Raw genomic sequence first — 288,358 nt, forward strand, 5'->3', positions numbered from 1 at the left:
GGTCCCCTGTGTAAATGCATTATTTTTTTGGATTACTGCACTGCTTGCATTTTTAGATGCCTCGTACTTGTACGGAAAGAGCCTGATGCCTTTAAAACATTGTGGCTTATCGAACTTTCCTGTGACGAGGGGATCAAGTTTCTGTGTGCATTGCAACACAGTACAATGAGCCCCACTCTTGTACTGGCACTTTCTCCTTTAAAACCATAAGACCGTTTGGGCTCGGCATTAAAAGAAAGCAATGCAGTTTCATCGGCAATGACAATATTGTTCGGTGCCTACGAATTGATTATATGGGACACGCTTATTCATCAACTGTCGGCATCGCCAGTGTTCGCGGATTCTGTTTTTCCGCACACTGCCTGCTGTGTGATATTACGGCGTTCCTTAAAAGGTTGAATACAAAAGAATTCCGATTTCATTCAACTTAGCAATTATGAAGCACACTGTAGACACACCGAGTGTAAGTGCGGAAAGCTACCCCTCCACTTTCCGGAACACGCGTTCTATCATGACGTGGATACATTTTGAATTTAAAATTCTCTGTAACGTACTATTGTTTTAAAATGTAAAGGCAGTTTCGAATTAAAAGTCTGAATTTCGGTAATGGGGCCAACAATGTACTTCGAATTACGAATTATCCGTACTTTGAAATAAACAATTTAAATAACATGTAAAACCATATCTCATGTTTCCGGGAACGAGAGTTTCTTCAAATTAGGTGGGATTTTGAATTAATCGACTTCGAATTATCGAGGTTCTACTGTATATTGTTAAAAGAAAACTATAGAAGATATTAATGTGAAATTTTGTCCGGCCCCACGGTGTAGGGGGCAACGCGTCCGCCTGTCACCCGGTGGCCCCAAGTTCGATTCCTGGCCGGATCAATGGTTTTTAATTGTAAATGATTAATATCCCTGGCCTGGGGACGGGGTGTTTGCGTCGTCCTTAACATTCCTTTCCTCACATTCAACACTTTACACTTCCGCCATTTACAAAATATACACAGGTTCCTCACGTATGGCGCAAGTAGGGGCAAAAGATCTCTCTACGTCGACGCCCCGAACAAATAGCATTTAAAAAAGAAAACGTGAAATTTTGTCAGAAGGTGAACGAATACATGTATTCACCTAAAATGATGTTCTTGTGTGATGGATTAGTTGTGGAGGCTCATCATCACTAGTGATATATAGCCTACATTTCCGGACTCATTAACTCAACAATTCCTCACACACATGCCTGCAGATCTTCACTAATTCTTCGTGCGTGCTGTTACTGATTACCGGCTTGAAAGGAATTTGAAACATTTCCAAGTCACGTGGTGTGAAGGTCAACCTTCTAGTATTTGGAAATCTGAGCAGTGGCAATGCACGGGCACAACTCGTTAATAGAATGAACATGCCTTTTGAAAGGACATCAGCACTTGCACGCAAAAACAAAAGGGGATGGTGACTCGATGTTTGAGATCACGATAGTTTATCTTTTCCAGTAACAAATGTTGATGGTGAAAGAGCATTTTCTTCACACAAAGCCATTTTATCTGGCAATGTACCTTACGCAAGTGGTGAAACCATATGGATGAAAACAAGTAAGATCTTTGAAAACTATAAAAAAGTTTTAGTGTCAAAAACAATTAGAAAAACTTGAACTCGCTTTGTAAGTTAAATATGTTTAGTACCGTAGACTTTGGCTTCCTCTCATCATACTGCTACAGTTAAATTATACAGATTTTTTCAGGGTACAAAATATGCACTAACTTGCCAATTTTTTTCATGAAATATTAACCAAAATCATACCATTTTAGCAACAAAATGAGGGGTATAAAATGACACCCCTAACCATAGGTTCACACTGGTTAAATTTAATGCTTTTTTGTGTATTTATCTCACAATATCTTGAGCGTAGTTAGTCAAAACCTTTCCAGGAATGGTTTCAATAGATTCAGCATCAAAGAATACACGTAACGCACCACAGTCCAGTTGTTATTAAAACATTCTGCTACTGACAATAATTTTTTCTGCAAAAAGGGTGTTTGCCCCTACTCTCCAGCTGTGATATCAAACACGTATATGAAGTGAAGAATCCCGAGTTTCATGAACAGCAGCACGCTAAGAAAACTATGGCCAATAATAGGCCTAAGTATTCTATTCGACGAGTGTTTATTGACGATTCCTATGAGTGTACAGAATCAGCTTCTGTTAACAGGAGTTTAGTAATACCCTGACATACCTGCCAACTTTACAAAGCCCAAAATCAGGAGATTATGATATGAAAATTAGGAGATACAACTGGTCAAAACTGCTTATTCTATATGTCTTGCACAGTCCAGGAGTACTGTGGTATATATTATAATACATATTCTCTCAAAACCCGACTGTTGCTACACATCTCTATTTCTTCACAGGCAGTATGTAAGCGAGACGATCGGTCTCTGACAAGCCTTCCGAAAATAGTATGGACTTCTGCTCCAGGCATGCACTTAGATGCCATTACTTAGCAAATGCGTAGATTAATACAGTGCATCACGCGCCCACGCGATTATGCTAAGCGCAATGCTATTTTTATCAAGTAATAAATAAAAAATTGCCAGGGTTGTGTCGAAATGGCTCCTAAAATCTATAGAAAAGTCACTAATCGCCAATATAACACGCGAGAACGAGAGATTGACAACTGATATACAGGTTTCAATAAATATCGCAGATTCGCGCGCATTTCTGGTATTATAAACGTCGATATTTCATTTGAAAGCAGCCAAGGAACGAAGGATTCCCGGCCACTGGCGTACAAAGCTGAAATGGCGAGATTTGAAAACAAATGGTTGAAGTTCACCAAAGAGTAAGCAAAAATTGGGAGAAATAATAGAATAATCGGAAGTCTCCCGCCTAAATCAGGAAATTGGCAGGTATGCCGAGCTCCAAGTCATACTGCCGTTTGGGGGAAGATGATACACAGTGCTCTCAGGAGCATCAGGCATTGATATCTCTACATAACCTCTGAAGTCTATCAACCACAGTCAATTTTGCATGTTGCTTAGGTTAAAAACAAAGTCCTTGCATGATTCTTTGTTTAATAGTGTGTCCTTTTATCCCTTATGTCTTCAACAGACTGCAAATCTTTTAAGTTGTGTACATTTAAGTGAGCTGACAACGCTGGAAAGTATGGCTTTCTTCTTAACAAACCATGCACTCTCGTAGTTCACCTAGCGACAGTTGCCATGCAGACGCACGCCGTGTTTTCTGTGCTTTCACAAAATAAAACTGCAAATTACCGTACTAAGACATTTCAGAGCAGAGTATCCAAAAGCTCTGCAATAGGTGAAAACTATCAAAACAGGTTTTGTGGCACACCAATAAAAAGGACAGGAACACCCTCGTGTAGTAGACACGTTATGGAAGCAGTGAGAGGAACGTATACACGAAGTCGAAAGAAGTGTTTGGAGCTGGCCATTTCACAACCTACAGTATGGAGAATTTTACGATGACTGCAGTGCAACTGAGTTGCATGCTGAGTGCTTGTCACAAGCAGAAGCGCACCGTTACACACCTGCGTCACGTTCCCCGCTACACAAACGAGGAGAGTGCATGGAGTGAAGTCTGTTGGCTTTGGTTCGACAGACATCTGAATAAGATTCGATCAGTGGTTTCAAAATTATTCATTGATTAATTTCAGGTAACTACTGTATTTACGCGAATAATCCGCGCATATTTTTCAAACAAACTGAGGCATGAAATTGGGGTGCGGGTTTTATTTCCGTCGAGGTTGGCAACACACTCCTGCATCACCTAGTTTCTGATGTTGGGTGTACAGTTATGCTTTGTGTAACTGCAGATGGAATAAAACTGCCCCATATGTCGTATTTAAACGGAAGACTACTAAGACTTTTAATTATAAACTGCCTTTACATTTCAAAAAATAGTATTTTACAGAGAAATTCAAATTCAAAATTTCTCTGTGTCACGATAGAACTCATATTCAGGAACATTCAGGCGTAGCTTTTGGCACTTTCACTCACTACGGTGTGTCTACAGTGTTTTTCATAGTTGCTAAGTTCGAGTGAGATCGTATATTCGTTTGTATACAGTGTTTTACGGAATGCCACAATATCACGTAGCAGGCTGGGCGGAGAAGCTGAATCTGTGAAGACTGGCAATGCCGACAGTAGGCGAAAAGTGAGGTTCATAATTATAATCAATTCGTAAGTACGGAACAATAATGTCAATGCCGAGCCCACACAGATTTATAGTTTTAAAGGACATGAGATCACTGTACTGTATTACAATGCAGACGGAAGCGAAAGACTTCCTCCCTTCGTCATAGGAAAGTTCGATAAGCTACGATGTTTTAAGGGTGTCGGGCACTTTCTGTGCAAGTACAAGGTACCTAAAAATGCAAACAGATGCAAACAGTACAGTAAACCAAAAAATAAAACACTTGCAAAATGCGAGCCAGCATAATTTGTCCTTGTCTTTGAATTTTGCTTTTTTCTTTCATTGCGTGAGGTTATTTTTTCCAGTGAGTTATCCAAGTGCATTATTTGAATAATGTAAATGCAAACCGTTGGATGCATTTCGGAAATAGAATTTTTTCCATGGCGTTTGAAAGGTTTAAACTGTGAATCAATGTTAATGGCATGCAGTAGTGGATATCAGAATATCTTGTGAAGCGGCAAGAGTTGCACTTCTGAATTACGAGTTGGCCATTAATTCGAAATTTTACTGTATCGCAAAACCAACATCTGACTTTGCCGGGTGTCTTCTTCAAGTGTTTACATTGCACGAAAATAATTATCCACCGCCCGTTGTGTTACTATCCGAGGAAAGAGAGACCGCGTGTGAGAAGCGTTTTAGACGTGGAGTGTGATGAATTTGTAATTCAGGAGAGGAGACAATGAATCTTCCGATCTACAGGGAACTGAGCTTATTGCAAGTTCAGGTTAATGAAATATCAGTCACGTAAGTAGGCCTACTTGCTAACTGTCATGGCATTCTATAACAGTGACAATGTATTTTTATAATCTCAGGCAAAGCAGCAATATCTGTAAATTAACATGTTCATATGTGCGTAAAGAACACGTGGACCTCGTGGAGTGATATGAAAGAAATGTTTGTTTATACATATATTACGAAGGAATTTTAGTTTATTTCATTTTTTCAAAATGAGCCTTCATAAAATTAGGGTGCGGGATTATTTGCGTAAATACGGTAATTTACAATAACCCTGTATATCACAGTGGTATTTGAAATGTACACGTTTCTTTTTACATTTAGCATTTGGAATTTACTAGAGCAATGTCAGCCAATCTTTAAGGTAAGTCTGCCTGTCTCGTGGCTGCTGACTGGATCTGCAGTTCAGCGTATTTCAAAACACCATATTTACTTGCATAATTAACACTTTTTTTTGACTAAAAATGTAGGTGAAAAATCTGGCTGTGTAAATTAACTGCGTATTTCTAACATACAAAAATATTACTATCAGATAAATGTATACATAGTGTATAATTAACAAAATATAAATTGACCGCCATAACTGTTGCATCAGTCAAGGTCAAGTTGAAATAGCCTATGGATACCAGAAAGATAACGAAGCAAATTAAGTACCAATCACATGGCACAGTAGCAAGAAGAAGAAAATTCTTTCCTTTATATTCATCATCACTACTGCTGCTGCCATTAACTCTAGCATCTTTCCAGAGCAAATCATTTTCACTGCTGTCCAACATGTTCAAGGAGAAATCACCAGTTTTTGGGCCTCAAAATGCTGTGCATTTCTCTTCTTGCACTAGCACCTCGGCCCGCTGATCTATTCTCGCGAATACCACGAGTTTATGTGATGCAGCATTCATTACTTGCACAATATGATACCACAGAATATAAAATGTTTGTAATAGTCAGTGCTGACTCACACAGTCAGAAGGCTGGTACTTGTCACCTGCAGGGTATGTCAATTAAAAAAAAAATCCCCCAATTTGAACTAAGAAAAATGAGGGTGTGTAAATTACGCAATTATGCGAGTGTGCTATTTTTTAAACTTTATTTATGATCCTTTCTACTTTTTATGATAAATAAAGACACCAATAAATATACGTACTGATGTCTTCATTCGTATTTCAAAGGTTCGAGATCCAGTATTACGTCAACAGGTCTGAATTCTGACCGATTAAATGATTTCCGCTAATAAATAGCAATGCTTTCATTCCTCTCTCTGAACTGCAACTTGAACCCCACTTTTCAGGCCTGCGGCTCAACTACACAACACAATCAGTTCAGCAATACATAAAATGTAATGCACAAATTATCATATAATTCTATTCAGTCTCAAATACATAGTCTTGCAAGGACTTGTTTATAAATAATTTTAATTTAAAGAATGCTAATAGTAGGTTCTTACTAATCCAAGATGAACTTAAACATCTTCAGTTATTTTTATGCTAATAACTGCCACACTTATGACTGAAAGTGAGAGAAGGAAGAAAAAATGGCATAAGACATAAGAGTTTCACTGTACTGGTCCATTTCACAGCATTCACTAAAGGTTTTTGTACCCAAACAAGAGGAAAATAACAAGTATAAAATTATAAGGAGAGAGAGTGGTGAATTAAAATGTCCATGTAGTCCCCCTTGCCAGCAGTCGGCCATCTAAAATAGTTCCTCGAGGAGTACAATACACTGTACAACCACCAGTATCAGTGTTAGTTCTAACACACTAGAAGTATTGCAAATAATACTTCACCTAGTAACACAGGCAAACTGAAGAAACTTCTTTACATTCTCACGTTCGTCAAAACAAACCAATATTTTACATGGTTTACAACTGCTATTCTGGTTTGTTTTTATAAAAAAGATTGTCTGCTGTACACATGACAAATGATCACGAATATTCAAGTTCCACACAAATACACACACACACACACAAGGCACTTTCAGATAAGTCCTCTCTTCTTTTTGTAGTCTTCTAGATTGAGAGAGCGCCGAGGTCCTGTATCTTTCACCACAGTCGAAGGTTTGGGTGTAACACTCACAGGGTTGTCTGAAAACCATACAAGAAATTAGTGATAAATAATCAATGTTAATAGCATCCAACATTTCAACAACAGTATCTATTGAATTTTTAGCTTTCTTTCACAACATCTAGTACATGAGGCATTACATCAATTAATTACATTAATCCAAACAATCAATCACTACTGATGTGTATTTAAGTCAGTCGCCTAGGTGGCACATTCCCTATCTGTTGTTTTTCTAGCCTTTTATTAAATGATTTCAAAGAAAATGGAAATTTATTGGTAAGTTATTCCAAACCCTAACTCCCCTTCCTATAAACAAATATTTGCCCCAATTTGTCCTCTTAAATTACAACTTTATCTTCATATTGTGATCTTTCCTACTTTTAAAGACACCACTCAAACATATTCGTCTACTGATGTCATTCCACGCCATCTCTCCACTGACAGCTCGAAACATACCACTTATGATATAGGTGTTGATTCCCATAAGGAACCTGAAATATTTGTCCCAAATAACTAAATTTAGTCGAGCAGCTTGTCTCCTTTCTCCCAAGTCTTCCCAGCCCAAACTTTGCAACATTTTTGTAACGCTACTCTTTTGTTGGAAATCACCCAGAACAAATGGAGCTGACTTTCTTTCGATTTCTTCCAGTTCTTGAATCAAGTAATCCTGGTGGAGGTCCCATACACTGGAACCATACTCTATTTGGTGTCTTCAAATCAAATCAAATCAAATCAAATCAAATCAAATCAAATCAAATCAAATCAAATCAAATCAAATCAAATCAAATCAAATCAAATCAAATCAAAATCTCTTTCTTTGCAAATGAGGTGTCTACCTTGGTGGCAAATGGTACACGAAAATACATTATTGTCAAGCACTAAATATTAAATTAACAAGAGAAGAAAATTTTCCTCTAATACAATATCATACAATTTACGCTAACAATGTTTTCTATTAAACACACAGCTCATCCTTAATAAATTTATATTGTTTACAAAATTCTACTTATAATATCTCCTGTACTACTTACAAATATAGTCAACTGATATACAGTATGTGGAATTACTTCAAATGATACTATACAACTGGTATAAGATTAATATTTACATTGCATTTATTTATTTACCTTTTCTTTTTTTTTTTTTAACCCGTTCTGGATCCTAAGTAGCATAACGACCTGCTGCGTCTTAACCAGAGCCCCTTTTGCCACCACTTTTCAGAGTTCCTGAAGGGCCTTCACAGCTATCGTAGCGGTCCCAGGGCCCTCGAAGTCCCCACTGTACTTCACCCCTACAGGCAGTCCCCTACTTTGGCTGTCCAAACTCCTTAGACCAGGGGATGGAATTAATTTATTCACACACATTTTTTTTTTTTTTTTTTACAATAACCTGCACTGGTCGAATGCCCTCTAACACTTCATTTATTTTCTCTGTTGCTGTTTATTCTCTTCTTGAATATGTGTACAGATTTTGGAAAAGGATCAAACACTACCCCTGGTAAACTGTTCCACTCCTTCACACCCTTCCCAATGAATGAAAATTTACCCCAATTGCTTCTGCTAAAATTCCTTCTAATTTTATATTTGTGGTCAGTCCTGCCGATATAATTATTTTCCAACTTAAGCCTCTTACGGATATCTCCCCATGCTTCTTCTCTTGTATAGGCTCTATATAATCCTATAAGTCTAGTTTTCTCCCTTCTCTTACTTAAAGTTTCCCACCCAAGTTCCTTTAACATTTCTGATACACTACTCTTTCTCCTGAAATCCCCTGTTACAAATCTTGCTGCTTTCCTCTGCACACTATCTATTTCTTTTATTAGGTATTCTTGGTGAGGATCCCAAACACTGTTTGCATATTCCAATAATGGACGAACCATATTCAAGTAACTTTTTTTCTTTTAATTCTTTGTTGCATCCTTTAAGTAGCCTCATTATGACATGTAACGATCTGTATGCTTTCCCAACAATGTCATCAATATGATGCTTCCAGTGCAAATTACTTTCAAATCTCACACCTAAGTATTTGCACTTGCCATCTTTTGGGATAACTACCTCATCCAAAGTATATTCAAATTCAGTTTTAAAGCTCCTGTTTGTAATAGTTGTAACAGTTGATTTGCCTCCATTAACCTCCATGTCATTTTCTTCAACCCATTGTTGGATACTTTCAAGGTCCCTTTGTAATTCTGAACAATCCTCAATGTTGTTTATTTCCCTATAAACAATTATGTCATCTGCACAAATCTTATTTTTAATGTTATATTGTTCCTTAAATCATTTGCGTATATTAAGAAAAGTAACGGACCGATTATACTACCCTGTGCAATTCCCTTCCAAACTTTCTCTTCCTGAGATACATTATTTCCTACTTTGACTTTCTGAACCCTTGAATTTAGAAATGCTTTTATCCAACGTGTAACCCTTATGTCCAATCCTATTCCCTCCAATTTCTTTAATAATATTCCATGTTCCACTCTATCAAAGGCTTTGGAAAGATCTATGGCTATGCAATCTAACTGACCTCCTGAATCCAACTGATCTGATATGTCCTGCTGAAATCCCACCAGTTGTGCCTCACAAGAAAATTTCTTTCTAAATCCATACTGGCTCCTCATGAACCAATGTTTATCATTGCATATCCCTCTGATGTACTTCGATATTAAACTCTCCAGTATTTTACAAAACTATACTGGTCAGGCTGATTGGTCTGTAGTTCTCTGGTTTCCTTTTATCACCCTTTCCTTTATCAATTGGTATTATTATAGATTCCTTCCATTCCTTTGGTATTACACTATTATTTATGACATAGTCAAAGAGAAATTTTAAATAAGGCACTATGTACCACCCCATTGTCTTTAATACCTCCCCAGTAATTTGATCACTTCCTGCTGCTTTTCCTTGCTGAAGCAGTTGGATTTCTCTGAAAATATCTTCATTTGTGAATGAGAATCTTCTTGTTTCCCTCTGTCTCTCTCCCTCTCTATCTTCTGTTTTGGTTTCCAACTCTTGATAATCATCTACTGAATCTCTAAATTCCCTACTAAATAGGTTTGCTTTCTCAGTATCTGTTAAATAATGTTCACCCCCTTCTCCCACTATTGTAGGAATTTGGATTCCTTTTCCTTTTTGATTCCTGATATATGAATACATCTTTTTCCATTTCCCTTTGTGGTCATTACCCTCTTGAAGTATGCCATTCATATATTTCTCTTTTGCTTCCTTTTTCACTCTATTCATTTCCCTCATTAGTTGTTTTCTAGTTTCTCTACTCTCCCTACCCTCTTTGATTTTCCTGTTTACTATTCTACATTTTCTTTTTAATTTTCTTATTTCCCTTGTATAATAAACAGGGTCTGAGGTCATTTTACCCTTCTTAACAGGTACAAATCTCTTCTCTCCTTCCCAAATGATTCCTTTAAATTTAGCCCAAAGTGTATCCACGTTATTCCCTTCACTTATCCAACAACTGAATTGTGATTTAAGGTAAGTCCCAAATTCATCAACTTTAGTTTTTCTGTACAATTTCTTGTCTTGTGTAACCCTCTTATTAAGCCTTTTTGGTACGAGTCCTACATCCATTATTACAGCCTATTCCTTCAATTACCTCAGTTTTATCAACAATTTCCCATGGTTTAACCAAGAATACATCTAGTAAGTTATTGAGACGAGTCGCTTCTTGTACTACTTGTGTAAATCCTCCCTCCCAAATTAACTTATTTGCCAGTTTCTGTTTATGGGCTTCACTTGCAGCTCCATTCCATTCAACTTCAGGCAAATTTAGATCTCCCCCAATTATTACCATATCATTATTATTGTTTTTACGAGTATAATCTATTATTTTCTCAAAGATTTCCATGTCTCTTTCCTCTCTTCCAGGCCTGTATGTTCCTATAATTCCCATCTCCTTCATATTATCACAAACTAATTTTATCCCTAACATTTCATCCCTTTCATCGGTAAACCATTCATGTGAACAGTAAGTTTCCTTCACCAGAATAAACACCCCCCCCCTCCCTTTTTATCTCCTCGGTCTCTACGATAGACTGTGTACCCTTCTGGAAATACTTCTCTATTACCCACCCCTTCTTTCAACCACGATTCCACTCCTATCACCTCACTCCTATCCCCAAGTCTTACCAGAGACTTGTATGCCCTCTCCTTTAGATCCTTACTACAACCTCTAAATAAGCTCATAACCATGTGCAGAGATCTGTACCCTTTATTTACAATCCCATTTATGTCATTATCCCAATGAAGATCTTTCCTTATATTAACACCTAGATACTTACAATGATCCCCAAAAGGAACTTTCACCCCATCAACGCAGTAATTAAAACTGAGAGGACTTTTCCTATTCATGAAACGCACAACCTGACTTTTAACCCCATTTATCATCATGCCATTGTGTACTGCCCATTGCACAACATTATCGTGGTAATTTTGCAGTTGCTCACAATCTTTTAACTTATTTATTACTCTGTACAGAATAAAATCATCCGCAAAAAGCCTTATCTCTGATTCCACTTCTTTACTAATATCATTTATATATATAAGGAAATATATAATAATCATAATTTTCCATTACCCAACTGTAGCCGGCGGGGGCAAATATGGTTCCTTTCCACTTTCTTCAGTCTTTCCACCACTCCTCCTCCAACACGTGTGTCCCAGTCCAGGTTTCTTTCTCTAATACTGCATTTGTTTGTCCCCTATCACCTCAATCGTGGTCGTCCGCAGCCTCTCCTTCCTTGCATTGGCATTTCCATCCCTTTTTTTTTGGCATTCTTTCATCATTCATTTGTTTTATGTGCCCAAACCATCTTAATCAGCTCTTCTCTATTCTATCCACTCCAATTTCTTCCTGGATTTTCTCATTCCTTATTTTTTCTTCTACCCTTCTGTATCATACTCCTCAAGAACTTCATTTCACCTGCCTATATTCGACTCTCATCCTTCTTTGTCATTGTCCAAGTTTCTGCTCCGTAAGTCGTTATGGGTACGTAATACATCTTGTACATAGTATCCTTTGCTTCCATTGGCACATCTTTGTCCCATAACATATTTCTTACACTATGACAGACACTGCTTCCAGCTTGAATTCCCTTACTAATTTCAGCATCCAGTCGAGCATTCTTCATTAATTCACTCCCCAGGTATTTGAACGTCTCGACTACTTCCAGGGGCTTGTCTGAAAGTCCAATCTGACTTTACCCTTCTTTCCCCCCTATAGTCACAACAAGAGTTTTACCCTTTTCTACACTTATTTTCAATCCACATTCTTCGCTCTTTCCATTCACCACATCAACTGTTCTTGAACATTCATGTCATCTTCTCCTCATATCACAATATTATCTGCAAATGACATGTTAATTTCTCTTCCTCCATATGCTGCTTTTGCAGTTCTCACGATGTCATCCATTACTATTGTAAACAGGATTGGCGACAGAACACTTCCCTATCTCAGCCCACTAGTGATTTTCAACCAACTTATCCTGCCACCAACTTGTGTCTACATGCAACTACAACATTTCTTGAACATTGCCATGACCATTTTTATTAATCCCTGTCCAATTTCTTTTGCAGCCCAATTCCTTTTGTACCAGACTGTCCCAAATTTAGTCCTGGGGACACTCGTCATATATGCCTTTTCAATGCCAGTAAATGTCATCACCATATCATTCCCATACTCCCATTGCTTTTCCATTACCCTCTTCCTTGTCTATCCCTTCCAATCTTTACATGCCCCCACAAGGCCCCTGTTCAGCATAACAGGTGAAGCCAACTAGGCAACGCACTGGTCCTCCTCCCCAGTTGTATCACCCAACCAAAAGTCTCACGCTCCAGGACACTACCCTTGAGGCGGTAGAGGTGGGATTCTTCAATGAGTCCGACGGAAAAACCAACTCTGGAGGGTAAACAGATTAAGAAAGAAAGAATGTAAATATTACTTTTAGTAAAGTTAATCAATTAATTTTTGAACAAGGTACCCCATTTAAAATTGTATATAAGCTTTCCCATAGAGAATCCAAATTTCATACAGATAACTTGGCTTGTGCAGTGAAAATAAGGAAACTAAATATAATGAATTTAGATTTCTACCTACACAGCAAACGATAAACAGAATGAAACTTGCAAAACACAAAGTAGCTGATATTCAAGTAATGTATAAAAGGATGCCATAGACTGATCAAACTTATTTTGAAAACCTTCTCAAACAGTAGAAATATGTACAAAGAAGAGTAAAATACAGATTTGCTGCAGCTTTTTGTTTCAATACTGATGTTATGAGTTCAAAGAGCAGAATGAATTTTTGTAATCTCAGAAGAGTGTAATCCTACTGTTTGTGCATTTTATTTTTACAAACACAATTAAACCAACAAACACATTGCGGTGATAATAAATAAATAATTTTTGTGGTCCTGAGAAGTTTATATAGTATTATGTGAATTTCAACCATGTAACACGTGGCATATATTGAACGGGGTGATAATAAATAAATTATTTTTCGGTAATTTTGCTTATTGTAATTTATAACATTCATATAATTTACAAAATTGATGAAATATTTCTTAAGAACTTTTTTTTGGCTAGTGGCTTTACGTCACACCGACACAGATAGGTCTTATGGCGACGATGGGATAGGAAAGGCCTAGGAGTTGGAAGGAAGTGACTGTGGCCTTAATTAAGGTACAGCCCCAGCATTTGCCTGGTGTGAAAATGGGAAACCATGGAAAACCATCTTCAGGGCTGCCGACAGTGGGATTCGAACCCTTATCTCACAACTCGTCCAGTTTTCTTAAGAACTAATCCTTCTTCGAGGAATATGAGTTAAATACATAAATTAAGAACTTTATTATTTTAAAACATTTCCCAAGAATTACTGACCATGTTTTATTTTATAAAAGGAAAAAAATTGGGGAAAAAAATATTCACACTTCAGAAAAGGAAAGTAGCATCTGAGAATTAAATATCACAGTTTAGAACAGCCATTTTATTTGATTTAGTTTCATTTCACCACCAAGGAAATACATTTTTGACAATTTATTGTCAAGGAATCATAAACAATTAGTTAAGCAAAACAGCCTGAATAGACTTAAAAATCTTTATTGGTTCTGAACTTATTCACCAAACTTTAAAAATGCTTTCCAGTCAAATTTACACAACGTTAGATAGAACCTAGTTATTCGGCGTCTGCTATTTTTCAATATGCTCTGGAAACACACGATGTATTAAATTTGACCTACTTCAGCACAGTGGGCGCGGTAAATTAGTTTGTTTTTATTTTGCTGGTGAATCATTACAGGCTTCAACTCAAGTGTGACGCCACACCGAGTGAAGCGCGCGTCCACTCCCGTAACACTTTCTTTCGTACATATTGTAGGGCGTGTGTGCTTGTTTTGTAGTTCAAGCAACTCGCTGTGAAGCTTCCAATATTATTTTTCACATTGATAAATATGTTTCAGATAGATTTCATTACCGTAAATATTTGTTTTGTTCACGAATTGTTTCGTTCTTCTAGAGCTTTCCGATGGTGATCCAGATCTTCAACCTGAATTCCACGAGGACGGAGACAACGATCACGGACATGTAGTTGTGATGAAGGAAGAAGAGGATAGTGATATGGATCAGTTAGTAGTTTCCGGAGCAGGTAAACCCGACAACGACGGAGATGATTTCAGATTTTATGTTACAGACTTAGACACAATCTGGTTACAGAGGCAGGCAAACCTAGGTAAAAAAATATAATATAAACTTCTTCCGGTCCAAAACGATTTGCAAGGGATACTAGAACTGAAACTGATGCGTTTCTAAAGTTCCTTGATTTTGATATCATTGACAATATCGTTCCATGAACTAATATTTTTATTGAGAAATTGCTCTCCACCACCGAATTTGTGTGCGAGTCATATTTATTTTTTCTTTTGTTCCTTTGCCTTTAAATTTCCTTAGCACTAATTTTGGCTCTCATTTATCAGGTCAACTATGGTTCCGTATTGAACCTTCTATGTTTTAGAACATTTTGACCTTCACATGAAAACTCCACCAGCACTTCAACATTAATTTCAAAGACATCGTTGAATGTTAACTGTACTTATATCTGTTGTGGAACTGCAAGCCTTTTTATTCATCATACTGGTGATTGATTTCAATTCTCTTTGCGCCAAGATAAATTTCTACAAACATTTTTATGACTTTTAAATGCCCCATTCTTTTGTATTGTATACGTATATTCAAAAGTTTTAGCATCAATTTGAACTTACATCACAGACAAGCTTATCTTTTTAACTAAGCATTTTATGTTTTTGTACATTGGTTTTGTGATTTTTAGTACCTTGCACTTTTTGTGATAAACCAGATCTGGAGTCGAAACTAGTACCATGTGTAAACAACTTGTAAAGTTAATTTGTATTGAAAAGATGGAACTATAAAATATACTTAATTACTCAGTTCAATAAGAACCTATATGAAATTCTTATCCCTCAAGCAAATCCATCACATATATAATTTTGAGCTGTATTGCAGAATTCAGAAACCAGATCTTTTTGTGATGTCCAATAAATGATTTGACATTGTATCGAAACATTTAAAGATAAAAATTTCATGATGTTTCGTACTGAACTGTATCATAATTAAATTGAAATAACAAATAACGTAGTTCAACCTATTCAATAAGAAATACAGTGTTACATTCTTATTTAATTATAAGTGGAAGCGGTACCGGTTTCGACCCCAAACTGGGTCATCGTCATCATCGTCATCATCATCATCATCATCATCGTTGACCAACTTCAGTTTCCCAGGTGTGGTATACGAGCCCATTCCATTTTGTTCTGTCTATGAACCATTCTTCGTTCACAATCCGCTCCCAATCCTGACCTCTCTCCTCTACATCCTTCTTCACTAAGTCTGTCCATTTTTCTCTAGGTCTGCCCACTGGTCTCTTTCCTCTAATTTCTTTTTCATACTCCTTTCTTGCAGACCTGCTGGCACTCATTCTTCTCATATGACCAAACCACTTCAGTCTTGCCTTTTGGATCTTCTGGAGTAAGGAGTCTTCTAGTCCTACGTCTTCTCTGACTTTTTCATTCCCAATTTTATCCCTCCTGGTCTTCTGGATCATTGTGCGTAGGAACTTCATTTCTGCTGCTTGGAGTTTCGAGTTGTCCTTTCTTGTTAATGTAGCGGTTTCCAGGCTGTATGTGAGGATAGGGGTGTAGTATGATTTATACAGTGTCATCTTGGTTTTGAGTGGTACTTGTTTATCCCATAGTAGCTGCGTTACTTGGAGGTAAAAATGTATTGATTTGCTGATTCGACTATTTACTTCATGTTTAGCTAAGTTATCCTTGGACATTATACTACCCAAGTACTTAAATTCTGTGACACTGTCCAGCTTAGTGCCATTTAGCATGATTTCTGGCCGATTGTCACCCTTCTGTACCTTCAACACCACCGTTTTAGCCTTGTTGATGTTTAACCAATATCTCTCAAACTCCTGACTCCACACCTGCAGTTTCTCTGAGTTACCCCAAATTACTACATCATCTGCAAATGCAAAGCTTTTAAGTCTTGTTGCCCCTTTTCTTTTAGCACCTTTAATATGGTATTCATTACAATGATAAATAATAGGGGCGACAAAGCACTATCTAGGTGTACTCCCCTTTTTGTCTCAAACCAGTCTGACAGTCCAGAACCGACTTGTAGACAGCTTCTGGTTTTCTCGTAAAGCACCTTAACTTTTGAAATTAGACTGTCTCGAACTTCGAAGTTTCTCAGGCACTCCCAAATAAGCTCCCTTGGTATGCTGTCATAGGCCTTTTCGATGTCAAGGAACAGTAGATATAAAGGCTTCTCTTTTTCCCAATGTTTTTCCATCAGCATCCTGACAGAAAATATAAGATCTGTTGTTGATCTTCCAGGCCTAAAGCCATATTGTTCCTCTTCTAAAAGTGGTTCTACAATTTCTTGCAGTCTATCTCTAAAATTTTTTCCAGAATTTTTAGTCCATGAGAGAGTAGAGTCATGCCGCGGTAGTGGGTACATTTCCGTCTGCTGCCTTTCTTGAATATGGGTACAATTATATCTTTCTTCGAGTCTTCTGGGATGGTATTTTTCTGCCATACTACATTTAGGAGTCTATATAGCCATTGGATTGCTGGGGTTCCTCCTGCTCTAAACATGTCCACACTTAACTCATCTTTTCCTGCAGCTTTCCCTTTCTTCATACTTTTAAGGCTCTTCTCTATCTCCAACCATGTGATTGGTGGCTCCATATTTTTACTGGGCTCTTCACTTTTTCCAGATTCTTCTCTGTTTTGAATTACAATCAGGAGCTTGTCAAAGGAGGTCTTGAATTCTCTCCTGATTCCATCTTCCTCTCATACTACTGATCCACTGTCCTGATGTCTTCTAGGTTATTTCGCTTGTTTTTAATCACTCTGTAAAGAAGTTTCTTGTTTCCTCTGCCACAAACTCATTCCATTTTTTCTCTTTCTCTTCTCTTACTATCCTCTTATCTGTAAGTTTTTCTGCCCTGTTTAGTTATTTCTTGGCCACCTGGATCTTGTGCATCTCTTTGCTTTTCTTTGTCTAGCATCTTTTTTGCCCAATTTCTCTCTTTTATAGCCAATCTCACTCTGCCTTTTTCTTTCATGGTCGATCCTGTTACTCCACACAGGTCTTTAGCTTCACCCATGAAAGTATCCTTTAAATATTTTCCATTCTTCATCTACTGTATTCATTTCCCCTTTTGGCAAGTGTCTCTGTATCCTTATTTTATATTCTTCCTTCAGCTTGGCTTCTTCTAATTTCCAAGTCTACACTTTACGTTCTCTTTTTCTTTTCTTTGGGGTTGTGTTAGCCGCATGATTTAGGTCTATGATCACTGTCCATACTCTCACTGAGGATAACTTTGACTTAAGTTACATATTTCCCTACTCCTTGGTTAGTGATGATATAGTCGATGATCAACTTATGTTTTCCATCCCAGCTATATCTTGTTATCTTGTGGCTGTCTTGTTTTTGGAAGAAGGTATTTTTGATGATCAATCCATTTCTTCTGTACAAATCAAGCATTTGTTCGCCTTCTGCATTTCTGTTCGCAAACCCATGTGGTCCAATGATTTCCTCATAACCAAGTCTGTCGGTCCCAACTTGTGTATTTAAGTCCCCAATGATGATGACATTTTCTTCATCAATTATATCTTCTAGATCTTGACAGAATTGTTCCTTCTCTACAACCAACCTGTGGTGCATATACCTGCACTACCATGTAATTTGTGGACTCCAGCTGCATAGATAATTTAATGATCCTATCATTCTTATAGGATACTTCGGTAATGGCGTCCATGTCTTTTGTTATCAGGAAAGCTACACCATTTCTGGCCTCTTCCTCGCGTCCACTCCATACTAATTTGTAGCCATCTCTGAGAATCTTGCTACCTGCCTTTCTCCATTTTCTTTCACTCATTCCCAATATGGATAGATTTTTCCTCTTCATCATATCGATAAGTTCTTCAGTTTTTCCAGTCAGGGTCAAAACATCCATAGTCCCAATTCTTACATTGTTTTTCGGACATATCTGTCTTTCATCGGAGCCACGTTGGCCGTCATACCTGCTAGATCTGCTCGAAGACTTTGTCAATTTCGGTATTATTTTTTATCTCCATCCGAGGCTCGCTTGATTGTTGAAAGCAATTCGAAGATGCTACCCCTGGCTTGCTGGGCCTACCATGGATCTTCACGTTGATACTTTGTTATGCACTAGATGGTCAGTGTCTGACACGCATTTCCTCACGTCAGTTAAGTCTATGGTTTACCCGCCAATACTCGGGAGGATGATTGCAGTGGTTGCCCACTGGGCAATGGGGTCACCGCATCCCTACGCCATGGGTCATCATCAGCCAAATAAAAATACAAAAACAATGCATAGGAAAACAAGAAATTAAAGGATGAGTCTTTCACAAAAACAGTTGAAGAAGCAATATAAGATAATGGGGATTAGATCTGCACGATTTTAAATCATAAAATCTAGAAGAAGTAGGAGGTCAGTGTAAGGCTCAATATTCTGAAAAGTAGCACAACACAAGCAAAGTTCGACACTGTGTCTGAAAATGTTTACGAGAAGAGGTGAACAGTGAAGTGAAAGACTCATCCTTTAATTTCTTGTTTTCCAATGCATTGTTTTTGTATTTTTATTCGGCTGATGATGACCCAGATTGAGGTTGAAACCGGTACCGCTTCCGCTTATAATTAAATAAGAATATAACACTACATTTCTTATTTACTTGTATTGAATAGGTTGAACTACGTTATTTGTTATTTCAATTTAATTATTGTATCGAAACAGGCAATATTTTTACAAAATTCGAACCGAAATGTCACCACTGACAACTAGTATTCCAGTTATGAGTTGGCAACGTATCTTTATGAAAATGGCATAACATTTTCCACAAAAATGTGCATTTGAATGATATTTTGAAGGAGTCACACTCCATGCGGTGCATGCCTGTCTGGGTAATCTCTCTTGAAAGCAGGATGATATACTTGCAAAATATTGGGGTCTTCCTGAAATTGTATGAAAGTGTATTTCTTTCACCTGGCAGTAGGTATAATATGCCTTTGCGAGTGGCGACTCCATCGTAATAATAGCCTATATATGGTGAACGGTATGGTACTAGTAAATCAACTTCGGAAAAGGTTTGTGCACTCCCTGCTTAAGGCGACGTGCAGTTCTCAGGGTACTGGGGGAACTGTGAGAAATGGGCCGAGTAACCAACATTAAGATAAGAATAGTTATGACCCTGACTGAAATGAAATGGAAAGGTAACGGAAGGAGTGGTGGCCAAGAGGCAATAAACGGAATGGAACTAATCATTTCAAAGCAATTGGAGGAGTAAGTTGAAGTGGTAGAATGTGTGAGTGACAGAATAATGAAGATTAGACTGAATATGATGAATGAAGTGATTGACTTCATACAAGTGTATGCACCACAGATGGGAAACAGAGAAGAAGATATTGGAGGATTCTTGGAGAAAGTAGAAAGAAAAATTTCAGGTGTGGAAGTGGTTATTATGGGAGATCTGAATGCACAGGTCAGAAAAAGAGAGACAAGGAAATAAAGAAGTCCTTGGACCACATGGATATGGGAAGGAGAGGAACTAGTGGACTTATGTGAAAGGAGTGTACTTTTAGTGGGCAATACAGGGTTTCAAAAGAAAAACAACAGGAAAATCACGAGATACGGGTGGGGTGATAGAAGAACAAAATCAGTAATTGACTACTTTTTGGTGGAAAGGACAAATCACAGAAGTTGATGGATGTGACAGCTTTACCCGGAGAAGCATTTGATGGGGACCATAGAGTTGTTGTGGCAAAATTACAGTTGGGAAAAACGGAACAACTAAAAGAGATAAGAGAGAGCAAAAAAAAAAAAAAAAAAAAAAAAAAAAAAAAAAAAAGTATGGAAATTGAAAGACAAAAATGTACAGGATTTTCAGCATTTAAGGGCACTTTTATTCTCCGTCCCGCGTAGTAGTAGGGAAAATAATAGAAATCCACCAGTGGTAAAAATTCATATAACCACATTTCAGCTGAGAATTGTAGTGTAGATACAGTATATTTAAATAGTACCGTATCTTGCCTGCTATATTCATGTGTATCTATTATTCATTCATTCATTCATTCATTTATTTAGCTTCCATAGACTGTACAATTACATATTTTGAAATATGCCAACAGTATAGGAGTTGTCAAGTGATTTCGTAACACTAACAATAATATATGCACAACAATGAACATTTTGAAAAAGAAGAAAAACAGAAACAACAAATACCTCAATGTTAGGACAGCACACCTTAATTTTTTAAAATAATATTAATAACCAATATTTACAAGACAAAATAAAAATATATTGGTGTGGTGTTAATAATATGAACATATTTTTAAGGCTATATACTAGATATTAAGAAAGTTTACAAGTTAATAAGTAGTAGCATCATTACCAGCACTTCATCATGTATTCTTCTGTACTGTAGAAGCAGCTACTCAGCAGGAGATTTTTTAAAGCTGTGGTAAATGACATACAGTACCAGTATTGTAATTAGGATACGTCTGAATGTAAACTTATTGTAGTGTACTGTACAGTAGTATACGAGTATTATCTTATTACAAATTAGTGTGCTTATTTTACATGTCTCAAGGCAATGGTTTTACTCTTGTGCTTGATAAAAATATTATTTCTTGTTCGCGTCTGGTAATTGTGATTGTCAAAATTCTTTCTGAAGTGATCAATATTTTTTTTTTCACATGTAGAATGTATTGCATGATGTATATGCTTGATACTGGGAGTATCCTTAGCCTCTTGAATAATGGTCTGCAATGATCTAACCTGTTACGTCTCAATATAATTCTGATAGCTCGTTTCTGTATTCGAAAAATAACATCAAGATTTGATTTGTAGCAGCCCCAGAGACCAATAGCATAAGTGATGACTGAATGGAAATATCCAAAATATGCTATTCTAACATATTCTTCACGACAACTATTAGACAAAATCCTTCAGGCAAAACAAACAGAACTCAGAGACTTCCCTATGTTTTTAATATGACAATCCTATCTTAATTTTTTATCTATATGGACACCTCAAAATTTTGTGGTCAACATATTTTCATTTGCATTTGCATTTAATATCAGGTTGTGTTTTTTTGCAGTTTTGTCATGGTAGTTAGATGCCTTGAATTCCATGTATTGGGTCTTTTTAAAGTTCAATCTTAATTTGTTTTTCCTGAACCATGATTCTAACCCACACAGGACTGTATTTCCTGTAGTTTCTATAGACATAGGGTCAGGATTATTAATAATTATGTTTGTATCATCAGCATACAGAACTGCTGTTTCTACTTGATTATTGTGAGGAAGATCATTCACATAGATCAAGAAAAGAACAGGCCCCAAAATACTACCCTGCGGAATACCTAAGTCTATGCTTTTTACCTGAGAGTGATATGTCTCATTATGCCCTTTACTGTTACAATGTGTAATTTCAACAAACTGGGATCGTTTATCCAGGTATGATCTAAACCAGTCATTAACAATTCCTCTAACTCCAATCTGATATAATTTGTGCAACAATATTTCATGATCAACAGTATCAAATGCCTTTGAAAGGTCAAGAAATAGTCCTGTCACAGTTTCATCATTATCAAGAGCGTTTACGACCAACTGTGTAAAACATAGTACTAATAATAACCTGTGTAAGCATTTAGCTTTGTTCGTAATCTTTGAGTACAGTTGTTCTTGCAAATTTCAAACTTGCAATTTTCATATCTGTTTGTGCTTAGTAGTGACATAGAGTACCAGTATTGTAATTAATATACGTCTGAATGTAAACTTATTGTAGTGTACTGTACAGTAGTAAACGAGTATTATCTTATTACAAATTAGTGTGCTTATTTTATTATTGTAAAATATTTGTGTAGTACCGGTATAGTAGAGGAATTGCAGGTTATAAATTGCATTTTTTGTCCTATTGAACATCTACTTGTGATACAAATTCTTATAATTTTGTTAATTACCACGTATTCAATACAATAAAAACTTACATATTTATTAAGTTGTTGATATGGTACATGTTTCACTCCTTTTTCGTGAGCATCATCAGCCAATTATTATTTGCTTAAGGTTATATAAGATCATGAATCTATTCTACTGGATTAAGATTATGCTTGTAAACCTGATTGACAAATCTTATAATATTTTACAAGTCATATAACAATAAAATTATGTCTTTAAGTTAAAACATATTTGTTTAAAATCTATCTAAGTCTAACATTTTATTGACGAAACTCATCTGGTGAACATCCTTAAAAATTATTTTAGAAAACCTTTTGAGATCTGGCTAATTGTATTGATTCAATGTTGCTTGACTTGTATGATTGTTGTTGAAACTTGTTAACTATATTAATAATTTTCTACAGTTGATAATTGCCTATGTTATGAACATTTAACTTGTTCTCGATGTTGCTGAAGTACCTAACATTTGTACAAAATGTATTGGCATTAATTTTATGTTGTCAATAACGAGAATATTGTTCATGAACAAACTTGTTGGTGAATAAACACTTTCTAATGTGATGTAGAATTTGAATTGTTCTCGTATGTTCCAAATTGGGCTTGTTGGTATATCTGTAATGAAAGATAAAAAATATATGTTTATGGTTTTGATTATAATTCTGTATAAACTTCTTATCGAAAGAATTGTCACCTACTTTTCTTTCTGCTGCATAATTGTCTAGTGTTACTCCTAGCCTCTTCAGAACTACTTGTTGTTCTGTTTGCACTCCTTCTATTATATATGAGTGAGTGTGGATGAGTTTACGTTTTGGCGGGGAGTGGGAAGGGGAAGTGAAGGTAGGCGGTGCATTGATGGCTGCAATGGATTGTGGAGGGGACTGCCTAGGAGAAGTAAGGGGAGAAGTTGAGTTCGTTTGCGTCAATAATCCATTAACTTTTGTCGGATTAAAATATTTATAGAATTTATTTATATCAGATTTAACCATTTATATTAGTTCCGCTAAATGTACTAAGATGGGATTCTTTATTTCAATTTCGTCATTTAGGTGTTTATTTTTGTTGGTATTGCTGATCTAAATGAATATATATGTTTTCTAATTCCGTCATTTCTTTTCCTTTTTCTACTCTTCTTAAAATTCTTAAATCCCTTTCAATAGTTGTAAAACTGTGTCCAGTTTCTAGCATGTGTGCTCCCATTGCAGAATGTTTCTTGTGTTTGGCTGCATTTACATGTTCGAGGTATCTCATCATAAAGCATGGTAGTATACGGCCCGCTCTCACTGTCTCCATGATATTATTAATTTATTGAACCTTAACGATATAACTGAACACGCCTTTAATTGTGGTTTTATTTAGGCTTGTGCACTACATCAGTTTTATGCGGGGGAAAACTAGCGGAACAGTTTACGTACATTTATTTACGTAAAATTAAGCTGACATCTATCATTTGTAACGGAACACGGTTTCATGCAAAAGATTAAAACCCATAATACGTATAAAAATAGTTTTAATGTTACTATGCAAATACATGATAGCAATTCACAACAATAGTCTGGAACCTTTCTTAGAAATTAGGCTTCAACTTAAAACTTATCTAACAATTCTTAAGGTTTCAGTTTATCAATTTTCCTTTTCTTTGCCGATTTATGGCTATCCTTACTTGAGGATTTCTTCTTCTTAGCCACGAGTTTGTCTGCGATAACTTTTCTATAGTTATTCAATAATATATTACAAAAGATGTATACACATTTGTCAATATAATCTTTAAAACTACTTCTACAATCACTGCATGTTTCAAACATGACGTTTTCATTTTCCAGAACTTTGTTGAGAAGCAAAATCAGAATGTTTCTTTGAGAATCACCATGTAAAAACCTCGATTCAAATTTATCTCTTATAAGTACACTAAATAATTTAAACTGTGTGATCAAAATGTTAACAATATGGATATTTCAAGCTCCCCTGTCAATTATATTGAAATAAAAATTGTCCTCCGGCTTTCACACATCTGACGTTACGTTATCATTATTTAACACTAAAACATCTTGACAATTTATACATGTACAATTTTTCATAATTATTTTACAAATATTTCCACCAATATAAACTAGACCTAACAAAAAATTTTAAGATACAATAACATCATTTAACTCAACTACCACATTTTCAAAATGTGAAATGTCTGTTGGTTTGAAGCTTTTACAATCTGAGCTCTTGCAATCCACATACTTACTGAATGAAATGTCACTAATAGGGATGACTGCATATTTAGCAGAGTATGCATTTATTACAGTCAGGGCTTTCAATTTTCGTTCTGACTCAAGGATTTGCTTCACTGAAATATGGTAGCAGGCACCACTCATTTCCCTGTACTGCCCAAATCTTGCTTCCAATTCGTCAGTTTGAAATTTCCCTAACAATACATACTTGAATCCTAAACTTATTTTCAAGAAATTTATTAACTCTAAAATAGTTTTTGTAGTGTGAACCAAGGCTGTTTGAGTTTCATTAGTAAGTTTTCCATGACGACTCTCTGTTTTTTGTGTAATCTCCCCTTGAACAGACAGATTATCCCAATTAACCATGTTAAAAACTTGCGCAGAAATAAAACATTGTCGTCATGAATTGAAAATATTGCGTTACAATGAGGGTCGTTAAATCTGTCGCCTTTGAAAGCAGGCTTAACATTAACAATCTTCCACCACTGAAGAATTATTTCTAAGAATGCTTTTAAAACCATCTCCCTTTTGTATTTTATCAAAGTGTTTTAAAGCGGCGACATTTTTCTCATCGAAGAGCTTAGAACAAAGGTTTACATTTTGTCGCTCTAAAGAAGTTGGGTACAACACTTTTTGGTTCAGGGCAGGAGCAAGCTTAACTACATCATTCTCTTCTCCTCTGTGGAGCTGTTTAAGGTGACCAACACTAGCAAAACATTTTTTGTCTGACTCAGGGTTGTCAAAGTCAGGAAACATGAAAGTTTGTAAGTTATCGGTTTGATTAAGCCAGTTATTTCTTAAGCTTTTAAATAAATGAACCGTATCGAACATTACAAAAATCTTTTGTGTTTTGTCAAATGGATTTTGAAAAGTGGTTTGTAAATTGCTTTTGCACAGCTTTTCAAACATTTTTCTATTAACACTGTTATTATCAGAAATTATGCATACTACCTTATAACCTATAGTTGCTTCTACAACCAGGTACACAACACCAAAGAGAATGACAACACGACGTGGGCATAATTCACAATGTTCACACAAGTTTCAGTCATTCAACACCACTGATAGCCTTACTGCTGCAAGGTTCATATCAGCCTACAAGTCACTAGTGAAAAATGAAGCGGATGGCTATTCGTGTGACGTAGCGCGGGAAGTGGAGGGGGAGCCTTATGGCCTGTATATCTAGGTGGCCTTGATTGATGGCTGCAATGGATTGTGGAGGGGACTGCCTAGGAGAAGTAAGGGGAGGAGCTGAGTTTGTTTGCATCAATAAGCCATTAACTTTTGTCAGATTAAAATGTTTATAGAATTTATTTATATCAGATTTAAGCATTTGTATTATTTCCGGTAATTGTACCAAGATGGGGTTCTTTATTTCAATTTTGTCATTTAGGTTTTTATTTTTGTTGTATTGCTGATCTAAATGAATATATATGTTTTCTAATTCCGTCATTTCTTTTCCTTTTTCTACTCTTCTTAAAATTCTTAAATCCCTTTCAATAGTTGTAAAACTGTGTCCAGTTTCTAGCATGTGTACTCCCATTGCAGAATGTTTCTTGTGTTTGGCTGCATTTACATGTTCGAGGTATCATATCATAAAGCTTCGGCCAGTTTGGCCAACTTACAAAAAATTGCATGGTCATATTATCATCATCATTGGATTTCTTGTTTGACCTTCGACTTGAGCGGACGCTCGTATCATTACTTCCTGATACAGACATAGTGTGAATGTTGGAATGAGTGTTGGTGATTGGATGAAGTGAAAAGATGACCATTCGGTTAGTTTTATTTTCACTTTAAACCTTGTTCTGTACCTTATCTTTGTCTGAGGTACAACTTTATTTATTTTTGACCGGGTCTTTAACTTGATTTTTCTTGTCTGCGTGGCGGCCAGGTTTATCTTCTTATACTTGAATCGCGCGCATGCCCGTGGTCCATTGTATGTCTTATTATCTCTGTGGTCCACAGATCTTCCTCTCTGCTCCATGTTTATACCTTTTCTTTTTTTGTGTTGTCCTTGGACGTGTGGGCTTTGTTTGGTTGTAACAGTGTGCTATTGTTGTGTTGATAGTGAAGCGAAAAGAAGTCTAATATGAATAAAGTTATTCTCGTAAAATGATCGATTTTAATTCAGCCGTGGGCACGGCAGAAGTATTAATACTTGACGAAACGAGATCATTATAAAAACTGTGAGCCCTCTATAATGCTTGTTGGGTGTTTGAAAATTAATATGTTACGCTCACACCACAGCTTCGAGTTGATCATTTGTAAAGGTACGTTATGTTATATTCCGTACATTTTGGCTTGACTACTGGCTTCCAGCCCCTTTATGTTTCATATTTACTTTCTCAATAAACCATTATTTTAACTTCATCTGATTTTCATTGAGAGTAGGACTTGGTATATATCCTTGTCCATTAATTAAAAGGAAAAACTCCAGTTCGGGGCTGTTTTCCGACTTTCCGGTTCGGAGACCACGTCTCGAATCTCCCATCTTGCGTGTTTTTTTATGGGTCAATTACCAACGGTAAGGGAGGGGTTCGGTACAAAACTTAGAAATTTCTGAGCTTTTAACCCCGTTAGAATGGTAATCAGTACATCATTTTACTAATGAGAAACTTGCTGATATATTAGAAAAGAAACACAAAAAAAACGCTAGAAAACAAAATATCACATTTAAGAGACAACAAAACAAAATCCGAAAGACATACTACAAGAGTAAAAAAGACTAACTCAAACCTTAAAAACATCCCAACCACTGTAAATTTGTCGGATATTGCATTTATGGATAGTGAAATGAGCTTACTGAATAAAGGATTGAAATTTAATTGGCCTAACCATCATGAAAGAGAAGACGTAATAACCACTATAGCTGAAGTAGAATCTAATATAGGGAAATTGCCTTTACAATCACAAAATAATACAAGATTCGAGGTTAAAAAGAAACTTCCAACTTTAGTAAAAGAAATAAATAACAACTTAAAAATCCAGACCTCAATAAACAAATCAAAGAATTAAAGACTAAAATCAACGAAAGTGATATAATAGTAACCAAAGGTGATAAAGGGGAAACTACAGTTATTTTAAATAAGCATGATTACATTAAAAAAACAGAAGATATTTTTTCGAATGGAACCTATTCGATAATACAGAAAGATCCTACAGTCAAAATTCAACGGAATCTAAAGAAATTGCTTAAAAATTCGTCTTTCCTCTTTAATGAACTAGTGTGTCAGAAGCTGATAAATATGAATCCCAAGATACCAACAGCCAGAGCCATGCCCAAAGTCCATAAACCTAATATACCCACGCAACCTATAATCAACTGCATGAATAGCCCAACGTATAAGACTTCTAAATTTATACATTACTTTTTCAAAAAGCACTATAAATTTCACAATAATTCTACAATCAATAACTCAATAGAATTCTGTGATAAGCTTAATAAATTCGAACTGCAACCGCATCATAAAATGTGTTCATATAACTAACATGTACCCTTGCATACCCATTAATATAATCAAACTTAATTTATTCAATCACAGCAAATTAAGTAGGTGTGAAATAGAAGAATTCATAAATGTATTGAGATTTGTTTTAAATAATAATAACTTCACATTTAATCAAAAGATATATCATCAAATGTGCTTGGGAATGGGTGACCCTGCATCAGGTATACTAGCTAACATTTATATGGATCATTTAGAACATGTTAAAATTTTGAATAACATAGAAGGACTAAACCTTTGGCTAATATACGTGGATGACACGTTTGCTATAATAGACAGTAAACTGAATAATAGTGATAATATTTTGGATTTTTAAATTAATTAGACAGTAACATAAAATTCACTAAAGAAGATGAAAGTAACAATTCGCCAAGTTTTCTAGATATAAATGTAGAGAGAGCATGAAATAAATTCGATTTCCAGATTTATAGAAAACAGACGTTTACTCCAATAGCAATTAAAAACGAATCACTCTACCCCAATTCTCACAAACAGGTGGGTTTTTTTGAGTTTGGTTTATAGAGCCCTATAAATTCCACTAACAAGAGTTTAAAGAAAACTTAATTTCATAAAGGACCTGGCACTCAGTAACGGTTATAAAATAGAGATGGTTAACAAGATCATTAATAAGTTGAAAATAAAATTGGCCACAAGTCTCACACCAGATAGAAATAAGAAATCCAAATTTGCAACTTTTACATTTACTAACCCAGCTATATTCCAAGTCACTAATACCATTAAAAAAAAAAAAAAACCGAGATATTAACATTACTTCGAAACCCAAAACACGAACCGAAATATTTTCTTCAACCACAATAAAGTTAATATAAATTGTAATCAATATCAAGGATCTGGAATATATAGGGTTACGTGTGCAGAGTGCTATTTTATGTAAGTTGGCCGAACTGGCCGAAGCTTTATGATAAGATACCTCGAACATGTAAATGCAGCCAAACACAAGAAACATTCTGCAATGGGAGCACACATGCTAGAAACTGGACACAGTTTTACAACTATTGAACGGGATTTAAGAATTTTAAGAACAGTAGAAAAAGGAAAAGAAATGACGGAATTAGAAAACATATATATTCATTTAGATCAGCAATACCAACAAAAATAAACACCTAAATGACGAAACTGAAATAAAGAACCCCATCTTAGTACATTTAGCGGAACTAATATAAATGGTTAAATCTGATATAAATAAATTCTATAAATATTTTAATCCGACAAAAGTTAATGGATTATTGACGCAAACGAACTCAACTTCTCCCCTTACTTCTCCTAGGCAGTCCCCTCCACAATCCATTGCAGCCATCAATGCACCGCCTACCTTCACTTCCCCTTCCCACTCCCCGCCAAAACGTAAACTCATCCACACTCACTCATATATGATAGAAGGAGTGCAAACAGAACAAGTAGTTCTGAAGAGGCTAGGAGTAACACTAGACAATTACGCAACAGAAAGAAAAGTAAGTGACAATGCTTTCGATAAGAAGTTTATACAGAATTATAATCAAAGCCATAAACATATATTTTTTTATCTTTCATTACAGATATACCAACAAGCCCAATTTGGAACATACGAGAACAATTCAAATTCTACATCACATTAGAAAGTGTTTATTCACCAACAAGTTTGTTCATGAACAATATTCTCGTTATTGACAACATAAAATTGATGCCAATACATTTTGTACAAATGTTACTTCAGCAACATCGAGAACAAGTTAAATGTTCATAACATAGGCAATTATCAACTGTAGAAAATTGTAATAGTTGTAGTGAAGAATACGTTAGAATAGTATATTTTGGATATTTCCATTCAGTCACCGCTTATGCTATTGGTCTCTGGGGCTGCTACAAATCAAATCTTGATGTTATTTTTCGAATACAGAAACGAGCTATCAGAATTATATTGAGACGTAACAGGTTAGATCATTGCAGACCATTATTTAAGAGACTAAGGATACTCCCAGTACCAAGCATATACATCATGCAAAGCATTCTACACGTGAAAAAAAATATTGATCACTTCAGAAAGAATTTTGACAATCACAGTTAGCAGACGCGAACAAGAAATAATATTTTTATCAAGCACAAGAGTAAAACCATTGCCTTGAGACATGTAGACTCTGTTGGAATCAAGTTGTATAATAAGCTTCCAAATAAGATTAAAGATATTAGTCCCGTCAGTTCATTTACCACAGCTTTAAAAAATCTCCTGCTGAGTAGCTGCTTCTACAGTACAGAAGAATACATGATGAAGTGCTGGTAATGATGCTACTACTTATTAACTTGTAATCTAGTATATAGCCTTAAAAATATATTATTAACACCACACCAATATATTTTTATTTTGTCTTGTAAATATTGGTTATTAATATTATTTAAAAAAATTAAGATGTGCTGTCCTAACATTGAGGTATTTGTGTTTCTGTTTTTCTTCTTTTTCAAAATGTTCATTGTCGTACATATATTATTGTTAGTATTAGTAAATCACTTGACAACTCCTATACTGTTGGCATATTTCAAAATATGTAATTGTACTGTCTATGGAAGCTAAATAAATGAATGAAAAATGAATGAAATGAACAAATGTTAATATAGTTAACAAAGTTTCAACAACAATCATACAAGTCAAGCAACATTGAATCAATACAATTAGCCAGATCTCAAAAGGTTTTCTAAAATAATTTTTAAGGATGTTCACCAGATGAGTTTCGTCAATAAAATGTTAAACTTAGATAGATTTTAGACAAATATGTTTTAACTTAAAGACATAATTTTATTGTTATATGACTTGTAAAATATTATAAGATTTGTCAATCAGGTTTACAAGCATAATCTTAATCCAACAGAATAGGTTCATGATCTTATATAACCTTAAGCAAATAAGAATTGGCTGATGATGCTCACGAAAAAGGAGTGATACATGTACCATATCAACTAACTTAATAAATATGTAAGTTATTACATTTTTATTGTATTGAACACGTGGTAATTAACAAAATTATAAGAATTTGTATCACATAGTAGAGGTAGCCGTAGAAACTCTCTTACTAAAATCTGTTGTTGTAATTGGGATAGGCTTAATTGCAGTATTAAAGTGTAGTCGTATATTAATTACCTTATTGTCGTGTGATCTTTGAGTACTATTCCAGACAATATATCCCCCCGTTCATTTTTTTCACAGAAGTTACTTTATTTTTCCTTTTATTTTGTTTTTTCCCCCGTAAAGAATGGTGTAACTGTTCCACCTCGTCATAACACTTGGGGAGATGAAAGTTATTATCTTGGGACACATGAATATTAAATAAACTATTTGTGGCTTTCCCGCAAATTGCCACGCAAATAGAAACAATAAACATTCCATGGTTCCCCATTTCTCTATGTAATGTTTGGGCGCCATGGTTACAGTAAACTGTAAACCAAAATTTATATTTACTAGCATAGAGACTTATACTTAAATCACAGGGGTAGGATTTTAAATAATTAACCATTAAGTATCGCTTAAGAAAGAAAATTAACGCAATATTAAATACAAATGAATTTATTATACAAAAAAAAAAAAAAAAAGAGATGATTCGGGAAAAGTTTCCTTAAAGCGTGGAGGGATTTAGAATTTACTGAATTTACTATTGCTTGCTTTATCTAATTGAAGCTCACCAATTACAGCTTTCGTTGACGTCATCTGGTTTCCGTGGTTACTCGTTCTCTTCTTCTTGATGTAGACTCTGCTGCATGGACATCCTTCCTTCCTTCTCCGATATGGTAGGGGCTATCTGGACTAACACTCCCTACATGCCTAGTCTTTAAATTAGACACTGGCCCTATACTTGTAAAAAACTGATCAGCTTTGATCGTAAGAGGAGAAAATTCAGAGATATGAATTTTTCCATATTAGTAGAAATCTCAATCCAACTGAGCTATACTATTTATACGGTACAGACTTGTACCAAATTCCGTAGACTTGAACTAAACATAGTTCTTCGTCCACAATATTTACTGAATATCACACAAGCCATAAGCTTGTTTCGTTTCTCATAGATCCGATAACATTACCTGCAGCGACAACACTTTGTACAAAAGTAACTATGTCGCGTAGCGACCACACACTGTATCAAAAATCAAATCACGTCGTTCAAAGTAGATGTTCACAGTAGAAGTACTAGTGATGGAGTATCTCGTTAGGATGTTAGCTTCACAGCAGAAGTTGTACTTAGTTAGGTTGTAAGGTTGTAAGGTCCCGTTCTCGTGTTGAGAATCAGTATATATCCGGGCTCACCCCCACTCTTGGTAACAGTTCAATCTCAAAACTCATATACAACGAAGTATCTGATTCGATAGATCGAAGCATCAACTCCCCTTCCCTTCTTCCTCGACAAGTCCAGAAGGCGTGGCGATGATATGGCTGACCAGCTTTGCAAGCCTCGCGCATGGGTCGCTGTTTACTAGCCTTGGTCATAAAATAAACCCATGACTAACGCAAAATCCCAAGCTTCAAGAATAACCCTCCGTATACACAAACATGAGATGAAATGAAAACAACTATGTCTCAACATATTGACCGTATTTACAACATAATGAATTCTTATCCTATATAATATAATAATTTAAATACTAAAACGATGTTATTATATATACAATATGATTCCAAAATGCCTTGATTACAACTGATTGACGTTGAATAAATATGTTATTACAAATAATTGCCGATGGCGGATAAACTTGATATCAAATGATATCGCGTAAAATGATATTATATTACATTAGTAGGGCTGGAGAAGCCTGGACAGTTACAATGGTAAGGAGTGCAAGTGCAGGGACTGTGGGTTTGGCAAGGCATTGAGGGGCATGAGGGAGGAGTTGCGAGAGTTTGAGGGAGATAATTAGGATTTTCACAGAAGACAGGAAGGAAGATAGGCCTCCCTCAAACAATGTACAGGTTACAGTAGGTGTACAAGTGGGTGAAGAAGGCAAGGGAGGAGTTGTAGAAGACAGGTGGTCTAATGTTCCAAGGGGAAGGAGATTGCAGACTAAGGGCTCTATTCAGGATCAGAATTCAGGACAGTTGTCAGTGCTAAATCGGTACGAGCCATTCCAGTAGAGCACAGAGGGAAGATGAGGAGCAGGGAACTGTTGCTGAGATGTGTGGAAGTAGGAGGAAGGGAAAAGGTAGGAGAGGGAAATGTAGAGTAGAGGATACTAAAAGACAGGTGGAACAGGGTCATGGGAAGGAGAAAAGGGAGGAGGAAGTAGCCTCTGCAGCTATCAGGACAGATAGGGCTGACCAGGAGGGGAGGGGATCAAATGAGGTGGATAGGATTGAGGCTCTGGTCCTGGAGGATTCCATCGTTATACATGTGGGGAAATTGTGTGGAGGAAAGGGAACCAGGGTAGAGTGTTATCCAGGAATTAGGTTGAGGCAGATGTTAAGGAAAGTAGAAGGTGGTAGTGTTTCATGTTGGTACCAACAACGTAAGGCAAGCTGATATAAGTACCAACATAGTTGGGGAGTGTGAGATATGGTAAATGCAGCACAGGTGAAGTTCAAGGAAGCAGAGATTGTTATCAGTGGAATTCTGTATAGGAGGGATACTGACTGGAGGGTGATTGGGGATTTAAATGAGACAATGGAGTATGTGGGTAACTGGCAGTGAAATTTCTAGATCCTAATGGGTGGATAGGAGATAGGGATCTGTGCTCAGATGGCCTTCACTTCAACCGCAGTGGTACGTATAAGTTAGGAAATTCGTTTGGAAGGGTAATAGGGAGGTACATTCAGGGAAACGGGGTGGCCTAGGGAGCGGTGATAAGGGAAGAGGGAACCAGAAATCAAGTACGGATGACATAAAATTGTTAGTGTTGAACTGTAGAAGTATTGTAAAGAAAGGAATAGACTTAAGCGATCTCCTTATATTCAAGATTGTCGTTACTCTTAATGAGTCCATTATTGCTGTTCTATGTTACATGCGATTTTAGTTTTACTGCTAGCGCGAGAATATGGACTAGTTAACTTGTATTTCCTTCTGGCATCGGGATCATCTCTCCTACACAATTTGCAACTATTGGAGATCACGTCATATCACCCTTAGTTTCGTCGTTATGCGCCTTTTGACTAGTTCAATTTGGACTCTTACTATTCAATGAACTCTATTTCAACTCTTGTTTTTGCATAACTGAAGGAACTCCATCCTCATTACTTAATCCACGCTTCACGCACTGACGTATATTTTAATGTCCACAATATCTATTTTTTACTTTAACAACCCATGATTGTTTTTAACTTCACAAACTGCCATCGTTCAATGTATTCCATGACAAATTCTTGCTGCTAATCCTGTACATATTGCTACAATCTAAGTCTAATATTATATTATTCCTTTTTGTCACGACACAGTTATTCTTTTAATATGAGGATACAATTTTGATCATTTTAAGCTCAGGGCCCTGACCTAGTCTTTGTACATTAACGGCTGATGATGTTCGCTATGCCGAATGAAACATGTCCCATTATTTAAGACACCTCATGATTATTTTATAATTCAATGAGTGTATTGTATTGTATTGAGCAGGTGGTTGTAAATAAAAGGATTTTACATTTTTAATATATTATCTTCAATACGGTTCTATTATGAGATTAATTACATGTAACTAGAGAGTGTATCGTAGAGATAGGATAGGAATGGTGGGAAGGGGAGTATTCATTCTGGTGAAAGAATAATTTGTAAGCTACGAAAAAGTTAAAGATGACAGATATGAAATTCCAGATATAAGGCTCAACTCTGAAGATATTAGGCAACTTAGGGTTGCGCTGATGGTGATTTAGAATTATTTGATAATATAATCAGCTATGTGGGAAACGACATGGAAAGGAATGTGACTGTAGCGGGGGATCTGAATTTACCAAATGTCAATTGGGAAGGAAATGCAAATGACAGGAAGCATAACCAACAAATGGCAAACTAGTTTTTTCTCTGCAGCTGCATGTGGCAGTTTCATTGAAAGCCTTAAACTTCAGACCTGGACTCCAATAACATTCGGTCATAGCATTGACCAAAAGTATAGAACCTTTTTAAGCATTTTTTTAATGGAATTTGAATTACATTTTCCAAAAACACTTGCAATAATTAATGAATCTTCAAAAAAGCCATGGATCACGAAGGGTATACGGATTTCAAGTCAAAAATGTAAATTACTAAGTAGATTAGCACAGCAGAGTTGTGACCAGGTTTTTTGTAAGTATGTTAAAAACTACAAATCAGTCTATCCAAGAGTTCTTAGGGTGGCTAAGATAATGCACAATAACAAGAAAGTTAAAGAGTCGTGCAATAAATCACGAACCATATGGAAGGTAATCAAGGGAGAAACCAACAGACATGCAGTTGGAAATAAAGTTGCTGCCATATAAAATGATAAGGGAATACAAATGAATGACCCTCATCATTTGGCTAATTATATATATGATTTCTTTCTATCCCTACCATACAAACATGAAAACGCAAATAAATCAGATGTATTACCAGAACTACCAACCTTTGTGCAAAACTCTATGCAGTTAACTCCAGTAACAGAAAAGGAAGTTTGTAAAATCATACAATCTTTGAAGAACAAAACTTCCACAGGTGTAGATGAAGTTCCCACAAAACTCATTAAAAAATGTGCTCCCTATCTGGTACAGCCTTTAACTTATCTCATCAATGAATCATTTTCTAGTGGTCAGTTTCCTAATCTCCTAAAAATAGCTAAAGTTATCCCAGTCTTTAAAAGTGGAAACTTACATGATTTACATAACTACAAACCAATATCAATACTTACTGTTATTTCAAAAATATTTGAATGTGCTATCCAAGATCGGCTTACTAAATCTTTAATCAAATATAACTTGTTAAATAATGCACAACATGGATTCAGAGCTGGCAGAAGTACTTTGTCTGCTTTATCACATTTTACACAGTTGGTCGTAAATGCTCTTGATAATGATGAAACTGTGATAGGACTATTTCTTGACCTTTCAAAGGCATTTGATACTGTTGATCATGAAATATTGTTGCACAAATTATATCAGATTGGAGTTAGAGGAATTGTTAATGACTGGTTTAGATCATACCTGAATAAACGATCCCAGTTTGTTGAAATTACACATTGTAACAGTAAAGGGCATAATGAGACATATCACTCTCAGGTAAAAAGTATAGACTTAGGTATTCCGCAGGGTAGTATTTTGGGGCGTGTTCTTTTCTTGATCTATGTGAATGATCTTCCTCACAATAATCAAGTAGAAACAGCAGTGCTGTATGCTGATGATACAAACATAAGTATTAATAATCCTGACCCTACGTCTATAGAAACTACAGCAAATACAGTCCTGTCTAGGTTAGAATCATGGTTCAGGAAAAACAAATTAACATTGAACTTTAAATGACCCAATACATGGAATTCAAGGCATCTAACTACCAGTTCAACAATAATAAAGGTGTTTGAATTCTCTCCTTACGTTCAATTTCTTATTTCTTCTTTTCCTTCTCTTTCAGAAAACTTATTTCTGCATCTGTTGACATTTTCTGGCAAGGATTCAGCCATTTTATTACCTACCGGTGCTAACGGCCTCTTACAATTTTTCAATAGACGCTTCTGCCTTACTTGCTACGAATTTCATCAGCGGCCTTGAAAAGATTGTATTCATGACAATCAAGTTTATGCTTGTGTACACGCCCTCATGTCGTTGGCATTTTATTACTACCACTTTGATTTTCCATTATTTTATATGAACTGTTTTAATTAGAATTTTAATAGAAGTTTTAGTCTCCGACAAGATTATAGTTTAATCATAAGACAGTTTTCCATTAGCATCTTTTTATTTTATCATTTTTCACATTTTTATTGTTCCGAATTTTAATAACAGACTAAATTTTTAACTTCCACTTTTTATTTTAGTTGTATTTTTGATGATTGTATTTAACTTCCACTTTTAATTTAGTTGTATTTTTGATTATTGTATTTAGGCTGAAGATGCCCTTAATTGAGGGCGAAACATGTCCCATGTAACCAAGAATTTAATTATGTAACAACTATAAGTGAAAATATAAGTATTGAATAGGTGGAATAAATTAAAACACCTTTATTATTGTTGAACTGTTAAAAAAAATTTCAATACGGACCTAAAATGAGGTTTATAACATGTAATGTGACAGCCAACCAGGCAAAATGTAGATTAAATAAGTTTCTCAATCTGAAAATGAAGATTTGTAAGTTAGAAAAAGATTTAGCTTTTCTTAAACAATGTCTGAGACTAAAACTTGTACCTACTTTTCTTAAATCAACACAACGTAAGAACATAAGCAATCCAAGCCATAATGTAACCCAAAATAAGGTAAATGAATTATGGCTTAAAAATGAAATCAAGGCATATTACAGGAAGAAATCCAAATTGAATTTGCAATTATATAACGTTCACTTAGCGGTGACTCAGGATTTAGCTCCATTAGAATGGCAGTCTTTTTATCAACACATGGAACACAAATTAACATACGCACTTAGTAAGAAACAGGATACATTGAATAAGAAATTGAATCATTTAATAGACACACAAATACGTCGTAGTAAACAAACGAAACAAGAACAAATTAAGGGCCCATCGGACAATGTTACTCCCACGGTAGTTAACTTGACCAAGGTAAAATTTACGGAAGGAGAGAATGACCTACTTAAAAGGGGGTCCAAAATACAATTGGCCTAATAAAGATAGAGAAATAGATATCATTAACACAGTTGCAGAAGCGGAGGCGAACATATCAAAACTCCCACGCGATGTACAAGAGGAAGTAAGATTGGAGTTAAAGAAGAAATTACCCAGACTGGCTAAAGAAATTTATTCCAATTTTGATCCCAAACAACAGAAAACAATAAAAAACATGAAATCGAAAATTGAAGATAACAATATTATAGTAACCAAGGCTGACAAGGGGGGTGCGATCGTTTTGATGGATAAAGATACATATATCAAGAAAACTGAAGAATTTTTTGATAATAACAAATACACATTAGTAACAAAAAATCCGCTAGCTAAAATTCAACGCAACTTAAAAGCCTTACTTAAAAGATCCACATCTCTCTTTACTGAACAAGAACAATTAAAACTTGTCAATATGAATCCTAGGCTCCCGGAAACCAGAGCTATGCCCAAGATACATAAAAAAGATATTCCGATTCGTCCGATTATCAATTGCCGTAATTCTCCCACGTATAAAGTCTCCAAATACATTCACAAATTTTTGAAAAGACATTACACTTTTTATAATAAACAACCATTAAGAAATTCCATTGACTTGTGTGACATTTTGCTTGGATTTGGCGTACTTCCAAACCAGATGATGTGTTCGTATGACGTAGTGAATATGTTCCCGAATATTCCGACAGATAAAACTCTTAATATCATTCATGATAATATTTGTAAACACAGTAATCTTAGTAAAATGGAAGTAGAAGAATTCACTAGATTGTTAAAGTTCGTATTAGACAATAATTACTTCACATTTAACAATAATATTTATAAACAGAATGGATTAGGAATGGGTGACCCAATATCGGGCATCCTTGCCGACATATTTATGGATTCAATCGAACACAATGAAATAATAACAAAAATTAAAGGAATAGATTTATGGTTGAGATATGTAGATGATACATTTGTAATCATAAACAAAAATGTCACTAATAGTCAAGAAATCTTAAATAAATTAAATGAAATCGAACCTAATTTGAAATTCACGAGAGAGGACGAAGTCGATAACTCATTGAATTTTCTAGATATAACAGTTACGCGTAAGGTTAACACTTTTGATTTCGAAATATTTAGAAAACCGACACAATCATCTACAACTATAAACAATTCCTCTTTACACCCGAGTTCACATAAACAAGCATCTTTTCACAGTCTAATTTATAGAGCACTTAGAATCCCTCTATCTCCCAAGAATTTGAAGAAAGAATTAAATTATATTAGATACCTCGCTAAACAAAATGGTTTCAAAATAGAAATGATCAACAAATTAATCAATAAAATTAAGAACAAATTATCTACGAATCTGATACCAGAAAAGACCAAAAAAACTGAGTATGCTACATTCACTTTTAATAATCCAGCTATACACCAGATTACTAGCGTATTCAAGAAACATAATTTTAATATAGCTTTTAGAACTACTAATACTAACCAGTCCATATTCTTTAATCATATAAAAGTTAATTATGATAAGAATCGTTATTTAGGATCGGGAGTATACAGACTTAAATGTACTCAGTGTAATTTTTCATATGTTGGACAGACTGGGAGAAATTTTATGACAACATACATGGAACATGTTAACGCGGAAAAACATAGGAAATACTCAGCGATGAGTTTGCATATGAGGGAGACTGGTCACAGATTTGAATCCATAGAGAAAGACTTAGCGATAATTAGAAACATACAAAAAGGAAGAATGCTGAACGAATTAGAAAGTTTATACATCTATTTAGATCAGACGTACAATAAGCAAACGAATCTCAATGAAACCACGGACAATAAAAGTATGCTACATGAATTAATGCCGGAATTATTAAAGTCAGTTAGTTCGAATAAATTTAGGATACCTAATATATTTAATTCTTCAAACCCTAACACTCCTCCCATACCTACAGATATTAGGCCTACTTCCAGCAATGCAGTTGACTCCGCCCCTTTGTCAGCCTCGTCACATTTGACTCCACCCATCCTCTCCTCCCTTCCTCACTCCCCTATTCCTTCCCCTCCCAGTTCACTACCGCCTCTGCAGCACAGTTATAACACCAGACTCAGAGCCAACAGACGGGCAGCAACCAACTCAACAGTAGTTAACAAATAACTTCCACTTACATGTAAGTCCTCATCTGTTTCAAAATTATGTAAGACTGAATTCTCTCCTTACGTTCAATTTCTTATTTCTTCTTTTCCTTCTCTTTCAGAAAACTTATTTCTGCATCTGTTGACATTTTCTGGCAAGGATTCAGCCATTTTATTACCTACCGGTGCTAACGGCCTCTTACAATTTTTCAATAGACGCTTCTGCCTTACTTGCTACGAATTTCATCAGCGGCCTTGAAAAGATTGTATTCATGACAATCAAGTTTATGCTTGTGTACACGCCCTCATGTCGTTGGCATTTTATTACTACCACTTTGATTTTCCATTATTTTATATGAACTGTTTTAATTAGAATTTTAATAGAAGTTTTAGTCTCCGACAAGATTATAGTTTAATCATAAGACAGTTTTCCATTAGCATCTTTTTATTTTATCATTTTTCACATTTTTATTGTTCCGAATTTTAATAACAGACTAAACTTTTAACTTCCACTTTTTATTTTAGTTGTATTTTTGATGATTGTATTTAACTTCCACTTTTAATTTAGTTGTATTTTTGATTATTGTATTTAGGCTGAAGATGCCCTTAATTGAGGGCGAAACATGTCCCATGTAACCAAGAATTTAATTATGTAACAACTATAAGTGAAAATATAAGTATTGAATAGGTGGAATAAATTAAAACACCTTTATTATTGTTGAACTGTTAAAAAAAATTTCAATACGGACCTAAAATGAGGTTTATAACATGTAATCTAACTACCATGACAAAACTGCAAAAAAACCATAACCTGATATTAAATGCAAATGCAATTGAAAATACATTGACCACAAAATTTTTAGGTGTCCATATAGATGAAAAAATAAGATGGGATTGTCATATTAAAAAAATAGGGAAGTCTCTGAGTTCTGTTTGTTTTGCCTTAAGGATTTTGTCTAATAGTTGTAGTGAAGAATATGTTAGAATAGCATATTTTGGATATTTCCATTCAGTCATCACTTATGCTATTGGTCTCTGGGGCTGCTACAAATCAAATCTTGATGTTATTTTTTGAATACAGAAACGAGCTATCAGAATTATATTGAGACGTAACAGGTTAGATCATTGCAGACCATTATTTAAGAGACTAAGGATACTCCCAGTACCAAGCATATACATCATGCAATGCATTCTACACGTGAAAAAAAATATTGATCACTTCAGAAAGAATTTTGACAATCACAATTACCAGACGCGAACAAGAAATAATATTTTTATCGAGCACAAGAGTAAAACCATTGCCTTGAGACATGCAGACTCTGTTGGAATCAGATTGTATAATAAGCTTCCAAATAAGATTAAAGATATTAGTCCCGTCAGTTCATTTACCACAGCTTTAAAAAATCTCCTGCTGAGCAGCTGCTTCTACAGTACAGAAGAATACATGATGAAGTGCTGGTAATGATGCTACTACTTATTAACTTGTAATCTAGTATATAGCCTTAAAAATATGTTAATGTCACATTGACTATGTTCACATTATTAACACCACACCAATATATTTTTATTTTGTCTTGCAAATATTGGTTATTAATATTATTTTAAAAAATTAAGATGTGCTGTCCTAACATTGAGGTATGTGGTGTTTCTGTTTTTCTTCTTTTTCAAAATGCTCATTGTTGTGCATATATTATTGTTAGTATTAGGAAATCACTTGACAACTCCTATACTGTTGGCATGATTCAAAATATGTAATTGTACAGTCTATGGAGGCTAAATGAATGAATGAATGAATGAATGAATGAATGAACAAATAACCTAATAGGGGTAGGGCAGCTGATTCAAAAAGTAATGGAACCAACTAGAAGGAAAAATATCCTGGTGTGGTGCTGATAAAACTAGATGAACTCTATAGAGAAACCAAAGTAATAGATCGCATTAGTGATCACGAAGCTGTGTTAGAAAGGAAGGTCTTAAAAGTAGGATTATGGCTGATAAAGCAGGCATGAGGCAGTTTTTAAAAAGTAATTATGATCGGTGGAAAACAGTAAATAAAAATGTAAACAGACTCTAGGATAGGTTAAAAGCAATTGTTGATGAATGTGAGAACAGGTTTGTACCTTTAAAGGTGGTAAGAAAAATGGTAAAGACGCACCTTATTATAATAGAGAAATGAAGAGACTAAAAAGGAGGTGCATATTGGAAAGACATAGAAATGGCTGAGGAAGTAAGGAGAAATTGACAGAATTTACTAGGAAATTGAATCTAGCAAAGAAGGCAGCTGGGCTGAGTGGCTCAGACGGTTGAGGCGCTGGCCTTCTGACCCCAACATGGCAGGTTCGATCCTGGCTCAGTTGGGTGGTATTCGAAGGTGCTCAAACATGTCAGCCTTGTGTCGGTAGATTTATGGGCACGTAAAAGAACACCTGCGGGACTAAATACCGGAACTCGGCGTCTCCGAAAACCGTAAAATGTAGTTAGAGGGACGTAAAGCAAATAACATTATTATTATTTAAGGATAACATGATGGCAAGCATAATCGGCAGTCATACAAATTTTAGTCATAAATGGAAGGTAATGTATAGGTATTTTCAGGTAGAAACAGGTTCCATGAAGGACATTCCAGGAATACCGTATTTCACGGCATAATCGTCGCACTTTTTATACCAAAATTTTCAAAAAAAATTGTAGGGTGCGACCATTATACGATGAATATTTAATACCAGTATTTGTATTACTCAAAAAATGTATTTGTAACTGAATTGTATTTGATACAAATTTAAGATGCACGTAATACTCGCGTTTATACAACAAAATAATTAAAATAGTCTAAAACAAAATTCATAATTTTTCGCAACAATTCGGCGAACGTTTTTCCAACCTGAAAATAAAAATGAACGTATTAAGTTAATTTGTCATTAATTTGAGTATTAAAGTTAAAATATTACACTTGCAAAAAATTATCGCTTTGTTGTGAAATGCGGACTTACCGGTACGCAATTTATTCCAAATCTTCGGTGTCGCTATCTGATGCGCCGTCTTCGCCTCTGTTAATACCAGTATCAGATTTTTCGTCTCCCTGCCACACTGCGTCATCTTCGGAACCGTCTAGTGCATTCGAAATCCCAGTCCTTTTGAAGCTCTTGGAGACTAGTTCAGGTGGTATAAGATCCCAACTCTTCTTCACCCACGAGCATAACAAGTCCAAGGGTGGACGCCTGATATTTCCGGCGGGCGTCAATTGCTGATCGCCGCTCATCATCCACTCGTTGTAAAATCGACGTAAGTGGTCTTTAAAGGGTTTATTAACACATACGTCTAGTGGCTGCAAAGCAGATGTTAGGCCACCAGGAATGACTATCTGTCGTGTCTTATTTGTAGTGAGAATTTGCTTCACTTCGTTCACGAGGTGACCTCGGAAACTATCTAAAACAAGCAGAGCTGGTTGTTTTAGTAGTGCACCAGGTCTTCTATTCCACACAGTTTTAACCCAGTCCAGCATGAGTTCTACGTCCATCCAACCCTTTGGTTGCACTCGTACATGAATTCCACGGGGAAACTGTATATTCTTAGGCATCGTTTTCCTCTTGAAAATGATGTAAGGCAGCAACTTTCTCCCGTCAGCTGTAATGGCTAGCATTGCCGTGCATCGCAATTTCTCACTACCGCTGGTTTTCATTAATACACTCCGTGATCCTTTTAGCGCAATAGTGCTGTTGCGAGGCATATCAAAAAAGATTGGAGTCTGAGTTATTTGTTTGTTTTAATCTTGTCAATCTTATGTTAATTTTAAGGACACTTCCTCTAAAGCATTACTTTGTCAATTTTATACATTTTTCATCTAAACAGTGTTATGTGGCTGAAGATGTTGATAATATACGAAACATGTACCACTTTTGACCATTAAAAATTGCCTTAAGCAATCATTGTATCGACTAGGTGGAAAATAAATACTTAATTGTGAATCTATTGAAGTGCGATACGGACCATGAAGCTGATTTTATGTAAACGTATGACAAATCGGTGAAAATTTACAATCTTGTCCGTGTAATCAGCAGGCAACTTTTGGCTTAGTGTTGTTCTCCTTCGCACTGACAGATTGTGTCGTCGCATGAACCCCTTCATCCACCCACGAGTCGCCATAAACTGAGTTACCGGTATGTTGTGTTTGCACGCTACCTCCTGTCCCTTAATTTGTAACATTTCATATGATACACTGCAGCCATTGTTACGTATTTCACTGACGTACCTAAACACTTCTTCGTCAATTATAGGAAACTTCCCTGTTTTAGGACCTCTAAACGCGTGTCTAGAAGGGTTTGTGCTTTTTAGCTTGTTTTTTACTTTCCGCCAGTCACGCACCAACTTTTCACTCACAGAAAATTTTCTTTCTGCAGCTCTGTTCCCGTGCTGTTCAGCGAAGGCAATTACGCTTAGCTTGAAGCCCGCAGAATAGTTTCTATATTTACCCATAATCGCTTATAAATGCTTCACACGTTAATGTTTTGCGATATAAATGACTTTCCGTAATTGTTCACTATTAAAACAAATTATTTCTGCAAACACCCAAAACACAAATTAAAAACTTAAATTCTCACGCACACATGTCTACAGTAATCACGTAAATCTGAAACAAATAAATGCATCTGTGATCTGTCCATTCCAGAGCAGCCAATACTGTTAGGCAGCAAGGAAGCATGCAACAATTGTATCAGTTTAGCTCGTTGGTTGCGACACACTACTGCGCTTACGCAAAGCTCGCAAACCGGAGCTCTAGCTAGCGCGGTGTAGATTTACCGTCTTACTAATAAACCGTGTATAAGCCTCCTATGTATACATCTGTTATAGTTATTCACTGAATTGTTTATACAGTCCAGGACCCTTGTATAAGCGTTGTATAGCAGCGTGTAGCGGAAAAAAAGAAACGAGTGAGCAGTTTATTTTCGTGGTATTTATTGTCGACAGTAATATAATCGTTGCAAAATATTCGACTTATCCATTTAACATTGAACACACGTTGAAAGAATGACGATAATGTTGATGATCTTCACGATATTTTAAACATAGAAGACATACGGTACCGTACACCATTCAGAGGTTATGGAAGCTAGACATCTTCGTAAAGTAAAACACTTTAAAGAGACGGAATGACAATGAATAACTATAAAAGAAATGATGGTTGGGCGTATTTTTGTGTAAAAATGTGTTACAGCTTAATAGACCTTTGATATTGCGAGTTTATTATACACTATCTGCCTCCACAAAGATCTTTCTTAATTGAGTAGGTACCTACCGTATACAATGGGACATATTCCTCGAGATAAAAAGTGGCATAACTTGAAAACCATACGTAATATGATTTCCATACTTTGTAGTTGAATACGTAGAAATGTGATGTATAAATGCATAATAGAAACTTTTTTGATCTAACCTTTCGTTTAGCTACAAAACAGGTTTTCCTTTCTCCTGAAAAGTAAGGATTTTGGAATGTGTACCCTTTTCAACTCGCCGATTCAATTACAATTGCTCACGTTTTCCGAACTACCCCAGTTAGGAGCTTTTGATATTTTCTTAAGCTTTTCCATTTCTTTTTTAGCGTCCATTACATAAGCAAGCTGAAGAAATGTTGATATCAATATAAGTCAATTTCTAGCTGTCTCACGGAATGACAATGAATAACTATAAAAGAAATTGTGGTTGGGCGTATGTTTGTGTATTAAGGTGTTACTGCTTAATAGACTTTAAATTGCGAGTTTATTATACATTATCTGCCTCTACAAAGATCTTAGATCTTTCTCAAATTTGAGTATAAAAAGGGACATATTCCTTGACATAAAAAATGGTATAACTTGAAAACCGTACGTAATATGATTTCCATACTTTGTAGTTGAATACGTAGAAATGTGATGTATAAATGCCTAATAGAAACTTTTTTGATCTAACCTTTCGTTTAGCTACAAAACAGGTTTTCCTTTCTCCTGAAAAGTAAGGATTTTGGAATGTGTACCCTTTTCAACCCGCCGATTCAATTACAATTGCTTACGTTTTCCGTACTATCCCAGTTAGGAGCTATTGATCTTTTCTTAAGCCATTCCATTTCTTTTTTTGGCGTTCATTACACAAGCAAGCTGAAGAAATGTTGATATCAGTATAAGCGAATTTCCAGCTGTCTCACTTAGTGTTGCCACTGCCTTTTCGATATGCCGTGCTACTGTGCGACTTTTCGGAAAGTTTTGCTCGTAGATAACCAACAGAAGCGATCATAAAGGCGGTGAACGTGCGAAATACGTCAGCGAACTACAGGAAGAGATTCCTACTCCTTGGAACGAGTGTATACGTGCTGTGTAGTATACCTCGTTTATTAGTAAGAAAAATGTAAAACGCTTATACAGGGTTTATTCACTGTATAACTAAACAAGAGTTAAACAACGGTATAAGGACTTTTTATTAGTAAGACCCCTACTGTATAGTTGATTGTATTCCGAGACGTCAGTAACAAACATTCATTTTTTTCAATTTCTTTTAAACATACGGTAATTAGGTTAATATTTCTTCCCAGTTATTGATGATTTTACATTACATTACTGACGAGTTTATAAAATAAAACTTTAATAGCATTGGATAATAATTATCTTGACTGCTTGGATAAAAGTTTTCATCCCATGCCCGGACACTTATGACGTAGTAGTAAGATAAGAGTCTAGCGATGACAACCGAGACATCGTAAATAAGTCGGCTGAATAATTCCGTGGAAATCTGCGTTATCGTCTTGGATTTCACTTCGTGCGCAATAACACAGGAGCCGGCCCCATGGTGTAGGGGTAGCGTGCTTGCCTCTTACACGGAGGCCTCGGGTTCAATTCACGGCCGGGTCAGGGAATTTTACCTGTATCTGAGGGCTGGTTCGAGGTCCATTCAATCTACCTAGCCGGTATTTCCTGGCGACTTTGCCGATAAGCAATAACTTACAGCCTTACGTATTTCAAATGGGAACTCATAATATGTAGGTGGTGAATAAATAGTACACTGTCTCGCGACAACGTTGTCAAACTGCCGATAGCCTACCGGTAAGCATAATATGTAGGTGGTGAATAAATAGTACACTGTCTCGCGACCACGTTGTCAAACTGCCGATAGTCTACCGGTAATATATACCGGTATTATTTATTTATACGTTGTGCAACATGTCGCAAACGTGACTGTGTTGCCAAATTGCCCATACACGTATTTAAATTGCGCATTCATGTGCAACTTACGTTGCAGTTCCATTTACCTTTTAACCAGATTAGTGAACAAAATTTGGACGTGCGACGATTATGTAATTAAAGGTTTAAAGTCCGATTTTTGTATTGAAAATAAAGGATGCGACGATTACGCGGTGGCGACGATTATGCCGTGAAATACGGTAATTAATGAACAAGGGGAGTGTGTATATGAGGATCTTCAAAAGGCAGAAGTAATCAGTCAGCAGTATGTAAAGATTGTTGGTTTCAAGGATAATGTCCAGGTAGAGGAGGAGACTAATGCTAAAGAAGTATTAAAAATTACATATGATAACAATGATTTACAATAAGATACAAAAGTTGAAAACTAGAAAAGTGGCTGGAATTGATAAGATTTCTGGTGATATACTAAAGACAATGGGTTGGGATATAGTACCATATCTGAAGTACTTATTTGATTATTGTTTGCTTGAAGGAGCTATACCAAAATGAATGGCAAGATGCTATCGTAGCCCCTGTGTATAAACGAAAAAGTGATAGACATAAAGCTGAAAATTACAGGCCAGTAAGTTTGACGTGCGTTGCATGTAAGCTTTGGGAAGGCATTCTTTCTGATTATATGAGACATGTTTGTGAAATTAATAACTGGTTCGATAGAAGGCAGTTCCGTTTTAGGAAAGGTTATTCCACTGAAGCTCAACTTGAAGGATTCCAGCAAGATATAGCAGATATCATGGATTCAGGAGGTCAAATGGGCTGTATCGCAATTGACCTGTCTAAAGCATTTGATAGGGTGGATCATGGGAGACTACTGGCAAAAATGAGTGCAATTGGACTAGACAAAAGAGTGAGTGAATGGGTTGCTATATTTCTAGAAAATAGATCTCAAAGAATTAGAGTAGGCGAAACTTTATCTGACCCTGTAATAATTAAGAGGGGAATTCCTTACGGCAGTATTATTGGACCTTTACGTTTTCTTATATATAACAATGATTTACAATAAGATACAAAAGTTGAAAACTAGAAAAGTGGCTGGAATTGATTTTACAAGTCATATAACAATAAATAAGATTTGTCGATTAGTTTTATAGGCATAATCTTAATCCAAAAGAATTGTTTCATGATCTTATATAACCTTAAGTAAATAATAATAGGCTGATGATGCTCACGAAAAAGGAGCGAAACATGTACCATATAAACATCTTAATAAATATGTAAGTTTGTACTACGTTTTTATTGTATTGAATAGGTGGTAATTAACAAAATTATAAGAATTTGTATCACAAGTAGATCTTCAATACGGACAAAGAAAATGAAATTTATGACCTGCAATGACATTAGTAGACGAACAAGTTTGAGTGGCGTCTTTGAAAGTAGGAACGATCACAATATGAAGATAATGTTGGAATTCAAGAGGACAAATTGGGGCAAATATTCATTTATAGGAAGGAGAGTTAGGTATTGGAATAACTTACCAAGGGAGATGTTCAATAAATTTCCAATTTCTTTGAAATCAATTAAGAAAAGGCTACGAAAACAACAGATAGGGAGTCTGCCAGCTGGGCGACAGCCCTAAATGCAGATCAGTATTGATTGATTCATTGATTGCCATTTTTAGGAGAAATTGAAGCAACAAATCCCAGTTACTGAAGTAGAAAATGTAGATGATGGCTGGGCCAATTTTAAAATGGCATTTGTTAGTGCAGCAGGGAATGCTTGTGGCAGGACATCTACAAGAGTGAAAGAAAAGGAGACACCGTGGTGGATAAGGAAGTGAGGAAAGTGGTGAAAGAAAAGAAGACAGACTGGCGAGAATGGAACCGAGAAGAAAGTGAAGGAAGTGAAAGGAAGTATCTCAACAGTAAACTGAGACTTAAGAAGGTGGTAAAAGAAGAAAAGAAGAATTGCGAAGAGTTTACAAAAAAATGGAAGTGGCAGTAAAAGAATGCTGTACGGACTTATAAGAAGAGGACAGAAAGAGATATCACAAAGCTAGTGAAAAAGGAAGATGGGGAATGTTAACATACTCAGAAGAGATAAAGAGAAGATGGAAGAAGTATTTTGATAAGCTACTGAATGTGAACAACTGAACAGGGAAGATAGAAGCAATACAGTGTGAGGACTCAAAAACAGAGGATGATATAAAAATAATGGAGGTGGAGTTAGTAGTACAAAAGATGAAGATGGGAAAAGCAACAGGGATGGATGAAATCAGTGTGGAAATGATAACGGCTGCCGGACCTGTCAGTATGCAGTGGTTGTACCGATTACTAAACTGTATGTGGAAACACAAATGTGTACCAAAGACTGGAAAAAAGGGATAATAATACCAGTGTTTAAGAAAGGGGACAAAGTTTGTGGTAACTATAGAGGATTCACTCTTATAACACAGGTAGTTAAAATAATGGAAAGGATATTAAAAAAAAAGAATGACAAAGATTGAAGGAGAGTTACGAGAGTAACTTTTTTTTGCAACTTGCTTTACGTCGCAGCGACACAGATAGGTCTTATGGCGACGATGGGATAGGAAAGGCCTGGGAGTGGGAAGGAATCGACCGTGGCCTTAATTAAGGAACAGTCCCAGCATTTGCCTGGTGTGAAAACGGGAAATCACGGAAAACCATCTTCAGGGCTGCCGACGGTGGGGCTCGAACCCACAAGAGGAACAATATGGCTTCGTGAGTGGAAGATCTACAGTGGACCCAATCTTTAGCATTAGGCAGCTCATGGAAAAGAACTGGAAATACGGAAAGGATTTGGTCATGACTTTTCATAGATATAGAAAAGTGTACCCAGAGAGAAGGTTTGGGAAACCATGGTTAAAAAGAGACTTGGAAGAGAAATGTTAGAAATTATGTAAGCAATGTACAACAACTATGTTAGCAGAGTATTGAGATGAAATTCTTAAGAAGTATGATAGGAAAGACAAGGAAAGACAGAGTGGGAAACAAAGATGTTAGAAAGGAAGTTGGGATAGGAAAGCTAAATGAAAGAGTTGAAAAGAATAAACTAAGGTGGTCTGGATATGTGAAGAGGATGGAGGAGAATAGAATTCCAAGACAGATGCTGGAGGCAAAGTGTGAGGGCAAGACAGCAAGAGGAGACCCAGAACCAGGTGGATTGAATCAGTGAAGAGCAGCACAAGAAGACAAAATTTAGACTGGGACAAGACTGTGGAAGAGGAATGGTGGAAGGAAAGAGGAAGATGGAGAAATACCATGACTACCCCGACGCGGCAGGAGCTGGATAAGGGGAAATGACGATGATTATGATAGTGATGATATATTGCTTTGTTCATTTTTCAAATCTCTCTCAGAATATAAGACACTGGAAATTATGCAACCCTGCACTAACTGCAATCTCTGGGCACTTCAGTAGAACAGCTGATGAGTAGCTACGTGGTTCTTACGGGAGCTACCCGTCACCACACCAATCACTGCAATATAATAAAGACTACTCTAGACCTGATCAAGTGAGTAAACACAATCTGATCTACAGCTAGCACAATTTCTCTCAATCACAATTCTTTATTCATCGTTTATTTGTATATCATTCAAGGTCCCATAAATCTGACAATGCACATTTACCCAACTACCAAGACCAAAAGAAGTGGCATATTCATATATTTATTCCATTTTGGAATAAAAATAATTATTTAAATTATTTCCTCAACAATATTATGAACATGCTTATAAAACATCTCTATTATATGTGTGAGGAAGAAAACCTTCATATTCACTTTTCTAGCTCTAAGGATAAATGAAATCAGAAGTTACACAAAATAATATAATAATTTCAATGACGTTTTCTGTAGGCGTTATTTCTATGTTTTTAAAAACATAATTTTGACGCTTTTCAATCTAAATATCTCACGTACACTTTTGAAGTGGATGCCAGCATCACCCATGCTTGCCTGCTGGCCGCGTCCACATTGTTGGCGAGCATTGCCGAGCTATGAGGCATGAAATATCTCGACGGATTGATATACTTGAATGCAGCTGAAAATGACCAAGTTGTGACCATTTTGAGAGCAGAGAAAATACTAGAAAGTTAATTTATTTAGTATGTTTCAAATGAAAGGAACAAACCTGGAGAAATGTACAAGTTGTTCCCGCTTACAAAATGGCAATACTACTAGTATTGATTTCACAACACTTCTGGACACAACAAAAATAAACTTGACAAGTGAACTCAAGCCCAGAATCAGCTTCTTACCCAGTAATCTACAGAGAGCCTTTCATTAGAGATGTGAGAAGTACAAAGTACTGCCAGATACTTACTATGTAAAGGAACTTCAAGATCTATCTTGATGTCAAAATCATGAGCAGAAAAGAGGTCATCAGTTTTACTGAGAACTTTAACTCCTTCCTTCCTTTTTTCTGGTTCTTTTTCTTTATTGGCTGACGGTGCAACCAACTCTACAGGTGGTCGTGGTTTCTCTGAGTCATTTGGCTACATTGAAAAGAAGAGAGATAAATATATCACACTAATTTCAAATTAATAAATTGAAGATAAATACTGATAATGACACATACCCTTTCACTAACAGGATTAGAAGGAGGCTTTTCTGGTTTTTCAGGTCCACCACTGGCTTTGAAAACCATGCAAGGCTTCGTACTACGGCGAGTAAAGGGGTCATCCACCTTCTTACCTTTGTTAGCTCGAACCTCAGCCTATAAAGGAAAACAACTGCTCTTAACAAATCATAGACATAGAATGCAACCTGCTGCCATTGAGGTACAGAATAGTTTAGTGAATAAGAAAACCCAACAACTTCAGCACAACCTACTGTTCCCAAGTGAAGAAATGATACTTATAAAATCTGAAAGGTTCCACCTATTCAATACAAATCAATGTTGTCTGATTGTATTACAACATTATCACTTTATTAGCAGTACTAGTTTCGATGTTTTTACAACACCCTGCGTTAAAGTAAAGAGAAACCGGCAATTAATATAAAATACATCTCAACATTATTTACACAACTTGTTCTTTTAGACATTACATTAAATTATAAACAGATAAAATTGACTTGTATTGCTACCAGTTAACAAATTTATATGCCAAAAAACAGTTAAAAAACAAACAACATTAAAAGATTCTCCATATTAAGTCATCAGCATAAATAAATTTCTTGGACTTGGTATTTGGAAGATCGTATGTGTACAAATTAAAAAGGAGTGGAGCCAGCACAGAGCCCTGTGGGAGCCCATCATTTATTTTGTGCACCCTACTTGTAGAGTTTTCTGAAAACACTTGGAAATACCTATTGCTCAGCATATTGCCTATTACAGTAGAGTGGTTAGTTTCCGACAAGGGATGACACTAATGAATTTGAGCAGCAGTTTGTCATGCCAAACGGTATCATAAGCAGCAGTTAGATCTAAGAAGACACACATGCTTATCAGCTTCTTCTCAAAGTCATTTTCGATATGAGTTGCTACTGCTAGCACCTGTTCCTCACATTCTCTTCCTGCTCTCAATCCAGCTTGTTCTATAGCGACAACCTTGTTGATGGCTGAGGAGATTCTATTGTGGATCAGTCTCTCTAGCAGCTTGAATGTGACACTAACGAGTGCAATAGAGTGGTAGTTTTCAACTTTTGAAGGGTCCTTGTTTGGCTTTAGTATAGCAATGATCTTGGTTTTCTTGAATGAGTAAGTCTCAAGTTCGTAAGGCTAACTCATACTGAAATATATCGATAGTTTCCTCCAGAGTGATTGGTGGATGATGTCCTGCGATATATTACAGTTTTTATTGTAATATTTATCCAAGATTGCAAAAAGAAGGGTGAATTACATAGACGTTCGGCAAAAAAAGGGTGCTATAAAAATTCATGGAAAATTGATAAAATGCCTAATATTTTCAATATGTCATGACTATAAAACACTCACAAATCGTGCAAAAGACATCTTCATTTGAAAAACCATTTGCAAAAATAAGGGGTCCCTAGAAATTGGATATGCTTTTGCTGGTGGGACCTAGTGTTTACAGTGCACTGTGTCTTCTGGTATGGGCTAGAGCAATTTTGTTACTTTTATTGATCTGTCTCAGCTTTATCCTTGGCTTTGACAACATGAAACTGACTGAGGTATGAGTGATGCTAGTAATGCCATTCCTTCTGCAGCCAGTCCCTGCTTTGAATGGTGTGAAAATACTGCTCATAGGGTCGGTTGGTGCATGCATTTCAGTGGGCTTGGCAGACTGATATGGCTCGGCGAGGAAAGCAACGGGAAACTACCCCACTCCTCATTTCCCTAGTACGCCTCTTCAGTGATGCCTAGGCCATCTATGACAGCTGATGGCGGAGCTGTTGAGGATCGAACCAGCCTTCGGGCTGAGAACTAAACATACATACATACATACATACATACATACATACATACATACATACACAGAAATTGGATAAGAAATTTGCCTGAGTTTTGGATACAAAATTGAGGGCAATAATATTAAACTCTTACATTTATCAAAATAATTTTGTTAATTTTGGAACTTTCGGATTGAAGCAGCTACCTTGACAAGCCTAAAAAAATATTGGAAAACAAGCTCAGAAACAAAGTTCCTCCATTCCTGTCTTCAGAAGAAAAGGAGAAACAAAATAATGGAGATATTTGACAGCAGCTTGCTAGGAACATACTGAAGGGGCGTAGTCAATTGTCTTTAGCAAAAACCTGCAGGGAAGGCCTGTGTACATGTATGGCAGGAAGTGGAACAACTGTGGGTGGAAAAAGGATAACCTATAACTGTACAACGACAAGAGCTATAACCTGCTATACTGAAGCACAATAGTTTACTCTACTTCCAAGAATAAGACAGGTTTCCTTACCATTATAGCCTTCTCAGCTTCCTCCACATTTTTCTTGCGATTACGATCATTTATATAACTTATGCTGGATATAGTAGACGTCCTTAATTTGTCCAATTCTTCTGCTCGTTCTTCAAGTTCCTGAAGCTTCTGCTGAATACGAGCAGCTTCTTCGTCATCACCCCTACAATTAATATTTAAGGAATATGTAACCTTATGAAACAATGCCAAAAATATTAATGCTAGCACCACGAGAATAAATTAATTAATGAGGGATACTTGCTTACTTTGATATTGCCATGTCCCTATCCTTCATCAACTGCGTCTTTTTCATGGCATAATTGTATGGATTAGTCTTAAATCTTTCTTTTTCACGAACAATCTGTAGAGAGAGAAATCTTATAAATCAAGGATCACAATGGTATCATCACACAATTATTGCAACACTCAGTGGCAATACAACTATTCTCTTCACAATCTACTCTGGACATAACCTGAAGATACAGCACCTTTGAAAATTACTTATACAGAAAGATTTCTGTATACCTAGAGTAAATCAGTTAAATTAATAAACTTCATTGTTTGTCCGTATTGAACCAAAATAATACCAATATAAATGATCCGTTATTGGATATTATAAATTTTCCAGCGAACTCATTCCTGGTTGCCAGCTGGAAAATTTATAATGTCCAATAACGGACCATTTATATTGGTATTATAAATTTACTCATTCAGAACAAATATTTCACATCCCCTACGGGAATCAACATCTATATCATCTGATGGCCAAGCAGGCATAAATTTTTGATAATGAGACAAACCCTCTCATAGTGCAATGGCACTGCCGGTGGCTACAATTAGCCTACGCAGTGGCCTCCACGGTATGCACTAGCCAGCGTCTTGGTAGGTGTGCTAGGTACCAACTGATGAGCCCAGCCTAGCACACGAGGGTGAAATGCTGGCAACCAGGAATGAGTTAGCTGGAAAATTTATAATGTCCAATAACGGACCATTTATATTGGTATTATAAATTTACTCATTCGGAACAAATATTTCAGACCCCCTATGGGAATCAACATCTATATCATTTGAACCAAGATTACAAATTTTATTATAATTTTGGGTCCACCTTATTCAATACATAAAAATTGTTGCGCAGATGTAATTACAACATATATTTTTCAATCACTAGTTTCGACGCCCCACTGCGTCATCATCAGCTGATAGAAGTTTGTAGAAAAACTGTAAATCATATAAGTTTATCAATGTCAAATTCATCACAATTTGAAACCATCTTAACAACATGAAACTGTGTTAGAAATATACTGTCTTTAAGTTCATATTTTCAACATATCAAGTCAAAAACTGATAAAAACATAAAAAACATATGCAAACCGGTTTGCTGACTTATGATATGAAGTGGATTTAAAAAAAAAACAAAAAATTGTTGTTGTTTGAGTCATCAGTCCATAGACTGGTTTGATGCAGTTCTCCATGCCACCCTATCCTGTGCTAACCTTTTCATTTCCACGTAACTGATGATGATGATGATGATGATGATGATGATGATGATTGTTGTTTAAAGGGGCCTAACATTGAGGTCATCGGCCCCTAATGGTACAAAATGAGATGAAACGGAATGACAAATTAAAAGTCTAAAATTCTCCACTGACCAAAATTCAAAGCGTGACAACGAAGAATGAACGGATGGACATGAATTTAAAACAATCAGTGGATGAGACCGCAATGCTTTACATTCACACAAACTGACGTAAAAGAATAGGATTACTGACCAAGGGACTGCTGCTATAGCATAACACTGAAACGATGATGCTTGCAGTCTAAAGAGGGTCCAAAATCCAAGTTATCGGCCCCTCATAATGGTACTGATCGCTAGGAAAGTAGAACCAGGGTATTTGTCCTGTTGCGGTACTAATCAAAAGTAGCAGAAACTTGCGGTATTCCACACATTATTGTACTACTCAGACGTTATGAAATTCGACATATAATACAGACCTATGTTTTTATCACTTAGCGGTGCCTTTTACAGCCAACGCAAATCTATGGTGTTTATCACATAAGAGTGCTAACCGCAGGGACCTTCCCCTATCTCGTGGTGTTCTTCATATAGTGGGTACTAATCACAGGCAAGGCAGAACCATGATACCTATCATCCCATGGTTCTGCTCATATGGTGGTACTAATCACTGGTACTGCAAAAGCCGACCGCACGGTGCTCCTGTGTGTTACTAATCACAAACCTATTTGGTACCTAATATAGTGGTACTACGCGCAAGTAAAAGCGACCCATGATGCTCTCTGCGTGGTGGCACTAATCGCAAGTAGTTTCATGGTTCCAAGAAAATCATCCCTAGGTCGCCCCTTTTAGGCACCTCTTACGACAGGCAGGTGATACCGTGGGTGTATTCTTCGTCGGCGTCCCCAACCCACAGGGAGTTGTGTGTTTGGTCCGCGAGAGGTATTTTATTTCCCTCAAGTCCGTCGCCAAGCCGGTTAGGACCCCCCTATCCGCCACCTGGGACGCGCCACGTGGGAGTATCACCTCTCCCCCTGCTACGCCAGCGTAGCAGGTTCGCGGTTCTATGTAACTATTGCATTCTACATCTGCTCTAATCTGCTTGTCATATTCATACCTTGGTCTACCCCTACCGTTCTTACCACCTACACTTCCTTCAAAAAATAACTGAACAAGTCCTGGATGTCCTAAGATGTGTCCTTTCATTCTATCTCTTCTCCTCGTCAAATTTAGCCAAATCAATCACCTCTCCCCAATTCTATTCAGTATCTCTTCATTCGTGATTCGATCTATCCATCTCACCTTCAGCATTCTTCTGTAACACCACATTTCAAAAGCTTCTATTCTCTTTCTCTCTGAGCTAGTTATCATCCATGTTTCACTTCCATACAATGCCACGCTCCACAGAAAAGTCTTCAAAAACATCTTTCTAATTCCGATATCAATGTTTGAAGTAAGCAAATTTCTTTTCTTAAGAAAGCTCTTCCTTGCTTGTGCTAGTCTGCATTTTATGTCCTCCTTACTTCTGCCATCGTTAGTTATTTTACTACCCAAGTAACAATATTCAGCTACTTACTTTAAGACTTCATTTCCTAATCTAATATTTCCTGCATTACCTGCCTTCGTTCGACTGCACTCCATTACTTTTGTTTTGGACTTATTTATATTTATCTGGTACTCCTTACCCAAGACTTCGTCCATACCATTCAGCATTTTCTCAAGATCTTCTGCAGTCTCAGATAAAATAACAATATCATGGAAAAATCCCAAGGTTTTGATTTCCTCTCCTTGGATTGTGATTCCCTTTCCAAATTCCTCTTTGATTTCTTTTACTGCCTGTTCTATTTAAACATTGAAAAGGCGGGGGCCACCAAACTGCAGCCTTGCCTCACGTCTTTCTGGATTGCTGCTTCTGTTTCAAAGCCCTCGATTCTTATCACTGCAGACTGATTTTTATACAGATTGTACATAATTCTTCGTTCTCAGTATCTGATCCCAATCATCTTCAGAATCTTAAATAGCTTGGTCCAATCAACATTATCGAATGCTTTTTCTAGATCTACGAATGTCATGTACATGGGCCTGTCTTTCTTGATCCTCTAAGATCAGACATAAAGTCAGGATTGCGTCACGTGTTCCTACATTTCTTCTGAAGCCAAATTGATCTTCTCCCAACTCAGCTTCAACTTGTTTTTCCATTCTTCTGTAAATAATCCTTTTGGTAGTTGCAAGGGCGGCAGTCTAGATGATTGACTGGTACGGACTTGTAATAATACTCAACATGGCTTAGCTGTGTTGATACTGCTACACGGCTGAAAGCAACGGGAAACTACAGCCGTAACTACCTCCCGAGGACATGCAACTCTCTCTGTATGAATGATGTACTGATGATGGCTTCCTCCCGGGTAAAATATTCCTGAGGTAAACTAGTCCCCCATTCGCGTCTCCGGGTGGGGACTACACGAGAGGGGGCAATCATCAGGAAGATGGATACTGACATTCTGCGAGTCGAAGCGTGGAATGTTAGAAGTTTGAATCGTTGTAGTAGGTTAGAGAATCTGAAAAGGGAGATGGATAGACTAAAGTTAGATGTAGTTGGTATAAGTGAAGTACAATGGCAGGAAGAACAGGATCTTTGGTGAGGCCACTACCGAATTATCAACACAAAATCAAACAGGGGAAATGCAGGAGTTGGTTTAATAATGAATAAGAAAATAGGGCAGCGGGGAAGCTGCTACGACCAGCATAGTGAATGAATTATTGTCGTCAAGATAGACACCAAACCAACGCCCACCACAATAGTGCAGGTCTATATGCCTATTAGTTCAGCGGATGATGAAGAAATCGAAAGAATATATGAGGAGATAGAAGATGTAATACAATATGTAAAAGGTGACGAGAATCTAATTGTGATGAGAGACTGGAATGCAGTGGTAGGCCAAGGAAGAGAAGGTAGTACAGTAGGAGAATTTGGATTGGGACAAAGGAACGAAAGAGGAAGTCGGCTGGTTGAATTCTGCACTGCTCATAATTTAGTCCTTGCCAATACTTGGTTCAAACACCACAAATGACGGCTGTATACGTGGATGAGACCTGGAGACACTTGAAGGTATCAAATAGACTTCATTATGATTAGGCAGAGATTCAGAAATCAGGTGTTGGATTGCAAAACTTTCCCAGGAGCAGACGTGGCTTCTGACCACAACTTGTTGGTCCTGAAATGCCATCTGAAGCTGAAGAAATTGAAGAAAGGAAAGAATGCAAAAAAATGGGATCTAGACAAGTTGAAAGAAAAGTGTGTGAGGGATTGTTTCAAGGAACATGTTGCACAAGGGCTAAATGAAAAGGCTGAAGGAAACACAATACAGGAAAAATGAAGTCAGTAGGGTTGCTGAAGAAATGTTAGGAAGGAAGAAAAGAAGGAGATACTAGACCTGATTGATGAACGACGAAAATACAAGAATGCTAGAAATGAAGAGAGCAGAAAAGAATACAGGGGATTAAAGAATCAAGTGGATAGAAAGTGCAAGGTAGCTAAGGAAGAATTGCTGAAGGAGAAGTGCAAGGATGTCGAAGGCTGTATGGTCCTGGGAAAGGTAAATGCTGCATACAGGAAAATCAAGGAAACCTTTCGAGAAAGGAAATCTAGGTGTATGCATATTAAGAGCTCAGATGGAAAGCCATTTCTAGGGAAAGAAGACAAAGCAGAAAGATGGCAGGAGCATATCCATCAGTTGTATCAAGGTAAAGGTGTAGATAATTTGGTTCTGGAACATGAAGAGGCTGTTGATGCTGATGAAATGGGAGACCCAAATTTGAGGTCAGAGTTTGACAGAGCTGTGAGTGATCTAAATAGGAAAAAGGCACCTGGAATTGATGACATTCCCTCTGAATTACTGACTGCCTTAGGGGAAACCAGCATGGCAAGGTTATTCCATTTAGTGTGTAAGATGTATGAGACAGGAGAAGTCCCATCTGATTTTCGGCAGAATGTTGTTATACCTATTCCCAAGAAAGCCGGAATAGTCTTGAAATACTACATGTTTAATTTATTGCACTTCTTAAAACTTGACGTAGTATCATAGTAGAAATAATTCAATAAAACTACAGTGTCCCTTTAATGGAGCAATCCTAATGAAGTGGAAACAAGCACTAAGTCCTTGATGTTATCAAGAACAACGTTTCCAGTTCAATGCGGACCTGTAATAATAAGAATGTAATAAACTATCACTTCACCGAAGAGGCAAGATATGAAATTGTGTCTTATAACGTCATTGATTTTACATGACTCACCTCAAAAGATCGCCGTCAATGTGAAGCGCAATGAAGCACAACAAGCAGTGTTGTGATACTAATCAAGTGCCCAAGGTTGGACGGGACTGAAGAGGGGAAGTAGGGGAAAGTGCGAGGAGCAACTTAGGAACGGCAATTTGTTGGAGCTCTGGAGGGCGTGGCCATAAGAAGCAACTAGCAAAGCTATTACGCATAATATGAAACACCGAACTATGCGAACGACAGGAAGCATGACCAACAAATGACAAATAAGTTAATATGGGAAGGACAGCTGATTCAGAAAGTGATGGAACCAACCAGAGGGAAAAATATCCTGGATGTGGTGCTGATAAAACCAGATGAGCTCTATAGGGAAACTGAAGTAATAGATGGTATTAGTGATCATGAAGCTGTTTTTGTGGTAGTCAAAAATAAATGTGATAGAAAGGAAGGTCTTAAAAGTAGGACTATTAGGCGGAACCATATGGCTGGTAAAGCAGTCATGAGGCAGTTTCTAAAAAGTAACTATGATCGCTGGAAAACAGTAAATAAAAATGTAAACAGACTCTGGGATGGGTTTAAAGAAATTGTTGAGGAATGCAAAAACAGGTTTGTACCTTTAAGGGTGGTAAGGAATGGTAAAGACCCACCTTATTATAATAGAGAAATAAAGAGACTAAGAAGGAGGTGCAGACTGAAAAGAAATAGAGTTGGAAATGGCTGAGGAAGTAAGGAGAAATTGAAGGAACTTACTAGAAAGTTGAATCTAGCAAAGAGGGCAGCTAGGGATGGCATGACGGCAAGCATAATTGGCAGTCATGCAAGTTTTAGTGAGAAATGGAAGGGTATGTGTAGGTGTTTTGGGGCGGAAGCAGGTTCCAAGAAGGACATTCCAGGAATAATTAATGAACAAGGGGAGTGTGTATGTGAGGATCTTCAAAAGGCAGAAGTATTCAGTCAGCAGTATGTAAAGATTGTTGGTTACAAGGATTACAAGACAGAGGAGGAGACTAAGGCCAAAGAACTAATAAAATTTGCATATGATAACAATGACATTTACAATAAGATACAAAAGTTAAAAACTAGAAAAGCGGCTGGAATTGATCAGATTTCTGGGGATATACTAAAGACAATGGGTTGGGATATAGTACCATATCTGAAGTACTTATTTGATTATTGTTTGCTTGAAGGAGCTATACCAAATGAATGGCAAGATGCTATCGTAGCCCCTGTGTATAAACGAAAAAGTGATAGACATAAAGCTGAAAATTACAGGCCAGTAAGTTTGACGTGCGTTGCATGTAAGCTTTGGGAAGGCATTCTTTCTGATTATATTAGACACGTTTGTGAAATTAATAACTGGTTCGATAGAAGGCAATTCGGTTTTAGGAAAGGTTATTGCACTGAAGCTCAACCTGTAGGATTCCAGCAAGATATAGCAGATATCTTGGATTCTGGAGGTCAAATGGACTGTATCGTGATTGACCTGTCTAAAGCATTTGATAAGGTGGATCATGGGAGACTACTGGCAAAAATGAGGGCAATTGGACTAGACAAAAGAGTGACTGAATGGGTTGTTATATTTCTAGAAAATAGATCTCAGAGAATTAGAGTAGGTGAAGCTTTATCTGACCCTGTAATAATTAAGAGGGGAATTCCTCAAGGCAGTATTATCGGACCTTTATGTTTTCTTATATATATAAATGATATGAGTAAAGGAGTGGAATCAGAGATAAGGCTTTTGCGGATGATGTTATTCTCTATAGAGTGATAAATAAGTTACAAGATTGTGAGCAACTGCAACGTGCCTCGAAAATGTTGTGAGATGGACAACAGGCAATGGTATGTTGATAAACGGGGTTAAAAGTCAGGTTGTGAGTTTCACAAATAGGAAAAGTCCTCCGAGTTTTAATTACTGCGTTGATGGGGTGAATATTCCTTTTGGCGATCATTGTAAGTATCTAGGTGTTAATATAAGGAAAGATCTTCATTGGGGTAATCACATAAATGGGATTGTAAATAAACGGTACAGATCTCTGCACATGGTTATGAGGGTGTTTAGGGGTTGCAGTAAGGATGTAAAGGAGAGGGCATATAAGTCTCTGGTAAGACCCCAACTAGAGTATGGTTCCAGTGTATGGGACCCTCACCAGGATTACCTGATTCAAGAACGGGAAAAAATCCAAAGAAAAGCAGCTCGATTTGTTTTGGGTGATTTCCGACAAAAGAGTAGCGTTACAAAAATAAGTTGCAAAGTTTGGGTTGGGAAGAATTGAGAGAAAGAAGAAGAGCTGCTCGACTAAGTGGTTCCGAGCTGTCAGCGGAGAGATGGAGTGGAATGACATTAGTAGACGAATAAGTTTGAATAACGTTTATAAAAGCAGGAAAGATCGCAATATGAAGATTAAGGTGGAATTCAAGAGGACAAACTGGGGCAAGTATTCATTTATAGGAAGGGGAGTTAGGGATTGGAATAACTTACCAAAGGAGACGTTCAATAAATTTCCAATTTCTTTGAAATCATTTAGGAAAAGGCTAGGAAAGCAACAGATAGGGAATCTGTCACCTGGGCGACTGTCCTAAATGCAGATCAGTATTGATTGATTGATTGACCTGTACGTTTTAAAAAAATGCAATAAGGAAATCAAATAGAATATTTGATTTCAGAAATCTCATTTAAATTAAGGTTTGGATTAAAATACTGTCCAGGTGTATATAACAACACTCCGTAACATGCAGCAAACTTCCTTTTCCGAAATTCTCCAAGACTTCAATGTCATGTTCTATGCTTTAGATCGTGCATATGCTGGCCTACCGCGGAAAACCTGTTATATTTTATGGCATTAGTAGGTTCTGTATATCTAATTTTAAGGTTTCGTCCTGTTTGACCTAGATATGGTGTCTGTTTCAACTGTTTACATTGCATGAAGAAGAATTATCCACCAACAGTCGTGTTAAAAGATTGCGTGTGAAAATAGTTTTGGACGTGGAGTGTTACGAATTTGTAAGTACTTTAGGAGAGGTTTCTAGTGATGCAAGAGACAACGAATCTTTCGATCTACAGGAATCGAGCCTACTGCATATTCAGATTAATGAAATGCCTAGGCCTACTTGATAATCTTCATGGCAAATATATTTTATAGCAGTGTTATCCGTAAATTTACACGTTCATATTTGTATAAACATCACGTAGACCTCGTGGAGTGATATGAAATGTTTGTTTATGCCTATATTATTCTTTCAATGGAAGTAATTTTATTTCATTCAATTTTTTTTCAAAACGAGTCTTCCTAAAATTAGGGTGCGGGGATTATTTGCGTAAATACAGTGTAAAATTGTCATCGCAATCCTACAGCAGACAGAACAGTCACCAAGGCTTTAATTTAAGAATGATGAAACACACAATAATGTATCAATGTTGGAAACTTTTATATCACTATTTCCCTTGCAAACATGAGGACAAGATGAAGTTGGTCTCTTCAACAGAGGAAGCACCGACATTATTGCTTTTAAATTGTCCTGTTCTGAAGGTTTCATCATTGAACCATCAATGAGATCTGAGACCAACGAAAACCAGCCAGAAGAGGTCGATGCTGAAAAAAAGAAGAAACGGTGGACTTTGATAAGCAAAAGTACAAGCTCGCATATATCCCTGTAATTGCCTTGATGTTAGGTGTTCAAGCAACCATAACTAAATTTTTTTTCAACTTTTACAATACCTATGGGGTGGATAGAGATTTCATCTATAACATTGCAAATACTACTCTCAAGAATTCCATCACAACCTTCAAGAACCCTGCTTGTGGACCTCGGATAAAGATTTGACGTGCCTCACTCTTTTACCTACTCTCACGTAAGTTCATACTATCTCGTGTAGGGCTAATCCGTCCATCTACTGTACATCTATTATTGTTATTGAGGTACTGTCCATCCTCGCGCAGCCTGCAGCTGTTGTGGGAAGATTGTACAATAACCTCAAGTGGCCATCTTAAATTATCTGAAAACATACAAAGAGAATGGCTGAGTTCTTAGAATATTATTTTTTGTTATTACATTTAAAAAAATCAAAGTCCACCTCCCCAAGAGCGAATCCAGAATTTCTGACCCACGAACAAACAGGATTCTTATATGGCCTAGATTCCCAACCATTATGTGAAGAATGATATTAATACAGTACTATAGCGGAGCCTTCAATGACCAATGGAATGCAGAAAAGCATTTACAACCTAGAGGAAGTAGGCAGCAGAGCAGTAGCACATTAATATGACAACTTAATCACACAGCTTTCCTCATATGATCTGGATGTCCCTCAGAAAACTTATGAAAATAATTAAACTATTCACCTTTTCAATATCTTCCTCCTTAAATTCATAGATCATGGCCTCTTTGATATCCTTCATTTTCTGGTCAACTTCCTCCATAGTAGGGGTGGAGATTCCCTGCAAAGCACAAGTTTCCCGCCACTTGGAAAACTCACTGTCCGTGAAATCTTGGTTGCTGATGAACTCCAGCCTGAATACTCTTTCCTGGGCACCGTGCCTACAAATAAGGAACAGAATAATAATAATATCAAACAGTTATGATTGCTGAAATGTAAATAAAAGGGGGTTAATTAGCAGATCCATTGTTTTGCTAGTGGCTTTATATCGCACCAACACAGATGGGTGTTATGGCGACGAGGGGGTAGGAAAGGGCTAGGAGTTGGAAGGAAGCGGCCGTGGCCTTAATTAATGTACAGCCCCAGCATTTGCCTGGTGTGAAAATGGGAAACCACGGAAAACCATCTTCAGGGCTGCCGACAGTGGGATTCGAACCCACTATCTCCTGGATGGAAGCTCACAGCAGCGCGCCCCTAACTGCTCGGCCAGTTAATAGATACTTACCTCAATCTAAGTCCTTTATTTGTTCGAGTCGCTCCTAACTGGTAAATCTTTCCTGTTTCACAGACACCGCTGATTTCACATACCTGGAACAATAAGCATTTGTCTTATCAAACTATCTCCAATGAATACATCACAGGAATTAAAAATACTGAAAGTTAGGAAGGCTTAATGATTTAAATGCAAATTTATGATATCTTGCCTCAAAATACACACACATTTTGCACAGGAGTACCATTCCAGCCCCAATGTTTGGGAAACAAGCCAGGAAAAAGGGAGGGAAATTTAGGAGCACGACGTCATTAAAAACTCTGGACCACATAGTAACACTTCATAAGGCTGAAGATGAATGGTTTTGAAGGTAGAACATGACACCTACATTCCATCATCAGCACTTCAGAAAACAGCCGTAAAAGGCAGGTATGTGACTTCAATGATGAACAGAGACACATTATCAATGGACATGTTCAGTAATAATGGCTGAAACCCTGAAGACTTGTTGCACTGACTTTGCATGTATTCCAAAAGAGGAAGTGGGAACAACATGTGCTATAGAATGATGGCAGGAAAAGAACAAAGCACTCAGAATGGAATTACACTGTAATCAGAAATGTAAGGACAATACAACACTGTTGACGTATACATAATGTCGGTTCAATTTACAAGCATGAAAACAACGTCTCACACACAAATTTCCAAATCGTAAAGGGGTACAGCCACAAAACTAGATGCCCCAAAGATGAGGGGGACACATTTTGGGTGACTTCAATGGCCAAAACGATTGATGAGATAACCAATATCATAGAGGAAACATGTTGAGCACCAGCAACAACCAAGGTATGCCACAGCACGATAACTCTAACCAACAAGGGTTATGGTCCGTATTGCACTGAGATTACACATAAATTATAAAAAAAAGAAAAGTTTTCCACCTATTCAATACATAGTTATATTTACAATGCGTGTATTTACATTACATGGGACTAGTTTCAACCCTACTCGGGGTCATCATCAGCCATATTTAAACAATACACAATATTTGACGAAATCCTGAAACATGGTTCTAAGCAGTAAGAACATTATGAATATATAATTAACACTATGATGTGTGGTTGCATTAGGCGAAGTGCTATGGTGCTCAAAATGTTGCAAATGAAAGTGAAATATTACGAGTGACATAGGTGAGCAACATATAATACAAAGTACACTAAACACGTTAAGAAGTCTGGGTATAAAAGTACAAATGAGATGCTCTATGTTGTAGATCAACTTGAGTAAAATTTAGACACAGGGTGTTTCAGTAGGTCCTGGTTGTGGACCGAGTGCTATGGTACTAAGACTGGACAATATAACGTGACACATATAATAAAATTATACAAGTATGTACAAATGTTTGAGATCCTCTCTAGAAGAATCTATGAGGAGTTGATTATATACTGTATCAGCTTAAACCTCCAAGTGATATGAGTCATTAATAACGACTCATTTATGTCTCTGTGAAATGATAAAGTCGGTATTAACGACTCATATTTTAGAGCCGTGTTGCTGGGTAACCATTTAATGAATAAAGTCGAAATTTGCACTAATCGATAGTTCAGTTCATTGGCAATTTCGATTCATCTAGCTGAATTATCGAATAGGTTTCTTTGCTTATGTACTGTCTGAAACAAATCTTAGCGTCAGTCGCTCGAAGCGCCACACCGCATGGCAGTGTTCTATTGTTCTCGACATCGCTGTATTTAAGATAACAATTAAGTAAAAGGTTCCACCTGATCGATACTTTCTTATTATTTAGCCATTGGCAAAATTTATGTCATTAAAAACTTACAGAAAATGTTTCTATTGCTTAGCAATCATCATCAGCTGTTTCGCTTAAGGCTTAGGTGAACAAGCATAAAACATTTCATAATTAAAATTAAAATGTGTTGGTAAGGGACATTTAAGTGGTGCAGGAGGATGGATGGGGGAGGTGTGTGTTTGTTAGTTAAGATTAAAATTATACAAATTAAAAACTATTCTAAACTAAAACATCTTTGATTTCATTCGTTGTCACTTGCACTGGTTCATTATTAAGTTCCACAGTTTTCCGTTAATGCTCTTGCACACTTGTCTCGATGGTATAGTGCTCCTTCCTTTTCTAGACCTTTCTTACTGTCCGGTGGAGAAGATTATGTAGATTGTTGGTCAAATTGTTCAGTTTTCATTTAGTTGGATAGTTTGGAGTATGATCCCTATCCAATTATTCGTTGTACGAATTTTATTCGGAATCATTAAGTCGGGAAGTTTGGTGTACTACCCCTGTCCAATTCGTTCTTGTTCCGATGTTTACGTGTTTGTATTTGTCTCTGCCGTCCTCGCCGCGTCACACGCCGTCACTTCCCCTTCCCCCTCCAAACCAAGCCAGCAAAACGTCCTTGTCACACAGCTACTACACACGGTTGAGGACGGCAGAGACAAATACAAACACGTAAACATCGGAACAAGAACGAATTGGACAAGGGTAGTACACCAAACTTCCCGACTTAATGATTCCGAATAAAATTCGTACAACGAATAATTGGATAGGGATCGTACTACAAATTATCCAAACTAAATGAAAACTGAACAATTCGACCAACAATCTACATAATCTTCTCCACTGGACAGTAAGAAAGGCCTAGAAAAAGAAGGAACACTATACCATCGAGACAAGTGTGCAAGAGCATTAACGGAAAACTGTCGAACTTAATAATGAACCAGTGCAAGTGACAACGAATGAAATCAAAGATGTTTTAGTTTAGAATAGTTTTTAATTTGTATAATTTTAATCTTAACTAACAAACACCCCCCCCCCCTCCCCCATCCATCCTCCCGCACCACATAAACGTCCCTTACCAACACATTTTAATTTTAATTATGAAATGTTTTATGCTTGTTCAACTAAGCCTTAAGCGAAACAGCTGATGATGATTGCTAAGCAATCGAAACATGTTCTGTAAGTTTTTAATGACATAAATTTTGCCGAAGGCTAAATAATAAAAAAGGTATCGATCAGGTGGAACCTTTTACTTAATTGTTATCTTGATTACAATATCGATACGGAATGAAGTGGATAGTATGTAATATAGCTGTATTTGATGCATTTATTTTGTATTCTAAGAATACAGATAAGCCTATATACCGAGATGAGTATGTGGACTACATTGTAATAAATTTAGCAGATGGAGTTCAGCCTGAACATCCAAGACTCAGCCAAAAAGATGAACATTCCCTTTAACACTTACCTGGACAAAAAGAAACATTATGCATAGTTTGTTTGGAAGATCCTGCCATAAAAAGAAAGTGAAGCAACTTCTGGTGCCCTAAGTGTAATTGTGGCATTCATCCTACCTGATACCAAACACTTCTACAGGCCCGTAGTAAAGGGGAGGAAAAGAAAAAATCTTGTGACTCAAAGTAAAGAATTATGGCCGAAGAGAAGATGTACATAGTTTCGTTTTTTTGTACATAACTTTCTGTTCTTTAGTTTTACGGTAAATATGTACTCTGAATCTTTTGTTGCCAACAAAATGGTGAACATTTTATACATTTACCTTTTGTTTCGGTCTTTTATAGTTTTGAAGCTACGTACAGTGAAAGTTGAAACATTGTTTTTTTCAAAGTGAAAAATTGTAATTCACCGCCCCCAATACAATGGAATCAAGGTCTGTGCCTAATATTATTACATAATCACATTCTCTAGTTTATACTGAACAAAAAGATAATAAATTTTACTGTCATTTTGTATTTCTTATGAATTAAAAAAAAACTTGTATAAAGACGTTACAGTCGCTTATCACTTAAGAGGTTATTACGTATCACTTGGAGGGTTAAGCAGAAAATTTGATAATAGGTGTATTAGGTAAACAAGCTATGTTGATATGGCTGCATGGTTGATTGTGGGAACTGTACATTGTTGGAATGGTTTCAGCAATCATTTTATAGAAAGGATAATCAATAAACACAAACATCGCCCTAAAACTACCTTCAAAACAGGAAATAACTAAACCTCAACATTTTCCATCTTCACATTCAACAATGATATTTACAAGATAGCCAATATCTTTAAGAAACAAGACGTTAAATTAGCTTTCAAAACCAATAACAACATCAACATTTTACATAATACTTCACATACCAACAAGACCAGCAGTTTTTTTTTTTTAATCAGAAGTTTATAGGATCAAATGCAATACCTGTGACAAGTCCTACATTGGGCAGACCAGAAGGAACTTCAATATAAGATACCATCAATCAATCAAATCAATCAATCAATCAATCAATCAATCAATCAATCAATCAATCAATCAATCAATCAATCAATCAATCAATCAATCAATCAAATCACTACTGATCTGCATTTAGGGCAGTCGCCCAGGTGGCAGATTCCCTATCTGTTGTTTTCCTAGCCTTTTCTTAAACGATCGCAAAGAAATTGGAAAATTATTGAACATTTCCCTTGGTAAGTTATTCCAATCCCTAACTCGCCTTCCTATAAATGAATATTTGCCCCAGTTTGACCTCTTGAATTCCAACTTTATCTCCATATTGTGATCGTTCCTACTTTTAAAGACACCACTCAAACTTATTCGTCTACTGATGTCCTCACACACCATCTCTCCTCTGACAGCTCGGAACATACTATTTAATCGAGCAGCTTGTCTCCTTTCTCCCAAATTTTCCCAGCCCAAATTTTGCAACATTTTTGTAATGCTACTCTTTTGTCGCAAATCACCCAGAACAAATCGAGCTGCATTTCTTTGGATTTTTTCTAGTTCTTGAATCAAGTAATCCTAGTTGGGGTCTTACCAGAGACTTATATGCCCTCTCCTTTACATCCTTACTACAGCCCCGTGCTCATAACCATGTGCAGAGATCTGTACCCTTTATTAACAATCATATTTATGTGATTACCCCAATAAAGGTCTTTTCTTATATTAACACCTAGATACTTACAATTTATTTATTTATCGTATGGCACATAAATATATTCAGAAACAAGAAAGCAAGTACATTATATTTTAATGTCCAAAGATGTTATCCATTCTAGAGCCTCTGTATTGGCCTCTAGAAAATCAAACCAATCTCCAGGGTAGGCTCTTCTGCTACACTCCTTTAAATGTGTTCGATGGTTTGAAAAGGAGCACCACAGTCACACTCGAGGGATTGTATCTTTCCCCATTTATACAGGGTCGCAACACAGACACCATGACCACATCGAATCCTGTTAACGATGGTCCAAGTTCTTCTTGGGAGATCAGACCTTGAATTAGGTGGGAAGAAAGGCCAGAAATGTTCACCTGTTTTTGAGATCCAATCTTCCTTCCATTGGGCATAGAGGTTGAAATTGTCTTCTGTGAGCTTCTGAGCGAACTTACCTGGCGGATGTCTAGATTTCAACCGGTTCCTCTGAAGGTCAGGAATATTGGAGTGGATGGGCAAGGCACAGTTCTCATTTACCTTGGAGTATTCTCTTTACTGTACAAAGGTACTTACAATGATCCCCAAAAGGAACTTTCATCCATCAACGCAGTAATTAAAACTGAGAGGACTTTTCCTATTTGTGAAACTCACAACCTGATTTTTAACCCCGTTTATCATCATACCATTGTCCACCGTCCATCTCACAACACTATCAAGGTCACCCTGCAGCCGTTCACAATCTTGTAACTCATTTATTACTCTGTACAGAATAACAACATCTGCAAACAGCCTTATCTCTGATTCCACTTCTTTACATATATCATTGATATATATAAGAAAACATAAAGGTCCAATAATACTGCCTCGGGGAATTCCCCTCTTAATTATTACAGGGTCAGATAAAGCTTCGCCTACTCTAATTCACTGAGTTCTATTTTCTAGAAATATAGCAACCCATTCAGCCACTCTTTTTTCAAGTCCACTTGCACTCATTTTTGCCAGTAGTCAACTATGACCTACCCTATCAAATGTCTTAGATAGGTCAATCGTAATACAGTCCATTTGGTCTCCTGAATCCAGGATATCTGCTATATCTTGCTGAAATCCTACAAGCTGAGCTTCAGTCGAATAACCTTTCCTAAACCCAAACTGCCTTCTGTTGAACCAGTTATTAATTTTGCAAACGTGTCTAATATAATCAGAAAGAATGCTTTCCCATAGCTTACATACAATGCATGTTAAACTTACTGGCCTGTAATTTTCAGCTTTATGCCTATCACCCTTTCCTTTATACACAGGGGCTACTACAGCAACTCTCCATTCATTTGGTATAGCTCCTTCAACCAAACAATAATCAAATAAGTATTTCAGATATGGTACTATATCCCAATCCATTGCCTTTAGTATATCCCCAGAAATCTTATCAATTCCAGCTGCTATTCTAGTTTTCAAATTTTGTATCTTACTGTAAATGTCATTGTTATCATAGGTAAATTTTAATACTTCCTTAGTGTTACTCACATTCCCTATTTGGACATTATCCTTGTAACCAACAATCTTTACATACTGCTGACTGAATACTTCTGCCTTTTGAAGATCCTCGCATACACACTCCCCTTGTTCATTAATGATTCCTGGAATGTCCTATGGACCTGTTTCTGCCTTAAAGTACCTATACATACTCTTCCATTTTTCACTAAAATTTGCATTATCACCAATTATGTTTGCCATCATGTTATCCTTAGCTGACTTCTTTGCTAGATTCAATTTCCTAGTAAGTTCCTTCAATTTCTCCTTACTTCCATAGCCATTTCTAACTCTATTCTTTCCAATCTGCACCTTCTTCTTAGTCTCTTTACTTCTCTGTTATAATATAGTGGATCCTTACCATTCCTTACCACCTTTAAAGGAACAAACCTATTTTCACATTCCTCAACAATTGCTTTAAACCCATCCTGGAGCCTGTTTACATTTTTATTTACATTTTCCAGCGATCATAGTTACTTTTTAAAAACTCCCAATTGCCTGTTTTATCAGCCATATGGCACTGCCTAATAGTCCGAATTTTAAGACCTTCCTTTCTTTCACATTTATTTTTAACTACGACAAAAACAGCTTTGTGATCAATAATACCATCTATTACTTCCGTTTCTCTATAGAGCTCATCTGGTTTTATCAGCACCACATTCAAGATATTCTTCCCTCTAGTTGGTTCCATCACTTTCTGAATCAGGTGCCCTTCCCACATTAACTTATTTTGCCATTTGTTGGTCATGCTTCCTGTCGTTCGCATTACATTCCCAATTGACATTTGGTAAATTGACATCACCTGCTACTATCACATTCCTTTCCATATCATTTCCAACATAGCTGATTATCTTATCAAATAATTCTGAATCAGCATTAGCACTACTCTTTCCCGGTCTGTAAACTCCAAAGACATCAAGTTGCCTATTATCTTTAGAGAAGAGCCTTACACCCAGAATTTCATGTTTTTCATCCTTAACTTTTTTGTAGCTTACAAATTCTTCTTTCACCAGAATGAAAACTCCCACTCCTACCATTCCTATCCTATCTCTATGATACACACTCCAGTTCCGTGAGAATATCCTTGCATCCATTATATCATTTCTCAGCCATGATTCAACTCCTATTACAATATATGGTAAGTATATATCTATTAAATTACTTAATTTGATTCCTTTGTTTACAATGCTTCTAATGTTGAGCACTAACATTTTTATGTCATCCCTACTTGATTTCCAGTTCCCTGTTCGCCTAACACTACTCTCTAGGCACACTAATGCAATAAAATATAATACGTTTTCAGCTATCGGCCAACACATGCAAGATTATAACCCTAATTTCACCAATATCGAACAAGACCTGGACATTCTTGAATTAGCAAATAAGGGTCCTTTACTCAACATAATGGAAAATTACTACATACACCTAGACCAATATTTTAACGTCAATTACAATCTTAATGAAATCTCAGAGAAACAAAACACCCTTTTCGATTCACTAATCACTTTTCTCAGAAACAATAATTCAGCCAACCAGAATTCAATCCTAAGTTTAATTAAAGGCACTTCTCCAAAACAATTAACCTTTCTCCCACACCCTTCAGCTCCGCCTTAGATTCCCCCCTTCCTCCCCCTCCACCCACACCCAAGCCTCTGCCACTCTGCCCAACCCGCATGCACCTGCCCCTCACCTTCCTCCCCTTCCATATATCTCCTTCCACCACCAGTTGCACACTCACAACTAAGCTGCGCACACCACCCCGCAAGGTGAGTGTCCATTCGCTTTGTTATCTATTCTTCTTTCCGCGTACTCAATTTTAATAGGTCACATTGGTTCCGCTTTGAACTGAGAGTTCCACCCATTAATATCACCATGCGCAGTGTGTACTTACAACTCCAGAAGAATTCTAAAAATTCATATTCAGTCTACACAGTTCCAATAATCAACCATGCAGCCATATCAACATAGCTTGGTTACCTAATACAAATCAACTCCTCATAGATTCTTCTAGAGAGGATCTCAAACATTTATACATACTTGTATAATTTGATTATATGTGTCACGTTATATTGTCCAGTCTTAGTACCATAGCACTCGGTCCACAACCAGGACCTACTGAAACACCCTGTGTCTAAATTTTACTCAAGTTGATCTACAACATAGAGCATCTCATTTGTACTTTTATACCCAGGCTTTTTAACGTGTTTAGTGTACTTTATATTATATGTTGCTCACCTATGTCACTCGTAATATTTCACTTTCATTTGCAACATTTTGAGCACCATAGCACTTCGCCTAATTCAACCACATATCATAGTGTTAACACATTGGAGACCGCGTCTTAAGGTGGCATATGGGCAGGCAGACCGCCATATTTTGAAGGTTTTTAAAAAAATTGTAGAAAATGGTATGTAGGTTGCAATTGTAACAGGTATATTTCATCAAAAAAATTAAAAGTGTCTATTCTACAGATTAAAAAGTTGCATTAAGATCTATTGATTACTTTTCACATTACACATTTTCCAACGGTATGCCTTTTGCAACAACAACAAAAAAGTCTGACAACAATGTCTTACACATAATGAGTTGAGTGTGGAATAGTTTGAAGCATTCAGGGACGAAGTGCTATAGAACACATTGGATACCACCATCATGTCTCTTTTCTAGTTACTTTCCCATTTTCCACTTTTCCTTTATCTGCACAGGCTTTGCAAGTGCATCGAACTCACCAAAAGTACCCGGCGAACGTGAATCAGTCCCTGCCTTTGAATTATCATTGCTTGCGTCACTTTGTTCTAAATGAATCTCCAGTCATATGAAAATCATGAAACATTAGCTAAATAAACTACAAAGTGCAAAATCACACCTGAGTGGAATATGAGAGAATAGGTTATAAATACCTTCATCACTAACATCTAGACCTGCATCATCTACCACTGTCATCGAAAATGTCTCCTGAAGTCTCTACAATTCCGCTTTTACTGCATGATCCAATCATGATAGCAGAAACAAAACACAGTCTAAACACTTCGCAGGATGTAAACGAAACTCTGAAAGCGCATGCCTCGAGCAGCTGGAAACAAGGCTGGAGACATGGAATGTAGAAGCGAACTCGAGCAAAAATAAACTGCTATAAGTTAGAGAAAACAACGAGAGGACACAAATGCACGGTAAAGCTGTTATAAAAGTTTTTTAAAGTGGTATGTATAGTTTCCGCCTGATTCTCGTCCTGGATGTGTTGACAATATAACAAATACACGGGCCCGAGTTAGCCTCGGGCGCAGCCAGTCTGCGCTGTTACCCAACCCCGATACACATTCGGGCTCGGTCTCCAATGTGTTAATGATATATTCATAATGTTCTTACTGCTTAGAAACATTTCGTCAAATATTGTGTATTGTTTAAATATGGCTGATGAGTAGAGTTGAAACTAGTCCCATACACGCATTGTAAATATAACTATGCACTGAATAGGTGGAAAACTTTTCTGTTTATAATTTATATGTAACTCTAACCAGCACACTGCTCAGGAAGCACCAAACATCTCATCTCCCACGCCAAAAATGGGCACAGGGCTCCAATTGGGATCTGCTTGCAAAATGATGCGGTGTAAAATTTGTCAATCAATCACTACTGATGTGTATTTAGGCCAGTCGCCCAGGTGGCAGATATCCTATCTGTTGTTTTCCTAGCCTTTTCTTAAAAGATTGCAACGAAATTGGAAATTTATTGAACATCTCACTCGGTAAGTTATATCAAACCCTAACTCCCCTTCCTATAAATGAATATTTGCCCCAATTTGTCCTCTTGAATTCCAGCTTTATCTTCATATTGTGATCTTTCCTATTTTCAAAAACACCACTCAAACTTATTCGTTAGGTTCACTTGCCAGAGTGGCAAGTCAACTAAAAATTTTAATTCCCGTCGGAACAGCAATAATTATAGTGCCAGAAGTGAAATAAGCCTGTGTGTCCACATCTATTCCTAATGTCATTCCACCCCACTTCTCCACTAACAGCTCGGAGCATACTACTTGGGCGAGCAGCTCGTCTCCTTTTCTCCCAAGTCTTCCCACCCCGAACATGGCTAGAATTTTGTAATGGTACTCTCTTGTCGGAAACCACCCAGAACAAATCAAACAGCTTTTCTTTGGATTTTTTTTTTCAGTTCTTGAATCAAGTAATCCTGGTGAGTATCCCATACACTGGAACCATACTCTATTTGGGGTCTTACCGGAGACTTATATGCCCTCTGCTTTACATCCTTACTACAACCCCTAAACACCCTGATAATCATGTGCAGAGACCTGTACCCTTTATTTACAATCCCATGTATGTGATTACCCCAAGGAAGACCACTCCTTATATTAACACCTAGGCAGTGTTGCCAACTTACTGGATTCGCCGCTAAATTTGCCAGATTCTAAGCCCTCTAGCGGCGAAAAAATGCATTTAGCGGTTAGTGGAACTTTTGCCGGAGTTTTGATGTGTCAGAGGATTTTCTAGTGGCTTTGTAAAATGTTAACGTAATATCATACATTTGTGGAAAAAATATTGCTGAATCAAATTAGTGGGAAAAATTAGAATGAAGCTAGTCCCCGGTGGATGTACCACTAAAGTTGTTTCTGCCAGGGTGAGCCTGTAAATCCCCTCCGTGCATGAGATCTGTTTTTCTTAGTGAGTGTTCAATTCTTGACTGGCGTGTGTGCAGCACCACAGGGGGCATTTTGACTTTCATCAGTGTGTTGTCATGCATTACCTATACCTCACTGGACTTACTGTGGGCGTATGTTTAAATGTTGCCCCTGTAGTTTATCCCCTGATCACTTTGCCGGAGTTTGCAAGATGATATTCACAGACTTGGTTGTTGCCACAGATTTTCAGATGCATAGAACAAAGTGTACTGCAATAATTAAAAACACATTTGGCCCTCATTTCATATATGAGCTGAAAACTTTCATAGGTGACAGCCCTTAAAGTATCATAATCGACAAATCAACAAACATTCAGGTCTTAAAATTCCACGGAACATTTTACGGTGTAATAACATCCTAATGCCTGGTCATCTAATACCTTTATTTTGCGTTAACGGGGTAGGGCTTATCAGTAAGCACTAGATTATATTACATATAATCAATCATACTCTCTTTTAACTAAGTGTGTTATTGCGACCATACCCAATTCTATGCCATAGTAAACTTCGTTCCAACTCTGAAAACAAATATGCAAGATTACACATTTAATTTATTATAAAATTAAATTAAAATACATGTTGAAGAATCTAGTGAATTTGAAGTGAAATTTGCACAATCAATTAGCGGATTTCACTCCTTGTGTTGGCAAAGCTGCACCCAGGTACTTACAGTCATCCCCATAAGGAACTTTGTGACCAATAATAAAGTGATCCCTTTGCAATCAATTATCTCCCAGCACCAGTCCCTCACCATGGACCACCAAGTTCGACATTCTAGACTAATGCTGCTTGCTTGCTTGCTGTTTAAAGGGGCCTAACATCGAAGCTCATCGGCCCATTCTAGACTAAAAGCAACTGCAAAACACTGGAGTTAAGTGGATTTTTAAAAAATGGGGCTTACTAGAGTTTGAAGTTCAGTTTGCTGTTGTTGCCCTAACTGTGGATACACAAATCACAAGCTGTCATGTCTAGGGACTCGAACCAGCATTAAGTAAATTTAAGTAATACATAATATAGAGTGGTTATTTTGGAAACTCAATCCATGGGCCTGTGCTAACTAACCAGCCATGTGTTGGGGTGAAAACAGAGTCTTGTGAGGTCAGAAAGTCTTACAAATAAGTCGATACAGGCAATCTAAATAGTCACGTTCCAATGTTTGGAAATAGCAAGCGAAGGGCTAGTTTGATGTGTCCTTTTACCACCCTAATCAAGTATTACGGACAGAGAGTCATGTTTATGATTACAAGTACTAGAAAAGGGGGAGTTAGTTTATGAAGATAATTGTTAAGAAGTGAGTATTCATGTTTATGAAAATGAGAAAATTGCTACATGTACAAGAGTGGGAGTTATGATAAATGGGGGAGGTGAAAGAGCCAACAGAGAGCCAAAGAGGCCTCAGCTAAGAATAGGGGATACTCTCATATTAATTGCTAGTTTCTTTAAATACAAATATGAATGATGGAACAAGCGTCTTATTGCATCAGTCTTCATCTTGGGCCGACTTGCCTTCCACTCACGTCAGGCGATCGCGATCAATTCCCCAAGAGGTGTCGCTACTTAGAATATTTCCTAATAAATCAAGTTTGGAGGGTGTTGCTAACACTTAATATTCATCATTCATACTTCGATTCTCAACGTAAGCCCTAGTTCTTCTGGGTTTATCGTAGTTGGCAACTTAAAACTTGTGGAATCTCTGTGAGACTCCATGATACTTAGTTTATACATCGCTTTAGCATTTCAGTGGTACTCGAATGTTTTAGAGTGAACTTGCATTTACTTGGAGTAGCCGTTCTGAGGAAGGTTAGTTCCAGTACGTCACACTAAGTGACCAACGTCAACTGTATGTATACATTCTTTGTACATCATCTGTTTAATATATGCACACGTACAGGAAATCATACGAGTTTCAACTCTTAATAACCAACTTACCTAATGCTTATAAATTACCTTCCTCAATCGCTTTCATTTTCAGTACCGTTGTTGGCGTTTCACCTGTTGGTGGGGATACGACAAAGAATCAACCATGTAAGACTATTGTAGCAACTGCTGTTCTTGAGAAGATGATGCCAGTGAAATGAGCCATTGATAAGCAAGAATAACAGTTCAAAAAAGACAAAAAAAGGCTGAGAAAGAGAAGTTGTTGAAATACCAAATTGTGCTCTGTGCATCATTTGTGATTAGCATTGTGTAGTGTACATGGAAAGAGGAAGTGTATTACGACTGCTGAAGAATGACAGATGTGTTATTTATAAGGTTCAAACGATTCAATATTAATTACGTGTTGTATATATGTTATTCATAACATTTATTCAACATGGAACCAGTTTCGACATTTAAATGTCATCAGCCATAAAAGAAATCACAAACAAATGAGCAAGGACACATTAATTAAAACTGGTGTAGTGACACACTGAAAAGTCTTTACTCGTCCATTCACAATGTGTGTCAAACAAACCGTCAAAACAAAAGAGCAACGACACAATAAAACTGGCGCAGTGACACATTGAAATATGTACATAGTCTCTCACTACTCAAAGATTAAAAGAAGTTTCCTTGATATTTTGTCAAAGCACAAAAGTCTTTGTACGCCCATTCACATCCCGTGTTAATTAAACAACAATAATGAGATATCCGGCATAGTGACACACTGAGATATTTACATGGTCCTCTCACCAATCTAAGTCAATAGAAAGCTCCGGCACACTTCCAGAGTTAAAAGGCATTCAAATGTCCGTATACGCTATGTGTCAAACAAAATGTCAAGAACTTATTGGAATCACTTGGTATACAATTTTTACCTGTTAAAATTTATACTTGATGTATATGAAATTATAAGAAATAGTCAGTGGTAATAGGTTGTCCTTCAGTATTTTTCTTACAGTACACATGATCAAAAACATTTTCCCTCAGTTCAATTTGGAAGAATTTTATCAGCTTTGGAACAGCATGTTGAGACGCTAACCTCGTGAGAAGGAGGTACAGACTGTTATGTGCGGTAGGTCAGGAGAAGGCGGAGGTAGGGTGGGCGGGGAAGGAGGGGAAGAGGAAGGATCGTGTTGGGGGAGTAATGGGTTGAAGGTGGGTCTTGTGAACAATGTGGTGGGGGTCTGTAACGTGATAGGGTATTGTGTATCGCGCTAAATATTGATCTCCTACTCGGAAGATCAACACACCTAAAGATTTTAATTAAAAAATCAAAAAGAATGTTGGTTTTTTCTGAGATTTCGTTCAGGTTTGAATTGGAGTTAAAGAACTGGTCTAAAGCAATTTTCTGCGACGTCAAGAATAGGGCCTTTGTCCATATTCATGAGCACCTCTATATCTTGTATGTTACTGAGGCTATGCTTTGAATCTTGAATGTGCTGGCCAACTGCCGAGTATCTATTGTATTTTGTAGCATTTACATGCTCCATGTATCTGATTTTGATGGTCCTCCCTGTTTGACCAATGTACGAGGATTGACAATTTTGACATTGGAATCTGTAGACTCCCGATTTTTGGTAAATGTTAGTCTTGTTAATTGAGCTGGTGTTATAAATGATATCCATATTTCTATTGTTAGTTCGATATGCGATTTTGGTGTTGTGTTTCTTCAGAATATTTGTAACACTGTAAATATCTTCGTTGAACATGAAGGTTGAATAATAATCAGGTTTAGTTGTCTCTGTAGTTAGAGTTGAATTTATGCGATATTTTCGTTTGTTGATAATTATTGGTTAAAACTGATTACATTGAAAAAATCTGAAGGATTTTTCTAGAATAGCTCTTTTTCGGTGATAAAAAATGATTACATGTAACTAATCTCATTATCAGACCCGTATTGAACTATGCTTGAACAAATTTGTATTGAAAAGGTGGATCAAAATAACCAACAAATTGTTAGTATATCATAGATAAAAAATGATCCGACTCAAAAATTACAACATTTCCTGGAAGCAACCCTAAAAAATACGTCATTTTTTATTCACAGAACAAGAGAAGACGAAAGTAATAACCATGAACCCAGGACTACCAGTAGCGAAAGCTTTACCCAAGATCCATAAGACCGGCATCCCCATACGCCCCATCATAAATTATAGGCCAAGTCCATTATATAAGCTATCAAAATTCATCCAGAAATTTCTAAAAAGGAACTATAATTTTCTGCTTAATAAGTCTGTGAAAAATACCACTGAGTTAGTTAAAAAACTAGATGACTTTGAAATGCAGCCTTTCCACTCAATGCATTCTTTCGACATAACAAATATGTATCCGAGCATCAACACTAAAAAACTTTTTCCAATAATCCAAAACAATGTAAATAAATATAGCAACCTCAGTAAACTTGAGATCCAAGATTTCACGGAAATTCTGAAACTAGTAGTTAAGAATAATTTCTGCAGTTTCAATAATTACATATACCAGCAGGATGGCTTTGCTTTGGGATCAACGGCTTCAGGGATATTAGCTGAGATGTATATTGACTATTTAGAACATACAGCAATTAACAACAATAGTGACTTCGCAATTTTGGGCCAGGTTTGTAGGTGACACACTCGTTATCCTTGACAAAATAATTTCTGATGCAGCCATCACTCTTAAACACTTTAAACAATATTGATCCGCAAATAAAGTTCACTCTGGAATCTTAGTCAAATTAGAGGCATAACTCACGTTAAACAGACTTCCTTCATCTATAGAATATAAAATTTACAGGAAACCGACACAGAACTATCAAGAAAAAATTCTTTTCATCCCAAAGCACACAAGTATGCTACCTACAACAGTATGGTAGACAGGGCATTCAGTGTACCACTTAATACAGTAAATCTAAATAAAGAATTGAATACAACCCGCTTCATAGCCAAATATAACGGTTATGACAATGCATTTATAGAGCGCATTATCAACAAACAAAAATATCGCATAAATTCAACTCTAACTACAGAGAAAACTAAACCTGATTATTATTCAACCTTCATGTTCAACGAAGATATTTACAGTGTTACAAATATTCTGAAGAAACACAACACCAAAATCGCATATCGAACTAACAATAGAAATATGGATATCATTTATAACACCAGCTCAATTAACAAGACTAACATTTACCAAAAATCGGGAGTCTACAGATTCCAATGTCAAAAGTGTCAATCCTCGTACATTGGTCAAACAGGGAGGACCGTCAAAATCAGATACATGGAGCATGTAAATGCTACAAAATACAATAGATACTCGGCAGTTGGCCAGCACATTCAAGATTCAAAGCATAGCCTCAGTAACATACAAGATATAGAGGTGCTCATGAATATGGACAAAGGCCCTATTCTTGACGTCGCAGAAAATTGCTTTAGACCAGTTCTTTAACTCCAATTCAAACCTGAACGAAATCTCAGAAAAAACCAACATTCTTTTTGATTTTTTAATTAAAGTCTTTAGGTGTGTTGATCTTCCGAGTAGGAGATCAATATTTAGCGCGATACACAATACCCTATCACGTTACAGACCCCCACCACATTGTTCACAAGACCCACCTTCAACCCATTACTCCCCCAACACGATCCTTCCTCTTCCCCTCCTTCCCCGCCCACCCTACCTCCGCCTTCTCCTGACCTACCGCACATAACAGTCTGTACCTCCTTCTCACGAGGTTAGCGTCTCAACATGCTGTTCCAAAGCTGATAAAATTCTTCCAAATTGAACTGAGGGAAAATGTTTTTGATCATGTGTACTGTAAGAAAAATACTGAAGGACAACCTATTACCACTGACTATTTCTTATAATTTCATATACATCAGTATAAATTTTAACAGGTAAAAATTGTATACCAAGTGATTCCAATAAGTTCTTGACATTTTGTTTGACACATAGCGTATACGGACATTTGAATGCCTTTTAACTCTGGAAGTGTGCCGGAGCTTTCTATTGACTTAGATTGGTGAGAGGACCATGTAAATATCTCAGTGTGTCACTATGCCGGATATCTCATTATTGTTGTTTAATTAACACGGGATGTGAATGGGCGTACAAAGACTTTTGTGCTTTGACAAAATATCAAGGAAACTTCTTTTAATCTTTGAGTAGTGAGAGACTATGTACATATTTCAATGTGTCACTGCGCCAGTTTTATTGTGTCGTTGCTCTTTTGTTTTGACGGTTTGTTTGACACACATTGTGAATGGACGAGTAAAGACTTTTCAGTGTGTCACTACACCAGTTTTAATTAATGTGTCCTTGCTCATTTGTTTGTGATTTCTTTTATGGTTGATGACATTTAAATGTCGAAACTGGTCCCATGTTGAATAAATGTTGTGAATAACATATATACAAGACGTAATTAGTATTGAATCGGTTAAACCTTATAAAGAACTCATCTCTGTGATCTCAGTTCAGTACGGAAATAAGAATGAGACTCATATCTTTGAATGCTGAAAAATGACGTATTTTCAATTAGTGAAGGAAAGCGGCAACATGATCCGATTTCAGGTCAGAAGATTGTTTTTTATAGTGGTTCAGGCAACGTAGGGCTTCAATCAGCGGACCTATGTGAACTGGCGATCTGATTTCGTCAGGCTGGCTACACAAGTACAAACAGTCACAGTGTGTGTGGGGACAGCAGAAGTATCGATGCCGAGACTGCAAAACTGGAAAGAAAACTGCTTGAAAAACCCGACACCCTGATTCATTCCAAAGGGCATTTTCACCAAGGACAAGTCAGGCCTCTCTTTAAATTTAATGCCTGGTCGTAGAATGGCATTTTAAGTGGGAAAACTACCATGGTAGGAAACAAAGCAAACAATGCTTAAGAGTTCTATTGTGTGCCGACAATGCCTGTACTGCAGTGACACAAGCGACAAATTGTCACAACCATGTGGACAAATTCCCCACGAAACAAACCTACCGATCTTTCTTGAAAAATATTCTAACATAATCGTAAAAAAACTAGGTTTGAACAACATTGATTTGAGATAATGGTTTAAAAATCCTGCACGCTGCTCAAAGTTTGCTGATCTTTTGCCAAGCAAGCGCACTGGAAGCCTTCCTGATTCATTAGAATAAACTTCCTTCTTTAATGTAATCCTTCAGTGGAGGCTATTTGTGTCTTATCTTTAGCCCTAGAATCAGCCGATTACAGCTGCTCTACCCACGTAGGTTATAACATGGCTAATGGAAGTCCATCGCCTGTAAGACGGTGTGTTTGGCTGGACAAAAGAGAGGGTTCTGATTTTGAAGTCCCAGGAACCAGTGCGGCTTCACAAGTGGTGTCTCAACTATTGATGTGATTCAAATTCTCCGAATACTGATGGAGAAACATTGTGCACTTCACAAAGAGCTCCACATGGTTTTCATTGATTTCGAGAAAGCGTTTGACTGCGTTCCTAGGGAAACAGCTTGGACTGCACTGCGAAATAAAAATGTTCTGGAGAGACTGATCCAGGACACGTACGTCCATTCTTCTACAAAAGAAAAGTCAAGTTCTGGAATCTCTGGGAGTTTCTCCATTGAGGTTGGTGTTTGTCAAGGTTGAGCTTTGAGCCCAATCTTATTCAATATAGTTATTAACTATTACGCAGAACAACTGATGACACAACTACCATGGACCCTTCTATACGCGGACGACATTGTCCTAGTTGGTGAAACACGTGAAGAGGTTGAGGCAGTTTTAAAACTTTGGAGACAAATGCACTCAGAAAAAGCCATAAGAAGACAGAGTATATGTTGTGTAACTTTGCCAAGCCGGACGTTCAAGGTCCACTCAAAACAATTTTCTTAGCGGGTGAACCAATGGCAATGGTGAATAAATTCAAGTACCTGGGCTCAATTATCACCACTGATACGACTGATGACGACGTGAAGCATCGCATCAACGTTGGATGGACCAAATGACATTTGCTGACAGGCGTCTTATGTGACGGGATGATACCTGTAAAGCTCAAGGCTGTTGTTAGATCTGCCTTCACTTGGAGAAGACAAAGGAAGCATGATAGGCAATGCTGCAATGGTCAACCTCTTGGACCGAGAGCGCAATGAGCACATACAAGGATCATTTAGGATGGCCCCTATCAGTAAGGAACTCGAAAAGCGCGACACAAATATCATCCCGTTAAAAGAGCTCATGCAATCGAGGAAACAAGGAGAGCAACACGGTGGCGTACAGTTGAAAAAGCCTTGAATAGAAACGGCATTCCAATGGAAGAGACATCCAACCGCAAGCAGTACTCTCTAAGGATCAGAAGAGCCAACCCTGAGTAATACATGGCAGTGTCCATTGTGGGCACGTATATGGCCAGGAAAGAAGAATGTGATTTAATAAGTGATGAAGATGGTGAACAAGGAATACAGATATGATGACGGTGCTCAGCTACCTGCCACCAACATGTGTTATCAATCGAACAAATATCATTGCATGGACTTGAAACTTGCACACATATTTTGTAGATATACAGAGGGAACCAGAAAAAAAGTAGACACTCTTTGATACTCAATATTAAGGGATCCACTAAGCCCACTACTATTTATAATTGCTACGGCGGACATCACAGAAGTAATCCCTGAAGAAACAAGCATATATATGTATGCAGACGATATCGTGATTGCCTCGAGGTCCAGCGAGAAACTGCAAGAGACACTTGACGCGCTGGTGAAATGGACAGAAGAGAATGAACTTCAGTTAAATGAGGAAAAGACAGTAACAATGACATTCAGGAAAGGAGGGAAAGCATCAGAGTTTCATATACATGGGAGACCTCTAAAGAATGTATCGAACTTCAAGTATTTGGGGGTCACACTACAAACTAGAGGTAATGTTTTCTCTACCCACATCAATGACAGGAAAAATGCAGCAATCAGAGCCATCAACAACATACAGAATTTGGATAAGCTATCTATCAAAACAGCCCTGAAAATATTTGACCTCAAAGTGTCACTAGTGATCACCTACGGATTAGAAATTGTATGGCCGCATCTAAAAATGAAACAGTTTGAGCAATTAGAAAAAGTGAAAGCTACGTTTCTGAAAAAGGCACTTTGTGTCTCGAAGTATACGCCTTCAAGGCTTGTATACGAGTTAACCCGCGAACCTTTCTATGTAGAAGATGTCCGTTGTCACCTACCACTACCAACTACACCAACATATCTACAGTTCATAGAGAAATTACGAGCAAAGAAGAGAGACATATGGAGCGAATTTTACTCGACGGACGCAATGGTTTACAAAGACTGGCAAGCAGGAGGATATGAGCTCAGACACATGATTACACGCTTTGCAATACACGGATTTCATTACAAGCTGTGTAAAACAAAGAAATTCCATCAACCAGACACGGACTGTGTATGTGAACGTTGTGGTAAGAGCTGTGAACGTTATCATGCCATGAGCTGTACTTGTCGGCGCGAATCGATGATAGCCTTCTGCAGAGATGACTAATGTTGTGTATTAATGTAAATATCTTTTGGCCATTGGCTGCAATAAAATATTATTATTAATATTAATGGAATAAAAATGGCATACCAAGGGGGGGAGGGGGGGGTTTATTTTATGTGTTCAAAGTGACCACATTTACAGCCATACAACGTCGATGCCGCTGAACTGCTGACCAAACGACGTCAGTCAGTGTTGCCAGTGTGATAGCTGCACAGGACATCTCAATGGTTTCTCATAGCCCATTCAATGTAGCTGGATTCTGTCGATAAACTTCATTTTTCAATGTTCGCCGTGGGTAGAAGTCAAGAGGTAAATACAATAATAATCGTATGGCCTCAGCTACTATGTGCAGACATTTTAATTTGACACTATCCGGCTGTCTCCTCGTCAATTTCGACATTCCGTTTTACTATAGGCCAACTACATGGCAGGCAGAGTAAACCGAATCTCTCTTGGGTGCCTGTGGCCGATATTTAATTAATTTTGTTGGCTAAACACCAAATGCTTCACCAGAGATCTTTTACGTGCTGACATTGTACGACATGGAGTGTCGAATGGACTATTTTCCGACCACCTCTGTCGGGTTTGAACCCCTATCTTGGGATCTGGAGGTCGACGCTCTACCACTGATCCACAGAGGCAGCTAGTCAAGAGGTGTAAGGTCTGGAGACCAAGGTGGGTACTCAACAGCTCTTCTTTGACCTAATCATCATCCAGGTACATTTTCATCCAAGTAGGCTCTGACAACTCTGTGGTACTGAGGCAGAGCACCATCTTGTTGTAGGAAAGAATCTTTCATTTGAAACCCCTCTCGGATGACAAGTAAAATCGATGTTTGTATCATAGGAAGAAACACCTCACCAGTTACGGTACTGGATGCGCCAATCAAACCATGCGACCACAGACCACACCGGATGTCCAGGAGCCCAGTACACGCAGTTGTGGCTGTTTACAGTACCATCGGTTTGAATTGCGCCTAGTCAGACCAGATAACGCATGCCTTCAAACCACTCTCAGTACTCGTCCTTGTCCGTAGCGTGCAGCGATCTCGGAATGCACACTTTGCAGGCTTCAGAATTCGTCGCACGGTTGATCGGCACGTGCCCCATAGTAAAATGCTGCGACACAGCAGCTGGACTTGTTGATCAGCCAGAACTGCACATCCTGAACAGTACCGTTGGCCGAATACCATAAATTGCTGTACGTGTTGGCGGCTGTGTTCCGTACACATCTCTACCTCCATCACGTTGCAACAACAATCTTCCCTCATTCAAGATTGCCATGCCACGTGACCTAGAAAACAATGGACTATGCTATCATGCAAGAATTGGAACGATATGTCATTTTATTCCAAAGATATTTAACTATCAAAGAGTGTCTACATTTTTCTGAACCCCTCTGATTGTGCATCATTTTGTATATCTTGGATTTTGTGTTTCATATTTCATCTCGTATTTTATGTTGCTAGAATTTTAATAATGCTAATGAAATAAACATTCCACTATTTTCAGGTCGCAATTTTTTATATCGAACCTCACAGAAAAGTTAACGTCACCATCTGAATCTCCAGTTATTACTGATATGCAACAGTGACATGAAGAGAAACACTTTTACTTCAAAAAGTAAAAAATCAGGAGAAATTTGGCAGCAAATCGCGACAAATTACGACACATCACTGATGGCAGATCATGTACAACTCTATTTGGCCTACATTATTTATATGTGAATACTAAATACTGGACATACCTGAACTTTCGGAACAAGTGCCTTCTCATCCTTCAACATGCTGAACACATTACGACTAATTGTTGTTCAACACACCTGTAGCTGACTTAGCCCTCTTCAGAAACTCGGAACTACATTTTTGCTCAAAGCACTTACCTTGCTGAACTTATTTTAAGGTTAAAAGTTCCTCCAAAGTTTCTTCAGAGAGCAAGGATCTAAACTGTGTTTCTGTCTTTGTGACCCAGTTAAAAATCCTTTCACATTCTGCATTGCTATGTGGAACTGATAAAATAGCAAGCATCACTTTAGAGAGCCTGCCATATTTAAGTACACCATCGGTTGATTTCACCTGACCTACCAAATCCCACTGAACATCAATTCCTCCTTTTGCCATGTCAGTTTCTTTGAGCTGAAAGTTACAGAACTGGGAGCGCAGAATATCAGTTTCTTTATCTAAATGTTCCGTTTCACTAGCCAGAATGCTCGGAAACATATTAATGAAAAATCTAAGGCTAGAAAATGTTGCCTTACATGTAGCAGAAATATTTGCAACTTCTGCATTAATTAAAACTTCATCTTTAGCCAGAAGTTTGTGTACCATGTAGTCCCATGATGAACAGGAACACTTTCTAACGGACTTAGGGCCGGTTGTATAAACACAGCTGATCCGAGATCAATTTTGATTTGAGATCAGAAAATTATCTTTTCCAAGGTGCTTGTTGTGTTGTATAACGTTGATCACGGATCTCATGATCCAGATCAACTTTGATCCATCATCATAGAATTTTGCTTGGCAACATTGTAAACAGCGTAGGAAATTTGTACTAATCAGGAGTATGTTGGTAGTAAAATCACGTTATTTCGCTAGCAGAAGTTTTCTATAATGAGAACTGGTTGACAAACATGTACACCGTCATTTCAATCAATCTGATTCAGCATGTAATAATCTCTCATAATATGAATATATCTGATCTAATAATGCAAAAATTAGTTACATTTCCCCTTCTTTCTTTTCACAGTACACAGACATCATCTTAAATTTTACCCTGATTGTTGTCATCAGTAAAATTATACAAATACACCGCAATTACCAAACAGATCACTTTTCACTGAACCAGAACACAGGCGTAAACAAAAATAATACTAATATAAATGAAAAGCGTGCATGGTACAAACTGAACAACAAGAAAGCGTTACAAACTGTAATCTCCAATAGCCAAAAGAAAATAGCCATACCACTACATTTTTCATTAGTAGTTCCCTTATGTACTCCTTGAACTGAGGATATGTATTTCTTAATAAACTTACACTGACCACGCAACATGCATTAACAAAAATATTCTCGTAACTGCTGACGTGAAGTCCACAGATAAGAAGGTAACGAACTACACCTCCCTGCGAGATTTTTAATTAAAGAAGTTCAGATGTTTTATGTTTATTGGGAGTCTATGAGACCTCACGTCACCGGTTAAAAGATACAATAACACTAAAAAACCAATTTAAAAAAATCGGTTTTATTATTCAGCAGGCTTATATTAAATGCATACCGGTACCTAAGATATTTGTTATTTAGTACAAATGTAAATATTAATGGTGAATACTCCATAATTTCAGATTGGTAGTTAAATAATGGGGCAAACAATATATTATTACTAATAAATATAACATCACATAATTAATTATATATAATATAATGTACCCGTTTTGAGTATTTCCTGGCGATGAATTTTCATTGTGTTTCTTCGCCCCTACACGATCAAAATATTCACTCATATAATAAAATACGGAGCACATTTGCTATATACAGTTTCGGTGTTCACTAACTGTTGGTGGGACTCACGATTCAAAGCCTGACGAAAGAAATCTTAACATTATAGCTGCACTGAAAGATCAATTTGAGTCTGATGAAAATCCGTTTGATTTGAGTTTTATTTTATGTGACAATTCATTTCCTGTATTGGAAGATATTTCTACAGTAGAGGCGTCACGCTCCGAGGAGAATGTAACCGAAACAGCTGGGACAGATTGACACCATACAGGTGGAATCAGTGACTTAAAGCCAGTGATAAAGTGGAAGTAACGTACTGACCGAAATATTGTCAACTCCAGCACACCCAAGCACGTTAAAACTACAATGAATGACTGTAAATATATTATAGTTAGTTCATTATCACTTACTAATGTTTACAAAACTTATTTGTTGGAATCAGTTCTAACCCAAAAGGTAACTACACCACTAGCTGCAGTTATCAGTCGTTGCGCACCGATAACTGTTGTTTCAGAAACTAATTTTAAACGTATCACCATGTTAAGTCACTGATAACTACGCATCTACAGATAACTGTCATTCCAGAAACCGGCCATAAATCCCTGGAACATCGCAGTAAGTGGCTGATTTCTATTCAATCGTCTCATTAGAGAGTCGCGAAGTCTACCTTCCATAACATCAACAGTGCGTTTGGTCAGACGGAATCTCATTTTAAAAGCTTTATCGCTAAGTTCTAAGAATGGGTTTCCTCTTTCTTGGAATACTCAAAGAGACCGCCGAAATTCTTCATTATCGTCATCTGAAGAAAAATAAAATGTTAAAGGTCCACCTTTTCAATACCATCATCATCATCATCATTTCCCTTTATCCAGCTGTAGCCGGGTAGGGGCAAATATGGTTCCTCTCCACTTTCTTCGGTCTTTCCAGCACTCCTCCTCCAACACTGTGTCCCAGTCCAGGTTTCTTTCTATAATGCTACGTTGGATGGTATCCTTCCATCTCAATCGTGGTCGTCCACGGCCTCTCCTTCCTTGGATTTGCATTTCCATCACCTTTTTTGGCATTCTTTCGTCGCTCATTCGCTTTATGTGCCCAAACCATCTTCGTCGACTCTTCTCTATTCTATCATTCATTTTTTCCACTCCAATTTCTTCCCGGATTTTCTCATTCCTTATTTTGTCTCTTCTACTCTTCTGTATCATACTCCTCAAGAATTTCATTTCGGCCGCCTGTATTCGACTCTCATCCTTCTTTGTCACTGTCCAAGTTTCTGCTCCGTAAGTTGTTATGGGTACGTAATACATCTTGTACATAGTATCTTGTACATAGTACCTTTTCAATACCATGAATGTTTATTGATGTGAATATATATCACATAACATCTAGAGAAGGTTGGTACTAGTTTCGACGCTCATTGCGCGTCATCAATTGAGCAAAATGCAACTTATCGAACACATGATAGCACCTACAAGACAAATGTTAAACTATGACTAGTTGAAATATAAAACACATGACAGCAAATACAAGGATTAATGTTGAAAGCTAAACTGTCAAAAGTTAAAACAATGAAAGCAAAACAGAGAAGGTAACAATAGTTACGGTATGATACACGAGAAAGTAGTCCAGCTTGAGGTTTGTAGAACATAAGGCGTATCTATATACAACATTTAAATGCACCAACTAAGGCAAATTTTAAATGTAACATTAAAATGATGAGGGTATGGTGCGTATAACCATCTAAAACATATGACAGCACCTATAAAGTCACAGTTAGATTATAACATATGACAGCACCTATAAAGTCACAGGTAGATTATAACCAGTTGAAATGATGTGGAGTGTCTGACTGTAGAACATAACATTTTTGAGAAGGTATTTCAGTTGTTGAGTCTTGATAAACAAGAAAATAGTCCAGCTTGAAGTGCATAAATCATAAGGCCTCATATGTTATCAGTGGGAAGAATAATCTTGGTCTCTTAAGTTGCGGTAATTAACAGGCTTAATTCAGGTGGTTTCGAAGCCAACAATGTGGTCTTGTGAAGATCATAATTTGAATTAACATCAGGATTCCCAGTTCAGTATGGAAACGCGGAGACCTGAGGAAAAGATTGAAAGCCAAATTAGGCGTGATATAAATGTACTGTACCGGTAAAAGAGCCCGACTCTCAGATTATATTTTAAAGTAAGCAAGTATATAGTTCTCAGGGCAAAAACTGGGTGACTAGTAGCTAGGGCTCGGTACAGGAGGTAGGGTCCTATCTACAAGAAAACTTTGACTGAACATGAGTTTATTCATATAAGACATGAAATTGCACATCACCTCCAGGTAGATATAAGTTGTCTTCCACATAGTCCTATAATATGGCTCGGATTCTCCAGTTCACCAAGCCGAGCAGGTTGGAACACGTTCCAGAAGATTCCAGGGACTCCGGACAGAAGCGGCTGGACTGTCTGGGTTGGTAGAAGGCCCAGGTTGAACCCCGATGATCCTGGTGATGTTCCAGATAATCATTTGCTACCTCAGTCCAATGTGACTGAGAGGGTTGATGTCTCCAAGGTCACTCACAGTACTGATAAATCTGAGTTCATAAAAACCTTGGGTGATTAACCTATTAGTGAAGTCACTGGTTATTATTCGTCAAGACTTTCAAAATTTAACACTCGTAAAATGATATGTCTCTGTATACAAAGATTATGAATACTTTCAAAGTTCACCACTAGCAAAGTCCTCATCTCTGAATAAATATTGGCAAAAAAAAAAAAAAACACAAGTCCCTTCTCATGAAACTACAACCAAATTTAAAGTTCACCACTGGCGAAGGTACAAGTCTTTGAATGAACACGGACGAAAAACATAAGTCCATCCACATGAAAATCTGAATAGATTTAAAGTTCATCACTGGCGAAATTTATAAAGTTTTTGAATCAACACTGGCGAATGTAGAAGTCTTTGAGTGAACATGTACGAAAAACACAAGTCCATCCACATGAATAAATTTACAGTCTATCACTGGCGAAATTTATAAAGTTTTGAATCAACACTGGCGAATGTACAAGTATTTGAGCGAACATGGACGAAAAATACAAGTCCATCCACATGAATAAATTTATAGTCTATCACTGGCAAGGTATCCAAGTCTTTGAATAAACACAGGTGAGATCCTAAATTTATGTTTTAAAGACGTTGAATGAAGTTAGAGTTCATCTCCGGCAAAGTTTATAAGTCTTTGAACCAGTACCAGCAAAATCACAAATTTATGCTTACAGGAACTTAAAGCACATTCAGAGATCATCACTAGCAAAGTTTTTTTTTTTGCTAGGGGCTTTACGTCGCACCGACACAGATAGGTCTTATGGCAACGAAGCAAAGTTTATAAATCACTGTTTATTAGAGGAATGAGTCTCTTAACACTCGTAAATATTGCAGGTTCAATTTATGAAGAATTCGTTCTTTAACACACGTAAATAATACAAGTCCATTTCATGAATAATTGGAAAAATTCCAGTCTTGAACACCCGTAAATATTGTAAGTTCAATTATGAAGACTTAGAAAATTTTCTTTAACACTCGAAATATTGCAAGTCCACTTGAGAATACTTGGAAGAATTCGTTCTCCCACACTTGGAAAAAATACAAGTTCACTTTATAAATACTTAGAAAATTACAGAGTTCCTCGTCGGGACTGTCACTACACGACGAAAGTAGCAGCGAGAGTGTCCACGCTGACTACTCAGCTGTAAATGAGTGAACAGGCTACAGAGGGCCCTCCTTTTATTCGATCCGGGACGTCTACGTCACAATACGGCTTGACTGAATACCTCCTGAATCCCTCGATGGATTTACTTGAAACTTGAGCATTGCGACGTTCAGGTGATCCCAAACAAGATGATATATCGCTCAAGACGCTAGCATAATTATTACGGGAGTTACAAAATTTTCCCCGTCGAACAATCTGGAAGATGTGACGTGGAATCTAGAATATACGAGTCCAGGCTGGAAACACGTGGTGTGACGGGCGGGCGGTCTAGCTAACCCCTGTGGCTACGTCACAGCTCACAGCTGTCCTTCACTCGCTTGCTTGCCCCGCTGACGGTAAACAAACCAGGCGTGCTCAGAACATTACGCGTGATAATTAAATGTCATTTATACTAAACAAATACTCATGTACGGGTCGTAACCGGTACAGTACATAGCCAAAAGAAATATAAGGGAAAGAACTCAAACTCACCTTGAGTAGCGTGATGGCATAGATGTTGAAAGGCGAGGAGCTGGGCTAATGAAGAGAGCAATAATGGAAGCCAAGTAGTGGAAGGGAAGGGAGAGTGAGGGGAGGGGAAGGGGGAAAAGGAGGAGCTAAAGCTGAGGAGTAGGGCTATGGTGGGGCAGAGGGATGAGGTAGTGGGGGTAAGTGACGGGGATGTGGATTGCACAAGGCTTGAAAGATAGCGCTAGTGTTTGAAAATCTGATATTTTTAAACAAGTTAATTAAGAAATCGAAAAGGATATTAGACTTATCAGAGATTTCATTTAAGCTGAAGTTAGGATTAAAGTATTGATCGAAATGGATGAAACAATTTTCGATTATGTTCATGAGAGGCCCTTTATTGGCCATTTGAAGGATCTCTAAATCGCGTTCAATGTCGGTAAACTTGTGGTTGGAGTTGGAGATGTGTTGACCTATTGCTGAAAACCTATTGTATCTTATAGCATTGACGTGTTCTGAATATCTAGTGGTGAAACTGCGTTCTGTTTGTCCGACGTATGAGGAATTAAAGTCATTGCATTTGAATCTGTAGATTCCGGACTTTAAGAAAGTATTGGACATGTTAACTGATGGGGAATTGTGCAGAATTTCAGAGTTCCTGTTATTTGTTCTGAAGGAAATTCTTACGTTATGTTTACTGAAGAGATTGGTGATTTTGTAGACATCTTTGTTGAAAGCAAAAGTGGAAGAAGTGGCGTCTTTAGATTTTTCTTTAGTAAGAGTGGTCTTAGGTCGGTGTCTGAATTTGTTGATAATCTGTTCTATAAAGGGTTTATTGTAACCGTTAAATTTGGTGATTGCACGAATAGTATTGAGTTCGTTGTTCAAGTCTTTCTTTGACATGGGTATTGTGAAGGCACGGTGGACTAAACTATTATAGGTAGCACGTTTGTGTGCTTGGGGATGTGTGGAGTCTTGATGAATGGTAGTTGCAGGTTAATCTAGAAAATTGATTAACCTGTTTGTTTCAGACTCAAGTGTAAGACTCCAAAACTAAGGTATTTTTTACCAGCAGCACCTTTTCAATAATTAAGAAAGACCCAACCCAACGAATTCAGCGACAATTAAAACATAACCTAAAGAACACTTCCTTTCTTTTCATTTTAAAATTTACAGAAAACCTACTTTTACACTGACCACAACAAAAAGCGATTCTTTACATCCCATTTCACAAAAGAAATCTGCTTACTATAGTTTTGTCAACAGGGCCTTTGAAATACCGTTAACAGAAACTGACAGAAAGAAGGAACTATCTTACATTCGTCAACAAGCCCAACATAATGGTTTCAGTCTGAAATTCATCAACAAAATCATCTCTAAATGCAAATATCAACAACAAATTAAACTTAAACAGCAATCAGAAAAGACTAAGAGGTACGTCAAATTCACCTTTAATAACCCGAGGATTTATGAAATCATGAATTTGTTTAAGAAATACAACGCCAAAGTAGCTTTTTCAACCAAAAACAATACGAAACATAGATTCTTTAATCACAATGGAGCCAATAAACTTCAAGATGACGAATTCCAAGAATCTCGCATTTATAAATTGACATGTACTCTGTGTAAAAAACATGTGGGACAATCAGGAAGGAGCTTCATAATTAGATATCAAGAACACGTCAACGCAGAGAAATACAGAAGATTCTCTGCTATGGGAGCTCATATGAAAGAAGCGAACCACAAATTCACTAATATCAAACAGGACCTTCGAATCATAAGTAAGATCAATAAAGGAACACTAATGAACAACCTAGAAAACATCTACATTATTCTTGATAAATTAGAAAATGGGGAACGGAATCTTAATGAAATGAATGAGCAAAAAGACTTCTTATACGAGCACATCAGCAAATACATGGAATGGGTTGACAGACAACAAATAAGACGAAAAAATGTAATAATCAAGCACGACGTCGCAGATTCACTGCTAAGTCTCCCTCCTCCCTCAAATGACATACTAGATGATGCCACAACTCCACTTCCCATTTCTTCTGTGGATTGCACGAACAATCAAACCGTGTCACATCGCTACTATACTAGGTCATGCACAAAGACAGATCCCCAAGGCAGCGCGGAATAAACATCTTTCCAAGATATGATAACGTGAGACAAGCTACCCTATCCAGATGATCGCCATTTTATAACAGAGAAGATACCAAAGAACTTTTACCAATCAAACAATCGACACAGCAAATATTTTTTCCATAACCTAAAGATTAACGCTTGTGCTTATTGTCCAATATTTTTCATCTAAGTTTTCCTTATACAGCTGATGATGACCACTAAGTGGTCGAAACATGTTCTTTGAGTGGTAATGTATATTTAATTTTGCCCAACGCAAAAAATAAAGTATCGATTAGGTGGTTCTTTAATTATACTTGATGATTATACTCATCGATACGGTCATGAAGTGGACAACGTGCAGGCAGGTAAATGACGTAAATAAAGCCTTGGCGTTCGTCACAGGATATACATCTTGGTTTCTACATGAAAAGTTCAGTTTCTGGTTTCTTTCTACACACTGGACACTCCTTATGTTCTTTCGTTTGCACATATTTGAGTATATCGCACTTCCCACCATGCGCAACTTAAAAATATACACCTACATATAGTACAGAATGTGAATGTTGGTTCCTTTCTGGGTTCATTGTAACATGGAAACTAACTTTTTTATTTTTATTGTTGACATTTTGGCCAAAACAAATGTTAGGATTAAAAGTTATGAACTTGATTCCGATTCCGTATTGACTTTAAATATCTAAGATAAAATGTTAATAGACTGATGTGATGCACAGTTCAACTAACAGGCCAGTGTGATCATTTCCATTCTGAGCCCAATGTTAATACAGGCACTGTAGGTGCTCTCCACACAAATTCATACATTAGTATCTTCAATATTTCAAACATACTGTACTTCCAATCTCTACTTACCCGATACACTGGTTTACCGTTGTTGCTACCAATACCTATTCTTACAAAGCAGCCAGTCACCACACGGTTGAAAAACGGCAAATGGACAAACCTAGTAAGAAATTAGGATTGTTAATACATCTGGAAATCATATTAACACACATGTCTACATTTACTAATATAAAACCGAGCAGAATCTTCTATGAAAGAAATAGTGTAAAACCTATCCCATGCTATAGTTTCTGGTAATAAAATATTTCTTGTCTTACCATAATCTTTAATATAAATTTGTCCAATGCACACTTTTGACAGTTGTATAATGTTAAGGAAGTGACAAGCAGCCTATAGGGCAAACACTGCCCTAGTTTAATACTAGATATAAACAAGAACATACAGGGTATTATCTGAGAAGTGAACAGAGGGTGGAAAACTACTTCCTCTTAAAACCACCACCACCACTACCACATACGGAGGTCATTCCATACGGTACATCGTGCGGACATGTGGCATCGCCGTATTTGCAGTAAATACATTCAAAAGCTGGCAGCAAACAGCACCGAAATCAACGGACAGACTGCGACAGCATGCGCCTAAAACATTCAGTTTGAGTTTGGCCGTGCTACAAGATGGAGGTAAGCAGAGTGGAACAGCGAGCATACGTGAAAATTGCAGAAATGCTACTCAGTGTCATGTGGAACTACGAGCAGCTGTGGGTGATCTGGCATTGCACGTCGGGTGAATGCTTTCCAACATGGACGCGCAGCAACGACAGACTCGCCACGAAGTGGCTGGCCCACGTCTGCCCGTACTGACTTGTCCCTGGCTGTTCAACAGAGTAACGACGCTGGACTGTGCAGGAATTAATGAAACGGACGGGTATGTCGAGGGCAACAGTGTTCCGCATTTTACGGCAGGACCTGAAGGCGCACAAAAAGTTTTCAAAATGGGTACCACATCAGTTAACAGAGGTGCAGAAGTGGACACGATATTGAGACCACCGTAACTTTCTGTTGTACCATCCGCAACGTATACTTTAGTGCAAATGTCTGGCACTGCTGGATACTCCACGATAACGCTACAGCCCACGCTGCAGGCGTCACCAAGAATTGTGAATGGCAGTGGGAGAGGGGGGGATGGGATATCCTACCCCACCCACCCTATTCACCAGACCTCAGTCCATGCGACTTCGACCTCATTCCATAACTGAAGAAATCGTTCTGTGGGAGGAGCTTTGCAAAAAGGGTGGAAATCATCACAGCATATCAGCGACAGGTGGCACACGTTGTGGCAACGCCTTTCCCCTTCGTTGGAAACGGTGTGTAGATACACTGGGGGACAGTAGTTGAGTTTGATTGCACAGAGTTTCAATGCGTGTATACCTCCTGTACTGGAACCCTATTTTACGTCGGTATTCAGATATATACTGCCTTACCTGTTCAATGCACATCGTGGAATTCCCACATGCTGCCGCATTATCGCAAGATATACCATGGTTGCCATGAATTATAGAATGACCCTCGTACTAGTAAACAATTGAAGTACAATTTAAATTTGAGTTTTGCAGACATTCAAACATTCATGTCTCTCAGTTAATCTGACTGACCTGAGAAGGCCTAATGTATCTTAGGAAGTCCAGTATCAAACATCAAGAGCACCTTTCAGGATTAGGAAATCAATAAAATTTGCCAAGGTTAGAACAGGATCTAAAAACACAGCCACAAGAATAAAATATTCATAAAAATACTACACTGAAGGTACTATAAAATAGTCAAATTTTCTTTTCGCTAGTGGATTAACATCGGACTAAAATATTAAAGGTTTCTGGCGATGGAATGATGTGAGTGCGGTGCCAGGACATAGAGGACAAACTGGGTAGGTTGCAGAAGGAAATGGAAGGAGCAGGTCTCACAATCAGCACAAAGAAGGCCAAAGAGAAGAGGATTAATTCTGATGTTATGACGGCTTGACAGTAAATGGAAAGGAAATTGAGCAAAATGAGTCCTTCCTCTACCTTGAAAGTACAGTTACTGAACTGGTTGGTACACCTATACGCCGCACATTTGAATTTTCCGCCTTCAAGTTCTCCTCTACAGTTGAAACTCTGAACTTTGAAACTGAATTAATTCAACCGTTTATCTGAAGATGTCACCGTGTTAATTTCGAATTGTTTTTGTTTTCTAATTATCAAGAAGCGTGGACATTCTCTCACAGATGTCTCTACCAAAAACTATGATCATGCACCCTGGCGCGAAGTGAAGGAACTTTTCTTGAAGATATTTTGTTTTCATAAGTTTGTTCTTTACTAAATGTTGTTCTTTCTTTTGTGGGTTGGCAATATTAATCTTTCTTTCCGCCAGTTTTGAAATTAGCCAATCGTAAATTTCTGTCATTAATTTTCAGCCAATGGCGTCTTTCTTTACCAATGTCGATGTGTAACTGTAAGCTACCGAATAAACGACTGTGGGTGTGTCTTAATCATTCATGAAAGGTCTCGAATCTTCCCCGAGAGTATAAAAACTGCTGATTTTCCTGGCTCTCTGCCATTCGTACAACATCTAGCTTAGGGTATGGAAGAATAGCAGGAGGCGGGAAGCACCTCTTTCATCAGTCAGCAGCCCTTCAAAAAGGTAATGGCCGTTTAACATCTTTAATTTCTTGCTAGCTCAGCAGTTTAATCCTCGGGGAAGGTCCAAAACCATTTTGATGTACCCTATACCATTTCCATGTAAAAATTTTCATGTTACTTTAACTGTAAATCGGGGATAGAAATATAAATATATTTATTTACAGTTGATTACAAGTAGGACCAGAGGTCCCTTTGGCTGTAACTAACTGCCACTTTAACTTAAATGTAACACCTAACATACAAAATCTAATAAAAGAATACATAAAAAGCGTAAGATACATTTTCCTACCGAGGATATAAGAATAAGATTAAAAACTAAACATCTAGGAGGTTACAATAATACTTTTAACATTTCATAAACACACACTATACTAACAAGGAAGAGAAGACTTCATAAACATACACTATACTATCAAGGAGCAGAAGACGAAAGAGAAACCAAAGAATTTTAAAGCCGAGGATGAATTAAGAGTAAAACTGAGCATCTGAAATGTATCTAGGGGATTATGATATTTCGTACTATTTAATTAATTTGGTGAAAATTCATTTACATGGCTTAATAAGTGGAAAGGTGTGGTATTTAAGAGATTTTTTCTGAGTTCCAACACTACTTTGCTGAATTTCATATAGTTTAAGATCGTTGTATAACTGAGAGGCAGTGACAATGAACGACTTACTGCACTTTACTGTACGATGCTATGGAACCTGAAGGGTGTTAGCTGTAAACCTATTGTCCCGGTCGTGCACTTGACTCATCTGAACAAAGACTTGGTCAAATATGAGGGAGCATTAGATTTTAAAATTCTCAGAAGTAAACAAGCAGCTGAGTATGATCGTCTATCCCTGAGTTTCAACCACTCTGCAGCTTTATAGTAAGATGTTACGTGACAGTCTTTACGAATATTGAAGACGAATCGAACACAGGCATTCTGAATACGCTGGAGTTTGCTATTATATTTCTCAGAGATATCGCTGTAAATTACAGCGCCGTAATCTAAAATAGGAAATACCGTAGTTTGGATCAACATCTTTCTCACCAAGAAAGGAAGATACGGCAAGTTTCGTCAAAACTGATGCAATATGCCAGACACTTTCTTGACCAAGTGCTTGGCATGAAAGGTCCAGGACAGAGTGTTATCCATTAGAATACCTAAATTCTTAACACATTCCTGGTACTTAACTACAGAACCGTTTACAATTACTGGAAGAATGTCCCTGTTGAAAAGATTTGATAAGTTTCTTCGATATCGTAGAAAAATAGCTAAGGTTTTGTTTTCATTTAATAGTAAATTATGACTTAGTGTATATTGATGTAGCCTTTCTATATCTAGATTTATTTTACTAATACTTTCGACAACACGATTCACAGGAAAATGGTAATAGATCTGTAAATCATCGGCATACATATGATGTCTCGTGTGGCGTAAAACTCCAGGCAGATCGTTTATATACAGCAAAAACAAAACGGGACCCAACACGGAACCCTGAGGGACGCCAGAATGCACACCAGACCACTTAGAAAAATTTTGTTTGTCAAATACTACACGCTGAGATCTCCCTTTCAAGAACGATTCAAACCAAGAGAGCTGATAGAGATATGCCCATTGTACGTAATTTAGTCAGAAGGAGGTCATGATGAACTCTATCAAATGCCTTGCTTAAATCGAATAGTACCAGAAGTGTTAGTTCCTTTCTGTCTATTGCAAACTTGATATCATCGGTGACTTTGAGAAGTGCCGTCGTAGTGCTATGGCCTGTTCGAAAACCAGACTGAAATGTGTTAAGAATAGAATGAGTATTTAAATACGAAGTGAGTTGCTGGTAAACAATCCTTTCTAATCCTTTACCTAATATTGACAAAATACTGATTGGCCTGAAATCATCAAATTTTTGAGGAGAAGGAACTTTAGGAACAGGTCTTATATTGGCCATTTTCCATACAGCTGGAAATACTCTTGATTGTAAATAGAAATTATACAGGTGAGCTATAACCGGAGTGATTATATCCAAACAGTTCATTAGGAGGGGATGTGAGATACCATCTGGTCCAACAGCCTTTGTATAGAGAGTGCTTTACGGTCGACTCCGCCCCTTTGTCAGCCTTGTCACAATTGACTCCATCCATCCTCTCCTCCCTTTCGCAATCCCCTATTCTTTCCCCTCCGAGTTCACTGCCGCCTCTGCAGCACAGTTACAACACCAGACTCAGCAGACGGGCAGCAACCAACACAACAGTGGATAACAAATAAATTCCACTTACATGTAAGTCCTCATCTGTTTCAATTTTATGTAAACCGAATTCTCTCCTTACGTTGAATTTCTTATTTTTTCTTTTCCTTCTCTTACAGAAAACATTATTTCTGCATCTACTGACATTTTCTGGCATGGTTTCAGCCATTTTTATTACCTACCGGTGCTAAGGGCCACTTACAATTTTTCAACAGATGCTTCTGTCTCACTTGCTGACGAATTTCATCAGCGGCCTTGGAAAGATTGTATTCATGACAATCCAGTTTATGCTTGTGTTCACGCCCTCATGTCGTTGGCTTTATATTATTACCACTTTGGTTTTCCACTAATATTTTATATGAACTGTTTTTAATTAGAATTTTAATAGAAGAAGTTTTAGTCTCCGACAAGATTATGGTTTAATCATAAGACAGTTTTCCATTAGCATCTTTATATATATTGTATCACTTTTCACATTTTTATGTTCCGAATTTTAATAACTGACTAAACTTTTAACTTCCACTTTTAATTTAGTTGTATTGTAGATGATTGTGTTTAGGCTGAAGATGCCCTTAATTGAGGGCGAAACATGTCCCATGTAACTAAGAATCTATTTATGTAACCACTATAAGTGAAAATATAAGTATTGGATAGGTGGAACAAATTAAAACACCTTTATTATTGTTGAACTGATATTCACAATACGGCTTACGTTTGTCTTATTTTTCAAAATCCGATACTATGTGAAAATATATGTTTAATTTCATTCTGAAAAAATGATAGTATCACTCCAGAGGCCTCTGTGACAAATGTTTCAGTTTTCTTCTTCAAACAGTCACCTAACCTAACCGTATATGCATCATTAAAACACTTCAAGCACATGTAGAGTAATTATAACCACCTCGCTATGAATTTACATGGCAATATTCAGAAATTCAACTAGATGCAAGAAAATATAAACTATCTTCTGAAATCAGTGATGTACTCTGTCATATCGTGAGGTGAATCACATTCTTACTTAATTTCAGTATATAACATTAAAATTAAGCGATCGTTTGCTTCAGGCTTTATTCCTATCGAGTTAACAATGGCTATCGGCCACATCATTTACGCATTTATTAAGAAAACGTGTTATACTCTTTCATTTTGTATGTCCTTTTAGAGAACAGCAGTCAACGGGTATTACTAATCAAATCCGACATCGCTTTCGAATTACATAAAATCAGCTTCATGGTCCGTATCACACTTCAATAGATTCACAATTAAGTATTTATTATTTTCCACCTAGTTGATACAATGATTGCTTAAGGCAATTTAATGGTTAAAAGTGGTACATGTTTCGTATATTATCAACATCTTCAGCCACATAACACTGTTTAGATGAAAAATATATAAATTGACAAAGTAATGCTTAAAAGGAAGTGTCATTAAAATTAACATAAGATTGACAACATTGGTTTTAATTTTAATTTTAAGGACACTTTGTAATTCCAAAAAATAATAAAAAAAATATATAATGAATAAACGGTGACTAAAATAAGTATAAATACCAAGACAATGGGCGCCACCTGTAAAACAATTACAGGAATATATAACTATGTAGAGCAATGAGTAACTCCCTCTCCCAAGGCGACAGTCATCAGGTTGACGAAGCTCCAGACTTACTTTATAACCTTACCTGTTTACCCCTGAAATTAGATGTAGGTAGCATGCCAGGTTCATCCTCACTCCACTGATAAAAAGATTTACTGCAAGTTTGATACCAGGACTTTACTCCCAAAATAATAAACAAAAATATAATAAATACTACTATAATCATCACTTAAAGAGACCCCCTCCTGATTGCCGTCCACAAAGGCAACGTACGAACAACTACGACCAACATTAATCATTACTTCACGAGACCTACTCGTTTAAAAATTAAATAATTGAAAAAGAGGTTCAAACTATTCAATACATAAAAGAAAGAAATGTAGTGATTACATTCTTATTTAATAGTAACTATAAATGGGACCGGTTTCGACCCTAGTCCAGGTCATCATCAGCCGTAAAAACATGTAAAACAATGCATATGAAAAAGAAAAAGAAAAAGATTAAGTGAACTCTGGATCGGTATAAGATGAAACATAAATTAACGATGGGGGTAGAAATTGTGAGTCACTTAAAAGAAAACAGTACGTAATATTAAGAATGGTAGTATGGCACACGCAATGATAGGCGAAGTCTCACAATGTTTATGAATATTGGAGAACGGTCAAATGGGTCAGTTTCCACACTCTGTCAGGCACAAAGTCACAACTCTATCAAATAACATATGAAGATCATAATTAACTTGAAGTCGCAGACGAATAGATTTGTGGAAGCAAACCGCCAGCTCCCGGTGATCAGCGCGGCACATTCAAGGTCATGCGCTGCGGTCTCGAACGCCAAAGTAGAATGGAGAATATCCTGAAGGTCCAGTTGTGACTTTGTGCCTGACAGAGTGTGGAAACTGACCCATTTGACCGTTCTCCAATATTCATAAACATTGTGAGACTTCGCCTATCATTGCGTATGCCATACTACCATTCTTAATATTACGTACTGTTTTCTTTTAAGTGACTCACAATTTTTACCCCCATCGTTAATTTATGTTTCATCTTATACCGATCCAGAGTTCACTTAATCTTTTTCTTTTTCATATGCATTGTTTTACATGTTTTTACGGCTGACGATGACCTGGACTAGGGTCGAAACCGGTCCCATTTATAGTTACTATTAAATAAGAATGTAATCACTACATTTCTTTCTTTTATGTATTGAATAGGTTGAACCTCTTTTTCAATTATTTAATTTTTAACGTTAATATTTTCAATACGGAACAATGAAATTTTTATCTTTAAATAAACCTACTCATTTGTCATTTACAAAGGCAAATATACACACTACTAACAACAACCAAATCATATCTTGATGAGATCTACTCGTTTGTCATTTACAAAGGCAAATACACACAATACAAACCATCAATAAAATTATTGATACTATATATACATTTCTTAACATACCTCCAGGTAAGAGTCCCACTACACTCACTACTGTTATAGAACAAAAATCGTATTGTGGTAGAGAAAAGTACGACGACTTTCTCTACGTACGGATGCAACCTTCTTTACGAATAGCATCCCTAACCTTATTTACACACTTCATCGACGTTTTGAGTCCTTCTCGAGTGCCGCACAGGTTAGTGTGGCGCCTCACATTTCTCCAACCGTAACTGGATACTCGGCCGATGATCTTCTTTATCCAGAATTAGCTCTGTGCACAACCACACATCCACTACGCTTTGGTGCCACCAGAAACTTGTAGCATCAGCGATATTTAGCGTGCTCACTCTGTAGGTAAAATATACTTAAGACCAATAGAGCATCGCCTAGGGATCTGCGCAGAGTAGCTCCCGCGCGCCGGTCCGAGTGAGAAACACAGAATCAAGACCAGAAACACAACCAGAACAGAAAGAGAGTCCGAATCAGAATGACTTGCCGCACACGCGTACATGGTTATATAGGCTTGCTGCACGTGGTCATAGCGTCCCGAAAAGTTTATAGGTAGCAACGTTCTCACAGGCACTTCTTGATGCGTCACTCAGTCAACCCAAACTCGCTTAAAACAAAGCCCTCGTATTGGCTATTGAGTGTCTGATGTGACATAGAACGTCCACTCACGTACATCCACATTGATCCACTCCAATTCTTCAGCCTATACCACCTGCCGTACCCCGTGTTTCCAAGCCACTTTGTTGCAACACATTCAACAGACTTCAACCGTCCTTCCCGATATAGTCGCAGTTTTCCCGGTTGCACAATCCTTACGGCTAGGCCATATTTACAGACTCTTACCCAAACGGAAATTTATACAAAATATAATGATGCACATATGCAATATTCCCTAACTACACATTCTTCTTATAATATTACATGTTTACATTCTAAATAAACAAAATTACATGATTTTAACGTTACAAACTATATACGAAATTTCCTAACCTAAAAATTCGGGGATCGTACATACGTATGGCTACAACTTCCTCTAAAGCATTACTTTGTCAATTTATATATTTTTCATCTAAACAGTGTTATGTGGCTGAAGATGTTGATAATATACAAAACATGTACCACTTTTAACCATTAAATTGCCTTAAGCAATCATTGTATCGACTACGTGGAAAATAATAAAATACTTAATTGTGAATCGCTTTCGAATGTCAATGACAGACCTTGCACGTGTATATTGGCAGAAAACGATACTGGTCGATGATCGATCACATTTTGTGGCAAATGTTTTTCTTATTCAAACAGTGTCACCAAGCTTAACTTGACCGTACTATACGTATCATGAAAACATATTCCAAGCACCAGTAGAGAATTGATAACATCTTACAATAAATTTAAATGGGAATAGCCTCTTCGAAATGTAACCAGATGCGAGAAAATATAAACTAACCTCTGAAATCAGCGATGCGCTCTGCTATATCTTGAGGTGTATTGCATTCTTACTTAATTTCAGTGTATATTATTAAGATTAAGCAATCGTTTACATAGCCTTTATTTCTAACGAGACTACAGCTGCTATCGATGACGTTATTTACGTATTTGTTACAAAAACATGTACTCTTGTTTCTTAACGGAACAGCAGTCGATGGGTAGTACTGATCGATTCCGACATCGCCTTCAAATGTAGGATGCTAAAAGGTTAGTTTTTTCCACCTATTCAATACATATAAATTTTATAAATTAGGAATTTATTGTTGATTCCACTTGAGACATGTTTCGCCCTTCATTGAGGGCATCATCAGTCAAAATATCACCTCAAGGTAAAAAATCAGGTAACTGGTTAGTAGTTGACGGTACAAATTAATACATATTATTAATACAATTACAAAAATTAAGTATGGGAAATAGTTGTACAAAAGTGATGGTTGAACATATAGGTTTATAGATGAAAAGTCAGCACCAATGCCTAAAATTAACGTAGTAGAGTTCGGCAGTGGTGCTCTGGAGAAACAGTTGACGCAATCATAGGGAAATAAAAAGTTAAAAAATATTTACATTAAAACAATTAAGGGAGAAAAGGTGTAGTGTTCGGCGTCAATGTTTGTATCCAAAAATTAATGTCAAAGGTTGGTAACTATACAGTATTTACATTGTTCAATTGAACAGCTGAGATAAAGTTTTAAAAATATTTACATTATAACATTCAGCGTAAATGTTTGTAATAAAAACTAATGTCAATAGTTGGTAACTATATAGTAATTACATTATCTAATTGAATAGTTGAGAATTTACAAATATATACATAATTACAAAAGAGCAGCTGGTGTGCAAGGATAAAAAAATTTTAGTACCAAGTGCGTCCTGATGTTTTAGAGGTTGGAAGAAGGAATTAGTATTGACATTTCAGAAATATGTAGAGCAGTTTAACTTAGTTAAAATCACCGGGGGTAGGGAAATATTTCATAGTCAAATGAGGTTTTATAGGCATCAAGCTGGAAGTTTTTCAGTTGCAGTGCCGAGATCGGTACGGAGACTGGTCAGTGTGGATGGAGATTTATGGGTATTCCGTGCGTTTGAACGGCAACAATGGTGACAGTTATTAGTGGGTAATTGCTAGTTATATGGGTAATTGCTAATTATGAAAATGTTGTGGGTTGAAACTTTCGCTTATTCTTTTAGTTTACTTCTGTAGCATCGAATGTGATGTGAAGACATCGGTGTGAAATGCCGGTGAGACAAATTGATATTGTTCCGTGGAATAAAGTATGGCGGACTTCGGAATGAAGTTATTGTTCTTTTCTGGTCTGGTGAGAAAGAATAGAGTTGCTTGTGTTGTGAACTGCTGTGGAGAGATTAGAATGTATACGGCAACTGCAGAATCAGAGCGTTAAAGCTGGGGTGAGGCATCTTCTCATTCTGACTGCGAAGAGGAGCCGTAGTGGCACGCCATATTTGTGCCGATTGGTGGACACCAATACTCATCATCAATTACCTCTCAGCGACACATCAGATAACTTCCACTGCATACAATACAACTTTCAACAACACGCCGGAACCCAGCGCACATCGGCACAAATATGGTGTGCCACTACGGCTCCTCTTCGCAGTCAGAATGAGAAGATGCCTCACCCCAGCTTTAACGCTCTGACTCTGCAGTTGCCGTATACATTCTAATCTCTCCACAGCAGTTCACAACACAAGCAACTCTATTCTTTCTCACCAGACCAGAAAAGAACAATAACTTCATTCCGAAGTCCGCCATACTTTATTCCACGGAACAATATCAATTTGTCTCACCGGCATTTCACACCGATGTCTTCACATCACATTCGATGCTACAGAAGTAAACTAAAAGAATAAGCGAAAGTTTCAACCCGCAACATTTTCATAATTAGCAATTACCCATATAACTAGCAATTACCCACTAATAACTGTCACCATTGTTGCCGTTCAAACGCACGGAATACCCATGAATCTCCATCCACACTGACCAGTCTCCGTACCGATCTCGGCACTGCAACTGAAAAACTTCCAGCTTGATGCCTATAAAACCTCATTTGACTATGAAATATTTCCCTGCCCCCGGTGATTTTAACTAAATTAAACTGCTCTACATATTTCTGAAATGTCAATACTAATTCCTTCTTCCAACCTCTAAAACATCAGGACGCACTTGGTACTAAAATTTTTTTATCCTTGCACACCAGCTGCTCTTCTGTAATTATGTATATATTTGTAAATTCTCAACTATTCAATTAGATAATGTAATTACTATATAGTTACCAACTATTGACATTAGTTTTTATTACAAACATTTACGCTGAATGTTATAATGTAAATATTTTTAAAACTTTATCTCAGCTGTTCAATTGAACAATGTAAATACTGTATAGTTACCAACCTTTGACATTAATTTTTGGATACAAACATTGACGCCGAACACTACACCTTTTCTCCCTTAATTGTTTTAATGTAAATATTTTTTAACTTTTTATTTCCCTATGATTGCGTCAACTGTTTCTCCAGAGCACCACTGCCGAACTCTACTACGTTAATTTTAGGCATTGGTGCTGACTTTTCATCTATAAACCTATATGTTCAACCATCACTTTTGTACAACTATTTCCCATACTTAATTTTTGTAATTGTATTAATAATATGTATTAATTTGTACCGTCAACTACTAACCAGTTACCTGATTTTTTACCTTGAGGTGATATTTTGACTGATGATGCCCTCAATGAAGGGCGAAACATGTCTCAAGTGGAATCAACAATAAATTCCTAATTTATAAAATTTATATGTATTGAATAGGTGGAAAAAACTAACCTTTTAGCATCCTACATTCAGTATCTTCAATACGGATAGCAATGATTTTTATCACTTGCATCGCCTTCAAATGTCGACGAGAGAGCTCGCAAGTGCACACAGTGAGAAAATTATACCGAAGGTCGCATTTTGTGGCAAGTGCTTCAGTTTTCTTATTCAAACACCATCAGCTAACCTAACTTAACCGCGTATGTACCATGAAAACATGTATCAAGCGCAGGTAGAAAAGTGATAACCTTGTCACTATAAATTGACATGATAACAGCCTTTCCGAAATTTAACCTGACGCGAGAAAATATAACCTAACCTCAGAAATCTGCCATATCTTGAGGTGTATCCCATTCTTACCTAATTGCAGTATTTAGCATTAAAATTAAGCAACAGTTTACTTCAGACTTAATTTTTAACGAGTTAACAACTGCTATCGGACACGTTATTTACGCAATTAATTCGAAACCATGTTCTCCTCTTTCATTTCCATTTTTCTTCACGGAACAGCAGTCGACGTACATGACTAATCGACTCTGACATTGCCTTCGAATGTTGACGAGAGAGCTTGCTAGTGGACATAGTGAGGAAACGATACCAAAGATGATCAATTGCATGCAACATAATGGCTGGGTGCATAAATATCTATAAAATCGCTCGTAATAACGAATGCGTCAGTGATAAGGCTCTCTCTGTAACCGAAGATAATACACAGTTTAATTCATCTTCTCCGTTTTGCCTCATGACTGAGGCGTCGTGACTATCACAATATTCAGCCATCTAGCCGATGAATCATACTCCGCCATTCTTCCCTATCTAAAGCTTTCAATGTGGTTGCTCTGAGAGAACTCGCACAGTTTAATATATGGTTTTGAAGGGACAGAAAAAAATCTAACTTTATAAGGGGGCTCTCGTTATATGCCGTACTCGCTATAGTGGACTTCTACTATATACCAATAACAGAAAATCTTTACATAATCATGGCAGAAGAATAATAAAACTTTTATTTTACCCCAAATTTCCATTTCAAAATTAAGTGTGGGAAAATTACATGGGTAAGTATACATTAATATTAAATTTAAGTATGTGACCCATAAACCAATCTATGAGGACTTTCATGACCCTTGTAAAAAAAGCTAGGTCGCTTCTGGGCTAGATGAATCTGAGTAGCCTCACGTGGCCAGAACACTTCCCATTTGACACAGACTAAAGTGTCCCTCTGTTTTAAAGGACCAATGATCAGAATTAGAATTAATAAATAAATTCCTCACAAACCTTTCCATTTTATGCCGGGATAATCTGATCTTATTTAGTTCCTCCCGCTTTGTAACATACACCACCTTCTTTGATTTTGAACGGGAGCTGGCAACAGACCTGTAAAATACAAATGACAACTGTTAGCGACTGTATAACTGTATCAAACAAATTATGGGTAAATACTGAAATACACCTACTTCTTATCAGAGTCAGAGTCGCTACTACTCCTTGAACTGCTGCTGCTACTCCTTCGACGAGGCTCCTCCTTTTCTGACTTCTCACTATCTGAACCACTGTCGTCCGAGTAAATGTCGGAAGCCTTCAATTTAGTCTTCGAGCCGCTGTTCTTCTCTTCCGACTGTTCTGCTTCCTCTTCTACAGCTTCGTTTTCTTCCTCTCGTCGCTTCTCCTGCTCAATTCGTTGCTGTTTCTCTTTCTCCTCTGTAGATACAATTACAAAATCACTCATCAGTTAGGGATTGTTATTTGGAGCTAAGGGTTAGGTATCCCCCGAAATACACTCAACATCGTAATAGGCATTTTACCTACCTTCTGTCAATCGATCCCGCTAAGTGTTATAATCCCCTATCCCACCTATAAAGTATGAGACCAAGCAGGTATTTATGTGGGCATATGAATAATTTATTTAGTTTTCCGAATTCTAGCATTACTTCTAGTAAAAGTTGGGATCCTTGTCGTCACACACAGTATGTGTGATATGGATATAGATTCCCACAGGGAACCTGAACTATTTATAATACCAATATACCGTATACTCATGTATTATCTTTTTGAGATAAAGATATAGATTCCCATAGGGAACCTGAATTATTTTCCCCGAAAGAGTAAATTTATAATACCAAGATACCGTATTTACCCGCGTATTAGACCCCTCTTGGCTTTTCGAGACGAAGAAAATGAAAAAAATAACAAGACCGCCCAACGTAATTCATCAGAAAAGCAGCTTCAAAGCGGATACAAGTATTATTGCAGCTCTGATGACATTGCACAAATTTGTGAATAGTTTCGTCCGTACGACTCATGCAACTAAAACACACTTCGAAGTCGTGCGGTACATCTGTGGTTCGTAGTTATGAAATGTCCGCCTCCGTACCGTAGGCCTACTGCAGCTCTGATTAAGTCACACAAATAGCTGATTAGTTTCGTGTTCCACCCACACATTGCAAACATGCATCAGTCATGCTATGTGCCTGTGTTTTGTTCTTGTAGTTAAGAATGTCCGCTAGCGTAATGGTTAGCACAATTGGCTGTTGTCGCGGGAGTCTGAGTTAGATTCCTGGTACTACACTACCAGAGATTTACGAATGGCAGGAAGACTGATATGCGGTATAAATGGTACATGCAATTCCCCTCGACTGCGGGGGTGTCTAAAAAGGAGCTGCACCACCTCCGGACGAGGAAACGAGTTTACTTTAGTTAAAAATATTCACAGTTGTTACTATTAATACAGCAGGCGAGATCATTAACAAAGTGATCGTTTAATATCTCGTAACTCAGGCCAATACAGGTATTTTTTTTGGAGAGACGTAAGTTTAAAATGTGATAAAAACTATCCAGTCATAACGATTGTTTTACATGCCAACATACCTAACAAATAACAATAATAATGATTTTATGTCCCCACTTTTAACAATTTTCAGAGACGCCAAACAAAACATACTAGGTATGCGTTAAAAAAAAATACACAACAAACGTAAGAAATTAAAAATTATGATAATAAAATGCATTACCGCCACACTTGTAGATACCCATAAATGCGACAAATTTTCCTGTTATTTATTTTTATACTTTCCGTCGTGGATCTTTTGGCACTCTCTGGGTGATAGCATACCTAACCTAAACAATACGGTCACTCTTATCTCATTTACAGCTGTTCAGGTAAATCCTGATGTGATAAATGTAGAGAAAAAGCATGAAGGGCCTGGCTTTCAACAGCCGCAGTGCTTCCAGTCACTATGTGATGTGACCGTAAGTAGGTCACAGCTGTGTATGTGTTGGTGTGCGGCCCGAGTTCACTTGTCAGCGAGGGAGCGCGTGTGGCCTCGACTTGGTGACAGAGAACTGGTTTCTGACGTGAAGAGGGTGGCAGTACGGCTGATAAAAAAATAAAAATAAAAGTGGACGAGAGATAAAAAGCAACTAGTGGATGTCACCTGTAATTACATGGAACAAAATGAATGAAATATTTATAATATCCGTGGTGGCGTAACATGTATAACTATGGAATGCTCATGGATCATATTATAATAAACTGGATTAGTAATTGCACATATAGATTATATAAATTAAAAACTAAAATTTTTGAATTAATTTCCACGACATTTGGCTAAAATGATGATAAAAATGATATAATCATACCGCAGAAGAATTCAGTACTTAAGCTGACTTCACTTCCGTTCATGAGCGCCGGACACGACATTTAAGTCAAGTCATACGAGTACATGCACACACATGCTGACGGGTTCCTGAATTATTATCTTCAGTTACTTCGGAGATCTTGCCAGCGGATTTTCAACGCAGAACACCTTGGAATACTATCATCAGGGATAGTGGCTTCATCCCTGTGCTCTACACTTCCTATGATTATGTTAACCTACGACTTGGAATAGTGCTGTGATCAGACGTCGAATGTGCAGATATTAATTCCTAATGTACGTGTTATTTCCAACATACAATTACGTGTGTGTTTAGAATTTATTGTAACACGCTTTGTGTAAGTTTCAGCAATTTCACGAGTGAACTTGAAGGAGGACCTCTACGTAATCATCTCCAGGAAAAGATGGAATTTTGTGCTATGGACTACAAGTGTGTCACCATGAAGTTTTAAACCATCGACCTCCCGTCAGCGGCGGCGGAATGCAGAGTCTTTCACCCTAGAATGGCAGATTGAGCATCCAGACTTCCTTATGTGAAGACATCTCCTAAGTTAAGTCGATTACGTCTTATTTATATCTGTTCTATTCTTTCTTTCTTCTTAGATTTGTCCTTCATTATCTAGTAATTTATTTTCTAGGCATTTTTCTGGTTGCCTCTTCTGATAGGATATGTCGTAAAATCAGCACACTTGACTGATTAATGACCATGTGGCAATGAGTTTGACAGCGAGGGTCTGATAGAGTTATCTATGTGTTATCGAAACCATCCTTGCTTATGGTGTGAATTTCGTTACGAATGTGAGCTAATCTATGTCTGGCGAATTCGATGAGGTAATATTTTGATATTTTCGACATTTTCATGGAAATAGGACTTCTACTTGTACCTCACATTTGAGATAACTTGTCATCGGGATATTAATTCTAAATTACATGTATGAATTTAATTGGAGTACATGCATTGTAGCATGTGAGAATTAATTGGATCAGTTAATCATCGAGACGCATTTAAGGAGAATATTACGTATTTTTAGGACGATGATGGGTCGTTATGTTTCGCGACTACACGTGTGATATTGGGATACAAGTTAGAGTCGTCATTGTGATGCACTGTACGTGTAAATTAGGTGGAATAGTTGCGTATGATATGAATCTTTGTGAAACTGTGATTTTCACACGTTAATGTTGTAATACTGTTGTGCCTGATGCTGATCGGGATGTAATGAGAATATGGAATCTTCGAGACGTTATGCAGTGTAGTTAAGATGATAGTGTCTTCAGATGATAAAATAAAGTCCATGTTACTCGATGTACTCCCAAATTAGTGATAATATTCCAATCGTGTTTAGGAAATGTAATAATTTCGAGTTAAGGTATGGGTTGATGTTCATGAAGACCTTAGGTCTGGAGAACAGATCTTCAATTAAATATTTTAATAATATTCGGTTCGTAACCAGGCATGCTCATTCTTCAAAGTAGTATTTCGCACTCATGTGGTAACTCGATCTTGTTGTAATATAATGGAATTTGTTAACAGTCGAGTGATAAGAATGATCGACACTCGACGACGTGTAAATATTGTAGATATTTTCTTCTTGATAATTTCAGTAGTTAGTAGTAGATGTAGTGATTTCCTAGTTGTAAGACAATTATTTTCTATGTGTTTTGATGTGCTGATGTGTGACACTTTGACAGTATTGATGGATTGTGGATGGGATTTCCACACTGATGATATTTCTCCATTTATTAATTTTCGCAAGCTCCTAAGGCGTGTTATTTTGTTCAGTTAATAACCAAATGATCATAAGTTCTGTATTAGTTCTCACGAAAAGAGATGTGAGACACATGAACAGATATATCCGAGGTCTCGGATTAACTTAGAAAAATAAAGGCAAATTCAACTTTTCATATTTTTTTTTTATGTCAACCAAAATTTTGATAAAACGAATTTCAATCTTATATTGCCATGAAAGTAAAACTAATTATTAAAATTAATGCATTTTTCCAGATTTTTCGAGGAATGTTTGGTCAAGACCTCATTTTTTAATAACAAATTTCAATTCGACTTTACATTACTAATTTAATAACATTAAATCGAAGAAAAGTATACACTAATGTAAAATACTCTGTTAGAATGGTAAGGAAAACAACTTACGTGTAACATCCCATTTGTTTGCATTTGATTTTGTTACATCAAGAGCCACAGTAAATTGTGCAAAGTAGTGATCATATCCATAATCACAGATTGCAGGATGGCTAATATCTTATTTTATTCAAAAAAAGTGTCATATTTGTTCTCCATTTTGAACATGCTTATTTTTCGAACCCTATGTTAATCCTGCCACATTCATTAATTTTTATAAGCCTACAGCCATCGAACTGAGCACCCCTGGGGTGTCTCGTGTTCGCTGACTGACTCGTCGGGGACACTATACAACTCGTAACATACGCTAGTTATCAGTCGGTGGTTTGGTACGCTTTCTATAGCACGGCTTTATTCGGCTTCTGCTACATACACCAACTTGGAATATCAGAGACCATTTGGGAATAGATTCACACTGTTTGGACTCTATATTTGGGAAAGAAACTAATTTTAAAGGTGGGTTCAAACCCAACTCTCGGTGGAACCTTGAATGCTCTTGATTACAGTGCATGGCTGACAAGATGGCAGTGAAGATGACGTCACTTGGAATGATGACATGCCGGTAACAGGGAAGTAGGCGGCGCCAGACGATAATTCAAATGAAAGCAGTGATCAGATTTACTGTGTGGTAGGCCTACTGCTCAACTGTCAGAGACAAATGACTGGCCATTAAGTTCTTTTCTATCAATATTGCATAATATGATAACACGATGCCCTTATCCCTTTTCTCTACGAGGTCGAGTATGAAGCGAGACGAATCTTTATAGCAAATTTTTAAGACCGCATGCCCTGCCTGACGTCCTCATCAAAGGAATTAATGAGATGAAACGAATGACGTGATATGAGTAACTAAAATTGACTATTTACTTTATATGTAGGTCTAAAAGTCGTGATCACTTTATTGTCTTTTGACATTTAGAAATACTGTCTTCCGGCAAAAATAGCCCGTATAACTCAAATACATTCATAACTTTGTTAATGAATAGTGTATAATGCTTACATGTATAATTTATAGCACTTTATAGCCTAGAAGTGATGTATTCACTGCACGTAATTCGAGGTTATCACATACTGGACCCCCCTTTACTTTATTGGCTGTAAAAGGGGGAAAAAACAAGGTCTAATATGCAAGTAAATAGGGTAATGGGTCCATTATTGGACATGATAAATTTTCAGGTTAACTCTTTCCCGCTGCCAGCATTTTGCCCCAGTGTGTTAATCTGGGCTCGTCAGTTGGTAAATAGAACATCTACCACCAAGAAGCATGGTTAGTGCATACTGTGGAGGCTATTTGAAGCTACCGGCAGTGCTATTGCACTATGAGACTTTACCTCCTTTGCAAAAGCTGAAGCTTGCTAGGCTACCAGATGATATGGATACAGATTCCCTTAGGGTGCTGTTTACCAAGTAACGAACCCAAGTTAGCACACTGGGGTGAAACGCTCCGAACAGGAACGAGTTAACTTGATTATTTATAATGTCCAATAACGGATCCATTATACTGGTATTATAAATAGCCTAGCAGAGAGGTTGGAAGCAAACTAACATGAAAAAATCATAAAATCAACTAATAATGATTATGTAGTGTAATGGTCATAGCGTCTGCCATGTCAACTGGCAGTGGGCCCGGCCTGGCACCGTATAGACCCACCCCTTATGCTTCAACTGCGCCAATCACTAGCAGCGCTTAAGGCTAGGCAAGCCCCACTCCCTTCCGCTCGCGGTCCTTTAGCAGAGGACTATGGAAATGACTCCACGATTAATCTGAAGTCTTCCATCTTGCGATGTTCCTGGATCCATCCAGCATCCGGACGATTCTAGAAGAGCCCGCGCAGGTATATAAGAGAGGAACGACCTGCCTGGAGTTAGTGAGAGTTAGACTGAATTAGAAGTTGGTGTGGTTCAGTCGTGAGCAACTACCAGTGTAGTGAAGTATGTGAACTGCCGTGATTATTGGACTAGTGTGCTACAGTGCGGACTGTCGGCAAAGGAGAGTACGAGCAGCCGTGCGACGCGGGATCTTGTGTGTGAGTGTAAAACTGTGTAGTGTCAGAACAAGTGAGAAACGAAGGGAGAGAGAGCGCGCGAACTGCATAAGTCTGTGTTATGAGCAAAAGTTGTGTGTAGTCTTGTGTAGTTTAGTGTGTAGCTAAAATATATTAGTATTGAAGCTACCAGTGTAGTGTTAATTGATCACACTACCCCACCAAAACGTTACAACTGGTGTCAGATTTGGGATCGACTGGTAGCAGTAATTTCGTAACTAAGAATTTCTAGTAAATCGTAAAATGGATAGCGAACAGTTTCAGGCTCTCCGCAGTAAGTTCATTGAACTCTCATCCAAACAGGACAAAATCAAGAGTGAACTGAAACTGGAATTAAATGAACTTAAGGGTGGACAAGGTAAATTAAAACATGAAATGCGTTCTGTCGAAAGAAAATTACAGAGTGACATTATGCAGGACATACAGGAACTGGTTGGAAAAACAGATCAAAGAAATACCGCAGGTTGTGGAGTCAGGAGTTCGGGACCTGAAGGAAGAAGTAATTGCCCTGCGTACGAGAGTGACAGCCATGGAGACTAGTGCTAGGGCCACATGCAGCGGCAGCGGCTCCAGCGCCGGGAGAGTAAAACCCCCGCGCTTCGACGGGACAACATCTTGGCGGACCTTACGGGTCCAATTCGAGACCGTGTGTGGGCACAACAGTCGGACATCGGAGGAAAGGGCTGTGTACCTAATCGCCCGACTGCAAGGGCCAGCAGCGGAAGTACTACACAGCCTTCAGCCGGGTACCACTTACGACAAGATCGTTAGAGCGCTCGACAGGCGATACTAGAGATGCCAACTTTCAAGAAAGGCAATTCGTAATGCAGCTGTTAGGGCACGGGGGGGCGTAGAATTATTTTTCCCGAACTTACATATCATTGAGAAATCAATGAACAACATACAATTCAACCAGCTGTAACATATTCAAAGACTGGCATATAAAGAGTGTATGATTCTTACCGGCTAAAGTAATAGGTGATCTGCAGTACATATCTGAGTGGAGGATGAAGGATTATTTCTTTTGCTAAGTACTGTAGTTGCTCCCTTAGCAGGTTGAAGTTCATGTTTGGTAAACGTAATTTGGTGACATGCTTGTTCTTCCTCCTCGTGCGCATCTGAAAAATCGCGGCTACGACACTACAAAACACATGCGAATGAGATTTTGAGGACCGCAGTAAACAGGGCCATTCTTTCGAGTATTCCTCCCTAAATTTTTGAACTATTTTATGGTTTATTACTAGTATCACTAGTCATGATAACGTCATCACACGTATTTTCCTGCACAATAAATCGCTTCATTATTTCAAACCTATCGCATTTCGTAACACACGATTAGCATATATCCTAGAAGAGCAATGTATGTAAATTTGGTAACCAAAATCACAATAAATAGTTCTTCAACAGTCACGCACACAGTATTCACTATAAAACGGAGTTTGTCACCACTCTGCCGTCAAAACAAAGACAAAGGAACTCGCATACTTGCATGGAAGTCTGATTATGTGATGAACAAAGACAACAACTCCACAAGATGTACCACTCAACACGTGCCTATTTTTCAGATACTGGAAGCACACACTGCATTCGGCGCGTGAAAACTCGAAATATTCTTAAGCGAGGGACAGGAAAGGGGTATAAATGATTACCGAGAAATCCGAAAACAATATTCTGAGAATTCAAGATGTAATAACATTCCTTGTGTATCCTTTTGAACACTTCATATACTTAGATTTAAAAATCAACAAAAAAAATCATAATTTGTGGTGTGTGATTCGTAAAGGTGTAGTTATTACGGGTAATTCGTAACTATTACGATTGAATCGCTGGCAGCCGCCTACTGAGTCCGGCTAAGGAAGAAGATCCAGCGCGTTAATGAGACGCTGCAAGAATTCGCGCAAGATGTGGAGCAGCTAGCCCACAAGGCTCTGGATGGGTTGCCTCTGGAGCACATTCAGCGCGAGACAGCCTATACATTCTTCGATGGGCTCCACGACGCTGAGATCTGTCAAAAGCTGATGCTCAGCGGGGAACATGACCACAGAGGCCCTGACGTTAGCCCTGAGGGTGGAGGCAGTGAAGGGAACAGCGGCACCGTCACCAAGAATACAAGCCATGAGAAGCGAGAACGCGAAGAAGAACCGTGCCGTTATGGGAGAACGACGTATGCCGCCGCTGAGACACCGACGCACCAACGAGATCACCTGTTGGAATTGCGGCGAGCGTGGCCACCTGCGGAGGAACTGCCGTATGGAGGCGGCCCCTGATCAGGGACATGAGTAAGGGCCGACAAGGAGAGGGGCTCGTCGGCACCGTCCCCTCGTTTCATGCTAAATGTGGTCACCGAGCGGAGCGACGACAGCTTGATTGCCGACGGGTGGCTCGGAGACAGGCCATGCCGAGTCACGATAGACACGGGGGCAGCATTGACCATCGCCAGGCCGGACATCGCTGAGGGACAGCCAGAGAGGGAACCCCAGCGCCCTTATCTGCTGTGAACGGCCTCAGAAGACAACATCCCTGTCTTGAAGGAGGTGCTACTTCAACTGACGCTGGGACGACGACGCCTACGAGTCTGAGCCTTCGTCGCCGCCATCACGGATGAGGTCATCCTGGGCCTAGACGCGCTACGGAAATACGAGGCGACTGTCAACGTGGGACGACGTGTATTGTGGCTCGGTAAACAAGAGGTAATGCCGCGACGCCCAGGGACGCAACCTCGAGTAGCGCGGTTAAAGTTGGCCAGCGACGAAGTGATACCAGCCAACAGCGAGGTGATGGTTATGGCATGGTTAGAGGAACCCATACAAGGGGACAGCGTGCTCGTGGAACCCGGTTCGCCGACCACCAATCAAAGACTGTACATGACCAGGACGCTCATTCCGGCACGAAGCTGCGTGCCAGTACAAATATTGAATTCGACGTCACGGGAACAGAGGGTACCCAGCGGGACCGAGCTTGGGACATGTGAACCAGCCACGTGCGTCGTGCCAGTGACGACGAAGACACACAGACCCTGGAAGGAGGCGAAGGATTGGACAAGCTCCGGAAGATTATATCCGACGCCCGGAAACATTTAGAGGCGAGACTGCTCAGGGAGGTTAAGGAACTAATCCACGAGTTTCAGGACATTTTCAATGCTACCGGAGGTGACTACGGAAAGACGGACAGAGTGTACCATCACATTAACACCAGCGACGCCGCTCCAATCCGACAGCCACCTCGTAGAGTACCCCTGGCGAAGGTGGAAATCGACCAGATGCTAGATGACATGAAGCAGCGGGGGGTCATCGAGGAGTCAAACAGCCCGTTGTCATCGCCAGTCGTCCTGGTGAAGAAAAAGAACAGTGAACTCTGTTTCTGCGTCGATTACCGGAAGTTGAACGATGTCACGAAGAAGGACTGTTTCCCGTTACAGCGGATAGATGACACCCTGTTCCAGAAGGAGGTCCGCTACCTGGGCCACATCGTGTCATCAGAGGGAGTAGCCACAGATCCGGAGAAGTTAGAAGCTGTCAGGGACTGGCCGGTGCCGAAGGACAAGCGAGAACTAAGGAGTTTTTTCGGCCTTTGCACGTATTACCGCAGATTTATAGCTGGCTACGCAGACAACTCAAAGCCTCTTACAGGGCTCACCAAAGAGAGGAGGTCTTTCCAATGGTCAAGCGAGGCGGAGACTGTGTTCCGGAAGCTGAAGGAGTTGCTGTCTACTGCACCCATCCTCGGATATCCCAAGCCTGGGGAGAAGTTCATCGTCGATACCGACGCCAGCGACGTTGGAATTGATGGGGTACTGTCACAAGCACAAGACGGCCAGGAGAAGGTGATCGCCTATTTCAGCAAGATGTTGTCAAAAGCTGAGAGAAATTACTGCGTGACGCATCGGGAATTGCTGGCCATCGTGAAGACCTTGGAGTACTTCCACTAGTATCTGTATGGGCAGCATTTCCGCCTGCGCACCGACAACTCCGCATTGATCTGGCTCCTAAGCTTCAGAAACCTGGAAGGTCAGACAGCTCGCTGGGTGCAACGCCTTCAGGAGTACGACTTCACCACTGAGCACCGACAACGCCGACGCTCTATCGAGAAGACCGTGCCCTGCGAACTGTACAATGCCAGAAAGTGGAGAGACAGGCAGGCATTGTGGACGTCCGGGCAGTGAGAGCCACCGCTGCTGAAGGATGGGATCGAGACGCCCTCAGGAGGGAGCAGCTAAAGGACGACGACATTGGGCTGATCTTACGAGAAGTAGAGTCGGGGCAGAGGCCGGAATGGAAAGACATCGCCGAACGTAGTCCAACCTATAAGGCGTACTGGGCCCAGTGGTCGTCTCTCATGGTTAGTGACGGGGTACTTACCCACACGTGGGAATCAACAGAAGCACATTGCACAGCTGATAATCCCCAGGAGCATGAGAAAAGAGGTGCTGACCGAGTTGCATGCGGGCGCTACTGCCGGCCACTTGGGAGTGAATAAGACACCAGAACGTGCCCGACAGCGTTACTACTGGGTGCACTTGAGGAACGATGTTGAGAGGATGTGCCAACTGTGTGACACCTGCACGGCGAGCTGGGGTCCACGTACCAGGAGTAGGAGCCAAATGATGCAGTACAACATTGGAGCACCATTCGAGAGAATCGCCATTGATGTCGCTGGACCATTCCCCGAATCTTACGCCGGGAAACGTTACCTACTCCTGGCTATGGACAACTTCACCAGGATCAACGATGTCGCCTACCGAATCTGGCGACCTCCCCGAGGGAAGATGATAGTTGTTCACCTGGATCGCTTGGCACAGTATCGTGGAGCAGCTCGGGACGAGCAGCCTTGAGGAGGGGGCAGTGTAATGGTCATAGCGTCCGCCATGTCAACTGGCAGTGGGCCCGGCCCGGCACCGTATAGATCCACCCCTTATGCTTCAACTGCGCCAATCACTAGCAGCGCTTAAGGCTAGGCAAGCCCCACTCGCTTCCGCTCGCGGTCCTGTAGTACAGGAGTATGGAAATGACTCCATGATTAATCTGGAGTGTTCCATCTCGCGATGTTCTTGGATCCATCCAGCATCCGGACGATTCTAGAAGAGCCAGCGCATGTATATAAGAGAGAAACGACCTGCCTGAAGTTAGTGAGAGTTAGACTGAGTTAGAAGTTAGTGTGGTTCAGTCGTGAGCGACTGCCAGTGTAGTGAAGTGTGTGAACTGCTGTGATTATCGGACTAGTGTGCGACAGTGTGGACTGTCGGCGAAGGAGAGAAAGTGTAGCCGTGCGACGCGGGACCTTGTGTGTGAGTGTAAAACTGTGTAGTGTGAGAACAAGTGAGAAACGAAGGGAGAGAGAGCGTGCGAACTGCGTAAGTCTGTGTTATGAGCAAAAGTTGTGTGTAGTCTTGTGTAGTTTAGTGTGTAGATAATAAATCTTAGTATTGAAGTTACCAGTCTAGTGTTAATTGATCATACTACCCCGCCAACTCGTTACAGTAGTAACAAAGAAGTATATAAAACAGATGGAAAACAAAGAGTTAAATTCTTTGGACAAATCTAACGAATGCCCGACAGACTCTAAGAATTCTTTTAACCATTTCAACAAACCCAATAGGAAAGACAACTCTTATGACAAATGATTTGTAAGACCAAGAAGGATCTGCAAGAAATGAACATCATAGATTAAGGCATCCATTTTCAGGAACAAGATACACATATCTGAGGGGTTCCTAGAGCCTAAAACAGCAAGAGGCTGTAAGCAAGAGAATGAAGGCATGCTGGAGCTATTTACGTGGTCCATAGCTGAACAAATGAACTGTTGTATGTCTCAGACATCAAAACATTCTTCTAAATGGACAGCAACACAATACCTCTACTGTAGCAAACAGTGATATTCTGTTCAGGGAATATGCAAATTGTTCAACTTCGCTGAGTCATGATTTTCTACTTGTTTTGTCGCTTGGTATCATTCAGACCCACAAAAGTTCCATATTTTTCAGAAAAATCAAATGTTTGCCTAGGGTTCGCATCTCAAACTTGTCCAAAAATCTTCATTAATTGCACTGTTCTCTGCAAACAGTCTTCAGTTCCACTCACTCAGTTTCCTTTGTATCGTCATAAGAATGCGATTTGAAGGGCCTGGCACATTATCACTTTCTTCCCCCATCAGTCATCACATACTGTGTCATCACTAAACTCACCTTCTTATCTTGTCTTCATCTGTGTGACTCCAACTTTTCATTTGAGGTTGTGAAAGAATGTGAATGAGAACTCAACAAAGAAACGGTTGCTTTTCAAGGAAGACACATGGGGTTGGAGAATTTCCAAATTCACAAGTCTACAGTTCATTTCAGACCTACGACTGGGTTGAAACTGAAAAGATATTACAAAACTGTAGGCTCAGTCAGGAACTCTCTCTCTGCACATATGAAGTATAAGCAGCAGGCATAACTTACTAGCCACTACTCACGCCGCTTAAATAGGTGATTATGTCGCAGAGGGTCACCTTCCTGTTGAAGAAGACCGGCATTTCGCATTAACAAACTACAGTTGTTGCAACTGCTTTTATGGTAACATCTTATCCTTATTTTAAAAAATGCAACTTTAAAAAAATGTAAAATACATTCCAGTAAAATAAATACATCCTTTCTCCTTCTGTCTTTCTCTAGTATTCTTGTCTCCTAGCACCTGCATAAAACTTTCTTCACATCTCTCCTTCCTGTAAATATTAGATGATGATGAACTATCTAGCAGGAAAGAACTAAACATATACATTAATAAATTTCTTGGCAACATGCTGAATTAAACAATTCTATCCTAATATGGAGCTGTGGGAAAGAGTATACCAATTCCTGATTGAAAAACAACACATCCAACACACAGCGGCAGAAAGCCAACAGCTTGGCCACAGCCAACTCAAAGTTCCGGCTGGCTACACACGACAGTTCCATAGTGATGACGGCAGTCTTTTAGTGCAGCGATATGGAGGCACAAGTCTTGTTTACATGGTGGTTTCATAGCACGTTGTTATTAGAGGTGTTCGTTCGTGTTTAAAAGTGATAACAGTATGAAAATGCATCACTAAAGGATGTATTTTCAGCAACAGTATGTGTTAAATACTACAGCATTCTAATTTGAGCAGCCTGATGTTAGGAAGTATTGCTAGGTTATGAGATAGGTTATCTTTTTTTCTTTTTGCTAGCTGTTTTACGTCGCACCGACACAGATAGGTCTTATAGCGACGATGGGACAGGAAAGAGCTAGGACTGGGAAGGACGCGACCGTGGCCTTAATTAAGGTACAGCACCAGCATTTGCCTGGTGTTAAAATGGGAAACCACAGAAAACCATTTTCAGGGCTTCAGATAGGTTAGGTGAACCCATTGAGCTATTAGAATTGTCTAAATTACTCTAAAGTTTATCATTTAATTATGATTATTATTTTAATGTGTTAGTGTAGTGCAGGGCCTCTCAGGGTGCATGCGCTGTGCAGTGCATGGGCGCAAAGTCCAGGAGATGACTTCACTAGGTTGACCAGAGTGCAAACCCCACTCCACTTCCCCTACACCTGTCTCACCCGTTCGGCCTGTCTTCGCCGTCTCCAACTTCCCCGCTGATCCTCCCCTGAATGCGAAATGTTTATGTGCGGTGAGCGGTGACACTGTTGTATGGGACAACATTACTGGTGTTAAAGCACTCTTCTTTCAATTTGGTTTGAGCAGACAATTTATCTTCTCTAGCTCTTCTTTTCCTTTATCTTTGCAATGATACCAGTTATGCCTGGAACAAGGGACCGACTGACAGCAATTTGAGAGCCTTCTTTAAATTACAATCAGAAATGGGCCTAATCGCACGCAATCCAGTTTTCGTACAAGTCAAAGCAGGAAAAAATACTTTTCACATATGCATGTGGAACCAAACAAAGAAATTATCTTAGCTGCTTCTCGATGCAGCTTAGGAAAATCTTCCTTCGACGAATTCTCGTAGAATTTGAGCAAAGCCTTTGTATTGGAACAGAGATCTTCCTGACTCACATAATTATTGTCCCACAGATTAAGCATTTGGCTTTATCGTCACAACTGACAAAGAAATATGAAAGTTCCCAGTTTGATTGAAATGGACTTTTGGAAGTCTTTGCTATCTTTGAAACAGGTTGCTCCATTATTATGTTGTTGTCTTGCGCTTATCTATTTCACTGATAAACAAGACGTCTATCACCGAACGCATCGTCGCTCTCAGCGCACTACACCATCTGAGTCAAGCCAAGTCGGAACGATGCAAAGTGCACCGAGTCTCTGCGCCTAGATATGCACGTGTGAGATTTTGAGCATTTGAGAGGCCCTGGTGTAGTGTATGCTTCTCTTTGCAAACTGGGCGAATGTGTAGTGTGCCTAGATGTACATCCAATTACCGTTCAAATAAGGAGGTGCCTATCTCAACATTTGCGTTTCCTAGCGATAAGGAGAAGCGAGTTAAATGGATTCATGCTATACACCGATCTAATTTTGAACCCAGTAAATATGCCTGTGTCTGTAGTAAACATAATAAACATAATTCGAGTTGATACTGCAAAACGACTAGATGGTTCCGTTTTTAAGTGTGCCTAGGGTAAAGCTCAAATTAACTGACGATGCTGTGCCAACTATATTTCGTGGGCAGTCGTCGTATTTGTCTCAACCAACACCTGCCAAACGAAGATCACCAGAAGAAAGGAGGGAGGATATTCTGAAGAATGACAAACTAAACTTCAAGACATGGTGTGAAGGAGACGAGATATAAAATTATTAGGACTTGTTGGGTAAGTTAACAACCTTAAATGTACTTGAATTTTCTACCAAAATTGATGTTTATAAAGTTTTGTTTTACAAGCTTCAAACCAGAGACATTCCAACTGTCGAGATTTCTATTACAGTTTTAAAAGACTTAAGCCTGCAAGTTTGCTTAAATGGTTGCAAGATACCTTCTAAAGATATAGCTGGATTTTAGGAGATATTCTGCTGTGTACCACATGTTCAGCACTTGAGTGATTACCGTGTCATTTGAATGATTTTAGTAACTCGTCTACATCAGGGGATACAGTTAACAAGTTAAAAAGTATGTGCTTAACTCTAGATGACTCTATTAATGAGTTATTGAATTCAATTTGGCTATCACTAAATCAAGGGACTTAGAAATTGATTTAAATACTGCATCCATACTGTTTTACATAGCAAGGTACATTCCACACTGTTTATTAAGAAATGTCAAAGAATGTGCTGATTGTAAAACACTTATTACTTTGGACAAAGAATTGTCAACAGTAGCACTGAATGATGTAACAAATTCATACTACAGATTTTGTTTTTCAAAGTGGTGTGGAGGACTACACTTTATTTCAGACCTTGATATCTAATTTTGAAGATGCCTTTTTGAACAGCGGAAGTCACAGCGATGTTTTTACAAACCTTTTGAAAATGAAAGTTGAAGAAACCAGCAATTACTTTGATAAGTGTGTGTGTGGGGTATAGAGTTCATTAGTATTGTGTCCAAGATCTGCCACATTTGGGAAACATTTTTAGTAACAATTACTTAAAAATAATTAACAACAACACTGTGCGCACAAACAAGCATAAAATAATGACATTTTAGAGACAACAGTTCGCCCATTGAGCATCAAATGATTTGTTATGGAGGGCTACATGTTAATTCAGGCCTTGATATGTGATTCAAAGATGTATTTTTAAACAGTGGAAATCGTACGGATGTTTAGTTCAATGTTTTGATAATGGAAGTTGAGAAACCTGGTCATTTCTGTGACAAGTGTGGGTGTGAGCTGCAGAGTTAATGAGTGTTGTGTCCAAGATCTATCATATCATGACAAATATTTTTCCTGTCATTCATAAATAATTAATAGCACTATGTGCTCAAATAAGTCTCAAGAGTGACCATCATACTAATTTTCAAATTGTGGAAAGCTACACATTAACTCAGACCTTGATATCTCATTCAGTAGTAATTGTAGGAATGTTTCTTTCAATGTTTTTATAATGAAAGCAGAAAAACCTGTGACAAGTGTGGGTGTGTGCTGCTGAGTTAATGAGTGTTGTGACCAAGATCTGTCATATTTTGGAAAATACATTTTTTAACTTATTCATGTGCTCAGACAAGCATAAAAGAATTACAATATTTTGAGAGGAAACCATTCGTCTAGTCACTGTCATCGTACAGTCCAGGTGAGTAGCCTTCAGTAGAACATATGTACTGTAATATACTACCTTCAGTGCATATATTTGTGTATTTGTATCTATTCTCTTGATAGTGTTTCTTCGATGTAATAGGCTTATTATTGCATTTTCTTTCTCACATTATGATAAAAAGTATCGTATCAGCAATATAGGAATTACACGCGTGGCCGTGGCTTGGCTACACTGTACAGTAGAGCATAAAACTAAATGTAAAATCCTATTTCAGTCCTGTGCTCCTCAATCACCTGCTATTTTCTCATGTTACATAAACCAGATCACATGACTTAATGACAGAATCACTTAACTAGTATTTGATTACTTTTTTTCAAAATGGCGCCCGGTAACGACGACGTAAGTGTTTTATCCTCCGAGTAAATTAACCGTAAAATGTGACAAAAAGTGCGGAAAATGTCGAAGATTAGTGAAAAATGGAATGTTGTGTGATTCATGTGATCAATGGTCGCATTGTAAGTGCGGAAATTGCCCTAGAGACGTAAAAACTAATGAAAATGTTGACTGGATTTGTCAGCAGTGTCTTAGGAATGTTGTTGTTGGCGACGGCGTTGACGAAGCACCGAAAACAATCGATGAGGAATATAAAAGTGCACTAGAAATTCTAAACATTCTAAAAAAGGACAGTGAGACTCTTAAAGTTGAAAATCAAGAATTAAAAGAAAGACTGCGATCGCTAGAATTTGGGACTGACCATTCTTCGAGTGATATACCGGTACCAGTAACAAACTCAAGCACGTGGTGTCAAGTAGTTCGTGGATGGCCGGCTAAGAAGAAATCTACAACGGAATTTCCGGAAATAAATATCAGAAATAGGTTTTCTGCCCTAAATAATTTAATTCTGGAAGAAAGTGATCGCGCGCGTGAAACCAAATGATCGTGATCCTCTGCCGTTGCCATGCCGAGTTTAAAATTTAGGCCTAGAATTCAGATTCAAGACCCAGTTAGGCCTAAATGAGCGAAGGTAGCTGTGTTTGCAGATAGCCAAGGAAGGGGAGTTGCGGGAGTGATTAACGACGAGAATATAGCAGCAACCGGAGAAATATATCCAGGAGCTTCTATCAGCAGTGTTCTGGAAAACGTAGAAGCAGCAACTAGGAACTTCGGGAGCGGCGATGCAGTGCTTATCATCGGTGGGACGAACGACGCAGCTCACGACGACGCCAAGAATTTAAGATCACAACTTAAACATACACTAGGGAAGCTGACCCACACTAACGTCTTTGTAGTGAACGTGATTTGAGTAGAGATTCGTGTGTGAACATTGAAGTGGACAAGTTCAACACAGATATTGTTAAAATTTGTAAACATTTTTGGAATACTCAGGTTATTGAATGCAGCAGTTTTGAGAGATACTGTTATACAAAACATGGCCTCCATCTAAACAATTCAGGTAAACGAAAGATAGCAAATATTATTCTAGATTTTATTAATCTTAAGATATGTACTGTAAAACAGGCAACTCCCTTGAGTTATAATACTGACCAGGAAAACTAGTAGAAAGAGCTAGCTGTACTTCAAGCTGGCTCAGTCAACTAGAAAAAGAAACTCAGGATAGTAAGGAATTTCAAGTTACCCAATTGCAACAGTCAAATTTTAGGCAGGAAGGGGGTCTGAGATTCCTCTTGGTAAACTGTCAAAGTGTAGTAAATAAACAATTAAAATTCGGTACATTGATGGAATCTTATGAGACTGATGTGGTGATAGGAGTGGAATCGTGGTTGAAAGAAGGGGTGGGTAATAGAGAAATATTTCCAGAAGGGTACACAGTCTATCGTAGAGACCGAGAAGATAAAAAGGGAGGGGGGGGGTGTTTATTCTGGTGAAGGAAACTTACTGTTCACATGAATGGTTTACCGATGAAAGGGATGAAATATTAGGGATAAAATTAGTTTGTCATAATATGAAGGAGGTGGGAATTATAGGAACATACAGGCCTGGAAGAGAATAAAGAGACATGGGAATCTTTGAGAAAATAATAGATTATACTCATAAAAACAATAATAATGATATGGTAATAATTGGGGGAGATCTAAATTTGCCTGAAGTTGAATGGAATGGAGCTGCAAGTGAAGCCCATGAACAGAAACTGGCAAATAAGTTAATTTGGAAGGGAGGATTTACACAAGTAGTACAAGAACCGACTCATCTCAGTAACTTACTAGTTGTATTCTTGGTTAAACCATGGGAAATTGTTGATAAAACTGAGGTAATTGAAGGAATAGGAGACCATAAGGCTGTAATAATGGATGTAGGACTCATACCAAAAAGGCTTAATAAGAGGGTTACACAAGACAAGAAATTGTACAGAAAAACTAAAGTTGATGAATTTGGGACTTACCTTAAATCACAATTCAGTTGTTGGATAAATGAAGGGAGTAACGTGAATACACTTTGGGCTAAATTTAAAGGAATCATTTGGGAAGGAGAGAAGAGATTTGTACCTGTTAAGAAGGGTAAAATGACCTCAGACCTTGTTTATTATACAAGGGAAATAAGAAAATTAAAAAGAAAATGTAGAATAGTAAACAGGAAAATCAAAGAGGGTAGGGAGAGTAGAGAAACTAGAAAACAGCTAATGAGGGAACTGAATAGAGTGAAAAACGAAGCAAAAGAGAATTATATGAACGGCATACTTCAAGAGGATAATGACCACAAAGGGAAATGGAAAAAGCTGTATTCATATATCAGGAATCAAAAAGGAAAAGGAATCCAAATTCCTACAACGGTGGGAAAAGGGGGTGAACACTATTTAACAGATACTGAGAAAGCAAACCTATTTAGTAGGGAATTCAGAGATTCAGTAGATGATTGTCAGGAGTTGGAAACAGTAACAGAAGATAGAGAGGGGGAGACACAGAGGGAAACAAGAGGCTTCTCATTCACAAATGAAGATATTTTCAGAGAAATCCAACTGCTTCAGCAAGGAAAAGCAGCAGGAAGTGATCAAATTACTGGGGAGGTATTAAAGACAATGGGGTGGTACATAGTGCCTTATTTAAAATTTCTCTTTGACTATGTCACAAATAATAGTGTAATACCAAAGGAATGAAAGGAATCTATAATAATACCACTTTATAAAGGAAAGGGTGATAAAAGGAAACCAGAGAACTACAGATCAAGCAGCCTGACCAGTATAGTTTGTAAAATACTGGAGAGTTTAATAGCGAAGTACATCAGAGGGATATGTGATGATAAAAATTGGTTCATGAGGAACCAGTATGGATTTAGAAAGAAATTTTCTTGTGAGGCACAACTGGTGGAATTTCAGCAGGACATATCAGATCAATTGGATTCAGGAGGTCAGTTAAATTGCATAGCCATAGATCTTTCCAAAGCCTTTGATAGAGTGGAACATGGAATATTATTAAAGAAATTGGAGGAAATACGATTGGACGTAAGGGTTACACGTTGGATAAAAACATTTCTAAATTCAAGGGTTCAGAAAGTCAAAGTAGGAAATAATGTATCTCAGGAAGAGAAAGTTTGGAAGGGAATTGCACAGGGTAGTATAATCAGTCCGTTACTTTTCTTAATATACACAAATGATTTAGGGAACAATATAACATCAAAAATAAGATTGTATTCAGATGACATAATTGTTTATAGGGAAATAAACAACACTGAGGATTGTTCAGAATTACAAAGGGACCTTGAAAGTATCCAACAATGGGTTGAAGAAAATGACATGGAGGTTAATGGAGGCGAATCAACTGTTACAACTTTTACAAACAGGAGTTTTAAAACTGAATTTGAATATACTTTGGGTGAGGTAGTTATCCCAAAAGATGGCAAGTGCAAATACTTAGGTGTGAGATTTGAAAGTAATTTGCACTGGAAGCGTCATGTGGATGACATTGTTGGGAAAGCATACAGATCGTTACATGTCATAATGAGGCTACTTAAAGGATGCAACAAAGAATTAAAAGAAAAAAGTTACTAGAGTATGGTTCGTCCATTATTGGAATATGCAAACAGTGTTTGGGATCCTCACCAAGAATACCTAATAAAAGAAATAGATAGTGTGCAGAGGAAAGCAGCAAGATTAGTAACAGGGGATTTCAGGAGAAAGAGTAGTGTATCAGAAATGTTAAACGAGCTTGGGTGGGAAACTTTAAGTAAGAGAAGGGAGAAAACTAAACTTATAGGATTATATAGAGCCTATACAAGAGAAGAAGCATGGGGAGATATCCGTGAGAGGCTTCAGTTTGAAAATAATTATATCGGCAGGACTGACCACAAATATAAAATTAGAAGGAATTTTAGCAGAAGCGACTGGGGTAAATTTTCATTCATTGGGAAGGGTGCGAAGGAGTGGAACAGTTTACCAGGGGTAGTGTTTGATCCTTTTCCAAAATCTGTACAGATATTCAAGAAGAGAATAAACAGCAACAGAGAAAATAAATGAAGTGTTAGAGGGCATTCGACCAGTGCAGGTTATTGTAAATTTAAAAAATGTGTGTGAATAAATTAATTCCATATCCTGGTCTAAGGAGTTTGGATAGCCAATGTAGGGGACTGCCTGTAGGGGTGAAGTACAGTGGGGACTTTGAGGGCCCTGGGACCGCTACGGTAGCTGTGAAGGCCCTTCAGGAACTCTGAAAAGTGGTGGCAAAAGGGGCTCTGGTTAAGACGCAGCAGGTCATTATGCTACTTAGGTTCCAGAACGGGTAAAAAAAAAAAAAAGTTTATAAGTAAATAAATGCAATGTAAATATTAAAATTATACCAGTTGTATAGTATCATTTGAAGTAATTCCACATACTGTGTATCAGTTGACTATATTTGTAAGTAGTACAGGAGATATTATAAGTAGAATTTTGTAAACAATATAAATTTATTAAGGATGAGCTGTGTGTTTCCGTAATTTCTGTCTGTCTGTACTGTATGTATGTACACGCATCACTAGAAAACGGCTAAAGAGAATTTAATGAAAATCAGTATGCAAAGTCGGAGAATAAGTCGCTACAATCTAAGCTATAAATAATTTTATTCACGATGATAGAAATGGTAGTTTAGGGGAAGGCCTAAAATTTAATGTTCAAATATTTATGTTATTAGTAGTCTTATCTTAATAAAAATTGTATTATAGGAAAATTTTCTTCTCTTGTTAATTTAACATTTAGTGCTTGACAATAATGTATTTTAGTGTACCATTTGCCACCGAGGTAGACACCTCATTTGCAAATAAAGAGATTTTGATTTTGTTTTGATTTTGATCACAAGTTTGATTCCCAGTCCAGTTATATATTTTTTTCTCAGGATGAATACACTTATCTAAAAAAACTAATTAAAGAGTTACATTACGTGAATAATAATCACTATCATCAAAAACAAATACAATAGTGAGATCCATCTGGACAGGATATGCGGACTCTGATACTGAACTGTATCAAGTCAGTGTATTCGGGCCAGTATTTAATGCCTAACGCATACAGGAGGCTAGCATCTGGCTATGAATGAGGAGGTACCAGAGAGTTGGTAAGCGAGCCAGACAAAGAAAACAAACAAATGCACAAAGAGAAAACGATGTGGGAGCTGGAAAGATACTGTGGTTGAAAAAAGGTCATCAATTTAAGAGAGGATTCTAGTGATGCAAGTGACAGCAAATCCCTCTTGCAAGTTCGGATTAATGAAATGTCACGTAAGTAAGCATTCTTATTTTATAGCAATTATGATGTATTTTTGTTACTGTATCTATATATACATAAGAGTTTTGTCTGTACATTGCTCAGAATTTGAAAAGAAAGGTATTTCTGTATCGATCATATCCACAGTAACAAGGAAACGCACTTTTTACTTTTCCGTAATTTCTGTCTGTCTGTACTGTATGTATGTACACGCATCACTAGAAAACAGCTAAATAGAATTTAATGAAAATCGGTATGCAAAGTCGGAGAACAAGTCGCTACAATCTAAGCTATAAATAATTTTATTCACGATGATAGAAATGGTAGTTTAGGGGAAGGCCTAAAATTTAATGTTCAAATATTTAAGTTATTAGTAGTCTTATCTTAATAAAAATTGGTATGTGGAGTCGGGAAATAAGTCACTACAATCTAGGCTATAAATAATTTTATTCACGCTGAGTGAAATGGTATCATAATCTATAAGTTTCATCTCCGTACTGATCATATTTGAGTGAAATGGTAGTTTAGGGGAAGGCCTATAAATTATTTTATTTACGCTGAATGAAATGGTAGTTTAAGGGAAGGCCTAAAATTTCTTCTCAAATATTTATATTAGCGGTCGTATCGATAAATACTACATAAACAAAGTTTAACAGAATTAAATTTTACCATTTATATCTTATACGTTTTTACCGTACCGGCTATGATAACACAGATATTCATGAATTTGTATTTTTGTTGCCAAGTCCATATCAACGCCGAGCCACGAGAAAAAGGGTTAACAGAATTTATTGAAAATCGGTATATATAGCCAGGGAATAAGAAACTACAGTGTAAGATATAAATAATTTTATTCACCCTGGATGAAATTGTAGTTCAGGGGAAGGTGCCTACAATTTAATTTTTAAATACCAATGTATTTGTTCCTATCGAAAAGTACTACATAACAAAAGTTACAGGGAATACAATTTCTGATCCTTTATGTTTTATTCAGTTTTACCACACCAACTATGATAAGAGTGATATTTCAGAGATGGAAGAAAACTAAATGTGAAGGCCTACAATATTGAAAGCGCGTAACATTGATCAACAATAACATTACATTGACCATTGTTTGTTGTGATGTTATTTGTCTCTTAATGCTGCCTCTCAACTCCGATAGATGGGACTACTTCTGCGTACCGAGTATAATAACCTGACTGAATATTGGCGGGAAGTAGCCGGGAAGTTAGAAAACTTTCTTCTTTAGCATGTCATTCCTCTGGGTCATACATTTTCTGATACAGCTGGTAACACACTTCTTCTTCTTCTTCATAGTATTCCTGTTATTCGATCCCTACGCTGACACGCTGTTTTGAATGAGTAATGTGTATACTTACGGCAGAGGCTGACTTAGTAGTAGTATGGCCTGGTCTAGAATAACAATTTAGGCCTATTCCAAATTATAGCACAATTCACTAAATAACTTGAAATTTAGCCCTGAATAGAGCCGTTTCTTAAGAAAAGCTTCTTCTGCTTCACTTTTAAATTCTACATTAATTTTATTCCAAATTATCAGTGAAGAGGGGGTTTCTCCTCTGGCTTGGAGGGAAAATTTGTCTCCAAGTCGGATAGATTTTTCCGCCACCAGTGTAGTGAACTGATATTTTCCGACTCATCAGGTACTCCTAGGAAACAGATTAGTAGAAAGGCATACTTTTTGACCTGGGAGTCTCCACTATTCGACCCTCTCCCCGCCAAAAAAAGACGAAGAGTGTTCACGAATCACGGCTGTCTGCGGCTTGGTCATTCCAGCTCTGGAACTTTGGACTGTTAGATCGGCAGTGTAGTCCTGTTCTTTAAAAGTGGGAAAATGTGTGGTGTTTCATTTGATCGAGTATTTCATATGAAAGCATTGCTTTTAATCACGCCATTCCTACCGACGTCATTGTATGTTCATTTCAGTTCGTAAAACCACGAGTACAGTATTTCTGAGGATGTAAAAAGGCAGATGGAGAGTGAGTGTCTACCATTATAATGAAAACTCACCAACCTGATTGTGACTGATGGTATGCAACTGGGTCTACCATTACAGTGAAAATTCCTTAACTCAGTCATCATATGAGAAAATATGTTTGGTGATTTCCCCGTCGCGTTTCTAGGGTAATGTTAAGAGCTATGCAATTTAATACAATCTTGCTCACAACGTGTACACTAGGATTCCGTATACAATGTAGAATTCCGTAGCAAAGCACGGGTACATCAGCTAGTCTCAAATATATTTATATGTCTACATTCGTCAATTTTCATTTATGTTCATACTGACATAAAGAGCAAGCAGCGAGTCATATGGAACTCGCGGAATGACACAAAATATTGTACTGGTTATAGTGTCCGCCATGCCAACTTGCTACAGGCCCGCCTCGTCACCGTATTCGGCCCACCCCCTTACTTCAGCCGCGCCTATCACGTGCAGCACTTTAGTGCTAGGCCAGCCACTCTCACCTCCGCCCGCGGTCCCGCAGCAGAGGACTACGGAACTGACTGGAAGATTAATCTGGAGTCTTCTATCTCGCGAGGCTCCTGGATACATCTAGCATCCGGACAGTTCTGGAAGGCCCAGAGCAGGTATATAAGGAGAGGCGTAACTTGGAGTCAGTCAGTCAGTCAGTCAGTCAGTGAGAGACGGAGTTAGTGAGTAAGTGTGAGTGGGAGCGAGATTGAGTTCGCTGGAGCGCAGTCAGTGATGGCCTGGGAGAGTGCAGCCTGATAGAGCATCTGCCTGTTGCAGCCGAGGGCTCGTTCCTGTTTCCCTGATGTCGTGTGTGTGTGTCCCTTGGGGCTGGCTACTGTAGGAGAACCTGGTGTGTTCTGGAGCAACGCGAAGGGGAACACTGGGTGCCGACGTGTGCGGACTGCGAACGGGCTTCGACGGATTGAGTGAACAGCGGATACTATCGCGACCTGCGAGACTGATGTGTAGCCTGTGGAGCGTGACCGCTAACGAGTGTGACTGAGTGAGTGTAGTGTACATAATCAGTGTGTGTGTGTGTGTGTGTGTGTGTGTGTGTGTGTGTGTGTGTGTGTGTGTGTGTGTGTGTGTGTGTGTGTGTGTGTGTGTGTGTGTGTGTGTGTGTGTGTGTGTGTGTGTGTGTGTGTGTGTGTGTGTGTGTGTGTGTGTGTGTGTGTGTGTGTGTGTGTGTGTGTGTGTGTGTGTGTGTGTGTGTGTGTGTGTGTGTGTGTGTGTGTGTGTGTGTGTGTGTGTGTGTGTGTGTGTGTGTGTGTGTGTGTGTGTGTGTGTGTGTGTGTGTGTGTGTGTGTGTGTGTGTGTGTGTGTGTGTGTATGTGTGTGTGTGTGTGTGTGTGTGTGTGTGTGTGTGTGTGTAGATGGAACATAAGAGAAACTAAGAGAGAGAGCGCGCCAACAGTGTAAGTGTGTGACTGTGTACGTGTGTAAGTTGTAATCTCGGCTATCGTCTGTGTGAGTGTAAATCTGTAATTGTAGTACTAAGTTAATAAACCTTAGAAATAGGACGCTACCAGGTTATGTACTCATTTATTTACTTATTTACCCCACCAACACGTTACAATATTTATGTCTACTTTATTATTTCGTTGGAAATAATAGTTTAGGGAAATTAGTGCGCAGATACAAGTTTGCCTGTCAAGCACAAAAGAGAGAATGTTTGTTACAGTAGCCAGCTGGGTTTTACGTTTTGGAGAAGCGGAAGACAAGAAAGGAACTGTTGGAGCAGATGCCAATGACTGTTCTTGCAGCTGACAGGTCGTGAGTTCATACCATCTAGACTAGTGTAACATATTTATGTATTTCTTTTACAGGTTCAGTGTATTATTTTGTGGTGATGTGATTTCTGCTGATGTTCATATGTCTTCATTTTGTCCAATGATTAAGGGATACTAGCCTGAGCGCTATTCAGGAGTGCGAGGTTCTGTCCTCATGTTAGAAGCTGTGTTATTTTGGGGGAATGTAGTGCCGGTCCTAAACCAAGTGTTATTCGTGTATTTTATGTGTCCCTATTTTATTGGGAATTACCTCCATCTCTCTACTTTTAATTTCATGAACAGCAGGCCTATGGCCAAATCAGTTCCATTTATCTTGAAGTACAATGTCGCATCTAGGCTCTCAGTTCGCATTCTTATATGTTAAATCACATTTACCAGGGTTCGATACCCCAAGTCACACGGCGATTTTTGTAAAATTTGTATCTATTTGTGTTGATTTCATTGGGGATTCTGATCCGATTGTTATGTTTTAGAATAATTTATTTTACCCCCCACATCTACTTGGTTCTCATTCACAATTATGTGTTTAGATCCCTGTCCTATTGATGTTTTATAGTTACTTATTTAGTTAATTTTTGAAGACCCGCTTCAAACATTCTACGTCCTTTACTGCACCATCGTCTTGGTTTTGAAACCAAACAAATACAATATTGGGATTCATCCGGGCAGAATATGCAGACTCTGATACTAAACCTGAACATTCCAGTATTTTTTTCCATTAATGGATGTGTCCAGTTTACAAAGGTTTGTGTTTTAAAACAGACGTGTAAAACGGAAAAATATACATTAGATTTATTCTCTGAATCAACTCACATAGTTACAGTCTCTCTTAGCTTCTCTGTCCACACTGTGTATTGTGGCAACTTTTTCACAAGGGAACACACTATGTATGACCTTTTTTCACATCCTGCATTAGCCCTGGAACAATCACATGTGAAGAGACTCTAAAATGTTCCCTCTTTATGGCTACTGATTTTACTGAACTGAACACCACAAGCATTAATTTTTATCCTCGTTTTTCAGCCTCTTTTTAGACACAGCAGTTATTTTATAAGATGTTTTTTAAATGTATCTGTGTGTCACTGTAATCTTTTAATTTTAAACATGCCCTAATTTGAGATTATACTGACTACTTTTATAACAATTATTTGTACAGTATTGAACACGTGAATATTTATTTCTATTTATTTCTTTGTTCTAAAACTTGTAATTCAATACGGAACAGAAAAAAATTAATTGGTTGTAATAAAAGCTGGTCTTGAATATTATCATAATTGCCATCACTGATCTCTGAATCACTGTTTAAAACTTGGCAATAGAATTGTTATCACTGACCTTTACTGTGCCCAGAACCATGGCTGGGAGACTGGCTGACACCTGGTGCTTTCAGAGGCTACAATTGGGCAATAAATTACAGTACAAGTTGAGAGCTGTAAACAAGCCACATTTCTGTTCTATTCATAGAAGTTTGCAAAGAGGTGACCAAACATACGAGTCTCGTCACTGCTCAAATGAACGCCATGTCAAATGAGTTAACGGTAGGGATGGGACAAATGGTTACATGTTCCTGTGTATCCATTACACTGTAGTATTTGGATGTAAGGAACATTCCTTGTCTCTTGTAATCCCTAACTGCACCTTAGTTCATCTCGCTTCCTTCTCTCCCACTGTCCCTTTCACCAGCTCCTCACTCACATTCTTAATTATTCTTAGAAAAATGTTTGCAATGACCCATTTACTTTCCAAGAACCAATACCTCGAAACCTTCATGTATAAAAAGCGCTGTGGCTGCCATGATGTCCAAGGATCTGCAGTTAAACAGACATTAGGACCAGACTTTATAAAATACGTTGATGAACGAGTGCTATATACACTTCAGATGCCGCCGGAATGGGTCATGAGGAAACAGCCATACCAGGCAAGACGCAAGCAGAGTTTATTTCAGTACCTTTTTGTTATTTGTTGTTTTACGTTGCACCGACACGACTGATCTTACGGTGACGATGGGATGGGATGGGATGGGATGAGATAGGACAGGACAGGACTAGGACGGAAGCAACCATGGCCTTAACTCAGGAACAGTTCCAGCATTTGCGTGATGTGGAAATGGGAAACCACTGTAAACCATCTTAAGGACTACCGGCAGTGGGGTTCGAATCCACCGCCTCCCGAATACAAGCTGACAGCTACGTAACACAAACCGTGTATCCACATCACTCTGTAAATCCAGTATAAAAGGTTCCAAAATAGTCTTTCGACATATACAGAAGGTTGTGGATATTTGGTAAACAACAGTGTAAGTGGCTTGCCCTGCATAGTTTTTTTTCTCTATATATATACATTGACTTAGCAAATGTCATGGGATAGTCACCTAATAGCGTGTGGGGCCTCCTCTGGACCTGCGAACTGCAGTGAGATGCCGTAGAAGCGAGTCGACAAGTCCCTGGTAGTCCTCTGGACGCAGCCGACACCAAATCGTTTGCAGAGCGGCCGCCAATGCTGGTCTGTTTGTGGGTGCAGAATCCATGGCACCGAGCCTGCATTCCAGGACATCGTAGATATGCTCGATAGGGTTCATATCGGGGCACCTGGGTGGCCATGGCAGTCGTTGGACCTCCGCTGCATGTTCCTGGAACCATTCCCGGGCGACGTGGGAGCGATGTGGAGGCGCGTTATCATCTTGAAACACCGCAGAACCGTCTGGGTGCTGGAAGGCCAAAAATGGGTGGAGATGGTCTCTGAGCAGCTCAACATACCGCGTACCATTCAAAGTCTCTTACAGAACAACTAGGGGGCCCATTCCATACCAGGAAAATTCACCCCAGACCATAACAGAGACACCAGCGCCCTGGACCACACCTTCGAGGCAGGCGGGATCCATCGCTTCATGTGGTCTGCGCCATACACGATGCCTCCCATCGGCATGGTGCAGTAGAAATCGTGATTCATCCGACCATATCATGCTACGTCATTGTTCCAGTGTCCATCCCTGGTGACTGGCAACAAATGCGCGTCGTTGTGTCCGATGACGTTGGGTTAACAGTGGCACCCGTGTGCGGCACCGGGTCCCATACCCCATAGAACCCATGTACCTATGGATTGTCCACTGGGAGACGTGTGTAGCACAGCCTGTGTTGAATTGAGCCGTGATCTGTTGCACGGTTGCACGTCTGTCACTATTGACAATCCATCTCAGATGTCACCGATCACGGTCAGGAGGGTGGCCGGATGGCCGGTCCTTAGTTTGTTGTGGACGGCGAAACCCGCATTCAACCATTCACAATATATCCTGGACAGGGTTGATCGTGTGAAGCCGAATTCCCACACCACTTCCGAAATCGCCCTTCCCATCCTTCGGGCACCGACCACCATACCCAATCGAACTGTGTCAGCTCACGACGACGTACCATGTTACACCTGTCACATGCACAGCCACTGCTCACAAGGTCTCCTATAAAACTGCCACTGGCACAACAGGGGCCGTGTGGTGCGCAAACAACACACCTGCACATCAGTGCTCCGTTACCCCATGACATTTGCTCAGTCAGTGTATATCACTCCTCCTCTTTTGTTCTGGTAAAAATTATGATAGCAGCTTTTGCTGCACTGCCTCACAGGTTGCAGTCGATGACGAAATTTCAGGATGCACAGATTCACGTGATGGGACTTTTGATAGCTATTCAGGACCTACTATTTGAGCACTGTGTACATTATCAGAACTATATGAACCGGTAGAATTTGTAATTTTTAAAACATTATTATTATTATTATTATTGGGTACCTTATTTCAACGCATTTCTAAGAAACCATTTTCCTGTAAATGAATTTTTGTCCACATAAATCGTATCGGATTTAATATTGCATCCACTCACTCATTGTCCAGAACACGGAGTGAAACTCGAGATGTAAGTTGGGAAGACCATACTTAACTGTTCTGAGGAACTTAAGCTACTGTATGTATTACCACCAATAAGTCTAATACAAAGCACTTCGAATAATTAAAGAATGACATAGAATGACATAGATGTTGATGGCCAAGCAGGCATCAATTTTTGATAATGAGACAAAGTCTCTTAGTGCATTGGCACTGCCGGTGGCTCCAGTTAGCCTACACAGTGGCCTCCACGGTATGCACTAGCCAGCGTATTGGTAGGTGTGCTAGGTACCAACTGATGAGCCCACCCTAGCACACGAGGGCGAAACGCTGGCAACCAAGAATGAGTTAGCTGGAAAATTTATAATGTCCAATGACGGACCGTTTATATTGGTATTATAATTAAAGAATATCTGTAACCGACCAGCAAGTAACAGGATAGGAATATCAGTATTGCCACTAAGCGGTTACAAAAGTATCGCTCGCGCCTGCACAGGAGTGCACGCTAAAAGCGAGCTGCTATGCTACCGTATACCTGTTAGGCAATCAGAAACTCCCTAGCCTTCCCGAGACAGTTACTTTAGTATTAGGGTCTCCGGAGGAACATAATATTTCTGGAACAGCTTACTGTTATGGATTAGGATACAGTATCATTTAAAGATAAAAATTTCATGATGTTCTGTGTTGAACTGTATCACAATTAAATTGAAATAACAAATAACGTAGTTCAACCTATTCAATACAAATAAATAAGAAATGTAGAGTTAGATTCCTATTTAATTATAAGCGGAAGGCGGTACCGGTTTTGACCCCAATCTGGGTCATCATCAGCCGAATAAAATGCAAAAACCATGCATATAATATAAGAAATGAAAGAATGAGTCTTTCACAAAAATAGTTGAAGAGGCAATGTAAGATAATGGGGATTGGCATTGTGCGATTTTAAATTGTAACATCTAGAAGAAGTTGAAGGTCAGTCACTTATATGAAGAAAGGCGCAATATTCTGAATAGTAGCACAACACACACAAAGTTCGGCACTGTCTCAAAATGTTTAAGAGAAGAGGTGAACAGTTAAGTGAGCCAGCCTGCATATACTATCAGGTGCGAAGTCACAACACAATTTAATAAAAATGAAGTCCCAAAATTGTGTAGAAGTCAAAGACAGGTTGCTTGATTGAAGCAAATTGCTAGCTCCTGAAGGTGAGCGCAACATACTCAATGTTACTTTAGTATGTTTAAATCACAGCATGCATGCGCTCCAATAGCCACGCCTAATGCCAGGCCCGCCCAATCCAATTCGAGTAACACCTCTCGAGCAACAACACGGATGCACAATTTGAAACTCACTCCCCCTTCCCCTCCTCCCCTCTGTTACAGCATCAATACTACACTAGGAGTAGCAAGCTTAGTTGTTCAGACACAACCGGAACAAGTGGTCCCAGCTAACGTCGACAAGACAAGTAAGTTCATGGGATGTACACTTTCACTCTGCAATTATTATCATATTGGGTTCTACATTCATCATTCTAATTCCCCCTTTTTTTCTCTTATCCAGTTACAGACAACTCATATTCCTCCCGAGGTTGAACAATGCACCAATGGGAAGTTAATCGACAAGAATGACGTAATATTCCAAATTATTATCCGATGTGCACTAATGAATGATATCAACAATATGTTTCCAACATACATGCTTCAACCTTAAAACATAACCATGCTTCTTTCTAAAGGAATATTCAAACAGATTCAAACCCTAACATGATCGACTTTAACCAAGGTTCCGGGTTTGTAACAATTCTTATGACTCAGGCGACCATAACAGTTGAAGAAACCCTAACTCACGCTGTGATAAATCTCTAGTCAATACAATTTGAGAAACCCCAATTCACGCTGTGATCAATCTAATCTACAATTTGGATGTCTAGTCGTTATAAAATAAATTAATTCATTGTTCATAAATCCTGGCAAAGTTAATGTACAAATTGTACATACTGTACATATTGTAAACTATGTAAAAAGCATAAGACCATTGTATTTAGTATGAAGTTAAGTTTACTATTAAGTACCAACATTTATAGTTTTAATTCTCGACCTTAAGATTAGTATTAGGCTGAAGATGCCCATAACTAGGGCAAAACATGTCCCTAACTGGTGTTTATAATTGGTGTAGAATTTAATCACTAAAAAATCTATATGTATTGAAAAGGTGGACACAATTTTAATCTTGAAAGAGTTTTCCATACTCATTTTACATAATTTTACATAAGCATTAAGCTATTCACCGAGTTCCGTCGGCATTTGAAAGCACAGTGCCGGACATTGAGCATGTTGCGCTCACCTTCAGGAGCTAGCAATTTGCTTCAATCAAGCAACCCGTCTTTGACTTCTACACAATTTTGGGACTTCATATTTATTGAATTGTGTTGTGACTTCGCACCTGATACTATATGCAGGCTGGCTCACTTAACTGTTCACCTCTTCTCGTAAACATTTTGAGACATTGCCGAACTTTGCGTGCGTTGTGCTACTATTCAGAAGATTGCGCCTTACTTCATATAAGTGACTGACCTTCAACTTCTTCTAGATTTTACAATTTAAAATCGCACAGTGCCAATCCCCATTATCTTACATTGCCTCTTCAACTGTTTTTGTGAAAGACTCATGCTTTAATTTCTTATTTACCTATGCACTGTTTTTGCATTTTATTCGGCTGATGACCCAGATTGAGGTCGAATGTAACTCTACATTTCTTATTTATTTGTATTGAATAGGTTGAACTATGTTATTTGTTATTTCAATTTAATTGTGATACAGTATCATGTTACGATATGTAACTCCCATCTCTAGTTAACGGGTAGTTTTTCTGGTGTTTTCCGTGTTTATTTAGTAGTTTATCTACCGAGTGTGATGTGTTTTATTATTTACCTCACAACTGAATTTTGTACATTTACATGCACGCCTGTTAGCCCAAGTGAAAATGGAATATTATTATTCAACCATGAAATTTACATTTTTAGGGTGAAAACTGGATAGCAGGTAGGGACCCTCTTCGGAGGCAGCCCTACCCAGGGAGTGGCGCCCCTGCCTATGTGAGTCCCAGAGCACACTGACCCGGTGTGTAACATCTGGTATGGGTCCCAGCTCAGGGTTACGAGTGAAGACCTCAACGGCATCTACGGCGGAGAAGGTGGACTTCGGTACGGCGGAAGGGGCATACCCGTAGCGTCTGTACTCCAGAGGAGCGGCTACGAAAGGCGTCTGTCTCCATGTTAGTGGCGGCCTAATTTTGAACCTGGCAGTAGGTATAAAATGCCTTTGGGTGTGGCGAGCCCATCGTAACAATAGCCTATATGGAGAAAGCAGATATGGTGCCTCGGAAAAGGTTAGGGCGTCCCTTGCTAAAAGCGACGCGCAGCTCTTCAGGTGCTGGGGGAACTGTGAAAAGTGGGCAACCAGCACCAAACTACATCAAAATTGCAACAGTAAATGTACTGACACTGATGGGAAAGACAGAAGAACTGGTTGACTTCATGATAGAGAAAGATATAGCCATACTTCGACTGTGCGAGACCAAGAAGAGGGGTACAGGGGAGATCCCTCTGAGAGGAGGATACAGGCTGTATTACAGCGGAGGACCTGAAGCAAAAAATGGAGTGGCCATCATACTTAGAAGAGAAATCCAAGAATATGTGGAATATACGAAGTACATCAGTGATAGGATGATGATGATGAGACTCCAGTTTGAGAATGGCGAGAAAGATCTATTTCAGTTGTATGCCCCACAAACTGGTTGCATAGATGAACATCTAGAGGACTTCTTAGAGGAAGTGGAGAGACAGATAGAAGATAAGGAAGTACTATTGATGGGAGATCTAAATGCACAAGTTGGAATGGAAAGACAAGGAAAGGAAGATGTTGTAGGGCCCTTTGGATATAGAAATGTAAATCCAGAAGGCAAGTTGTTGGTGGATTTTTGCATGAGGAATCAAATGATTGTTGGAAACACCTGGTTTAGGAAGAACAGTCAGAAGATTACAAGGTATGGTTGGGGAGACAGACGAACAAATAAAATGATTGATTATATAATCAGAGAAAGAACACCGGAAGAACCTTGTAGATGTAACAGCCATGCCTGAAGAAGCCTTTGGTGGAGATCATAGAGTTGTGATAGGAAAATTGAAAGTTGGAAAGATTGAAAAACCCCAATTAAGAAGAGAGAAAATAATTAAAGTATGGAAGTTGAAGGAGAAAAGCATACAAGAAGAATTTCAAAGAGAAATAATACCCTTGGTACCCAGGACAGAGGTGGGGAATGTTGAAGAGGAATGGAAAAGATTTAGGCTGATGACACACGGAGCGGCTTTTGCCGAGTCGGCAGCCGACTCGGCGCATGTTTCTATTGTATCAGATGGGATGAAACAGACACAGCGGTGCTCGCCGACAGGCGGCAGATTTGCCGACTCGGCCTGTCGTTTAGCTGGCGGTGCAGCGAGCGTTTTGAAGACTTTGTGCGCGCTCTAGTGCCATTGATTTAATACATTCAGCTGAATCACGGCCGACTTGATGTGTCGCTCTAGCGATAGATCCAGTCGGCCGTGGCTGAATTTACGCGGCGATTGCATCATTGGTAGGTATTCCTGTATTAGATATCATGAAGTATATTTGAAATTCAATAATATACACGTAAAAGGATATATAAAGTAAGTAGACTGTTGGAATAAGAACAATAATTTATTTTTATATAACGTTAGCTAACTTCCTCACCTAACGTCGCGCTCGCTAATGTGTTTTGTCCACTGCCAGCTCAATACGTACCCGATGACTGCTTATAAGCAGTCATTTTAGGTGTAGATCGAGCAGGCAGTGGTTTCGTCACAGTCGGCAAAAACCGCTCTGTGTATCAATCACAGGCGGCGGCCGACGCGGCTGCCAACTCGGCAAAAAGCGCTCCGTGTGTCATCAGACTTAAGGAAGCACTGGTTGGATGTGCAGAAAAGGTGTGTGGTAGAACATCAGGAAATGTGAAAGACAAGGAAACACACTGGTGGAATGATAGGGTAAAGATTAAAGTGAAGGAAAAGAAAATGGCATGGAAAGCATGGAAAACATCTAAGACTGAAGAAAGTAGAAGAAAATATGTGGAGGAAAAGAATTTGGCCAAGAAAGTAGTGGAGGAAGAAAAGAGGAAAAGCTGGGCCTTATTCACACAGAAATTGAGAGATGATACGCAGGGCAGCAAGAAATTGCTGTATGGTATCTTAAGAAACAAAAAGAGAGATCAAGTAAACACCAGATTTGTGAAGGATGAAAGTGGCATAATTTTAACAAAGCCAGAAGAAATAAGAAATAGATGGAGAGAGTATTTTCAGAAGTTGCTGAACATAAGAACGGATGACAGTCATTCAATGGACGACCAGGAAAGGCAATTAGTTGATGAAGAAATGGATAAAGAAATTACATTGAATGAAATTGAAATGGCAGTAAGAAAGATGAAGAATGGAAAAACTGCTGGAATAGATGAAATTTCAGTGGAGATGATAAAGGCAGCTGGTGCTGTAGGCCTGCAGTGGACATATCGGGTTCTCAGGGATGTCTGGGAGAATAAGGAGGTCCCTGAGGATTGGCAAAAAGGAATAATCATCCCAATTTTCAAGAAAGGTGATAAAGTTTTGAAGAACTACAGGGGAATTACTCTAATATCTCATGTTGCTAAGATAATGGACAGGATACTGGAAAGTAGAATAAGGTTGAGGGTTGAGAATCAGATACAGGAAAATCAGTTTGGTTTCAGAAGTGGAAGGTCAACAATAGAGCCCATTTTCATTATGAGACAACTAATGGAAAAGCATTGGGAGTACGAGAATGATATGGTGATGACATTCATTGACATTGAAAAGGCATATGACATTGTCCCCAGGACGAAAGTTTGGGACAGTCTGGTGCAAAAAGGAATTGGACAGGGATTAATAAAAATGATCATGGCATTGTATAAGGAATGTTGTAGTTGCGTGCAAACACAAGTTGGCAGGACAAGTTGGTTCAAAATAACTAGCGGGCTGAGACAGGGAAGTGTTCTATCACCAATCCTGTTTACAATAGTAATGGATGACATCATGAGAACAGCAAAAGCAGCATATGGAGGAAGAGAAATGAACATGATGTTATTTGCAGATGGTATTGTGATTTGGGGAGAAGACGACAGGAAGGTTCAAGAACAGGTGAATGTGGTGAATGGGAAGATCGAAGAATGTGGATTGAAAATAAGTGTAGAAAAGAGTAAAACTCTTGTTATGACTAGAGGGGAGAAAGAAGGGACAGGTCAGATTAGACTTGCAGACAAGCCCCTGGAAGTAGTGGAAATGTTTAAATACCTGGGGAGTGAATTAATGGAGAATGCTCGACTGGATGCTGAGATTAGTAAAAGGATTCAAGCTGGAAGTTGTTTCTATCATAGTGTAAGAAACATGTTATGGGACAAAAATGTGCCAACGGAAGCAAAGGATACTATGTACAAGATGTATTACGTACCCATAACAACTTACGGAGCAGAAACTTGGACAATGACAAAGAAGGATGAGAGTCGAATACAGGCAGCCGAAATGAAGGTCTTGAGGAGTATGATACAGAAGAGTAGAAGAGACAAAATAAGGAATGAGAAAATCCGGGAAGAAGTTGGAGTGGAAAAATTGAATGACAGAATAGAGAAGAGCCGACTAAGATGGTTTGGGCACATAAAGTGAATGAGCGACGAAAGAATGCCAAAAAAGGTGATGGAAATGCAAATCCAAGGAAGGAGAGGCCGTGGACGACCACGATTGAGATGGAAGGATACCATCCAACGCAGCATTATAGAAAGAAACCTGGACTGGGACACAGTGTTGGAGGAGGAGTGGTGGAAAGACCGAAGAAAGTGGACAGGAACCATATTTGCCCCTACCTGGCTACAGCTGGATAAAGGGAAATGATGATGATGAGGGTGAAAACTGAAGCCCATGGTCTCAGAATTTATAAAAATATAAAAATTTCCGGCATATGAGGAACTAGTCTTCAGTAGAAGCCAGAAAGGTTGGCAAATGTCCACACAAGAGGCTGGGAACGAGTAGAATCGATAAATAATCATCTCTCATATGAAATATCATGTAATAAAATAACTCGGCAACAAATCAAAGACAGAAAAGAGAAGAGGATTTTGAAGAACAAAAGCATAAGTCTCAAACTAAAAGTAGTTGAACGGAAACAATATACTATATCGGACACACAAAGGGCTTCCAGGTCGGAGAGGATGAAAAAGTTCTGGGAGAAGAAGAAGAAGAAATTAACTCAAATGTATTGATTTCAGTGCTCCAATGTGGGCGTAAAATATGTAAATAAATAATAAAATAACATTTTCCACATTTATACTTATTTACTGATATTCAAAGACAAAAAATTAATGTGGATTCATGAAAATCCACAGCCTTTTTCCACTCATTTGACTGGGTCAGGAATGCAATGAATGAATGAATGAATGAATGAATGAATGAAGCCGCCATATAGCGGAGAGGTCAGGAATTGTGCCAGCTGCCGAAGCCTGTTGCACTCCTCTGGGGCAATGATTAGTAACTGACACATGAAATTATACTGGAGTGTGTTGCTGGAATGAAAGATAACAGGAGAAACTGGAGTATCCATAGTACCTCTGTTTTGTTCAGCACAAATCTCACATTGAACCATGGCACCCAGCAGTGAGAGGCCGGCCCGCTGCCGTCTGAGCTATGGAGGCCACAGAAACAATTTAAATACAATTCAAAAATTTCTCAATTTTAAATAAAAATCGTGACTGCCTTCAATTATCACACAAAAAAAAAAACAAAAAAAAAATTGTAAGAGGAGTAGGCAGTTAAAAGTAAAATCCATACCTCTCTCCCTCTTTTCTTCGCGACGTGCCTTGAGAAGATTCATTGCATGAGCCTTCTTGTCAACTTTCCCCCTGTTTTCTTCTACAGTCTTCTTTCTTTCTTTGCTTCTCTCTTTTGCATCCATTTTCTCTTCCTTTTTCTTCTCCTGATCACGTTTCTTTTTCATTTCTTGCTTTTTGGCAAGTCTCAGTTTCTTCTCAATTTCAAACCTGTAACAAACATTTACTATAACATTCCATATATGCTACAAAAAGTCATCATATAAAAAATTATACCTTTATTTCAAAATTGAAATAAAGCATGAAAATGCCTGAAATTCTGATAAGTAAATATACTTGGGAATATTTAACAACTTAACTGGAATGCAAACAGATTACTGAAAAAAAAAAAATCATACAGTTCTCTCAAATCTCTTAAGACTTTAGAAGAATTCAGTCTTGGTCTTACATTGCCACTCATTTCTTTTCCGCTAGAGATTCCCTGAGCTTGCTACACATTTCTCAGAGCACTGGGGAACCAAACTTCAGAGGACCAGATCACAGAAAATTTCTTGAAAGTGAATATCCCATAAAATTTTCCTAAATGCACTATAGCAAGATAGCAGGAAAAGGACTTTTCCCAAGCCCAGAAAAATAATGATATACAAACCCACATATAGAAAGGAACAAACAAGTGTCAAATCAACAGACAAGAAGTCTGTTTACATTTGCCTACTTCAACCAAACTATTTTGAGTTCTAAAGTAGGGTTCTACTTCATTCTTTCACTTGTCACAATAATGGTAACTGCCTTAACTCCTAATCACTTTACAATAGAAAAGTCTTTATGTTATCCTCCTTTTCAATACTGAAGTGTCCATCTGTGTTGGATGGGACAATGTTTAACTAGACGTTTCGGCTTATCTGAACCATCTTCAGTAAAAAGCTTAAAGTGTTACATGTATACACTGAGAAAATTGTGTAGAATTAAAAGAACAGTGATCATGATTGACACTTGAAAGACACGTGTTGATCTTGAGGTAAAGAGTTCTCTTGTCTAAACTCCTCTAGTTAAAGTAAAAACATTTTTTAGTCCTTTTAAAAATGGAAAATCTGTCTTAATGTAGTAGCTGAATTCAACTGAGGGTTTCACAATTGTGTTGCTCAATGTCCTCCCGCAGGTACTGCCACCTTGACGAAGGCAATATGGCATTGTTGGGTGTTTTTTGAAGGCTTGTGTGCTCAAATGACCCTTAGAGCTATGGCAGCGGGAGCTACAGCTCCTGGTAGGGCCACCAAGCTGGACAAGTCTAAGGCGATGAGCCAGACTAAGAGCAGTACCCTAGTCCTCCAGGTTGAGGGTTGGGCATGGGGTCAACAACACTACCCCACAACAAAACTCTTGTTATGGAACCAAAGGACAAAGGAAACCGGTGGATGTAATGAATAAACGACCCTGGCAACGAAAACGGCATATGAATTGGTATTTCATGACATGGAATGTAAGAACGCTGAATAAACATGGAGGATTACTGAATCTGAAGAAATATTAATGTGACTGTGGTAGCAATACCAGAGGTAAAATGGAATGGAAATGGAATACTTGCAACCGGCACACATACGTCGTTCTATAACTGCGGAAACAGAGAATACGGAGGTTCCTTGTTGATAATGCGTATGAGAAAGTAGTATTGAACTTTACGCCCGTTAATGACAGAATTTGTGTTCTACGAGTAAAAGCCTGCTTCTTCAATAGATCTTTCATTATGTATATATGCACCAACAGAAGATGCAGAGTCAGCAGAGAAAGATATATTTTATGAACAATTGGAACAAGAACTAGCACTAGTGGCAATGCATGATATTACAGTGGTTATGGGGGACTGCAACACCCAAGTGGAAAGAGAAGTTGCTTACAGGAAAACAGCTGGTGAGGAGAGTTTGCATGAGATAATGGTATAAGGTTGATTGATTTTGCTATGGGTAATAACATGCTTCCTAAAAGCTCATAGATGCAAAGGAAAGGATATAAGGAAAATAACATGGTGCTCCCCTGATGGAATCACAGACAACCAAATTGATCATGTGCTTATAGATGGCATGCTTCAGATATACTGGAAATGGCTAGCTGTCGTGGCGCAGATGGAGATAGTGATCATTATCTGGTAAGAGTGAAATACAAAGGACGGCCAACTACAGACAGATTAAGACAGCTGTTATACCAAGGTTTGATGATGCTAGGTTAAGAAAGTATGAAAACATAGCACAGCAATATGCAACGGTTTTTATAAATAGCTTTAATGAAGAGGAAGATATGACAGGAGAGTATTGAAGTAAGATGGCAAATGGTTAAAGACATAATACACAAAATGGCCAAAACGGTTTTGGGCACAAAGAGACAATTGAGGATTCAGCACTTGTTTGATGAAGATTGTAGGAAGAAGATTGAAGAAAGTAATGAGGCAAGAAGGAGAATGTTACGGAGAAGAACAAGAACTAATGTAGAAGAATACAGAGAGAAGAGAAAGGAAACGGACAAGGAATGTACGAAGAAAAAGAGAGAATTTGAGAAACAGTGAATTAAGGAATTAGAAGAGAGAAAGACTGCTCATGAAACTAGACAGTTTTATATACGGGTAAAAGATATAAAGACAGGATTTCAACCCAGAGCAGTTTCTGTAAAGATGAGGGAAATATGATTGGAGGTAAAGATCAGATGTTAGACAGACGGGTGGAATATTTTAGTGAACTGCTGAATAAGGAATCAGGATATGAAGGTGAGGTCGATGATGTGCAGACAGAAGAGAGTGGGCAGAACAAAGTAGAGAAGAGGTGGACCTGGAATCAATCAAGGAACCTCCAATGCAAAAAGTTAAAGATGGAATCAATGATCTTAAAAGCAATAAGGTGCCAGAAGTAGACAACATTACTGCAGAAATGATAAAATATGGAGGTGAGAAACTAAGAAGGTAGTTGCATGAAATAATGGTAGAGATATGGCAAAAGGAGAAAATGCAAAAGCAATGGAATATAGCAATACTCTGCCCTAGACATAAGAAACATGATAAAGCAGACTGTGGGAATTATAGAGGAATAGCACTGCTATGTATTGCTTATAAAATCTTAGCAAAAATCATAGCTGGAAGGCTGAGATCATACGTGGAAGAACATCTAGGACATTACCAGTGCAGCTTCAGAATTAACAGATCTACTATGGACAGAATTTTACTATAAGGCAGATCCTTGAAAAATGTTACGAGTATAAAACTGATGTTCACCAGCTGTTTATTGATTTCAAACAAGTGTATGATAGTATCAGAAGGGATCAGTTATGAAAGAGGCAGGAACTGACAAGACTGGTTCAAATGACTAACAACAACAGTTATCTAGAGCTTTTGAAGGATTACAACATGGTGATGTATTAAGTTAAACCAAATCAAGTTTATTATATGGTCAACCTTTTCAATACATTACATTCATAAGAATGCTTAAGATGTGTGTATATGTTATGATCAGTTGGGACATGTTTCACCCTTATTGTGGGCATCCTCAGCCAAATCCTTTTTCCCGAAATCACAGATCGTCGGGATCCCGATATTCTCATAATGCACAATTAAAAATAGGAGAGGATTTCCACCAATCAATACTTATTTATTGCATATATTAAACTACAGGACCGGTTTTGACCTCATATATAAGGTCATCTTCAGCTGAACCACACATACATATTTATATAATGAGGCTTTGATTAAGATTGTGTTGTTAAAGGAATGCTATATGATGATGATGTACATTTAGTCACATAAAATGGGGCATGTCTTAGCGTGAACTGGCGTATATGTCATTCTGTACAATATTGCAACTGTATGTCAAAATATTATGTTGAAGGTCTTAAAATTAGTGTATAAAATATGTCTTTACTCGTTCTTGTTAGTTGGTCAATACATCGACTAACTTCCGTATTTAAGTCTTATTTACAGTTGTGCGCTTCAGCTGCTATTCTTGGAGTTTGTAAAATTGCATGGATAACAAGTTTTGTCTTCCTGTGTATATGTGGGATAAAACACTTTCAATTTTAAAAAGGTGCCAAATGTATGGATGAAATTCAACTAAAATATGTTCAGCTCTGCTGTGTGTGTTGCCCTTTTATTGGAACCAATTCATGTTGTCCTGTGGCGTCCGTAAATTTGGATGTCATTGGGTTCAAAGTAGTTGTGTAATGATGTTATGTTTACTGTTGTTCGTGTATTTAAAGATAAAAATTTCATTGTTCCGTATTGAAAGTATTAACGTTAAAATTTAAATAATTGAAAAAGAGGTTCAACTTATTCAATACATAAAAGAAAGGAATGTAGTGATTACATTCTTATTTAATAGTGATTAGAAATGGGACCGGTTTCGACCCTAGTCCAGGTCATCGTCAGCCGTTCAAAACATAAAAAACAAGGAAAACAATGCATATGAAAAAGAATAAGTGAATTCTGGATTGGTATACGATGAAATATAAATTGATGATGGGGGTAGAAATTGTGAGTCACTTAAAATAAAACAGTACGTAATATTATGAAAGGTAGTACGACACACGCAATGATAAGTAAAGTCTCTCAATGTTTATGAATAGTGGAGAACGGTCAAATGGGTCAGTTTTTACACTCTGTCAGGTACAAAGTCACAACACTATCGAACAACATTTGAAGATCCATAAATATTTTGAAGTCGCAGACGAATAGATTTATAGAAGCAAACTGCCAGCTGCCAGCACTCGGTGATCAGCGCGGCACATCCAAGGTCATGCGCTGTGGTCTCGAATGCCAAAGTAGAATGGAGAATATCTTGAAGGTCCAGTATTTGCCTCGGTTGCGGGAAGTTAAGTACGTATATATAGAAATATACAACGCAATTCAGTATAATTGAATGAGTAATTGTGCTCCTGCTGAGTTCTTGGAAAACAGTTGACTTGAAAAAACAATTGTAAAGAGAAAAAAATGTAGTAAAAAGCGCAATATCGGAAAACAAATGAAAACATATATGCACAGTGCGCTATTTTTTAAATTGAAAAAATTGATTGAAGTAGTCGAAGTTGGCGCTGATGTGCAGTAGCAACTGCTGGCTCGGTGAGGAAAGCAACGGGAAACTAGCTCACTCCTCATTTCCCTAGTATGCCTCTTCAGTGACGCCTACGCTATCTGTTGATAGCTTTCAGTGGAACTGTGGAGGATCAAACCAGCCTTCGGACTGAATACCCAACGTACAACATCTTTCATGTGGATGCTCATTGCAGAAAACTTGTTATGTTTAATCACGTTATAATGCTCTTGGTATCTAGTGTGGAAGCTATGGCATGTCTGACCTATATAAGAAATTCCCAAGCTTGCAAAAGGATCATATTTAGGGTTTACAACGTTTTATTTTGGTTACTGTTCTGGGTTTTGTATGCTATTTTAACATTATGTTTTTTAAGGGGATTCAAAACTTTTTGAATGAGAGGGTTATTGTGTGATATAGATGTTGATTCCCATAGGAAATCTGAAATATTTGTTCCGAATGAGTGAATTTATAATACCAATATAAATGGTCCGTTATTGGACATTGTAGTGAGACAGGGTCTCTCATAGTGCATTGGCACTGCCGGTGGCTACAATTAGCCTACGCAGTGGCCTCCACGGCATGCACTGGCCAGCGTCTTGGTAGGTGTGCTAGGTAGCAACTGATGAGCCCAGCCTAGCACACGGGGGCGAAATGCCGGCAACCAGGAATGAGTTAGCTGGATAATGTCCAATAACGGACCATTTATATTGGGTTATTGTATGTAAAAGTAGTGTAAATGGATTTAACCGGCTTGTCTGGAGCGAGAATAGCCGTTAATGTTAATTTCGTTTTATTAATGATCTTATTAATCATTTCTGCACTGTACCCATCAAATACAACCAGATACCAAATATATTTTAACTCGTTCTTTCAACTTTCTGGTGACGGGAATCTTAAACGCTCTATAGACTAAGCTGTAGTATACGGCCTATTTTTGAGATGACGGCTGTACTGAATTATTTTTAATTGTTATAGGGGAATATGTAGGCTACGTGTATATTTGAAAGTTTAAAATTTTTTCTGAGCATGCTGTAGTCACGTCTAAGAAATTTAATGAACAGTTAATCTTGTCTTATTTTGCAAACTTTGTATTCAATCAATCACTACTGATCTGCATTTAGGGCAGTCGCCCAGGTGGCAGATTCCCTATCTGTTGTTTTCCTAGCCTTTTCTTAAATGATCGCAAAGAAATTGGAAAATTATTGAACATTTCCCTTGGTAAGTTATTCCAATCCCTAACTCCCCTTCCTATAAACGAATATTTGCCCCAGTTTGTCCTCTTGAATTCCCGTAAAGGAGGGTGAAACATGTACCATTGACTTTTATGTATTATGTATAAAATTTTAACCATATGAAATAGTGGATTATATTGTATTGTATTGAACAGGTGGACTTAAAAATATTGTAATAATATTCGAGACATAAATACCACTTAATCGAGCAGCTCGTCTCCTTTCTCCCAAGTCTTCCCAGCCCAAACTTTGCAACATTTTTGTAACGCTACTCTTTTGTCAGAAATCACCCAGAACAAATAGAGCTGGCTTTTCTTTGGATTTTTCCAGTTCTTGAATCAAGTAATCCTGGTGAGGGTACCATACACTGGAACCATACTCTAGTTGGGGTCTTACCAGAGACTTATATGCCCCCTCCTTTACATCCTTACTACAACCCCTAAATACCCTCATAACCATGTGCAGAGATCTGTACCCTCTATTAACAATCATATTTATGTGATTACTCCAATGAAGGTCTTTTCTTATATTAACACCTAGGTACTTACAATGATCCCCAAAACGAATTTTCACCCCATCAACGCAGTAATTAAAACTGAGAGGACTTCTCCTATTTGTAAAACTCACAACCTGACTTTTAACCCCGTTTATCATCATACCATTGCCTACCGTCCATCTCACAACACTATCGAGGTCACCCTGCAGCTGCTCACAATCTTGCAACTTATTTATTACTCTGTACAGAATAACATCATCTGCAAACAGCCTTATCTCTGATTCCACTTCTTTACACATATCACTGATATATATAAGAAAACATAAAGGTCCAATAATACTGCCTTGAGGAATTCCCCTCTTAATTATTACAAGGTCAGATAAAGCTTCGCCTACTCTAATTCTCCGAGTTCTATTTTCTAGAAATATAGCCACCCATTCAGTCACTCTTTTTTCTACTCCAATAGCACTCATTTATACCAGAAGTCTTCCATGATCTACCCTATCAAATGCCTTAGAAAGATAAATTGCAATACAGACCATTTGGCCTCCTGAATCCAAGATATCTGCTATATCTTGCTGAAATCCTACAAGTTGAGCTTCAGTGGAATAACCTTTCCTAAACCCAAACTGCCTTCTATCAAACCAGTTATTAATTTTGCAAACATGTCTAATATAATCTGAAAGAATGCCTTCCCAAAGCTTACATGAAATGCATGTCAAACTGACTGGCCTGTAATTTTCAGCTTTATGTCTATCACCCTTTCCATTATACACAGGGGCTACTATAGCAACTCTCCATTCATTTGGTACAGCTCCTTCAAAGTTGACAAACTTGACCATATCGGTCCTTAATTGGTCCGTATTGACTCGTGATAACAATTACGTACGTGTGATTGTTTGGTCCACCCTGTGAATATATTTTAATATTTGAATAATTTATACGTACATGTTTCGGGAGCCTTAACTCCCTTCGTCAGCGTATTTTCATCAAAATCTACCTTACCTAAGTCTCAAGATATAACATCTTATCACATTAAGCATTGTCTTTTCTAACCTCAACTCTAGATACTATATGTACACTTTGCATTTACTTGGGGAAAAAAGTTATAAACGTCCCAACTTGACAACTAATTCAAAATTTCACATACCGTACTGTATATGAGTTGACTATGTTTGTAAGATATTATAAGTAGAATTTTGTAAACAATATAAATTTATTAAGGATGATGTGTGTGTTTAATAGAAAAAATTATTAGCGTAAATTATTGTATAATATTGTATTCTAGGAAAATTTTCTTCGTCTCCTGTTAATTTAAAATTTAGTGCTTGACAATAATGTATTTTAGTATACCATTTGCCACCGAGGTAGACACCTCATTTGCAAATAAAGGGATTTTGATTTGATTTGAAACTGAATTAGCTATAACCAACATCCCAGTCGACCAACAAGAGGCGGTTAGGTATGAGGTAAAGAATAAACTTTCCAAAATAATAGAACACAAAGAAATAAATCTAGACAAAACACATTACAACATACAACAGCTCAACAAGAAAATCAAAGAGAATGAAATTATAGTAACCAAAGCAGATAAGGGCAACACTACTGTCTTATTGTATAAAGAAGACTACATTAAGAAAACAGTTGATTTTTTAAATAATAATAATAATAATAATAATAATAATAATAATAATAATAATAATAATTTAATAAACACCATCGACTTTTGTAATAAAACAAAGAGGATCACCTAAAGACAACTCCATTCATAGCTTTGACATTATAGATATGTATTCCAACATACCAACAATAGAAACACTTAACATAATAAGAAAGAATCTATTTCAACACAGTGGGTTAAATAAAGTAGAAATCGAAGAATTTTGACGAATTCTAACCTTCAAATTGGAAAGCAACTTCTCATTTAATAATCAAATTTACAAACACGAAAAGGGGTTAGCAATGGGCTCACTAGCGTCAGGTATTTTATCAAATATTTATTTAGATCACCTGGAAGCCAATAAGATAATAGATAAAATACAACGGTTGGAGCTGTGGCTGAGATATGTAGACGATGTTTTTGTGATAATCAATGAACAAATACTAAAATCAGAGTAACTATTGGACATATTAAATAACATGGACAAACATATTAAATTCACGATAGAATCAGAAAAGAAACAATCCTTGAATTATTTGGATATAACAATCTCTAGGCAAAATAACCATTTTAATAATAATAAACACTTTATTAATCATCATAATTAATAAAGATACAGCACACAAATTGTGCATTGTATAAACAAAGTTTGTCATATGTACTGTCACTTCTCACTATTACAAAACTTCACAATATATAATCCCCGGTTTTTGCATGTGATTACGTGATATCGACTGCAATGCTCATTGCACAGCTTGCAAACACAGGTTTCGTCGGGGTCATGGAAGTACTCGGTGTTGCACAGTTTATGGTGGTACCCATGGACGGCCATCGAGTTAACAAAATGTTGCATGTCTTGATTGGACTTTGTCCATGTTCTATTCATCATCACCTCCATTGAGTAGAAATCAAGCCAGATTTCTTCCCTCTTCTTCACTCCGTCCTGCATTAATTTTTCCCAAGCATCTGTGGATGGAAACCCTTGCTTCATTCGGAGGTCCTCGATGAAGAAGGTTTTCTTTGCAAGCTCATATGCAAGCCTTGATTTTGTGTATTTTGATATTCCCAGTGTAGCTTTCAGGAAGCGTGACTTGACTGCTTCAATTGTCTTCAGCTCAGCCAGACCCAATTTATTCCATATAATGTCCAGTCCATATGTGGCAATTGGCGCAATTTTCGCATCGAATAGTTTCATAGCAGTTTCTAGTGAAAGCTTGGTAATTGTTTTAATATCATATATTGCTTTGGTGGCCGCCGTTGCTCTAGACTTTATGTGAATCCTATAGGTTGTTGCTGTTGTCTGCATGGTCAGTCCTAGATACTTAAATGTATTGACAGTCTTAAGGACTGTAGATCCTAGGTATATCATGTCACTTGCGGCCTCTCGGCCACCTTTCCGAAATGTCATTTTCACTGTTTTCTCTGTGTTAATTTTCATCTTGTTATCTTTTGCCCACCTGTCCAGATTGTCTACAGCTTTTTGCACATCATGTAGGGAACTTGATCCAATGACCATATCGTCTGCATATAAGTATATTTTTAAATCTTCTATTCCTTGCTGAGTAACCTTTACCACGTAATCTATAATTTTCATTTCCGTATTGACAATTGCACAATTAAAAATAGGAGAGGATTTCCACCAATCAATACTTATTTATTGTATATATTAAATTACGACCGGTTTCGACCTCATATTCAAGGTCATCTTCAGCTGAACCATACATACACATCCATATAATGAAGCTCTGATTAAGATTGTGGTGTTGAAGGAATGCCATATGATGATGATGTACATTTAGTTACATACAAATGGGGCACGTCTTAGCGTGAACTGGCGTATATGTCATTCTGTACAATATTGCAACTGTATGTCTAAAATGTTGAAGGTCTCAAAACTAGTGTATAAAACACGTCTTTTCCTAAACTAACTTATATATATGTACAAGATAAAAACAATATATAAAAACACTTCATGCATATGAACATTCGTTCTTGCTTGGTGGTCAATACATCGACTAACTTCCGTATTTAAGTCTTATTCACAGTTGTGCACTTCAGCTGCTATTCTTAGAGTTTGTAAAATTGCATGGATAAAAGTTTTGTCTTCCTGTGCGTATGTGAGATAAAACACTTTCAATTTAAAATAGGTGCCAAATGTATGGATGAAATTCAAGTAAAATATGTTCAGCATATTCACTTGAATTTCATCCATACATTTGGCACCTATTTTAAATTGAAAGTGTTTTATCTCACATACGCACAGGAAGACAAAACTTTTATCCATGCAATTTTACAAACTCTAAGAATAGCAGCTGAAGTGCACAACTGTGAATAAGACTTAAATACGGAAGTTAGTCGATGTATTGACCACCAAGCAAGAACGAATGTTCATATGCATGAAGTGTTTTTATATATTGTTTTTATCTTGTACATATATATAAGTTAGTTTAGGAAAAGACGTGTTTTATACACTAGTTTTGAGACCTTCAACATTTTAGACATACAGTTGCAATATTGTACAGAATGACATATACGCCAGTTCACGCTAAGACGTGCCCCATTTGTATGTAACTAAATGTACATCATCATCATATGGCATTCCTTCAACACCACAATCTTAATCAGAGCTTCATTATATGGATGTGTATGTATGGTTCAGCTGAAGATGACCTTGAATATGAGGTCGAAACCGGTCGTAATTTAATATATACAATAAATAAGTATTGATTGGTGGAAATCCTCTCCTATTTTTAATTTAACCTTTACCACATCGTACGTCGCAATGTTAAACAGCAAGGGGGTTAGTGGGTCTCCTTGGAGTACTCCATTGGTCTGCATGATCAATTTTGAAGTCGCAACTTGGTCATCAATTTGTATGTAATTTGTCGTCAGTATGTTACTTATCAGAGTCGTGAGCTTGTCTTTCCCCATTATTGCTTCCAGCTTCGCGATTATTAGTGGTCTGCTTAACATGTCGAACGCTTTTGCATAATCAACAAATACTGCATGGAATTTGCCTCTTGGATGTCTGAGGGCTTCTTCAATGTCATTGATAATGTTGTTTTAAAAAAAAATTTTTTTTAAATAACCATTTTGAATACCAAATATATAGAAAAGCCAACACATACCAATACTATAATTAGAAACGATTCCAACCATCCAGGACAGCATAAAAAGGCCACTTTTTATAGCTTAATCAACAGGGCGATACACACACCACTTACAGAAATAGAACGTAAAAAAGAAATGACAATTTATGATATAGCAAAAAGCAATGGTTACACAAGAAACTATGTCAACAAAATAAAGAATAGTATCATCAACAAACCAAAAACACATCTCGAAAAACAGAAAGAAAAGAAAAAACATGTAGTATTCACATATCGGAACAGGCATTCATACGAGCTGGCTAACACATTTAAGAAATTCAATATTCAAGTAGCATACCGTACTAATAATTATAATATGTTCGCAAACTCAAGCAAGATTAACACAGACAACCAATTCAATAAATCAGGAATATACAGACTGACGTGTCAAAACTGTAACCAAAAATACATCGGACAATCAGGAAAAAATATAGCCATTAGATACAAGGAACATATAAAATGCCAAAAAGTACGGAAAATATTCAGCTATGTGGACGTCCTGGAGAAATTAGAAATTTACATAGATCAGAAACAAAATATTGACAACAATTTAAAGGAACACATTAAAGAAGAAAATCCGTTATTTAAGCTAACCAATATGTGAAGAGAAAGAAAAAGTACAATATACAGCATCAATTATAACGTCAGGCCCACTCCCCACCGCTTAAATTGTTAGGTCTTATGGGGAATATTCTTTCTGTTAATGGCTGGCCGGCAAGCAGATAGTTTTCCTCCGCTTTATCATTTCATGTAAGTCCAAGTATTTTTATATCACATAGAATCTGATTATGTATTTTAACTAGGTAAAATAGCTTTTCTTTCTTTATTCTTTTTCTTTTTATAGTACTAGAGGAGCATTTGCAGAAACATAACGGGAGGTTTGTTCCACTGATTCAAAAACTTCGGTCCAGCAACAATTGAGCAAACGTCATCTGCCCTGACGGCACATGCATGGCTAAAAATTTTTTAAATATATATTACAACGATGACTATATTCAGTGCAACAAAGGGTTAGAACATCCAAGGATATCAAATTGGACGTAAGATAATAGCTTCATAGTGACAACACAATGCAAGCAGTGACAAGTAACATTTCATCAGTGGTCAACACAACTAGTGGATCCATCCAGGATGATGATACACGTTGTATGAGTGGAACGAGTGGACGATTCAAGAGTGTTATTAAAATGTTCCATGCCTTACGTGTCGGGTTACAACAGGCATTATTATACAAAAATGCAAAGTGTACATATAGTATCTAGAGTTGAGGTTAGAAAGGACAATGCTTAATGTTAATGTGATAAGATGTTATATCTTGAGATTTAGGTAAGGTAGATTTTGATGTAAATACGCTGACGAAGGGAGTTAAGCCTCCCGAATTATGTACGTATAAATTATTCAATTATTAAAATATACTGACAGGGTGGACCAAACAATCACCCGTTGTACGTTATTGTCATAGCGCCTTCAACCAAACAATAATCAAATAAGTATTTCAGATATGGTACTATATCCCAACCCATTGCCTTTAGTATAAGCCCAGAAATCTGATCAATTCCAGCTTCTTTTCTAGCTTTCAACTTTTGTATCTTACTGTAAATGTCATTGTTATCATAGATACATTTTAATACTTCTTTAGTATTACTCATCTCCCCTATCTGGACATTATCCTTGTAACCAACAATCTTTACATACTGCTGACTGAATACTTCTGCCTTTTGAAGATCCTCACATATACACTCCCCTTGTTCAGCAATGATTCCTGGAATGTCCTTTGAAACCTGTTTCTGCCTTAAAGTACCTATACATACCCTTTCATTTTTCACTAAAATTTGTATGACCATCATGTTATCCTTAGCCGACTTCTTTGCTAGATTCAATTTCCTAGCAAGTTCCTTCAATTTCTCCTTACTTCCATAACCATTTCTAACTCTATTTCGTTCCAGTCTGCACCTCCTTCTTAGTCTCTTTACTTCTCTGTTATAACATAGTGGATCTTTACCATTCCTTACCACTTTCAAAGCTTTTTGTTGTTGTTGTTGTTGTTGTTGGAGTTATCAGCCTATAGACTGGTTTGATGCAGCTCTCCATGCCACCCTATCCTGTGCTAAGCTTTTTTATTTCTACCTAACTACTGCATCCTACATCTGCTCTAATCTGCTTGTCATATACATACCTTGGTCTACCCCTACAGCTCTTACCACCTGCACTTCCTTCAAAAACCAACTGAACAAGTCCTGGGTGTCTTAAGATGTGTCCATCCATCTCCTCTCACCAATTCAATTAAATATCTCTTCATTCGTAATTCGATCTATCCATCTCACCTTCAGCATTCTTCTGTAACACCACATTTCAAAAGCTTCCATTCTCTTTCTTTCTGAGCTAGTTATCATCCATGTTTCACTTCCATACAATGCCACGCTCCACATGAAAGTCTTCAAAAACATCTTTCTAATTCCTATATCAATGTTTGAAGTGAGCAAATTTCTTTTCTTAAGAAAGCTCTTCCTTGCTTGTGCTAAATGCATTTTATGTCCTCCTTACTTCTGCCATCATTAGTTATTTTACTACCCAAGTAACAATATTCATCTACTACTTCCTTTAAGACTTCATTTCCTAATTTAATATTTCCTACATCACCTGCCTTCGTTCGACTGCACTCCATTACTTTTGTTTTGGACTTATTTATTTTCATCTGCTACTCCTTACCCAAGACTTCGTCCATACCATTCAGCAGCTTCTCGAGATCTTCTGCAGTCTCAGATAAATCATCGGCAAATCTCAAGTTTTTTATTTCCTCTCCTTGGATTGTGATTCCCTTTCCAAATATCACTTTGATTTCATTTACTGCCTGTTCTATGTAAACACTGAAAAGGAGGGGGGACAAGCTGCAGCCTTGCCTCACTACTTTCTGGATTGCTGCTTCTTTTTCAAAGCCCACAATTCTTATCACTGCAGACTGATTTTTATAGAGATTATAGATAAATCTTCGTTCTCGCTATCTGATCCCAATCACCTTCAGAATCTTAAATAGCTTGGTCCAATCAACATTATCGAATGCCTTTTCTAGATCTACGAATGCAATGTACATACCCTTTCCCGGTCTGTACACTCCAAAGACATCAAGTTGCCTATTATCTTTAGAAATGAGCCTCACACCTAGAACTTCATGTTTCTCATCTTTAACTTTTTCATAGCTTACAAATTCTTCTTTCACCAGAATGAATACTCCCCCTCCCACCATTCCTATCCTATCTCTATGATACACCCTCCAGTTGCGTGAGAAAATTTCTGCATCCATTATATCATTTCTCAGCCATGATTCAACTCCTATTACAATACCGGGTAAGTATATATCTATTAAATTACTTCATTCTATTCCTTTCATTACAATACTTCTACAGTTGAGCACTAACAGTTTTATGTCATCCCTACTTGATTTACAGTTCCCTGTTCCCTTAACACCGCTCCCTAGGCCACCCTGTGTCCCTGAATGTACCTCCCTATAACCCTTCTATACAAATTTCCTAACTTATACGTACCACTGCGGTTTAAGTGAAGGCCATCTGAGCACAGATCCCGATCTCCTACCCACCCATTAGGATCTAGGAATTTCACTCCCAGTTTCCACACATACCCACTCCATAGTCTCATTTAAATCCCCAATCACCTTCCAGTCAGTATCCCTCCTACACAGTATTCCCCTGATAACAATCTCCGCTTCCATAAACTTTATCTGTGCTGCATTTACCAGATCCCACACATCCCCAACTATGTTCGTACTTATAACTGCCTGCCTTACGTTGTTGGTACCAATGTGAAACACTACTACCTTCTCCTTTCCCTCTTCCTTCTCTTCTACTTTCCTCAACATCTGCCTCAACCTACTTCCTGGATAACACTGAACCCTGGTTCCCTTTCCTCTACACACTTTCCCCACATGTCTAACGATGGAATCCCCCATGACCAGAGCCTCAACCCTACCCACCTCATTTGATCCCCTCCCCTCCTTGTCAGCCCTATCTTCTCTCACTGCTGCAGAAGCTACTTCCTCCTCCCTTTTCTCCCTTCCATGACTCTGTTCCACCTAGATTCCTTTCTACTACACTACATTTCCCTTTCCTGCCTTTTCCCTTCCTCCTATTCCACACATCTCAGCAACAGTTCCCTGTTCCTCATCTTCCCTCGGTTGTTCTACCTGCAGTGACTCGTACCGATTTCTCACAGACACCTGTCCTGAATTCTGATCCTGAACAGAGCCTTTAGCCTGCAATCTCCTTCCCCTTAAAACATTAGACCACCTGTCTTCTACAATTCCCCCATTTCCTTCCCATCCCTCCTTTACACCTACTGTATCCTGTACATTATTTGAGGGAGGGCTACTTTCCTTCCTCTCCTTGGAGAGAATCCTAATTATCTCCCTTAAACTCTACAACTCCTCCATCATACTCCTTAATGCCTGGCCACACCCACAGTTCCTACACGTGCACTGCGTAGCCATTATTTATGAAATAATGGGAAGAAAAGGAAAAATAAAATAACTAATTCTGTGCAAAATAAAAGTGAAAGGAAAGAAATATTGTCTAGGATAGTTCACAACGATCACACAACAACAAGGTTAATTAATATAAGCTACTACCATACTACTATACTAGATACAATACTACTTGGTTGTACAATTTTTTTTCCTACAACACCCTAACAGAATGAAAACTGCTGTTAATTACTGAAAACTGAAAGTAATACACAAGAATTAGGTCTACACAATACTAAACTGCCGTTAAGTCTACCCTAATTACTGCAACAGAATTCTAGTACGAGAGTTAATACAGATACCACAGATACTATAGATACTACAGATACTGTACTACACAAATATATCACAGTAATAGAATAATCACACTAATTTATAATAAGATACCTACTATAATACACTACAATGATTTTAAACTACGTTCAGACATATCCTAATTATAACAACAGGTTATTACTAAGCACAAGCTGAAATGGAAATTACAATTAAAGTTTGAAATTCGCAAGACTACTCAAAATAATAGAATAAGCACTCTAATTTCTAATAAGTCACTACAATACACAACAACAGTTTTTAAACTACGTTCAGATGTATCCTAATTACAATAAGTTATTATTAAGCACAAATAGAAATGAAAATTGCAATTAGGCCTAAAGTTTGAAATTTGCAAGAACTACCGCACTCAAGGATTACCAACAAAGTTAAATGCATAGACAGAAGATTATATTTCTTTAGTATTACTTTATCCTACTAGGCTCTAATAGAAATGAAACCTTGCGTTTGGTTAAATGCTTAAGTATCGAAAGGATTGCCGTACACAAAGATAAAACACTAATATAACAGGCAAGATACTATCTAATATACCTTATCTTCACTACAATTCTCAACTGAAATGCGATTATGTAATTATTACAGCTGGTAGAATATTATTATTTTTCCCTACTCCATGGGACGGAGAATAAAAGTGTCCTTAATTAGGCCTACTGAAAAATACAAAGTTGTCTACAATAATTTCTTTAAAATATTTCTGTCAAAACTACACCTACTCCAGGGACTTGAAATGCAATTACTGTTTATGGTATTGAGGAACTCCAAGATCATATTACTATTGTTTATTTCATTCTCCATTACTACAAAAGTGTCATCCACATAACAAAACCATAATTTAATTCCTTCTACCCCTGTCAATGTTTTATTCTTTTCTACGAAGTCCATATATACATATATATATATGGCCGCTAATATGCCTGAAATGGGGTCACCCATTGCCAAGCAAGATAAGAGGTGGTAAGCAAAAAGTTCCATAACGGTGTTCTTCCCGCGTCTATTATGCTTATTTCCTATGAAGAAATTTTCATTCTTCCCCCTTTAAGAAAGTTTTCTGTGAGTACCACCATCAGCACTGTGGCAAGACTAATTTCACCTGCATCTTGGAATTTGATCTCATTCTACCTACCTATCACGAGTAACAAAGCTCCTTAAACAACAAAAATCAACATTATAATTTAGAACGTAATACTTCGAACTAACATTACACTAGCATACTAACACTTCTTATTACCAGCTTAAAGATCAAGATTTCAAGACCATTATTGTTTACATGGATAAATTATGTCACAAGACAACTAAATATATTATTAATGTTGAGGCCTATTTGAATATGAATCCAGTGTATGAATGTATACAGCTCAAAATTTTCTTTGCAAACACGCAAGGAATTAATGTTTTTTCTACAAATACGACATATTCCTAGAAACAACTTTTATTATAATTTGGATCCACCGTATTCAATACATAAAAACTGTTGTTTAGATGGATCCAAATTATAATAAAAGTTGTAATCCTTGTTCAAAACGGACAAACAATGAAATTTATTAATATTCCTAGAAAACAAATCGTGCCATGAGTTAAGATATTTTAAAGGGGTTTATCCAAACCCACCCTTCCCATACTATTGATTAGATTTGTCAGACAACTAATATTTTAGATAACACACCTGATAAATTTCTATCTAAATACTGCATTTTCCTATGACTATACATAAGTGCCCTTACGGGTTTTTGTGTGTATACAAATGTTTAGTTTTCCTTATTTAAGAACATTGTCTTAAAAGACAAAACATTACCTAACTATAAGAATTTTTAAGAAAAAATGTCAAAAGACATTCAATGAACAATTTTAAGACTCACTGATTACAATGCGGTCGTGAAAATTCAAAATTCATTGACATGCCCCACAATGGGCGACTTAAACGCACTCTACAGTGTGCTAGCAGCAGTGCCAGACCTGTAGCTCAGATCGTTTCAAACAGAACAAAGATGGCCTAGGCCACCATAGCTCAATTGGTAGAGCAACCGACGCGAAATCGGGAGGTTGTGGGTTCGGATCCCACTGGTATCCGGCTGGCCATTTTTGTTCTGTACTTAACATCTCTTCAACACGTACTACATGTACGTAACACGACCTAATACGTTGAAAGTCTGTTTCGATTACAATGCGGTCGTGAAAATTCAATATTCAATTTTAAGACTGTTTCAGTAGCATCACTTAACACATTGTGGACCGGTCCCGAGAAAACTCGTGTTTGCCTAGCCGAGAGTTGCAGACCAGTCCTGAGTTATCTCGTGTCAGCAGCAGACCCAGCAGACTGAACTTTAGTGCTATCACATTCAATGAACAATTTTAAGACTGGTTCCGTAGCATCACTTAACACATTGCGGACCGGTCCCGAGAAAACTCGTGTTTGCCTAGCCGAGCGTTGCAGACTGGTCCTGAGTTATCTCATGTTGGCAGCAGACTGAACTTTAGTGCTATCACATTCAATGAACAATTTTAAGACTGTTTCAGGAGCATCACTTAACACATTGCGGACCGGTCCCGAGAAAACTCGTGTTTGCCTAGCCAAGCGTTGCGGACCGGTCCTGAGTTATCTCGTGTTAGCAGCAGACGAAGCAGACTGAACTTTAGTGCTATCTTTTGAGATATACGGGAACTATTTGGTGGTCAGGGGTGATAGAACTCTGTTATGTATGGTTCTACACAATCGATAGTGTCATTTCTTTTCGAGTATTCTTCATATCATAGATTTTCTTTGCATTTCCTGACAACATGTTTACAAAGTTCGAAGAGCCAAGCAGGATGGCAGCGCCCAGGGATCGCAAGTGTTTAGACAAAAATGAAAATATTCGCGAATTATGTGCTGATACAGGCTCCGAATACCTAAGTGATGCTGAATATTTAGAGTTCGCATGATGAAATATCTTCTAACGGAAATGTTTCAAGTGATGACAAGGATATAGCCTTTTCTTCAAGGTGTGGAACTCACGTAGCGCAGAACGAGTCTGATAATTGTGTTGCGGGTGTAAATATTCTAAATATTGTAAATAATGTAGTGTTTTCTGACAACTGGGTTATGGGCAACAGTGAACCTAGGCTAGAGGATTTTGAAGGTGCTGCTGGTATAAAGGTATGGTCTAATGAATCTAGAAACATAGGACAAGTAGCAGGACTCATGTTTGGTGAGGAATATTTTCAGTATGTAGCTGAAAAGACAAACTTAATAAAAAAAAAACATATTTCCGAAAATGATGAGCCGAAATAGATTTCAAGAAATACCCTGCATTTCAACAACTATTCAGGAAGGCCACTAGAAAAATACACAGTAGTTTTCCAAAAGCTAGTGAAGTTCTGACAGTTTATTTGAATGCATGCACTCCAGCTTACAGGTAGTTAGAAAGTGGCCGGGAACAGGGCTGTGCATAGGGTGAAGTGCACCCGGTCCGCAATGTGTTAATTTTAATAATTTGCTTTGACTGTTAGCATAGTTTTGACTAAAATGTATTTGTGAACACACAGTATTCTTACAATCAAGGGTTAAGATAAACTATTATGAGAATTATGAGAATTAATTATTGTCACTAAGGCTGACAAGGGCAATACCACCGTTGTAATGGAAAGAAACAAATATATTGATAAGACTAAAGATTTCTTTTCTGACAGTTCATTCACTGTTGTTAAAAAAGACCCTACTCAAAAAATCCAACGCCTACTTAAACAAACTCTTAAAAATACTTCATACCTTTTAACTGAACAAGAAAAAACTAAATTTATTAGCATGAATCCAAGCCTTCCGACCGCTAAAGCCCTTCCTAAGATAAACAAACCCTATCCGCCCGATCATCAATTATAGACCAAGTCCTCTTTACAATGCTTCTCAATTCATTCAAAATTTTCTAAGAAGATATCATTTTTTATCTAAAAAATCTATTAAAAATACTACAGAGTTGATCGAGAATCTTAATAAATTTCATATCCAACCTAACCATTCCCTTCACTCGTTCGACGTTGTTAATATGTATCCTAGTATTCAAACCTCTAAATTATACCCTATCATTGAAAACAATTTAAGTAAATACAACCACCTAAGTGCTTTGGAAATACAAGATTTTATGTCTATCCTGAAATTGGTTTTAAATAATAACTATTTCACTTTTGACGGTATTATCTATCAGCAGGAGGGTTTGGCCATGGGATCGCCGGCTTCGGGCATCTTAGTTGAAATCTACTTGGATTTTTTAGAACATACTAAAATTGATAATAATAATAACTTCAATAATATTCTTTTTTGGGCTAGATATGTGGATGATACTTTAGTAATCCTAGATGAAAGCACAAAAGACGCTGCTTCCACTCTTGTCAACCTTAATAATATTGACCCGCACGTAAAATTTACGCTCGAATCTGAATCTGAACAAAGAATAAATTTTTTAGACTTAAACATCATTAGGCAACTGTATTCCTTAAAATTCAATATCTTCAGAAAGCCTACCCAAACATCTTCCACTATTTGTCAAGATTCCTCTCATCCACAAATCCATAAAAGAGCAGCTTATAATAGTATGGTTCATCGAGCCTATACTGTCCCAATGACTGAAAGTGATCTTCAAAAAGAACTGAACAATATCCGTATGATTGCTAAACTCAATGGATACAATAGTTCTTTCACTGAAGGTATTATCAATAAATACAAACATCGTCCTATAACCACTCTGAAAAAAGAAAAACCAAAAGTTTCTTTATTTTCTACCTTTACGTTCAATAAAGATATTTATAAGGTCACTAACGTTTTTAAAAAACATGATGTTAAAATCTCCTTCAGAACCAATAATAATAACGCTAAAGTCTTACACAACTCATCATCTGTTAATAGAACTGATTGTTTTTCAAAATCCGGTGTATACAGGGTCAAATGCAACAGCTGCAATTTTTCTTATATTGGACAAACAGGAAGAAGCTTTAAAATATGATACTTGGAACATGTTAATGCCCTAAAACACAATAAATTTTCTGCAGTTGGTCAACACATGAATGATTATAATCATAAATTTACAGACATTAAACATGATATGGTAATTCTCAAAATTATGAATAAAGGACCCCTCCTTAACATAACAGAGAAGTGCTTTATAAATCTAGACCAATATTTTAATCCAAACTTCAATCTTAATGACATTTCTGAAAAATCGAACATTCATTTTGACCTGCTCATTCAGCTTTTCAATCAAAATCTAATATTAAAGGTCCGATTTTTCATTCTATTCATAGTACTTTTCTTAAACAATCTTCCATATTCCCACATCCCTCAGCCCCACCTTAATATCCTCTCCCCCTCCCCCTTTTCTTCTCCTTCCGTTATTTTTCTCCCTTCGCCTCCTCAAGATTTCCTTTGAACCTCACCTACCCCCATTTCTCTCTTCAGCTTATTACAACACACGTTAATTCCCTTTTGACATATTTTATTTAAATATTTTCTTCCACCTGACCAAATCTCTTTCTTTCTTTCCTTGCTGTCGTGAAATGTATGGTCCGCATTGAACTGCGAATTTCTATCCACCTTTATTTAACTCCATATATGTTAATCCTCCTCACGTAACATCCATCGTCCTTCAAGATTCTAGAAACAGAAGAGCTTTCTTCTAGCATCTTACTTCGCATCGACATTTATTTCAAGTTTATAAACATCTTAAGAAGACAATGTTACGGTACTGTAATTTCAATTGATCTCTGAATGAACAGCAGCATCGCTTGAAAACCAACCTTTTTCGATTTCCATGACCAACAACTTAAGTATTACTTTTACAACTTGTTACTTTTATACGGCGCATGGCACCTTTATATGGATCTCTATTTTTTAACATAATATAGCGCATCTCTGGATTCCTAAGCCTCCACGCGCAACAATTACTTTCCTTCATGTTCCAAAAAACTGAAGAGCCTTTCCTGCATCCTTGTGTTTCTACGTCTATGAACATCTTAAAAAACGTCGTAACATCATCTCAGTTGTTCTTCGAATATACAGCAGCAAATTTAAGAAGCCAGCATATGTTGAATTGCTTGACCAACAAACTGAAAAATTTCCATCCCTATCAACTTTTTAATCCTACACGACGCACTGGTCTTTAATCGTAAATAAATGACGTGACTTCGGCTCAGTGGTTCTTCAATTGGATACCTGCATCTTAAAGGAGCCAGCATATTCCAGCAACTGAAGGATTCCTTTCTATAACATCTTTTTTTTTTTGCTACTTGCTTTACGTCGCACCGACACAGATAGGTCTTGTGGCGACGATGGGACAGGAAAGGGCTAGGAGTGGGAAGGAAGAGGCTGTGGCCTTAATTAAGGTACAGCCCCAGCATTTGCCTGGTGTGAAAATGGGAAACCACGGAAAACCATTTTTAGGGCTGCCGACAGTGGGGTTCGAACCTACTATCTCCCGAATACTGGATACTGGCTGCACTTAAGCGACTACAGCTATGGAGTTAAAAATTAAATAACTAGAAAGGAGGTTCAACCTATTCAATACTCAAAAGAAAGAAACGTAGCAATCACATTTCTATTTAAATGGGACCGGTTTCGACCTTAGTCTAGGTCATCATCAGCCATAAAAAACATGTAAAATGTTTATGAATGTTGGAGGTCAGTTTTTCACTCTGTTAGGCACAAAGACACGACATCACATACTGTTCTGCACAAAGTCACAACATTAATAATCAACTTGCGAAGATCAAAAAGGCTTGAATTCGCAGACGAACAGATCTGTAGAAGAAAGCCGCCAGCTCCCGGTGACTACGCGGTACACTCAAGGTCACGCGCTGCGGCCAAACACCAAAGTAGAGTAGAGAACGTTTCGAAGGTCCAGAACCTGTCACGGCTGCGGAAAGCCAAGTACGTATATAAAAATATACGATGCCAATTAATATAACCGAATGAGCACCCGTACTCCAGCTTTAGCTTTAGCTTTAGCTCATTCGGTTATATTAATTGGCATCGTATATTTTTATATACGTACTTGGCTTTCCGCAGCCGTGACAGGTTCTGGACCTTCGAAACGTTCTCTACTCTACTTTGGTGTTTGGCCGCAGCGCGTGACCTTGAGTGTACCGCGTAGTCACCGGGAGCTGGCGGCTTTCTTCTACAGATCTGTTCGTCTGCGAATTCAAGCCTTTTTGATCTTCGCAAGTTGATTATTAATGTTGTGACTTTGTGCAGAACAGTATGTGATGTCGTGTCTTTGTGCCTAACAGAGTGAAAAACTGACCTCCAACATTCATAAACATTTTACATGTTTTTTATGGCTGATGATGACCTAGACTAAGGTCGAAACCGGTCCCATTTAAATAGAAATGTGATTGCTACGTTTCTTTCTTTTGAGTATTGAATAGGTTGAACCTCCTTTCTAGTTATTTAATTTTTAACATCAATAATTTCAATACGGAACAATGAAATTTTTATCTTTAAATACAGCTATGGAGCTCGGTATAACATCTTTTTAATATGCACTGGACATATTATGAATCTCTTTCAGAGAGTTATTTTTTGACATAGTGCTGCACAATATCTCTCATGGTATGTACTTTTACGAAACCATACGTGTCTTTACATTGTTTAATTTCTTCGATATTTTGTGTTTTAATTTTGCTTTAGGCTGATGATGACCTAGTACTAGGTCGAAACTGGTCCCTAATCATTTATGTAATTTAAACTATTTACATTTTGTATTGAAAAGGTGGACCCAAATAAAAAATTAATTTACTCTATTATTATGAGAATAACAGGATCCCGATGATCTGTGATTTTGGGGAAAAGGATTTGGCTAAGGAATGGAAGGAATGAATGAAGCCCCCATCTAGCGGCGAGGATAGGAATTGTGCCAACTGCCGAAGCCTGTCGCACTTCTCTGGGGCAATGATTAATGAATGATAGATGGAATGAAATGATACTGGAGAGTGTTGGTGGAATGAAATATGACAGGGAAAACTGGAGTACCCGTAGAAAAACCTGTCCCGCCTCCACTTCGTCCAGCACAAATCTCACACGGAGAGACCAGGATTTGAACCACGGAACCCAGCGGTGAGAGGCCGGTGTGCTGCCGCCTGAGCCATGGAGACTCTTCTTATGAATGTAATGTATTGAAAAGTTTGACCATGTAATACACTTGATTTGTTGTAACTCAATATATAATCATTCGATACGGAGCAAACATGAACTTTATTACAGGGTGATGTACCCTCCACCCTTCTGTTTAACATTGCTTTCGAGAAGATAATGCGAATAATACAAGGGATTAACCTGGGTGGAGCATTGTTTAATCGAGTGACACAAGACCTTGCATACACAGATGATATTGATTTGCTATCTAGGAGGAAAGTGGATCTGGAAGAGAACAAGAGAAAACTAGAAAAATATGGGGCCAAGATGAAACCGACGATGAATCAGTTAAAAACTAAGTACATGTTAATATCTAGGAAGAAGTATAATGAAGCAGAAAAATATGCGAATGTGAACGGGAAAGAATATGAACGCTGCAGAAGCTTTAAATATCTAGGGCCAATGGTAGCAGAAAACAATGACATGAAGGAAGAAATACATGCTAGGATAACAGCCTATAATAGGAGTTACTTTGCCTTAGGCAAAGTATGTAAAGCAAGGAGTCTTAGTAGGAATCTGAAGCTGACTGTTTAACTCACGATAGTGAGACTTGTGGTGATGTATGGTGCGGAGATTTGGACTATGACACAAGGTGATGAGTTGATACAGAGATGGGAAAGGAAGATACATAGGAAAATCTATGGCGGACTCTGGCGAATCAGAAATAATAAGGAAATCAGAGAGCTGTATAATAAACCAGATATAGTAGCAGACTGCGATGGTTGGAACATGTAGAAAGAATGAGAGAGAACAGGACAGGGGCTGTAGCAGCGCCAAGGAGTAAGTAAGTTGCTCAAAGTAGTGAAATATGATGCAAGTGTAATGGACTAGTATAACTTGGAAACAATTCTCTAAAACCATGGGTAAATAGTGAAATATCGAGCTCGATTAGTGGGTGTTACTGTTATTATTATTATGACTTGCGAGGTGTGGCTATGAAGTTGTTTACATCTGTTATTATTATTATTATTATTATTATTATTATTATTATTATTATTATTATTATTATTATTATTATTATTATATTTACGTAGTTTTGTACGGATTTTATTTGGCATAAATTGTGGTCTATCATTTATTATTTGTGTGTTGTATGATCTGTCTTGTGTAACAAAACATGTGAGGTTATGTCATGATACACCTACTGTATGTATATTAATAAGAGTTTACTTAATGTAAGAACACATAATTAATAGTATATAATTTATTATTAACTGTAAATATGATGTATAAATCCAATGTAATTTTGTACAACACAGGGTAATAGTCCAGAACAATGCATCTTGTCACTAGAGCTGTATAAAATGTTCTATTCATTTGTAAATAGGTTATTGGAGACTCGAGAAAATTCGAGAAAACATGTCATATTTTTCTAGAAGCCTAGCCAGGAAAGGGATATAAAGAGACGGTGTACAGTTGTTAGCGAGAGATACTAGCGAAAGTCATTAGTGAAGTGTGTTGTGATTTTGTTGCGTTGGTAGTTAGTTGACATGTGAATGTGGCAGTCTTCTTCTTCTTCATAGCAGTGTTTTGTTCAAGATAGCGGTTCATTAGTGTGTGTGTATATAATTTGTAGACAATTGACAGCATCTCATGTGTGCGTCAGTACATATAACTCATTAGGTGGCTGTCAGTCTCAACCCTCAAATATCGCACAACCAATTGAATTCAGCTGCTACATTAACAGAATATCGGAAGACAGATTTTCCATTCTGAAAAGGACTAAGAAAGTTTTTACCTAACTAGTGGACTTCAGACGAAAGGACTCTCTACCTCAAGGTCAACACATGTGTTTTGAGTGTAAATCATAATCAGTGTTCTTTTAATTCTAGAAAATTTTCTCAGTGTTGTATTTGTCAGTGTAACATTTTAAGCTCTCTACTGAAGATGGTTCAGAAAAGCGGAAACATGTTTAGTTACACATTGTCGCATCTAACACAGATGGGACACTTTTGTATTGAAAAGGAGGATAAGACTTTTCTATTGTAAAGTCATAGGCGTCAACACGGAATGAGACTTATAACATGCGATGAACTCCCAATGGCTGCAGCAAATTGCTTTTGCCAAATCCAACTTCTTTAATTTCTTAATCTCATATAAAGACTATCATTTAGGAGCAGCATATCAACTGAGCTAAAACCTCAACAGTTTCACTAAGGGCATAAGTCCCCTCAGTTTTAATTACCGTGCTAATGCAGTGCAAGTACCTCACTAAAGTATCTAGGTGTTAATAAGGGGGTAATCACATAAATTGAATAAAAATCATAGATCTCTTCATGTGGTTACGAGGGTATTTGTTTTTCCTTTACGTCACACCAATACAGATAGGTCTTATGGTGTCAATGGGATATGAAAAGGCGACAAATGGAAAGGAAGCAACCGTGCCCTTAATTATGCGACAGCCCCAACCTTTGCTTTGGGAAACAAATAAGATTGAAAGAATATTTTTAAAGGTAGGAAAGATGAAGTTGGAATTCCAGAGAACAAATCGGCGCAAATATTCAATTATAGGAAGAAAAATTATGAATTTGATTAATTTACCAAGGGGGATGTTCTACAAATTCCCATCATTTTTTAAATGATTAAGATATGAAGACAGTTGACAGGGAATATGCCACCTGGGCAACAGATTAGTTGTGACTAACTGATTTCTCTTTCACTTCTTGTTTTCTCTGCCTCGTTTCTGACATCAACTGTTTTAAATACCAGACACTCTTGAAGAAGCAAACCATAAGTTTATCTAACTCATCGTAACGCCAATGGTCATATATAGGATGGAAGGCAGATCCATTTGTTCTGGGTGATTTCTGACAAAAGAGTAGCGTTACCAAAATGTTGCAAAGTTTGGGCTGGGAAGACTAGGGAGAAAGGAGACGAGCTGCTCGACTAAGTGGTATGTAATTCTTAAAATACAAATGTTTATTTGAACAAACCACCTATTCAATACATGTAATTACTTATAGTTAGGACTTAATCTTCGTTACAGTTGTGTAATTGGGACATGTTTTGCCCGTTTGTCGGGCATCATCAGCCATCAATTGTACCTCAAAATCAAATCAGGATCCTGATTATGTTCAAAAATGGACTATTGGATTCTATATTACAGTTATAAAATCTAATTTACAAATTCTTGTTTTGTTTGAACACAGCTATGGTTATGAAACATGTAAAACTAACAGCACTGGCCGTGATAGTGACTTAACTAATTCCAAGTACACTGACTAAAAATATTTTACAATTTAGTGACAATTATGTTGGATTCATCTAAGCTTAAATGTCTAAAACTTCTTTCAGTTCGAGATTATTCAATTAAGATTATTTGAAATATAGCACTTATTATAATTTGTACCTAGAAAATCTGGTTAAAATCATCATGTTATAATTGTAATTGAGAACGTAAGTATTCTTTAAAACTTTTACGACATACAATATATTAACTGTCCATCATTTAGAGTATAATCCTGAATAAGATTAGCATAAAAACGAAAATGGTGACGTATCATAATTTGTATTTGGCGCTTTAGAATGTCGTAACCGGCACTGAACTCCTCTCGTAGTCGTAAGTGGAATATATCAGAGGGACTAGTTAGCACACTTGGTTAGAGCTGGAATGCTGCCACTTGTTGTGAGTTGGTCTAAAGGGGACATTCAAACAATATTAGGTGGTGTATGGCAGCTGCAACTGGATTGCAGAGTGCGTGTTGAAAATATCTGCAATGAAAAGACGACGTGTGAATCGAACTGCAAGAAGACGTGTGAAATTCAAAGTGTCACGTTGAATGTTTTGTCACTTACCCCCTTGACCTTTTGTAAGGCTGACTAGCAGTGCTGACTGCGCCGCAACGACAACAGCCGCTGCGCTCCTGTTTCTCATATTGTAATCATGTGGAAATTGTGGCGGGGGGTGTGTCAGGGAAGGAGAGGAGGCGGAGCGTTGTGGTTGCATGTTGTGCGTGGAAGGGAATTGATAGAGGCAGATGAGGAGGGAGTTATATTTGTTGGTTTAGTGCGAGATTTTAAGGACGTGGAATTATAGACTAAAAGAAAAAAAAACTACTTTCTTTCAAACTTAATGTTTGTAATAATGTTGAAATATGTTTGTATAAGGGACTTTTCATTTCTATTATGTCATTCAAATTCTGGTTTTTATAGAAGTATTGTTAGTTTTTGCTATTTGTTTTACGTCACACCGACACAGATAGGTCTTTTGGCGACGATGGGATAGGAAAGGTCTAGGAGCGGGAAGGAAGCGGCCATGGCCTTAATTAAGGTACAGCCCCGGCATTTGCCTGGTGCGAACATGGGAAACCACGGAAAACCATCTTCAGGGCTGCCAACTATCTCCCGGATACGAGCCCACAACTGCGCGGCCAACTCGTCCGGTGAAGTATTGGTCTATACAGATGAAGATGTTGAAAGTTAGAAACCGTATTGAACTGGGATTACAGTAAAATGAAAATGTTAAAGGTCCACCTTTTCAATACCATGAATGTTTATTGATGTGAATATATATCACATAACGTCTAGAGAAGATTGTTACTAGTTTCGACGCTCATTGCGCGTCGTCAATTGAGCAAAATGCAACTTACCGAACACATGATAGCACCAACAAGACAAATGTTAAACTATGACTAGTTGAAACATAAAACACATGACAGCAAATACAAGGATTAATGTTGAAAGCTAAATTGTCAAAAGTTAAAACAATGAAAGCAAAACAGAGAAGGTAACAATAGTTAGGGTATGATACACGAGAAAGTAGTCCAGCTTGAGGTTTGTAGAACATAAGGCGTATCTATATACAACATTTAAATGCACCAACTAAGGCAAATTTTAAATGTAACATTAAAATGATGAGGTATGGTGCGTATAACCATCTAAAACATATGACAGCACCTATAAAGTCACTGTTAGATTATAACCAGTTGAAATGATGTGGTGTGTCTGACTGTAGAACATATGTAGATGTAGATGTTCTCGAACTCCGTCATTAATTTACCTTTATCTACTTTTTTGATGATGTCTAAATCTTGCTCTATTGTTGTAAAATGCTGTCCAGCTTCCTTCATATGGGAACTCATTGCTGAGAATTTATTGTGCTTTAACGCGTTGAAATGTTCCAAATATCTGGTATGAAAGCTTGTTTGTCCAATATATGAAAAATTACATTGTGAACAAGTAAGTCTATATATTCCAGATCCTGAGTAACGGTTGTTAGTTGGGTGAACAGTGTTTCAGTTAAAAAATGTTTTGGTTAGTATTTTGAGCCATAAAGGCGATTTTGATGTCTTGTTTTCTTTTTTAGGGGGTTTGAGACTTGGTAAATATCTGGATTAGCATTTATGTAAAGGTGGCAAACTTTTCCACAATGCATGACTATAGTTTTCTTTTTACTAATTACCATTCCAAACTCCTTCAGAATTTCATTCCAAACGTCCAGTCTCCTTTGCACTTCCTTTTTTCCCTTTCCCCAAATAACCACATCAGTACCAAAGCATTCACTTCATCACTGCTGATACTCGGTTTTACACGTTTTATGATTTCATCCATCAATATAATAAACAATAATAGCGACAGTGCACTTCCTTGCTTAAGAACTTTTTTTGTATAAAGTGTTTCAGAGTCACCATTCCCCACATGAACACTGTTTTTACTCTCATGATACAACATTTTTATCTTGTTAATTAATTATTTTGGTACAATCTTTTTCCATAGGCATTCCCATACATGCTTTCTCTTAACTGTATCATAAGCTTTTTCCAAATGCAGAAATAAGAATACGATTTCCTTGTTCGTTACCAGATTTTTTCCATTTTTGTTCGCATTGTAAATATCAAGCCTATTGTTGATCTATTTGGTCTAAAGCCATATTGTTCTTCCTCTATAGGTGTTTCTATTATATCCTTCAGTCTTTTGTCAATGACTTTCTCCATTATTTTTAGCCCATGCAATAATAGGGTTATACCACTATAATTTTCACATTTCTTCCTATTTGCCTTTTTGAACAGTGGTACAATGCTTCCTTCTTGCCAATCTTCAGGTATCCTTTTATCCTTCCACATTGCATTGAGGCCTCAGTATAGCCACTGTAGTCCAATGCTTCCTGCTGCCTTAATCACATCAGCATTGAATTTGTCTTTTCCACTTGCTTTACCTTTGGTCATTGCTTTCACTGCCCTTTCAAGTTCCAACCATGTTATCGGGTTCACTTCTATTTCTCCACCTATTATCTCCATTTCCTTATCTCCTTCTTCCTCCGAGCAGCGCGGTGGCCTTCTGATCCCAGTTTGGCAGCTTCGATCCTGGCTCAGTCTGGTGGTATTTGTAGGAGTTCAAATATGACAGCCTCTTGTTGGTAGATTTACCAGATGGTAACAGTCAGGGAAGAGACAGAAATAAGGAAGATCATAAAATCCTATTTTGATAATTTATACAACTGTACTGGGAAAGACTCCAATGATGTAACCATGCAGGTCAGTTTAAGATGCAATAATGAGCCTGACCAAGAGAGCCCGCCAACATGGAAGGAAGTAGAGACTGCCCTTAATAGTATGCCCAAAGAAAGATCTACAGGATTTGATGAAGTCAGTGCAGATATGATCAAAGCAACTGGTGCAATAGGAATACAGTGGCTTCATAGAGTAATTAATGCAATATGGAAGGATAGGAAAGTCCCAGATGATTGGAGAAAGGGAATAATAATACCTCTCTTCAAAAAAGGAAGCCGGAAGAAATGTAGCAATTATAGAGGGATCACTTTATTGTCTCAGGGTTTGAAAATATTTGAGAAAATACTTGAAAAAAGGCTAAGGAAAACAATAGAACCACAACTACAGGAAGAACAATATGGATTCAGAGAACACCGATCAACTACCGATCTCATATTTGCACTTAGAATACTGTTAAAAAAGCATTGGGAGAAGGGCAAAGACTTAACACTAGTGTTTTTGGATCTCGAAAAAGCATTTGATAGTGTTCCAAGGAAGACTATATGGGAATGCTTAAGAAAGAAAAATGTACCCAAAGGTCTTATCCAGAAAGTTAAAATGCTTTACGAAGACTGCTGCAGTTGCGTACAGATAGGAAACGGTAATTTTGATTGGTTCCAAACTACTAAAGGAGTGCAACAAGGCAGTACCTTTTCACCCTTCCTTTTTATCACTGTCATGGATTGAAGTCATGAAAGAAATGAAGCAGAAGAACAATATGGTCATCAATGCATTTGCATTTGCAGATGATGGGGTAATCTGGGGAAATACCGAGAAGGAAGTCCAAGAGAGGCTGAACACCTGGAATGAACATTTGAAAGCACACGGATTAACAATAAATAAATCAAAAACTGTTACTATGTCTGTCAACAGGCAGAAGAAGAAAGGAAAAATAATGCTGGAAGGTACACAGCTGGAAACAGTAGACCAATATAAATATCTTGGGTGCATCATTTCAAGTAATAACAGAATACAACATGAGATTAACAACCGCATTCAAAAATCAGCTCAGTTTTACCATCAAGTTCGGAACCTCCTCTGGAACGAACAACTTCCCTTAAGATCAATGCAGATTCTATTCCAATCACACTTCACCCCCATACTAACATATGGCCTAGAAACCTGCACAACAACCCAACAAGTGGATAGCAAACTACAAGCCGCAGAAATGAAGTTCCTACGTACTATGGTACAGAAGACAAAAAGGGACAGGGTAAGGAATGAAAGAATAAGGGAGGAAGCTGGTGTGTACCCATTCCTGAATGAGAAAGTGACAAGTGCCCGTTTGAAATGGTTTGGCTATGTCAAACGATTGGACGATGGAAGGACAGCAAAACAATGGGTACACACTGTCGTGGCTGGAAAACGACCGGTAGGAAGACCTAGGAAGAGATGGCTGGACCAAGTGAAAGAGGACATAGGAACAAGAGGAGTCAGCTGGGATGTCTTGAGAGAAGAGTGGTACATGGACAGAGAGAAGTGGAGAGTGCTCGTAAACCACACCCGGGCAACTGGAGTGGAAAACTGATGATGATGATGATTGTTGGTAGATTTACTAGCACGTAAAAGAACTCCTGCGGGATAAATTCCGGCACCTCGGCGTCTCCAGAAAACACTAAAGGTAGTTAGTGGGACGTGAAGCTACTAACATTATTATTATTACTTAGAAAAATGCATTGTCAATGCCTTTGAATAGTCTTACTCATTGGCCGAATGGACAGTTTTGAGGCCTTCGATTCAGAGGGTCCTGGGTTCGATTCCGAGCCGGGTCGGTGATTTTAATCGCCTCTGATTAATTCTTCTGGACCGGGGAGCGGGTGTTTGTTCCAACACTTTCCTCTTCATATTCAGACAACACACTACACAACCAACCACTACAGAAATATGCAATAGTGATTACATCCCTCTATATAGGGTTGGTGTCAGGAAGAGTATCAGGCCGTAAAACAGGGCCAAATCTACATGTGCTACACAGTTTGAACCCACGACCCCACAGACGTGGGAAAAGCGGTAGAAAAAGAAGAAGCTGGTGAAAAAGACATAACATTCACCCTATAAAGCTGACTCCCCTCAAGTGATGTGGCCACTGTAGCCTGTCACAAAAAATGTACAAATTTTCCGTCTTGTTCATAAGTTTACCTTTATTGACCCTTCGTAAAAGGGTCACATCTTGGTTATTTGAAACAAAAGAACGATCGGTTTCACTCAAATGACTGCCCACTGAAGAACTTTTTTGGTGCTTTTTTGCATCAACATGCTCTACGTAGCGAATCGTGAAGCTACGGCCGGTTTGATCAACACAGGTAGCTCCACTGGGTACAGGCGAGCCTGTAAATACCTGAACCAGAGAATTGACAGAGCTAGGGTCAAAAAACGGTTTGACAATTTATATTACTGGTTCAAAAGTCCACTTGAAAAACATCATTATTTGATAAATAGCAGGATTGTTAAAAGTAAAATTCCTTCACATGATTGTGGAGCTAATTCATCCCACTGGCCACAGCACTACTATAGCTTTCATTACAAGTGTTACTGCACATATCACATTAACAATTAACTTAACAATATTGTAGTGCTTCATTTATATAATGTATTTGTGGATGAAGTTGTGTATAGAGGGCAGCACCTCGCTTCCGGGACTGTTTTCTGGTGCGAGTGACTGGCTAGGGAAGCGGAGACATGCTGCGAGAAACATGTGGAGACAACAGTCTCATGAATTATGTAATTGCAAAACAGTGCTAACATTTTAAGTTCAGCCAAACCATTGGCACAATTTTAGTTACGTCTTATCAAGTGTAAATAATATTTCTACTGGTTTTTTTTTTTGTTTTGTTTTTTGCAACGGGCTTTACGTCGCACCGACACAGATAGGTCTTATGGTGACGATGGGATAGGAAAGGCCTAGGAGTTGGAAGGAAGCGTCCGTGGCCTTAATTAAGGTACAGCCCCAGCATTTGCCTGGTGTGAAAATGGGAAACCACGGAAAACCATTTTCAGGGCTGCAGATAGTGGGATTCGAACCTACTATCTCCCGGATGCAAGCTCACAGCCGCGCGCCTCTACGCGTTTTTAGTGACAGTGCTTACCTCATATGTGTGAATCTATAATTGTAGATGTACCGGCAGTACATAAAGTAACTGTGTGTTTTAGTTCACGTATAACTGAATAAATCAGTGACTTGTGAGCTCTTTATTTTTTACAAACAGTATTTCTTAACATTTAAGTGGTCCCCCGAAAAAGCACTTTTATGTGGTTATTATATGCGACCACCCACCAGAGGTAAGGTTAGATAGTGAAAAAACAGTAGTTTCATCTCTGTGAAACATTTTGGTCCTCTGGGCCGGATCTTCGAGCTTTCCTTTTTATGTGACAGCATACATAGTGCATTTACAGTGACTGGATTATGACGATAATACTGTGTGGTGTATCGTGGTGCAAGTTAGGACACAACTCGCCACATGGCTGAATTACGTGCGATCTCACGCCGCTAAATCACAGCTACCAACCGCGCCAGTCAAAACTTTTGCGCTGTGGAACGTACAACCTGTGGACTGTTGGCAGTAGCAACCCTGAGTCATGTCAAGATGGCTTCTTGATGACAACAACTATTTCCCAAACCTTACAAGGTCAGATCCAATTCATATCTTTATTCCTATCCTTTCATTATGGCAGAGGAGGGCATTAAAATTCTTTTTTTTTTTCCTAGTTGCTTTACGTCGCACCGACACAGATAGGTCTTATGGCAACGATGGGACAGGGAAGGGCTAGGAGTGGGAAGGAAGCGGCCGTAGCCTTAATTAAGGTACAGCCCCAGCATTTGCCTGGTGTGAAAATGGGAAACCAAGGAAAACCATCTTCAGGGCTGCCGACAGTGGGGTTCGAACCTACTATCTCCCGAATACTGGATACTGGCCGCACTTAAGCGACTGCAGCTATCGAGCTCGGTATTAAAATTCTAATTCGCAAACGAGGTGTAATAAAGGGCAGCGTAACATATATTAAAAACTTCATAGATGGGTTTCAACAGTGACCAGGAAATTGTGGCTATTATCACTCGTAGAGAAAGTTTAGAGGAATGGAAACAAAAGTATGACAACATTCAATCCCAGTTAGAAATCAGTGAGGAGGGTGAAACATACGAAGCAGATAGAGAATTATTTGAAGACACATATCATCAGATAAAGGTCGAAATAGACAGAATAATCACCCAGCATGAAATCTTTCCAGACACTCCAGTCAAGGCAATCTCAGTAAGCAATAATTATACAATAGGGCCCACATCAAATTACCTACTATTACACTGAAACCATTTGGATGCGAGTACGAAGACTGGAGAGAATTTCACGATTCTTTTGTATCTATGAACAATCAAGATTTGCATGATATTCACTACTTAATTAGCAGTTTAAGAAACGAACCTCTTTCAATTGCAGCATAGTTTGGCAAAGGTTTTAAAACAACAAATTAATTCACATTAAACGGACATTAGAGCAAGACTCAATCCAGAAAGAGAATGCCAATTCTCTCAGAGAGGCTATAAACACAAGTCAGGCCTTTGACTTAGATGTTTCAATTGAAGATTTATTATTGTCACAATTGTTAAATCAACAAACTAGACCCAGCGACTACACACTTTAGGTTCTGAGTTAGAATCTCTGGAGGCGTTGTAGACATTTTTAGAAAAGGGATGTTTAGGCAATCAAGCCAGGTACTCAAGTTCAACAGATTAAACAGTCAATTAGAACTACACCCAAACATCAAGTAAGCAATGTGCATGCTAGTGTTAATTACCAATGTGTACTCTGCAAGGGCGCTCATTACCTATATAAGTGGGAGTCCTTCAAAAGGCTCAATGTCCATGAGAGACATAATGTTGTGAGAGATTATAAATTATGCTTTAACGGCTTGGGCAATAATCATAATGTCGATCAGTGCCAATCAGGCTCGTGCAAGATGTGCAGAAAATATCATCATTCACTATTGCACGATGACACCAGACGTAACCGCTTAGTTCACGGGAAACAGAGAGGGAACACAGCTCGCGCCACAGATGTTACTCACTGTGCTGTCTGTCTACAGTGTTGATATCAACAGCAATAGTCAAAGTTAAGGACATTCACGGTAATATGCATGAGGCTAGATATCGTTTGGATTGAGGTTCTCAAACGAATTTCGTGAGCGAAGAACTGACTCAATTATTACGCCTCAGGAAACAAAAACATGTTACACTAGTAACTGGAATTAACGGTGCAGGAGTTCAAACCTCACACTGCATCACAGTTCATTTGCAATAAGCGGTCAGCCCTTTCAACATAGATGCCACATGCTTAGTGCTACCAAAGATCACAACAATTTGCCAAATAGAAAAATCAACATTTCAAGATGGAATCTACCACCAATATAAAATATGCTGAAAGAAATTTCCACATGCCATGCAAGATTGATTTGCTACTCTGTGCAGGAAAACTTGTGATGGGTATCAAACATTGCAGAATACGAAACTGGGTTGGGTACTAGCTGGCCAGGCACCCATACAACAACACCAAGGGGAACATGCAACATCACTATTCATCCAGGTAGACCAATAATTAGACACACAACTTAAAATATTCTGGGAAATAGAAGAACTGAATATGCCACCAGTCACCAAAGAAGAAAGAGATTGTGAAGAACACTTCACCAAGAACACAACGCGAGATGCTACAGGAAGGTTCCGAGTTCGACTACCACTTAAACAGACTTCATCGCAGTTAGGGAATTCATACCCAGAGGCAGTAGTGAAATTCTACAGTATTGAGAAGAGACATAATCGTGATCCCAAATTAAGAGAAGAATATTCAGCATTCATGAATATCTGAAACTTGGCCACATGAAACCAGCACCCATGTGCACCAAAGATGGAGGATACTTCATGCCACATCATGCCGTATTCAAACAGAAAAGTACCAGCACTAAAACGTGTGTTGTCTTTGATGCGCCTGCTTAAACTGACAGTGGCGTATCTTTGAATGATAAGTTACTCGTAGGTTCCACCATACACGATGACCTGCATTCTATTGTACTACGTTTCACATCACACAAGATTGCTCTTGTCGCAGATATTACAAAAATGTATCGACATATTCAAGCTGACAACGAGGACATGAAACTGTAACGAATACTACGGAGAAACACTAGCGCCGAACCTCTCCAGTGTTATGAACTCACTACAGTTACTTATGGAATGGCAAGTGCTCCCTTTCTCGCTGTGAGATGTTTGAAACAGCCAATGAAGAGTCAAAGGAATTTCCACAAGCAGCAGCTGTCCTAAGAAATATTTTTTATGTTGATGACCACCTAACCAGAGCCAATACTGAATCAGAAGCCATTCTCTTACAGCAAGAATTAGAGACATTACTGTCAAGAGAAGGATTTGAACTTAAGAAATGGTGTTCTAACAGCAGTAAGGTCATGTCAAAAATACTAGAAGAAAATAGAGAAACCAAATCACCACTTCAACTCGACAATGCAGACAGTAAGAACATTGGGAATACTCTGGCGCACCCTTCTACGGACCAATTTCAATTCGACATAACTGTTAAAAGGGTTTCCCATGCATCCAAGAGAAGTGTACTCTCAACTACTGCTGCAATTTTTGACCCTCTGGGCTTATTGGGTCCAGTTATTCTCTCATGCAAGGTCTTTATGCAACAACTCTAGACTTTTCAATTAAAATGGGACCAAGACCTGCCGAGTCAGCTTCTTAACCCTTGGAATGCAATTTACTCACAATTATCAGAACTTAACAATATAAAAATTGACAGGTACATTTTAAGCAAGACTAAAATTGTAAATTGTGAATTACATGGATTCTGTGACGCCTCTGAACGTGCTTACAGGGCATACGTATACATTCGTGCCACAGATGAACAACGTCTTATTTCATGCAATTTAATATGTTCTAAATCAGGGGTTTCCAAATGGCGGCCCAGGGCCCACACGTGGCCTGCGAAGCCATATAGTGCGGCCCGCGAGAGCATTTTAATAAATAATGTGAAGAATAGTTACAAAATAATATTTTATAGGTCGTACAAAAAAGTATTAATTTTTATATTCATTATAGACCCACGTCCGAACTAGTTCATTCTTTAATATTATTTCGTCTTTTTAAAAATGCACTTGATCTGAATGGATTATTTTTCATTTAAAAAATTTAATATCCAAATTTTAGATAATAATGATTGGTTTTTACGTCCCACTAACTACTTTTGATGTTTTTCGGGGACGCCGAGGTGCCGGAAATTTGTCGTGCAGGAGTTCTTTTATGTGCCAGTAAATCAATCGTCAGGAAGCTGACGCTGACGTATTTGAGCACCTTCGGAATGATCTAACATCAATCCTGCCAAGCTGGCTTTAGAAGGCCAGCGCCTCAACCATCTGAGCCCAGAGGTGCCAACCTTCGAAATGGCTTTTCCGTAATCCCCCTCCCATACCCTCCGAAAAATTTTGGAGTCAAATCCAAAGCACACTCATCCCTTCTGGATAATGACACTCTCTTTGCCCTTACTGACAACAATCTATTCTAAAATATACGGTATCCCATTACACAATAAATTTGCACATTACCAGTTAGTTTTGTCATAAAATATTCTTTGTAACTTGTTTTCCACGCAGCAGGTGCTTTTGTGTGGGATTTTTCTCGTAGCATCCTTAACACTGTGAGGACATTTTCACCTTATGAACAATAAGCGATTCCAGTTTAGATGTCATTTTTGTAGGCCTGAAGTGCTTCTGTATTTTTCCCATTAACATTGAAAATTCTTTCTGTGAGAGACTTACTGTCAGGTACACTTAATACTCCAATAGTACAATATTACATTTTTCGGTGAAGAATAGCAGAGTAGAGTTCCTTCATTCACAATGAATTTCACGACGCTCACGGGTAGCAAAAGGAAGTGACAATTGAATAAGTATCGTTGCCAACTCACAAGCATTGAAACAAAGAGTGTCAAGTACTAATGCTCGAAAAGATTCATATTTCCTTGTTTCCTTATTTATCCGTAGAAATTATATTTTCGTTATAATGTCGCATTTCCGTAATAATTTACCCTTTGGCCGTAATGCCGTAATCGTGAGGGGAAGTCCGTAATAATTATGGATAATCCGTAACAGTTCGCACCTCTGTCTGAGCCACTCAGCCCGGCTCCAAATTTCCCTTTTTTATGCAATTGTAAAATAATGTTTTTACATAATTAAAATGATCAAACCTTTATTTCAATTGAATTATGCATATTATTTTTTCATAATGGTACTTCTGTGGGCCTACTATATGCAGAATTTTACGAAAATTGGCCTATTATTCAAGTGCGGCCCACGAACATGACTAAGGTTTAAATATGGCCCTCGAGCCCTTACAAACTGGAAACCCCTGTTCCAAATCGCTCCACTTAAACAACTGTCAATTCCATTCTTAGAATTGTGCCGCGCTCTCCGGTTAGCAAGATTACTTAAGCGAACGTTCACAAGTCTCAACCTGGATATTAGCTCTATTCATGCATGGACAGACTCAACAATTGTCTTACAGTGGATTTCGTCACCGTCGACAAGCTGGAAAACATTCGTCGCCAACCGGGTATCTGAAATCCAGGACAGGCTGAAAACTGCACGTGGCATCATGTATCTACACAACAGAATCCAGCTGACATTGTCACGAGGAAGCAAGCCTCAAGCCTTAAAATTTCACGACCTCTGGTGGCATGGACCGTCCTGGTTGTACCAACCTGAAGAATTATGGCCAATCAGTACTGCAGAATGTACCTCAGAAGCACCCGAAGCCAAACCTACTACATGTGCAATCAACAGCTGCGATTATGAAGACATCACTACAAGGTTTTCCTCGTTATCAAGAATGAAACGTGTCTTTGTGTACTGCAAGACATTCATCTACAATCTACAGCACTCACATGCGAAGACTACAGGAAATCTAAGCATGGAAGAATGCAACAATGCTCTACTTTGCTATGTATGATATATTCAACACCAGGAATTTCAGAAGGAAGTTCAATATCTCCAACTGAAAAAAGAAGTTGACAAGAGAAGTCAGTTCAAATCTCTCGCTCCATTTCTTGATAAAGACGAGTGGGCGGGCGATTACGTAATGCAGACGCAGCATATGACCAGAAACATCAGTTTATATTACCAGCGCATCACCAAGTCACGAAATTAATTGTGATGAACACTTAAGATTACTACATGCTAGAACACAGCTACTAGTTGCATCACTTAGAATGAAGTAATGGATTCCTCACATCAGGACAACTGTCAAAGGTGTCATTCGCAAATGTGCGACATGTTACAGGTTCAAGGCAGAGAGCTCATCGCAATTGATGGGCCAGCTGCCTGCTTAAAGAGTTAAGCCCACTCGTCCTTTCCTATATAGCGGTGTAGACTTTGCGGGACCCTTCTTCATTAAACAAGGTTCTCCACGTAGTAACACAAGAGTAAAATGTTACGTTGCACTTTTTGTCTGCTTAGCCACCAAGGCCATTCATTTGGAACTAGTAAGCAATTTAACCAACGAAGCCTTCATTGCTGCTTTAAGGAGAGAGGAAAGGTACTTCTACTTCACAGTGACAATGGTTCATCATTCATTGGAGCCAGAAATCAACTTCTTCACGAATTATTCCAATCAGAGCAACACCAACGACAGATTGATAATGTTGGAATCCAAGAAGGATTTACCTGGAAATTCATTCCTCCACGAGCACCAAATTTCGGAGGTCTTTGGGAAACTGGGGTGAAATTTATGAAATTTCATCTTACTAGAGTTACCAAGCACGCTCACTTGACATTCGAAGAAATGACTACTCTCCTCCGTCAGATAGAATCCATTTTAAATTCACGTCCAATCACTCTCCTGAACAATGACCCAAATGACACCTATCTTTCACCAGGACATTTCCTGATAGGAGAACCCAATGATGGCCATACCTGAACCAGACCTAACCTTATAAAATACTTCAAGGCTTTTCAGGTGGAATCATCTTCAACAGATGAAGGAACATTTTTGGAACAGGTGGTCATCCGACTATCTGGGCAGCTTGCAGCAGCGCATGAGACGGAGGTCAGCACAGCCCAGTGTATCTACAGGAACTGTTGTCCTAATTAAGGATGAAAACATTCCACCATTGGACTGGAGATTAGGCATTATTGAGCAAACATTCCCAGACAAGGACGGCTTGGTGAGAGTTGTTGATGTCCGTACACCCTCAGGAGTTTATAGGAGACCTGTGCGCAAATTATGCCCACTCCCAATTGACTAGTGGCCTCAGTGTAGTGCTTCGTTATCATTTTCTTGTGTATTTACGCATATGTATTTATCTTTGCCTTGACAGTTTTTTTTGGAGACAGAACTCAATGCATTACTTGTTTTATTTTCAGGGTATTTAATTTCATTGTTATTGCATTTAATTTGTAAATGTAAAATGTGAGCACATTTTAAGTGGGCCGGTGTGTTACTGCACATATAGCGTTAACAATTATATATATATTTTTTTTTGCTAGGGGCTTTACATCGCACCGACACAGATAGGTCTTATGGCGACGGTCGGATGGGAAAGGCCTAGGAGTTGGAAGGAAGCGGCCGTGGCCTTAATTAAGGTACAGCCCCAGCATTTGCCTGGTATGAAAATGGGAAACCACGGAAAACCATCTTCAGGGCTGCCGATAGTGGGATTCGAACCTACTATCTCCCGGATGCAAGCTCACAGCCGCGCACCTCTACGAGCACGGCCAACACGCCCGGTCAATTATATTTAAGTAATTATATCATTTATTTGGGTTTTAACTTAACAATATTGTAGAACTTAATTTATATATAATGTATTTGTTGATGAAGTTGTGTACAGAGGGCAGCACTTAGCTTCCGAGACCGTTTTCTGGCGCGAGTGACTGGTTAGGGACGGGGGAGAAGCGTGACAGACATGCCGCGAGTAACATGTGGAGACAACAGTCTCATGAATTATGTAATTGCACAACAGTGCTAACATTTTTAAGTTCAGCCAAACCATTGGCACAATTTTAGTTACGTCTTTTCAAGTGTAAATAATATTTCTAGTGTTTTCAGTGTCAGTGCTTACCTCATATGTGTGAATGTATAATTGTATATGTACAGGCAGTACATACAGTAATTGTATGTTTTAGTTCACGTATAACTGAATAAATGGTGACTTGTGAGTTATTTATTTTTTACAAACAGTATTTTCTTAATAACATTTAAGTGGTCCTCCAAAAGTGTACTTTTATGTGGTTAATATATGCGACCACCAGAGGTAAGGTTAAATCGTGAAAAAAACAGTAGTTTCATCTCTGTCAAACAATAAGCTATATATTTCATTTTTGTTCCGTGTTGAAGTGCTATTATAAGAATAAAATGACAAGAGGGTCCACCTTTTTAATACAATATATCAAGTAAATGATATATGTAAAGTAACGCCGTGAATTCCTGAATACACTTTTCATTTTTAAATTGCTTCACTCCTTGGTGAATTATAAACGAAAAAATTCATGTTACACTGAATCTAATCTATGATGAGAAGGGCATTATTCTAGCATAGGGCGATTCAGCTATCGATAGGTAGCTAAGTTCTGGAATATCTAGTAATGCAGCCCACTCTTGTAATGATTTCTTTTTAATATGTTCATTAAATGATAGGTTATAACTGAATAAAATACCAAAGTTGTTAACTTGTGAAACAGGAGTTTGCATGGTGTTATTACTAAATGTGTACTGAAATGATATTTTCTTCTTGTTAAAAAAAAAAAAAAAAAAAAAAAAAATTATTTTACATTTTTCATGATTTTCAAGTAACAGGTAAGGACCCTCTTAGAGGCAGCCCTGCCCAGGGAATGGCACCCCTGCTTATGTGAGTCCCAGAGCACACTGACCCGGTGCGTAAGATCTGGTAAAGGGTCCCAGCTCAGGGTAACGGGTGAAGACCTCAATGGCACCAGAAGCGAAGAATATGATTCAGTACGGGGGACCTAGCAGAGGAGGCAATCCATTCCTTTGGGGGTAGTACAGATGGAGTCCACTGCCTTGTGGGATGAGGAGGGATCCTCAAAGGCTAAGGGAGTAAACCCCGAAAGAAAGTCTTTAATTACGTTAGGCCTAGCAAGCCAGTAAAAGAGCTTATTTGACATAAGAGCCTCAGAATGCATTTATCAACTAAATTAAGACGCCAGCATGTGCAGACTCATGTCAGCGATGATGGTTTATGGCCTGATGATAGACAGGGTCTTGCTAAAATCCTAAAATGCCGGAGACTAACACGGATTTTGACCATCAACTTACTCAGTCTCACAGGAAACTGAAGAACTAGTGGACCTCATAGGAGAGAGGAAATGATACTGGGGCTGAGTGACACCAAATGGATAGGAAAGGAATGAAGAAATTAAGAAAACAGTATACACTGCATTGGCATGGAAATGACAAAGAGATGAGGAATGGTGTTGGTTTCATCATGAGTAAAGATCTAGAAGGAGTCGCTGACATTCAGTATTATAATCAGCTTCATTGTCCATATTGATAATTTAAGAACACAAGTATGAAGGATGAGTCTTCCACCTAATCAATACTTTAATTACAAAATGTTTAAAATTATCTACATTTTGTAAATAAAGTATTGATTAGGTGGAAGACTCATCCTTCATACTTGTGACATTCAGTATGTTAGTGAGAGAATAATAAAGGTGACTGTGCATTTAGGGAAAGAAAAACTAACTTTTGTTACAGGTGTATGCACCTCAAACCGGATGGTGTCAAAGAGAATAAGGACCAGTTCCTTGATGATTTGGAAAAAGCTATCAGTAGAGAGAGAGTAATCATTATAGGAGATCTGAATGCACAGACTGGGACAGATAGAAAAGGATATGAGAATGTAATGGGACCTCATGGATATGGTGGAAGAAATATAGAAGGTGAACGAACATCTGCTTGACTTCTGAATGAGGAATGGGTTGATGGTGAAAAATACTTGGTTCAAGAAGAGACAGAGCCATAAAATAACACGATACAGTCAGGATGGACTACAGAAGACTGTAATTGATTGTCATCTCAGATGAAGAAAGGAGCAGAATAGAAAGAGATGTCAGAGTAATACCCAGCGAAAGCCTTGACAGTGACCACTGTCCATTAGTAGCGGACCTGAGAAACTTCTTTGTGCCAAAAGTACAGAACAGGAAAATGCCAAAAATCGAAGAATGGGAAGTTCAGAAAACAGATAAGAGAACAGAGTATCAAAACCAGATAAAAACCATGTTACAAAGAGATGAAAGGAAAAAAAGGAGAGGCAGAATGGACCAGACTACGAGACACACTGGTTAACCCAGCAACGACGTAAGGTACCATACAGTACCAGTGCGCCTCATACTGATCCTTATTCGCGCCATATCTGGCAACTTCACTTTATGTTGTCAAGGAGATACTCCCTACAATGCCCGACATCAACAGAGGGTTATATTTGAGTGTTGTTTGTGCTAACAACTGCTAGATCGTATCGAGAGGAACTGCCCGTCTAAAATAAGTTGCTTTATTTTGTTTATAAATTTTGTATCATGTGGTATATTATCTTGAAATATAAGTCCATGAATTGAAATAACAAGCAATTGGTCAGCATTTCTGCGTTAGATGTTATGACACTAATTATTCCGTTGGTACAGTATGGTACCGCATGGCGCTTACCGTACCTCTCTGTTCCTTTTCTCCTCCATATCTAAAGTAACAATTCATACTGTAGTTGCAAATAATGATTTATATGTGTCATACAATTGTATACCGTATAATCTCGAATACGACCCGCCACCCTTATATTGAAAGAACAAAATTAAAAAAAAAAAGTGAAGTCAAAATTATTTACAATCTTTACTAACACACATCAAGTGATTAGAAAATACAAATAAAAGTACACAAACATTTCCAGAACGATATCCAACGAGTTCATTCATCATCATCATCTTCATCAGTACCAACTTCGGAACTTCCATCACCATCACCTTCCCACAAAATGTCGTCATCACTGCCATCCATAGCATTAGAAATGCTACATTTCCTGAAGCTCTTCCATATGAGGTCTCCAGGGATACGATTCAATCTTCTCAAAATCCACGAACACAGCAGCTGAACTTCCAGGCGCTGAATGCGACCAGTTGGAGTCGGTGAGTGATTATCAGCCGCCACCCATTCAATTTCTGGAAACTGTACACTCAGTCCACAAAAAGCTCTACAATCAGCACTACATGTTAATAGCACGTTTTTCTTCTTTCTCCAATCGCGAATACATGACTCGTCAATATCATATTTCCTACCAGCGGCATGATTTCCAATAATTTTGACTTCCCGAACAACTTTCAGTTTCTCATTCGCAGTAAAAGATCGCAAACGCTTTATGGAATTCATGTTGATAATCGAGAACGTGCGTGAGACTGACGACAAGCGCGGAAGTAGCGTATGATGAAAGCGGAGAGAGCATTGTTTCTGGCCATGATGCCCAATGTACGCACATTCAGAAAAATAAATTTCCAAAAATTTTAAATAAGACCCGCACCCAAGTTTGGAAGCGATTTTTCGAAGAAAAAAAAAAAGTGCAGGTGGTATTCAAGATTATATGGTAATTGTAGATTTTCAAAAAAATTCCACATCATAACACACTAAACCACAGAAATCTAATGTATTATCTGGGGAAGATGAAGGGGGTCTCGCACATAACATTACGGGAGGCTAGTTCCGAGTACCAGCAGAAGTAGTGCTAAAGAAGCAAATTCCACACAGGAATAGGGAATCCATGTCCGATCATGATTCACGACCTGGGAAGAGAGCAAACCACCAACTACCTGGATGGCATATGATCCACAACAGTCCACTTCCCTAGTGTAAAATTTTCCACTTTTCGATACATGATGCAGACTGAAATATTTGAGTATTTTTATGATGAACTGTGCATTTGTTGTGCTCTGGAGTCAATAAGTATGCACTTTTTTTACAAACGTAAAATAGCCCTGAACAAATGAAAATATTCATCGCCACTTTACTTCTAAGTGGCTATGGCTATGCCACCATCAGAAAAGGGTAGGTGCAAAATATTTATTACAATATATATACATTTGGGTGGTATTTTGAAGAGAAATAAATACAGTTGTTCACACTTTTCTTTTTAGTCTATCTGACACTTTGAAATTCAATGGCCAACATTACTACGTATATCGCCCCAACAAACCAACGCCAGCGCTGTGCAGCCAACGGATGCGAATCCTGTGGCCATACAGAATGCTGCAAGAGTAGTGTGGGTGTTTGTGTAAACTGAATTTTGCCATTATAAACTAGTGAAAAGTGGAAATAGGTGACTAAATCAGAAAAGCCAAAGTCTATAGTAATATTATTTCTATTTCCTACAGATGTCTCAGCTAATGCTACTTTTCGGAATTCACAAAGGGATGTCACAAATAAACCTATAAACACCGTATATTCTTTTGTTTATTGCTAAGTAATTTGAAGTGATATTCAGTAACAACATTAAGCATTAAATTTAATGGTATTCTAACGGGGTAACAATTTTTGTGTTCCACCCAAAAGCTACGTCAAGCGCCGTTCAGTACCGTACGGTTCCAGGCCCTCACTTACAAACCAACCATCCAATTATTAGAAAAATTATTTTTAAATGTTCCCCAATGTGTGAATGCTAGGAATATTTTAAAAAATTTAAAAACCGAAAATTGAAAACTCCGGCGTTTCCGGGTTAAGGAAGCAATTGAAGTTTGTGGAAAGACAAGTATGAAAACAAGGGAGAAGGAAACACCGTGGTGGAATGAAGGAGTGAAAGCAGCAATCGGGGAAAGAAATCTCTTGCGGAAAGAAAGGGATCGGGAGAAGAATAAACTGGATCTTACAAGAGATGAGGCAAAGATCAGAACCTCGAACAATTATACAAAAACAAGAAACTGAATGTTAAAAGAACAGTTACAGAAGAAAAGACCAAGGCATGGAATATATTCACTCAGAAACTGGAGGAACACAGCAGAGGCAATAAGAAACTACTGTTAGAGAAAGGAAACCAATGAATACCATAAAGGCACTTGAAGATGAAAATGAAAATCTGGTTAGGACAGAAAGTGACATGAGAGAAGTCCTGAAGAACCATTTTGACCACCTACTGAATAGACCAGTTCAAGAAACAAAATACAGAACAGGAAATCCAAGCCTACAATAAGGAACCTTCCATCACCTGGACAGAAACTGAGACAGCCTTAAAATCTATGCCTAAAGGAAAATCTTCAGGTGCAGATGAAGTGAATGCGGACATAACAACAGCAGCAGGCATCCAGGGTATAAAGTGGCTGCACGGAGTACTAAATGCCATATGGACAGACAACAAAATATCTGCAGATTGGAGCAAGAGCATTATAATTCTCCTGTTTAAGAAAGGCAGCAGATGGACACCCACCCAACTACAGAGGAATGACACTGCTGTCTCATGGGCTCATAGAGAAGTTCATGGAAAGGAGATTGAGAACCACCATTGAACCACAGTTTAGAGGAGGAGCAATATGAATTCAGAAGTAACAGATCAAACAATAGATCTAATTTTTAGCACCCACATGCTGATGGAAAAGTATTGGGAGAAAGGCAAGAACCTTGGTCATTGTATTCCTGGATATAGAAAAGACCTATGATAATGTTGTAAGAGATAAGATCTGGGAGTGCCTGAGGAAAATAAATGTGCCTGAAGGACTGGTAAGGAAAATTCAGATGTTGTACTGCACCTGACGGGGGCATGATCCAAGGACCTTTGGTTAAGACTGGTTATTTAAATTGCAAACACAATGCTATTTGAGGAAAGGAATATCGAAATTAATAAATATCAATATCATTGAAACCGATAAAATAAGTCTACAAAATTTATTCCACAGAATTTTATTATTTGCGATCTATTGTGCAATAATCTTTCTTTGTCCAGCGGGAAGCCCGCAGGAGAGCCAAGCCCGTGAAGTCTTGGGTGGGGCTGTAATCGGTGGTTCACCGTGATGTAACTTGAGAGAAGTCATCCCTAACTCACGACCAAGAAAACGAGCGAAAACTTTTTCGAAGCGAAATATGGAAGCCATCTTTAATTCAGCCTAGCCAACATGATTATCTACGATGTGGAAATTAATAAAATCTGAATTCTAGAGTTGTTTTCCGATTTAGAAGAGATAATTATAATTTGGGCACTTATTTAGAGTGTTTAATATCTTCTTGGTTGATAACTTAGGGTTGGAGAAAGAATACTATGTTATTTCTGCATGGAAAATTACCAGGGGCCATCTGGTTACTGTCAAACCACCTCCTTGATGCGGGAGTTCACACTCGTGTGGAAGGGGAAGCAGGAAAAACTTCAATTACAGGAGGTCCTACGAAGAATAATCGTACAGAGATGTCTCAATCACATCAGGTGAATACTAGTCACCTGATGGTTGTACTATTTGACCTCTAGTGGGCCGCGGATAGGCCATACGCAGATTTTGAGTGAGGGAAACTGCCTTCTTATTAAAAGCATTGCCTTAGGCACAGCTAATCAATCGGGACTCTCAGCTCACCAAGGGCGAAGCTATGTTTAGCTGAGCTCCTATTAATCCTTTTGTTTAGTGACTTCAAACTTAAAATTTAAATGCAATAGAGTAATTCGTGTGAATACTGCATAGAGTTGATATATGTGACGCTAGTAATTAAACTTTTAAAACTGTGACGTGTCGCGAACACTCAGTTCGAATTGTAATATTATTATTATTATTACTACAGCACAACCGTGTCAGGTAGTAATAAATAAATAGTCGCTGAGAGGTACAAGGAATTCAATACCGAACCACGGATTACAAAGTACTAATCCGAAATCGTGGCCGGACGGCCACGCTGAACGCAACTGAACATACTGTAAAAATAAATAGTGACGTGTTCTGTGCCTAGGATACTGCAAGCAACTTCATCGATCAAGAACCATGGACTTCCAGCTTGAAGGTGAAATGGAGCTACCAGCAATCGCCTTGGTGCCAATGGGTCAGCAGTAACCCCGATAAACTCCCTAGCTGAGTTAGAATTTGAACTTGATATGTTTTGGAATTTAAGCTTCCATATGGTAAAAGGGTAAGGGTTGTGTTCTGCCGAAGGCAGGTCCGAACCTCCGCAGAGGTGTACCAGAGCCGGAGTTTACGTACGGTAGGGTGGCCAGTTCCTTTCCGCTCCTCCATTCCCTTAACCCCCAACAACAGCGCGTGGCAACCCATCCACTTCTCGACCACGCCCAATGTTGCTTAACTTCGGAGATCTCACGGGATCCGGTGTTTCAACACGGCTACGAAAGGGTAATTCTGTTAAATGTGTACCGTTCATCCAAAACTTCATCAATTACCCTTTCGAGTGAACTTCCACAAACTTGTCTCTTTGGCATAACTTTCTCTAGGATCATCATCATCATCACTATTATGGACAATATAATGAAGAACGTCAAGGAAAAGTTAGGTGAACTGAATGCAGTGGCCTTTGCTGATGATACTGTGATTTGGGATGAAACAGAAGAGGAAGTACAGACGAAAGATAACACCACAATAAAACGGGGTCCTGATAAGGCTACAAGCTGTTAGGATTACGGAAATTCTACTTCAAATTTTTATTAAATTGGTATCTATCCTAGTTAAATATAACTCTTATTTTTAACTATTCACCAGATGCTGATGTGGAGATTTTCTTAAGAAAATTAGATCAAGTCCTTCATAACATTTTCGGTAGGAATAGCAGCACAGAATTAATACTTTGTGGTGATTTTAACATAGATTTTGCTGAAGAAACCTTCCGTCATCATCACATCTACTGCATGTTCTTCAAAGCTGTAATCTAAAACAATTTTTATACCCACCCGGGTAACTGCCACCTCAGCTACGACGATAGACAACATTTGTATTAATTTCCATTGTTCTAAAATGCAAGCACCCAATATAAATTTGGGATTATCATATCATCATGCTCAAATTTTACAGCTAGAAATTGAGAATGCTAACAAGCATTCAACCAAAATGAAGCAAGCACAATTAACTCTTTTTTTTCCTCTGCAGCTGCATGTGGCAGTTTCATTGAAAGTCTTAAACTTCAAACCTGGGCTCCAATAACATTTGGTCAGAGCATTGATCAAAAGTATGGAACCTTTTTAAGCATTTTTGAAATGCAATTTGAATTACATTTTCCAAAAAAAACTTGCAGTAATTAATGAAACTTCAAAACAGCCATGGACCACGAAGGGTATACGGATTTCAAGTCAAAACTGTAAATTACTAAGTGGATTAGCACAGCAGAGTTGTGACCAGTTCTTTTGTAAGTATGTTAAAAACTACAAATAAGTCTATCAAAGAGTATTAGGGCGGCTAAGACAATGCACAATAACAAGAAAGTTAAAGAGTCGTGCAATAAATCACGAACCGTATGGAAGGTAATCAAGGGAGAAACCAACAGACATGCAGTTGGAAATAAAGTTGCTGGCATAAAAAATGATAAGGGAATACAAATGAATGACCCTCATCATTTGGCTAATTATATAAATGATTTCTTTCTATCTTCTAGCTTGAAAATACAAATAAATCAGATGTATTACCAGAACTCCCAACCTTTGTGCAAAACTCTATGCAATTAACTCCAGTAACAGAACTGGAAGTTCTTAAAATCATTCTTTGAAGACTAAAACTTCCACAGGTGTAGATGAAATTCCCACGAAACTCATTAAAAAATGTGCTCCTTATCTGGTACAGCCTTTAACTTATCTCATCAATGAATCATTTTCTAGTGGCCAGTTTCCTAATCTCTTAAAAATAGCTAAAGTTATCCCAGTCTTTAAAAGCGGAAACTTACACGATTTACATAATTACAGACCAATATCAATACTTATGGTTATTTCAAAAATATTTGAATGTGTTATGAAAGATAGGCTTGCTAAATTTTTAATAAAATACTACTTGTTAAATGGTGCACAACACAGGTTCAGAGCTGGCAGAAGTACTTTGTCTGCTTTGTCACATTTTACACAGTTGGTCATAAATGTTCTTGATAATGATGAAACTGTGATAGGACTATTTCTTTCAAAGGCATTTGATACTGTTGATCATGAAATATTGTTTCACAAATTATATCAGACTGGAGTTAGAGGAATTGTTAACGACTGGTTTATCATACCTGGATAAACAATACCAGTTTGTTGAAATTACACATTGTAACAGAAAAGGGCATAATGAGACATATCACTCTCAGGTAAAAAACATAGACTTATGTATACCGCAGGGTAGTATTTTGGGGCCTGTTCTTTTCTTGGTCTATGCGAATGATCTTCCTCACAATAAACAAGTAGAAAATGCAGTTCTGTGTGCCTGCTATTGGCTTTACGTTGCACCAACACAGACATGTCTTATGGCAACGATGGGAAAGGAAAGGGCTAGGACTGGAAAAGAAGCGGCCGTGGGCTTAATTAAGGTACAGCCCCAGCATTTGCCAGGTGCAAAAATGGGAAACCATGGAAAACCATCTTCAGGGCTGCCGGCAGTAGGGTTCGAACCTACTATCTCCTGAATACTGGATACCGGCCGCACTTAAGCGACTGCAGCTATCGAGCTCGGTGTTCTGTATGCTGATAATACAAACATAATTATTAATAATCCTGACCCTATGTCTAGAGAAACTGCAGCAAATACAGTCCTGTTTAGGTTAGATTCATCGCTCAGGAAAAACAAATTAACAATGAACTTAAAAAAGACCCAATACATGGAATTCAAGACATCTAACTACCATGACAAAACTGCAAAAAAGCACAACCTTATATTAAATGCAAAAGCAATTGAAAATACGTTGATCACAACATTTTTAGGTGTCCATATTTGAGGATCCAACCAGCCTCTGGACTGATGACCTAACAGACAGACATAGATGAAAAATTAAGATGGGATTGTCATATTTAAAAAATAGGGAAGTCTCTGAGTTCTGTTTGTTTTGCCTTAAGGATTTTGTCTAATAGTTGTAGTGAAGAATATGTTAAATAAGCATATTTTGGATATTTTCATTCAGTCATCACCTATGCTATTGGTCTCTGGGGCTGCTACAGATCAAATCTTGATGTTATTTTTCGAATACAAAAACGAGCTATCAGAATTATATCGAGACGTAACAGGTTAGATCATTGCAGACCATTATTTCAGAGACTAAGGATACTCCCAGTATCAAGCATATACATCATGCAATGGATTCTACACGTGAAAAGAAAAAAAAATGATCACTTCAGAAAGAATTTTGACAATCACAGTTACCAGACGCGAACAAGAAATAATATTTTTATTGAGCACAAGTGTAAAACGATGGTACACGTGAAAAGAAAAAAAAATGATCACTTCAGAAAGAATTTTGACAATCACAGTTACCAGACGCGAACAAGAAATAATATTTTTATTGAGCACAAGTGTAAAACGATGGCCTTGAGACATGTAGACTCTGCTGGAATCAGATTTTATTATAAGCTTCCAAATAAGACTTTTTTTTTGCTATTTTGCTTTACATCGCACCGAGACAGATAGGTCTTATGGCCAAGATTTCAAATAAGATTAAAGATATTAGTCCCGTCAGTTCATTTACCACAGCTTTAAAAAATCTGCTGAGTAGCTGCTTCTATAGTACAGAAGAATACATGATGAAGTGCTGGTAATGATGCTATTTTTATTATTTTTATTTTTTTGCTAGGGGCTTTACGTCGCGCCGACACAGATAGGTCTTATGGCGACGGTGGGATAGGAAAGGCCTAGGAGTTGGAAGGAAGCGGCCGTGGCCTTAATTAAGGTACAGCCCCAGCATTTGCCTGGTGTGAAAATGGGAAACCACGGAAAACCATTTTCAGGGCTGCCGATATTGGGATTCGAACCTACTATCTCCCGGATGCAAGCTCACAGTCGTGCGCCTCTACGCGCACGGCCAACTCGCCCGGTAAAATGATGCTATTACTTATTAACTTGTAAATGTTCTTAATATCTAGTATATAGCCTTAAAAATATGTTAATGTCACATTGATTATGTACATCTATATATATAAATTAAGAGTTTTGTCTGTACATTGCTCAGAATTTGAAAAGAATGGTATTTCTTTATCGGTCATGTCCACAGTAACAAGAAAATGCATTTTTTACTTTTCCGTAATTTCTGTCTGTCTGTATGTACACGCATCACGAGAAAACGGCTGAAGAGAATTTTATGAAAATCGGAATGTAAAGTCGGGTGATGAACCGCTACAATCTAGGCTATAAATTATTTTAATCACGCCGAGTGAAATGGTAGTTTAGGGGAAGGCCTTAAATTTAATTCTCAAATATTTATGTTATTAGTGGTCGTGTCTTAATGAAAATCATTAGACAAAGATGGAAAATAAGTCGCTACAATATAGGCTATAAACGCTGAGAAAAATGGTAGTTTATGGGAAGGCCTAAAATTTAATTGTCAAATAATTATTTTATTAGTGGTCGTATCTTCACGATAATTGGTATGCAAAGTCGGGGAATAGGTCGCTATAATCTAGGCTATCAATAATGTTATTCGGACTGAGTGAAATGGTAGTTTAGGGGAAGGCCTGAAATGTAATCTATATATAAAGTAAGTGTTTTGCCTGTACATTGCTCAGAATTTGAAATGAATGGTATTTCTGTATCTGTCATGTCCACAGTAACAAAGAAATGCATTTTTTACTTTTCCGTAATTTCTGTCTGTCTATATGATTGTACACGCATCAATAGAAAACGGCTGAAGAGAATTTAATGAAAATCGGTATGTAATGTCGGGTGATGAACCACTGCAATCTAGGCTACAAATTATTTTATTCACGCTGAGTGAAATGGTAGTTTAGGGGAAGGCCTGAAATGTACTTCTCAAATAAGTTATTTATGCTATTAGTGGTCGTATCGATAAATCTCTATATATATAAAATAAGAGTTTTGTCTGTACATTACTCAGAATTTGAAAAGAATGGTATTTCTGTGTCGGTTATGTCCACAGTGACAACGAAATGCATTTTTTACTTTTCCGTAATTTCTGTCTGTCTGTCTGTATGTATGTATGTACACGCATCACGATAAAACGGCGGAAGAGAATTTAATGAAAATCGGTATGTAATGACGAGTGATGAACCACTGCAATCTAGGCTACAAATTATTTTATTCACGCTGAGTGAAATGGTAGTTTAGGGGAAGGTCTGAAATGTAATTCTCAAATAAGTTATTTATGTTATTAGTGGTCGTATCGATAAATACTACGTAACTAACCTAACTTTAGTTATGTCGTAAGTTAGTAGTAGTTATGTAAGAAGTTATTAAATTTCCGATCACTTATGTCTTATACATTGTTACCGTACCGCATATAATCGGAGATATTCATGAATTTGGATTTTTGTTACTAAGTCCATATCAGCGCCGAGTCACGAGAAAATGGGTAAACAGAATTTAGTGAAAATCGGTATGTAAAGTCTGAGAATAAGGAACTACAGTCTACGATATAAATAATTTTGTAAGACACCCTAATATCACAGAGTCGAAAGAAAACTAATGTGAAGGCCTGCAATATAGAAAGGTCATAAACTTTATCAACAATAACACCACATTGACCACTGTTTGTTGTGATGTGCTTTTTGTCTTCTCTTTCCTCTCATCCCCGATAGATAGGATTACTGCAGCGTACCGAGGTTTTTTTAATTTGCTTGACGTCGCACCGACACAGGTAGGTCATATGGCGACGATGGGATAGGAAATGAATAGTGGTGTGAAGGAAGCGGCCTTGGCTTTAAGGTACAGCCTAATGTGACTGAATAGAAAATGGGAAACCACGGAATACCATCTTTCTTTTTGCTTAACGTCGCACCGACACAGATATGTCTTATGCGACGATGGGATAGGAAAGGTCTAGGAAGTGGAAGGAAGCGGCCGTGGCTTTAATTAAGGTACATTCCCGGCATTTGCCTGGTGTGAAAATGGAAAACCACGGAGAACCATCGTCAGGGCTGCCGACAGTGGGGCTCGAACCCACCATCTCCCGAATACCATCTTATGGGTTGGCTGCAGTGGGGTTCGAATCCACTATCTCCCAGATGCAATCTCACAGCTGCGCGCACCTAACCACACGGCCAACTCGCTTGGTCGTACCGACTGTAACAGCCTGCCTGTATATTGGTGGGAAGTAGCTGGGGTGTAAGATAACTTTCTTCTTTAGCATGCCATTCCTCTGGTTCATACATTTTCTGATATATCTGTTACGTAACACACTGGTTCATCATAGTATTCGAGCTATACAATCCCTACTCTGAGCCACTGATTGGAATGAGTAGTGTGCATATTTAACGGAGTAATGACAGAAGAGTGTTCATGGCAGTCTGCGACCTGGTTATTCCAGCTCTGGAACTTTGGACTCTTAGATCGGCACCGTAGTACTGTTCCTTGAAAGTGAGAAATGTGTGGTTTTTCATTTGATCGAGTATTTTGTATCATAACATTGCTTTCAATCGCTACATTCCTACTGACATTTTTGTAATGACCTATGTTGAATTCAGTTAGGAAAACCACCAAGTCAGTCTTTTTGAGAATCCCGTAGCGAAGCACGGGTACATCAGCTAGTATTATACTATTGCATGTTACGTCATGTAAAAAAAAATGTTGCCTAATGGTTGAATGAAGTCACGCGAAATGCATTTAGGCAGAGCGAGGGCAAACAAGAGTGGAGAAGAAGACAAAGAAAAGCGAGCTAGATTGTTAAAAATATGGATTAGAAAACCACAACATCGCCAAGAAAAGCAAATGGACGACAAGTTTTAAATCATACCTCATAATATATAAGTAATATTTAAAGGGAAGAAAACGAAAAGCACTTCAGAAAGAATATACTTATTCACAGAAGAAGTATTTCTTACAAGAGAAGAAGAGAGGAGATTGACAATCACACCAAGTAGCTATATGATAGCCGAGATAGCAGTAGTCGGTGAAATACCGAGATTGCCAAGTGGAATCCAAGATATATTCAAGAGGAAAGAAGAGAAAATAGATATTATCACGGAAAAACAAGCAGATTGTTAAAACATGATCAACAGATTGGGAGCAATACCAAGATTCCCAGAGAACACCAGAATTAGAAAAGCAATATATATTACCTGTTGTATAAGGATATCGATATGAATTCCCATATTTCATCTGTATATTTCTTTTTCAACACAAGTTCAAGCAAGAAGATCGTCATGAATTTGAGTTAAATGTGCAGTGGACGGCCCTAGAGATGTGTTCGATCCCAGGATCGGTCCCACCTGAGAGGGAATGAGAAGGCAGCGGGTCGTTGGTTTTCCGAGCAGCCGAGAGAGTAACAGCGCAAGAATGGATGGCAGCTGAGTCGCCCCAGACCGGAGAATGATTGAGTTAAGTTCCCATAAATTACAATTCTTACTTGAAATAAAATATATTTAAAAAAATCTCTAACCTAAAATGGAGAGTATGTAGTTGTAGTATGAATATATTCAATGTAAAGTAAAGCTCCTGCATATTAACCTAAATCAGAATCTATACATAAGAATGGAACAGTTTCCAATGCCCATAGAATGCTTACAAGGCTATAGATATGCACATGCCACCTTGATAATATTGAATAGGTAAAGTTTACTACATCAAAAAACAGCAATGTTTGAGAAGTAGATATTATACAAGGCAACCTAATGTTTAGCATGAAAAGCATATGTAGGATTAAGCATGGATATGCAGGCAGATATGTGTTTTCACTGCTATTGAAAAGCAGAGAGTAATGTGATGGTAAACTCGGGAGTTAGATGTCCTCGGAATGGAATAATATATGACCCAGTGTAAATTAAATAGCTATAGTTATGTATGCCTCATCGAGGGAGATTTATATATGAGAAGAAGTTGAGACATTTAAGAACAAATGAGCATATACAGAGAGGATTAAAATTGAAATATGTAAGTCGCGAGTTGTACTAAATGAACTGTATAATCGTCGAAGAGAATTAGCATTAGCAATGAATAGAAGAAATAGTTTGGGATACGAGATGTAAGTAACTTAAGATTGGGTCATGTACAGACTACACTGAAGTACTAAGGAATCCCATCCCGGGAACATAGAAGTATATGAGGACATATCTGACCGAGAATAGTCGATGCTAAGCCTGGTCCAACTTATTTTGTGGGCATATCCATACAATAAAGATTAACATGTTAGGTGACACCTATAGCGAACATCTCGTGTGTGTCTAATATTATAATATACTGAGAAAAAGGTTGAAATAATTTAATGTTGTTGTGCAATAGTCGTAGTCAAGCTGTTCATTGGATTTTAAGAGCTGTATACAGGCAACGGAGTGTTATACTACATTGATGTTGGAGCACGATTTTAAAATAAAAGCTGTAATCAAATAAGAATTGATAGACTTGGAAGTCAGTTAGAAATTTTGATATGATTGAAATATCCCAGTAAATTAAGATCACGTTAGTAGATGAAAGATTTTGGTTTTTAGAGAAGAAGTGGAACTTAGCAAGACATTTCAGTCATAAGGAGTAGTCATGAGGATAGAAAGGTAAGTTATGGTCTAGTGTACAAAATAGAATTAGTTGAAAACAGTTTTGTTTCGAGTGATCTACATATTAGTGGATATGTGTTGGAAAGGAAGTAAAGCTAATCATTACAAAATAGATATTGTATGTTGGTTGGCTAATCTTAAAGAAAGTGGATGGTCATACTTAGAAAATAAAAGATTACTGTATTGTAAATAATATTTCCCATGAAATTTATTTGAACCTCAAGTATTATGAAATGATTTATGTCACAGTAATTTTCTCTTTCCAAGATTTTCTAGTTATTAATATAAACCATTTTAGTTAAAAATTTACCATGTGACAAGGTTATTTATTGATAGATATTGTAAGTTAAGGATGTAGATTGAAGTGAATTGCGTTTTCTTTTTATCTTTCGCATCGTATGTTACGTGGGTGGAGACGGTCACCCTGAGATATTGATAGGTCACAGTTATGGAACACCATACCCCTACTCTGACTCCACATTAAGCTTAGATTTGTCAAGATATACAGATGAGAAATAAAAGAAATTTGTGCTTCACAATTGAATATCAAGTTTTTCAATCCAGCGTACAGCATCTGGAGTTACCGGCAGGAAGTCATCTTCATCACCGCGATAGGCTTGAATCTTACATTCCCTGATGATGAATAGTCTGGTTTGTAGCTCTGCAGTCACAGTCTGGGTTAGGTAGCTTTTTCCACTTTGGGAAAGCGACTCTGCACCGGCCATGTTCAGGACAGTCCAGGTCTTGCGTGGTAGGTGGGATCTGCTTGGATGTCTGGGACCTGCCAAGGAGGTATGCTTGCTGCTTCCCATCTACCTTTCCACTCGTCAAGAGATTTAAAATCCTTAGCATCCATGTCAGCAGCATCACAAAAAGTAGGATGGTATGATTTTAGGCTATAAGTGGCAGGTCACTATGCACGGGTAGACTAGGATTTCTCGAGATCTTGTTGAATTCCTTCATAAGGGTGTAGATCAGTTAGCAGAGAAAGCCAATGAACTGGAGTAGATATGATGCGCATTGTGGTATTAAGCTGGGTGTCAACAAGCCTTGTATGATGCACAATACTCAGCACTTGAATACACCAAACCCAAGGCTGAAGATCGCAAGGTGGTTGCTGAAGATCACCAAGTAGTTCCACACAGTTTATGGATGATCTTGTTTTGAGACTTCAACTTTTGTGCTAAGTTCAGGTGTTGTTTGAAGGATAGTGTATGGTCCAAGATGACACCAAGGTATTTTGGTTTCCAATTATAATGAAATTCTTCCTCTGAAAGTAACATTCAGTTTCAGGTTCGCCAAACGATTATTTAAATGGAAACAAGACACTTCTCTTTTACTCACACTGGGTTGAAGTCTCCAGATTTTGTAGTAGTTATTACTTAATGAAGTGGCATATCGTGAAAGCTAATCAAGAATAGATACAATGCGGAAATGGAGAATTGCCTTTTTTTGTCATGTGTTCAGACTGCCACAGAGATGCCAACTTTCAAGAAAGGCAATACTTGCACGGAAGTCTGATCATGTGACGAACGAAGACAACAACTCCGCAAGATATACCACTTCACAGGTGCCTATTTTTCTGGTACTGGAAGCACACACTGCGTTTGGCACGTGAAAACTCGAAATATTCTTATGCGAGGGACAGGAAATTTAAATCTAAGAATTTCATTTTTGTCCGTATTGAACTGAGAATGGAAGATAGGAAAACTTAAAAGGGTCCACCTTTTCAATACAAATAATTGTTATAGTTTATTTACAACATATATTTACACTTGGAACTAGTTTTGACGCTGTTTGGCGTCATCTTCAGCCAAAATGTGGGAAATAGGCTAGCATGTAGACATTTATATTACAAGGTGTTACATTAGTGTGATTAAATGAGAGAACATGAAGACGCGAAGTACAATATCAGTTTCAAAGTGGTCATGAAGGGTGAGTCAAACTTGTATAAACATGAGATAAACATAAACACTTGAACGATAAAACATATAAACATATAAAACTGTAACAAAACCATGCGGAAGTGTCTGAAATAATTTGAATCTCCAATGCCAATCATCTAGTACTTCCGCATGGTTTTGTTACAGTTTATATGTTTATATGTTTTATTGTTCAAGTGTTTATGTTTATCTCATGTTTATACAAGTTTGACTCACCCTTCATGACCACTTTGAAACTGATATTGTACTTCGCGTCTTCATGTTCTCTCATTTAATCACACTAATGTAACACCTTGTAATATAAATGTCTACATGCTAGCCTATTTCCCACATTTTGGCTGAAGATGACGCCAAACAGCGTCAAAACTAGTTCCAAGTGTAAATATATGTTGTAAATAAACTATAACATTTATTTGGATGGTGTTATGCATCAATTGACCAAGCGCCAAAATGGATTTTTTTAGATTATTGCACCATCTGGTAGCTAAAGGTGTAAACTTTACATAGATTATTGTTTGCACTTTAATTCTCAATATGATTTCGCAGGAAATGAATTTTGACCAAACGCCAACCTCTTAATCATTAAATTGAAGTTTTGCATCAAGTGACCAACCACCATTTCTGAGTCTGAATTACGCATCAAATGACCACACGACAAGCGTGCAGTCGCTTGGTCGTGTGATGCTAAATGTCAATTCCCGCGTAGAAGATTCCCGCACAGGTTTTCTTCCCTGCGGCATACGCCCGGAATCTAAAATCCTCCGATATGAAAAAATCAAAGTTGGATGAAAAACTGGAAACGTTTTGTTTTGGCCTTGAAAAACACTGCCATTGTCCCGTATTTCCACAAATGTGTTTTTTTACAAGCGCCAGTTGTGGTTATATAACTTAAGAATTCATAGTGGGAAAGATAATAAAGATCATTATTATGTCCGGTTGGAAGGAAAAGCAGGACGAGGGGCTCAGGAGGTTGGATCCTGCTTGTACAAGCATCTCATGGAAAACATGCACAACGCCAAAGAAGTCATATTGTGGTCAGATTATTACGGAGGCCAGAATCATAATATAACGATTGTTCTACTTCTGAAAACAGTTCGTCCTACCATTGAAAAGATTACACAAATATTTTTATTTCCAGGCCATTTCCCTAACGACAGCGACTTTGGAGATGTAGAACGTGCTTTCAAGTTTCAGCAGTGCCTACATAAATGTAATGAAGATGTGCCGAAAGAAGAACCTGCTTGTTGTGGACAGAATGACCGGACCGGATTTTCATAGTACAGTTCATCTGGGGAAGCACATTTTAAACAGAATGCAGGCACACAGTGAGAAGGTAAACTGGCTGCATGTGAGAGAAATACAGTTGAAGAAAGATAAACCTTTCAGCATTTTCTTCAAAATGCACTTTGATGCAGAACGTACTGTTGAAGTTGAAGAAATCTACTGTTGGTCGCGGCTTCAGAATGAAAATGGATCAGCTCTACATGGTCTGCTCACTCTGTTATGGCCCAATGCAAAACCAGTTTCAGAAGCAAAACTGAACGACCTGCGCTCTCTCATGGAGCTAATTCCCAATGATGCTAAGCCTTTCTATCAGGTCTTGCGTAGTGATCCTAGAATAGACGATGATATAGATGGGTTTGATTGTGGAAATATGGATTTTGAACTCGAAAATTCTTAAAATCCTTCATTATATTACACTTGGAGAAACTGTGTGTTTATGATGCCTTAATGATGCCTAGCAGTGTAATTTTTTTTTGCTAGTTGCTTTACGTCACACCGACACAGATACGTCTTACGGCGACGATTGGACAGGAAAGGGCTAGGAGTGGGAAGGAAGCGGCCATGGCCTTAATTAAGGTACAGCCCCAGCATTTGCCTGGTGTGAAAATGGGAAACCACGGAAAACCATTTTCAGGGTTGCCGACAGTGAGGTTCGAACCTAATATCTTCCGAATACTGGATACTGGCCGCACTTAAGCGACTGCAGCTATCGAGCTCGGTAGCAGTGTAATATCTATACTACTGTAAATTCTAAAATTCATGTTTTTTCTATGTCATGTTGTGTGCTGTTATGTATAATTCAATCCTGTACTTAAATAAGCAATAAAATCAGTTAACAAGTACCATATTTTACACTGCACTGAATTTTTAAAAGTCAAATCTAACACTAAATGACAATTTTATTTGTTGGTCAAGTGATGCAAAACAAAAACTAATGTAAGCGCAATAAAGCATCAAGTGACCAAGCGCCATTATCTCAGATTACGATGATATACTTCAAATATCCCTAAATTGAATACATTAAGAAGAAAATTTATATTCTTATCTTCATTTTGGTATATAATACCTCACATTTAAAAGGAAATATGAATTAATACAAAGGATTTTGCGTTTGGGTCAATATCTCAAAATCTACTTTTGGCGCTTGGTCAAGTGATGCATAACACCATCCATTTGTATTGAAAAGGTGGACCCTTTTAAGTTTTCCTATCTTCCAGGGACAGGAAAAGCGTATAAATGATTACTGAGAAATCCGAAAATAATATTCTGAGAATTCAAGCTGTAATGGCACTCCTTGTGTATCCTTTTGAACACTTCATACACTTAGATTTAAAAATCAACAAAAAATTGTAATTTGTGCCTTGAGATTCGTAAAGGCGTAATTATGATGGATAATTCACAATTATTACGACTGAATAGTAATAGTTGGCATCTCTGCTGCCAGAAACCCAACTAGTGAAGCAATTACTTAGTTACTTATGGAAAAATAAAACAAAGAACACTTGGTTCACAGAGATCAGGATTGATTTTGAAGTATTAAATTTATCAATGCTCCAAATTGAAGGCAGAGAAGATGATTCTAAGGAACAAACACTTACAATTCAAACTCATAACAATTGACCGAAGGAAGCACACTATTACTGACAACCAAAGGGCAGCCAGGTCCGACAGGATGAAAAAGTTTTGGGAGCGGAAGAAACTGAAAAGCTAACTCTATTTAATACTATTAAACTTTAGGGGATATGACTGATTAATGTGCTCCAAACTATGTAAAAAAAAATTGTGGTATGGCCTTAGTTACCAGGTAATTTTCAGCAAGAGCTCGTTCAACACCTGATGATGATGACAGTGAAGTGGGTGGTTCCAACAACTGAGTTAGTTGGGCAAATGCAGAGTGCACCACCTCATGCGAACAATTGTGACAATGAGTGGCAGGATTTTCAAAACTCAGCTACCTCGCTCAGGACCAAACAACCACAGCAGCTACTATGAGTTGGTTTAATCTGAAGATAGATGAATCAACAACATTTCATTCTGAGATGACCATTTCCAGAAACAAGTTATGATTTTGGCAGAACACACTAATGATGACAATTCCAACATAGACTGGTTTTGCATTAAACTGCAACCACCAAGTGGTCCCCCTAAATCAAGTATCAACAGCCTCATGTGAGGGCACCCTTGAGGTGAGAAGTTATCCCCTAAAGGCAGACGAACGGCATACGATGTGAAAGGAAAGGGGAAATCATCACATCTTAATGATATCCCACGAGCGCATCATGCAGACTTGCAGAAACGTAGCAACCAGTGCCAGTCTGGAGTGAAATGTGCAACCAGACATGCAGTAGTGAGCGACCAGGTCTGCAGTGGCAAAGCTATCACAACAAGAAACGTGAGAGGACTCTCCAGACAGGGAAGAACGGCACAAAGTTGACACCTGAGACTTATCAGGCAATTCAGAACTGAAAATCATACATTGACGTTGCAGATGAAACAGGTCAGAATGGTGGTGTATTATGGAGACGAGTACAGGTTTAAAAGTGAGGAACCATAACACAATGCCGTACAAGCTACGCCTGATCCAAGCTGTGATAGTACATATATCACACCCTCATACTACATGTAGAAGTGAGAGATATTATTGTCAGTATTCGATTCATTATTATATTTTTTATTATTATTATTATTATTATCATCATGTCCGACTCGTTGGCTGAATGGTCAGCGTACTGGCCTTCGGTTCAGAGGGTCCCGGGTTCGATTCCCGGCCGGGTCGGGGATTTTAACCTTCATTGGTTAATTCCAATGGCTCGCGGACTGGGTGTTTGTGCTGTCCCCAACATTCCTGCAACTCACACACCACACATAACACTATCCTCCACCACAATAACACGCAGTTACCTACACATGGCAGATGCCGCCCACCCTCATCGGAGGGTCTGCCTTACAAGGGCTGCACTCGGCTAGAAATAGCCACACGAAATTATTATTATTATTATCATCATCAGTATTTCAGTTGTATATTTTGTCATTTATATTTGTAAGCTGGGAGGTCTCCACATATGTAGGTATGAGTAATTTGTTTTGTACAACAGCTGGGAAAACATTGCTTTAATAACTCTGGTAATTTGTATGACTCATGCGGCCATCCCAGTGTCTTACGAGATGTACTTGTTGTTGTCGTTGGGAAGTTCTATGAATCATGTGAATAGCCCTGAATCACATGAGCTTGTTGATGTACTCGTGAAGTTCTATGACTGATGTGAAACACCCCAGAGTTTGTTATTTTTTTGGGATCAAGAAGAAGTCCACGGCATGGTCTTGACTAGAGGAGACACCCAAGATTGGCTGGCCAGGATCAATCTAGGCATATCACGTGAGAGGAAGGGGAATGCTGATGTCTATAAAGGTGGATCATACGGCGGGAAACAACACGCACGAGGACGAGCTTGACTGTGTTAGCGAGAACACGTACGTGCCTCTCGCTCCGCTGTCCCTCTCCTCGCCAGGCGAACTGTACTTCTTAAGTGCAAGCCAGGCAACTGTACTCAGTAGTACTTTCTCGAAGGACCATTTGTCTAAGCTGAGCACTTCTCAGTGCTCGCTTCTCTTTCAGGAGGACTACTGCGGACAACAGAGGGCAGTCAGATGGAACTGAGGAAGCCCGAAGAGGTTGCTAAGGAGTTCGGGCTCATGACCCGGAACCTCTTCAGCCGAGTCCCGCCAGCGACTCAGATCAGCAGGTAGCCAGAGACCCGGCACCCGAGCCGGAGACTGAGCCGTACAGGGAAGGGTGCGACCCCCCTAACGGTTTCTTTTTCTCCGAGGGCTACTCCGACCCGGAGTGCGAGGCGCTGCTGGTGTACTACAGGCCGGGGTGCCCTGTAGCTTCTGAATGGGGCCTAGTCCTGGACAGACCATAGCCGCCGAAAGCTTCCTACCAGGAGGTCTCATCATTAGGCACCACGACCAAGAGCGGATGCGCGACTGGGAGAGGGAGCTCTCTACTCTGTTCCAGGGCATCCGCCTACCAGAGAGGGACGGCGTGCCAGCGAACGCCGGCGCCCTCAGGAGGGCCAAGACGGAGACCAATGAGGCCATCACCCAGACGCCGAGGAGACTACAGCATAGGGCGGTTAATACCGACCTAGTCCAGGCCACCCAGCCGGCGACCTGCGACTTTGCGACCCAGGCTGAGAGGCTCGGTACTGCGAAGTGGACGCAGACCGCTCCTCCATGGACCACCTTCACAAAATGGACGCAGACCCAGGCCTACCATGAACAGCCTGTTACCCAGGCGCAATCCAGGAAAGCGCCCGTGACGGCGGACTGCAGCACGGCTGTGGAGGAGGATGCCCCCTGGTGTACTGAGACTGCTGTCCAGGCACAGCCTGCCAGCGTGCCTGTCGAGCTGCAGATATTGACGTGCGCCCCACAGGAGAGGGAACGCAGTTGAGTGTTAGCACCGACTGACTCCACCATCGCCAGCCAAGAGGAAGAAGACGGCGACGCAACGGGACTACCCGCTACCCCGAGATCACCAGGCTGGGAGAAGGGCCACCAGGACGAGGCCTCTTCCCCTGCCGAGAAGAAACCCCCGGGAAGAAGACGACGACCCCGCCGAGGACCAGGAGGAAGAAGACGCCAGCCCACCAGGAGAGGGCCGCCCAGCCGCAACCCAGGACTGCTCCCAGGATAGCAGTCTGCCGAGGAACAAATCAGGAGAGGACCTCAGTGGGTAGCGGCAGTCATGTGAGATGGAAACGTCCCCCTCAGCAGCTCTTGCAGTGTTTCCACTGTCTGAGGTGGGGCCACCGGCAGAAGAGCTGCGGGCTCCAAGTGAAGTGCAACCATTGTGGGGGTGATCGCCACTACACGGCCTACGCAACACTTAAGGAGGTGCCGGTGTGCACCAACTGAGCAGGGGGGCCACCCATCGCAGTTGCCCAGTCTACCGGGCCATGGCGCGGGCAGAGAGGAAGGAGGCCCAGCGTCATGACCCATCCCTTTCCAGGAGGCCCCCGCCTCGGCCTCATTCTCTCGGATCGGAGTCTGGGTACGAGGGACTTCAAGGAGGTGGTGCTGTACGGCAGGCCCTAGTGGTACTCGATGCATGGCTCTGCAGCCGGCAAGGCCCGCGCTAGTCACGGCAGTGCCCAGACGGACTGATCCCCTGGCAGATGGAACGGTGAGATTATGGTTCATGGCTAGCTGGTGCTAGATACCTCTTCTCAACTAACACTACCACTGGACCTTTTCCAGCCCACATCTTTGCATGTGCTACTAAAAGATGTCAGGTTTTACATGTAGGCTCTTTCTTTTTTCTGCCTATGTGGTTTTTCCCTCACCCTTCAATACCACACCCTAACACTACCTAACCAATACAAACTCTTGCCGTGGTAGCGAGTCTAACTCGAAAACCGGCAGATACTACTTGTATCACTTCCCACTCTTCCCTGCCATCTCTATCTTCTTAGAAATAACAGCATGTCGGAGGCCATGTAGACTGAGTCGATGGTCACGGACTTAAAACGTTCGTGGAACGATGCCTGCGCTTACGCATTAGGTATTGCAGCACTTGTGGCGGCCTGGTATTACATGTTGTTGAAAGCTGGAATGTGGTATATCTCAGACTTTCCATAATTTACGTTCAGGATCGACAAGCGTGTGTTGCTCAAATGTATATATCTTTACAACAAGTGTTAAAGTCAGTGAACACCGTAGGTTTGACGGTAACTGGCTTACTACTACCTAAGTAAATAACCAAGGGACCAGTTCACACACGGGTAAGTGCTTTCCGTTATCATATCCTTAAAGTGCTACACTCTTTAAATTTTCCAATAGACGACACTCATATTTTCCCCCCTTTTTCTTTTTCAGAATACATTCGATCAATTTCATATAATAGATCAGCATTTTTCCGTTAGAAGAACAATTTCAACATATTACTGCATAAAATAATGACAGAAATTACAATGCAAGGAGTCCCATAAAGGCTAAATTACGCCGATTTAGACGACATTTTATCACCAGTGATATAATAGATCAGCATTTTTCCGTTAGAAGAACAATTTCAACATATTACTGCATAAAATAATGGCAGAAATAACAACGCAAGGAGTCCCATAAAGGCTAAATTACGCCGATCTAGACGACATTTTATCACCAGTGAACTCGTTTTTCAACCATCATGTGCGATTTTAGCGTTTCTCATCATGTTTATTCTTAAAAAACAGCAACATAGTCTATAATAAGAACTCACCCTGATATGAAAAACTGATTTTATCATAAACAGTCTAATATAATCGAGCGTAGATATGTGGGACAACGATTTTTAAGAACATCTAATTACCATATACTATTTTTAACATTTAAGCCATCCATTCCGTTTTACATTTTAAACAATTTGAATGATTAAAATTTTTGTTTTAATAGACATAAATAATCTTATTGATTATTTTTAAAGTGTTAAATTTAAATATTTCTATCAATGTATATTAGACATTCTTTTGTGATATACACCAGGATCAGGGCCCTGACCCACCAATGATTTATGTTAACTATTGCTGTTGATGCTCACAAAGTTGAGTAAAAGATGTCCAATTTGTGATTAAATGGTTTCATCCTAAATATAAGGATTTTGTGTATTGCAAAGGTGGTTCATTAATTATAATAATTTGATACTCTGAACACCAATACGGTTGGAAAATGAGATTTATAACTTGTAATATGACAGGGTACCGAGGGAAAAGATGTTCGCCATACTGGGGGACTATGGAATTAAAAGTAGATTATTAAAATCAATCAAAGGCATTTATGTTGACAATTCGGCTTCAGTGAGAATTGATGGTACACTGAGTTCTTGGTTCAGGGTACTTACAGGGGTTACACAAGGCTGTAATCTTTCACCTTTGCTGTTCGTAGTTTACATGGATCATCTGCTAAAAGGTATAAAATGGCAGGGAGGGATTCAGTTAGGTGGAAATGTAGTAAGCAGTCTGGCCTATGCTGACGTCTTAGTCTTAATGGCAGATTGTGCCAAAAGCCTGCAGTCTAATATCTTGGAACTTGAAAATAGGTGCAATGAGTACGGTATGAATATTAGCCTCTCGAAGACTAAATTGATGTCAGTAGGTAAGAAATTCAACAGAATTGAATGTCAGATTGGTGATACAAGGCTAGAACAGGTCGATAATTCCAAGTATTTAGGTTGTGTGTTTTCCCAGGATGGTAATATAGTGAGATTGAATCAAGGTGTAGTAAAGCTAATGCAGTGAGCTCGCAGTTGCGATCAGCAGTATTCTGTAAGAAGAAAGTCAGCTCCCAGACAAAACTATCTTTACATCGGTCTGTTTTCAGACCAACTTTGCTTTACGGGAGTGAAAGCTGGGTGGACTCAGGATATCTTATTCATAAGTTAGAAGTAACAGACATGAAAGTAGCAAGAATGATTGCTGGTACAAACAGGTGGGAACAATGACAGGAGGGAACTCGGAATGAGGAGATAAAGGCTAATTTCGGAATGAACTTGGTGGATGAAGCTATACGCATAAACCGGCTTCGGTGGTGGGGTCATGTGAGGCGAATGGAGGAGGATAGGTTACCTAGGAGAATAATGGACTCTGCTATGGAAGGTAAGAGAAGTAGAGGTAGACCAAGACGACGATGGTTAGACTCTGTTGCTAATGATTTAAAGATAAGAGGTATAGAACTAAATGAGGCCACAACACTAGTTGCAAATCGAGGATTTTGGCGACGTTTAGTAAATTCACAGAGGCTTGCAGACGGAACGCTTAAAGGCATAATAGTCTATAATGATAATGTATGTATGTATCTCTTCATTCGTGATTCGATCTATCCATCTCACCTTCAGCATTCTTCTGTAACACCACATTTCAAAAACTTCTATTCTCTTTCTTTCTGAGCTAGTTATCGTCCATGTTACACTTCCATACAATGCTACGCTCCACACGAAAGTCTTCAAAAACATCTTTAGGTTTCCAATATCAATGTTTAAACTGAGCAAATTTCTTTTCTTAAGAAAGCTATCCCTTGCTTGTGCTAGTCTGCATTTTATGTCCTCCTTACTTCTGCCATCGTTAGTTATTTTACTACCCAAGTAACAATATTCATCTACTTCCTTTCCTAACCTAATGTTTCCTACATCACCTGCCTTTGTTCGACTGCACTCCATTACTTTTGTTTTGGACTTATTTATTTTCATCTTGTACTCCTTACCCAAGACTTCATCCATACCATTCAACAACTTCTCGAGATCTTATGCAGTCTCAGATAAAATAACAATATCATCGGCAAATCTCAAGGTTTTGATTTCCTCTCCTTGGACTGCGATTCCCTTTCCAAATTTCTCTTTGATTTCCTTTACTGCCTGTTCTATGTAAACATTGAAAAGGAGAGGGGACAAACTGCAGCCTTGCCTCACTCTTTTCTGGATTGCTGCTTCTGTTTCAAAGCCCACGATTCTTATCACTGCAGACTGATTTTTATACAGATTGTAGATAATTCTTCGTTCTCGGTATCCGATCCCTATCATCTTCAAAATCATAAATAGCTTGGTCCAATCAATATTATCGAATGCCTTTTCTAGATCTACGAATAACATGTACGTGGACTTGTCCTACTTGATTCGATCCTCTAAGATCAGACGTAAAGTCAGGATTGCTTCACGTGTTCCTACATTTCTTCTGAAGCCAAATTGATCTTCTCCGAACTCAGCTTCAACTTATTTTTCCATTCTTCCGTAAATAATACGTGTTAAAATTTTGCAGGCATGAGATACTAAACTAATGGTGCAGTAGTTTTCACACCTGTCAGCACCGGCTTTCTTGGGAATAGGTATAACAATATTCTGCCGAAAATCGGATGGGACTTCTCCTGTCTCATACATCTTGCACACTAAATGAAATAACCTTGCCATGCTGGTTTCTCCTAAGGCAGTCAGTAATTCAGAGGGAATGTCATCAATTCCAGGTGCCTTGTTCCTATTTAGGTCACTCACAGCTCTGTCAAACTCTGACCTCAAAATTGGGTCTCCCATTTCATCAGCATCAACAGCCTTGTTCCAGAACCAAATTATCTACATCTTTACCTTGATACAACTGTTGGATATGCTCCTGCCATCTTTCTGCTTTGTCTTCTTTCCCTAGAAGTGGCTTTCCATCTGAGCTCTTAATATTCATACACCTAGATTTCCTTTCTCCAAAGGTTTCCTTGATTTTCCTGTATGCAGCATCTACCTTTCCCAGGACCATACAGCCTTCGACATCCTTCCACTTCTCCTTCAGCCATTCTTCCTTAGCTACCTTGCACTTTCTATCCACTTGATTCTTTTATCGCCTGTATTCTTTTCTGCCCTCTTCATTTCTCGCATTCTTGTATTTTCGTCGTTCATCAATCAGGTCTAGTATCTCCTGAGTTATCCACTGGTTCTTAGTCGATCTTTTCTTTCTTCCTAACATTTCTTCAGCAGCCCTACTGACTTCATTTTTCATGACTCTCCACTCTTCCTCTATAGTGTTTCCTTCAGCCTTTTCATTTAGTCCTTCTGCAACATGTTCCTTGAAACAATCCCTCACACTCTTTCTTTCAACTTGTCCAGATCCCATCTGTTTGCATTCTTTCCTTTCTTCAATTTCTTCAACTTCAGATGGCATTTTATGACCAACAAGTTGTGCTCAGTGTCCACGTCTGCTCCTGGGAAACTTTTGCAATCCAACACCTGGTTTCTGAATCTCTGCCTAATCATAATGAAGTCTATTTGATACCTTCCAGTGTCTCCAGGTCTCGTCCACGTATACAGCCGTCGTTTGCGGTGTCATTGTGCAACTCAGTGTGTCGGGCTAGTGTCCCACCGAGGTCTGTTGCGTCAGAGTGTCCAGCGAGCAGCAGGACTGAACATGGTGTACTGTGTGCTACCTGAAAGTAATGTGCGCGCTCTTCTGTGGACTGTTGCTGTCTAGTCTGTGTGAATTACTGGACTATCTCTGTAGTCAAAAAAAGGAACAGTCATCCTGTGTTGTATGGCAAATAGCCCTGTGTTCAAATCTACCTGTCTGCACGCAGCTGCTGTGTGCAGTGACTGGACCTGGAGAAGGTGAACCTGTGAATAGGATTGTAGCTTCCTTCAGGTAACGACTGTCTGGCTGGAGTCCTGCTGTGGGAGACTTGTAATAAGTGTGGTCACTCATGGTTTAATACAACTCTGTGTGTGTGCACTTATTGGGTCATCCTGAAATAAATTACAGTAATAAAACAGATGCTACTTTATTCGTATCAAGCACCGTAATATAACAATTCTTAAGAGCATTTTCTGTAGACTATGTCCAATTTTCCACTGCCCTACTAGACATTGTCCAGACAAGCTAACGCGCATGCATGTTTATAAATGAAAATTAATTATTTTTAAATAGTTCATGGTGATCACTAAAACAATTTATTTCATGATTTCAAACTTTAATTGTATTTGTACCAAGCACGATAGCTGCAGTCGCGTAAGTGCGGCCAGTATCCAGTATTCAGGAGATAGTAGGTTCGAACCCCACTGTCGGCAGGCCTGAAGATAGTTTTCTGTGTTTCCCATTTTCACACCAGGCAAATGCTGGGGCTGTACCTTAATTAAGGCCGCGGCCGCTTCCTTCCCACTCCTAGCCCTTTCTTGTCCCGTCGTCGCCGTATGACCTATCTGTTCACAATTAAATATTTATTTATTTTCCACCTAGTCGATACAATGATTGCTTAAGGCAATTTAATGGTTAAAAGAGGTACATGTTTCGTAGATTATCAACATCTTCAGCCACATAACACTGTTTAGATGAAAAATATATAAATTGACAAAATAATGCTTTAGAGGAAGTGTCCTTCTTGCTTAGCTTTCTTCTTCTTTGATAGAGACAGCAACTCCTAAAACAAACATCAATACTGAGTAAATATGAGCACTCTGGCTGGAGTCCTACTGTGAAAGAGAGCAATTAGTAAGTGTGATCATTCGAGGTTGTTAATTTTAAGGACACTTCCTCTAAAGCATTACTTTGTCAATTTACATATTTTTCATCTAAACAGTGTTATGTGGCTGAAGATAACATATGAAACATGTACCACTTTTAACCATTAAATTGCCTTAAGCAATCATTGTATCGACTAGGTGGAAAATAAATAAATACTTAATTGTGAATCTATTGAAGTGCGATACGGACCATGAAGCTGATTTTATGTAGTAGACCTATCTGTGTCGGTGCGACAGAAAGCAAGTAGCAAAAAGAAAGTATTTGTAAAAACCTTGCCTGAGTCAAAAGGCTAATCTCTGACTCAGAAGCATGAAAATAAAGTCGTAAAGAGAACCTCTAGCCCAAGGAAAACAGGCACGGAAATCTGAGGAAAATACCAACAAATGAGGGCAGCATACCTTACTCGACAAGTGCGCAAGAACATTATCTCTAACTTTGGGTCGTTTCCATTCAACACAGTAAATCTGACACCTGAAATTAGCAATACACTGGGTTTTTAAAACCTGGTATTAACGAAGCTTGGAGAGAAAATAAAACTTCTGTAACTACCTGTGTTCAACAGAGTTCCAAAGACGTTAAAAGACGCTACAGTGGTTTTCAAAGCAGTGAATGAAGATTCTACTTGGAAATCCTACGCACAGCATTTAAGCATGAAGGCAGTGAGTGAATGGTAGCAGTTGGGTGCCTCCAGCGCAATAAATGAACAACATTTGTGTTGCAGAAAGACATTATATAATATTATAGTTCCTAGTGAATATATAGTTTATATACTGCAGTGATTAGACATAGAAGAGAGAGCCTACAGTACAGGTTCTATAGGATAAACTGTAACACAGGTTATGTAAGTAAATAGAACCTATACTGCACTATCATACACAGTTCAAACTTAATAATTGTCATTGTCACTTGTATTTTATAGTATAACAGTTTACACTACCATGAATTATTTCCTAAATAAAAAATATACCAACAACCTAAGTGTGGTTACAAAAGAGAAAACAACATAACAGAACCCACCTAGTTTTCATTACCTCCCGCTGTTCAATTCGTTTGAATATCTCCTGTTCCCTTTCCTTTTCAGTCATCTGAGCAAGACGAGCCTGATCCTCAGCATCACCCATCAGGTTTTCATCGTATCCATCATTAAACTCTTCTTGGCTAATATCTGAACTATCTGAATCGCTGCCTTCAGAATCAGATACCTCACCTGTAATAACAGAATTATAAGAACAAATAATACATATGGAATAAAAAGCAAAGTGTATGGACTTTCTTTAATACGGTACCTTCTTCAGGCTCTGAGCTTTTCTCTTTGTCACTTTCAGCCTCACTACCAGAAGATGATTTGGTGACTGTTCTTTTACCAGTTCGTTTTGCAGGTTTTGCTTTCTTCTTCTTCTTGCTGTTACCTCGTGCATCCCAGTCATCATCTGAGTCTGACGTATCTGAATCTGTGAATGTATTCTCTGGTTTCTTGACATTGTTTTCTGGAGCTGATGACTCTTCTTCTTGCTTTGCTTTCTTCTTCTTTGATAGAGACAGCAACTCCTAAAACAAACATCAATAATGAGTAAATATGAGCACTCTGGCTGGAGTCCTACTGTGAAAGAGAGCAATTAGTAAGTGTAATCATTCGGGGTTGAATAGAATTGTGTGTATGCATTTATTGTCTGCAAGAAATTCTAATTCTAAATGTTCAACTAGAGATATTAAAATATTCATTCATTTTATCTTCATGCCTTTGCAAGCCTCTGTGCCTCCAGAGTTGTCTATTTTTAACGAGCTCTTATAACACCATTGTTCCCACATGTCTGTACCAAGAATCATGCTCGCTATTTCATGTCTTATTTAACTTATAAGTAAGATATCCTGAACCCACCCAGCTTTCACTCCCATACAGCAAAATTGGTCTAAAAACAGACTGGTGTAAAGATAGTTGCGTCTGCAAGCTGACTTCTTTCCTATAGAATACTGTTGATAATAACTGCGAACTCACTGCTGCACTTTCAGTCATCCTCACTTAGAACAACAATGGTGAAAGATTGTCTCATCCCTGTATGTACCTTGAACCACAGTGCAGCCCAGTTGTCAACATAAATGCCTTTGATTGCTTTTAATATTCTACCCTTAATCCCAAAATCCCTCAATACATATTTCCTATGGTGCCTTCTCCAGATCTACGAAATAAACATGACTGTCTACTACTCTAGTAGCATTTTTCTGTTACCTGGCACATAATGAAAATCTGAGTCCTACAGCCCCTCTGGGGTATGAAACCATACTAGTTTTCGTCATTACTTACTCTCAACCACTGATTCCACAATCCCCCACAAAGGGCAGCTTGCCTGGATCAAAAGAATATCTTTATAGTTGCTGCAATCCTTCCCGTTACCTTTCTTACAGATACTGCTTTTGCATCAGAAGGTAACTTACTAACATTCCTTACTAATCTTATTACTCTGTGAAGCAATTTCATCCTTGTCTTCCCACTATATTTCACTGTTTCAGGTCTAATTTAATCTATTCCTGCTGCTTTACGAAAATAGAGTTTATTTACTGTCCCTTCCACTTCCTCAGGCCTAATTTCACACCTTTTATGTTGAGAAGATTGTGACTTAAATACTTTTCAGTTTGTGAAACACAACACTATAACATACCTGTAAAACATACAGACTGGAAAGTTTAAGTTTAACAACCAGTTGAAAATAATTGTTCTGTTGGTGGAAATTGGAATGGTATGGGAGCTGGAACGTGTATTGCAATCGTGAAAGGAGGAATTAATTAACAGGAGTATGGGTATGGCAAAGCTTGGTCATTCAATGTGGGCACTATGCCTGGGCAGTACAGTGAACTGTCAATAATTAATTAACAGGAGTATGAGTATGGCAAAGCTTGGTCACTCAACGACGGCACTATGTTTGGGCAGTACAGTGAACTGTCAATAATTAACAGGAATACGCGTATGGCAAAGCTTGGTCACTTAACGTCGGCACTATGTCCGGGCAGTACAGTGAACTGATAATTAACAGAGTATGAGTATGGCAAAGCCTGGTCAACATGAGAAGTGCAGTCACACGGGTGGCTTGCTTCACTCAACGTCAGTACTATGTCTGGGCAGTACAGTGAACCGTCAATAATTAACAGGAGTACGAGTATGGCAAAGCCTGGTCAACATGAGAAGTACAGTCACACGAGTGGCTTACTTCACTCAACGTCGCCACTATGTCTGGGCAGTACAGTGAACCGTCAATAATTAATTAATGCCTGGGCAGTACAGTGAACTGTCAATAATTAATTAACAGGAGTATGAGTATGTCAAAGCTTGGTCACTCAACGTCGGCACTATGTCTGGGACAGCACAGTGAACTGTCAATAATTAATTAATGTTTGGGCAGTAGAGTGAACTGTCAATAATTAATCAACAGGAGTATAAGTACAGCAAAGCCTGGTCAACATGAGAAGTAGTCACATGGGTGGCTTGCTTCACTCAACATCGGCACTATGTATGGGCAGTACAGTGGACCGTCAATAATTAATTAACAGGAGTATAAGTATGGCAAAGCTTGGACACTCAACGTCGGCACTATGCCTGGGCAGTACAGTGAACCGTCAATAAATAATTAACGCCTGGGCAGTACAATGAACTGTCAATAATTAATTAACAGGAGTATGAGTATGGCAAAGCTTGGACACTCAACGTCGGCACTATGCCTGGGCAGTACAGTGAACCGTCAATAAATAATTAACGCCTGGGCAGTACAATGAACTGTCAATAATTAATTAACAGGAGTATGAGTATGGCAAAGCCTGGTCACTCAACGTCGGCACTATGTCTGGGCAGCACAGTGAACTGTCAATAATTAATTAACAGGAGAATGAGTATGGCAAAGCTTGGACACTCAACGTCGGCACTATGCCTGGGCAGTACAGTGAACCATCAATAATTAATTAAGGCCTGGGCAGTACAGTGAATTGTCAATAATTAATTAACAGGAATATGAGTATGGCAAAGTTTGGTCACTCAATGTCGGCACTTTGTCTGGGCAGCACAGTGAACTGTCAATAATTAATTAACGTTTGGGCAGTAGAGTGAACTGTCAATAATTAATTAACAGGAGTATGAGTATGGTAAAGCTTGGTCACTCAACGTCGACACTATGTCTGGGCAGTAGAGTGAACTGTCAATAATTAGTTGTCTTGGCAGTACAGTGAACTGTCAATAATTAACAGGAGTATGAATATGGCAAAGCTTGGTCACTCAACGTCGGCACTATGTCTGGGCAGTACAGTGAACCGTCATTAATTAATTAACGTCTGGGCAGTACAGTGAAATGTCAAAAATTAGTTAACAGGAGTATGAATACGGCAAAGCCTGGTCAAAATGAAAAATATAGTCACATGGGTGACTTGCTTCACTCAACGTCGGCACTACGTCTGGGCAGTACAGTGAACCATCAAAGGCTCTCGAAAGGAGAGGTACAGGAAACACGATAAAGTAAACATTGGATGTGGATACAAACTTAGGTATCCATAGAAACACCAGTGCTGTTGGTATTGTTGTATGAGCAAAGTTCGACAGCAGTGTCTCTGATGTGCAGAGGTATGATGACCGTCTCATGAAGATTACTTACACTGCAGGTGGAAGAAAAGTACAAATTTTTCGAAGAGAAGATGGCCAAAACACCCCTAGAAGACTACCTCATTATCACCAGTAATCTAAACGGACATGTCTGTTACAGAAAGGAAGATCATGCAGCCCACGTTGGAAATGGTTTTGGGGACAAGAACGACAATGGCCAACGAATCTGGTTCAAAAAGTGTGGTTTGTATTTAATTAAATATTACAGCAGCACAAAGGCAATGCAGGCCGATTATATCCTCATCATTGCAAGTGATAAATATCATTATTGATCTGTATTGAAGATACTATATATAGGATGCTAAAAAGTTTTTAGCATCCTACATATATCCTCATCAGGCATCGAGATCTTAAAGACTTGTTAAACACAAAGGTTGAGCCATACGAAACTGTTGCAACGCAACACAGACCAGTCATCTGCAAGCTGCATCTCAAATCACCAAATTCTGAACATACCTTTCGCACGGAACCAGCGAGAATCAAATGGTGGCGCTTCAAGGAAAAACAGGTCGATGCTGTCATACGAATAACATTGCCACCGATTACTACACTCGAAGAAAGCTGGATCAAACTGAAGGAGGTTGCTCATGATACTGCACGCACTGTTCTCGGATCAACAAAACCAGGACAGAAAAAAATTGACAGAGATACATGGCTCTGGAGTGATGTCAAAAATGCAGTACAAAAGAAAAAAACGGCTTTACTATGACCTTCTTGCTGAGAAGACACTGCCTCGTGGGAATACCTACAAGATAGCCTGTAGTGACGCAAAGAAGATCATAGCTACAACAAAAACTGCACATTTTGCAGATCACTACGCAAAACTGCACACGCATGAGGGTGAGCGGGAATTATACCGATTCACCAAAACTCATGATATCCAGCATTTCTATGGCATCAACGATGAAACATGAAACTTATTGGTTTATATGAAGAAGACAAGACAGCACTAGCTGAGCAACTTCGAGAAGATCTCAACTCAGGAATTTCCCCATCGACCAATCCCAGTCACTGCTGCTGTGGAAGGACCTGTCAGAGAGCTACTGGCACAGACGACCTTCCAGCAGAACTCTGGTACTCTCAACAGTGGGATGCAGCAGAATTCAATGATCAAGCAGATCATTAAAGAGGGACGAACACCGAGCATCACCGTACCCATCTTCAAAGAGAAGAGGGGCCAAGCTGAATGTGCTGATTACAGGCCGATCCAACTTTTGTGTCACTCAAAGACGATATTCGAACATATTCTTTATAAGAGGATATGTGAGATCGTCAAGCTTTCCAGAAAGCAAGCTGGATTTGTGAAAAGTTGTGGCACAGCTCTTGGTTGAAAAGCATCATGAGAAGAACAATCCGAACCATCTGGCTTTCCTGGACAGTGAGAAGGCCTTTGATCACATATCTCATGACCTCATATGGTTAGGACTGCAAGAGCATGGCACACCAGAATACCTTGTCAACTGGGTTCAACTGTTTTACGTAGACCCACGGAGATACGTTCAGGACGCCGAAAGAGCATCCATTGACTTTTCCATCACCGTCGGCGTGCACCGAGGTTCAGCACTATCACCGCTCTTGTTCATTCTAGTGATGGACACTGTAACAGCAGAACTGCACCGTCCTTTGCCATGGACACTTCTCTACACAGATGATGTCACGTTGGCCTGCGAGACCCAGGTTGATCTGCAATGCCAAACCCAAGAATGGAGCGATTGCCTGGCGCAATAGGGCCTGCGCCTCAATAAAAAGAAGAATGATAATATGATGTCAGATCCACAAGCAGTTGGAACCATTCAGGTAGACAGTGAGGACCTGTCGCGAGTGACAAGATCCAAGTATCTTGACTCCATAATCACTGATGATGGCACACTTGTCGAAGAGGTCAATGCAAGGATATCTGGAGCCTGGATGAAATGGCAAACAACAACCGGTGTCACTTGCGACCAGATGATGAAATATAATCTCAACTAAAAAATCTATTGTATTGCCATCCGATCTGTCACACTGTATGGTTGCGAAAGTTGGCCGACTACGGCTGAGACAGAGAGTTGACTGGGTGCCATGGAGACTAGGATGCCGACGTCGACAGCTGGCTCACCAAACTGGATCGCATCTCCAATGAATCCGTCGGGAAGAGATATGGTATTGCACCGATTCAAGACAAAACGCACGAGTCGTCTACGACGGTTTGGACATGTACTAAGGATAGGGGCTGACACTTACTGCAAAGACGGATTACATGTTAGAAGTTGTCGGAAGGAGACCAAAAGGAAAACCAAATGAGTGAAGGACCGATACCCTTCACAGAGATCTAGAAAAGTGTCACCCCCACCCTGACATGGCCCAGGACAGAACTAAATGGAAAGAACAAATCCATGTAGCGGACTCCGCCACCAGGAGGGACAAACACTGAAGAAAAAGAAGATGAGTATCTGAACCAATCTCATTTTTAAATTTAGTGGGAGATGGGACTGTTGACATTTGAGACGATGCAGGGAAGAAAGAGGAGGAATTAAAATTGGTGGAAATGATCTAGAAGTAGTAGAGCACTTAGGAAGTAAACTAATGGCAAATGCTAGACTGCTTTCTACAACAGTGTAAGAAATCTAAGATGAAGGCTAAGGACATATTTCATTTTAATAACAATGACTTATGACAAAAAGAAACAGCCGACATAATGTTTCTGGTTCAGAAAACAAATAGGAAAGAGTTAAAAGGAAAGTAATCAAGTGGAGAAGTTGAATGATAACAGATGAAGAGCTGAAGATGGTTTGGACACACCAAACAGATTAGCAATGAAACAATGACACAAAACACAGTTTGGAAGTGCAGTTGGGGGGGAAAAGAGAGGTCAAGATCAAGATGAATGAATTTAGTGAAGAACAGCCTTGCAAAAATGCAACATGGACCCTACCTCAGTAGTTCATGAGGATTGGTGGAATGACACAGAAAACACGGGAGGAGACATATTAGCCCCAACATGAACTGAGCTGAACAAAGGGAAATGGTGATGGTGGTAATGATGATGATGAATGGAACAACTTACATGGTACAAGGTTGCAACTATATCATGAATGAAACATAAGGTTTTATTGTTATTTTTTTCCAGAAAAATTTAAATGTTAAGATCGCAGAACGGAAAGAACTACTGCCATGGCTCAACAACATATAGGCCTTGGTGCTGGCTTAGCTTAGTTTTTTAAGGAACATCCTGCAGAGGCAGATTCCAGCATACCACTATGCAACCTCAATCTAGAAGAATGGTTGCCACATGGCCAATAGTTGAGGAATGATTACTTATTTTATTTCCACAAATCTTTGGCTTTTGAATCTCATAACTGGATGTTAAGCGAGACACAATTAAATGATTGGCTACTGTTTGAAAGGTCAAAGGTATATCTTGATCAGCTCCTCTGTGATGAATCCTTCCAGCATTTTTTGCTCGTTCGAACCTGCACAGTTCCAGTCTTTTACTTATAATGTAGAGCAGCAAGTTTTGAAGAAATTCTCTTCATTACCATGGTCTTTATAAAGAATTATCCAACTTTATTTGAGCTTCAAGTCAAGAAAAATCTCTCTTCAATTAATTCAGGTTTGAGTCTTCTCTGTTCACTTGCCTTTTAACACAAACTAATTTTCTCGCTCAATATAGCCACTCCCCTTACTCATTATGACATCCCCATTCAACTGAGCTGATAATCACACTGTATTCCCCTTAAAAACAACAATCTCATCACCACCCAGCCCATTTTATATAAACAAAACCATGTGGTAGGTTTTTTTTTTCAATTTGTCTTACATCACACCGACACAGATAGGTCTTATGGCGACAATGGGACAGGAAATGGCTAGGAGTGGGAAGGAAGCGGCCGTGGCCTTAATGAAGGTACAGCTTTTGATTCCACAGCAAGGTGGTTTCAGGAGAGGGAAAAGCTGCACATAGCACATAGAAGATGGTTTTGAAAGCCAGAAAATCACAGGAGCTGCATTTATAATCTTTCAGCAGCATATGATACTGTTAATCACCGAATTCTCCTAGGAAAGGTATTTGGCATGTCAAAGGACTTTCATCTGACTTGTGCCATTAGAAACCTACTTCAAAATCGAAGTTTCTTCTTTGAGTTCCAGGGAAAAAGAAGCAGATAGAGGATACAGAAGAAACAACTACCTCAGGGAAGCATGTTGGCACCAATGTTTTTCAATATTTATACCAATGACAGCCTCTTCCCGCCGAGACGAATAGTTTCGTCTATGCTGGTGATTGTGTCATCATTTCTCAGGGGGATAACTTTGAGACGATTGAACAAACATTGTCCAAAGCTCTACACTCTCGCTGACTATCACAAGAAGAATCAACTAACACCAAACCTGTTTTCCATCTAAACAACAGAGAAGTTTCCCAAACTCTGAAGGACATTTGGCAAGGCATAGCATTACAACAATGTCCTCCCTCGAAGTATCTCGAGTCACTCTGCATCATGCCTTAACCTACAGAAAACATTGTTTGAACATCAAGCAGGAAGTCGCTGCTAGAAACAATATTGTGCAGGAGCTAACTGGAACATCTTCGGGAGCACAACCAGACACAGTGAGAACATCTGCCCTTTCACTCTGCTATTCCGCAGCTGAATATTCATGTCCGGTGTGGTACAAATCTTGCCATGCCAAAGCAGTTGATGTAGCACTCAACGAGACCTGCCGTATTATTACTGGACGTTTGAGACCTACACCTTTGGAAAAAGTGTATTGCCTTGCAGGGATAGCACCTCCCGATATCCGCCGTGAAGTGGCAGCCAAGAAAGAAAAGAGAAAGACATCATCTGAAGCCCACCCTTTGTTTGGATATGAGCCACCACGCCAAGTCTAGGAAAAGCTTCTTGAAAGTAACCGAAACACTTGCAGGAACAGCGCAGCAAGCAAAAATTCAAGAATGGCACGCCTGGAGTCAACATACGAGTATCAGTCAATGGATGACCCCAAAAGAGGAACTCCCTCCTGGCCATGTTACAGATTGGGTGAATTGGACAGCACTGAGTAGACTGTGCTCTGGTGTTACGCAGTGCAGGGTCAACCAGAAAAATGGGGTTTCGAAGTGGACAGTACCTTGTGTGTACGTGGAGAAGAGAAGACCACAGCCCATTTGCTGCAATGTAGTTCATGCCCATTCAGTTGCACAACAGAAGACCTGGTTAAAGCGAAGCCAAATGCACTTGATGTCGCAAGGTTTTGGGCTCACATAGTTTGTTGTGGCTCTTCGTCACAGAAGAATTTATATATTATGTTTTATGTTCTTTCCACATATTTAATTTAAAACTTATGTATGCTTCTGACATGATAAGTGGCTGGACCAACCCAACCAGAGCATGCCATCATAAGACTCACTATTCACAGTTTCCACCACAAACTGTGTAAAACAAAACACTTCTATGGGCCAGTCAGTCAGTGCATATGCAACTTATGTGACAAACTGTGTGAAAGATATCACTTCAAGTACTGCAAAAATCGAACTAGATCACTGAACAAGTACAGTAAGGAGATCTGACTCCCTGAAACTTCATGCACATTCGTGCGGTTATTATATATATTTATAAATTGACAATTTTATATCAATTTCTAACGATTTTCTTGGCTTTACGAGAAATGACTGCTTTCGTCGGCAATCCCTTTCTATTTTTTCAATATTTTATGAAATGTACAACTCCTAGTCTCAAGCACACAGTCCTTCACATTTCCAAGTGTTCTAGCAAATTAACATAAATTCAAAAAAGTATATAGCAGAACATAACAACTCCAAATTAATTCTCTCCATCATTACGCTTCATTCATTGTCCTATCTAACGAAAATTCAGGCGATATGGCACAAAATAAAATTCTCCATTTCGAGTTGTACTGGCAGAGAAACGTCGAACGACCTTTTAAAAAGTACAGATTATGATACTTTCCATATCATTTATTACATTTTGATGAATCATACAACATATTTTTCACTGCAAAAATGTCTGTGTATGCATTTAAAAATCCACAGTCCATTTTATTTGAGCGTAATACCATGTAAACAAAGAAGACGTGTGGAGGTTATATCAACCTCTACGACAAATCGAAAATACATAACCTTAGGACTCACCGAATCCAAATCTGAATCACTGCTATCACTTTCTTCACTTTCGGAATCGATCAAAACCTGATTCTTTCGTTTTACCATCTTAAACCTACAGAAACTCACAAATCAACCAGTCAAGAATATTCCCTCGAAATACGATGAGGTAAATATACTCCACATCCGGTGACAGAAGTGCACTCACCGACAAAACATAGCAAACAGCAAACAAGAGAAAGTCAAATTCAGGAAGAAAAAAAAAACCACACCAACCACCAAACTACCAAAAATTAAAAGTTCTTTGAAACTACCAAAAAAAAAAAAAAAAATCAAAATTAAAGGAGGTGAAAATGCCCTCCAATAAAAGGCCGATAATAGAACGTTTAAATATAAGATACCAAACTGTTCACACCACGATGCTGAACTGCCTACCAGTACCGAAACGAAAAATATTTTTCTACAAACAAAAACATAAAAATTGATATCAATGTACCTATAATCCTATGGAAAAGCATAAATGAATAACATGTAGGAAGGGGGATAGAATTTAAGCTATAGACGGCCTAAATATTACAGATTCACAAGAAAAAGCCAAACCAGCTAGCACAGCAGAAAAAAAACTGTGGATAATTCCAGTAGTAAGGATTTAGAAAATTCGGACAAAATACCGTAAGTTAATAAAGACCCTGTAATAGATGAGAGGGGAGTTCCTCAGGACAGTGTTATCGGACCTTTATGTTTTCTTATATATATAAATGATGTGAGTAAAGGAGTGGAATCGGAGGTAAGGCTTTTTGCGGATGATGTTATTCTCTATAGAGTGATAAATAAGTTACAAGATTGTGAGCAACTGCAACGTGACCTCGAAAATGTTGTGAGGTGGACAGCAGGCAATGGTATGTTGATAAACGGGGCTAAAAGTCAGGTTGTGAGTTTCACAAATAGGAAAAGTCCTCTCGGTTTTAATTACTGCGTGGATGGGGTGAAAGTTCCTTTTGGGGATCATTGTAAGTATCTAGGTGTTAATATAAGGAAAGATCTTCACTGGGGTAATCACATAAATGGGATTGTAAATAAACGGTACCGATCTCTGCACATGGTTATGAGGGTGTTTAGGGGTTGTAGTAAGGATGTAAAGGAGAGTGCATATAAGTGTAAGGCTCATTTCTAAAGATAATAGGCAACTTGATATATTTGGAGTGTACAGATCGGGAAAAGGTAGTACTGATGCGGATTCGGAATTATTTGATAGGATAGTCAGCTATGTGGGAAACGACATGGAAAGAAATGTGATTGTAGCGGGAGATCTGAATTTGCCAGATGTCAATTGGGAAGGAAATGCGAACGACAGGAAGCATGATCAACAAATGGCAAATAAGTTAATATGGGAAGGACAGCTGATTCAGAAAGTGATGGAACCAACCAGAGGGAAAAATATTTTGGATGTGGTGCTGATAAAACCAGATGAGCTCTATAGGGAAACTGAAGTAATAGATGGTATTAGTGATCATGAAGCTGCTTTTGTGGTAGTTAAAAATAAATGTGATAGAAAGAAAGGTCTTAAAAGTAGGACTATTAGGCAGTACCATATGGCTGATAAAGCAGGTATGAGGCAGTTTCTAAAAAGTAACTATGATCGGTGGAAAACGGTAAATAAAAATGCGAACAGACTCTGGGATGAGTTTAAAGAAATTGTTGAGGAATGCGAAAACATGTTTGTACCTTTAAGGGTGGTAAGGAATGGTAAAGACCCACCTTATTATAATAGAGAAATAAAGAGGCTAAGAAGGAGGTGCAGACTGCAAAGAAATAGAGTTAGAAATGGCTATGGAAGTAAGGAGAAATTGAAGGAACTTACTAGAAAATTGAATCTAGCAAAGAAGGCAGCTAAGGATAACATGATGGCAAGCATAATTGGCAGTCATACAAATTTTAGTGAAAAATGGAAGGGTATGTATAGGTATTTTAAGGCAGAAACAGGTTCCAAGAAGGACATTCCAGGAATAATTAATGAACAAGGGGAGTGTGTATGTGAGGATCTTCAAAAGGCAGAAGTATTCAGTCAGCAGTATGTAAAGATTGTTGGTTACAAGGATAATGTCGAGATAGAGGAAGAGACCAAGGCCAAAGAAGTAATAAAATTTACGTATGATAACAATGACATTTACAATAAGATACAAAAGTTGAAAACTAGAAAAGCGGCTGGAATTGATCAGATTTCTGGGGATATACTAAAGACAATGGGTTGGGATATAGTACCATATCTGAAGTACTTATTTGATTATTGTTTGGCCGAAGGAGCTATACCAGATGAATGGAGAGTTGCTATAGTAGCCCCTGTGTATAAAGGAAAGGGTGATAGACATAAAGCTGAAAATTACAGGCCAGTAAGTTTGACATGCATTGTATGTAAGCTTTGGGAAGGCATTCTTTTTGATTATATTAGACATGTTTGTGAAATTAATAACTGGTTCGATAGAAGGCAATTCGGTTTTAGGAAAGGTTATTCCACTGAAGCTCAACTTGTAGGATTCCAGCAAGATATAGCAGATATCTTGGATTCTGGAGGTCAAATGGACTCTATCGCGATTGACCTGTCTAAAGCATTTGATAGGGTGGATCATGGGAGACTACTGGCAAAAATGAGTGCAATTGGACTAGACAAACGAGTGACTGAATGGGTTGCTATATTTCTAGAAAATAAATCTCAGAGAGTTAGAGTAGGTGAAGCTTTGTCTGGCCCTGTAATAGTTGAGAGGGGAGTTCCTCAGGGCAGTGTTATCGGACCTTTATGTTTTCTTATATATATAAATGATATGAGTAAAGGAGTGGAATCGGAGGTAAGGCTTTTTGCGGATGATGTTATTCTCTATAGAGTGATAGATAAGTTACAAGATTGTGAGCAACTGCAACGTGACCTCGAAAATATTGTGAGATGGACAGCAGGCAATGGTATGTTGATAAACGGGGCTAAAAGTCAGGTTGTGAGTTTCACAAATAGGAAAAGTCCTCTCAGTTTTAATTACTGCGTTGATGGGGTGAAAGTTCCTTTTGGGGATCATTGTAAGTATCTAGGTGTTAATATAAGGAAAGATCTTCACTGGGGTAATCACATAAATGGAATTGTAAATAAAGGGTACCGATCTCTGCACATGGTTATGAGGGTGTTTAGGGGTTGTAGTAAGGATGTAAAGGAGAGTGCATATAAGTCTCTGGTAAGACCCCAACTAGAGTATGGTTCCAGTGTATGGGACCCTCACCAGGATTACCTGATTCAAGAAGAAAAAATCCAAAGAAAAGCAGCTCGATTTGTTCTGGGTGATTTCCGACAAAAGAGTAGCGTTACAAAAATGTTGCAATGTTTGGGTTGGGAAGAATTGAGAGAAATAAGAAGAGCTGCTCGTCTAAGTGGTATGTTCCGAGCTGTCAGCGGAGAGATGGCGTGGAATGACATTAGTAGACGATTAGGTTTGAATGGCGTCTATAAAAGTAGGAAAGATCACAATATGAAGATAAAGTTGGAATTCAAGAGGACAAACTGGGGCAAATATTCATTTATAGGAAGGGGAGTTAGGGATTGGAATAACTTACCAAGGGAGATGTTCAATAAATTTCCAATTTCTTTGAAATCATTTCGGAAAAGGCTGGGAAAGCAACAGATAGGGAATCTGCCACCTGGGCGACTGCCCTAAATGCAGATCAGTATTGATTGATATAACATCTGTAGTGAAACACCCAAGATAATTACCTCACATATTCTACAGTCACTGCAATACCGTACATGTTTAAAATATCACTAATGATAACTCAGTTTCCAGATAAATTAAAAATTGATATCATACCCCAAATCCATCATTCAGGTGACAAGAGAGAGCTAAACAAATATAGACCAATTTATCTCACAAACCTCCGTTTACAATCAGTAGAGTTCCGGTAATGCATGAAAACAAGCTAACTCAACTACTAGAATAAATACAACATATTGTCACCAAATCATTTCGGATTTGGACCAAACATTGGCGTTTAAGATGCAATTCACTAGTTAACTAATTATTTGTATAAAACCATTGATAGCTTCAATAGGATTATTTATAAATATTTCCATTTAACCAAGGTATTTGATACCGTAGACTACAATATGCTCCAATGAAAACTTGAAAAAGTAATCATTCGCGGATTCCTCAAGATCTCATTAAAAGGTTTCGTTTTAACAGAATACAAAAGGTAAGAATCAAGGATACCCTAAGGAAAAGTGCTAAAGTACGGTAAAATCGGAATATCCCAAGGAACTGTGTTAGGACCAATTCTTTTTCTGTTATATATCAATGAAAGGTGTCAGCAAAACTGTAATGAAAAAAATTGCTTCATAAGCTGATAGCGCAGTGATCACAGTCACATGGGAGGGCACATTCAACAAACCTCAAGAAATCCTATCCATAGATCAAAAACGGTTAAAAAACACCTTCTTACTTTAAATGAAAACAAAACAATCATCTGCTTCTCACAAAATATAACAAAAGCAACCCACAAATAATCCAACCCCAAGACTCCACGCTCTAACTTCCAACAATACCGAAATATGCAACTATTATACAATACACAAAACAATAAACGTTACATATCTAGGGATATTTGCAGAGAGTTATCTAAATTGGAATGTTCATGCATCAAATGTTATCATTAAATGTCAGAAGCTTATTTATATACACTCCTGGCAACTGAAGAAAACACCTTGACGTAAGTAAATAACTTGTTTCGGTAATTTTCCATTAGGCTACATCTAACATTCTTTATTTTTCTGTTTTCTCTACTGATTTTAATTACCTCACTTTCTACTGCTTCTTCAGTTGCCCACTGTCAGGTTTTTAGTTGTTTATATAATTTTTGTTCATTTTCTTACAAGTTACTACAACCCCTAAATACCCTCATAACCATATGAGAGAATGGTGCACGATTTTGATGACGCAGATAGTGTAATTATTCTAGGTCTCTTTGGATACTTTTCAGTTATTATTTTCACCTGTTTTAGGCTAGATATAGTAAATAAAACAAATAAATATCAAATGTCTGTTTTGGAGAAAACTCTGTCAAGTTCAAAAGCAGATTTTCAACTCTTCCAAAGAAGATGTGCATTTTTGAAACATGTAAGCTACCGACGCTTTCTAATTACCAGTTTTGGACAACCCTTGATTGAACAGTACGGGCAGGTTTTGATTACAGTAAGTGATTTCATACCAAGATGCGCAGGAGTTTCTATTGTTTATATTGAATAATATATTAACCTGTAAAATTTAAATATATTTCATTGTATTCAGTGTAATTATTTTTGTTTGAAAACCACCAGAAATATATACATTGTGCTCCTTTATTGCTCTTTCATTACTGTTTTAATGTTTGTCTAATTTTTGGCCATTTATTTTGGACAACCTTGAATTTAACTTTAAAGGCATAGGCCTAGTGGAGTTATATTTTGTGTTAGAAAGTGATCAATTTAGTGACCTTCCATATTCAGTGTATCAGTTTGAAACAAGAAATTAAGATTCTCGCTGGTCTTCCCATGCACTTTTGTGTATCCATGCCAAAGGAAAATCAGCACAAGAGACTTTCTTTCAGCGATGAAGGGGTTAATTACGGTACTTTATTTTCTCTACATAAGCAAGTTTCTATGTCTTCGGACTTGCCAGCTCGGCTGCCTGAAACCAGAACATCACAGTTAGCTGCCATTCTGTAGATCCTAAGTATTCCAGGAAGATATAGCAGATATCCTGAATTCAGGAGGTCAATTGGATTGTATTGCGATTGACTTATCTAAGGTAGGGTAGATCATGGGAGACTACTGGCTAAAATAAGTGCAATTGGACTTGACAAAATTGTGACTGAATGGGTGGCTCGGTTTCTAGAAAATAGAACTCAGAGAATTAGAGTAGGTGAAGCTTTATCTGTCCCTGTAAAAATTAAGAGGGGAATTCCTCAAGGCAGTATTATTGGACCTTTATGTTTTCTTATATAACTTATATCAATGATGTGTGTAAAGAAGTGGAATCAGAGATAAGGCTTTTCACAGATGATGTTATTCTGTACAGAATAATAAATAAGTTACATAATTGTGAGCAACTACAAAATGACCTCGATAATGTTGTGAGATGGACAATAGGCAATGGTATGATGATAAACGGGGATAAAAGCCAGGTTGTGAGTTTCACAAGTAGGAAAAGTCCTCTCAGTTTTAATTACTGCGTTGATGGGGTGAAAGTTCCCTTTGGGAATCATTGTAAATACCTAGGTATAAATATAAGGAAAGATCTTCATTGGGGTAATCACATAAATATGATTGTAAATAAAGGGTACAAATCTCTGCACATGGTTATGAGGGTATTTAGGGGTTGCAGTAAGGATGTAAAGGAGAGAGCATATTTGTCTCTGGTGAGACCTCAACTTGAGTATGGTTCCAGTGTATGGGACCCTTACCAGGATTACTTGATTCAGGAACTGGAAAAAATCCAAAGAAAAGCAGCTCGATTTGTTCTGGGCGATTTCCGACAAAAGAGTAGCGTTACAAAAATGTTGCAAAGTTTGGGCTCGGAAGACTTGGGAGAAAGGAGACGAGCTGCTCGACTAAGTGGTATGTTCCGAGCTGTCAGTGGAGAGATGGAGTGGGAGGACATCAGTAGACGAATAAGTTTGGATGGTGTCTTTAAAAGTAGGATAAATCACAATATGAAGATAAAGTTGGAATTCAAGAGGACAAATTGGGGCAAATATTCGTTTATAGGAAGGGGAGTTAGTGATTGGAATAACTTACCAAGGGAGATGTTCAATAAATTTCCAATTTCTTTGCAATCATTTAAGAAAAGGCTAGGAAAACAACAGATAGGGAATCTGCCACCTGGATGACTGCCCTAAATGCAGATCACTAGTTATTGATTGATTAGTATTTGGGTGGGTATGACATAGGGATGGTCTCCACTTGAACCGCAATGGTACATATATGTTAGGAGGTTATGGGGAGGTACATTCAGAGGAACAGGACGGACCAGGGTGATGATAGAATAGGAAGTCAAGTATGAATGGCATAAAATTGTTGGTGTTAAACTGTAGTGGTACTGTAAAGGAAGGAATAGAATTATTTAATACATATATATTTACCAGATATTGTAATAGGAATTGAATCATGGCTGAGAAGTGATATGATGGATGCTGAAATTTTCTCACGGAACTGGAGTATTTATCGCAGAGACAACTTCGGAATGATAGGAGGGAAGTAATAGTAGGTTAAGTTTTAGGGATTCTGGCTCAACTCAGCCTTTGCACCAGCTTCCGTTGCGCCTCACTGGCAAAGCTATGCGTGTGCTGAAGGTTAACTACACCTATTATGTTTCTTGTTTTGTATCCTTTACGGAAGCGAGCAGGCTAACCGCGCTTCATCAACCCCGCTCTCCGAGTGGGGATAAACTCTATTGAGTGTAAATTAGTGGTCAGTTCTTATAATTCTTTACTTACAGAATTTTTTCCAACCTACTTACCTACAATCATTTATGATCTTGATTAGCTCTCAAATTGTTCATGTTTGTGTGAAGAAGGGCATCCAGCTATAAATTCTTAGGTTGGATAATTGCATTGTCAACGTATTTTAAATTCTTTATTTACTATGATCATTTATGGGCTTGATGAGCTCTCAAAGTGTTCATGTTGGTGTCAGGAAGGGTATCCATCCGTAAATCTTCATGTTGGATAATTGCATTGTCTAATTATATTTTCCATTTTGCTTTTTACGTCGTGCCAACACAGATGGGTCTTATGAAGATAGGAAAGGCACAGGAAGGAAGTGACGGTGAGGCCCCCCAGGTAAGGTACAGTCTCATCACTTGCCTGGTGTGGGGAAAAAACTTGACGTGTATGCATGAAATGTAGAAAGAAACATTAAATTCAAGCCAGTCTAAAAATGTTGAACATCACATTGTTTTATTCACTTTTTTGTTCAAAATACATTTCTAAATTCCTACTTACAGGGATCGCATTCCTAACCATTGAATTCGGACCGTCAGAATCAATTCAACTATCTCCACCATGATTGTAGTGAGGCGGGCAAAGACGACATGCGGCAACCCCGAATAAAGATTTTGTGTAGAACGGCAGTTTTTTCCAAGCAAAATCTACCTCGTGAGCAGCATACGTTGAGAGAAACCCAGATGGTAAATAGTTAATTAGATGGTGTGATATTCGAAGTAAGCTACCGTGTGTAATAGGCTGAAATAGCATCACTTTCTACTGGGAAATATATTGTACGTAACGCTTCCGGCTTAACGTTCGGCGAATAAACTTCACATTTACAGCTGTGTTTGGTGTTAGGTTCCGCATTTTTTCTCGCCCAGGTCTTTTCTCATTTGCTGACGGTCCACAATCGTCAAACAGGTTCTAAACACAAACTGATGGCAACGGTGACGATACTCTCCTATTTATTTACATACTTTTTTAATCATATATTACAATTGACGTTACGTCACACCGACACAGTCAGGCCTTCGCCTAGTTTGAAGGTAGGAAACTACAGGGAACTATTTTTAGGTGTGAGCGAATTTGCTTGTTGTTATATGTATATATTATAATAATAGGTGTGAAATTATATTATGTAATATCAGCAGACGCGACTTAATTGGGTGTAAAACAATAATCTATTATACATATTGAAACAGGAACGCCCATACTTCAGTTTTGCGGAGACCATGGATAACACTAAGGCGTGTATAGTTCATGCTTTAGAGAGTATGAGAGAAGGGTAGTGAAATAAGTTCATATTTAAAGTGGAAGTTGCAGTTTATTCAAAAGAAATGCATAGAAATTATATCACCATTTACACACGAATAGTTAGAATGCCCTTGAAGATGTGGAGGAGGCGTCGTTCTGCGGCGTCGGCGTCGTCCCCCGTCGTCGAAGTCATCCCACGTTGTCGGAGTTGACCCACGGCTGTTGTCAGCCCTTGATGTTGACGGAGACTCGAACCTGGGGCGGTCCTCTGATGATAGTGCAGCGTGGAATAGTTGTTAAGTTTTGTATTCCACAAAGTCCTATGAAAGGAGCAGAGAAATGTAGAACTTTCGCACAGAATGTCATTGGAATCTGATACGACACTTCTCTACCGCACTACACTGTGAATTAAGGTGAGACAATGTTTGCTGGTCGAATAAGTTCTACTGTAAATGGTGTTGGACGCACTTTTGAAAAAAAAGATGAATTTAAAGTCACTATTATGTGAGAATAATGCAATATGCACTATCGAACTTGAAATGATAAGCAATGAAAATAATCTGGAATTTTCTGAGATGCGATAGTTTAGCACTTCACTCAATCTCAAAAGAAACTAAATTAAGTCCTTTGGACACAGTCTCTGCACTGTTTGCAATGAGTACATGCAATGTCCTAGCATTCACACACTCGTAGAAATAAATTAAATCTTCTGCGAAAACAGAAAGAAACAGTTTATGATAGTCTTGTGAAAGAGAACCAAGTTCTGTTACGACTCAGTCTTTAAAAAATCTCGTAACTTCTCAGAGGTAAAATTATCACTGCGGCATATTACACATAAATTCAGACATAGTCTTTATGAGGGAATTGACATAGTCCCTCGAAAAGAAATAAAGGTACAGTATTCCACGAATCAGTATTGTCCTTGAAAGGAAATATTGGCACAGTTTTATGAAAGTAAATATTAGCACAGTTCTGTGAAATGGATTGACACAGTCTTTGAAAGAAATGAAGATTGGCACAGTTTATGCAAAGGAAATGTTGACACTGTTTTTCACACGGAGTGATTGACACAGTCTTTGAAAGAAAAGTAGGCACTGTCTTTACGAAATAAAGAGACACTCTCCATAAAAGAATTGTCTTGTCACTATGGCACAATTTTAAAGGATAGCCTAACATAGTCTCTTGTAGAGGAAACAACTAAAGCACAGTCTTTATGCTCTAAGTCGTTTAAGCACAGTTTCAAAATGTACAGTCTCTTCACTTACACAATTCACAAACGAAATGAAGTTACACGGTTCGACAGACTGATATTAGCAAGAATAAGCTTCCGCTTACACGCAAAGTTAGAGTCCACAGAGAAGGCTTTCAACACTAGTATTACGTACTTTCGAACCCCGGTCCTCAGCCGGACAGAGTAACGAACCGTATCACATAGCGAGGTGACTGGTTCACGACGATGTGCTCGCTCACACACACATCCAGTGTCACACTGATTCACTCAAGGCTGGCGATTTCCTTTATTGCCGAAGGTCGAACGCCGTGACTGTAAATGTGAACATCTTAAAAAATTATTTATCTTGGCCATTCTTCCGCCGATTTTAATGACATTTTTGTTAGCAGCATTGATTGTCCAGGACTACAAGGTAACGTTCTCAAAATTAAGATTTAACCTTCCGTTCGTGAGAAATGCCATAGAACAGAAGAGAACTTTCGGTGTGACGTCACTTGGCCTTGGCTGGCACTCTGGAGCAGCGCTTGCTTGCATGCTGTCTCCCACAATGCCTGCGCGCTCGGCGCTCGTTTTAAATGCATAGAGCCGGGTGTTAGCGAATTCCACTGAAGAAATACATGAACGCGAATGCTCGCAGGGCATTCCCGTTTCATCTCCCCATTCTCAGGAAGAAATATAATTGCTGGACTATTTTCTTTTTGTTCATGTCCTTGTAAAGTATTTCTTGAGGTTGGCAGAGTTCCCTCGACGTCGTTATCTGTTCTTCCTACTTCGTAGGCACCATTATCTCTTGCGGTGAATATCCTGAAGAGTCCTATGAATAAGGGACAGAATTTGGCATAAATTCCTTGGTCAGGGTGCGAAACTGCAGGCTTGCGTATTAATACCAGGTCAACCACTTGTAAGGGTTGTCGAAACTTACAATGTCGTAGCTTTCTCTCCCGGATTTGAGCAGCATGCCGTAATTGCCGGAGTACCTTGGTAATGCGAGGTTGTTGGCTCACCGCTGCATCAGGTGGAACAAGCAAAGTTCGATCCTACGGTCTGTCAGTAGTGAGGTCTTTATCTACCCTCAAAGGGATGTCTTGAATAGACTCATGCATGGTGGTATTGACGATCTTTTGCATAATGGGGAGAACCTCAACCCACTTCCAATGCTGTTGGCCACAATACAATCTACAGAATCTCGCGATCTCTCGCAAAACACGTTCGGCTGTGTTGGCTTCCGGGTGTCGGATGGAGTTCATGATATGCTTTATCTCAAGCTCTTCTAGTGCAACTTGGAATTTCATGGAGGTAAACTGTCTTCAGTGGTCTGTTAAGAGAAATTCCGGCTTGCCCATCTCGGGAATGATGTTTCGACGAATCCTCCGGAGAATGTTCCCGCTGTTTGCCTTCTGAATTGGAAGCAATATAGTGTATTTAGAAAATACATCTATGGTGACTACACTGTATCTGTTGGCACGTAACGCCTTAGGCAAAGGTCCGTATACGTCCATTGCGAAGATCTGGCCAGGTTTTACAGGAATTAAATGTCGTGGATATTCCCTGAGGAGCCTGTTATTGGGTTTAATCTTCTGACAAACATCACAAGTACTGATGGTGTTACGGACGTCACGGCGCAAGTATTCCCATGTAAACCTTTCTCTAATTAGGTTTAGGACCTTGTCTGTACCGGCATGACCAGAGATGGAATGGCAATGCCATATAGTAGCAGTCCTTAATCGGGGAGGAGCATAAATACGATCTGTTGTTCTAGCGTGGTCAACGTACTTGTGAAGTAGACCATCATGGTAGCAAAATTTTTGAGCTATCCTAGAAATACGAGGATACTCATCGTCATCTGGAGGGATAAATCCTTTAAAAAGCGAATCAACTCATGGCTTAGAGGATCTCTTCCTTGAGCTTGCTGTAGGTACTTCAATCGTTGCAAGAACTCTCCATCTTCATCATTCATGACTTCGATCGCCAGGATCGAAACCTCATCTGACGGATTCCGACTCAGTGCGTCGGCGAGGATATTTTTCCTTCCGGGCCTGTGAACGACAGTGATGTTAAATTGCTGTATAAACAGCGCCCATCGGATTATCCGTTCGCTTGTAATGTCTGATTTGAGAATAAATGTCAGTGCTTGATTGTCCGTGTAAATAATCAAATCAAATCAAATCAAAATCTCTTTATTTGCAAATGAGGTGTCTACCTCGGTGGCAAATGGTACACTAAAATACATTATTGTCAAGCACTAAATTTTAAATTAACAAGAGACAGGGAAAATTTTCCTAGAATACAATATTATACAATTTACGCTAATAATTTGTTCTATTAAACACATACATCATCCTTAATAAATTTATAATGTTTACAAAATTCTACTTATAATATCTTACAAACATAGTCAACTCATATACAGTATGTGAAATTACTTCTAATAATAATATACGGGCCGATGACCTTCGATGTTAGGCCCCTTAAAACAACAAGCAAGCAAGCATAATAATATACAACTGGTATAAGATTAAAATTAACATTGAATTTATTTACATATTTATATTTTACCCATTTTGGAACATAAGTAGCATAACGACCTGCTGCGTCTTAACCAGAGCCCCTTTTGCTACCACTTTTCAGAGTTCCTGAAGGGCCTTCACAGTTACCGTAGCGGTCCCAGGGCCCTCGAAGTCCCCACTGTACTTTACCCGTACAGGCAGTCCCCTACTTGGGCTGTCTAAACTCCATAGACCACGGGATGGAATTAATTTAATCACACACATTTTTTATTTACAATATCCTGCACTGGTCGAATGCCCTCTAATATTTCATTTATTTTCTCTGTTGTTGTTTATTCTCTTCTTGAATATCTGTACAGATTTTGGAAAAGGATCAAACACTACCCCTGGTAAACTGTTCCACTCCTTCACGCCCTTTCCAATGAATGAAAATTTACCCCAATCGCTTCTGCTAAAATTCCTTCTAATTTTGTACTTGTGGTCAGTTCTACCAATATAATTATTTTCCAACTGAAGCCTCTCACGGATATCTCTCCATGCTTCTTCTCCTGTATAGGCTCTATATAATCCTATAAGTCTAGTTTTCTCCCTTCTCTTACTTAAAGGTTCCCAACCAAGTTCCTTTAACATTTCTGATACACTACTCTTTCTCCTGAAATCCCCTGTTACAAACCTTGCTGCCTTCCTCTGCACACCATCTAGTTCTTTTATTAGGTATTCTTGGTGAGGATCCCAAACACTGTTTGCATATTCCAATAATGGACGAACCATACTTAAGTAACTTTTTTCTTTGAATTCTTTGTTGCATCCTTTAAGTAGCCTCATTATGACATGTAATGATCTGTATGCTTTCCCAACAATGTCATCAACATGACCCTTCCAGTGCAAATTACTTTCAAATCTCACACCTAAGTATTTGCACTTGCCTTCTTTATGGATAACTACCTCATCCAAAGTATATTCAAATTCAGTTTTAAAGCTCCTGTTTGTAAATGTTGTAACAGTTGATTTGCCTCCATTAACCTTCATATTATTTTCTTCAACCCATTCTTGGATACTCTCAATGTACCTTTGTAATTCTGAGCAATCCTCAATGTTATTTATTTCCCTATAAACAATTATGTCATCTGCATACAATCTTATCTTCGATGTTATATAATTCCCTAAATCATTTGCGTATATTAAGAAAAGTAACGGACCGATTATACTACCTTGTGCAATTCCCTTCCAAACTTTCTCTTCCTGTGATATATAATTTCCTACTTTGACTTTCTGAACCCTTAAATTTAGAAATGTTCTTATCCAACGTATAACCCTTATGTCCAGTCCTATTCCCTCCAATTTCTTTAATAATATTCCATGTTCCACTCAATCAAAGGCTTTGGAAAGATCTATGGCTATGCAATCTAACTGGCCTCCTGAATCCAACTGATCTGATATGTCCTGCTGAAATCCCACCAGTTGTGCCTCACAAGAAAATTTCTTTCCAAATCCATACTGGCTCCTCATGAACCAATTTTTATCGTCACATATCCCTCTGATGTACTTTGCTATTAAACTCTGCAGTATTTTACAAACTATACTGGCCAGGCTGATTGTTCTGTAGTTCTCTGGTTTCCTTTTATCACCCTTTCCTTTATAAATTGGTATTATTATAGATTCCTTCCATTCCTTTGGTATTACACTATTATTTATGACATAGTCAAAGATAAATTTTAAATAAGGCACTATATACCACCCCATCGTCTTTAATACCTCCCCAGTAATTTGATCACTTCCTGCTGCTTTTCCTTGCTGAAGCAGTTGGATTTCTCTGAAAATATCTTCATTTGTGAATGAGAAGCTTCTTGTTTCCCTATGTGTCTCTCCCTCTCTATCTTCTGTTATGGTTTCCAAGTCCTGACAATCTTCTACTGAATCTCTGAATTCCCTACTGAAGAGGTTTGCTTTCTCAGTATCTGTTAAATAGTGTTCACCCCCTTCTCCCACCATTGTAGGAATTTGGATTCCTTTTCCTTTTTGATTCCTAATATATGAATACAGCTTTTTCCATTTCCCTTTGTGGTCATTACCCTCTTGAAGAATGCCATTCATATAATTCTCTTTTGCTTCCTTTTTTACTCTATTCAGTTCCTTCATTAGCTTTTTTCTAGTTTCTCTATTCTCCCTACCCTCTTTGATTTTCCTGTTTACTATTCTACATTTTCTTTTTAATTTTCTTATTTCCCTTGTATAATAAACAGGGTCTGAGGTCATTTTACCCTTCTTAACAGGTACAAATCTCTTCTTTCCTTCCCAAATGATTCCTTTAAATTTAGCCCAAAGTGTATCCACATTACTCCCTTCACTTATTCAACAACTGAATTGTGATTTAAGGTAAGTCCCAATTCATCAACTTTAGTTTTTCTGTACAATTTCTTGTCTTGTGTGACCCTCTTATTAAGCCATTTTGGTACCAGTCCTACATCCATTATTACAGCCTTATGGTCTCCTATTCCTTCAATTACCTCAGTTTTATCAACAATTTCCCATGGTTTAACCAAGAATACATCTAGTAAGTTATTGAGACGAGTCGGTTCTTGTACTACTTGTGTAAATCCTCCCTCCCAAATTAACTTATTTGCCAGTTTCTGTTCATGGGCTTCACTTGCAGCTCCATTCCATTCAACTTCAGGCAAGTTTAGATCTCCCCCAATTATTACCATATCATTATTATTGTTTTTATGAGTATAATCTATTATTTTCTCAAATATTTCCATGTCTCCTTCCTCTCTTCCAGGCCTGTATGTTCCTATAATTCCCACCTCCTTCATATTATGACAAACTAATTTTATCCCTAATATTTCATCCCTTTCATCGGTAAACCATTCATGTGAACAATAAGTTTCCTTCACCAGAATAAACACCCCCCCCTCCCTTTTTATCTCCTCGGTCTCTACGATAGACTGTGTACCCTTCTGGAAATACTTCTCTATTACCCACCCCTTCTCTCAACCATGATTCTACTCCTATCACCACATCAGTCTCATAAGATTCCATCAATGTACCGAATTTTAATTGTTTATTTACTACACTCTGACAGTTTACCAAGAGCAATCTCAGACCTCCTTCCTCCCTAAAACTTGACTGTTGCAATTGGGTAACGTTTGACTCATGAGTTGAGAACGTCCCTGGAACCCAGGTCCTTGTACATAGATCTTGATTTAAGGGTCTGGGTTTTCTGGCAAGTTTTCCTGTATGTGCCAGTTTAGTGGTATGGATTTTCTTAAGTACAGATTAGTTTGCAAATCTCTGTTGATAATTGTAGTAATTTGTCTACAGAGATCTGCTTTTCCATTACCATTCAGATGTAACGCATGCCTAGTAAACATTTGCCTGCCAAGACCTAAAGTATCTACTACATAGACATTTCTAAAAGTCTTACATAATCTCTTGATTTTTATATTTACATCATGTACAGCTTTGTTCACACATGAGTCCTCTAAAAGGTCATACCTAGGTGGCACATTAACTACAATTACTTTTGAGTCAGGTAGTTTGGAAATCTTACCTCTGAGAGTCATAATTAGTTCCTCACCTTCATTTGCAGCAATGTCATTTGTACCACTCACAATTACCACATAATTGTCCTTCTCTAACACAGGATCACAACTTGAAAGGAAGTCTTCAGTTTTGGCACCTGGTTTTATTAGTCCTAAAACCTCAGTTTCTGGATTCTGCAGCTCGTCCTTGATGCCTTCTGCCATACCCCGCCCTTGACTGTCTGCGTAGAGATGAATCTTTGGCGATCTTGACTTTCGGTTGGTTTTCTTCTTCTGTAGGTTACCTCCACTGGATTTAAAATTATTTGGAAAACTTGGTATGTCTTCTTCTGGAACTTGCTGAAGTAACTGAAATCTATTTTGGCACTGCAAAGAGTTTTTTCCCGGTTTTAAGTTGTACGTAGTTTCTCCCATATGTATAACATTAGGCCTAAAATGGCTACGCGTCACTTCCGTCCACGGCGATCTTTCTTCTCCAATGTCTTCTTTATCTTCCAGTTTCTTTATTCTGTCCTTTAAGCTTTCATTTTCATGTTTCAGAGCGCATAAATCTTCTTGTAGCACTCCTAAAATCTTAATTATAGTTTCATATGTCTCTCTTTCTTGTTGTTCTGCCTCACTATCGGTTTGTTTACACTCGGGACACAGCCACTCACTTTCTTCAATATCAGTCCTATTTACAATATTTGCACAAAGAAAATGGTACAATTCGTCACACTTACGACATAGAATCCCATTTTTAACTACTCTTCTGCATTTGCCACATTTTTCACTGCATCTTACACCATTATCTGCTACGGATATCACAGACTCACACACAGTAGTCGCCATCTTACTTCCAAGCGTCAAAGTAATCACCGGATATCCAAAGATTATCTTCCTCCAGTAAAGGAGAGAATGCACTCTGGCAAGGGCTTCTAATTCTGTTATCGTATAGGCCTTTTCATGAGGTCCTAACTTGCGGCTCATGAATGAGAGAAAGATGCGAAATTCAGGTTCCCTTGGATCAATTTGGAAAAGAGCTGCACCGATCCCTATGTGGCTGGCGTCACATTCAATATAAAAAGGTAGCTCATAGTTAGGATAGGCCCACTGAACACTGTCCTTCAACATTTGCTTTGTTGCCACAAATGCTTTGTCGCAAACATCAGACCACTTCCACCTGTTGGTCTTCTTCAACAACTGCTGCAGGGGTGCCATCGTTTCAGTAAAATTAGGGCAATGCTACGGGAAGAACTGGCAGATGCATAAGAACTGCCTGATGTGCTTCATTCTGGAGGGTTTGGGAAATTCTAAAATACATTGAATCTTAGCCGGATTGGGCTTGATCCCATTCCCTCCAATAAGATGGCCTAAAAACAAAACTTCAGTTTTGAAAAACTGGCTTTCCTTGGCGTTAATTTTAAAGTTCTTGACCTGTAATTCCTCCAGTACCTTATGAACATCCTGTACATGTTGTTCCAGGGACTCAGACGCGACGAAAATATCGTCCACACAAATGGTGGTGATTGCCTTTACTTCGTCGGAAAGTTGTTCTTATAAGGCCCTAATGAGAACTGTACCAGAGTAACCTGTGAATGGTAATATGAAAGAAATACCTCACACAACAACAAGAATGCTTTAAAACCAAATAAATATTTCATAGATGAGATGTAGACAATATACTTAAATTCTATTAACTTACTAACATGTAACAAACATTAAATTTTGCATTGAAATATAAATCAAATGAAGGGGGGTCGTAATCACATGTAGCCTACAACATGTACAACATAATAGGCCTAATTTCTAATACGATTGTGTTACGGTACTGTAGTTATTAATGGTGTGTCTAGTTAATTGCATTCGGCTTAGAAAACTCTCAATGGTAATATGGAGGAAATATCTCACACAATAACAAGAATGCTTTAAAACCAAGTCAATATATCATAGAAGAGAGATAAGCAAGATACTGAACTTCCATTAACATATTAACATGTAAGAATCATTATATTTTGTATTGAAATGTACATTCAAAGGAAGGGGGATCATTATCGCATGTAGCTTTCACCATGTATAACCTAGTAAGCCTAATTTCTAATATGATTGTGCTACTGTAGTTATTAATGGTGTGTCCAGTTAATATCATTCAGCTTAGAAAGCTCTGAATGCTAACATGAAAGAAATACTTCACACAATAACAAGAATGCTTTAAAACCAAAGCGTCATATTGAAATATAAATTCAAAAGAAGGGAGAACATAAGCAAATGCATCCTACACCATGTATTACTTGGTAGGCCTAATTTCTAATATGATTGTGCTACTGCAGTTATTAATGTTGTATCCAGTTAATAAAATTCAGCTTAAAAACCTCAGAATGGTTATACAAAAGAGGTATCTCACACAATAACCAGAATGCTTTAAAACCAAAGAAAGGTAGGTATTGTATTAACTTATCAACATGTAGCAAACATTACATTTTTATTGAAATATAAATTCAAAGGAAGGGGGATCATTATCACATATAGCCTACACATGTATAACCTGGTAGAGCTAATTTCTAATATGGTTGTGCTGCTGTAGTTGTTAATGTACTGTCCTGTTAATAAAATTCTGATATTGTGACTGAATGGGTTGCTATATTTCTAGAAAATAGATCTCAGAGAATTAGAGTAGGTGTAGCTTTATCTCACCCTGTAATAATTAAGAGGGGAATTCCTCAAGGCAGTATTATCGGACCTTTATGTTTTCTTATATATATATAAATTATATGAGTAAAGGGGTGGAATCGGAGGTAAGGCTTTTAGCGGATGATGCTATTCTCTATAGAGTGATAAATAAGTTACAAGATTGTGAACAACTGCAACGTGACCTCGAAAATGTTGTGAGATGGACAGCAGGCAATGATATGTTGATAAACGGGGTTAAAAGTCAGGTTGTGAGTTTCACAAATAGGAAATGTCCTCTCAGTTTTAATTACTGCATTGATGTCCGACTCGTTGGCTGAACGGTCAGCGTACTGGCCTTCGGTTCAGAGGGCCCCGGGTTCGATTCCCGGCCGGGTCGGGGATTTTAACCTTAATTGGTTAATTCCAGTGGCACGGGGGCTGGGTGTATGTGCTGTCTTCATCATCATTTCATCCTCATCACGAAGCGCAGGTCGCCTACGGGAGTCAAATAGAAAGACCTGCACCTGGCGAGCCGAACCCGTCCTGGGATATCCCGGCACTAAAAGCCATACGATATTTCATTTCACTGGGTTGATGGGGTGAAAGTTCCTTTTGGGGATCATTGTAAGTATCTAGGTGTTAATATAAGGAAAGATCTTCATTGGGGTAATCACATAAATGGGATTGTATATAAAGGGTACAGATCTCTGCACATGGTTATGAGGGTGTTTAGGGGTTGTAGTAAGGATGTATAGGAGAGTGCATATAAGTCTCTTGTAAGACCTCAACTAGAGTATGGTTCCAGTGTATGGGACCCTCACCAGGATTACCTGATTCAGGAACTGGAAAAAATCCAAAGAAAAGCAGCTCGATTTGTTCTGGGTGATTTCCGACAAAAGAGTAGCGTTACAAAAATGTTGCAATGTTTGGGTTGGGAAGAATTGAGAGAAATAAGAAGAGCTGCTCGTCTAAGTGGTATGTTCCGAGCTGTCAGCGGAGAGATGGCGTGGAATGACATTAGTAGACGAATAGGTTTGAATGGCGTCTCTAAAAGTAGGAAAGATCAGAATATGAAAATAAAGTTGGAATTCAAGTGGACAAACTGGGGCAAATATTCATTAATGGGAAGGGGAGTTAGGGATTGGAATAACTTACCAAGGGGGATGTTGAATAAATTTCCACTTTCTTTGAAATCATTTAGGAAAAGGCTAGGAAAGCAACAGATAGGGAATCTGCCACCTGGGCGACTGCCCTAAATGCAGATCAGTATAATAAATAATACTAAAATTAATCTATCATTAAGAATTCCGATAATTATTTCTACACTGGAAGGACATTCCGTTTAATGAATATCATTTTTAACGAAATTTAATTACAAAATAATAGAAATAGCAACATGATTGTACTGCTGGTGAAAATTGAACACGATCATTGACTGTAAATAGCCAAAATTCCCACCTTTTGTTGGTTACGATGAATCATAATAACAAGTTTTCATAATACAACTAAAATACAACCTGCTTCTAAAATGTTCGGTGAATGGTCTCATGAAATAAGGACAACGTAAATTACACACAAAACTCCTTTACCAGCCTTCAAAGTAATCTCCGTTAGCTACAAAACACTTTTGACATCGTCTGTAAAGTTGCTGGAAGCTGGCAGCAAACACTACCATTGAATCTCCCGGAGAACCCTTGTCACGCGTTGTTGGATACCTGCTGCAATGGCATACCGGTGGTCTTTCAGGGTTAATTTAAGACGAGGGGGGAGAAAATTTTGCCGGCACCAAATACGGAGAATACTGGGTAACGCGAATCGCGGTGTGCGGACGGGCGTTGTCGTGGAGGAGATTCCACTGTCCACTTCTGTACAGTTCAGGCCTGATGCATTGTAGTAGCCACTTCAAAACTCCCTCGTAGAATTCCGCGCAGAATGGTGTACCCTTGGCTACATATTCCTGATAAATGACACCATTGCTGTCGAAAAAGGCGATCAGCATTGTCTTAATCTTGAACTATGTGCGCCGACATTTCTTGGGAGGCGGAGAAGACGCTGAACACCATGCTATTGACGTTCTCTTGCTCTCCGGATCATAAAGTAACACCACTACTCGCCTCCTGTAATGATGGTTTTCAACACCTTCGAATTTTGGTCACAAACATCAATGAAATATCCCGACGGCTCCAACTGAGTTTGCTTCTGCTCATATGTCAGGTTGTGCGGTACACACCGGGCACAAATCTTCCGCTTTTTCAAATGTTCGTGAACAATGGTCCTTACATTGTCCTTGCCTACACCCATTTCATCTGCTATCATTCGTAAGGACAATCGCCGATCATTCGCAGGCATCTTTCGCATTCGTCTGATGTTGTCTGGAGATGAGCTTGTGGTTGGTCGACCCAAACGCGCCTGGTCCTCAACACCTTCCTTTCCATCTCGAAAGCGTTTAAACCAGTCAAAACGCACTGTTTACTGACTACTTGAGCGTGGTGAACTTGCACTAACGTTGCGTGTGTTTCCGTTGCCGTTTTGCCTAGGTGGAAGTAAAACTCCATGTTAACGCGTTGTTCCGTTTTGCACTCCACTGTGTAATGACACGATTCCTCACACTGACTCCGTGCGATGTGTTGCAGCGTTCAACTCCGTATGACTATCTTGAGTTAACCGATAGGGGTCACTTAGTGTCATGTCTCGCAATGCGTATGCGCGAGCGCATCGTCCGAACTAGCACGGTGTACAACCTAGGTGACCATTCACCGAACTTTTCAGACGCAGGATGTATGTTGGCAATATTATTAACATTAAATTCAAAGATCCAACGATTCCATAAAAAGAAAAGAAAACAAACATAAAAGTTGCTGAACTTCAACGTTACAGATTCCATTATTTACATTATTTATTTGCTGGTTAACAACTAAATTTGAAATATTTGATATTTGAAATATTTATTCCTTGGCACTTGTATTCGTTGACCCATAAAATTAATGTCTTTCAATATTACTTCATTTCTTTAAATCATCACACGATCCAGTAAAATCTAATGAAACAACTTGGGTGCTCCAATGGCATGCTTACAACGTTGTCGCTTATATTAACAGTACGATCTAAGAAATAAAAATAAACTGTGGTCCCTCTTTAAATATTAAGATTACATAATGAAATTAGGAATCAGCATCCTCTGGAAGTCTGCAACAGCTGCATCTAGACAATAAATTTCTAGAATGATGTCATGAAAAATAATAAATAGTCAAGAATTCCAATGACCGCAACCTCTAGTGTCCTCCATCAGAATCCTGAAAATCTACGTCTAATGCTAACTACCAATTCTATAGGCTACTGTAAGAATTTCACTAGCAGGAAATCAAGCTACAAATTGCCTTCAATAAGATTTACCCATGTCAACTGTGACATGATTCACTTCTATATGGTCTCATTCAGTATCGAAGATTCTATTCCACCCCTTCACATCTGCGTGTAATTCGCTTACATTAAGTCCTGGATTATTGTATTTGACGACTATCGCATTGTTAACTTCTGTATTATTCTAAAACATCATCAAGAAAATCACTTATCATTGCCTAAGTGTTTGTCTACCATCTCCACCATTTAATCCACTTGCATGAAGAGCATCAATCCTCCTCAGTAACATATAATCGGGAGCTTTTTGAAGATTGCACCATATCATTCAATGCACAAATCCCAATGAACTGTTCTCCAATAATACCGCACGTCAATCATTCACTCTATTTCGACGACCCTATTTCAAATATCTCTCATTCCACATGCGCGTCATGCTCGACTAAATCTAACTCATCTTCCAAGTATTCAAGCACCTTATTATCGAAGACTACCTCATTCTTACAAACACATAAAATAATAATCAAAGCGATAATGCCACTATTCCACTCGCGAAAACTACTCATGTGATGTGAAATTATAATCTTATATGACTCCAATTTAAACACATTTAACTATCTTATGGTCACTTTAATCAAATATGCCTATGCAATAAATAATACTTTGAGGTTCGATTACGATGACAGTATGCTACTAAATGTAACGACCACGTTTAAGAAAACTGCCTGCGTAATATCTGCTGTCAGACACTCGAATTCAAAAATAGCACACGAAAATTACGATTTCTCCTGGATTATTCATGATGAAATTCACAACACTCTACATCCGTTACGAAATAATGAGTGACGGTATCACTCAAGTTGTTAGCTACACATGTCAAATTGTGACACCGTAAAACGATCTAGCAACTACATAGCAGAATAAACGAAAGACACTTATTTTTGGTACTTATCATACTGATGGCTTCGGGAGGATGGAATCTCCGACCTCTCGGGTGTTAATTTCATGACCTGGCCCCATCTCAACATTATCCAGACCCCTCAGCACCATATCCCGAGCTTAGGCCTTCATAGTTTGGTTATTAGGAATCACATTAACAGTCTTTCATCATGTATGGCGACATCATAGTACCTGAAACCCATAATGTGGAATTAGCACAATGTCATATACATACATAATATTTTACAATGTCTTGAATTAACACTCAATGTTGAGAAAAGTGCTTATAGTGTTATGTTAACACAATTGCTCTAGTTTATTGACATAAAACGAGTTACAATTCACTGTACTGACCAGGAGATAACTTGTACGTCATGATCTACACCACAACCAAAGAATACGCATACAAGATAAACAGTGTTGTGTCACTTGTAATGTTCATAGATATGCCAGTAAGATATGACACGGCAGTCGATGGAATAAATGTGGTTCCGTAACATCCTCCCACCTTGCAATTGTTATTTTCAATTGCAAAATACTCCGTACAGCAACTGAAACACAAACACATAACACAATAAATAAGTGAACACAAAAGCAAGGTCACATATAGAGCATTCACAAATCAAGTCTCGGTGGCACTTTAATTCCCCCCCCCCTCCTTTGACAATTTGAATTCTTCAAGTGGAGGCTTCATCTCAGGCGAATTGATAGTCACAGTTTCAGGCTGCTTCCACTCCTCTGGAGTTGTGTGCACCTCCTACGGATAGAGACGCTGGAGTGGTCTGGTCTGCTCTCCCTCAGATGTCTTCAGTTTGGCTACTCTTGCTACGTCATCCTTCCCTGGATACACCTCCACGACGACCTCGTGGGGCCAGTTGATGCGTTTTGTGGAATCTGCTCCTATCAATACCACATCCCCCACCTTGATGCCGTTGGTCTTCCTCTGGCCGTGGTGAAGTAAGAGCGTCAAATATTCATTCCTGAATCTTTGTCGTAGGTCATCACGTGGTTTGTGGAGGTACCTACAACATTTAACATATTCAACCTCGTCAACTGCGTCCAAATCTGGAGTCTCATTTATAGGAATATACTGCAGAAATGTTGCTGGTGTCAAACGCGAATGGTTCGCAATGTATGTAAGTAGTCTAGAGTTGATCGTCGCCTCGCAATCACATGACACAGTATATAACTGTTCATAGTACACAGAGGTTCGTCCCAAGATTCGACGCAGCAGTTCTCTCACTGTTCTGATTAGTCTCTCCCACCATCCCCACCACCAGGCTGCTGTGGGTGGGATAAATTTCCAAGTAATCTTGCTCACAGCCGAGTGGGTGAAAATCTCATCCCAATCCAACGTTCTCAGGGCATTATTAAGTCCTATGAAATTGGTCCCGTTGTCTGAGTACAGCACAGAAATCCTTCCACGCCGGGCAATGCATTTTCTTAACGCCAGAATGAAAGCATCAGTTGTCAAAGACTGCACCAGCTCCAGATGTATCACACGATACACCGCACAAGTAAATAATACAACCCACGCCTTTTCTCCAGACTTTAGATACAGCGGTCCAGCATAATCTACTCCCGAGACCTCGAAAACTGCTGCTGAGCCCACTCTATCCTTGGCCAAAGGAGAAAAAGCTGGTACTATAGGACTAGTCATGTACCTTTTACATTTGACACATCTTGCAATAACTCGTTTTGCCACTTTCTTAACTCCAAGAATCCAGAATCTTTCCCTGAATCTAGCTAAAAGCATCAATAGCCCTGCATGCTGTGACTGATGATGTTCGTCCCAAAACAATCTGGTCACGATGGCATGGTTTGACGGCAACAAGATGGGCTTCGTGAATGCTTTACTTTCTTCCCAAAGGTAAGTTTTGTTTCAATCCTCAGAACTCCCATTTCGTCCTTGAATACCCTGACTTTCTTCTCAAGTTCCTGCTCGTGATCTCGAAAGCATTCCTGCTGCACAACTCTCAACAAGGTGTTCTCGGCTTGTTGCATTTCTTCACCAGTGAGTTCACCTCTTCTTGCTGTTTTGCCTTAGTAAGGTTACGGAAAAATCTGATGATCCAACCAATCATTCTGACTATCTTGACATAACTTGAGAAATACAAGAGGCGCGAACAAAAGTCAGGAGAACTACACGCCACACTCGATATAACTGTCTTCCGTTTCTCAATATTGACTTCTTCTTCAGGTGCGGCAATTTCATAAAACGGCCACTGCTCTGGATTATCCCTTAGCCACCGTGGTCCTTCAAACCATTTGCTCTCAAAGAGTGCCTTTGGACTGCAGCCCTTTGATGGAAGATCTGCTGCGTTCAGAGTCCACGGTAGGTGGCGCCAATCATCAGTATTGGTGTACTGTTGTATTTCATGACAACGGTTACCCACGAATGTACTCCAGTTGTCCGCCCGTTTTATCTAAGTCAAGACTACTGACGAGACGCTCCAAATGAATGTTCCGCACCGTTGTAGTCCCAACGCCTCTTTCACTTGGGTAGAAATTCTGGTACCAATGACTGCTGCCAACAGTTCCAAACGTGGTACAGTGACATGTTTGAAAGGAGCAATCCTCGCCTTAGCCTGGACCAACTGGACCGATACCTCTGCACCTCTCCTTGCCCTCAAGAATACACAAGCTGCATATGCAAGTATACTTGCATCACAAAATACATGAAGACTGATATCTTCCGCTCCCCAGTCCACTTGTTCCATTATCCTTGGAAGACGACATCTAGCTAACCATTGCATTTGCTCCACCCAATTCTTGAATTTACTTGTAATGCTATCCGGAAGCTCTTCATCCCACCGAAATTTGTGTTTCCATGTTTCTTGCCGCATCAGCTTTGGTAGTAAGGTAGACGGACATGTGAAGCCAATTGGGTCGCAAACACGCTGAGCGACAGACAACAGATTCCTCTTGGTAACTATGCAAGTGGTCATCGCAATGGTTTTGACATCACAGAGAATCTCATCTAAAGTGACATCCCATAAGAGACCCAGGACTGGAACAACTCCATCTTGCATCGCAGCTCTGTCGTCTTGATGAACGGGGCTGCTGATCCATCCGCGAAGATCAAATTGTGCTCTAGACATCAGTGCAGTAGCTTCCCTCACAAATTTCTGTAGCTGTTCTTCCTTGGCTACACTGGTAACACAATTGTCCACGTAGAAAGAGTATCTGAGTCGCTCTGCGGTGCTATTCAGTTCCTCAGGCACATGTCTCAAGTGATGTGATATAGTCGCACCCAGTAGATATGGACTAGATGACACTCCAAAAACAACTCTGCAGTGCCTGAGGATTGCCAACATTTTGTTGCGACAGTCCTTCCACCAAAGAAATCTTAAAAAATCCTTTTCAACTTGGGCTAGCTTGATTGGTAGAAATGCTTTTCTGATATCAGCTATCACTCCTATAGCATGTTTTCTTAATTGTATTGTACCCGTTCAAATGGTGTTTTATTGAATTTTGGGAAGTTGGTGAAATTTTTTAATGAAATATTGGTTTACGAGTGAGCGAGCATCAGCTGATTAACGTGCCGTTCCGCTCCGGACGAGCGAGAACTGGGCAGCAGGCCGGTGAAGGTCGCCACGTCACGAGGTTACGTCACCTAGCGCGCCGATAGAAAAGAGGGAAGCAACATTCCAGAGAAATCCACTCGCAAGTTTGAAGGACGAATCACGTTGCAGGATAGTCGACCGCCAATGAAAATCAATGAAGGTGTTGGATGGTCGGAGGATCTTTCTAGAAAAGAGTCGAAGCCGAGACTCTGAAAAAAGTCGAACAGTACAGTCTTTAGAAGAAAGTCGTACAGTTTAGCCTCTAGAGAGAGGACGAACTTTCGTATAGTTACAGGAAGGACAGCGAACAGTATTCTCCAGAAGAGTTAGCAAAGAGTGGTATTAACTGCCTATTTCTTGTATTGCACGACGACTGTTATTAATGAGTGCTAATTCAACCTTTCGTAAACTCATTTCAGTATAGTGCGATATTATTACAGCCGCAAATTTTCCCGGGTGGACTTTTCTAAACCACGGACAGTCAGGGCGCTCATTACGCCGAGTGTTGCGGCAGAAACTTGTAGAATGTTCCAGTAAGAACTACACGGGAGGATGACCATCTAAAGAGAACCTTTGAGAATAAACTTGGTCTATGAATACCGTTTAACCAGTAATATTTTGTTCCGTCAGCTCAAAGATGTACTGTAGACTGGTAAATGTGCTCGAAATTCGAAGCTTTTGGTAGGACTGAACCTAAGTGTACGTCATTGCGCCAGGAAGTGCCGTAAGACAATCTAGTGATATACAACAAGTGTGGATCCTATTTTTAATACATAATTTCAGTTTCAGCTATCTCCGCGAAGACCAGCCGTCATCATGTTGCGAACCAGAAGGAAATCCTGGAATTTTCTGAAACATTGCTGGAGTGATGCGACGCTATTTTACTTCGCCTGGATCATGATGTGTTAAGCCAACGTTTGCACGCCAGCACGATGAATTTGTTCGTCTACAAGCCACCATAGTGAAGAAGAGGAACCGACATCGATAGCTACGTCCAGACGCCGGAGATTTACATCGGAACAATAAGTACTTTTGTCACATTTCTTCTCCTTCAGTAGATGGCTAGTTAGATTGTATTCTTATTTAATGAAATGTAATTTCTTTAGTAATGTCTGTATTTAAGTGGTGGTGATGGTAGAGTAGTCATGGATTCATTGATTCATTAGTTTCATTTTTTTCTTCTTTTGCATTCTCTTGGAATATTGTTATTTGACTCAGTGATGAATAACTCTAGTTGCCAGCGAATTTGACAAGATCACGAACAATAAGGTCTTCAAAAGGAATTATGGGGGAATGAAGCCTAATAATAATCATAGTAATAGTAATAAGAATAAAATGTGACTTCATAATAATCATGACGACGAGGATGAAATTAAATATATAAGATTAAAACTACAATTAAATCGTAGTTTTAATCAACAACTGGTTTGCGAAATATAATTTGATCTTAGAAGGGATGGTGTTTGCTGTGAACAGTAGGCAGCTCATCGAGAAGACGCTTCAAGGAGCAATGATCGGGGAGATAATAATAATTATTATAATAATAATCAAGAGTCAGAAATTTTGAATAGTTGTTGAGGATTAAAAATTGGCGATTATTGTGATGATGGATTTTTATGATGATAATTGACGATATGGGACCGCTAGGGTGCATGACAGTCGTGATTATTATAGTGATTTATGGTGATAAAATAGTGTTTAGGGAATAATAATAGTTTCTTTCTTCGCTCAAAAACTGGCATTGTGTAATGTATGACTCGATTACTATTTCTTTTCCCTGAGGGTTATAAGCGCGTTCTTCGAAGTTCTTTAACCGATGGTGATGATGATTATTTCTTCGAGATTATTCTTTTACTCATCATGTTTTTTTGATTAACACTAGTCATGGTGAATCCTTACTATGATCGGTTAATACTGTGAGGGTCTTCAACCAAATTCTAAAGGGAGACATAATAATAATAATATAAATAAATAAATAAATAAATAAATAATAATAAAATATAATATTTTCGACAGTGTGATAAAATCTCCTGATAGACAGTTGGGGGAGATTAGGATATTGTGCGACAGTTTATCCCTGTATTTCTATGAATGTTTATTCTTTTAATGATTTTGTGTAATTTATTATCCAATGATGGTATTGTTGTTTGCGCGTGGTGCTATGTGATGCTCTATCTATCCACAGTGTATTAGTCAGTGAGAAATCGTTTCATATGATGTATAAAAAGAATACAGTCGAGCGAAATCTGCGAGAGAAGGGAAATATGCCAAAGAATTTCCAAAAATGTGCCAATGTAATTCATAAAAGAAATTCCCAAAAATGTGCCAAAATAATTTATGAAATAATTTCCAAATGTGTTACAGAATTTTGTAATGAATTTCCAAAAAAGTGCCAAAAAGAAATTTGTAAAGATAATTTCCCAGTGAATTTGTAAAGAAATTTGTCGAAGTATTTCTGACGATAATGTTTTGAGATTTCCAAATGTTTTGCAAGTAGATTTTCAGAGTATGGAAAAAATAGTTTTATTATAAAATGGTACGGAATCTTTTAAAGTATGATAAAGGAAACTTCTAGAAAGAAAATAATAACTAATGTTTTCTGATGAAAGACACTATAATTTGGAAGGAATTAACTAATGGGAAGATACCCAAGCTCTTATGATGAGGAACAATAATTTATAAAGATTATTGAAATAAGGGAATACAGTAATTTCATGTTTAATGTAGCATTTTTTTTGTTTTGATCATAACTACATTATCACTAATTTTGTGATTGGTCAAATGTTACAGAGTATGACATCAGGTGGAGTTTCATTTAAGATGTAACTGAATCTAATGGAACCTCTAAGCATGACGAGGATTTACATTCATTTTTGATAACAAGAAACAATTGATTTGAATTATGTTTATGAAAATATATTTTTCCGCATTGTCCAGACTGGGTTCTTTTTTATATTTTAATAAATAGTGTTGTTATTTTGTTCTGATTTTTATTCCACGTTATGTCACCCATCCAGTCACTTACGGTCCTGCAAAAATAAATTTTCTGAAGGTCGGTCCCGAAATAGTAAAGTTGGCTCTGCGAACGGTCCACCCTTTCGGAAACCTCGCACCGCCGACTGAGCGACCCCGGAAAAGGGGACAGTATCAACAGCTTGGGTATTAATTCCACCAATTGGGCCCTTCTTCCAGACAGCTGTTAAGTGAGTTGCCTCTTTTATCTTGGGCCGAGGCATCGAACACAGGCCTAATTTTGGTGGTAATACTAGATTATTTTATTACTGGCTGTGAGGGTGGTAGTGACCATCATTCTTGCTGGCAGAGGGTATCATTTCCACTACGCCCTACCGCAGCCATTCACGAAAGATTTCATTATACTCTTCCAACTTGCCAATGGTTTCTATTTTTTGCTTATACTCAACAATCTCTTCTCCGCTAGATCGTAGTTTTCCCTCAGCTGCGGGCACCTCTCCTTCCAGGGTAGGCAAACCTCGTGTCTTTCTTCTTGGTCAACTTTCACTGTGTTCTCGAAGAATTCAAGTGTCTCTGCTTCTAGAACTTCTTTGGGTTTGACATCTGCCGGGTCGCTAATGCCTATGGCTTCCAGACGCCACCAATCAGCTACATTAAAACCTGGCATACAAAAGAGGTCAGTTACTATATTGCAGTTACTGAATATTCTACGCTGCCCCATCACCGTCCAGCCCAGCTTAGTTTCGAGAGCAACCATCGTGTCATCTAAAACTAATCTGCATTCCCATTACGTCCGCCCCAAGTAATATCCTTACCACAGGAACATTATAGCCTACATCTGATAAGATTATGTTGTGGTTTCGAAGCACTGGGTAATACTGATGGGTCTCAAGCCGGGGTAAAAAATCATAAATTTTCTGTTGGTCCAACATAGGAATGGTGCACTCAAATTTTTCATCTAAACTTCTAAGTGTAACTTCATTAATACCATGCACTTCTTGCCCTGTCTCTACTCCACCAAACAGATTATGTATTAACGTCTCTTCCCCTATCTTCTCCAGCCCAAGCTTGTGAACACTGTCCACTGTGATGTATGATCTTTGAGCTCCCGAGTCTAGTAACACTCTTGCCAACTTAACAATCTTGTCCACCGACACTTTAACTAGCAAAGTTTGCAACAATGTCTGACCCCTTTGATGAGACAGTAAGTTTTCCGTTCTTCCTGGTTCGTTTCCTTCCTCAACTGAACTTTTCTTGCCGCTATCGACTGGAATTATATCCTTTAAACCCTTGCACATAAAAGTGTGATGCCCCTTACAACAAATCAAGCATTTGAATACAACATTGCACTTTTTTGCACCATGGCCCACCTTGAGGCAATGAAAACATGCTCCTTTCTTTTTTCAAAACTTCTTGTTTTTTCTCTGTAGTGAGACCTCTAGCTTTAAAACAGTCTTGAGACACGTGGTTCCGTTTATCGCACCAAATACATGCCCTATCACTCCTTTCCCCTTCACTCGAGAAAAATACTGCTGCTGTCGGTAGCTTTTCTTTGTTGTTTTGCGATGCACTCCCACAGCCACCTAGGAAATTAGAACGAGCCAGAAGAAGACGTTCTTCACTTTCTACCTCTTGTCTCAAAATCTCAAAAGTGTCTCGAGGTAATTAGATTGGTCACCCTTCTGACATGCCTGCGATATACGAGACCGCTCCCATGCTTTCAAAATATTATCTGGTAGTGCTGATTCTACAAGAGGGTAGAGCATTGCTGCATATTTATCGCTAGTAACCCCTAGTGATAGTGCCCTTAACTGCATCTCCAGTTTATCAAAAAGACTCCGTAGACTTATATCATTTAGCATTTTACTCTTTTGAAGTACTAATTGCAAGAGTTCCCGAACGTAAATCTCAATCAGTAGTTCATCTCTTGCAAACCTCGATTTTAATTGCTCTATAGCTTTCTGATAATTTGATGCTGAGGGTGGGATACATTCCACGTGTTCCCTAGCTGACGTCCCGGGTACAGTAGCCTGGCAAAGGTATTGGAATTTAACCTCTTCCTCAATTTCGTCATCCTCGTGTATCTTTCTGAACTGCCCCCAGAAGGCTATCCAGTTACGCACATCTCAATCGAACTGTTTAAGTTCTAATTTAACAATCATAAATTTCTTTTACTCCTGGATTTACTAGAACTAGTACTACAATACTATTTGCCCGATTGTCACTGAGTGTGTCATCATGCGAAAAATTCCCATACCTGTTCTTTAAGGTTAACCACCTTTCGCGGTATCCCTCCATGATTTCGTATTCGACAGTGATCTCTTCTTCATCTTCGTGCTCTCCAGCGTACCAAACATCATCGAGCACGAATAATCGTTCAGCTTTGACCTCAAAGATCTTAATTCCTGAGGAGGCCTCTTCTCTTGTGGGTTGTTCTGCATTTAGCATCTGTTCAAAATCATTGCAAGCACGTGTAAACAATCGGCGCAATTGTGTTCGATCACTTTTCAATTTCGTAATTTCTGCCATATTTACTCAGAAACTAGTCTTGTCACGGTCGCCAGATGTTGAGAAAAGTGCTTATAATGTTATGTTAACACAATTGCTCCAGTTTAATGACATAAATAAGTTACAATTCAATGTACTGACCAAGAGATACCTTGTACGTCATAATCAACACCACAACCAAAGAACACGGAAATAAGATAAACAGTGTTGTGTCACTTGTAATGTCCATGGATATACCAAGAGATATGACACGGCTGTCCATGGAATAAATGTGGTTCCGTAACACTTATCTTATTATTTGAGAGAACAAGATATACCTCATCTCTTTACAAATCAATTCGTACTATCTCTACAATAGTTATTCAATCTTAACACGTTTCAGATTCATTTCTTTCTATCTGTATGCAACGATTCTGATATCTTATAGTCTCTTTTCATCATCCGCATTGTTCTTAGAAAGCAAAATCCTATTCTAAAACACAATGATAAAAATCGGCTTGCATTTCATAAATCCTCAGAATTAAGTAGCCTGTAATCTCCCTTGCAGATGATTTTGACGTTTTAAGCATAACCTCTTTGATACAGAACCCTCTTGTAATCACTGAACTTGGTAAAAGAACATATTTAACTATCCGTCGCCTTCTTAGCTTTACGTATTAATCGATTACTTTATAGTTGGTCTTTCGACTCTCGAATTATATCGTAATAAAAAGACAATGCAATACCATTGTATGTGAATTAAACTTGGCCTGTATGATTTAATCCATTCAGTGGCCTCCGTTATATACATTCGCCATTGAGGTTTCATGCCATCTATCGATATTTGTTCCTCTTCCGTCGAAATAAAATGCAGCATTTATTCAGTATTATCTCCTCGTACATAGACATTTCGTTACCGACCGTGACTTATTCAATATCACTGCGCTCTGAACTTATGAATCCGCCCGTGCCTTCAATTCGTTAGATGTTATTTATTACACCGAGGGAGTTATTTCATTTATTGGTGTACCTGGACGTATGACAACTGGACGTATACTTTCCTTTTATTGCATTAACTTTATGTTACCATAAACAACCAATGTTCTCTTTAATTCCGAACCAGAAACCATTGGAAGGTTATAATACAAACTATATTCAGATATGAAAGTGCCCGCCAGTATGTAATGTCCTATAGAATTCCTATGTATAAGCCTGCATGTTCGTTGGAATTAATTGAAATGAATGAATGAATGAATGAATTGATTAATTTCTTCCAGATCTGAGGTGTGGTGGTGATTATTGTTTAAAGAGGAATTACAACTACGCAACCATACTCTAATAACACTAATCAGAGAGAAAGCAACAATGAACTATGCTCAAAGGTGCAGTTTTCAGGAAATTTTACACTCCTTCCGCTTTTCGTCATTTGTACTTCCCACAGTGGAGACATTTAAGGTTGCCAGAATCTGTCGCCAACATCAATGACAGGACTAACATCTGAAGGTGAAGATCCTTCCAACAAGTAGAGCATCTGCAAAGGCCGAGTAAGTTCATCAGAAGAAGTCTTCAACCGTACCACTCGTACCACTCCATCTCTTCCAGGATATACTTGAAGCTCCTTGGCATTAGGCCACTCGATCTGCCTCTTCTGATTGCAACCAATGAACACGATGTCCCCTTGTTTTTTGTTGTTTCACCACTTGATTAATGATGACAATGAACAAGTCGACCCAGATATTCATCCCTTAATCGCTTCCTCAAGTCCTGACGTAGTTGCTAAATATAACTCATCATTTTTATAAACTCATCTATCAAGTTCAAATCAGGAATACTCACATTGGACATGTCTTGTAGAAACAGGCTAGACGTGATTCAACTAAAATCTTCAGGATTTTCTGACATGTAAGTGAGAGGTCGAGAGTTTATAAGAGCCTCGTAGTCACATATTATAGTCAGTAGTTCTTCGTAGTTTAGAAATCCCAGCACACGACGAAGGGCTCTTTTGATTGTTTGGACTATCATTTCTCACCAACCTCCCCAACAGACAGCGTTTGGAGAGTTGAACTTGAACTGAATTCGTAGCAACGAGACATCTCCTTCTATCTTGTTCCAGTCAATAGATCAGAGCAGGTTATTACTCCCAACAAAATTGCTTCCGTCGTCACTGTAAAGTATCCATGGTCTTCCTCTTCGCGCAATGAACCTACGAAGACTCATAATAAAACCATTTGTTGGCAGAGTGGTTACGGTATTAGTTCTAGATGGACTGTCCTGTACACGGCACAAGTGAATAGAACAATCCACGATTTCTGTCCTACCTTGAGGTTTAAGCGGACCTGCAAGTTCTGTTCCCACAACTTCAAACACCGATGCGTACTTCACTCTGTCTTCTGGGAGATGGCATTGTACTTCTGGAACCATACTTTTGGCTTCACGTCGTCTGCATTCCTTGCACGATGAAATCACATTTCTAAAAGTTCTTCGACCTTTCAGTTTCCAGTATCTTGGTCGCAGGTGAGCTAGTAGTATATGAGTTCCACTAGGAAGCAGTCTTTCATGTTCCTCCTGAATCAAAAACTGAGCTAGTTTATGCTTGTTTAGCAAGATAACGGGGCATTTGAAGTTATCATCGTCCTTCCTTTCCACAATTTTCGTCTTCACCCGCAGAATTCCTTCTGCATCCTTGAAGACACATAGAGATTTCAAACATCTTTTGTTAACGTTTCCTTTTGAACCAGTCGTATGAGCTTCTTTCGGCCCTTTCTATTTCTTGCACTTTAGCTTTCATTTATATCTTTCATTTGTTTGTTTTGCACAATTCTTCACAAATCTGAATATCCATGCCAACATCCTCACTATCTTGTCATACTTCGAATAGTACTCCAGAAAACATGAGGTAGAAGTACCAACTGTCATCACTACCACTTCCTCCTCTTCGTAACAACAGGACTCTATGCCCACAACCTTATTACTGAGTCATTCCTCCTCAGGTAGCCTTAGCCATTCTGGTCCCTCCCACCAGGTAGATTTTAAGAGTTATTTAGCCGAGAATCCTCGAGATGGCAAGCGAGCAGTGTTTTGCGTTCCAGAAACGAGGTTCCACTCATCCCTTTGTGTGAAGTTTAGTATCTTCTTTATTCCGTTCTCTACGAAGGATCCCACCTTCCATCCCTCCTTTTCCAACTCACCACAATAGTCGTGTACCGTTAATTATCACTGGCAAACTATCAGAAAGTGCGGCCTCCATAGGCTCGGGACTTTGCGAGGATACGAAACCACCCAGAGAGCAAGAACACTGATACCCGTAGGAAATCAGCTTAACAAAGTTTATTGAACCAAATAGGTAAACACCGAAAAGAGTAGAGAAGATTTAAATATTTAAATATCAATATCACGAAGGTTTCGTTGACACGTGCCCTACATTAATTCACAGGAGTCCAGCCCTGTTCACAGTTAAACACCATGGGACTAAAATATAGTAGCCAATTCTGGATAAAGCTTATTAACAATACGCCACTTCAAGTGACTCAAGGGGGAGCGAAAATACCCCTAACATAACATACAATAGTACCGTATACTTTCATTAAAAGACGCTTCTCAGTGCCTAAGACTCCTAGGAAAGTTGAATACCTCATTCAACATATATATACAACTACCAAGGGCACAAACTCCCAATAACTTCTCTTAAGCTGCAATAAAGCTGCAGTAAACAGGCCCAAGGGTTCACACATAACTTTACAATTTCCAAGCAACTCGGCATTTATAATGCCTTAAAACAACATTCAGCGTCCATCCAGTGGCTTACAATCGAAGGAATGTCCTCCCATCATCCGTAAGTTTAAGCAAGTCTTAGATGCTTACCTCCCATACCCCTAGCGGTCCTGGGTTCGAAGACGGGTCCGTGAAGTGCTCAAGTGAGAGAGAGCAAGGTAAGAACAAGAATGCCTACTCCCAGCGAGCCAGCGCGGCCTCGCCAAGAGTAGCGATGACGCAAGACCACGTGACGCAAAGCGACACACACAGGCTGCGTGAGAAGAGCACGGCGCATCCGCAAGGGCAAGGGAGGGAAAGCAAAGGGAGAGAAGTACAGGGCAGGCCGCTCCCAGGGCGGAAAAGTTCCTTTACCCTGAGGCCATAATTTAGGAATTCTTTATTACAATCTGCCAAAGGGGACAGCTCAAAGGGGGCGAATTAACACAGTAGTGCATAAAATAAGTCGAAAACCATCAAAATAGACATAGTAAGTAGTATAAAGGGGAGGGGAAATCAAATACATGGCTCACACCTCCCCCTTAAGCACCAACCAGGGTGACCAATAAATTTTCACCAATAAAATATTATTGCAGCATAGTCCATTCACTTGCTCATAGGCTAATAATATAATAAAAATCTTGCCTTGCAATTAATAAGAATAAGACACATATCTTGCTGTACAAGGTGACGACGATTCTTGTCAAAATATCCCGGGATGTAGACAAGTAAGTTTTACAAGCAATGTCTCAGCTGATTGACGAGACCAAGCTGGCCTCCCAAGCCAACACGAACACGGCGAAAAATGTCTCCACAGGCGTTAGAGCAGTTCTTGTGGCAGAGGCACGCCACATGACGAGAGAAATGAAGCAGAGACCTGCACACACCAGGTCAGCAGTAGGCTGGCAGTACATAGTCCGACAAGAGGAAGAGTCGACCGCTCGGCGGCTGGAGACGAGGCACGCCAAGGCAGCCCACATGGGGGGCCCTTACCAAGCAGGCACGGGCGAAGATAGTCACTCCAGCACACTGTAAAAGAAATCAAGCGCCAGCAATAGTGTCGAATAGATGCCCAGCACACGGGAGACACAGGCAAGAGACGGTTCGAATAACCGGACCGGGGTATGGGAGTGATGAGGGAGAAACGGGACTTCGGGAGGACTAACATAATCATTAAACATACCAATAAAATTTTAAATAAATCTAAGGAAAATAGCTCCCCTTTAGGCAGAACACGTGTCAAGGGAACCGGAGGAGAAAAAAAACACAAGGAAATGGATAGCACAGAAAAACTACCCATAGCAAGCAGAAATGCCACACAAACCCAGGTAGGGCTAAGCAGCTTTAACCTGGGATAGATGCACTCGGAACATTTTCTCCGTCTCCGGATCTTTCAGCAACAAGGTGACTGGTGTCAACAAAATCAATAATCTCGCAGGGCCCGCGAAAGCGAGGAGCGAGATTCTCAGGAGGGACGAAATTCTTAACAAATACCATATCTCCGACGGCAAGATCGCCAGGACGGTGCCCCTTAACATAGCGCTCTATTTTCTTCTCGTACGAGACCTTCAGGCTTTGCTTAGCCTTCCTCAAAATGGCCCTGATGTTAGGGGGATAAATCTTTTCTGGCAACAACTCTTTTATGTTCCACAAATTGGTGAGTGGAGAATTAGGGACGAAATAAAACATCAGAGAATTAGGGGAGATTTTATGAGCCCCGTGTACCGCAGAATTGAAAGCAAATGCAAGCCAAGGCAAGGACGTGTAACACCTCAAAACGTCAATCAATACTTATCTGCATTTAGGGCAGTCGCCCAGGTGGCAGATTCCCTATCTGTTGTTTTCCTAGCTTTTTCCGAAATGATTTCAAACAAATTGGAAATTTATTGAACATCTCCCTTGGTAAGTTATTCCAATCCCTAACTTCCCTTCCTATAAATGAATATTTGCCCCAGTTTGTCCTCTTGAATTCCAACTTTATCTTCATATTGTGATCATTCCTACTTTTATAAACGCCTTTCAAACTTATTCGTCTACTAATGTCATTCCACGCCATCTCTCCGCTGACAACTCGGAACATACCACTTAGTCGAGCAGCTCGTCCCCTTTCCCTCAATCGTAGTGGTTAAAGGCAATGAGATCAGAGCGCAAGTTTCGGTTAACTCCCTCAGCGTAAGAAGGTTGAGGGTAATAGGGAGATGTGGTAACATGAGAAATGGACAAGCTGAAACAAAATTTCTTAAACAGGTTCGATGTAAAGGCCATGGCGTTTTCGGAGGCTAAGTTTTGGCAAGGACCGAATGACGAAAATATGGACTTCAAACATCTAATAGCAGTCTCAGAAGTGGCTAACCTCGTCGGAATCAACCAGGAAAAACGGGTAAAACCATCTATGCAGACGAAAACGAACCTATTACAATCTGTCCTAGATTTCGGCAAAGGGCCTACCTAATCGATATAGAGGCGCTGCATAGGGAGAGTAGCCTGACTAGAGGACAATAAGCCGACGCGGGTGTTAGGAGAAGGCTTACTGAGCGCGCAAATTTTACATGCTTTAACAAGTTCACGTACTTCAGCGTCAAGCCCTTTCCAAATAAAATTTTCCCTAATCTTCTCCCTAGTCTTAAACACTCCTAGATGCCCACCGAGAGGAGTTTCGTGGAAGTATTTAAAAATCATAGGCACCAGGACCGAGGGTATAACAACCTTCATTTCATGATCGTGGCGGGCGGGACAACACAGAACGCCATTCCTCAACACATAAGGATAAATAATTTTCCCTTCCTTAATATCTTAGACAATAGGTCCCAAAGTAGGGTCCTCCGCTTGGAACTTAGCAACGTCGTGATACAATAATGGAGTATCGGACAGGATGGCCCCAGCTAGAGGTAATAACAAGGGAACCTCAGAAGTTGAAGATTCGCCCTCCGGAATAGGCTGATCCGAAAACATCTGAATGAGAGAGTCGGCGACTACGTTGTCCGAACCACGAATATGACGTACGTTGAGCTGAAAAGCCGAGATCCTAACGGCCTAACGGCCCAACGGGCCAGACGGCCAGTTTTCCTAGGCTTCCCCAAAACCCAGCTCAATGCCTTGTTGTCAGTCTCGAGTTCGAACCTTACATGCTCTAGCTAAATACGAAACCTTTCAAAGGCGAACAAAACCGCCTATCTTTCCAGAATACTTGGCTTCGACAAAAGACAAGGTCCTAGAGGCATACGCAATGGGGCGTCTCCCCAATTCCGAGTCCTGCAAAAAGGACAGCCGCAACCGCAGACTCCGATGCATCGGTCCGAACGATGAATGGCTTGGAAAAGTCAGGCATAGCCAACACCGGAGCGTTAGATATGGCCAACTTTAAATCATCAAAGGCAGCTTGTTGGGAGGGCCCTCAGTCAAATTTAACCCCTTTACGTCGGAGGACTTTAAGAGGCCCGGCTCGATTGGCGAAATTTGGAATAAATTTACGAAAAAGTTCACCATCCCAACAAAGCGGTCAACACCTTTAACGTCCCGAGGAGGTTTGAACTGGCGAATGGACTGGGTGCGAGAAAGATCAACAGAGACGCCACTGGATGACACTATATCTCCCAAGAAGGACATCTGGGGCTCGGCAAAAGATACTTTAGAAATTTTGACCGTGAGACCGACCTTGCAAAGACTGGTCAACACTTCCCTCAAATGGCGGTGATTATCCTCGCAGGTTGCGGAGTAAATTACTACGTCATCAAGATAATGATAAAGGTAGTTAAACGTGATGTCAGAAAACAGTTGATCAAGCAGCCTAGTAAGCACGGCAGCGCCAGTGGAAATGCCAAAAAGTAGACGGCAAAATTCGTAAAGATTCCAGTCCGTAGCTAAGGCTGTCAAATGACGGGACTCTTCAGCTAAGGGAATCTGATAGTACGCCTGATTTAAATCTAAAACAGTAAAATATCTAGCCTTCTTGAACCATGAGAAGCAAGAATGCAGATCAGGGAGAGGAACTGACTGCAATAACGCATTTTTGTTCAACGCCCTGTAGTCCAGCACAGGGCGATAACCACCTTGAGGCTTCGGGACCAGGAAGATAGGGGAGGAGTAGGCAGAAGTAGACGGCCGAATAATGCCCTGATCCAACATTTTATTAACTATATTTTTAACGCTTGCATTTTCGGAGGAGCCAAGCGATAGGGCGGTGACCTAAACGGAACCGAGTCCGTGACCTCGATCTTGTACTCCAAAAGATTCGTCACCCCCAGTTTCTCGATAAAAACCTCCGGGAAAGCATTGCATATTTCCCTAATACATCCAGCCTGATCCTCAGGCAAATGACTAAGGTCAGGTTCCATTTGATCCTGAGGAGGTGACAATACAGATGAAGAAACAGAACTAGACGTAAGTAAAGGTATCTTAGTAGTATTACAAAATTTAAACCAGCAGGAGCCCTCCCGCATATCCAAAAGCAGCCCTGTATACGCAAAAAAATTAGAGCCAAGAATTATAGGATACGGTAAAATTTTTAGCCACTTAAAGGGGAAAATTCCAAGAAAAATTAGACAGTCGAATTATGCACTTTACTACGCCGGAAACCTCAACTCTCGAAGAATTTGCAGCAACAAACGACAGAGAAACAGGCAGGACATCGGAAAATTTACAAACAGAACTATTGAGAGCAAACCATTTATCACTAATAATCGAGACTACGCTTCCCGAATCCAAAAGAGCCGATACCGGCTTGACAAAGGGGCTAAACCGTTGACCTCAGTAGATATGCCTAAACACTGAAGGGGGTAGCCAGAAGAATGTCCTCCGAAATAAATGCTAGAATAACGTTGATCAACAGGCGATAGATCGGGGAGGCCAACGCTTCCCGCTTCCCCATCTAGTCAGCTAACATTTGGCTTACGCGAACACTGCCTCGCCACGTGACCGGGAACCCCACACCTGAAACATACGACATTAGAAGTCCTAGACTGAACCCTGGTGCCCGAACTCTCACCCGACACCTGTGCGCTAGTAGAACGAGCAGGGCACTTATTTCGAAGATGATCAGAAGCCCCGCAACCAAAACATCTTTTTAATGGGGCAGGTTTACTAACAGGCGAAGAGCCAGAATTATCACAAGGCAAGGAAGAAGTACTCTGAACTCGAAGGGAATCAGCATGTCGAAAACCCTCCTCGGACACAACCATCGCTTCCAACTCTTCAAATTTGCGAGGCTGGGACGCGAAGCATAAACATGAACGGTATGCTGGAGAAATGCCCTCCACAATCGTAGCCACAATCTGCTCTTCAGTAAAATTCAGCGCAAAAACTCTGGCATAAAGCTTAATATCCGAAATAAACACCGATAAAGTCTCGTCCAGGCGCTGCATTCTAAAGTAAAATTTCTGGACTAGCGAATGAAGAAACCTGAGGAGGAATGAACTGAGCCAGTAAATGAGCATGGAACTGATGTAGTGAGGATTGGCTCGAAATAGCAGTAACGATTTTATTTGACAAAACCCCGACCGTATATGGATAAATAATCTGTAGAATTTGAACATGCGTTAACCCAAAGACTAAGGCGTGATCCAAGAATTCAACCAGAAACCGAAGAAAGGAAACCACATCACTTGCCGAATTTACGGAGTAACGAGGGGCACCTTTCAACATCATATTCAAACGTGAGGCATATTCGAAAAGGGTGAGCTCAGAGATGGCAAGGTTGACTGTTGGTTCAACGGGCGACAATCAGAAGGAGCATTTAAATGAACAGACTGCTGCGGTGGAAGCGAAGCTCTCCCTTCGTCAAGCTCACAACTACGAGTCTGTTGGTTCAACTCGCATTCCATCTGGGCAGGTGGGGGAAGAACGGGCTTTGATTTAATGGAAAGCCCAGCTAACCAGGCCTCCACTTTCTCTAAAAGGTCAGCTGATGTGTCCTTTAATTCCAGAACCTGACTCGATATCTCTTCCTTCAATTCCAGGGAAAGGAGATTTTCCACTCGTTGACAATAATGATTTAATGTACCCTGTATTCTCTTAAGTTGATGAGGAGAAGCCACGTCATTCTCCAGAAAATCCATCATAGATGCAATATTGGAAAGGTTAACCTGGATAAGGGACAGCGCACTAGCGACCTCACCTTCGGGATAATGAGGCACTGTAATCGGTCTATTTAAGTTATTCCTTAACAGAATTGCATCGGCCTTGACGGTGCTTTGAGACTCTAAGTTGCGAAGCCCAAGTTTATATAAAAGCTCCTCCATCCGCAGGGATCCCGGATAAGGTATGTCTCGAATGGACATGGTGCAATTAATATAAGCCACACGACAACTAAAGAAATCCTGGAAACGGAAAGAATGTTACAGGCTCAAATTCCTCGGCTAATCGGAAACAAGTCCATATCCAACGAACGCTCTGCTACCAGTTTATGTACCGTTAATTATCACTGGCAAACCATCAGAAGGTGCGGCCTCCATAGGATCTGGACTTTGCGAAGATAGGAAACCACCCAGAGGGCAAGAACATTGATACCCGGAGGAAATCAGCTTAACAAAGTTTATTGAACCAAAAAGATAAGCACCGGAAAGAGTAGAGAAGATTTAAATATTTAAATATCAACATCACTAAGGTTACGTTGACACGTGCCCTATACTAATTCACAGGGGTCCAGCCCTGTTCACAGTTTAACACCAGAGGATTAAAATATAATAGCTAATTCTGGATAAAGCTTATTAACAATACGCCACTTCAAGTGACTCAAGGGGGAGCGCAAATACCCCTAACATAACATACAATAGTACCGCATACTTTCATTAAAAGACGCTTCTGAGTGCCTAAGACTCCTAAGGGAAGTTGAATACCTCATTCAACATATGTACCAGGTGGCTCACGGACGCCGTACTTTCTACTTATAAATGTCCCGCATGCATAAGTGATGTGTGGGGTGTCTACCAACTTATTTTAACAGGGGAACTACTGCCAGCGTGCAGGTTACGTCAGAATATGAAGAGATAAGAAACAGAGTCACACTCGCAGCATGTTACTCAGCGCTGGCGGTCGAATACACCCCTTGCATTAGTAAACATCGTTTTCGACCGCATAGTTCTAGGCTGGTGTATGGTACAGTGGCACTATATTTACTGTCTGCTTATCGCCAATGGCTAGTGTGTTCAGCAGCGAGGAATACATAGATATTATTCTAATCTGGACAACCCGGTCGGAATGCAACCGAAACTCCAAACAGACGTATGCCTTCTTCACAAGTATTTCACCTAACAGTATCGTTTTTGTTTCATACAAGCAACTCTTTTATCAAGTGGAATGTCTACACATGTATAAATTATCAAGTGAATAAATTTCTTCATACGTAGACTTTCACGACCACTAAATCACATTATGATATTTCTGCATCTTTGGCTTGTTAACAAACAGTAGCGGCGACTAGGGGGTGGGGTGCGAAGGGAAAGTCGCCCCCGCCCCTCGCCACTTTGTGGAGTAAACATTACAGATTCACTTTAGCCACCTGGAACTACGAATTATTATTTGTTTTGCTAATTGCTATACGTCGCACCGACACAGATAGGTCTTATAGCGACGATGGGATAGGAAAGGCCTAGGAGTTGGAAGGAAGCGGCCGTGGCCTTAATTAAGGTACAGCAACAGCATTTGCGTGGTGTGCAAATGGAAAACCACGGAAAACCATCTTCAGGGCTGCCCAGAGTGGGATTCGAACCCACGATCTCCCGGATGCAAGCTCACAACGAATTATCTGTACAAACCTTTGTGTCTTATCTGCTAATTCTTTCCTTTATTTTCCTTAATTATTAACATAATTTTTGGCGGAAATAAGCACCAAATGCCGTTCGTCGCGGCTAACGGATTTGTATAGCGCTACGGCAAGTAGTGGAGACTTTGCATGTGCTGTGGGGAAGGGTAGTAGGGGTATAATGTTTATGCCAAGGTCGTGGACATTGAGTTATAATTCACCGGTATGCCGCACGCATTCGTAAGTCTGGCAGCCTCTTCAGTGTCTGTTAGTTCCCTAGTGTGTATTAAAATACTAAATAACTTTTAATTGCACGATCATGCCGTACATCCATTTAATTGTACAGGCTGAGCTAGCCGTGGAGTTAGGGCCGCGCAGCTGCGAGCTCGCACCCGGGAGTTAGTGGTTGTGAATCCCACTGTCGGCAGCCCTGAAGACGGTTTTCCGTAGTTCCCCATTTTCCCACCAGGCAAATGCTGGGGTTGTACCTTAATTAAGGCCACGGCCGCTTCCATCTCATTCCTAGGCCTTTCCTGTCCCATCGTCGCCATGAGACTTATCTGTGTCGGTGCGACGTAAAGCAAAATAGTAGAATATTTTTATACAATTGGTTTTACGTCGCACCGACACAGATAGGAATTATATCTACGATGAGACAGGGAAGGGCTACGCGTGGAGAGGAAGCGGCCATGGCCTTAAATACGGTACAGCCCCAGCACTTTTTAGCGATAGATTTACACCCTAGTGCTGAATCGGTCGACTTCGCTTATCTTCGAGATTCGTATTGGCAACCTATGAAACACAAACTAAGAATCGCTTATAATCGCTGTGCGACATCTGGCGTACACTTTACGTACTCGTACTGTTGATGTTTACACAGCAAAGCCAAACTATAGAATTCATGTTAGGAACACGTTTCGCATCGGCAAATATTATATAGTATTATATATTGTGTGTGTGACACAGTTGTTGGCGTTAAGATAATAAAGTTTTAGATAAATGCTGGGGCTGTACCTTAATTAAGGCCACGGCCGCTTCCTTCCAACTCCTAGGCCTTTCCTCTCCCATCGTCGCCATAAGACCTATCTGTGTCGGTGCGACGTAAAGCCCCTAGCAAAAAAAAACGTTTAGATAATTCATATCGATCGATCATATTATCGATTAAATTCAGATTTCATTTCCATTCAGTTGGCAGTATTTACCGGAACCGGCAGTGCTCCCTTCTTACTCCTCACCGAGTACAAATATCTATCACAAAAAATTCCTCGTACAGTACAGCCCCAGCACTTGCCTGGTGTGAAAATGGGAAACCACGGATAACCATCTTCAGGGCTGCCGACAGTGGGATTCAAAACCACTATCTCCCGGGTGCGAGCTCGCAGCTGCGTGGCCCTAACTCCACGACAAGCTCAGCCGGGACAATTAAATGGAAGTACGGCATGATCATACAATTAAAAGTTATTTAGTATTTTAATACACACTAGGGAACTAACAGACACTGAAGAGGCTGCCAGACTTACGAATGCGTGTGGCATACCGGTGAATTATAACTCAGTGTCCACGACCTTGGCAAAAACTTTATACCCCTACTACCCTTCCCCACAGCACATGCAAAGTCTCCACTACTTGCCGTAGCGCTATACAAATCCGTTAGCCGCGACGAACGGCATTTGGTGCTTATTTCCGCCAAAAATTATGTTAATAATTAAGGAAAATAAAGGAAAGAATTAGCAGATAAGACACAAAGGCTTGTACGGATCACGTTTCTTTTACAAATAATTCGCTGTGAGCTTGCATCCGGGACATCGTGGGTTCGAATCCCACTCTGGGCCGCCCCGAAGATGGTTTTCCGTGGTTTCCCATTTTCACACCACGCAAATGCTCTTTCTGTACCTTAATTAAGGCCATGGCCGCATCCTTCCAACTCCTAGGCCTTTCCTATCCCATCGTCGCCATAAGACCTATCTGTGTCGGTGCGACGTAAAGCAATTAGCAAAACAAATATCAATAATTCCTAGTTCCAGGTGGCTAAAATGAATATGTAATGCTTACTCCACAAAGTGGCGAGGGGCGGAGGCGACTTTTCCTTCACGCCCCAACCCCTAATCGCCGCTACTATTTGTTTAACACGCCAAAGATGCAGAAAAGGAAATTTAATCACTTGTTAATTTATACATGTGTGGGCATTCCACTCGATAAAAGAGTTGCTTGTATGAAACAAAAACGATACTGTTAGGTGAAATACTTGTGTAGAAGGCATACGTCTGTTTGGAGCTTCGGTTGCATTCCGACCGGGTTGTCCAGATTAAAATAATGTCTATGTATTCGTCGCTGCTGAATACACTAGCCATTGGCGATAAGCAGACAGTAAATATAGTGCCACTGTACCATACACCAGCCTAGAACTATGCGGTCGAAAACGATGTTTACTAATGCAACGGGTGCATTCGAACGCCAGCGCTGAGTAACATGCTGCGAGTGTGGCTCTGTTTCTTATCACTTCATATTCTGCCGTAACCTGTCCGCTGGCAGTAGTTCCCTGTTAAAATCAGTTGGTAGACACCGCACACATCACTTATGCATGCGGGACATTTATAAGTAGAAAGCACGGCGTCCGTGAGCCACCTGGTTACAACTACCAAGGGCACAAACTCCCAATAACTTCTCTTAAGCTGCAGTAAAGCTGCAGTAAACAGGCCCAAGGGTTCACACATAACTTTACAATTTCCAAGCAACTCGGCATTTATAATGCCTTAAAACAACATTCAGCGTCCACCCAGTGGCTTACAATCGAAGGAATTTCCTCCCATCATCCGTAAGTTTAAGCAAGTCTTAGATGCTTACCTCCCATACCCCTAGCGGTCCTGGGTTCGAAGACGTGTCCGTGAAGTGCTCAAGTGAGAAAGAGCAAGGTAAGAACAAGAATGCCTACTCCCAGCGAGCCAGCGCGGCCTCGCCAAGAGTAGCGATGACGCAAGACCACGTGACGCAAAGCGACACACACAGGCTGCGTGAGAAGAGCACGGCGCATCCGCAGGGGCAAGGGAGGGATAGCAAAGGGAGAGAAGTACAGGGCAGGCCGCTCCCAGGGCGGAAAAGTTCCTTTACCCTCAGGCCATAATTTAGGAATTCTTTATTACAATTTGCCCAAGGGGACAACTCAAAGGGGCGAAATAACACAATAGTGCATAAAATAAGTTGAAAACCATTAAAATAGACATAGAAAGTAGTACAAGGGAGAGGGGAAATCAAATACATTGTTCAGTCGAATCAGTACAACAATATTGAGAATTGTGCCGAACCCCCTCACCAACAGATCTAACGCGATTTAAATAGATGCGCATATCGGGATAACTGAGATGCAGACCACGATTAGGGAAGGCAGAAAGACAGCCCTGAACTGAAGATGCCCCTCGTTAATAGTGAACAAGGATGATTATCCAAGACTGAATAAACATAAGGACATGGTTTATTAATAAATTAGAATTTGAATCAAGAATCGTGAAAAGAAGCTAATTGTACAAGGCAAACAAATAAATAAAAACACGAACATACCTTCTCAAATGTACTTCTCGACATCGTGGAGTGAGTTCAACACAATCAATAATGAAACACAAAAAATATATGATTACCAATTCGCTGATTTAGTAACAACCTCGTTACAATTAGCATTCCAATCAAGTTGCCGTGCGAACGGTAATATAAGCAGTATTCTTTTACGAGATTACATTATTCACACCACTTATATTTCCTTTCGCTATCCACGCAACAACAATAGAAGCCTCCCACTCACAAAAAGTCAGCCCACACGTCCAGAGAGATAAACATAAAAACGCAAGAAATTAAAGGAAGGTATCAACAAGGCGCTGAGTACAGCATCTCTGGTCCTGGCGATATTAAACAACAGAGGATTACAGGCATGCGAGATGATTAGGAAATAAGAGTAGAGACATGGCCGACAGGAGGCTAGGCCGAACCCAAAGTAAAGACATGGCCAAATAAATAACAATGCTGTACCAAGAAAAGAAAATAAGGTACAGATTCAAGATCAAAAAATTAAAATCAAAATTTAAATAAACTAATCGACAGCCCAGTTTTCACTTCGTTCAGACACCAGCATTCATTCGAAACATTCACACGAGGTGCCAATACACATCACATGACTAACCTTAACACAGTCCAAGGTCTCGCATATTCCAACAAGTAGCGTACACTACGGGAGCACAATATAACTGTATTTTTATACAATCAGGGAAAACAGGCAGGATCACGTACCAAAGCCCATCAAGCTCGAGTTTCGTACTACCTAAATGAAACTTTTAGTCGACACGAAAGTCATGGCTTCATAGATGGCGAAGTACAACAAAACGAAGTGCACCAAAAATGCGATGAGACGGAGACCAAAATTCCAGATGAACAGTAATCATAATAACAAGCGCAGGCACTCATACAGGTCATTACACGCACAGAAGTACAAAGACGCACATCGACCAGTTATCAAGGATTGTAAAAAAAAAGTTTACAAACGTCGTAATGATAAAGTAACAACTAAAAGTACATACGTGTTATATCCATACTTACGATTTGAATGTAGTAAAGGTTCTTTCAAATAAGTGAAATATCCATCTAAAACAGAGAAAGGCAATTCCGGACTGCCTGGGCTACATTGTTAAAAAATCTCGAGCAAGCAATGCAAAGATATGCGTCAAAAAGATAAAACCTGGTTGTGTCGTAAAAGAAAAGATCGTCAATATGCATCATGCACAGTGCTGCGCTCTGTAGCGCATCGATGGAAATACATAAGTTTTACCTTGAACTGAGGTCGACACAACTCATTTGCATAGTAAAACATTGCATTTGAGAAACATGCCAATGGAGCATGGTTCAGAAGTCTCCATGAGACCTAAACTCTTCTTGACAGTGACTAGCAGTCGAACACCAATACACCAAGATAAAAATTTTCGTATAGGCATAGTTACTTTCTTCACCGGTGCAACTGGTGACTTCGCTAACAACAACTGCACTGTCGTCCCACAATTACTTTCACTTCTTAAAAACACAACAGCAGCATAGGCTGAAGCCCTTGCATCACAGAATATCACAGAATATATGTAAAGTGTATGATGTTTGATCACTGCTCGAAGTAAATCGTCTAGAAATTCCAACATCAGTCCAACAATGCAATTCTTCCAACCACCTTGCGAAGGTTCTTTGCAGATCTTCAGAGACCTCAGCATCCCAGCTTGTCTTCCCTTTCCAACTTTCCTGCAATAGTTTTTTCGCTACAACAGTGGCAGGACATGCATTCCCTGCAGGTCAAATACTGCCTGACAGACAGACAAAATCTTTCTTCTTGTTGCAGGTGGCTCTATATTTTGTACTTTCCCTACACAAAACATCCTATCAGCTGTTCTGTTCCATAGTAATACGAGTACCAGTATGGTTTCTTGAATCGAATCGCTTTCGTTTAGTGCAGTACTCCCCTAACCTCTTGACTCAAAACTATCCATGGCCATCAAAAGAGAAGCCTCCTGAATAAAGCAGTTTAATTCTTCTTCCGAACTGACTGAAGCAACACTGGTGTTCACATAAAATGAATGATTGAGTTTTTAGGCAGTTTCACGGTACCCATCAGGACAATTACCACGATGATGCTCTATAACAGCTCCTATAATTAACAGACTGCAATTTACACCAAATACAACGCGAAAGTGGCGATAGATCTTAATCTTCCTGGTCGCGCAATCATCCCTCCAAAGGAATTTCAGATAACGACGATCCACTTGATTCACAGAGATTTGCAGAAAGGCCTTCTTTATATCAGACAGTACTCCTATATCCCTTTCTCGAAATAGCAGCAGGATTTCCAGCACGTTGGGTCCTTTCTCCAAACAGTCATTTAGGGACAGCTTTGTTCCTTGTTTACTGGAAGCATCAAACACAAGTCTGCACGTCGTAGTTGAAACACTCTTGAAAACTCCTCGATGAGGCACAAAGTATCCCTGCTTGTTTCCCAAGTCTTCATCAACTTCTTCAGCGATATTTTCTTGTAGCCAGTCTTGTAGAACTGATTGCTATTCTTCGTATCTGTTCTCGGAGACAAGTTCTGAAGTCGTCGATGCAAGTTTTTTTCTTTGCCATCATTCTGTTATATTCAATATCCTCTCTTCTTCCACACCTGGGTAGGCAGATTTCATGCCTACCATCTTCGTTTACAGCGACTGTTCTCTAGAAATGATTCAAAACTGCTAACTCCACCTCTTCTCTGTTTTTCCTGTCTGCTGGATATGTAATCCCGAGCACAACCATCCTCCAGAGTCTTGTCAGAACTTCAAAATTTGTTAGTAAGTATGTTACCAGGTTAGCTGTGTTACCATGCCCTGTATTTCGTGTTGAACCCATTATCACGAAGCAAAGGCGAGTTTCTTGTGCCACTAAGCCGCATTGTAGTCCAACCATATTTCCGATCAACAAGCTTGCTGCATAATCAGCTCCAATTAAAATTTCAATAGTAGGATGACCAGCTCTAGCGTCAGAGACTACAATGCCTTTCTCCTTTAATTCTTGCCTGCAAGCACTTTGATTAATGCTAGGAATTGAACCACATACAGAAACTTGTTCTAAGGATTCAATATCACATGAATAATTCCCTGTCATACCCTGAAGTGATAATCGATATCACTTGTGTACTTGTCTTTGCTACGAGATTCCCCCAAACAGAACTTGTATCAGATTCTAAGATTCAACACAAGAACGAGCCATTTCTAGAGCAGTCTTCTTTAGAATATTCTCATTATTTCTAGGCAGAATAGAACACATTATCGGACAATGTTTGTTCAACCGATCAAACATAATAGTGACGATTTACAACATACAGACCTTTGTATTGGTTTTATACATGTGAAACAAGCCCGTTTAGATTTGAACATGTCTGTACTTTCCCTGAGGGACGTTCTATGCGCTTTAAATCACTCCTTACTCTCATGAAACTTCTCACAAAATACACAAATACTTGATCGTGCATTCTGTTTTTCATCACCAGAATGAATGAATACTGATCTGCATTTAGGGCAGACGCCCAGTTGGCAGATTCCCTATCTGTTTCTTTCCTAGCCTTTTCCTAAATGACTTCAAAGAAACTGGAAATTTGTTGAACGTCACCCTTGGTAAGTTATTCCAATCCCTAACTCCCCTTCCTATAAATTAATATTTGCCCCAATTTGTCCCCTTGAATTCCAACTTTATCTTCATATTGTGATCTTTCCTACTTTTATAGACGCCATTCAAACCTATTCGTCTACTAATATCATTCCACGCCATCTCTCCGCTGACAGCTCGGAACATACCACTTAGTCGAGCAGCTCTTCTTCTTTCTCTCAATTATTCCCAACCCAAACATTGCAACATTTTTGTAACGCTACTCTTTTGTCGGAAATCACCCAGAACAAATCGAGCTGCTTTTCTGGATTTTTTCCAGTTCTTGAATCAGGTAATCCTGGTGAGGGTCCCATACACTGGAACCATTCTCTAGTTGGGGTCTTACCAGAGACTTATATATCCTCTCCTTATATCCTTATTAAAACCCCTAAACACCCTCATAACCATGTGCAGAGATCTGTACTCTTTATTTACAATCCCATTTATGTGATTACCCCAATGGAGATCATTCCGTATATTAACACCCAGATACCTACAATGATTCCCAAAAGGAACTTTCACCCCATCAACACAGTAATTAAAACTGAGAGGACTTTTCCTATTTGTGAAACTCACAACCTGACGTTTTATTCCGTTTGTCAACATACCATTGCCTGCTATCCATCTCACAACATTTTCGAGGTCACGTTGCAGTTGCTCACAATCTTGTAACTTATTTATCACTCTATAGAGAATAAAATCATCCGCAAAAAGCCTTACCTCCGATTCCACTCCTTTACTCATATCATTTAAATATATAAGAAAACATAAAGGTCCGATAATACTGCCTTGAGGAATTCCCCTCTTAATTATTACAGGGTCAGATAAAGCTTAACCTACCCTAATTCTCTGAGATCTATCTTCTAGAAATATAGCAACCCATTCAGTCACTCTTTTGTCTAGTCCAATTGCACTCATTTTTGCCAGTAGTCTCCCATGATCCACCCTATCAAATGCTTTAGACAGGTCAATCGCGATACAGTCCATTTGACCTCCAGAATCCAAGATATCTGCTATATCTTGCTGGAATAGCAAACCGAACTGCCTTCTATCGAACCAGTTATTAATTTCACAAACATGTCTAATATAATCAGAAAGAATGCCTTCCCAAAGCTTACATACAATGCATGTCAAACTTACTTGCCTGTAATTTTCAGCTTTATGTCTATCACCCTTTTCTTTATACACAGGGGCTACAATATCAACTCTCCATTCATCTGGTATAGCTCCTCCGACCAAAAAATAATCAAATAAGTACTTCAGATATGGTACTATATCCCAACCCATTGTCTTTAGTATTGAACCCGACAGGGGCATGATCTAAGGACCTTCGGCTAATACTGACCTTCCAAATTACAGACGCAATGTTATCTGAGAAAATGGACATCGAAATTAATTAATATCCTCATCATTACGATAGATAAATTGAGTCTTCAGAATTTATATTACAGGATTTCTTTATTGGCAACTCGTTGTGCAATACTTCCTTTGTGTAACGGGGGGGAACCCAGCAGGCGCCAACGCTAGCCAGCGTCAAGGGGGGATGCAGTCATTGGTTTCCCATGGCGTCACTCGAGAAGAAACATCCCTTCCTCACGACTGAGAGAATGAGGGGAAACAGATTTTTTCGAAGCGGAATACCGGAGCCATCTTTATTTCGGACTAGCAAACTTAATTCTCTACGTGATAAAAATTTATTGAAATCTGAATTCTGGAGTCGTTCTTCACTTTAAAGAGACAACTATGATTGAGCCGTCTATTTAGAGTCTCTAATGTCATATTACATGCTAACTTTTCATACAAGAAAGAATACGGCCTCAGTTATGAGTGGAAAGTTACCAAGGGCCATCTGGTCATCGTCATCTTTCACCCTTCAGAGGGGAGTTCACCAGAGCAGAGAGGGGGAAGCTGAACGGATTTTAATTAATTAAAGGAAATCCAAAAAGGATAATTGCGCAGGTATGTCTCGGTCACATCAGATGGTTTTTGGTCACTTAACTGTTGCACTATCATACCTCTAGGGTGCCGTGGATAGGCAATACGCAGACTTGTAGAAGGGGAAATCGCTTCTTTGTAAAAACCTCTGCAGTAAGGGAAGAGGGTCATTCGGGATTTTCAGCTTGGTGAGGGCGGAGCTATTTTCGCGACGCTCGCACTAGTGCTTTGTTCTAGTGACTTAAACTTAAATTTTCAAGTGAAGTCAAATAATTCGTCTTAAATAAAATGAACAGAGTTATTTTTCGTGACACCTACGTGTATATTTAATGAACACTGTCGTATCGCGAACTTACAGCGCGGAACGTAATAACATTATTATTATTATTATTATTATTATTATTATTATTATTATTATTATTATTATTATTATTATTATTATTATTATTATTATTATTATTATTATTATTATTATTATTATTATTATTATTATTATAGCATGGCAGCGCCAACGAGCAACAAAGGCTAAAGTAGCTGTGATAGACGGAGTTCGCTACTGAACCGCGAGTGAAGGGATAGTATTCAAAGTAGTGCCCGAACGTTCATGTTGAACGCTGATTAATTGACGTGTAAATTTAAATAGTGATGTGTCTGTGCACAGGAGTACTTCCAGTGGTTTCATCAGCAAGGACCAATGAACTTCAGTTCTGCAGTGGTGATGGAGCTACAACTGATTACCGTGGTATCCATGGAGAAGCAGTAAATACAAAGATGTCTTCATCGTGATAGAGATGAGTATTAATTTTAATATCTGGCATGTTTAGTGGGGATGGGAAATGTTTATCATAAGCTGGCGCTATAAAAGTTAAAAGATGTAGTTGAATATAAGTGCCGAAACGGGCACGTAGTTGTTAATTCTTAGTTTAGGGAGTCGGCGACACGTCTGAGTGATTGATTGTAAATAATTTAGGAAATATAGTTTTGCATGTGGTAGAGATTTATTCAGTTATTTTATCTTGGGAGATTTTTGTTTGATTACTTGCGTCAGAAGACCAGTAATAATGAGTTAGGGAATTGCAGTTAGAGTGTAATGACAGAGTGCATGACAGGTAAAAAAGGTAAGTACTATATTGTGTGAAGGCATGGAGCTACAAGAATCGCCGGCGGAACTGATAACACAAGGCCTCCCCTGATATAGTTAGATAGAGAGTCTTATATTTAAGTTGGATTATTTGATCAAATTTATCAGGATGTGATTATAATGCGTGTGTCAAATATTAATCCCTGTGAATATCAAATTAATTAATTAATTAATTAATTAATTAATGCATTGCCGTGTGATGATAAAGAGACCGGGTATAACTATCAATACTTAGAAGTTATTAATTAGCGATGAATTGCCGATGAGGGCGCAATTAAATTGTGAGTGCAAAGTAGATTCTGCACGATGGCCAGGTATGATCAAAGCACCAGGTGAGTCATGTGGAATGACAGTCTAAAGATGATAACGATAATAATAATAATAATAATAATAATAATAATAATAATAATAATAATAATAATAATAATAATAATAATAATTGTACCGGGCGGTACACCTCCGCTCCATTAATTCAAACATTGCGCCAGTTGAAACTCTTCTACTGGAGGAAGCCTGAACTTTAACTACCGTGTTAATTCTCAAGTTTCTCAGAAGATGTCCCTACTTGTAAATTTTGAAGTGTTCTGAACTGGGTCGTTTTCGATGTATTTTTGTTTTCCCTGTAGTAAGAAGTGTGAACATTCTCTTCTAGATGGCACTACTGAAGGACTACAATTGTGCACCCTAGTGCGAAGTGAAAGAACTGTTTTTTGGAGAAATTTGGTGTTCATAAGTTTGTTCTTTGTTAAATTTCTTTCAGTCATTGTTTAGGTTGGCTGTATAACCCTTCTCTTCCCGCCAGTTTTGAATTCGACCAATAAGTAATTTTGCAATTAATTTTCCACCAAACCTGGTTTTCTTCTTCAGTCTTGACATGTAATCTTTTGGTCGTCCAATAAAAGGGTTGTGGGCGGGTGTTCTCATTCATGAGCGGTCTCGAATGTTCCGCTAGGGTATATAAACTGCTGATTTTCGGGTCTCCGCGCCACTTCAGTAACACCTATCATTGTGTAAATTATGTAGCAGGGGGCGGGAAGCGCCTCTTTCTTCGGGCAGCAGTTCAACCACCAGGCAATGGCCGTTTTATAACTGATTTTCTTGCCAGCTCAGCAGTTTAACCCTCGGGGCGGGTTCGAAACCTTTAACATGTAACTTTCCTCTAAAATGTAAAAGACTCTTGATTTAAATTCTGCCTCTGTAACTACATATGGGGATAGAGAGTGCTTAACCCTCTCGAGCTCCCACTCACATTGCTTTGAGGTGAACTTATTTTCACAACCGTTTCTTCCCTTCTAATGTAATGTAAATCGTTTCCTTATATAAGTCACCTCTTTAGTATGGGATTAGCCCTTGCATTAGCGGCCTAGTGCCAAGTAGGTTTCAATAAGGCGTATTTGGAGTGCAGTTTCGCCTCCTCTCAAGTTGGTATTTTGGAGGCCATGTAATTGTCCTGTTTCTTCACTTAATATGCCTCAGTAGGTTGGGTATTTTTTACCCCTGTGTGTATGTCCTTGGAGGACAGCCTGAATGTGGAGTTTGGTGTGGCCTTTGATAGGCTGGAACTTTGAGAGCGGGTTGCTCTTCCAAAATAAAAATTGTTTCTGTGTACCTCGAGGAGGCTTTACTGTGTAATTGGGAGTAAGTGCTCCCGGGCATGATAGGGGTTTTCTCCCCCTTTTGTTGAATCTTGTATATTCGAGTAAAGTTGGGCTTATTGCTGAAGGATTGTAAGTCTGGGTCTCGACGCCCAAATCCTGTAACCTCGGTAATTGTACATTTTTCATTGGTTGCTATGCTACTAAGTACCTGTCATTCTTGTTATTTCTTGATTTTGCAAAGAAAATATAACCTTGTTAAATTTTATCTTAACTTTAAATTCGCAAGTTGAGACCTGTTCACCCTAGCACCTTCTTTCACCTCTAACTACCACGGAAATATCTGTAACAAGTGGTAGCAGAGCGTGGTTGAATGGGTCTCAAATTAGCCCCTTTTGACGGCTACACATTGCTTTGCTCTTGAACTCTAACAATTTTCTCTGTCGCTGGACTTTTCCTTGTCATTTTTCAAAATTGTTAAATTTTGTCATCATGCCCGGCCTTCGCGATGTCCTCCATATCAACTATTTGCGCAAGGAGGAGTTGATCTATGAATTAACAATTGGAAATGTGCAATCTGGAGGTACGGTTGCGGTAGACACAAATAAGCTTAGAGAGTCCCTTGATTTGCCCATTTCCATCCCCACTTTGGGAGAGAAAGAAATTGACGACTCACTTTCCACGATCACTGACAATACTACTGAGCTAGCATCTGTAGTTAGTTTTTTGAAGAAAATGATCCTTCTCCTAATCAAATTAAACGTGTGCAAGCCAGGTTATTTCATTTTTCCAAAAGGGTTAACGATCTGTTGTCTCTGAAGTTGGATGACATTCAGAGGAAGGAAGCTAGTGTGGTTCTTGAAAATCTTTCTGAATTGTCCAGTAAGGTTACCCAATTGTTAACTGGGGAAGTTCCTCCCAAAACTGATCAACCCACTACGGTGAACGTAGGTAGCGAGGAAGAGTCTCCTAAGGGAGAAGTCAATAGGAAAACCGTTGGAGCTCAACAAATCTCTGCCCCATTGGACAACGAGTCTGAACGCCGTACCTCGTTGAATAACGCACGTTCTGAATTAGCTTCCTCGCCACTTAAACCTTTACCTACTATGTCACCCGGGTTCAGCAGCTTGCCTCATCCATTAGCAATGTTGCTCAGAGGTATTTATAAGTTTTCATTTAACTCTACCAGTGAAGTTATTACATTCTGACGGTTTTTAGTAGAATTTCAGGATCATGCCCTTGTTTTTTCTCCTTCTCCGTGTCAAATTTTGCAGATCATTTATCCCTATGCAATTGGTGTTCTCTCAGACAAAATTGTTAGGGCAATAGCGGAACAGTCATCTATTGAAGATTTTCATGCACACCTTCTTGCTAATTTCATCCCTGCTCGTGCGAGGTCATCTCTGATTCAGAAGTACTATTATCGAGTACAGAGACTGGATGAAAATCTTGCTGACTTCATACAAGATATCAAATTCTATACTAGGGTATTTCCCCTTCATTATCCCGAAGATCAAATTGTTCAGGCCATAGTGGAAGGTATATCTCCATCATACCCCTCATACTTGTGTTTTGCGTCGCGTCCGCATACTTTCGCTGAGTTAGAGGCTATGGCTGTCTCAGCCGAAGGAGTCAGATACGCCGATACCTTGCGTGTAGCTTAAGATCCCCCTCCATCCTCTGGTAGTTTTGGGCCTCCACCTCGCCGACCCATCACACCCCGTAAATGTTATGCTTGCGGGTCGCCTGACCATCACCGCAACAAATGTCCATTGATCAGATCAAGTAGGACAAATAATGGAGCCAGTTCATCTCGAGGTTGTTTTAAATGCGGCGCGTTTTCCCATATCGCCAAGAATTGCCCAAACTCAAATAGCACCCCCTCCTGCTCAACTTCTGGTGCAACTTCCACCATTGCCAATAATAATAAGTGACTTGTGGCTTCGGCTGAGTCGACTAATCCATCTTCCCGAGGCTCACACCCTTGCAAACATGTCGAAATTTCAGGGAAAACTCTGTCTTCAAATTTATCTTTTGAAGGTCCCAAAGAATGTCTTAGGATTGCGGCGGATACCCCCGCACCTGTGCCTTTTCTCAAAATTGAGTTAAATAATGAACCTGTAACAGCTTTACAAGATTAAGGCAGTGTGTATTCTATTATTTCAGCTGAATGGTATTCCAAATTGAAAACAGTTTGTAAACTTCCTGACTATTGCTCATATCCTGTTCAATATGTTTCGGCTAATTCTTCTCCGTTAGAAATTTTAGGTTCCTTAAAGGCCAAAATTCGTATTTCTAAATTTACTTGGAAAGTTAAATTGTTTGTGGCTAAGCATTTGTCTTGCCCCATTATATTGGGAGCCGACTTCATGTCCTATACTGGTCTGGTGCTCGATCTTCAGAGTAGGTCGTGCACTTTCAAATTTGCTTCTAATTGTAAAATCCCCTTATTGAAATGTAATTCTGCATCGTGTTCATCTATTTCGCCTACCCAGGATGAGATGTTATTAGACCTTAAACATCTACCTGAGGAGCAGGCTGATAGTATTCGTAAGCTGTGTCAGTCGTTTCCAGAGGTGTTCTCTGATACTCTTGGTGTTACTGACCTTATTGAATACAAAATTAAGGTCACGGATTCGATTCCTGTCCGTTTTTCACCTTATAGGCTATCTCCACCTAAAATGAAGGCATTGAAAGAA

The 288,358-nt window shown here is 38.8% G+C and overlaps 1 protein-coding gene across 1 annotated transcript; it reads right to left on the reverse strand.

The window, feature by feature from the left end:
* Nucleotides 1-5,267: 5,267 nt before the first annotated feature.
* On the reverse strand, nt 5,268-230,508 carry Rtf1 (RNA polymerase-associated protein Rtf1). Its single transcript, XM_067138556.2, has 14 exons — nt 230,335-230,508; nt 220,858-221,119; nt 220,589-220,778; nt 147,573-147,781; nt 109,788-110,031; nt 109,609-109,707; nt 96,151-96,241; nt 64,899-64,981; nt 64,359-64,554; nt 54,494-54,588; nt 54,228-54,390; nt 51,934-52,071; nt 51,679-51,850; nt 5,268-7,026 (listed from the first exon to the last, which is right to left on the reverse strand). The coding sequence occupies exons 1-14, from the start codon at nt 230,410-230,412 to the stop codon at nt 6,920-6,922; spliced, it is 2,127 nt and encodes a 708-aa protein (XP_066994657.2). The 5' UTR covers nt 230,413-230,508; the 3' UTR covers nt 5,268-6,919.
* Between the last annotated feature and the right edge of the window lie 57,850 nt (nt 230,509-288,358).

The sequence above is a fragment of the Anabrus simplex genome, chromosome 1 (genome assembly GCF_040414725.1).
Source record: "Anabrus simplex isolate iqAnaSimp1 chromosome 1, ASM4041472v1, whole genome shotgun sequence".
Classification (NCBI taxonomy): Eukaryota; Metazoa; Arthropoda; class Insecta; order Orthoptera; family Tettigoniidae; genus Anabrus; species Anabrus simplex.

Excerpts from the sequence above, each read along its gene's own strand:
- Rtf1 (XM_067138556.2), bottom strand. The coding sequence starts at position 230,412 with ATGGTAAAACGAAAGAATCAGGTTTTGATCGATTCCGAAAGTGAAGAA. Across the intron at positions 110,032-147,572 it reads CGAAGAAAAGAGGGAGAGAG|AGGAGAAAGAGAAACAGCAA; the intron begins GTATGGATTTTA and ends TTGTATCTACAG. Across the intron at positions 54,391-54,493 it reads AGGGACATGGCAATATCAAA|GGGTGATGACGAAGAAGCTG; the intron begins GTAAGCAAGTAT and ends TATTAATTGTAG.